General features: G+C 39.5%; 1 protein-coding gene across 3 annotated transcripts; it reads left to right on the top strand.

Annotated features, from left to right (window-relative positions):
• Positions 1–114898: 114898 nt before the first annotated feature.
• Positions 114899–283144, top strand: SLC44A1 (solute carrier family 44 member 1). 3 transcript variants are annotated; one of them, XM_054584588.1, is made up of 16 exons: positions 114899–115168; positions 159778–159867; positions 170250–170392; positions 194613–194749; positions 207538–207628; positions 214857–215026; positions 216885–216974; positions 219296–219435; positions 220612–220798; positions 221734–221899; positions 222693–222849; positions 223545–223628; positions 229989–230126; positions 238863–239099; positions 240855–240935; positions 281775–283144. In XM_054584588.1, the coding sequence occupies exons 1-16, from the start codon at positions 115133–115135 to the stop codon at positions 281787–281789; spliced, it is 1962 nt and encodes a 653-aa protein (XP_054440563.1). In that variant the 5' UTR covers positions 114899–115132; the 3' UTR covers positions 281790–283144. The 3 variants fall into 3 exon arrangements, with proteins under 3 accessions (XP_054440563.1, XP_054440562.1, XP_054440561.1); XM_054584587.1 differs by lacking the exon at positions 281775–283144 and adding an exon at positions 243931–246263; XM_054584586.1 differs by lacking the exon at positions 281775–283144 and having other exon boundaries at positions 240855–241146.
• The last annotated feature ends 5214 nt before the right edge of the window (positions 283145–288358 follow it).

The following is a 288358-nucleotide window of genomic DNA, read 5'->3' as shown; positions in this document are numbered from 1 at the left end:
AATAGAAGTGCTATTCACAACGTGAATCCAGGTCTTCTGGGAACTAGATTTGCATAACCCTACAATCCTCTCCTATTCCTGCCAGGTCCTCGACATTTGCTCTGTAGCTAAAACTGGCTTCCCTTTAAAAAAGCTGCCAAAGAACACATCTGCTCTTCAGTCAGAAGGGACTGGGCATCTCTGCACACAGCAGCCATCAGCACCTGCTCTGGGAAGGGCAGAGCTTGCTTTCTGGTGGCCTTTTCCTTTCAGGAGCCCAGAGCCAGGGTTCAGCAAGCAGAGACATGTGCAAGGGAATGAGGTGAAGTCGTGGACATTCCCAGGAAGCAGACCTGACCCCAACTCCTGCTCTGCCCTTTTACCCAAATGTCCCTCTGTTGAGATTCTGTGGCAGAGCCACCAGAAAAGAGCCCTGAGTCCTCCCTAAATTGAGCAAAATCAGTCCACAACCCACAGGCCCCTGCTGAGTGGTAACAGGTGTTTTCCTCCATGTTACATCTGAAAGGGAACATTTCACTGCAGACAGGACTTCCCATCTGTAAGCCACCGTTTCCTCATCTGTAATATTGAAAGACCAAGACCCAACAGAGTACTGGGTTGCTCTAAGGACCCAATGAGAGAATGGGCGTCAGAGCCCAGGGCCTAGCACAAGCAGGAGGAGAGTTAACACACAGTGTGTACTCGACGAATGCTCCCTGAACAACTGCAGTCTGACAGCCAGCACACTGAGGTTGCGCACAGTGAAGGGAGCATGAACACCACAGGTTGGGGAATAAGGGGATGTGAGACTTCGACCTCCACTGGAGAATAAAAACATGCGCCTGATGCAGGTGGCACTTTCCTAAGACTTTACAAAACCCCCTTTACTACAAAAGGTAGAGAAACTGTGGCAGAAGGCACAAAATGGCAGCCATGAGGAGATACGAACAGTGAGGCGAGAAGGAAGCAATGAAGCTGTCTTTACCTTTGCTACCCAGGTATTCGTGGCATGTGCTGGTTCTTGTCAAGAAACAGGCCTGTGTTTGGAAGGACCCGGGAGCAGTGGTATGCTGCGGCCACCACGTACCTGTTCGCAAGAGCCCGATGTTAGGTTTTCAGAGCTTTGGCGAACTGTTGTTAAACCCAGCTGTTTAACATTGTTAAAAATTATATAAATTTACACTTAAGTAAAATATATTAAAAGCAATGATAATAACTACTCAAAAATCATCACTTCCTAATTATATTTTACAACCACCTATGCTCTGGAGCTTATTTACATCAATGGTGTCTGTATAAAGGCAATACTATATTAGAGTGTGCTGCTTACTGCACATCTCTCTCCCGAAATCCATGTTCAGCAATATTACATTTTAACTTGAAATCAGCCATAGAGTATTTATACCGCAGAAATGGGCAAACCTACAAATTGTGATCCCTTCCCTACCTGGAGAGCTGGTTGTTGGACATTTACCAGCATATCACTGACAAAGAGCCTCCTCACTGCTTCCAAGAGAATGGGATTTTACGAGCTTTTGAGTCATGCTGTGTGTACATAGGTTGTGCTCTCTCTTTTAATTAAATCTGTTTCCACAGCCTTGTGTGAAGAGTGCTTACAAGGCATTTCATGAGGCTAGTAGTCCTAAGAGTACTGAGAGGGCACATTTCTTCAGTGAAGGTGAGGGGCTTCAGTGAGTGCGCTGCTAGAATGAGTATGCAGGCAGACATCAAAAAACCAAAAAGATAAGAGCCTTCTCTTGCCCTCCTTAACCTTCAGAATATTCCTACAGGTGTTCAGTTCAATAAACAGTTATTCCATGCTCACCCCTGTCAAGGCATTAGGCCTGGGGAGAAGGAGGAGTATGCACAGTCCTTCCCTATTCTCAGGAAACTCACAGCATGGTGAGGTGAGCCCTCTCCCACTATCACAAAGGCCTACACTGACCTTTACACTTCATTTTATTTTATTTTTCGTTAAATTTGTTTATTTATTTTTATTGTATTTTTTTACCAATACCATTTTGTTCCCCTTATACCCTTTTTCTGCCAAAATCACCACACTGTTGTTCATGTGCATGAGTCCTTTTTCCTTTTTGCTCCCTCTCTCCACCCCCCAATCCTCCCCACACCTGAGCTGTCATCCTGCTCTCTATCTATAGCTCCCCCTCAACACTCCTAATCTCCCTTAATCTTTTCCCCCTAATACTTGTCACCTTCTAACATGCTACTATATAATTTACTTATTTTTTCATGATTGGATATATTGTCTCTCTTCCCCTTCTCGAGAGTATGCCCACAAAGGCAAGGATTTCAGTTTGGTTTGTTCTAGAGCCTCACACATAGGAGGCTAACAAGAAATATAATTTTTAAAATATTTATGCCTAACATACAAAGTCTATCCAGAAAAAGTCCCGCCATTGTTAATATAATGAGAACGGTTTGTATGACATTGATGGAACCTGGCAGCCAAGGAGAGTGGACTGGAATGCACATGCGTGAACAATGATGACTTCACTGTACTAGTCAATGGTAGTACAATGGTAGATGCCATTGAATGAGCATGTATACTGTGTGGCTATCACATTCAAAATGAGCAAGTAGAGCAACAAATCTGCATCAAATTTTGCATTAAGCTTGAACATTCCTCCATGGAAACTATTCCAATGATTCAGAAGGCTGCAGCTACGGGCAACTGGTAATTGGCAGCTTCATCACAACAACACGTCTGCTCATATATCACATCTCATGCAGAGTTGTTTGGCAAAACATCAAATCACCCAGGTGACTCAGCCCCCTTACAGCCCAGCTTTGGCGCCCTGCAGCTTCTGGCTTTTCCCAAAACTAAAGTCACCTTTGAAGGGGAAGAGATTTCAGACTGTCAGTGAGATTCAGAAAAATATGATGGGGCAGCTGATGGTGACTGGGAGGACTGTATGAGGCCCCTACTTTGAAGGGGACAGAGACATCATTGTCCTATGTACAATGCTTCTTGTATCTTCTTCAATAAATGTTTCTATTTTTTTAGTATTTCATGGCTGGATACCTTCTGAACAGACCTCATACTAAAAAATACACTGAGACAAATTCTAATTTTTACCCCACCACTTCCTTTGTGACTCTGAGTAAGTTACTGTACCTCTCTGTGTTTCCTCATAGGTAGACTACAGGATATATACAAGGCTACCTCTAAACTGGACTATGAAAAACTCAAAATTCATTAAGTCTCTGCCAGTTAAGACATGTTCTGCCACATCCTTAGCCACTTCTACAAGACACTTTTTCTTTGGACCCTACCTCCAGGCAGCATGCTCTAAATTCCACCATGCAAATCTAAAGCTTCCTTCAAACCCTCAACTTCTTCCTCCTGCCAGAACAACCTTAGTTCCTGACCCCAGGGCAGACAGAGGCTTATTATGTGACCCAGAAGAGGGATCTTCCCAGATAGGGAAAATCAAATTCCATTCTTAAAAATTTTAATTGGGAAATGTTGATAGAATCAGGCAGTATACTCAAAGAAGCTTAACAGTCACAAGTCTGAGGGAAGCTGGAGAGACCACAATTCGCCGTAAATAAGCCAAGCTAGAAATCAGCAAAAACCATGAGGTAGAGAAAAGATAGAGTATACAAAGTGCAAGTCAGTTGTTAGCAAGAAGAAAAGTAGACAGACACAGAGAAGGAAGCCAAAAGGACAGTATGTCTGGCATTTCCTAGAAAGCAGTTTAGAATAAAGATCCTGAAAGTCTGCTGCTGAGATCCTTAAAGGTGCCGGTCCACCGTCACCTCCGTTGCCATGCTGTTTGACCCAATTTAGCCTGCTCTTCTTGGATTTCCATTACTTTGTCTCCTCATCCTGCAGATCTCTCTTGGACAAACCTGACTGAGCCTATGTGTTACAACCAAAAGAACCCAATTCAGAGATTGAGAGCAAACCCCACAGGTAGACTCTGCCTGATTGAGTTGTATGTCCTAGGAACTTGTGTCAATGGCTTGTGTGATTCTGTTCTTGTTCACCTCTCAATGGGGTGTTGCTCATAAACGAGGTGGCCAAATGTAATACAATTTCCTTACAAGATCTGAACAAAAAATAAGATAGTTTGGGAATGGACTAGGAGGAAAGAGAACGAATGTTTATTTAAACTCCCACTTCATGCCAGGTACTATACTAAGTGTATGTCACTTAATCTTTGTTGCAACCCTGTAAGTTAGGTACCATGCCCATTTTAAAATGATTAAATGTAGCTCTCAAGAGAGTGATTTTTTTGTGTGTTTCTTCTTTCTCTTTGGGGAAACCTTAAAATTCCACTGTGATTCTCTTTGAGTTCCAGTGTTGATCCCAAGGTCCAAAATGGAAAAAAAAAAAAATATGGAGAACTCCTCCACAATATTCTTCCCTCCTCTAGTCTCTAGGAGTCCAGGGGAAACTAAAAGCTGAATGAATTTGGCCTGATGAACCTGGGCAGAGCTGAGAAGTCACCCAGAGACTCTGGAAAGTACAGGGACCTGTCACCTATGGCCCACCTAAAGCCTGGGCCTGGGAGAGGTAATTAGATGCTGAGACTGTAAGACATACAGACAACACAACTCAATCCAACAGAATGCTAATTCTCAGTGAGTTGTCACTCTATTCTGCATCAGGTAAATGAACTCTTTGACGCTAAGATGCCTGTGACTTCCTGATGCCTTGCCTGTCCACATACCACCAATATAATCCAGATGGAAGTTTGAGGAAAAAAATTAAGTGAATGTTCATTGTTATTCTGGAGATGAAATGACTTGATTTTCAGTGGTAATATCACCAACTTTCACCTTTCAACTTTATTTTTCTTCTCCTTGCCTAACTCAGCAACATAACACTGAATCTACTGATGTCTCTGCCTGTGGGGTCAGCCTCCCAAATCAATTCCCACATCTGACAGGAGCAGGAGAGATTACCAGCATGTGCTCCCTTCCCCAATCCTATGACTTTAGAAATTAGTCATACTCAAAACTACTAGGCTCTCAAGACCCCACCAACTAAAGCTGCTAGATTTAGGAACAACAATGCAGGCTTTGAAGCTAGAGGGACTTAGAGTTAAATTCCAACTCTGCCACCTTACCTCATTCAGGGACAGTGTATTTATCAGGATAGAATAGGCAACAGTGCTAAGAATCAGCAACTTAAAACTTAAAATTTTATTTCTCATCACAATGCATGTCCAATATGGGTTAGTGGAAAGCAGCCTGCCACATAGGCATTAAGGGTCCCAGGCTGAAGGAGGTTCTTGTAAGGTCATCATTGCGACACACGGTCTTCAAGGACATTTAGATGGTGGAAGAAAAGCTAGAGTCCAATTTTTCACCATCTCCTGCTCATCCTGGAAATGACACCAGGCACTTCTGTTTATGGTCCATTGGCTAGAACTAGTCACATAGCTCTGAATACCAGAAGGGGTGAGAAAGCATGCACATCCATATATGCCCAGGTAGTGGAGAGTAGTGGATATGGCTGAATAATTCTACAACAGCCAGTGTCACAATGTGCAGTGTTACTGTGAAATTACTTTCTTCCTTCAAGCTTCTTGCAGGTCCAACAGACCAAGGGCCCATCAAGCTTAGGGAAGACCCTATAGCTTGTATAACCACTCATCAGAAGACTTCTTGCTTCTCCCTCACCCTCAGTGCCATCCACAATGAACTGGTCCAGTTCACCAGCCTGCACTTATGTTGAGGACATTTCTTCCTGATCAGTCTCGCACTACTGTCCTGCCTGATTCTGGGGCCTCTGCCTTCAAACTCGAGGCTCTGCCCTCAATAGAAACCTGTAGGACTGGAGGCTTCATGTCTTATCAAGTCTTGCCAGGTCTCCTTAAGACCAGTTGTTATTGTTAGCAGTACAGTCACCTTGGATCTTTAAGCTTCTTGGGAAACAAGGGGTCAAACAGTCCAGTCACAATAAATTTACTGCTGAAAATACAGTAATTCAGCTGCCCTAAGGCACTGATAAGATACACAGAAAAAGTTTATATACAAAGATGCTTACTAATGCATTGTTTTATAATAGCAAAACATTGGGAATAACCTAAATGTCCAGTAAAGAGGAATGTTTGTAAATATGAATCATCCACTGATGGATATACTGGTTCTGCATGCTGAGTTCATCAGGGTAAAAAGGAAAGACAAACATTGTGATGGATTTAACTGGAAGCTTCTCTGTCACTGTGGATCATAGTGTGGTCTTCTCTCATTTTGTTTGCCCTGCAATTATACTTTTCCAAGTGAATTTTATTGGCTAATTTTGGGTCCATTCTACAAGGAGCATGTTTACTGGGAAGCCTATACATGGTTGACTAGCCTTTGCCAGTACATGGTCTCTGACCCAATGAACTGTGTTAAGGGGAACAGCCAGCTGTCCTTCCAAGTAAACAAGGGTGTTCTGGTCTCTGATTATCCCTTTCCAGTCTGTCTAACTCAATGGAATATTATGTGGTCTTTTTTAAAAATTGTTTTATTGATTTTGCTGTTACAGTTGTCCCAGTTTTTCTATCTTTGCCCTCCTCTGCTCGGTACTTACCTTCCCTCCAGCAATTTCCCTCCTTAGTTCATGTCCATGGGTCATGCATGTAAGTTCTTTGACTTCTCCATTTCTTATACTACTCTTGACATCCCCCTGCCTATTTTGTACCTACCAATTATGCTTCTTATTTCCTGCACCATTTCCCCCATTCTCCCTCTTACCCCTCCCAGCTGATAACCCTCCAGGTGATCTTCATATCTATGATTCTCTTCCTGTTCTGGTTGTTAGCTTAGTTTGTTTTTTGAGATTTAGTTTTTGATAGTTGTGAATTTGTTGCCTTTCTAACTTTCATTGTTTTGATCATCTTCTTTTTATTAAATAAGTCCCTTTAACATTTCCTGTACTAATGGCTTGGTGGTGATGAACTCCTTTAGCTTTACCTTGTCTGGGAAACACTTTATCTGCCCTTTGATTCTAAATGATAGTTTTTCTGGATAGAGTAATCTAGGTTGTAGGTCCTTGTTTTTCATCACTTTGAATACTTCTTGCCAGTCCCTTCTTGTCTGCAAAGTTTCTTTTGAAATCAGCTGATAGTCTTATGGGAACTCCTTTGTAGGTAACTTCCTGCTTTTCTGTTGCTACTTGTAAGATTCTCTCTTTGTCTTTAACCTTTGGCATTTTTAATTATGATGTACCTTGCTGTGGTCCTCTTTGGGTCCAACTTGTTTAGGACTCTCTGTGCTTCCTGGACTTGTATGTCTATTTTCTTCCCCAAATTAGGGAGGTTTTCTTTCATTATTTTTTTCAAATAAATTTTCAATTTCTTGCTTTTCCTCTTCTCCTTATGGCACCCCTATGATTGTTGGTACATTTAAAGTTGTCCCAGAAGTTCCTAAGCTTATCCACACTTTTTTTTAAAAATTCTATTTTCTTTCTGCTGTTCAGCTTGAATGGTTTTTCCTTCCTTGTGCTCCAAATCATTGATTTTATTCTTGGCTTCATCTTCTCCTCTGTTGGTTCCCTGTAGATTTTTCTTTATTTCACTTAGTATAACCTTCATTTCTTCCCTTATGTTTTTGCCATACTCAATTAGTTCTTTGAGCATCCTAATCACCAGTGTTTTGAACTCTGAATCTGATAGGTTGGTTATCTCCACTTCATTTAGTTCTTTTTCTGGAGTTTTGTCCTGGTCTTTCATTTGGGCCACATTTCTTTGTCTCCTCAATTTGACAGTCTCCCTGTGTTTGTTTCTGTGTATTAGGCAGAGCTGCTTTGACTTCCTGTCTTAGAAAAAGCACCTGTAAATTGTATGGGGCAGAGCATTAGGTATCTGCCAGGGCGGAGCATCCTGCTTCCCTACTTTATGGCTACGTATTGGGGGAGGTCTTGGAGAGGGGACAATGCTTCTACCTGGCTTCTGGAGGTTTGCCCAGCACTCTCCTTGTTCCCAGTCACTTCACCCAATTCCTGTATTTGACTGGTGCCCTTCCAGCTCTTGCCCTGATTATCCCTGATGTTGAACCTTTGAGTGGGCGGGTTTGTGTAAGTTCTAAGTCCAGGTGGGCCCTTTAAACAGATTCTCTTGAAAATCCAGCAGTTTATTCTGCCACCCCAAACTCCACTGATTTTTACAGCCAGAAGTTATGGAGCTTTACCTTCCCGGTGTTGGAACCCTGGACTGTGTGGTCTGGCCTGGGGCTGAGATCGCTCACTCCCAAGGTATCCTTCCTGATTTTTATCCACCACATGTGAATGTGGGACCACGTGTTCCACTGCCACTGCTGCCCCCACAGCCTCTCCAGGCCACACCGTGTCTCTGCCCTTCCTACCTGTCTGTATGGATGTGGCTTCTTTAAATCCTTGGTTGTTGGATTTCCACACAACTTGATTATCTGGTTGTTCTACTTGTTATTTGTTTTGAGATATAGTTGTAATTTTCTCTGTGGTTGTGCGAGGAGGCGAAGCATGTCTCCCTATGCCTCCATCTTGACCAGAACCCTGCGGTCTTTAAAAATGGCATTTATCAAAGGTTTTTAAAGATATAGGGGAAATATGCAGAAAACATTATTAAGTTTTAACATATTATGAAGTTGAATCTATAGTCTAGCACATACTACAACATGGATGAATCTTAAAGACATGCTAAGTGAAATGAACCAGTCACAAAAGGACAAGTAATGTAAGATTCTACTCATATGAGATACCTAGACTAGTTAAAATCACAGACAACAAGTAGAAAGGTATTTGCTAGGGGTTAAAGGAGTGGGTAATGAGGAGTTATTGTTAGTGGGCCCTAGGTTTCAATTTTCCAAGGTGATAAAAGCTCTGGAGATGGATGGCGGGGGTGGTTGAACAACAGCGTGAATGTATTTAATGCCGCAGAGCTATACACTTAAAAATGGTTAAAGTTACAGATTTTATTACATATGTTTTACCACAACTTTAAAAATTGAACATATAGTATCATCTCAAATGTGTGAATATATGTGTGTGGGGGTCAGGGTGTAGGTCTAGTGTTTTGCCTTTGGTGATGGAGAAAGATATTGCAGTTTCTTCCCAAGTGTTCTTCTTTTAACTATGGACTTCCAGCCAAATCCAGCCTCCCATATATTTTTATCAACAAAGTTTTATCAGAACACAGCCTTGACCATCATTTACATATTATCTATGGCTGAGTTTGTACTACCATAGAAGAGCTGAATAGTTGCAACAAAGACAATATTGCCTAGAAAGCCAAAAATATTTACTATTGGGCTCTTTACAGAAAAAGCCTTCTGACTCCTACTTTAGTGCATCGAGAGTACACATGGAGGCCAGAAGAATGATCAAAACTTTAGTGCGGGTTCCAAGTTCTATATTTCAAACCAAACAGAGTCCACAGGCCGGCAGATCCCAGAATTGGCAACTTTCCTCTATTTAATTGTTTTTCTCACTTTTCAACAGGCTCAAAGCTTTCATTCTAGACTCTCAGGTTGCCTCGTGAGACTATCCCAGACTCTACAAGGGAAGGGCAGGAAAGGAAAAGAGGCTTTCATGGTGGATCTGATTCATTCTGTTCCTGGAGTTGTACAGCCTAAGACTGCCCTGAGACCCGAAATTTGGAATACGCTCAGAAGCCACGGGGGGAAAGACATCACATCACATTAGCAAACACAAATACAACTTAAAAATTTGGACCTGACTGATGTGGCATGGTTGGGCGTTGTTCTGCAAAGCAAAAGGTTGCCAGTTCAATTCCCAGTGAGGGCACATGCCTGGGTTGTGGGTTTGGGTCCAGTCAGGGTTTATATGAAAAGCAACCATCAATGTTTCTCTCCCTCTCTCTTTCCCTTCCACTTTATCTAAAAAAAAAGAAGAAAGTAAAATGTGGAAGGATGTGTACCAATAAATTCACTGTAATATGTCTGAGTTGTGACATTATGGATAATCTTTAAATTTTTTGCTATAAATTTTGATATTTTATGATTGTTATAATGAGAAGGCACCACCTTAAAAATCTTAAAAATGATTTATTTTCATAAATTTTAAAAATTATTAAAAGAAATAATCAGGAGCATGGCAAGTTAGAACCCAGGGAGAGTCACATGGGAGATATTTCAGCAGGGTAGGAAATCTGCGTAACAATTAGCCAATCTCAGTTTGTTTTCTTGACCTAAGCTCTTCTGACAAAGAGCTGAAATCTGGAAAGCCAAATATTTTCAGGGCATGTTCAGCCACATGACCCATAAGTTTCATTTGTCTTGGCACTCTCTGGTCCTCTGAGAATGCCTGTGCCTTCCAGGCCTTTAAAACCAGCCTCTAAGCTGCCACATGGTTTTTTTCTCCATTTGGCCATAGGTTCTGTTTTCTAAGGCCACAGACATTGGTTCTGCAGAGCTGAAAAAGTCAGACAGAGCTGGGTTGGATATGGGCTTTGCTACTCAGCTAAGTTTTGCACCTGTTACTAAACCTCTCATGTATAAAAGGGAGGTAATCCTACCTTTGGGGAAAGAAGGGATTACCCACACTTCTGCCCACTTATCTCTCTCCATCCTCTCTGAAGAGGATCAAGCACTCATCTGACTTGTAGACAGTGACTGGGTGGGTTCACAGCTTCAGTAGGCTGGTGGGTCTACTTCTCCTGCTCCTCCATCGCTGGGGTAAGAGTGGACAGAGAAGCAGTGCCTTCCCCTACGTGGAAGGACAATGACTTGCACGCATTGCTCTGATTTCCTCTGAAGTAGCTGGTCAGAGTGGTGACATCCTAGATGCGGGTGTAAATTTCGGGAGAGGAAAAAAGACTTCAAAGACCTTGCCTTACCTGTATCACAGGAATTTACACTAGGTTTTCGACACAAGCCTAGATATTTTCTTCTTATTAAAGAATCAAGACATGCTTTTTACAAAATTTGAGACAATGTCACCTTGATCCATTAAAGCCCTGCTCCACTTCTTCTTTCAATATCTACCGCACAGAGGTACAAAGAAGACTAGATAAAACTAAATGGGATAAAGCAGTCCTACAAAGCTAAGTGTATAATAGATGCTTAATATCATGGAACATTTTCTTTTTCCTCTTCCTTCGTTCTGATTTTGGGGCCCTTCCTCTAATCACCATAGCATTTATTGCACTGAATTATAAGCACCAAGTTTACTAGACTGTCAGGAAGACCGAGCTATATTTTTCTTATTCACCATTTAATTCCCAGAGCCAAGCCCAATGCCTGGTATAGAGTAGTAACTCATTTAATATTTGACAAACTGAAGGAATTAATAAATAAACAAATAATAATGACTTGTCACACTGGTTCTCTAAACCTGTTCCTCCATAGTATTTCCTTTCCCAATTATATAGCAGCTCAATCTTTTCTTTTTTTTAAAGTATATGTTATTGATTATATTACTACAGTTGTCCCAATTTTTCACCCTTTGCCCTCCTCCTTCCAGTACCCTCCTTCCTTCTAGCAATCCCCCTCCTTAGTTCATGTCCATGGGTTGTACATGTAAGTTCTTTGGCTTCTCCATTTCCTATGCTATTCTTAACTTCCCCCTGTCAATTTTTCTCCTCCCAATTATGTTTCTTAATCCCTGTACCATTTCCCCTGTTCTCTCCCTTCTGTCTCCCAGCTGATAACCCTCTAAATGATCTCCATATCTATGATTCTCTTCCTGTTCTGGTTGTTTGCTTAGGGGTTTTTTTTTGTTGGTTTGTTTTATTTTTTAGATTTAGATAGTTGTGAATTTATTGCCTTTTTAATGTTTATGGTTTTGCTATTCTTTTTCTTAAATAAATTCCTTTAACATTTCCTGTAATAATGGCTTGGTGGCGATGAACTCCTTTAGCTTTACCTTGTCTGGGAAGCACTTTATCTGCCCTTTGAATCTAAATGATAGCTTTGCTGGATAGGGTGACCTAGGTTGTAGGCCCTTGTTTTTCATCACTTTGAATGCTTCTTGCCAGTCCCTTCTTGCCTACAATGTATCTTTTGAGAGAGTCAGCTGATAGTCTTAAGGGAAGTCCTTTGTAGGTACAAAGTGTGCCTACCTATGCCTCCATCTTGACCAGAACTCTCGCAGCTCAATCTTTTCTGTTGCTCAGGCCACATGCATAGTTTATTCTGATACTTCTCTCTAATAATTCATATCCAATCCCTCAGCAGCTCCAGATGACTCGAGTTATATCCAGTATACAATCGTTCCTCCACACCGTCACTGCCACCGTCACTGCTGGGCCCACGTCTTCCCTAGCAGCCATTTCAATATAATAGCTAGAGGATCCTTTAAAAGGATTGGTCCGGTCAGGTTGCTCCCCTGCTCCAAATGTTTCGGTGGTTCCTCACTTCGCACAGAAGATAAACTGAAGTCCAATTCTAGAGTTCCAGCCTGAGAGCTAGTTTCCTTGGGCCACTATTGGCATCGTCCGTCTCAGTCTGGGTTCCCCCCTCAAAAACAGAGCCTGAGAGAAGAGCTGTCAGGGAGCAAGAGTGAGTAACTGGAGGGAAACAGACAGAGAAATGAAAAGCCAAAGTGTTATTAAGTTGATCACCGCTTTGACCAATCAGAGCTTAGTGAGACAGGATAAAGTCAGGAAGGAGGAAACTCCTGAGCTGCCCCAGGGCTAAGATAAAGAACATCGCTAAAGGACAGAGATTTTGTTCTAAGACTGGTAGTTCCTGCTTTCTGGGAAAGCACTGAATCCTAATGAATCAGGAATGCACCTGCATAGAAGATGCTACCTGACCCCTGCTTTATTATCATAGCATTATAGCATTATGGGACCCCTTCCTGGTGCCCAATCAAGGAAATCATGGGACACCACATGCGCAGTAACTTTAAAGTAATATAACTATTTGTACATGCACAATAATAAGCCCACCAAAACTAGCCAGGAGAGACCCACCCTATAAGAATAAAAAAGCCGTCTAGCTCTGGAGGTCAGGCCTGTTAGAGACCCTGCTCAGCTCTGCTCTGCTCGGAGTTGGCCTGCTCCCATGTTCTGTGTGGCTTAATAAATCTGCTTTCTCTTGCTTTCGCTATAAACTCAGTGTGTTTGGTTCAGTTTTTTGTCGCAGCCACCAAGAACCTGGTTACCTGTGCCCACCTGTGACACTACCAGATCCTTCTGAGGAAGTATATAGAATGTAACGCTGAAGAGAAAATTTTCCCAAGACAGGAATGGGAGACAGTGGAGTATTTATCCATCAGCTCCCGTTATCAAAAGCGTTAAGGGTTTCATACCTCCAGGCTGCATGTGCGTGGAGGCCAGGCAGATTTGCCCAGGGACTGGGGAAGGGGAAAGCAAGGGATACTCAGTGCAGCTGAGGCCAGTGAGGTTATACCTGTGCAAAGCTGGCTGCCACAGCAATAGGATAAAAAGTGGGCTGATTCTGCCAATTTTTTTTCTGTACAAGGCCAAATGGTAAATATTTTAAGCTTTTCAGGCTTCATACGGTCTCTGTCACATATTCTTCTTTGTTATTTTTACAATCCTTTAAAAAAATGTAAAAAAAAAAAAATCCTACTCTCTACCCAGCCATATGCTGACTTAACCAATAGGCTGCATTTTGCTGCTCTTGGCCAAGAGGATGTGAGGATTCTCCTGGATTTTATGGGCGGTCATAAAAATATAGGTTATAGTCCTTATGCTTCTTAATCTCCCTTCTTGCTTGATTTGTCTCTTCAGTATTTATCACTTTCTAAAATGTTATATAATTTACATATTTATTTAGTTTATTGTCCAGATGCTTCAATAGAATTTAACCTCCACGCATGCCAGGTGTTTGATCTCGTTTGCTCACTGCAGTATTCCAGCCGGAGTGCCTGACTCATAGTAAATTCTCAACACATCTCTGTTACACAAATTAAAATAATACAATAGTTTGCTTGTGTTTAGCAATTTACAAATGTTGAGAGTCTTTGACACATATTTTAATATTTATTTTTGTTTCATTTTCACAATCACCCTTTCAGGTAGGCAAAGCAGGTACTATTATCTTTATTTTGCAAATAAAGAAGAGGGGTTAAGCAATGAAAACAGCATTGGAAGAGAAAACAATCAGGGACTTTGGGTCATATTGAATTGGCTTTGAATTCTGGCTCTAACACTGTGTAACCTCGTGTAAGTTGTATAACCTCGCTGGAATCAGTTCCTTATGAGTAAAATGAAGCTAATAATACTCGCCTCACAAAGCTGGGTGAAGATTAAATTAAATAACATATTTGGAGAAACAGCAGTAGAATTTAGTACAGAAGTCGTAAATTGACCACACTTGGGCAGGATTGTCGGCGAGGGCTTTGAGTGGAGTGCTTACATCTTTATGTGCCATTCCACAGAAAGGTGATGAAAAACCAATCTGCAAATTCTAGCTCCATCCATAGAAAAGGCACAAAGCACTTAACAGTACACAGGTATCATTTATACCACCTACACTACTGCCCTTGGGCTGAGATGACTGGTTAGTTTGGTTTTTGTCTAGTATGCTAAAAGGCAGTTTGTTTAGGCAGATGTTCAGCTTGGTTACAATATAAGCTCCTTCCTGCCAGTCGTCCTACTTTAGCTTGATGCATTTATTGAACCTTCCTGGCCTCACAGACATTTTGAGTTCTATACCCCCCAGCTTTTCAGCAGCAGTCAGACCAAGATTTGAATCTTTACATCACCACTTATTTAATCTCTTTGAGCTTCAATTCCTTCATTTATATGAAACGGGCAATTTTTTTTGCCTCCCTGATGCCATGTGCCCTAAAATGGAACACTTAAGCCCCCAGTGTGCAACACTCCCAGCCTCGTCCTTTTCCTCACTTTCCAAAAGGCCCCCAACCTGCAGATGTATGAAAGGGATGAAGAGCCAGTTCTGTTTGTTCTCAAGACTGTGGTCTTATCTACAACAGAAACCTCAGAATCCCCAAAATTTGCCCCCAATCCTTGCTGCTGCCACCACTGTTGTGGAAATAACCACGCCTGCAGCTTCTGGCAGTTAGCCTCCAAAGATGGCCATATCCAGGTCCCCAGCTGGGGGCATGAGAGAGGCACCTGATCACTGTTTCTCTTGCACATCATGATTCTCTCCCTCTTTTTCTCCCTCCTTTCCTCGCTCTCTAAAAATAAATAAATTAAATCTTTAATAACTAAAAAACGTTGAAAAAGAATGGCCACACAAATGCTCCATCACTCTGAATATTTACTCTCTTTCCTTAAATCTGAGCAGGCCTGGGACTAACTTTTGACCAATAGATGTGGCCAAGGTGATGCTGCATGTCTTCCAAGGCTAAGTTATTAAAAAAAAAAAAAAATGACGTAGTTTCCATCTGGATCTTTTAGAAAACACATTCTGGGAGAAGCAAACCTTCATATTAAAATTCTAGTTACTCTGAGATAATCATAGTGTGAGGAAGTCCAATCCACCCATGTGAATATGCCCTAGGGAAGAAAGTCAAGCTCCTGGTAGACAGCTCCAGATTTGCTCCTGTTCAATAGTCACCATTAATTTGTCAGACAGAGAATGAGAATCCATTTGGATGTGCAACTCCTTCAAGCTTTCAGAATACTTAGATCCAACCACAAACTGTTACTATAGGCCCATTAATGGTAACAAATGTACCACACTGGTGAGGAAGGTTGATAATGGGGGAGTCTGTGAATGTGCAGAGTCAAGTAGTATATGAGAAGTCTCTGTTCCTTCCCTCCTTTTTAGTGTGAACCTACAACTGCTCTAAAAATGTAAATACCAAATATAAATAAACAAACAAACAAAGTTGTTCCATAGCTCTCTGACATTTGGTTGATTTGTTTTTTTTGAAGCCTTCTTTTCCATGAATATATCATTTTGGATATTTTCTTTTGCTATGTCTTCAAGTTCACTAGTCAATTCTTAGGTAGTGCCTAATCTGTTGTTAATTCCATATAGTGTATTTTTTTTCATCTCAGCTAGTATAGTTTTCATCTCTAGAAGTTCCATTTAGATATATTTTTATATGTTCAATATCTCTACTTAATAGCATGAACTTTTAGTCTAGCTTTTTTAACATATGGATATGGTTATAATTAACTTTCTGTTTTCTTGTCTACTAATTCTATTATCTATGTCATTTCTTGGTCACTTTTTATTGGTTGGTTTTTCTTTTCATTATGGGTAATATTTTCCTGTTTCTTTATTTTGATTAGATGCCAGATGTTGTGAATTTTACTTTGTTGAACAATGGATATTTTTGCAGTTCTATAAATATCCTTGATCTTTGTTATGGTGTGTCATGGAATTACTTGAAAGCAGTTTGATCCTTTTGGGTTTTGCTTCCAATATTTGTTGAGAAAGATCAATGTGATGTTTTTCATAGTGCTAATTATTCTCCATTACCAAGGCAAAATCATTCTCAGTACTCTATTTGAAGTCCATAAATTATGATGTTTCCTACTCTGGCTGATGGGAATAAAAACTAGTAGAATCAATCATTCAAAATCTCGGCCCTACCACTGGCTAACTATACAATCTTAAACAAATCACTTAATATATTTAGGTCTCAGTTTCATAGTCTATAATGTCAGGGACCGAAATAAATAACAGATAAAAACTCTTATCAAGGATTATTATAAAGTCCATTTATTTTTCTTCTTTATTAGTTTTCTTCCTTCCCAATAGTGAAATAATCTTAGTCATGATGAAGGCCTCTGCTTTTTGAGGGCATATCTAAAATATTTTTTCTTTAGTCTTACCTCTTCTTCTAGCATTATGTCCTACTACTCATTCCATTTATTCATGCACAATGAGTATTCATATTCCTCACATTGGGTTGATAGCTTAGGTGACTCAGAGCATTAAGACATAGTTCTACTTCCAGAAAGCTTACAGTTCAGAAAGTGTGTCTAGTACTCTGTCCATTCTGAAGTTCCTTCTCTCTGTCAAGCTCTCAGGCAAATGATATCAGGTGCTTAAAACATTTGTAGAAGAGGAAAGGCTGGAAGGTAGGCTAAAGCTCAGAGCTGCCTGAGTAAATAACTTCATAGGTTCAGCTGAGTGAACAATAAGTGGTGTCTAAAGGTGTGGGCAGGAAACATCATCCATGTGTGTGTTCACGGAACAGCAAGGCCACAGGCATTATACTTGGGAGCAGGCAGTCTAATGGAAGTGGTCAAATAACCAGGACAGAAGAAATCAAAGCTACAGGGCCATGGCTTTAGTATTGTGGGAGCCCAGGGAACATTATAGAAGCTTTCAGATCTGAAAGAGGTGAAACCAAGCTACTTGCCTCTTGTTCAGACTGGCCTGGGCAGTCTGAGACATTAAATACAGTGATGAATGAGCCAACTGTCTGATGCTGAGAGTAAAACTTTGAGAACTTTTGAATATAGAAACTCACATATGAGCTCTATTGATACTTCCCCTGGAAGCCTATCCATATTGGTCCCATATTTATAACCTAACTTACATCACTCCCTAATAGAAATCCAACAGAACATGATTGACATCTCCTCTGAACCTTTAATCATCCTGCCCTGTAACTCTTAGAGAACAAATCACAATTGGCTTTTCATTTGTAAACATAATTTTGCCTTAGTCTATAAGATAAGCATCTTAGGAACAGTGATTACTTTTTCATGGGTTCTAATCCCATCTTTGCCTGGAGCTTCACAAAGCTGAACAATTCCTTTAGCCCCTCTGGGCCTCCTTCCTCATCAGTAAAATAAGCATAACAAAACCTGCCCTGTCTGGGCCTCCTGGGCTTGTAAAATACCATCAAAGCCAAACTTATTAATGTACTTTATAAATGGTGATGTGTTAGGCAAATGTGACTACAGATGGCTACATTAAGGTACTAAATATTTAAGAAACTTCTTTAGTAAGTCTATGAGCAAATAAATGGAAGAATTAAAATGAGGCTGCTCCTCCCATTCCCATCTCCACTCCCAACAGCAAAGTTGAAAAAATGAACTCTAGAAACAGACTGCGTGAGTTTTATGCTGACCCTATTCCTACTGAGTTTTAGGCAAGTTACTGAACCTTTCTGCAAGCACTGTTTCTCATTCACTTTTATATTTCTCAGGTACACAATTCACATCTACTGTTAAAGACCAGAGCAGTGTCTAAGGAAATGCAATATCTAACTGGCCATGTCATGGACATGTCACATAATCTCTCTGGATAACTAGTTCTTTTTTTTTTTTCCCCTTACCCAAGGATATGTTTTTATTGACTTTAGAGAAAGAAGAAAATAGAGAGGGAGGAAGGGAGAAACACTGATGTGAGAGAGAAACATTAATCGGTTGTTTTCCATACACGCTGGACCTGGGATTGACCCACAACCTAGGTATGTGCCCTGACCAGGGATTGAACCTGCAACATTTTGATGCTTGGATTTATGCTCCAACCAGCTGAGCCACCCAGCCAGGGATCTAGATGACTAGTTCTTGATCTATATCTTAAAGCCTAGGATTAGATGAGCTCTTTTTAAAAATATTTATCATTTTATTTATTTATTTATTTATTTTTAGAGAGGGGATGGTGAGGGGATGTAGAAAGAGAGGGAGAAAAACATCAATGTGCAAGAGATACATCAATCAGTTGCCTCTCACACGCCCCCAGCTGGGAACCTGGCCTGCAACCCAGTCATATGCTCTGACTGGGACTCTAACAGGTGACCTTTGTGTTCGCAGGCCAGCACTCAACCCACTGAGCCACACCAGCTCGAGCTAAATGAGCTCTTTATAAATTCTCTCATATAATAATACTTTAAAGTTCACCTAATAAATCATTCTTAAAGGTAATAGAGACGATTATTTCAGTTAAAAATAAAAACTTTAGTGAGTGCAAGTATATTTGAAGAGTAAAAATCTTGCTAGGCCTCTTACTAGCTTAGTGACCTTGGCAAAGCATTTAAGCTCCCTGAGGCTCCATTTTCTCCTCAGTAGCTACATCATAGAATTGCTGTGAGGATTAAAATTTAAAGCCCCTAACACAGTGAAGCACAATGGTATCCAGAAATGCCAAACAATAATTACATCTTGGCTTTAAAAAATTAATTTTTTTAATGGATTTAAAAAGCTTACAACCAGTCTTCAGAGATCAATATGTCGAAATACCAGTCATTCACATTTACATTATGAGCCACCAAGGTTTTAGCACCCAGTAAGAATCCATTCCTCTCTGTCTTTGTTTGTGTCACTCTTTCTTATGGAATACCTGCCCTTCTTCACCACCTAATAAATTCACCATTTTTTAATGCTCATATCAAATGTCAGTCACTTCTTCCAGTGTCTTCTCCACCTTCTCCCAGCCAATAGAAGTTTCCCAGTGCCATGCACCTTGGTGACAATAGTCACCATGTTTCATTTCAAATACCCCATATCTTTATGAGTATGTTTCCTTTACCAGATCATGAATACCTTTTCAAAGACAGAATGAGCCGAGGTCCTGGCAAGTGGCAGGTGTTCAATATATTTTTTACTGTTTGAATAAATAAATGAAAACAAAAATAATTCTTCTGATTTTAGCTGCTATTTAGTAAATTCACTTATTATTTAGAGTAAGAAGAAAGGGCAAGTTAGAGGTCTTGTGTAATTCTAAAAGTTCAGGTGCAAGCTAAAACAAAACACTAATCACAGTTTTTTAGAAATTCAATCTCAGAGAGAAATAGGAAACAGTTTATAGTGATGGTTACTCATTGTCTTGTGACCAGAAAAAGAAAAAATCCTATTCAATAAATTAGAAGGGTTCCAGATCGACATGTTGTTTTATTGAAAACATAAGAAAAGATTCCAAACTCTGGGGAATCAGATGACTCATCTTTTTAAGTCAAGGCAAACAAGAATAAGAACAAAGCCAGGGTTACTAGACTATCAGTGCCACCCCAAACAGGCTTAAAATTTCAATCATGCTTAATAGCAAACCATGTCGGGCCTGTTTTTTTGGAGAAAATTATAACTTTGTTGTTCAACTGTGGATATTTGAAATCATAAGTTAAATCATACACATTTATATTCTGGGATCCATTTTCCCAAAATGTGAAGAGTTCAGAAGTTTAAACAGAGCAGGTTTATAGCCATCACTAATTACCACGGGGACTTTGGGTAAGTTATTTTATCTTTCTGGGTATTAATTTTGTTCATTGCAAAATGAGAGCATTGGAATGGATGACTTTCAAAGTCCCTTATGACTCTCAGCAAAGTCACAGAAAAGGAGAAGCACAGGGTATCATTTGGAATAAGCAGAATTGACATCTGTCAACATGATATGCTTTCAGAGTCAAGAAAGAAAAGCCTCCATCCAAAAATATCTCTGTTCTAGTAGGACCCAAACCCACAAATTAAGTGGTAGGAAAGCAGTAGAAGACACAAGGGCTTTGGAAACAACCAGACCTGGGCCCCAGGCCCAACTCTGACACCAGCTTTCTGTCAGTGAGCACGTTACTCTGAGCCTCTGTGTTCTTATCTGTGGAATGGTGAAGCCTATACTCTGTTTTCCAGGGTGGGTTAATGGTGGTCAAAGTGCTTTGAGAGTGGCTGGTGCCCCACTCCCAACACATGTGCATGGATTTATTTATAGAATATACACGTGCTACTTTACATGTTAAACCTTATACAAGAGAAACATTGCTAGCCTACAGGGTTAGTAATAAGGAAGCAAATAATGAGTTCAGGTAGTCAGCCTCTCCGCCAACAAGAAGTAGGATAAGAAGGGACCAGCAGCAGTTCCAAGCTTCCCTTGAAGAATAAACTGACTCTGGCAAACCCAGCCCCAGTGGAAAAATGAACCCCTCCCAGATCCAGCCAGCAATATAATTACAGTTAATCATGTCCAAATAATGGAGAGCTGACTATAATTTTGTTTTTCTGAACCTGCCAATACCCACACTGAATTGAGAGTTGACTCTAATAATGTGTTAAAAGGTGGGTTGTTTTTTTTTAATTTTTAAAGATTTTATGTATTTAGTTATAGAGAGAGGGTAACGGAGGGAGAGAAGAAGAGAAACATCGATGTGAGAGAGAAACACCAGTCAGCTACTTCTCACAAACCTGCAGCCAGGGACTGAACCACAACCCATCCATGTACCCTGACGGGGAATCGAATCGGTGACTTTTCAGTTTGCGGATGATGCCCAACCCGCTGAGCAACACCAGTCAGGGCAAAAGGTGATTTTTATGGGTTATTTTCCTTTTGGTCAAAGAATGCCACAGAAATCCCTTTTAATAATTTTTAGAGCCTGAGAAACTAGGGCTCAACCAGCACTTCTAGAGTTGAAAAGAATCTGAGCGCCAAGACACTCATATTAGCAGAACACTCACTTTAGACATGATGCCTACTCCTGTGGTGACTTACTATATGGTAGTGACTATTATTAATCACAGCTGATCCGTGGGGTGCCAAAGTCTACAAGCGTTTTGCTATGCCACACTGCCTCCCTACCAATACAATGGTATCTGGATGTTTTAGATATGAATTTTGTTTAATAGTTTAACATACAAACTCCAACACATGTGTATTTATATATACAGTATACATGTACTAGTTTACATGTCAAAACATACAAGATAAACATTAAAAATCCAGGCAAGTATTTAAACCTTTAAGTCATCTTCATTTCATTAATTTCTAGAATAAAAAAAGAAACTGTAAGCAATGTCTTTGATCATGCTTTGTTAGTTTTAGAATCTTGATTAAAGTTTTGTATAATATCAGTTTGAAGATCTGCCTCAAAGTGAAGTTTATAGCAACACTCATTGTAACAGTTGTCATGGATGGAAAAGAACTTCACATGGAAGTTCCAAATAGAACCAACTAGAAGTCTCTCACTGACTGCACTAAGTCATAATGCTCATTTTTCAATCCTAGCCACCGTTTATGCCGAGGTTTTTGCTTACGTTTGGCTAACAAATTTCTATCATTCATCATGCCAAAAAATTATTTCTGCAAACAAATTATTTATATTTTTAACAAATAAATTCAAAACCCACTAAAACTCTTTGGAAAATAATTAAACATATTAAAAAATTATTTTTCCAAGTTTATTAAGTATGCAGGTGGCCAACCTATAAAAGTTCTACAACTAATCATTATAACGACAGAAACATTCTCCAAGAGCCACTTTCAAAAATGCCCTCTGGGTTTCTTTTAAATAGCAGTTTGTTTCTCATTATTAAATGCCATTTTAACCTTGAAGAGACAAGGTATTTATTTATCTGTGTTTGTTTTTCTTTTAATTTATCTGCTAGGTTGTACCTTGACCACAACCATTTGTCATCACATAAAATGTCAAGAGACTAGAGATTTGTCTTTAACCTCAACATTTTTAAGTGCTTTGGCACAAAATCAACAATGAATTCTATGTTCATGGCCATTTCTCACTCTTTATAAAGCAGAGGTCAGAAAACTACAGCCCTGGGATCAGGTCCAGCTCACCCCCAAACAGTAGAATTGAATAGTTGTGAGAGAGACCATAGCCTGCAAAGCCTATAACATTATCCTCTTTACAGAAACAACCTGCCAAGCCCTGCTGTTGGTCATTACACAATTTTTACTATTAAAAGTTTTGTTTCACCAGATTCACCACATATACATGTGTGGAAGTTTAAACACTATCACTTTGAATTTCTTCCCCCAATAGCTGCCTATGAACAATGCAGTGATTAAACTCTGTGGTTCTTTCCCTCTGCCTGAATTCTTCTTTTATTAAAGAAGTCATTAATACATTTATGATTAACTTATTTCTTCCAGAATATCTTTTCCTTCATGAAGAGAAAGAATAGGTTTTCATCTGTTTCATTATTGAAATGGAATCTAGCAAATATCATAAACTGAGACACATTAGAAACATCTGTACTGTCATCCAACCATGTCAGGAACTTCCCACACTGTCATATCTGTCCTCACGCTGTGGTTCCTGACCTGCAGTGCTCCTTTTTGTGCCTCTTCCAATGATATTTGCTGACAAAGGAACACATTTTTTGCTTATTATTTGAGGCACTTTTTACCATAGCAGAAGAAAAAGTGTTTCCTTAATAGTATGTAGCTTTTTAGCTTCTGTTCTTAAGCAAAAACCATAGTTGTTGAAATTACGTAAAGTGAATTTGGGCATTGCCTGACTAAAACATCACTGTACAAAAGCTGACCTGCATGCTCTGGATACTTCATTTCTAAATGTCACAATAATCATGACAATTTCATGGATAAAACAAGAACAATGTACATTTTGGGTCAATGTCTATTGTTAACAATATTAGATTTAAATCCATAGTTCAAAGATACTTCATTATAATTTCTAATTTTTTGGACTATTTTTTGTCTGATTTGACTAGATCATCATTTTGTCTCTTAACATAACTGACAAACTCGTAACAGGAGAAGCCCTCACTTGGTCATTTTTTCATTGCTTTTTTGTGTGTCCATTATAGACATTATCTTCAATTCACAATTTCTCTACCAATATTTTTAAGCCTTTTATTCATTTTCTGAAGGTTACTTTAACTAAAAGTACATAATATACTATTCTTGGAATCTATATAGGCTCATGCGAACTATAATATATCACAGTATGCTCAAAGCCAAAATCCACAAGAAAACAACTTGATCAAGCCTCTTCCCGTGTTGTGGAGGCCTCACTGTTCCCTCACAGTACTTTGTGAACTATACTTGACATTTGTCAACCTATACATTCTACATTAGCAACATTTAATTTTTCTTATTTTTTTTAGATAAATACATATAAAAGTCATATATTTTTTCATACCCAAGTGGATTGTCTTGCGCACTTTAGTTTGGAGACCACTGTACTATACAATGATTTTGCCATTTTAAAAAGAGCAATTCTCAGATCAAGGTAAATGAGAGTTATTCTGTTAATACTCACTGAGCATTTACCACATACAAAAAAATATACACATCAGGTGCTATACAGGTGTTACAAAGATGAATCAAAATGAATCAGACATGGGTTGTGCCTTCAAATCCAGTCATTCATCCATTTATTCATCCACTCAGCCAACATTTCTAACGTCTTCCAGTTCCAGGGATGATAATAGGCACTAAGGTTTGGTGGCATGGTGACTTCCACTTCAGATATGGTAGGTTGTTCAGACAGCTTGAATTAGCTTGAATAGATTGGTCATTATTGTGGAAATTTTTCATGTTTTGGCTGCCCAGAACTCATTATTCCTTCCTTGCTAATAGTGCTCTAATTTCCTTTCGGGTAACTATCTCACCCCCATTGTGAGACGCTGAACCAAGCTGAAACTGTTGGATCCAAGACACCATGAATCAGAAGTATGAGCTCTGCAGAGAGAAGACCAGAGTGAACAGAAACAGAAAAGAAGGACCAAATGACCTTAGAAAAAGAAAAGTTTTATTTCATTACTCTCTATTTCCCTTTTCCAGACTCCCTACGGCCCAGATATACTTCATTTTTTCTCCATAAACACCTGTAACATTGCCTCACTGTCCAAGACGTGGTGTGTTATAACCATATAATAAACATACCATTTTACATGAGTTAATTTGACTGTTTTTCTTCCTTGCAACTAAACAGTCCCTAACTGAGAACAATTTGATTCCAAGAAAGGAGTGCAAACAACATACACTAAGAGGAAATTAAGAATAATTATTGTGGAAAAACAGTAACATTCTTCTCCCATCCCATCCTCATGCTCTACCATAGATGAGAAGCTAAAGGTCTGGGATATACAGTGGAGAATCAGTTAAACTTTTACCTTGAGTCTCTTAAGCAAAGTATCATTAGAAAAAGAAAGAGAAAAAGAGGAAAGGAAAAATTCAGTTCCTAGTTGCCTGACTTGAAACAGACCAGGGAAAAATCCATTTATTTGTATCCCAGCTTGGGGGCTCATGTATAGAAACTCTTCCCCATCATTTCTCAGAGGGTCTAATGGTCCCCTTTAGTCTGATAATTTTAGTAGGAACACTATAAGCGGTAGTTAGCGTGTGGTAGAAATAGACTTACAGTATTAGCTCAGATACTAGGCATTGCTTCTGCTGAAAGGAAACCTTTTGTGGATGTCTGATGTAAAATGATCAAGATTTTATGAAGAATGAGCACTTGACCTTCAGAAGTCCTGGGGAATAGGTAATGTAAGGTTTTCAGTCCTATGAAAACAGCACAGTCAGTTGGCAAGTTCTCTGATCCAATATGAATCCGAGGGCAGAAAGAAAAGATCCAACACAGAAGTTCTCTCAACTCACTCACCCTAGTTTTTCAGGTGGTGACCCCGCTCTTGAAACACATTTCTTACTCCGGGTCAATGGCCCTTCTTACTTGCTTACCACACTCCTTTCATCCTTTTACACCTAAAGACTATTCCCTCCCCCTCCAACCCCACCTCATGCAAGTCCTTAATGACTAGCTTCAGGATCATCAGAAAGAACTTTAATGGCCAATGAAAAATCAAAGCAGGATAAGAAAGGTAAGAAACCAATAACAAATGGCACCTTCTCTTCCTCAAAAACATGAAAGCACTTTTGAAACAATAGTATTCAAAATACTATTGCCTAAACCTCTATTTCCTGTAGAGGAAATACATATATGGAGAGAGAGAGAGAGAGAGAGAGAGATCTCTATATATCTCCATAATTTTTTTCCTATTTTGAGGAAGGTGTCCAATACTGAAATATAATGAAATGATTTCTTCTAATTTAAAATAGAAAGGCAAGAAAGTCTGAGTTTTTATTTTAATACAAATTAAACGTTAAACAAATAAGTATATGTAATCTAAGCCCTTTCTGCCTGTAGACAGTGCTTTAAGTTCCATAGCAGAAGTTAACATAAATTCTTTATTAAAAAAGACTAGAGTTCTAGGTATTGGAATGGGGGTATCTGAGAGGAACCAGAGAGACTGAAAAAGCTTGACCTTTGGGACTTGTATAAGTACTTTACTTGGGTAAGATTTCTTCTAGTAGGGAGAACCGAAAGCTGCCATACTGTGTGTCTAAGAAACTCATTCCTTCACCACAGGTGAATCTTCACTACCCCTGTGCAGTAGGAGGTAGTATTTATCATACAAAAATTACCACTGCATATCATTTCTCTCTCTTTTTAAATTCTAAATTGGCATTGTTCCTTGTGGGTAATGTATTCCTCAATTAGACATGGGCTGCTGAACCAAGAAAAGCTGCGTTCAAAAGTTTCTGAGAAGGAGGAGGACCCCCCAGAGATTCGGACTTGGAGCTAAATCGGCTGATAAGGATTACAAATTGTTTTGTTTTCAGGAGGGGGTAGGTATATTTTAAGGATCTGTATGATGGCTATGTTATTTTGGCCTAGAATGTCCTTGGAATACTATTGATGGGAGGAGTGTTCTTTTTAGACTGGGCAATCAGGAGTAGGTGGTGGTAAACTATGGTGCTTATTTTTCCTCCCAGGAAACTTTCACATGTTCCTTCCACTAAGAGATTCCACTACCCTGGCCACGCGCTGGGCAAATGATCCAGATCTGGCCAATTCCCTGGCAGTAGCAATGGTCCAAAGTGCAACGTGTGACACAAGCAAAACCACTTAGAAAACTTCATCAAGATTGAAACAGAGACTCTGGGAAAAACTTTTTTTCTCTTTTTTCTGGGGTTCCTAAGCCAAGACTGTCAGCAGTCATGTCCATAGGGAAAAGTAGGAAAGAATGATGCCAACAAAAAAGGGGGATCAAATGCAAGCAGAGGCGATAATGAGAGCAGGAGAGAGAAGTCCTGATTGTATGGAGGCCTTAGTTCTGGTCTCTGAAGTCCTGATTCCTGCAGTTCTTCCTTCAGTTCTGTGAACTGCTTCATCCTGGTCTGTGACCCAGCTTATATTTGGTTCCATCACTTTAAAGGGCCTTAACTAGTAACTGTCCAAACCATTGGTACTCAGAAAAATAATTAAACACAAGTTGAGTTTTGTTGTTGCTGTTATTGTTCACTAAAACTGTAATACATGCCTAGGGTAACAATTCCAACAGTACACAAAGGTATATTACGTGATTATGGAGCAAGTCTTCCTCTGTTAATGATTTCTTGTGTATACTTCTAAGAATTTTCTAGAATTAACTTTATAGCACTCTAAACGGACAAGAAGAGAATGAAGGGAGTGAGATATATGGTTCCCAGACCTAGCTCAACAAAGCAGAAACATATCAATGTTATGTCTGTTTTTTCCCTTTTCTGGTTAAAATGGATTTAAATTTGCAGTTGTAAGATTGTCCTACCAAGAATTTTACATTTTATATTTTTAAATAAAATCCCACCAGGGAAATACTAGCCAATGAGTTTTGTTTTGTCATCATGTAGGGTTTTTACAACATACTTTAAAACACCCAACATCTTGAAACAATTAACAAAACCACTGAACTTCATAGAAAGTTGGTTTGTTTTTTTAAGGCCTATAAACATAGAGGATTTATTTTTAGCTCTGCATCTATGCTGCCTGGTTTGAGATTTCCCCCTGTAAAATAGTCAAAAGGTCAATCTATGCTGACATTGCGGTTTCACTTTTTGTCTTTAAATTTGCAAGGGTGAAAGAAATCACTAGAAGACCATATTTAAACAGCAGTGCTAATTCAGATATATTTTGGAAGTAGCTACACAATACATAAATGGATGACCAAAAACAACATTGCGAATGTACTAAATGACATTGACCTGTTCTCTTTAAAAGGGTTCATTTTCTATTATGTGAATCTCACCTAAATAACTTTTAAGATGGTGTTTAAGAAAGCTCTACATTTTGCAAAGCAAACCAAAATTAAAAGATTGATTTAAATCACCTTCTCTGACAAAAATAAGAATTAACCTTTGTTCAAAACCTATTCTCAGTAGCCCCCTGTGGTAAAAGCTTTCCAGTAAACAGTAGACAACATAAAAAGTAAATTATTATAGCATGGTAGGCGACAGGTATTATGAAGAAAGAAACAGGATAGGGTAAGAAGGATTAAAATAAACAAAAGGGCAGGGGACAGTATTAAAAAGGGTGGTCCTGGTAGGCCTCTTTGAGAAGGTGACAGTTAAGAAAAGATTCAAAGAATGAAAGAGAGTTGATCAAGCTGATATCAAATTTCTGGGGGAAGAACATTTCAGGAAGAGGTAACAAACAGCCAGTGCAAAGATCCTGAGGCAGAGACATGACTGACATGTTCCAAAAACAGCAAGGGCAGCATAACTAGAATGGAGTAAACAAAGGGGAAAGTCGTAGGAGACAAGCTTAGGGAGATAACTGAGGGCCTGCAGCCCATGGAGCCCATGATGAGGACTTTGACTTTCACTCTGTTAGCTGGGGAGCCACAGCAGATTTTAGGAGCCGTGGCCGAAGCAAAGACTATGTTGAGAATAAACTGGAGGCAGGGAGGAGGAGGGGGCATTGGTAGAATCAGAGAGATCTAGTGGAGTGAAAGGCAATGATAGTTATGCCCAGGGAAGTAACGATGAATATGGTGGGAAACAATCAGATTCTCAGTTTATTTTGAAAATGGCACCCATAGAATTTCTGACAGATTGCATATGAGGTGTGAAAAAGAGGAGTTAAGGATAATTCATGGTTTAGGTCTTGAATAGCCGAAAGGAGAGAGCTGCTGTGCACTAAAATGAAGCTGACTCTAAGTGAAGCAGGTTTGAAAGAGGGATGGGAAGTAGGTGTGGAGGGGGCAGGGGTGACAACCAACGTTCAGTTTTGGATAAGTGGGTTGGAAATTTCTATTAGAAAACCAAGTGGAGATACCTCATAGAGTCAGGACGGTTTGTACAAATCTTGAGCTATCCAGTTCGTCAGACTTCTTATGAAGCAATAATATTTAATTATAATGATATTGGTAAAACCCAAATGCTTTCTTGTTCCCTAAAGAATGACATCCTAACCTTGATCTACTGTTAAATTGTAACACGGTTCTTCCATACTTCCCTTTACTTTGCATCTCCTTGCCTGTATCTCTAGATGGGAACATTAATTTATTTGAGCCAGTCTATATCACTATTTATAAAAGATGCTACTACAATTTTACTACTATTTTAAGGAAGCTGTAACTAAACCTTTTACAACAATTATGTTAAAAGAGTCCATGGTGATTGTCAAGGTGCATTTTCCCTGTGTAGGAGGCTGCAGGAGATCTAGCCCAATGAAGTGTGATACCTCCCAAGAGGAACCTGGACCCTAAGTTCCCTAAAGTCCAAAAGGAACTTAGGACTGGGATATGTCTGACATGAGTAAGAACAACTTCATTAGCCTTTTAGGAGGCAATATTTGCAATCAGAATAAATGTGGGCAAGAACATTAGTAATAATAGGCAGGATAAATCAACAAAAATCACCCCAATCATTAATCCTTAGTTTATCCAATTAGTGTCAAATTCCCTTCCCCACTAAACCTCTTCAAGAGCACAGTAAGGTAAAACCGAATGGATTTTTAGTTTGGGTATACACAAGGCACTATGGGCATCGCACAGCCATGCAGAGCACGCAGAGAGAACAAAGCAAAATCCCGATCCTGGATGTCCACAAGCAGAACTATAGTGGGAAGAATGAGTCCATCTGCAAAGGCAAACACCAGACTAGCAGCCAGATGGGTGAGGCACAATGGCAAAGGAAATAGCAAGCCCAAGCACGACTAAAGCAATAAGTCCAATCAAATGTGTGGAGCACAATAGAGAAGAACCCAAACAGCCTGTCTGCCCTCCCTACTTAGGCAGACAGACAGGTGAGAGGTTATTTGTAGACAAATTGTCCATGGGCAGCAAGAGTCCAATATGCAAATCCAGGTTCCTGTTCCAGGGAGAAGGGTTAACAAGTGCCACAGAGAGTATTAGGGCCAAGTCCCAGGTTGAGTTCAGGGCCAATGTCCAATCCTAAAAGGGAACAGACCTTTGGACTGGAGGACTAAAGATGAGGAATAAGCCAGATCTGTAGCTTGGACCAACAATGGTCAGAGAAGAAGGCAGATGTCACTTGGGAAAATATGTCCCTAGCGCATCAAACCCCAAGTGCAGGGGGATGACTAGCCACCAAGTCCTACTGACAACACTGACATGGTTGATTTACTCTTTATCTGAATTGGTTTGGACTCAGATATGGGACAGGGGGCAACTGGAAGTGAAATTCATGAATGTACCAAAAATGGAGCAGCTGGGAAACATCAAGACATGGAACTTAAGGCAGGAGATCAATAGGTTTAAATTACTCTGCTGGATCATGTGCGATGCCCACCCTCTGATAGAGGTGCTAATGGGAAAGAAATGACTACAGTTGAATTACCCACTTGGAGGTGAATTACTCACTAAAGGAGTGACATTAAGAAATGGTCATTCATTCCACCAACATTTATTGAGCACCTACTACATTCATAGTTTTTGCTTTGGAACAGCAAAGATGCTATCTGCCCTCAAGTACCCAACAGCAGAACAAGCATGATGGGAGACCCACAAAAATAGCAATAACTATTGTATGAGGAGTCCTAGCCAGGTGCTGTGGAGCACAGATGAAAAATGAGAACCAGCCAAAAAGCCAGAGAAGTCTCATACGCTTCTCGAGAGGAGACGATGGCCATTTTGCCTGGACAGCACAGTTCTAGCCATTGTGCTATCAGAGATTTCAGTAGCCTCTGGGAGGTGCCAGCTGCGTCTAATGCCATGTCTGAACACACAGCCATTTTGACTTCCCCCTCAACTACCTAAGTCCTGCACATTGTCTAACAGAGGGAGCCTAGGATTCTGTAATAGGACTGAATTCCTGACTGTCACTTTACTAAATAAGTTGCCATATCCACCCTTCCTAACCTGCCTGAACTTCAGTTTTACTCCCCGTAAAGTATAAGTAAAGACAACACAACTTCAAAGGGCTATTTCAAGGATTAAGGAGAATAATGTATGTGAAGGAGTTTTGTAAACTGAAAAGAACTGGCAAAACATTTATCATTTTAATGGGGTCCCAACTTGAGCCGAAGCTGGGTTTCAGCCCTTCCGGAGTGTGTTTGATGAACTGGTATGTGGAGCATCTGGGAGTGACTCCAAGTGAGGATGAGGAAGTGGTTTTGCTCACATGCCAGGAAAAGAGACAAAGATGGGTGGGTAGCATGTGGGAGGTTTCAGACATCTAGGCCTGGCCCAGCCCCACAGCTGGACTCAGAACTCAGCAGAGAGAGGGGCCCCATGCAGAAGCTGAGGAAGCTGTTTTCGGAATGGGACACTATTCCTGCCTCTTTAGGATGCCAAACTAAGAGGCAAAATGGGGTAGGAATAAAGAGGGAGGGGTGGGAGGGCAAGTAGGGAGGCATGGGGGGCATGCTCTTCCCAGTACAGAGAGGACTCCAGAGCATTCAATGCTGTTTAGTCACCTGAAGTGTTTCCACACGAGAGGAGAGTGCTCTTGGTGTAGACACAACACTGCACTCACCCCCAAGCTGCCAGATGATCAAACGTATTGCCCACATGGCATGAGAGGAAGAGTGAGAAGTGTACTTGTGAGTAGCCATGAAATGCTCCTGGGGGATGAAGTCAGGGGCAAAAGTCAGCAAAATATATAGGTCATTGCCACTAATATGACTCTAACAGTATACTCACAGGTTGGAGAGGCCTGGAGAAACTCAAGTCACATTATCATTAAGTCAGGCTGAGTGTTTGATGCCATGGGAGTTCAGGTACCATTAGCTGCTGTTTCCAGTTGCTTCAATGACCACATTTTTTCAGGGAGCCTGAGAGTAGAGCCAGGTTAAAAACTCCTTCTCTTGAGGAAGACCACCCAGAACTAAACCAGGCCACTGGAAAGCACCAGACTCACGCTTTCAACTCCAATCAGCTGCAGCATCCAGTAACCCAATTCTCCTGGCTCTCAGTCTTCCCAAGTCTGGAAGAGGAGGGAAGGGCTGGTGGAAGGATGTGTAAGATTATGACATGGAAGCTGCATGGGGCTGGCAAAGGAGAGGAGACAAACAACAACTGTATACAAGCAAGAAAACATAAAGTTTCCTTCTTAAATGAAGATGAGCTGAGAGGTTATTGAAGGGAGCTTGGGGCAAAAGTGAGCCAAAGAGAAGAAAATGCATCCCCTCTAAAGATATGGCAAGAGGTCTGGCCAAGGATGGGTATGCTGGGCTTTTCTTCTGTCCCTGAGGTCCACCGCCGTTAAATCTAGAATTCTGGCCCAAGCATCTTGAGAGGTACAGCAGACGTGCCCAGCATTGGACATACCACACAGACACCTGCATTCACTCGGCAAGGAGAGAGTAAATAATTCATCCAAGGTCTACCAACACAGCCCTCAGCATTATAATGCTCTCTGAGGTTGAAGGTTGGCTCTTTCCAGACAGAGAGGAGCCCAGCAAACAACAGAGGTCTGCCTCTCTGGCAATCTGGGATCTCTGACCAATCTGGCCATGCCTGGGCCCCCACAGTACATGCTGGATCAGCTTCATCCAGCAAACTGCTGCCTCTGACAGAGCTGATGCCCATTTCCCAACCCATCCTGGATGCCAGTCATGGTTCTGAGTGAAAGCGATGTGGCCCCTGACTGCCTTGGAAGAGCTCAGCCTTAGGACATGTTGGGGTGGGAGGCAGCAAGCCCACGGGTCCCAAAACAGGTAGTGAGTGGCTAATTGGTAAGTGGACAAGTATAGCTTTGGGGAGGGAATGGTGTTTCAGCAGAGTTTTAAATAGTAAGTAGGAGCTGACCAGGCAAGAAAAGCTTAGGAAGTAAAGAGGAAATAACTAACTTCTTAAACCTTACTATGTGCCAGCCAATGTGGAGAGGGTATTTGGGGAAGAGAGAGCAAGAGGTACAGTCTTACAAATGCGGAAGTGCACCATACATTAACAGCAGGTAAACTCTGTATAGATACCATATAGTACATTGTAGGCATTGTCAAAAGATAAGCCTAGGAAGGCAAATGGGAACTGAAAAAGCCTCTCTATTTACATATAGACCTGAAAAGATATATGCCAATATATTAACATTAGTTCTGGTGGTGAAGATTCTGGTGAGTTTCATTTTTACCTTTTAAGGTATCAGTGTTTTCTTTTCTTTTCCCTTCTTGTCTTTTTCACCAACAACAAAAGAAAGAGGCTGAGGAAATGGGTGTGTCTGAATACCATCTTAGAAAGTATGCACTTGATTCTGCGTGCACTGAGGGGCCATTGAAAATTTTGAAGGAAAGGACTAAATTGGCCAAGCATGAGCCATCAAGAGCTGCTTGGGTGGTCATCCCTCAGTTACTCACTGTGTTCCTCGTTCCCTGGGACCTTCTTCCGTGTGCCACCTGCAGACCCTGAAGTCAAGCCTGTAGGATTAAACCTCTCAGCCCATGAGATGGGAGGCAGCTAGCGATGAACAGAGGCACAATCAATGCGAGTACATTTTTCTGTCCATACAGAGCTTCCCCAAACTTGTCAGCGGGCACAAAACAACCTGGCTCTACCCCAAGCACAAACACAAAGGGGGGAAAAACGGACAGGTGGCAAAGCATTCACAAAAGCTAGACGAAAAGGCAGATTTTTTTTCCCCCTACAGTGTAGGAGCTTTTATTACTAGAAAATAAAATCCTGTCTGAGCAAATGCCAGGAAAACGATTAAGGGCTCAATTTAGACTGGAAGGCTTGGCTGGGCACTGCTGAGCAGGGAGCTAAACAATGTCAGCCCCACTCTCTGTGCACATCACGTTTGGGGTGAGCGGCCCAAGCCCCAACCAGGCCTTTCACTGCGTTTTGCAGAATTACAGTTAAGCTTTGGCCACTCGGTTTCAGTTAAAAGGATTGTGTGGAAGGAAGGATAAAAGGCTCTTGCATGCAGACCAGATATTACATCTGAGGACTGAGAAGAAATGCAGCCACAGCGGTGCCAGACCCAGCAGAAACACGTCTTCCCCGTGGTTCTCAGGCTCCCAGCCTGACCCAGACAGGGCATGAGACAGTGGAGGAGTGTGGGCTGGTTTGGGAGTCAGACAGGCCTGGGTAGGAGCCCCATTCTACTTCCAGTGGGGCTTAGGCAAGATTTTCATTTCTCCAAGCCCCAGTGTCTTCATCTGTGAAGTAGAGATAATAATTCATAGGTTTACTAGGGGGATAAAATGACATGATATATATAAAAGCACCATACAGTAGGCGCTTAGTTGTTGGTAGTTTCTTCCCTTCCCCCACTGTTTTTTTTGTTTTTTGTTTCTTTCCCCTCTCCAGGGCCTTCTAAACTACAGAACTGTGATACTGTTGGACAGGCATGAGATTAGAGGTTGGAAAACTAGTTTCCTAGTTTTGATTCCACTACTAGTGAGTTGCGATGACTTGGGCAAGTCAGTTGAACTCTCTGGGCCTCACTTTCTCCTGCTGAAAAATGTGGGTCTTTAAGCAACCTCTAAGGGCCATCTCTATCTCTGACTTTATTTTTTTGAGCAACATGTTTTAATTAATTAATTAATTAATTTTAATTTTTAAAAATCCCTTTCAATTACAGTTTACATTCAATAGTATTTTGTATTAGTTTTAGGTGTACAACATACTGGTTAGACAGTCCTCTACTTTACAAAGCATTCTGCCTGATATTTCCCGTACCCAGCTAGTGCCACACATAGTTATTGTAATATTATTGACTCTAATTCCTGTGTTGTACTTTACATACCTATGACTATATCTCTGACTTTAATATTAATTATAATCACTACTACTATTAAGCAGTTGCTAAAGTGACAGGCATGTTGCTGAGCAATGTATATCCATTTTCTTATCAAGTATTATTATTCCAATTTTACAAATAAAGAAAGTGTGGTTTACCGGACATTTGTGCATAAGAACTTGTCCCAGATTGCACAGTTAGTAAGAACAGACCAGGAAGTGCTTATCCTGACTTACTTTTCTTAAAACTAATGAACAATATCTCCAGGGTCCCCAGTCCTGTTACTGAACAGGTATAAGATTCAACCACTCTGTAGGTTCTAGTTCAGGTTTAAACAGCTGCCAGTTCTTGGAACTATAGCTGGGGTTTCAGGCCTGAGAAATACGGATCCACTTGCAGCAGCGTGAAACACGCCACACGGAAAGAGAATCTCACATCAGGAGGTGGGAAGGAGGCCATTCCTAGGGGCTCTCAATCAGGCCAGTGAGAAGGCACTGTGGTGGAGACCCAGGGAGCCAGGCAGGTACCGGTCACGTGAGCAAGCAGCGGCAGAGGCCTTTCAGCCACCAAAGGCAAGTTTAAGCAAAGATGCAGGCCATATGGACTACACCACTGTTAAGTGTGCAGGAGGGGACACTGTGACTTGACGGCCAGCTGCTATCCCTGGGGATACAAGACCTGCGTCTGACACTGACAACAAGGAAACTAAGGAAGAAATATGAAAGCCCAGAACTCATGGCCAGGCTATGGGGCCCAGGGCTAAGTAAGTGAATGATTGTTCTATGTCTGTTATCTATTGCTTTATGACCAACGTCCTCAAAACTTGGTGATTTAAAATGGCAAAGATATAGCTGTCGCTCTTGTGGCTCAGTCGATTGAGTGCTGGCCTGCGAATGAATAAAATAACAAAGATATATTATTTCTCACAATTTCGTGGGTTGGCTGGGCTCAGATGGGCAGTTCTTCAGCTCCCTGCAGTGTCAGCTGGGTTTATTCATGTGGTTACATTCAGCTAAGAACTCAGCTGGGGCTAGAACATCAAAGATGGCTTCACTCACATGCGTGACAGTGGGTACTAGCTTTCTGCTGGGATACCTTGGTTCTTTGTTTAAAATTTGGAACTGAAGTTAAAAAATAGTACCATTGACAATTTCAAAACATAAAATACTTACGTATAAGTTAAAAAGTAGAAAACACTGATGAAAGAAACTTTAAAAGTGTTAAATACACCAAAAGCTATACCATGTTGATAGATTGGAAAAATTACTATTGTTAATGTCAATTGTCCCTAAATTGATCTCTACATTAATAGAAATCCCAACATTATCTCAATCAGGGGAGCAATAGTGTTACAAGCTGATACTTGTAAGCAAGGTATTTATAAACTGATTCTAAAAAAAAAAAAAAGAAAGAAAGAAAAAAAAAGACAAAGGAACTAGAATAGCCAAACCAACTTTGAAAAAGAATAGCAAGTGAGTAGTTGAACAACCTCTAGTATATCCATATAATGAAATACTATTTCAATAAAAATGTATGGAAGGCTGAAGTAAAAACAACTTGGTTGAATTTCAAAGCCATTCAGTTTTCAAGTGGAACTGGATAGATCAAATTTTATATATTGTATGATTCCAGTTTTATGTTGTTCTAGAAAAGGTAAAGATATAGAAACTTAATATAATCAAGACCACATGGTACTAGGGATAAGAAAGGGGGATAGATCAATGGAACAAAATAGAAAGCCCAGGAAAAAACACATATGATCAACTGATTTTTGACAGAGGTACAAAGGCAATTAAATAGAAAAAAGTGTAGACTTTTTAACAAATAGTGCCAGAACAATTGAACATCAATATACAAAAACATGAAGGTTTTTCTTTTTTTTCCTGTTTATTCTATTACAGTTGTCCCAGTTTCTTTTTTCCCCACTCTACCCAGCCCACCCCTCTCATCCACCGTCAATCCCCTCTCCATTGTCTATGTCTATGTCTTCATTGTTTATATGTGTCATTCATACATGTTGCTTGACTAGTCCCTTCCCCTTCCTTCCACTACTCCCCCTTCTGCCTCCCCTCCTACAGTTAGCTATCAGTCTGTTCCATGTTTCCATATCTCTGGTTCTATTTTTCTTGTTAGTTTATTTTATTCATTAGATTCTAGTTGTAAGTGAGGTCGTATGATACTTGGCTTTCTCTGACTGGCTTATTTCACTTAGTATAATAGTCTCCAATTCCATCCATGCTGTCGCAGAAGGTACAACTTTCTTCTTTATTCTGCATAGTGTGCCATTGTGTAAATATACCATGGTTTTTTAATCCACTCATATACTGATGGGCACTTGTGCTGCTTCCAACACTTAGCTATTGTAAATAGCACTGTTAAGAACATAGGGGTGCATAAATTCTTTTGAATTAATGTTTCAGAATTCTTAGGGTATACTCCCAGAAGTGGAATTGCTGGATTATAAGGCAGTTCCATTTTTAATTTTTTGAGGAAATTCCATACTGTTTTCCACAGTGGCCACTTTCCCACCAATAGTGCACAAGGTTCCCTTTGATCTACATCCTTGCCAGCACTTGTTGTTTGTTGATTTATTAATGATAGCCATTCTGACAGGTATGAAGTGATATCTCATTATGGTTTTAATTTGCATCTCTCTGATGGTTAGTGATGTTGAGCATTTTTTTATGTCTATGGCCATCTGTATGTCCTCCTTGGAAAAGCATCTATTTAGATCCTTTACCCATTTTTCAGTTGGGTTGTTTATCTTCCTGGTGTTGAGTTGTATGAGTTCTTTATATGTTTTAGAAACTAAAACCATGCCCAATGTATCATCGGCAAATATGTTGTCCCATACAATTGGTTCCCTTTTCATTTTGATGATGGTTTCCTTAGCCATGCAGGAACTTTTTAATTTGATGTAGTCCCATTTGTTTATTTTTTCCTTTATTTCCCTTGTCTTAGGAGATATAGCAGCAAACATATTGCCACGTGGGATGTTTGAAATTTTACTGCCTATGTTTTCTGCTAGGACTTTTATGGTATCGTGACTTATATAAGTCCTTTATCCATTTTGAGTTTATTCTAGTGTATGGTATAAGTTGGTGGTCTAGTTTTTTTGTTTTGTTTTGTTTAAAGACATTGTTATATCATTCTGGAAAAGGCTCAGGGAAATTGGGGGGAAACTTTATATTCTGATTATCTTAGTAGTTACATGACTCTGTATATTGGTCAAACTCAGAAAAACATACAGCAACAAAAAGTAAATTTTATGGTATAGGCATTTAAATAACAAATAAAATTTGGCCAAAAAAAATCAAATCAATATTCCTCCAAACCCACCCTAGAGAGAATACCAAGTATTATGCCCATAGCCAACATTTTTTTATATATGTATTGATTTTTTAAAGAGAGAGGAAGTGAAAAAGAGAGAGAGAGAGAGACCTATATGAGAGAGAAAATCAATCTTTGCCTCCCACATGTGCCCCAACTGTGGATCGAACCAGTAACCTATGTATGTTCCCTGACCAGTGATCAAGCCCGCAAACTTTTTTTGGTATACAGACACTCTAACCAGCCACCTGGTCCACCTGGCCAGAGCACAAACATTTTTAAATGTTTAACCTCCCTGTCAATTAAAAAAAAAAAAAAAAGGAAATTTAATCAAAGAAATGCCATTTTACCTCTCCATTATATACATTTAAAACTTCTAATAATACCCACTACTGGCAAAGGTATGATAAAATGGGCGTAACCAAGTGCAGTAATGAACATATGAATCAGTCCATCCTTTTTTTAAATATAACAGGTATAGTTGACATATAACATTATATAATGTTAAATATAAGGTATAGTTGACATATAACATTATATTAATTTGAAGTGTACAACATAATGATTTATTTTTGTATATTGCAAAGCGATCACCATAATAAGCTTAGTTAATATCTGTCACTACACCATCACATAAATTTTTTTTGTGTGGGATGAAACTACTTCTAGGAATCAGCCCTCAGGAACTAATCAGAGATTCTGATGAGGATCATTATCTTTGCTGCATTGAAGTGCTCTCTCCCTCATCACAGGAACGGACGTGCAGCTTGTCCTAAACAAATGTTGCCTTACTATCTGATGACAAATGACTCCCTTAAGCATCTGCTTTCGGTCAGGAGCCGAGGAGGTAGGGAAGCCTCTCCTGCCCAGGCCGGTTTGGTCAGGATGCTGCCTTCTGCGTGACAGCACTCAGCAACCCTCTGCGTTCACTGTGAGGGACTACAGTGGTGGCCACATTCCTAACGAGTTAGCAAGTGACGCCCCTGGCCGTGCCCACAAGTCAGCCCAGGCGGACTGCTTCAGGAAGCAAACATAGGAGGTCAGATTGGAGACCATCAGAGAGGCTAGAGAGTCGGCCTGACTAGGAACTGTTGGGAAAGCCAGGGACTTGGGGCTGAGAAAATACTTGAAGATGGACAAGGACCCTGGCACAGGTCACAGGGTCTAGGCCTTGTCTCCAGGCCCCACCAGTGATGCCCATGCCCTACCACAGCTCTTGTCCTTAATCTCAGCTAGTGTTGCACTGAGCCCCTTGCTCTGTGTTATCTGGACAGCACAGCTCCACTTCCCTGCTTCAGATCAGGGCCTGCAGGTTCATACAACAGCCTCTGCCCTGGCCCCAGGGCTCCAGGGACCCTTTGGTCCTGCTCCCAGGCTCTTTCCTCGGCCCCAGGCTCTCCAGCCCCCACCCTACCCTCCATTGACCCCATTCACACAGCTTACACTTCCTCAAAGGTTTTAACAGGCACTGTGCAGGTTTGTCTGATAGGACCAAGTTATTAAGGAAGCAAGGAATCTTTCCATAATAGCATCTCTTAGTTGGAGGACATTAACTTTTCTGACTCTAACAGCAACAGTGACCATTTTTAACATTTATTGAGTAAGCACCTGCTGTGTGCTAGGTGCTGTGCCAAGTGTTCTACATGCATTATAAATTATTACAATTTAATTCACACAGCAGCACTATAAGGTGAATGTTAGTATTATCATTATTAACATCCCCATTTTACACATGAGGAATTGAGAGCTCAGAAAGGAATTTTCCCTGGACAATAGGGCTAATAAGCAAACCAAAGACTTAACTTCAAATTAATTAATTCATTTAACAAGTATTAATCGAGTATCTACCATGTGCAGATACTACTATGCTAGACATGGGGCTATGGGGTGAACAAGAAAGACCCAGTCCCTGACCTCAAGGAATCCCCTGTGTAGCTGGGTTAGGTAAACCCCTATTGCCGCCCTCGTTGGCCACAGAAGAAGGACTCAAAGCCATGTTTTCTTCACCAAAGCCCAACCATATAACCACAACACTTACTGTCTCTCTCTTACTGGAAATAGTCCCCCTGTTAGAAACACGGAATCCTGGAAGTTCTCAAGATGAAGCCAGCTACACACCTGTATGATCAGGTATTATGTTGAGTACAGGGAACCTTTTTAAAGGCTTTGCTCGAATGTCACTTTCTCAGAGAGGCCACTCTAACCATCTGCCTCCCATTAGCACTGTCAACCCATCTTTCCCTACTCTCTTTCCCCCATCATACTCGTCACCTTCTATTATAATACATTACTCATTTATTATGCCTATTGTTTGAAATATGTCTCCTCACACTTTAATATAAGCTCCCCAAGAGCAGAGTATCCTTACTTATTTTGTTTGCTGAGGTAGCCCCAGTGCCTCCACAGCCTGGCACACAGAAATTACCCAGTAAGAATTTTTGTGTGAATCAATAAGAGTAAACACTCTGTACAGGTTTAGCAGATAATGCTAATTAGACAGAAACTGGGACAGGAAAAGAAGAATTGAGCTGGGAACTAAGTTCCCAGTCAGTAGGAAGAGAGTTAACCTCCTGGCAATCAAGAAAGGTGTGTTGCAAGAACTGGAAGGAAGTAGTCAAAGCGGATCACAGCCTGAGAACCAGAAGACCCTGCAGGAGTCAGGGTTGCTATGCTTCTCTGTGGTCAGAAGCACGTCAAATATGTAACAGCCAGGAAGCCAGGGTGGATCAGGAAGTGTACAGCTATTGCTATTCTACGAGAACCCAGGGAGTCACGGGGTCAGATGATCAGTCAGGGGTTGGGAATCAAAGCAGACAAAGGTTGAAATCCAGGAAGTCTGGGAGAGCAAGATACCTATCCAGAAAAACACAGAGAAGATCCTACTCCTGAGGCAAAGATTGTGGGACCTAAGTTTTCTTTCAAGTTTTCCCCTACGAGCTCTGTGGCCTTTAGGGCGGCTCCTGCAGAGATGAGGGTGTGGTTTAATGGTATGCTATGGCTAGGAAGAGCTGATCGTATATCTCTCTTCCCAACTTCAAGTCTAGTGGCTTATAGCCCAAAACTGGCCATGGTTGAAGTATTAACACTGTAGAAATTGACAAATGCTGTAAATTAGGGATTATTTGCTTGTTTGTTGGGTAGCTGATTGTTGAACATTTACCAGCACCCCCTGGTATAGTTTATTATGGAACTAAAGCTGCAAGGAGACTCCATTCTTGGCTGGAAGAAGGGGGTAGAATTGTATGTAGGCACCTAGGTTAAGGCATACTCCTTGTGCCCTTAGGTAACTACAGATAGAGCAAGAAGTCAACTTAATAGAATCCTCCCCTGGGGTTTTCCTAGTCACTATGCAATTCACACAGGGATTCTTTCTCTCAAATCTTAAAGCCAGAGACTCATTTGGACCCATTTATTCATTTATTTGTTCATTCAACAAGTGCTAATAGAGGACCATGTGCCAGGTTAGCACTAGACCACAGAGGTGACAAGATATATTTGTTCCTGCCCTCATGGAACTTATTACCTAGGGCTTGTGACTTGTTTTTTTCCTTACCCAAAGACATTTTTTTTTCATTGCTTCTTTTAGAGAGAGGAAGGGAGAGAGAGAAACATTGATGCAAGAGAGAAGCATCGCTTGGTGGCCTCCAGTACACTCCTGTGACCTAGCTATGTGCCCTGACCAGGAATTGAAACTGCTACTTTTTTGGTTGCAAGATGACACACCAGCCAATGGAGCAATGCTGACTGGAGCATGACCTCTTTTAAAACAACTATCCTTAATTCAAGGTAAGCTTGGTTTTCAGATTTTTAAAGAGTTGGGAAGAAGGAGGAGGAGAAAGAAGAGGAGGATGAATGGACAGAGGCCATGTGTGGCCTACAGAGCCTAAAATATTTACTATCCTGCCCTTTACAACAAAAAAATTTGCCAACCCTTGGTCTAGCAGCTGAAATAAACCTTATTCCTCTACAGCTCCCCTAATCAACTATTAAAAGGGCAAGGTTTGAGCCAGGACTTGGCCTGAAGAAAGAACCAGGAGGAGAGAAGGTGATATTGACAGTTATAAGGACTGAGGCTGAATATCTCCTGGGCTAATCATGACTATATGAGTAATAAGAACTTATGACTAAGTTCTCAGTGTTAGCCAATTAGAAATGTGTATTTGCAAATATTTGGCTGGTTGAGCCAGCAGCTGAGAGTGAAGCATAAAAGCTAAATGCAAGGAGAGGGTAGGTTAAGGATTAGCCCAAGAACAAGAGAAGGAACAAAGTCAGAGACCCTCATGGAGTAAATAATGAAAGTAGAGAACAATAACAACAGCAAATCCTTCTAGAATGCCTGCTACCTACCACATGCTGTTCCAAGCACATTACTCATATTAACACATTTAATCCTCCCAACAGTCCTACGAAGTTGGTCCTCTTATTATTCCCATTTGACAGATGAAGAAACTGAAGCTCAGAGAGGTGAAGTAACTTGCCAACAGTCACACAGCTAATAAGTAACAAAGCCAGAATTTAAAAGCAGATAATCTTATGTTAGGATCCACATTCTTAACCACTGTACTATGCTGTCTCCCAGTCAGACAGGTGGGGGAAGGAAGGAAAGCAGGTGGAAAAGAAGAATGGGAAATAGTGGTGATAAACTGCGCCTTTGAACCCAAAGGAGGAGCAAGGAGAAGGAGGTCCAGGCCAAAGTCAGAGGCAAGAGTGAGCATTTCCCCAATCCCTTAATATTCATGGCTAAGCAGTCTCTGGGCCACAGGCAGAGGGAACAGAGACAAACACAACTCAGTCTAGAGAGGAAGCACTCATCACAAAACAGGCTGGATCAAGTCCTACCTAGCACTGTTCGGACTCATAAAAGAAAGCAGCTCCACCCCAGAGGGAGCTGCACCAACGAGCATGGAGCCAGGTGCCAGAGAGGGATGCGGGAGCTTGGGATGCGGAGCTTGAGCTGCCCAGCGTCTCCTGGCTGAACCACCTCCAGAACACATCATTTAAAAAGGCCGCAAAGGACAGGTCAAGGGACCATTGAAGAGCCCAACAAAGATGGATGTGCCAGAAGAGAGAAGTAAAGGCATAAATCCTGAAGAAAATGGTGGGTGGAAAGCCCAGTGGCTGTTAGAAATGGAAGAGGACGGGGGGCCCCTGGGGAGCTCAGATCAACCAGAAGCCAGAGTAGGGACAGCAGAGAACAATAACAATAGCAAATGCTTCTAGAAAGCAGAGCTGGAACAAGGATACTTAGGCATGCCTGGGTCTTTTTTTTTTTTTTCAATTGAATTTATTGGGGTAACATTTGTTAATAAAATTACGTAGGTTTCAGGTGTACGATTCTATAATACATCATCTGTATATTGTACTGTGTGTCCGAGTCTTCATATCATGCTGCCTTCCCTACCACACAGCTTTATCCCTAAATTCATTTCCTAACAGCTGACTCTCTACCAGCCTTCTGGACCGGAGTTCACTGACTTCAGTGCCCCCAGTGCCGGGGATGACCAGTCTAGAATCAGGCATTTTACACTAATGCTCCTCCTACTCCCTTTTTGCCATCCAGCTGACCTTCCCAGGATGAGCTAATGGCTTTCCTCTAAAAGGAACAGTGTCAGGCTCCTTTTCTCACATGCTTGCTCCCCAGAAACATTCCATCCAGAGCTTAAGGCTGCTGGTGACCCGCAGTGTTGCTGACCTCACCGTCCTCCCTCTGGGAAATGAAGTGGCTCAGCAGTCATTAAGACCAAGATGACCGTACAAACTGTCAACATTTCTCTGCAAGGCAGAAGGCAGAGAAATGTCAGGATTGTCGGGTGTCCAAATGGAGCCAGAGGTCCTGAGGTTAATGTAGCAGGGGAAAAAATGACAGTGTAAACAGTCTCAGGCAAGTTCAACAATTATCAAGTCACCAGGGAGTGACTCTCAATAAAGACTTGTTGACTTTGCTCTAACAATAGAAAAGGTGGTATGCTAAACCATAGTTCTTCCTTCCTGGTTTCCAGCATACTGATCAACATGCCTGTGCTCAGCATTACGGTGCATGCAATTGCGGCTATGCTATTGTATTGGGTATGCGTGGGACTGTTTGCTCAGAATCCCTCCTTCTGGGAACAACTCACCTGCCCCCTATCCACATGGCATCTTCTTATGTGGCCTTGTCTTCCCCCACAAGTGTGATAAGTAAGTCAGGGGTGGGCATTTAACCCAAGGGGGACCTGTCAGCATCCTTCCTTGGGATTCTCCCAACTGGCATAAGAAAATTGGTCTCTCTTTGATGGTAGAAGCTGAAAAATGTAAACTTTAGGAGATTTTAGTAATTACATGTATAACCATGTGAAAGAAGCCTGTCTGCAGAAGAGATGATTAAAATGCGGAGAGAAGCAGAGGTTAGGGATATTTAAAAAAAAAAAAAAAAAAAAAAAACAGAAGAAGAAGAATCTTGGCAGCATCCAAGTGTAGGTACTCCATTGTTCCTGAGGCCAAGTTGCAGCCATGCCCCCTGTAGTTCAGTTATTAAAACGATTATTGGATCCCATGAGCAAGTAAATTTGCAATTTTTACCCACGCTACTTCCAGCCTGAGTTTCTTCCACTTGGTTGTAAACAGTGTCTGAATCGTCTGGACTTCTGGTGGCACCAACTACATGGTGGCAGGGAAAAAGCAGAGTTCTCCAAAAAGCCCCCAGAGAATTCCTTGCTTTGCTCTCTTAAAGCGAGCACAAGTGTGCAGGGGCACTCAGTTCCCAGCCCGGGCAGGCCACACCACGTCCAGCATGAGAGGACCAAGGCAGCCACCGCCTTCTCTATGTCTATCCACCCCTCACTGCCCCTCCTCTTATTCTAACAGCTCTCTAGCTCATTTGCTCAGGCAGTCCAACCAATGTCTACCTGATCTGCTTCTCTGGATTCCAACTCACTGCTTCACTCCTGGCTATTTCTTCCCTTTTAGCATGTCGTCCCAGTGTTCAAACCCTCCAGCTAGCAACCTAAATTTGCCTCTGCCACTCAGCATCAAGGGCCAAGCGTAGGTAAGCACAGTCAGTCGGTAAATCTTAAATGGCACATTCTAGGCTAGAAGTGCCATGGGAGGTCAGGAAAAAAAAAATTTTTTTTTTTTTTAAAAACAGTGTGGGGTCTTGCAGAACAAATGGCCTTGAATTTGGAGAGCTGGAAAGAGTATTGCTATCTAGAAAAAAAATAAACAAAGACACCTGAAGCAAAAAAAAAAGAGATTGTGGAAGAGAGAACTGGAGACAAGAAATGAGCCTGACTAATATGAGCATTAACAGAAAGGGACCAGCATTTGTTAATTAATCTGAGAGATAAAATGGAGTCAGATTACACCAGGTCTTTAACAATAAGGAAGAGGAGTATAGCCTTGATATATAGGCAGGTGTTATGGTGTTATGGTAGATTTTTGATTAAGGAAAGGAGAAAAATTATATTTCTCACAGAGGATGACAGTCTCCCTGGTTTACAAAGAAAATGAAATAGGGGATAATGCTTATGCTTCCCTACCAGAAGCATTCTTCATTTTCCTAAAGGATTCATCATTGGTCATTTTGAGACTTTTTGTTGTTGGGATAACTGTTCAATATACGAATTTAGAAAATACAGACAAGCAAAATAAAATAATGAGAGTTCTCCCAAAACTTCATAGACAAAATAAGTAGTGTTAGGTATTTATATATATCTTCCCAAAGTAATTTATAATATATATACCAATACATAATTGATTTGTGTTATATAAATATGGATCTTTTCACTTAGCAATATATTTTCCATTGGTTGCTTTGAGTGATAAATTCCTCTATTTTAAATATTTAATTTATAAAAATATAAATTTACACATACCTTTTTAAGAATTTTATTCCATAGGTCATATCATCATTTTTCTAAATTTGTTCTACAAAACAGAGATATGAGATATTCTGCCCCAAATAAGGGGGTTACGTTTAGGAGGGGCCGCATCCCTTGTAAAAATTAGAGGCCCTTAGATATCCCATAAATGATCAAAGTAAAATGAAGTTTGTTCCAGGAAATACCTTCTCAATGTAAATTCATCAACATTGAGGTAATTCTCATTTAAATTAATAGATTCAGAAAGAGAGAGGTCAAAACACAATCCTCATGAAAATAATCATGCACCCAAGGCAATCATAGACTAAGCCCCACTTTCTGGGGCTTAGCGCCCCATCACCAAGTGAAGCCAGCAGAGGACAATGGTAGCCAGGGGGCCACTTACAAAAACATAGAGGCCAGAATTCAAGCATCTGCTTGAATACATATGGATATGGAATTAAGACTCCATGACGTTTAATTGAGAGCATTAAAAGAAACCTTCTTTCAAATCTAATCATTCATTTACTGGCCTCAAGCAAGCCATTTCTCCTCTCCAAGTTTCAGTTTCTTCATCCATGAAATGAAGGGTCTTTAGACTCTGGGCCAGAATCTCTGAATATCCTTGGGCTCCCTTCCAAAAGAGACGTACGCACACCCTCCCGGTCTCTTGGTCTCTTAACTCCCACAGCATCACTGAGGACTTCTTTCTCTTTGTTGAGGAAGAATGGTATAAATAAACAAAATTATCAAGAGCTGCTCATGTGTGCACACAAAGCACGAACCAAACAGCAGGAAAACACAGAAAGTAGGTGAAAGGTGAAGTTGTTTTGCTGAATTGGTGTCAGAGGTCAGAGTACAGATCCACAAGGAGGATGAGAGCTGCACTAATGCTAACACTTACTCTGAAAAACCTGCGCGCAGAACCTCCATCCCATCCCTGAGCTGGATTCTTCTGAAAGGCCTACAAGCAAGAAAATTCTTGCTTTGTTTGCCTTTCTTCCAGGAAAACAAATAAAAGTTTAAAAAAAAATTGTTTTAACTGAGGCTCATCAGAAAGAGGTCTTCCTCTCTCCCTAGGAAAAAACCTTCGGCTGTTCCAGTGCAGTCCCAGAGCCTCACACAATTTGGCTTCTCTGAAGCCCAGGAGGAGCCTTATTGTTTTATGTGCTCCTTCGACCACAAGGAAATTAATACCAGGCCACCTTCTTCCTGGTGCTGAACAGAACAAGGGGAAGCTATAGGGGATTTTATCTGGGATAGTTTGCAATGTGGAGTGAGATATCTTTGAGTGGCGGTCACTTCTTGAGGTGACCTCGCACCCACCCTCATATCACAAAGACCAATACAATCTAAATTTAATTAAGTCTGAGGCAGGCTGATTTCCTGGCTGAACCTGAGGCCAGGTCCTCTGCTCGAAACCCTTCTCACCAGCTCCACAACTTAACCACGCTAGTGCTTGAACGAAACAGAAAAATTCAACAGCCCTCTAATACTTTTGGTGCAGTGCCTTAGGTCTAGTGTTTCCTTAGTCCTGTGTCTCTCTCCACAGAGGCCATCACTTGAACCTACTGCAAGGTTATCTGGTTTGTCTTCTTAATATCCTTAAGTCTATTTGAGAAAGAACCTATCATGCTAATGCTACCTGCAGTGCATAAGGCAGTGAGTGGGTCTTCCCAAAAGCCTGAAGAGCCAGTTGAAGGACTGTTCTTGTATCTATCAGCTAGTAAACATTTATAACTTAAACAAAATATTGTCTATGATCTCATCTCACCTAGTGTGGAGGTGGTAAGGAAGGGGATACATAGCCACCACCCAGCTGTAACCACCAGCAGTAAGGAGACCAAATCGGAACTTTCCCGGTTTTAGCACTAAAAGTATGGTTCATAGATCAAAAGCATCTATATCCCCTAGGAACTTGTTATACCATAAATGCAGAGTCTCAGGCCCTATTCAGACATACTGAATTAAAATCTGCAATTTAGCAAGGTCTCCCAGTGAGAACTTGCACAGGGCTCCACACGCTTTAAAGTCTGAGGTGCACTAGCCTAGAGGAATGTATCTCAGAGGGTGACCTTTAGCTGGGTCTTGAGTCGGCAGAGCGAGGGAGCAGAGGGCACCAAGGCACGTGCTCCTTCCCAGGAGCCATTTGTTGTTTCTGGGTATGGAGGTAGGGGAAGGAAACCAGGGAAAACGGGCTGGGGAAAGACTGTGGAAGCCCTTGAACATCTCAGGTGGCAACACTAGCCCGTTATCTTCCCTGCTCTCTCTCTTCTCAAGGCTCAGTCAGCTACTAAACTCTGTTTTAGTTTCTGAAAGCTAGAGCCCCACCTCCCCCATGGCCTAGTCTGGCAAGAAATGGACTCCTGTGCTAGCAGAGAGGAGAGCAGCAGGCCCAGGAAAAGCCTCTCGCAGGGCTGCATTCAGGTTCAAGGACCTTTTCTCCTCAAGGACCTTTGAAGGGTCAGAGCCCTGTGTTTGTGGCTTAGGGAACTCAGTCTCTGATGGGAAAGACACATGAGACAGCCAGCAGCTAAACGGACACATATCAAACATCTCTATTTCAAAATGAAAAGTTGGCAAAATGAGAAGTCTGGAGAAATAATCTCTTTCATTCTGAGACGTGACATTGTTACTTTACTGTTTTTGTGCCTTGGTTTCCTAAAACACACAACAGAGAAAACCCTTGGGCCAACCTCATAGGTTGTAAGGATTCAGTGAGTTGAGGCATGCAAAGCTCTTAGAACAGTGCCTAGATCCTACCAGGAGCTGCTAGAAGGTACTGCCTTTAATTAAACAATTGCCTTTGTCATAACATGGGAGTTGGAGGCAGGACTTGCTGAATGGGGAGCTGGAGTGTGGCAGCCGGTCTCCAAGTCAAACCAAAAGACGTCTTCCTAGATGGTGGCATTTGTAAATACGTTATTCTTTGCTACTTAACATCATCATCACAGGCTAAACTGAGACTTAATATGTGCATTGGTCAGGGGATGATCAAAGAAGCAGAATCAAGGTAACTCATAGAAAAACAAAGGATTTATTATAGCAGTTAGACCTTAAGCTAAATTGGCATAGTACAAAGCCACCAGCACACTGTGTATCTCTAGAATGGCCGATCAATTTGGAGAACTTCACCAAAAAGTCTCTTAATCTATATACTGGAGCCCGGGAGTCCTCTCAAGGGAGCCTTTCCTTTAGTCCCTCCCTCTCTCAGGTGTACCACATGCCACCCTTTCTACACGTCTGTAATAGAACCCATATAACTTGGGTTCCAACTATTTGTGTCCACCTTGCATCTCCTGCTCCTGGCATGGCTCCCATCAGAGGTCAGATCAGATCATGTAAAATCACTGCTATTTTAACACCTTGATCCACAAAAAAATTGTCATTTCATAAGTTTCAGAGTATTAGGAGGCACTGGTCAAATGTTTGCCAAATAAATGAAAGTAGGACAACCAACTACCCACACATTCTGGTTAAGTATCAAAGAAAGACAGTACTTTGGGTTTTTGGAAGGCCTCACACACCTCAATTGTCTTTGCACTCTTGATTGTGGGGGTGCCAATGAGTGATCTTCAACAGGTCACACACAGAGATTTTGTACCATTTTCATGTTTCTGGAGGCTGGCCGTTGTCACCACACAGAAGAGGAGTGATTCTCCAAGGGGTCAACTACACAGTTTTCAGCTTTCTGCACTGTTTTAGTGCTTTCAGGGGTTGGCAGTATCTCCAATTAGCTGATAAGTGGCTGATTTTGAGAGGGATGAGATGAACTTCTTAGATGGCAAGTGTCCAAAGGGACTCAGAAAGCAGCTGCCAAACTCCACTTGACTTTCAGTCCCAGCATCGTGGGATGGCAAGGAGCCTGAGCAGTCACCGGTCTCAACCATTTATCACTTGGACTGAAAATTAGAAGATGCAAAATAACTCTTTTTAAAAGTCAAGACATGGGCTGGCAAAAGGGAATTTAAACAAATAAAAGTAAGAAAGGAAGCCTCTTTAGCATTAGGCAGGTACATCTGCCAAAAATAACCTTTGGCTTCGCTTCATCTAGCTGTAAAAGGTCTGAAATTGTGAGGCTTGTCAGGCTCCACCATCCAAATGAACCCCAGTGGCCACTGTTTGAAGCTGGAGAGAGGCCTGAGTTAGTGGGTCAGAGAGAGGTTGTTCTGAGCCTTCAAACAGTACAAAAGTCCAGAGAAATGTTATCCAGGCAGATGTGTTTCTGCCTGGGCTCAGCCCAGTGATTCCATGGGTCTGGCCCTTCTTTCCTTCCCACTTCCTGCTCCTTGGTCCCCAGCTCCTCCTGACCATCCCTGCCCTCAGACCTTATTATGTGATGACCCAACTCTAGACCTCCATCCTGGGTCGTGCCTCTCAGGCCTTCCCTGGTTACAGGAAGAGGGGAAGTGAGCTACAAGGAGCTGGTCACCTTATATAGGCTATGTCACTTCAGTCAGAACACAATGCTGAGTGGTAAGGATTACTAACCTCTTTTAAAGATGAAGGGAAGCTAGGTAATCTGCCTAAAGTCAAGAAGCTGCTAAAGGATGAAAGAGGAATCAGAACCCAGGTATATCACATTCTGAGGCCATATTCTTTCCAGTAAACCACATTGCCTTTCTTTCCATGCTTCCTTTCCACCTTTCCTAGAGTCTCATTTACATGTTCCCCACGGCTGATTTCATTCTAACTCCTTCTTCAACCTACAAGTTAGCTCTTCATCTCTAACATCTTCCCCTATTCAAACTCCAGCCAACTCACAATATTTTCTGATAGAGGAGTTGCCCACCATTTGGAATCCACAATTGAAGTGAGAGCACAACTATTCGTGCCCCACCTGCCTTCCATGAGTGTCCACCTCCCGAAAGAAAGGGTCCAAATATCTCATTATGGCATAGATACCATTCACCATGTGACCCCTACTGGTCTTTCTTGCCTTACCTCTCACCTGAGCCTTTTGTCTTCGGTTTTAATCAGATTCAACTAAATCCCTTCCCCCAACAAGTCTGCTCTAAGACCAAGCAGCCAATAGGTTGGCCTAGAGTACTTACTATAAGAAGATGGAGAGCTTTTCATTATCTTGGCTTCTGGTACTAGAATTTCTCTTTGGGTAGAACCACCTTTACTGAAAGAATTTCTTGATAGCCCTCACTGGTACAGAAGGTGACATCCTGGGGTTCTAAGTGTGGGTAGTTTTCAGGCTGGGCTCTCAAGAAACAGATGCTGAGATGGAGTTTCAGGTGCAAGATGTTTATTAGGACAACCCAAATATACATCAATTAATGAGTGGATAAGCAAAATATTATATTTTTATACACACACACACTACATTCTAGAATATTATTCGTCCATGAAAAGAAATAAAGTACTGATGCATGCTACAACATGGATAAACCTTGCAACCATTATGTTATGTAAAAGAAGCCAGCCACAATAGGCCACATATTGTATGATCCATTTATATGAAACTTCCAGAACAGTCAAATCTATAGAGACAGAAACTACATTAATGGTTGCCAGAGGTTGGGGGAGGGGTTAATGGGGAGCTACTGCCAACAGGTATGGAGTTTCTTCTGTAGGTCATGAAAATGTTCTGGAATAAGATAGTGGTGATGGTTGCACAACTGTGTAAATATACTAAAAACCACTGAGTTGTCCATTTTGAAAGGGATGAATGTTATGGTATATAAATAATACTCAGTAAAGTTTTTTTAAAAATATTTTTTAAAGGGTATACATAAGAGATCAAGACCGGTGAAAGAAAGGAGGAGATAACAGAATGGGTCAGAAGAACGTCACCTGTGACACAAGCCCAACAAAGCCTCGGCTAGTTGGGCTGGGAGCTCCAGGGTGAGCAGTGCCCTCCATGTCTCACAGGGGGCTGAAATGCTCGTTTTCTGCCTCCTCCTCACTCAGTCACTGGATGTGGGTCACTCTGGGAAGGGTATGACCTTGGGCGGGGAAGGTAGCAGCCTGGGGCTGACAACACTATGAAAGGAGCTGACAAGTGGGGCTCTGTCTGCTGACCCACTCCCTGGAGCTAGGCAACAAGTTCTTAGAAGGGGATCTGGGTGTAAACGCCCTGCAGGCCCGTAGGGAAGGAATGTGGCAGTTGTTCCAGGAAGGAAAGAGAAACTGAGAGAAGACAAAGAGCAAGTGAAACAGACAGAGCCAGTGAGATGGCAGAAAGCTGTGCTGTGTGCAAGGGGATCCAACTTGATAACTGCTCACATCTTGATTAGGTTAAGGCACAAAGTATAGACCCTCAGCATTTTGTCAAATAAGAAATTCTACTCTAACACTCTACCACTTCTGCCCTTAGGCTCTCATTTCTCCCCAAGCCTCAGCTCGCTGAAGCATTTATCCAACTAAATTTCTTCAAAGATTTTGTAGTAGAGAAAAGTAACTTTTTTTCCTTCTCTTCACAGACTTGTTAAAAGATATTACCACTGAGGTATAATTTATGAGTTAGGGTCCATACTAAGCTTAAAATCTATAAACAATGGTGACAAAAGTGTGAAAGAAAAAATGAGAGGAAGTCTACCACCAAACCAAGTTGGACTTAGCATCAGGTGTTTGGTCTACTAGCTTTTCACTAAAAGCACATATGGAAAAGCTGCAAGAAAGACTGCATTTCACATTCTGTTTCTGGTTAAGACAAGAACAATGGAAAAACAAGCAGCAGCAAATGTAAACCCAGACATGTAATGATAAAAACACTCTTTCACAAAGGTGCTTTCTATATATCATCTCATTTGCCCTCTCAAAAACTCCCTAAAGTGGAGAGATCAGAATTTTTGTTATAATCATCATTTTATAGTTTAGTCAATTACTGTTCACAGTCTAAGCGATTGGCTCAAGTGCACATAGCAACCAAGCAACTGTGCTAAGACTTGCACCCAGAGCTCGTGACTTCAAATGCAATACTCTTTCTGTGACTACACCATGTGTTGCACAACTGCCACCACCTCACTACCCTCTGTGGCTGGAGAGGTAACCACCAGTGATCAAAGGGAAACCTGCTCAGCAATTCAAATGCATTTCTCATGTGGCAACAGCCATTTGAGAATTAACTTCTTAGAGGAAGTTTTTCATTCATTAGCATGGCTTTCAGCCAACAAACAGAATGAACAGAACCACCTTCTAATATACCCCAGAGATACAAGAACTCATTTGTGCACGGTTTTGAAAAAGTTCATTGCTAAAACTCCAGACGGGCAACCAGTGGACGTTTTTAACTCCAGCTGTGGTAGCAAGAGGACTTTTAGATAGCAAGATAGAGAAAGAAATTAATGAATAAAAGGCTTCCGTAGAACAGAGCAGCATTCAGCCCAGGAGTTTTCCTTCCCAACAAAAGTCACTATTACAACACTGGGAAATCAAAGGCACTCATGGCGGTCACGGTGAATATATTTACAGAACTGGGGCAAAGTGATACGCCCAGCATTAATATGGATTGTGCAATTAACAATAAAAAAAGAGACAAGATTCCTTGGACAAAATATATGTTTGAGGAACTGACTTTCAACTAAATTAAATGGATTTCTTTACTCCAGGACTTCCCAAGAGGTGAATAGCTTATCCGCAATTTAAGAAACGGTGAGTTCAAGTCATAAAGCACAGTTGGTATAATATATAACAACTGCGGAGAGAAACGGATCATTCTGGACAACTAGCTCAGGTATGACAAGTACATGGCTTGTTTGCCTTCATTTCTCACACCTGCCCCCACGGCAGGCATGACTAGTCATTGCACTCTTTGCCACTGATTCCAGATATAGCGTCATAATCTTTAAAACAACACTCCAGGAAGCTGCTCTGAGTTAATAATAAATGCATTATCAGCTTTGAAATGAAAAAAAACAGCACAGGATGAAGAAATAGACTAGATATTCCTCAGGGTGCAACAGATGAAAAGGGTCCAGACCAGGAAGACCTGCTAGCAAATTCTCACAGGAGGAGTTAGTGGCTGGGGACTAGATCCCATTTGTAATTGCATCCTCAGCACCTAGCACAGTGCCTGACATAGTAGACTCTGGATATGTATCATGAATTAATGAGTTAACGCCAAAATCACATGGTAGTAATGATTGTTGTGTATATATAACAACCATCATATATAGGCCATTAGGAAAAATATACAAAATTGCTTGCTATTATGAGTTCAGTTTCTTTCTGAGTTATTCTTTCTGCTATGTTTATAAGTACCCTAATAAGAACCTCATCCAGTATGGTTTAAAGAAGCACCAAGAATCAACAAGGGACCTCAGTTCGTATTCCAAATCTACACTTATTTATTTATAACTTTGAGAAAATCACTTGACCTCTCTAACTGTCAGTGTCTTTCATAAAAAGAGAACAATAATATGTACCTTGTAGGGTTGTTATGAGGACTAGGGATTTTTTTTAAATTATATTTTATTGATTATGCTATTACAGTTGTCCTGATTTTTTCCACTTTGCCCCCCTCCACCCAGCACCTCCTAATCCCTCAGGCAATCCCCATACCTTTGTTCATATTCATGGGTCATGTGTACAAGTTCTTTGGCTACTCTGTCCCTATACTATACTCTACATCCCCATGGCTATTGTGTGACTACCAATTTATACTTCTCAAAACTCTCATCTCTTCACACATTCCCCCACACCCCCTCCCATCTGGCAACTATCAAAATGCTCTTTATGTCCATGATTCCGTCTCTGTTCTTCCTGTTTGCTTAGTTTGTTTTTTTTTAGATTCAATTGTTGATAGATTTGTATTTATTGCCATTTTATTGTTCATAGTTTTGGTCTTCTTTTTTTTTAGATAAGTCCCTTTAACATTTTATATAATAATGGTTTGGTGATGATGAATTCCTTTAGTTTTTTCTTATCTGGGAAGCTCTTTATCTTCCCTTTGATTCTAAGTGGTTGTTTTTCTGGGCCGTGCAATCTTGGCTGTAGGTCCCTGCTATTCATGACTTTGAGTATTTCTTGCCAATCCCTTCTAGCCTGCCAAGTTTCTTTTGCAAAAATCAGCTGACAGTCTTATGGGAACTCCCCTATAGGTAACTTCTTTTGGCTTGCTACTTTAAGAGTCCCTCTTTATCTTTGAACTTTGGCATTTTAATTATGATGTATTTTGGAGTGGGCCTCTTTGCATCTATCTTGTTCAGACTCTCTGTGCTTCCTGGACTTACATGTCCATGTCCTTCACCAAATTAGGGAAGTTTTCTTTCACTATTTTTTTAAATAGATTTCCAATTTCTTGTTCTTTTTCTTCTCCTTCTGACTCCCCTATGATACAAATGTTGGACCTCTTGAAGTTGTCCCAGAGGTCGCTTATGCTATCCTCATTTTTTGTATTATTTTTTTCTCCTTGTTCTGATTGGTTGTTTTTCTTCTGTATGTTCCAAGTCATTGATTCCATTCTCAGCTTCATCCACCCTACTGTTGATTCTCTGTAAATTGTTTTTTCTTTCAATTAGTGTACCCTCCGTTTCTGACTGGGTCTTTTTTATGCTACTGAGGTCCTCACTAAGTTCCTTGAGCATCATTATAAACAGTGTGTTGAACTCTGCATCTAATAGATTGCTCATCTCCACTTTGTTTAGTTCTTTTTCTGGAGTTTTGATCTGTTCTTTCATTTGGGCCATGTTTGTCTCCTCATTTGGCAGCCTCCTTGTGTTTGTTTCTATGTAATAAGTAGAGCTGTTTTGACTCTGTGTTTTGGTAGTGTGGCCTAATGCATTTGGTGTCCTGCAGGGTCCCATGGCACAACCTCCCTTATTACCCAAGCTGGCTACTCAAGGCATGCCGGCTACTCAAGGCATGCCCTTCATGTGGTCTGAGTACACCCTCCTCTTGTAGTTGAGCCTTGGTGCTGTTGGCAGGTTAATGGGAGGGATTTATCTAGGCCAGTCAGCTGCAAGAATTGGCTGTGACCACTTACCAGCAACCTCCTCCCTCTGTGGTTGATCAGCTGCACAGGGACAAGGTGGTGGTACTCTGACATGGTCTGTAGCTGTCCACTGGGTGCACTGGCCCTGACACTTCCTGGGTGATGCAGGTCAAGGTCAGCCCCCACCTATGTTTTGCCCAGGCCACCCTTCCTGCACTATAAAGCAATCTGAGATGGCTGCTACTTGTGCTGGGCTTGGAGATTCCCTGGTGAAGCCAAGCTATGAAACTAGGCTAGGTGCTGCTAGAGCTGGGTCTGGGAGTCACTGAGGTCAGATGCTGCTTATTTGAGAGGATTTAGGAAGTTGCGATGCCTGAGCCAAGAACAATCATTCATGTGGAAAACAGCTTGGGTGGGCCTGTAAATTGGGTGGGGTGGAGTCTCTGGGGATCTCCAAAGAGGGTCAGACAGGATTAACCAGGTTGATGGAGTCTCAAATATGGCACCAGCTTGCTGGCTCAGTCTGGATGGGTGTGGTTTCTTTAATTCCATAGTTGTCAGACTTCTATTCAACTCAATTCCTGATGGTTCTGCATGATGGTTGTTCCATATTTCAGTTGTAATTTTGATGTGGTTGTGCAAAGAGGTGAGCCATGTCTGCCTATGCCATCTTGACCAGAAGAGGGAATTAGGGATTGGTTGTGCAACATCTAACATAGTTCCTGGTTCTTTTTCAATTTATGCTTCTCCATGTTTCCAAAAGGATTTAAAGTGGCTTACAAGTTATGTACAATGAATAAATAAATCTAAAATAAAGAGGTAATGATTTCAGAACAAAGTGAAAACAAGCACCGTAAAAAAAAAAAAGACTAAACAAGGAGTTAGTTACAGCATCCTGCACATACAAGGCATAAAATAAAATGGTGATGCTGCCGTATGATGATAATAGTTTATACTAATAACATTCATTGTCATTGCTGTTGTCACCATCTCTGCCTGGGGAAGTCCATTCATCCTTCAAATCCCCATGTGGGGACTAGCCCCTACCAGACAGTAAACATAATGTAAAAGCTCAAAATTTAAAACAGTGTGGTAATGGTACATGAATAAACAAACCAATGGAACAGAATAAGAATATCCATAAGAGATTTTAGTGTATGATAAAGTTGCAAGATTTGGAAAACCTCAGATACAGACGTAGAAACTAAAGCCATGAGAAATTAAATAAATGTCCAGGCTCACATATCTAGTAAATTCTACAACTGGGATTTGAATGCAGGCATTCTGATTTCAGAGTTCATTTTATTAACAATTAAATGATAATACTGAGTTAAAAAAACAAAGTTCACACCAGTAAGTATAATACACTACCTTTGGGGAAAAAAAGACAGGTGAAAGAAAAACATGTTTATGTTTACTCATGTATGCACACAGAAATTCTGGAAGAAAACAAAAGAAACTCATAGCAGTAATTACCTTTGGAGAACATGGGGCGGGGGGGGGGTATATAGTATATTTATAAAATTACTTTTAAATATATGCATATGTATTTGGACTGTATGAACATATACCCTGATCCAAAATTAAAATAAATACAATAGCAGAAAGAAAATTCTCTCCTTGAGCAAGCCTCTTCTGTCACCCCTCCCAAGCACCACCCCTCGTCTGTCTTCCTTTATCACCTGTGCATACATTTTTTTCTGGTACATATCATGCAGCACTGCTCTCGCGTATGTTCCACTCCCCTGCTCCCTTTGCCCCACAAGCTGTGAGCTCTTTGAAGGCAGGGTTCTGTTTCTTTCATTCTGTTTCCCCAGCACGTAGTGCAGGCCTCAGTGTGTGGTGCAGCCAGTACATGGGGAAGTGAAAGTGGGAAAAGAGAAGAAGTGGAGCAGCTCCGCCAAGTTTGTGATACCAGCCAGCCCTGTGGAAAGGGGAATCAACCAGGGCCTTCATGTAACAATGGGAATTTGAAGAGGAAGTGAGAAGAGAGGAAAATACAGCAATCCTTGCAGAAAAGGTATACCCAACGCAGCTGAGGCAAAGGGGTAAAAAGGGTACTGTGGGCCCGTGCTAACCGAGGGAAATGAGCAAGGGGAACCTCTACATGGAGAACAGGTGAGAGCTGAGACTGACCCTGGAAGATCAGGAAATGAACGCAAGGCTGAAACCACAGAAGCAAAACTGAGACTCTCGAAATGAGGATTCCCAGCCACCAGAGAGTCAGCTGTAAACTGGCCGCCCCTCTGATGCCTGAAAATGGGGCAGAGGGCATGTGAAAAATTAACAGCAGAGGAGACTCAACTTGTATATGTCAACCTTAGGTCTATTGTTTTCTGTTCATTTAAACTCTGCAAACACTCATCCACATTATCTAAGGATCTCCCTCACCCAATGTGGATCTCAGATTTCACAGGCAGGAAACTGGCCTGCTCCAGTGAGACCACACACACCACCACCTCCCACACGCTGCAAAACTGGCCTTCTGTGGCTAACTGTGCACATCCTTATACTACTATGATCCACAGGAATATATTTCATTATTTTGACTGTGTTCATCATCAGAAATGCACGAATTCAATAGTCCTTATTTTAGAGATATATGAAAACACCGGAATAGGTGTAAGTGAAGTGAAACAATATTTAGAATTTGCTGCAAAAGAATAACAAAATAATATGTAAAAATAGGAAGCTTGGGTTGTCCAAATAGTAGCCCTTTGGAAGAGAATGTGCTTTATGTTGAGGGTACTTCCCCTAAAGAGGCAAGCCAGTTAAGTAAGTAAAATCCTAGCTAAGTATAACAAATATTTGCAGAAGCAAATTTTATTTCATTGTCTCACCCCTAAGTGACATTCGCAAATATTGCGAAGTAATGAAAGAGGTCATGAGGAAAGAACTAGAAGCACCTTCCAATGTTACGGAAGAATTTCTGACATCTTAATTATATTCTGCCACCTAGTGTCTAAGGAAATTTAACAGGCTTGCTCAGCCAGGCTCCAAGAGCAGAGAGGGCTGCCCTCCACCACCTGGACACCAGGGCGTGGCCTGACCACTTAGGGACCACCTGACCCCACAGCACGTGGTTCACAGCTCTAGGAGACACTGCAAAGGTGGTCCACAGCCAAAGTCTCTGTGCAGTCCGCGACTAACAGACTTCACCTGGAGTCAGAAGGTCCACCCTCTGCCACTCAACACAGTCCCCTGGCCCCGTTGCTATCTCTTGCCCGTTGCTAAAAGTTTCAAGGGGAAACAAACAGCAAGACTGAAATGACATCTGAACCTGGGCGTTTTAATCCTGAAGTTCCACAGGAGAAAGAAGAGTAACAACTGTTACGTCCTTCAGTGAAGCAAGATAACTTTAACTCGCAAATCTTTAAGAATCACACAAGGTGAGGGACATAAAAATTCCTATTGATTCCCAAAAACGAATCGAAGGACTGGCTGCTTTAAAAGTGCTTTCAGGTCGAATTGCACACGGCCCCTGCGGCATTTCTTGCCCAGGGAGCTTGGTGGTCCGAGTGAAGGGGCGCCCCATAATGCATTGCGAGGCGGGGAGGCGGCTCAGGGCCGGAAGCAGAACCGGGGCGGCTCTGGCACTCAGGACCGGAGGGTTTCTCTGCAAGTAACGGGACCGCAGTGATTCTTCAGAGGTCTTCAGGTTCTCCTCTGTCGTTCTATCAGCTATCTCGCTTCCTTAGGGAAGACCATTGGTGGTGTAACAGCAGCACCTAAGAAGAGACTTGATCCTGTGCACAACTCTTCGTGGACGGGATTAGAAAATATAAATTTAAGCAACTGACGTCTTGCGGAGCCTTACGTAATGGCCCATTGGATCAGCGAGAGCTGGAGAAGGACGTGTCCAAGCTTGAATAGGTAGATGTATGTTAAGCCCGATGTAAATACATTCCCTAACTTCAAATTTGAGGATCCCAAATTTGAAAGCATTGAAAAACCCCAGTCTTAAAGAAATACCATAAAATCGATCTATTTGTTATGTCTGGAGTATTTGTACAACTAGATAGTATCAGATTAAACTCATATTTCACAATTGTAAAAAAAAAAAGTGCATTTAAAGTTATTTCTTTTAGATTTATTTCTATCTCCCCTCTTATCCCCTCCAAAGGATTTAAGGGACTTCAAGTAAGAATATTCATAATGAAATTTCAAATTATAATTTAAAGCAGAAACCAAGACCATGAAAAAGCAGAGCACAAACATAATAGCTATAAGGAAAAACAGCTGAGCTACAGTGATAAGAATCATCTTGAGAGAATTTGCTACCAAAATATTGATATTCTATAATGTTTCTACTCAAATTATGGTTCCAAGACAAACAACATCAACATCACCTGGGAGCTTTTCAAAAATGCAGAATTTCAGGCCCTAACCCAGACCTACTGGATCAGAATGTGCATTTTCACAGATTCCCAAGTGACCTAAATGTACGTAAAGTTTGAGAGGCACTCACCTGGCTCCCGCAACCCCAGCCCAGTGAAGATAAGATTCAGGAACTCTGGGGTGGAGCTCAGGAGCCTGTAGGTTTTAAGCACCTGCAGCTGATTCTTATTAGGCATGTTAGGAAATAACAATAGGTGAATATCAATTACAGTTCTGTGTCTCCTAGTATACAGAGTGAAATCAGAAAAAAGTAAGCATAATTACTTCCTAAGTGGGAAGCCAAGCATTTTAAGAAATTTTTCCTGTGGGGCCTTACAAATGAAGCACATAATGACCCAGTGGAAAATGTTCTTACTTTTTTTTTTTTGGTACCAAATGTTGCAGCAAACATAATTTGGTAAATTTCTTATATCTTTAATAAAATCTAAAAATTTAGCACCAGAGAAGGTTGTTATGAGATGGGGCTTAGCTACTAGTCTAAGTCAGGGGTCAGCAAATTACTGCCCTGCTTGGTAAATAAAGTTTTATTGGAGCAAAGCCATGTTCGTTCATTTCTGTATTGTCCATGGATGCTTTCACACTATAATTGCAGACATAAGTAGTTGCAACAGTACCATATGGTCTTCAAAACCTAAAATATTTAGATCAGCCCTTCACAGAAGACGTTTGCCACCCCATGCTCCATATGCATTACCCAGGGGACAGCATCTCCTAGTGGCCTTCTGATAGGAGTTAGAGATTGTACAGAGATGCTGGTGTAAGAATTCATTTTTTGGGTTAGTGGTTGGTAAACTGGCAATGAAAGAAAAGTCCTGATTTGCTATGTTTGTCAAATTATGTGGTATAAATCAGGATTTCTCATCCTTAGCCTGTTTGGGCTTGGTAATTCTTTGTTATCAGGGGCGGTCCCTTGCACTGCAGGATATTGAGCAGTATCTCTGGCTTCTACCCACTAGATGTCAGTAGCAAACCCCCAGTTGTGACAAAGTATGTCTAGAGATTGCCAAATGTCTCCTAGGGGGCAGAATCACCCTCACGGAGAACTGCGGGGGGCGAGGGGGCGGGGTAAATACTCCTGCTATGACCAATTTCAAGCTATAGACTTGATATCACTAACCATGGATGTAGGAAGTGATGTACACAGTCTCACAAGCCAGAGGAAACCACCCCCACATACCACTGCGTTAGAACATACTTGCACAGGTATTAATGTTGTTGTCCTATTTTATTTTTACTTTTTATCTTTCTTCTGTTACAGTTGTCCCAATTATCCTTGTTGCCCTATTTTAAAAACTGAGATACCAAGCCAGGATCTCCACTTGAATCAAAAGTTACCACTTCTCCAGAGATGAACCTACTGGCAAAATTTATGTTTTGTTTTGTTTTGTCTTGTTTTGTTTTGTTTTTCTCCAGGACACAGCTTGGATCCCTCCAAAGTTATGTTCCACAAAGCATCATTGAAATTATTCTGAACTAGAAAATATCAAAAGCAGATGTTACCAGTCAACCCAATGGTTATTAAAAACTCTCATTAATATATCGATCCCATTTGTTTATTTTTTTTCTTTTGTTTCTCTTGCCTGCAGAGATATATCAGAAAAAATATTGCTATGAGAAATGTCTGAGATTTTACTGCCTATGTTTTCTTCTAGGAATTTTATGGTTTGGGTCTAACATTTAAGAATACAGTTGGAAGAATCTGTATTTAATCCACTTTGAATTTATTCTTATGTGTGGCATAAGAAGGTGGTCTAGTTTCATTTTTCTGCACGTATTGGTCCAATTTCCCAACACCATTTCTTGAATAAATTATCTTTAGCCCATTGTATGTGCTTCATTCCTCTGTCAAATATTAATTGATTATAAATGCGCGGGTTATTTCTGGGCTCTTTATTCTGTTCCATTGATCAATGTGTCTGTTTTTATGGACAACGGTTCCATGCTGTTTTGATTACTATGGCCTTATAGTATAGTTTGATATTAGGAAACATGATTCTTCCAACTGTATTCTTTTTTCTCAAGGTTACTGTAACTATTAGGGACCATTTGTGGTTCCATATACATTTTTGAAATATTTGGTCTAGTTCTGTTAAATACATCATTGGTATATTGATAGGAATTGTGTTGAATATATAAATTGCTTTGGATAATATGGACATTTTAATGATATTAATTCTTCCTTTCCATGAATACAGTATGTGCTTCCACTTATCTGGATCTTCTTCAATTTCTTCCCTCACTGTCAAAATTTTCTGAATACAGGTCTTTTACATCCTTGGTTAGATTTATTTCTGGGTATTTTATTCTTTTTGAAGCAATTGTGAATGGAATTGTTTTCCTAACTTCCCTTTCTGATAGTTCATTATTGGCATATAAAAATGCAACTGACTTCTGGATATTAATTTTGTATCCTGTACTTTACTGAAGATTTAGTAGTTTCTTGGTAGAAACTTTGGGGTCTGTATGTACAGTATCATGTCACCTGTGAATAAGTACAGTTTTACTTCTTTCCAATTTGGATGCCTTCTATACATTTCTTCTCTTGTCTAATTGCTGTGGCTAGGACTTCCAGTACTATGTGAATAAGAGAAATTAAAGTGGACACCCCTGTCTTGTTCCCTACCTTAAGGGGAATGCTTGTAGTTTTTGCCCATTGAATATGATGCTGGCAGTGGGGTTGTTATATATGGTCTTTATCATGTTTAGGTATGTTCCCTCTATTCCCACTTTGCTGAGAGTTTTGATCATAAATTGGTGCTGGATTTTATTAAATACTTTTTCTGCATCTATTGATACAATCATATGGTTTTAATACTTCATTTTGTTTATGTGGTGTATCACATTTATTGATTTGTGAATGTTGTACCATTCTTGCATTCCTGGAATAAATACCACTTGATCATGGTGTATGATCTTTTTGATGTATTGCTGTATTCAGTTCACTCTGGATTTCCTTTTCCCTTCATAGCTGTAGCCTCCCTGGCTTCTCTAGATGATTAAAGAGACCAGAGGCAGTTTGGCTCACAGAATCATAAGAATTTTATCAGCTTTGTGAGAGACCCTGGTATCATGTGATTGGCAATGTAACGGAACAACCTCTTGAAGATTCTGTCCAGAAGTCTCCTCTGTCACTGCCATTTGCATTTGATTTGTCAAAGCAAATCACATGGATATATTTTGTTGAGGATTTTAGCATCTATATTCATCAGGAATATTGGCCTATAATTTTCTTTCTTTCTTTTTTTTTTGATAATATCTTTATCTGGTTTTGGGATTAGGATAAGGCCGTCCTCATAAACAATGAGCTTGGAAGTCTTTCCTCCTCTTGAATTTGGACAACAGTGTAGTGACTGTGTGGGTGGGGGGGAGGGACCTGAGGGGGTAAATAAATGGTAGTGGAAAAATACAGTAAAAAAAAAGAAAACAGAATATATCAGTAAATCACATGGCTTCCCAGTGGATTTGGCATGATGAATTAGCCCAAGAAAACTGAAAGACTGAACTTGTTACATGGTTTTGGGTTCTGCTCTATTGTGATTGGTGTTTTTGTTTTTTTATTTCATCAATAGACTTTAGGAAATGTCTACTAATGATAATGACATTAGCTTTGTAATTCTTTGCATCAAAGCACTGACAATGATTAATTACTCAACCAATTATTGAGGTCACTCTTAGACCGTGACATTAAAACTGTATCATCAGCACTCAGGAGGACACTAACTGTACAGTCCTGGGAGGGTAAGCATCCACTTTTATCTACAGTTACAGATTGTCAGGAATAAGACTGTTTCTATCAATCCTGAATTCTTGAGGAGTATTAAAATGCGGATTTTGTAGATTCATCAATAACATAATGTCTATATTGAGCTCTTAATACTTGGCAGACCAATGGAAGGTCAATAAAGGCTACAGTTACATTATTCTTGCCAGATTCCTGTACAAGTACCATTCTGTACATTGATTGATTGTTACCACTTCTGTGATTTCCTTTCGCCTTCCTAGCTATGGCCTCGCTGGCTTCCCTAGATGATTAAAGACACCAAAGGTGGTTTGGCTCACAGAATGGTAAGAATTTTACCAACTTTGTGAGAGATGCTGGTATCATGTGATTGCAATGTAACTGAGCAAACCCATCTCTAAATTCAAGATACATGCACACACCCACATGTTCATATACTGTACACACGTGTGCACACACACACACACACACACACACACTGAACTATCTACAAATTTGAATTTCACCTCCAAGCTGGAGCTACTACTTTGTGAGGGTCTCATATGATTATTTCATTTTTTTGTGGGATCTTGGCATCTTGTGACATATTGTTAACAACTGCTCACAAGCATTGAAAAAGAATCTAGGTGGATCTAGGGGCTCTGAACATCTTGGCATCAAGGTATTACTTAAATATACTTATCTTCTCTTATAGCAAGGAACAATAAATAAGATATATCACAAAATCTATATATCTACTTCAGGAAAACTGAAGAATTCCAACTTGAATTAGACAGTACAACTGCAAAAAAAAAGGAAAAGAGTGAGAGAGAGAAATTCTAATTGCCATAAGATGACTTATACAGTGATTTCACATATACACATAGGATATAGAGCTATAAATGTACTGTGCGTTAGGATACGATTGCAACCTCTGCTCTGAAGCTCGGTGAGTGCAACTCACCCCAAATCCATTAGAAATCACCTTTATAGCTTATCTCTGAGAAATAATGTAGAAAATATGCCTAAAGCCAATTCATTCTACATATAAAATTCTATCCTGGAAACCCAAACAAGCACTTTCTTAAGAATGAGGCTGGTACAAAGATTGAAGGAAAATACAACAAATCACCATAAATAAAAATGTAAACTGAAAGACTAGAAGGCTTCCCTTTATTAAAAAACCAAGTGGCTTTTGTTTTGAGTGAACTCAAATTGAATTGTACTTGAGAAGCTAATAATGAAAAATGTTTGATAATGACCAGAAGTCACCAACAATAACAGATATCATCTCACATCTGCCAAGTGGCTATCATTAATAAATCAACAAACAACAAATGTGGGCCAGGATGCAGAGAAAAGCGAACTCTTTTGCACTGTTCTCGGGAATGCAGGCAGGTGCAGCCACTGTGGAAAACAGTATGGAATTTCCTCACAAAGTTAGAAATGGAATTGCCTTTGACCCAGTGGTTCTACTGCTTGGAATATAACCTAAGAATCCCGAAACACCAATTCAAAAGAATATATGTACCCTTATGTTCATAGCAGTGTTATTTACAATAGCCAAGATTTGGAAACAGCCCAAGTGCCCATCAGTAGATGAGTGGATTGAAAAAAAACTGGTGAATTTACACAATGGAATACTACACAGCAAGAAGAAGAAGGAATTATCTTTTGTGACAACATGGATGGAACTGGAGACTATTATGCTAAGTGAAATAAGCCAGTCGGTGAAAGACAAATACCATGTGGTCTCACATATAAATGGAATCTAATGAACAAAATAAACTAATGAGCAAAATAGGACCAGAGGCATAGAAACATGGAACAGACTGGCAGCTGCAAGAGGGGCGGAGGAGGTGGGGACTGGTTGAAAGAAGGTGAAGGGATTAGTCAAAGAACATATATTCAGGACCCATGGACATGGGCCGAGGTGAGGGGACTAACCGTGGGAGAAAGGTGCGGGCTGAGTGCACAGGGGCAAAGGGGAAAAAAATTCTGACAACTGTAATAGCATAAACAATAAAATATTTAAATTTTTAAAAAATACAGCAAAATAAAATTTTTATCTAGGGTTTTGATATGAATTTGAGAGAAATAATTAGCAGATCGTACCAAAAAAGTAACATAAGATCTACAAAATCTGAGGGAGTTCGCAAAAATGATTCTTCTAGACATCAGTTGAAATCTTTGCTTCCATTGTTTTCATAGTTATTTTTATTAAAGATACTCATGCCCAAATTCAATGTCTTCTAGAATTTATAATACTCAAGGGTTTTTTTTTTTTAATAGTTGTGTCAATAAGGATAGGATAGGTGGTAACAAACAACCCCAAAATTTCAGTGACTTAATAAACCTTTATTTCTCAGCCACAGAACCAAAGTGGGTTGGCAGTGACGGTTCAGCCGTCACAATCACTCAGATGATGGAGGTCTCAGCCCAATATGTGTTTTCACCATCTCCAGAGAAAAAGGAAAGAAACATGCAAATTGCACACAACCTCTTGAAGATTCCATCCCGAAGTCTCCTATGTCACTTCCTCTTGCATTTCATTTGTCAAAGCAAATCACGTGGATACATTCAATGTCAAGGAGAGTAATGACAGAAAGGGGAACTGGAATAATGGCAAGCAGCTCTAATGACTACCACAGTGACAGGAGGTATCTTAAAATATAAATGTAATGTCACCTTGAGGCACCTCCCAGTACTTCCCCCTTTCAGCTGTGAAGAATTCTTTGTACGTATAAGGCAGACATAGAGACTTTAGATGCAATAAATCCTCATAAACTGCACCAAAAGAACAATTCAAATGTGCTGCCAACAGATAAAATTCAAGCCCCAGTTAAGTGATCTAAGGGGAGTTTATTACTCAGGATTCTTTGGAGTCCAAGAAATAAATCCAACTCAAAAGAGCCTAGGTAAAAACATTGTAACTAAATTCAAAAAGAGCTGTGGCACACCAGGCCTCAAAGTGAGGCTGGATTAGGGGCTTAAATATTGTTAGTCCTTCTTCCCTCTGTTTTTCATCTCCACAGCTCTCTGCTTTGTCAGCATCTCTTTCTCAATCTGGCTTTTCCAAGCAACGGAAGAGAGGAGGCCCCAGGGAGCTCCAGGCTTACTACCGGAAAAGCACTGAGAGCTCTTCCTCTCCAGCTCTACTTAGGAAGATCCTATGAAAACCACTGCAGTTGCAACACAACCAGGTTTGTGCTTTACTCAGATTGCTGTGGCTGCTGTTTGAAGAGCAAATTGGATAGAATCAAAAATGGATGCAGCACTTGACCCTGTTGGTCAGTTCCTTAATGAAATTCTCTCTTTCCTTTCTTTCTGTGACACAAAAACATTATGGGTCTCTCTGATAGTGGTTAATAAGCCCTTCAAGTTCATTTCTGCTGTTTTTACAAATCATCTCTTGGGTTCTTCATTAACTACAAACACAGGGGGCACTAATCCAGAGTCTTAGTCTTCTGATCCTGAGGCTGGAACTCAGGTGGAAAATTGTTGTGGCTGATTCTGAAATATGTTTCCCTTCCATGCTTAAACCCCAACCGCATAGTCTCAAGTTCTCCTGAGCCTGCTATTACTACTCTGCTCAAAAACATCCACAGCTCCTCAGAGTCACTGATTCAAACACAAACTTCTCAGGTCCTCCAAATACGGCCCCAATATGCTTTTCTAAGCAGTTTTTTCTATTTTTATTATCCAAATAGAGGTGAATGCCTTTTTATAAAAGACTAAAAATATTGAGAAGTGTAGAGAGAAACATGCAGTGGCTCCCCTTTATTTAGGCCCCCCACTGTCCTCACCAGAGGTGGCCACTCTCACCAGGTTGGCAGGTATCTTTCCAGTCCCCTTTCAATGTATTTGTCATATATATGTATGAAAATGTGGAAGCCCGTTGGTATAAATGTAACAGGAATCATATAATATGTATTGTTTGACCATAACATATATGGTACTATTACTTAACAATATACCTTAACTATACATTTCAACGTGTATAGCTTTGTCTCATTTATTTTTCCCAAGGACAAACTGGTACCCCCTAAGGTGAATGCATCATACTAAACACCCGTAATCCTTTATATGCAATTCCAGTTTCCAAAACATTCTGAAAACTCAAAAGTTCTTGGAAAGTTTGCAGCAAACTCATTTGGTGGTAAAACTTGACCTGAACTGACCTGCATCTTTTTAGTCTTAATTTACTGCACTCAGGGAATATTCATAATTTTCATTGCCAGAACAATAATGTATGTAATCAGGGAGTGTAGCTCCAGACCCTACTAGTGATGTTGCATAATAAACAACAAAAAATTCTGAATTATGAAACATCTCTGCCCCCAAAATTTCAAACAAATGATTGTGACCCTACAGTTTCAGTGTTTGAAGTTTCTTAAGATAAGTTTATGAAATATGTAAAAATTATCACTAATAATAATTAACATTTATTGTTTACTTATCATATACCAAACACTGTTCCAGTGTTTTCTGTAAACTACTTAATGTAATCCTCACAACAGTACTATTAAGTAAGTATTATTATGGTCAATATTTTACAGATAAGAAAAACTGAGTAACAGAGAGGCTAAATAATTTGTATAACTTCTACAGCCAGTAATTCATGTAGCCAAAATTGATTCTAAACCAGTTTGGCCCCAGAACATGTGCACTCAATCCATTGTGCTGTATTGCCTTTAAGCCTTCTGAGAATAATACAGCAAACACCTAATCAGATCTAAACATTCTGCCCCATTTGCTCTACATCATTTAAAAAATAAATAAAACCTTACAAATATAATTGAAACCACTGAGTACTCCTATCCAATCCCATTCCCTTCCTTCCCAGGGGTAACCACTGTCTTCAGTTTGGTGCTCATCATTGTTTGCATGCTTTTAATACTTTTATATAACGAAGCATTGTATTGTTTTTCAAGTTTTAAACATTACATATAACAGGAAGGGAGACACAACGGAAAAAAGACTCATAGGTATTCCAATTACTAACATTTTGTTTCTTTTCTAAAAAATATTTATTTATTTATTTATTTTTAGAGAGAGGGGAAAGGAGGGAGAAAGAAGAGAAACATCAGTGTGTGGTTGCATTTTGCATGCCCCCTACTGGCGAATTGAACCGGCAAACTTTGCTTCACAGTTTGGTACTCAATCCACTGAGCCATACTAGCCAAGGCCTAATATTCTGTTTCTTAAACTGGATAGTTAGCATTTGAGTTTGTTTCACTGTCACTCTTTAAATGCATTTACATTTTGTATTTTATACTATGACAATTTTAAAAGTTTTAAAGGTTAGCATTAATATAAATAATATTGTACTATTAAAAATTGTACCCAGTTATTCAAGCAAACACTAATTTCCTGTTGTTGTGAAGGTATTTTTTTCTATGCGATTAACATCTATAATCAGTAGACTTTATATAAAGGATATTATCCTGCATCATCTGGGCAAATCCTATCCAATCAGTTGAAAGGTCTTAAGAACAGAGCTGAGATTTCCCTGAGGAAAAAGACATTCCACAGGCTGCAACATCAGTTCCTACCCAAGAGGTTCCAGACCTGCCCTTCTTGACCGGCTGCCCTGCAGATTTCAGGCTACTCTAGCCAGCCCTCAGGATAGTATAAGCCAGTCCCTTGCAACAAATCTTTTTACACGCACATGCATCTATCCTACTTGACACATATCCTACTATATAACCTACTGGTCTCTTTCTCTGGTGGAACCGTGATTAATACAGGAAATAATGGCCAAAAACTTCCCAAATGTGGTGAAAAACATCAAGCCACAGATACAAGAATGTCAACAAACCCCAAGTAGCATAAACAACAACAGAACATACTTAACAGAGTTCAGAATCAAACACAAGGAAGCATTCTATCATCTCAGATTTGGAGTGCATTCTAAACTGACTAGAGGACTTGGAGGGGCAAGCCCAGCTGGGGAGGCTTCAGAATTCCTAAAACACTGGTCTAATTTAAATAATCTAAACTTGGAAAGGTAGTTAGATCCCAATGTAAATCGAAGCCCTGTGGGTGAGTAACAGATACTTACTTCCTCCAAAATGGGAGGAAATTTAGATGTTGAAGATTTAAAGAAAGAAACATCCCTTAGGATAGGATCAAGGGCAGGAACTGGCATTAAGTGTCAAGATACCATATACCTCCAAATATCCCCCCCCCCCTTCTAGAACTTAACCTATCCACACAGTCACTGAGAGAGCTGGCCAAACACTGTCCTCCTCCTACCCCCCAAGCCACCCAAAGGCTTATTTTGTGGCAAAGAGTAGAAAGAGCATGCATTCTCAGTGATTTACTAATTCAGAAAGAGGAAAGAAAAAAAAGGTGCTGAGCCACTACGCTCACTCCCTTTGCCCAATCTCACCAATCATAAAAATTACCCCTCCTCTCTTAAGAATGAGAAAAGAAATGGAAAGAAATATTCCACCTTGGTTTTGGAGTAGAAATTTCTCCCCCTCTATAGAAACATGGGGAGTGAGCAATAAATTGATCCTATCTCCCAACTAGATCATAAATTTCTTAGAGTCAGGAAACTGACATTATAAACTTCTACATCTATCGCAGTTGAGAGCTCAGAGCTGGACATAATAGACAATGAGTTAACATGTATGGACTTGATCATGCTACACTGAATGCATGTGTGTGTTTTGAAAACTGAACATAATTTTAATACAGTCTAACTGTATCTAATATTTGAACAGTGACCTTCAGTTTATAAAACCTTTCCATGTACATTATGTCATTCAGTGTCAGCAACCATATTTGTAACCAGTATTACAAATGAGGAAAATAAAGCTACGAGGGGTGGCATAAGCTGCTCAAAGTCACAGCTGACAAGAGTCAGAGTTGAGACTCAGATCCACGTGACCTGTCTCAGATCCAATTCGGCCTCTATCATCCCACCAGGCCTGCCTCACTGTTGCTATATACTTGTTAAGCATTCTACCTCCTTAAAGAAGGGAGGGATGTTGCACACGGAGTTGGACGCAGCAGCTGTATCTCCGGCCGTCTGAGAAGCCCCCACCAAGTTTGGCAACAGCTGTCTCAGTTTGACATCTCACTGGGTTCCTGTCAGAGCCCCACCTTGGGGAATGACAAGTTTAATGAAGAAAAATCCAACCTTCCACCCGAACTCCTAGCTTTGCAGATGCAACTGACATCTGACAGCCTCGGAGGCCCTCGCTGCAGGGAATGGGGCGACCTCAGCCTCCCAGTTCAAAGATTACATGTTTGGCAGCTTTCTCCACAATTGGCTGGCAACTATTGTGCCCTCTCCAGATCTTATTTCCTGGTCCCAGTGCTAATTTAGATGCAGTTCGAACAAACACTTTCTAAATACTTCCTATATGCTAGGCACTGGGGATATCTAAAAAGATGAGTAACACACCATTCTTGCCTGCCTTGGGGCACTCAAAGTCCTACGGAAGACACAGAAAATGACACTGCCAGTATTTCTATGGAGACAATACCCATTGCAAGAGCAAATGGGCCCCTTCAGAAAAGGAAAACTCTAATGAGACTGCTCAAAAAATTAAACGCCATGTTTATTTCCTTTGGCAGCAAAAACAAACTTAAATGCCAGCCAGAATTTCAAAAGGGCAAAGGGGATTCCAGAGCTGTGGGAAGGGCGCTTTGAAGTTAGCGTTTGCGAACCAGAGCCTCATTTTCTTTCATCTTAAAAAAATATAACAGTGACCAGCCTGAGCAAAGGCCACATGAAAGCACGTGGTATCTTATGGGGAAAGCAAGCAGAGCCATATGTTTGGAGGAGAGGGTCCAGGAAGTGAGATTAGAAGGAAAGGGGGTGAGGAGGCTTCAATTTCACGCCAATAACACTTAGGACATACAGGGTCCGACAGAAGGCCTGCTTGAGTGTGGCTGGTAGGGCAATGATATGGGTGTAATAATTTGCAGTTTTAATTTGAACATTTCACCTAAAAGGTCATACGGTGTGCTTGAGTATGATAGTGTTATGTTACAGAATTACATGCTTATAGTTTTGTAATAAAAGATTTTGTAATAAAAAGGGGCGTTATTTGTGCCAGACCCCTGTATTTTGAATGGAGCCACAGAAGATGTATAAGCTGGGCTCAGGCTAACATGATTGGGCCTGTGACTTAGACAAACGATACTAGCACTTAGAAGAGGAACAACAATGGGGGCTAGCCAGAGGGAGTATAAAACGTCCCACGTGAGAGATGATGAGGGCCTGGACCGAGGAGGTAGAAATGGAAACAGGATGAATTGGAAAGACCGTTTGGAAGTAGAATGGTCAGATCTGGGTCAGAGAGAGGTAAAAGATATCTATTTATATGACTAGACACTGGGGAAGGTCTGAACTGAGACAGGAAACCCAGAAGAAGAGGTGGGGGAAAAGGTTCAAGAAAAAGTCACTGTTTAGTTTAGGCCAGATGTGCTCAGTGTGATGTACATGAGCATCCCGGAGAAGATACTCAGTGGGCAGACAGAAAGTATGGCCCGGAAAGCGGAGCAGGCTCACAGGTTAAGCCATGGGAGTAGACGTGCCTGCCCAAGAAGAGACCATAGAGAGAAGGAAAACAGGTGAAGGACAGGGGCCTCAGGAATATTGACAGTTAAGAACTAGGCCAAGGAATCAAAAACAGGAAACAGCAAGCAGTGGATAGAAGAGTTGACCCAGGAGACAGTAAGGGCAGAGAAGAAAAGGTGAGCAATCATAGCAAATGCTGCACAGAGGTCACAGAAGATTAGACCTAGTATGGGACCTCTGGATCCCCTCCAACATTGAAAGGTCATTAAATTTAAAAGAGGAAAAAAAAAAAGAACAGGAAAGGAGTAGATAAAATAAGATTGGCAAATGTTGATCATTGTTAAAGCTGAGCCATGAGTACAATGGTGTTTATTATAAAACCTCTATTTGTGTATATGTTTGAAATTTTTTTCCAAATAAAAAGTTGAAAAATTCTAAACAAATTAGCATATAAAAAGAATAAAATCAGATGTCATTATTTGCGTTTAAGATTAAGAATTCAGTTGAATATGGAGTAGCAAATGGGAAATAGAGAAGAGGGGGCAGCTGGTATCGCATATCATATTTTGAGCTTTGCTGGCCATGTGATATAGTGTTGGGGAAGAACTGGGCCTTGCGTCTGCATCATTCGTTCAATGTCACTACAGGAAACAGATGACACTCAAATTGGGATGATCCGCCAAGGGTTTAATAAAGGGAATGTTTACGGTGTAAGAACAGAGTGTAGGGAGAGGCGGGAATGCTGCCGCAACGCTGGTGGCCCGCCCTTTGCCATGGAAGCGCGGTGGAATGCAGCAATGAGCATGTATTCCTCATGGGCATGTGGGCTGACTAGGGCCCGTCTGGCTCAGTGTGGGACTCAGCTTCAAGCTGGCGTCCAGCTGGGCTTGGCTCCTCTCTGCAGACTGAGCTCTGGCCTATTCCACATGGGTTCTTCCTGGGCCCGGACAGATGAGGCAGCGGTGCCCAAGGAAAAAGCTCTTCTCATGGAGATGGCAGATGCACAAAACAGGCGCACAGAAGTGCGATGCTTCCAAAGGCCTGAGCTTGAAACTGGCATAAACTGTTGGTGTTACCCACATTCCATTGCCCAAAGCAAGCCATAGAGTCAAGCCCCGGGGCAGGGGAAGTACACCCTTCTTTTTATGGGAACAACTGCATAGTCACATCCAGGCAAGCAGCGTGGACACCAGGAGCGGAGAGGAATGGAGGCCAATAATCCAATCCATTGCACACTCAGCGGTCAAGGGAGGGAGCTTAGCCGCACTCAGAGAAAGGCCTGAGAAAAGGGCCTCCCCTCGAAAGGAGCTCTGACCTGCCATCAGAGAGCCTGAGAAGGTCCCACAAGGAGGTGCCAGGGTCCTGACCTCCCCAGGTCTCCTGCCCAGGCATCTCACCTGCTGGACCCGGAGAGAAGTGAGGAGCAAAGGAGCTCTCTGATGGGCTCCAAACAGGTCCCCCTCCCAGGGCAGGCAGCAGTGTGGGGAAGAGTGACAGGGAAGAGTGGAGGGACAGAAAGAGGCCATGGGCACAGCACTGGCCAGCCACTAGAGGACGACAAAGTGAAGTCGGGTTAGGGCAGGCTAGGAGAGGCTCAGCATGCAGACAAACCCTCATCTTCCTCCACTACAGCCCAGGAAAAGGGGGGACCTGAGGGCTCAGGGGTTGCAGGAGATTCTCTACAGGGTCTGCTCTGTCACCTGGGGCCTCTGATGGAGGATGGGCAGGCCCCATGCCCTAGGAGAGAGGGGATTTTTCCTCCAGCAAGGAAGAGAGACACAGCTGGAGGTGGAAACAGGCAATTAAAACTGATTGTCTGACTCAGCAATAAAAATGCACTGCGACAGTTAATGATTGTCAAGGGGAGGCAAGCTGCTGGTGGGAGCCCAGAGCAGGCAGCCAGCACAGGGAATGAAGCTTGAGCAGACCAGAGAGAAGGTTCTGGGTCCAAGGGCTCAAGGAAGCCACCTCCAAAAAGGGCATTTTTACTGAAACCGATCCACCCCCACCCCCCAAGGCTAGAAAGAAAGTTTTAATGTTTGTGCTGGGTGTGTTTCTGGAAACAAATTAATGTAGAATGAAGCCTATGTAATAACAATTGAGAGCATTTTCTAAATGCAATAAATGTGTTATAAGCAAAGAATCCTTACTATTTGGAGGTGGGATAATATGAGCCCCTCAAACTAAGTTCTAGGTATTGCATGTCCAGAGCCCCAGCTCAGGGCTCGCTTACTTTATTTGGCCACAAAAAACTGAAGTAGTGCCACAAGCAGGCATTAGAAGGGCAGGTGTTAGATTACAGTCATCAAGAGCAGGGACTGTGGAGCAAACTGCCTGGATTCAAATCCCAGCTCAGCGGCTTACTCAAACCTTGCCCCCCGGCAAGTGCCCTGGTTCCTCCATGTGTAAAATGGAGGAGACAATGATACAGGCTACAGTTGTTGTGAATATAAGGGGTTAATAGATGTGAACACATCCAGGCAGCGTACCTACCTTCTGCTACTTCACCCTGTGTCACAGGTGGGCGCCTGGGGAGAGATGGTCTCAGCGTCTCTCTGGGGCCTCGCTTTCACCTTGACCTCAGCCCAGCATTGAGCACCTCTGAGCCAGGACTCTTCTCTCACCTAAGGCTGGAACCCAGGGGAAATGTATTTTCTCCTGAGTGCTCTGACCGCTCCATCCAGCACTGACCCAAGGTTGATGAGAACAATGAAAAGAGTGTGCAAGAGTGACTAGCAGCTGAAGAAGCTCAGCACTTTCATGAAAGCATAACAAACCTACTGGAATGACTTTAGTCCGAGGGAAAGGAGGGGTTTGACAGAGGCAGTTAGTGCCCTGAGGCCCAACACATCATCAGTCGCGGAGTCTCCCAGCCTCCTGGAAGCTTTCTCTGGGGCGGGGTCTCTCTTCCCTTTCTTTCTCGTTCTTCACCTTTCCCTCTTTACCCTCAGCCTCAGGGCGCTCTCACTCGAGCTTGCTCACTCTCTCTCAAACCTGCTTCCCTCATCCAATAGGACTAGGTCCTTTTAAGAAGAGTGAAAGGCACCAGAGTGTATACGCAGAGGAACAGCCTGGGAGAAAACCACTCTCTGAAAGTCAGGAAGAAAGGTCTCACCAGAAACCAATCCTGATCTTGAACTTCCAGCCTCCAGAACTGTGGGAAAGTACACATCTGTTGTTTAACCCCAAAACAAAACAAAACCTGCTTTACATTGGCTTTTACATGTGTTTTGGTCCTTCATTGTCTGTGAATCCATAGTTCTCAGTACATACAATTTTTTTTTCCTTTCAATTATAACACCTGGGATCTATTTCAGCTTTGTCACTAACACACTGTGTAATGTTCAGCAATGATATCAACAGGAAACACGTATTCTTAATGGGTGTCATTCTTCTGAGTGCATTATATATAAAATTAACTCATCTAGTTGTCAAGGCAACCAATGCAGTGGGGGCTTTTATTATCATTATCTTTGCCTGTGGTAAAAGAGATTACTATTTACCAAATATTTTGGTTTCCTTCCCTGCAGTGCTCCTGCCTGTTGCAAATTTAAACATCCCTACCCTGTTGCGGTAAGGAGTAACCATCTGATTTTTTGTTAGCCAATAAGATAAGGCCAGACGTGTCATGTGTCATTTCCAGGAAGAAGCTTTACATGCCAGTGCGTGTTCTACCCTGTTCTCTTTTCCATGGGCCCTGCTGACTGCCCGTTAGTGCTGCTCCGTCAGCCTGGGTCTGAGGGTGAAGACGGCATGGAGCAGAGAACCATAGCTGACTCATGAAGGACACACAGGGTGAACAAGAAAGAAACATGAGTCTTTGTCATTGAGATTTTTGGAGTTGTTTGTTATTGCAACATAACTTAGTCTCTCTTGACTGACAATACTCATTTTCAGGTAAGGAAAATGGGCACCTTTAGTGTGTGTCAGGGAATATATCTCAATCTGAGCTTTTAGCCACTATTGCTTATCATCTCAATAAGCCTCAATTCCTGGTTTATGAGGGAGGGTAATCTGCACTCTACCTGAGAGCAATGAATGCAATGTTTCTTTCAGTCCCATCCTCTGGTTTTCCCTCACGCCCTTGCCTGCTCTCTTTTTTAGCTTTAAACATGTTAGGCATATTTATTTTACAGCTGATGCTGGTCAAGCTCAAGAAAACTGAGTTCACAGCTGCCTATGGATGTTTCTGTCATGTTTCTAACTAAAGATCCTTATTATCCATGTTCCCAGCTCAGGACACCCTGAAGGAAAAAACTCCCAAACCTCTGCTTCTCCCCACCAAGCTCCCTACCTATGGTATTTGGGGGAAGGATGATAATAATTGCTATTCTTTATTAAGTATCTGCCAAGCTCCAGCAACCATGCAAATAGGATTTCGAATCCTTAAAGCCACACTACAAAGTAAGGATTCTTCCCATTCTTCTTGACAAGGAAATGGAGATCCAATAACACTAAATAGGGCATCTAAGGTCACACGCATAGTATGTTTTAGACTCCTGATTCTACTTCAGAGCCATCCGACACTAAGGTCTGTGTTCTTTCCACCAGCCTGATTGCTGTAGCAAGCACTGCTCTAGCTGGTCTTCTAGTGCAGCCTCTTATCGTTTGTGACCTTGGAGGTCTCTGAGTCTTTCCTTCTTTTCCAGGCTAAATAATATTTAAAGTGCTTCTGAAGAAGGAAGTAAAGAGGCAGTGAGCTGAACCTAGCCAGATTCCTAGGAAACCCTTAATGTAATAGAAAAACAGAGGCTTGAAAAGCAAGTCAAACAGCCTAAGCAGTTTGGGGTTTTGTATTTTAACAATAAAGCTGAGCACAGTGCTGAGGAGTCTTTGATTCAAACTTTCTGAGCTCTCTACTAAACCTTAATGAAGCAAACCCCCGAGGGAGGCCTCCGCATTAGCCTTATTTTCCAGATGATCTGACCAGGACCCCAAAGTCTGACTTCCTGTCCCTGAGGCTCATCTTGGAAGAAAATTATCCCTATTGAGAAGCTATGCACCAAATACCACATGTACAAATAACTGCCTAATTTTTACAACAGGCTGATGTTGAAACATTAATCATTGCCGTGTTTCAATAAATATTTTTTTCCTGATAATGAGCCAATTTATAATCTAAAGCCAGACATGGTCAGGCCTGGTCTCCTTTCTAAAAAATGTAGTATCATAATTATTATTATTTAGTATGGCCATCTGGGTCACATTAAAAAAGTAAAAGGCTTTCTTGTGCTTCTGAAAGCTGCTTCTTCTGGAATAGTATGTCCTCGAGACACCCCCCCCCCGCCCCCACCCTTCAGCGTGGCCTCACAAATATCAAACCTTACTGTGGCCTTCTCAAAACACTTTCTCCTTCCTCCCCATTTTTCAACAAAACCCCCAAATCATAATATCCCCTATTCACACAGCTGCATTTACAGGGGGCCTACAATATGCCAGGCCTAATGCCAGGTGCTGCGAAGAAGGCAAAGCTGTACACGCCACAGTCTGGCCCTCACCACTCAGTCTAAAGGGCATTCATTAAAAATCAGTCCTATTATGTGATATTAACAACTGGAAACGCTGTAGGGCATTTTGCTTTCTAGAGAGAAATCATGGTTGTCTCTGCTTTGCGAAGCCTCATTCTGTCCCCACAATTAAGGAAACGGTGCTGATAGGAATTGATCAGATTTAATATTATTTGGACCACAGTGCAAAGAAGTGGTGTTTTTAAAGTGAGAAGGAAAGAAACTAAAGGGCTAAGACCCCCTGGGACTCTCCCTGGCCTCTCTGCAATCTTCTCTCTCCCCAGACCTGAGGTGTAAGAGAGGCCTGGGGCTACCTCCCGCTAGAACGGACCTTCTGTGTCCTGGAGTGGAACCCACAGTGGAGCCCAGAGGGAGGCCACTAGCCTGGCGAAATGCTCTCTCGCACTTTCACAGGAGATGATGTTAGGGATGAGCGGTTAAGAGAAATTATCCAAAATCTGCTAGACTCCTTTCAATGCCATACTTTACCATTGTTTTACAGGCCTATCCAAGAATTGATTTCTCAAGAAAAGGTACCATTCCATGACTATGCTATTTACTATTAATTAAGGCACAGACTCAGTAACATTGCATGTTAACTCATGGACTTATGACTAGCAGAGATGCAAGTGATTTCTGACTAGTAGATTAGATAACCCAAAGGTTGTGGTTTTATTGCCCTGTAGGACATTAAACCAGTTTTGTTTCTAACCCAGAGATCTTACTCTGATGTGTTCCTACCAGAATCCTGTTCCTCAATTACTCTTTGAACCAGCTTAACCATCTATCTGGGTTCCCTCACTAATTAATGAGTTAAATAAAAATCTTTGACCCGTGTGTATTCTATATTTGTAAGAGAGTCATGTTTTCAGCTTTTGGAACTTATACTGCTCCTTGACAGAAACCAGATATCAGTCTAGTGATAGGGAGAGTTCCTTTGCCTGGCCTTGTCCTCTGGCATTTATGTCCCTTGGGAAATGTAAAGGTAAGTGGCTGTGGCAGGAAAGAATTCCAACATGTGGCATTTTAGGTTCTGGTCAAAAACCATCTCCCTGCCATGGAACCAAGACCACAAGCAAGATATTGTAGAAAGAAGAAGTTTAAAATCAAATTATGTGCACCAAAATAAAGTAGTATTGTATAATAACCCAAAATATAGAATAAATACCCATGAGTTTACACTGATATAAATAAATGATTGAATAAATAAATAAATGGGGGAAGAGAGAAAAATCTTCTGTGCAGAAAAATCCCAAAAAATGTCTGTAGGTCCTCTGCCCTTAAGGAGGAGGAAGTTATCCTCAAGCCTCTTAACTGTGACAAATGTACCAAACTAATGTGTAGTATTAATAGGAGGAAAAACTGAATGTGTGGTATATGGGAACTCTCTGTATTATTTTTACAATGTTTATGTTAATTTAAATTTGTAAATCCATGGGAGGATGCGAGTCTTTAATAAGCTGTTCCTCATAAGCTGCCCCTTTTTTAATCCTGTTATTGTTGGTGGAGTGTTACTGTGTGGGATAGGTTTCTCACTGCATGTTTTAGAAAACTTTAGACGTAGTGAAACTATTCAGCAGGATCGGCTTTACTTTAAAAAGAAGAGACTTCTGTGCAAGGTTGGCATCAATATTTCCACAGTTTTATGACTCAGGGTTCAGTATTCAGACAAGATGCTTTCTCAGAGTTTTATACTTGCACATGCCTGTTTTATCAGAGTGCTACACCAGGGGGCGGTATGGGCGCTGCGTTCTGGAGACGGCCTTTTTTTCTAGCGCGTACAGCTGAGTAATGGGTCTTCTCATGGTGTTTTCCTGAGTAATGAAAGAGGAAGGCAGGCGTATTCATTTTCTAGCGCTGAACAAATTACCACAAACTTAGTAGCTTGAAACAACACCCATTTGTTAGCTTACAGCTCTGTAGGTCAGAAGTCGATTGCTTTCACAAGCACAGATAGGAGGCAACAGTGGGTGTGGCTGGTTAGAAGTAATCCAGGAAATTAAGCTTTTTTACGTTCCAGCCATAAACTTGGCTAGTGGACTTTCTCCTGCTATAGCCACTTGAGTCAATGGAAAAGGAAGGACAGGATTCAGAGTGTTTGTAAAGAGCACCAGAGAGCAGCTGAATTGGGGTTTTGCTGGGTTTACAAACTTTTCCTAAGTGTCCCTGCAATTTGACTTCAAATCAAGTCAAATTTTTTCCTGTGGCAGAATAGTTGGGGATGCATTCAATTCATCAACATGCTGAAATTTTTCTAACTCTCTAAACAACAACGACAACAAACTCCTGACTCTGGAACTTCTGGGGTCTAGACACCCTTGAGGAAAATGAACCTTTCAGGACCTGAGAATGAAAAAGCAGCCAATCATCGGTAAATCCATGAACAACAAGGGTTGGCGAGGATGGGGAGAAAAGGGAGGCCCTGTGCGCTGTGGGTGGGAATGCAGACTGGGGCAGCTGCTGTGGGAAACAGTACGGAGTTTCTTCAAAAAAAAATAAAAGTGGAACTGCCTTATGATCCAACCATTCACTCCTGGCTATATATTTGAAGAAACCCAAGATACTAATTTGAAAGACATGAGGTTCATTGCAACATCAATAGCCAAGACATGGAAGCAATCCAAGTGCCCGACAGTAGATGAGTAGGTAAAAAGGTGGTGGGACATATATACAATGGAACAAGTAAATATACAATTACTTGGCCATAAAGCAGAATGAAATCTTACAATTTGTGACCTCACGGATGGACCTAGAGGGTCCATCTAATGCTAAATGAAATAAGTCACTCAGAGAAAGGCAAATGCCATATAATTTCACTTACAATGGTAATGTAAAGGACAAAATAAATGAACAAACAAAACAGAAACAGTCTCATAGATACAGAGAACGGACTGATGGTTGCCAGAGGAGTAGGGGGTTGGGGACTGAGTGAAAAAGGTTAAGGGATTAAAAAGTACAAATTATTATTGCAAAATAGTCATGGGACTAGAAAGTACAGCCTAAGAAATATAGTCAATAATATTATAGTAACTACATATGGTGCCAAATGGGTACTGGAAATACTGAGAACACTTTGTAAGTTATATAAGTGTTTAATCACTATGCTGTACACCTGAGACAAATATTATACTGGATATCAACTGTAATTGAAAATTTTTTAAAAGAAAAATTAAAAAATAAAGAAAGTAAGAAAGGAAAAGCAGCCAAAATTCTCCCTCCACGTTTTATTGCTTTTGCAATAGACCTATAGATTTTACTTAGGTTAAAAGGAGAACACCCAAGCAGAACCAGGTTTATTTAGTTGTACTGTCCTACCCTATAAGACTCCATTTTAAACAGTCAAAGCAGCTACAGGCAGGTCTGGGCTCTGTCTTGGCTAGTGACTTTTTTTTTTTTTTTAACAACATGTTGTTAACCAGTTCAGAAGCTTTACTTCTCTCCTGTTAAAGATTTAATGGGTTTTGCTGTTCAAATTCAGTGAAGAATTGTGTTCATTTAAGTAGCATCTTTGGTTCCAAGATGTTAGCAGAAGCTGGTAACTTCTACTGACTCCTTGGAATCCAAGTTACCAAGCAGTCACAAGAGTGTGAATGGGCTCCTCAAAGAGAAAAAGCAAATGTTCCTCTTTCTGCTTCTCTCAGTAATAGTCCCACTTATAGGATACGGTTGTTAATCTACAACAGGAAGGGAAGGCTAAATTTGGAGGCTAAATTTGGTGGAGGGTAGAGAAGATATTACAACAAGCGAAAAGAAATTAACCTATAAAAACTTTGTGGGGAAAAGGCTTATTACCTTGAGTTGACTTTGAGACTTTTCTTTGCCTACTTCAGTGCCACCAGCTGGCTTCGCATGGACCATAAAATCTATAAAAATACTTTGTGGAGGGTTGTTGTTTGTCTTCATTAATTTACCCTGGTGACTCCAGGCGGGACATCACTCCATAAGGAGAAGGAGAGTCCCAGCACAGCCATTTAGCCACTCGTTGAATTACCAACGCCCAAATTGTCACAAATATCCATTTCCCCAGTACTTCCTTTTTGGCAGCCTTCCCTATGTTTGAGGCTGCTCCCGTCTTCCCTATCAAAGCTGACTTTGTATTTCTAACTTTTATCAGGGCATTTCCATTCAGTAGCCAAGCTGTCCCTGACCAATGGTACTGTCTAGTCAATATGCCTAGCACATAGCAGGCATTTAAAATTCATTAACTGAATCCAACATTTCCCCCTTTCCTTCCAAATTAACATTTTCTCTCAGCTGGATGGGACTTATTCCTTCTTTAATCAAGAGGCAGTTCTGTCTGACTCTATACCAGGACTTGCCATACAAGGAAAGAAGACGAGCTATCCCTACTTTTGAAGACATTGCCCCGTCTGAGTGCCACATACGTGTAAAGACCCTAGGCATTCATTGTTCTAACCCCACGTTGAAAATAGCTGTACATTAAGCTGTTGCGCCTCGGTTCCAAATGGACAATGGGTTTATTTAGGACCTTTCTGACAAGTAAATTGTCAAAGCTTATGACTATTTTCCTTATTGATGCCACAGATTCTCTTCTTCAAGTTGACACCAGAGAAAACACTTTAAACCTCTGGACACATGAGGGCCCTCACAAGGAGAGGGACGGGAGCAGAAGAAAAGGCCAAAGGGAAGGTAGAGTATACTAGAAAAAAGTGGCACTATGCAGAGAAATAATCCCAAAACAGGAAAATGCCAGGTATATATATATTTAAAAAAAAGTACTTGGGATCCTTGTCTTTCAAAATTAGAATAACTTAAATGTCCAATAATACAGGAATGATTAGGTAAATTATAATCTATTCATGCAATGGTCTATTTGCAGCCATTAAATGTTTATTTTGGAGAATGTGTCACAGCAAAGAAAAAATGTTTGTGTAATGAAATTATAAGTGAAAAAAACCAGAAAGTCATACTGTGCTGAAATCTACTGACCAATTTTTATGTCTGAGGAAAGTGTGAGGGGGTCAGGGCAGAAGTCAAGTAAAAAATAGAACCCTGTGGAAAACTGACATCTATGGAATGTTCCAGAAAGGGGTGTCTTCAAAGAGAAAAGATACAGCAAAGAAACCAAGAGAAGGAGTGAACTAAGAGAGCGCAAGGTTATAGAAGTTGGAAAAAGATGGCATGTTCAAGACGTCAGGCACTTTTTATACATTACTACATTTAGCCCTCACCAAAAGTGGGAGATTTTATTTTAGCCATTTGCAATGAGCAAAGTTTGAGCAAATTTTCAAGAGGAAATTAGCAAGTTGGGCAACATTCCAGGGTACGGGAGAGATGGGATCTGAGCTGAAGTTTGCTTCTAAGCAAAGCCCACACTCTCTGCTTCACCCCAGGCTGCTTCCCTGCCAGGTTAGAAACACCTTCTAAATGTATATGAGATCTCAGGTTAAGAGGCATCAGTCAGTTGTATTTTCTATTTACTAAGCTCACTTCTGATGCAAGAACAGAGGTGGGAGTGAAGGGTAAGAGGCTGGACCCCAGGGCTATGGATTAGTGTAGAGATTGCAAACTGCATTGGTTCAAGGGTGTGTTCAGTGGAAGTGGGAGCAGCGTGGCACAGTGGAGCTCACACATAGCCTAAGGGCAGGAATGGGTGAGTCTCACCCACTGCTGTCAGATATTCTCCTTTGTTTAGAGACATCAGAAATCTAGATTTAACTTTCTCTGTCAAGTTTTCCACTTTTAAATGTTAGGAACTAGATAACAACATTTTAAACACTATGCAGGCAAATCTGTGGAGTAGATTGGGCGCCGGTTTAGATCACTTTGTGTCTCTCCGAAGATAGTTTCTCTTCAGGAACCGCACCGCCAGTTGTGCCGATTCTATTCGGGGCCAACGCTCAGGCTAAGAGGAAATTCCTGAGCAGGTCTGGGCAGGGGTGCTCCTCTTTCCGTCTTCCTTTCCCAACTTGTCTCACTGGGCCCATCACTCAGTTTTCCATGATGAATGTTTTGTTGGGTTCTGTTCCATGGAGTTAAAGGAGCATGGAGTGTCTCTCATCACGGCCCTTCTTTTCTAAGAAAATAAATGGCTAGCTCCCTGGAGTTGGGGATTTTTTTTTTATGCAATGACTTTCCTCTATGAGATTTATTGCAGCAGCTTTATGAGAGATTTGTAGTAAGTAGTGTTCCGGCTGTAGGTCTTAAATCCTCAATGCCACAGTCATAACTCTCCAGAAAGGAAATGATAGAAGATCACAGTGGCTAATATTGCATTATGATGATACTGTCTCAGCTGAAATGATTGCCATCTTGCTGCTGCTGTCTTACTTAGGAAACATGAGCTCTTCAAATGTGCTCAAGATATCTACAGGGGGAGGCAAAAGCAGGTTTACAGTTGTGAGTATGTGAAACAGAGTTTATTCTTGTATTATTATTTATTAATTATTGTATTATTTTCCATACAAACAACTGTAAACCTTCCTTTGCTCCACCCTGTATCCTGGCAGGTGCTTTGTGAGATTCTGAAGAACCTACAGGCCAGTCAAAGAGAAAAGACATTTATCGAGTGTCTTTCACTCCCCTTTCCAGTGAGGCTCAAAGAAATTAAATAATTGAAAAACAATAAAAAAAAAACTTAAAGAAATATAAATTAAATAATGTTCCCAATGTCTCCAGATATAAAACCTCTCTGATTCTAAAGCAGATCTTGTCTACTATGACAAATGGAACATATTTATATATATAAGAGGATGTCTAATCAAAGTTGATAGGAGTGAATGGTGAAATATTTTTATCATTTTAGGTTTCACCTGGCTCTATTTCACTTTTAGATTGAGCGTATAGCATATGGGAACCCCAGGAGATAAACAGTCTAAATACACCACAAGGAAACAATCAGATAAGCCCAGACTCTGGAAAAAAGACAAGCATCCTGGTCACTACAAAAAGACACTGTAGAGGTAAAAAATGTCAGGATCCTCTTCTAGATTAAAAGAGATTAAAAAGATAAATTAACTAATGTAATATATAAATCTTGTAAAAACACACTTGCAGGTAGATAAGAACTAGACATGTACTTATTAGGTTAGGGGAACTAGAGGTGATGATTTTTTCAAAATCACCCTTGCTGTATTATCTTTTCCATTAACATAATCTCAAAAAGTAAGCTCATAAACTAAGGCAGAATGAATGTTTTTCTTTCAAGAGCCATCCTGGAAGCCCATTGAAAAGAAATATTCTGTTATTTTTATACTCAGTAAATTCATTGAATTTATTGTATTACTAATAACAAGTCATCATGGGAAGGGACTTCAGCTTCATAATTTTAGGATGGTTAACATGATCTGAGGAAAATAATAAGGGAAATTAAATAATTAAAAGTTTAAAGTAGCTTCGGAAAGTTAGAAGTTTGGTTCATGAATGGCCAAATAAATACTGTCATCTGAATTATAAGAACAATTGTCCAAAACAGGGGTCAGCAAACACAGCTGACCATAGCCACGTATTTTTGTAAAAGAAGTTTTATTGGGACATGACCATGATCATTCATTTATGTATTGTTCATGGCTGAGTGGTTTCAACAAAGACTGTGTGTCATGCAAATCCTAAAATAGCAATATCTGGTCCACAACATAGTTTGCCCTGCCCTAGTCTAAAAGAATATATGTATATGAAAAAGGGTTAAATGAGAACATGGAAAAATAAAGTTGCCTCCTTATTGTGGAGGTATTGTAATTTTTAATTCATATTTAAAAAATGTATATCATTGTTACAATGTGGTTTGCTCATTAACTAAGTATTTTTAAGGACTGCATTTTTAAGGAACCATTTTATGGGAAGAGATGGGTTTTCTGCCTGCCTCTGATTGTCCCGATCTAGGCTGGGCTAGAGGGTGGGCCCAGAGGAGGAGGAGCAGAAAGCTGACTGCTCAGGGGACTTGGGCCTTTAGTATTCCAACCCGGTGCTGCCACGGACTTGACATTTTACAGATGGCTATCTTGGTTTTAAATATTCTTCCCCCTGCCCCCACCCTACAAGTCAATTAAGACTTCTTCAGAGAAGGGTGATCTGCCCTGCCCTGCTGGGCTCGAAACAAAGGCCTCAGCTCCTTGAGGGAAATGCGGTCCGTCCTCACTCTCAGCTCACTAAGCAACCTGTTGACAAGCTTATAATTACCAGAACTGTGTGCTCTACAATGAATGTTCTTGGGAATTTTAATGATCGAAGTGAATGAATATGCTTCAACATTTGGAAACGTGCTTGAGGAGAATAATTGCTTTAAAGTGTTTCATAAATTGTTGCTAGGAGACCACATCAAGATGGGTCTTTTTACTTACAACTTGAAGTTCAACTGGCAGGAAATTCTCCCATTCAAAATATAGATAAGCAAACAGAACAATTCAGAATCTACTGGCTATTAAAGAAAATCTTTCACCTGAAAGAAAATGGAGAACAAGAGGAAAGACAATGTTGATGGAAGTTACGGACTTGCATCTCAGTTCTCACTAGTTATATGATCTTGAGCAGCTTTTTAAATGTCTTTTATTCTCAGTTTTAGCATCTGAAAAATGGGGCTACCAACTCATAGGATTACAAATAATGAACATATGAATATACTCGGCACTTAATATTTAATAATTTATTTAATTTACACTCACTTGTTCCAAAAGATTTTTGAGGTAGCTTACGAAATCATTTTCTCTCTTAGTTTCTGTTCCCTTGCCTCACCCTCCCCCCACCAAAAGCAGCCCCTGACACAAGGACTTGAGTATTGGCACCTTATTTGCGGGAATACCAGGAAGTTCAAGTGAGACAGCAAAGAAAGTAAGGCTGGGAAGGGAGAAAAATCAATAAAAGGTGCATCAATGAGCAGGGAAGTCCATGTGAATCAACATGCTAAGAACTCCCTGGAGGACCACATAGAACACATCTCAGAATTCTCCTACGAAGGGTTGGGGAAGCTCAGGTATTTATCCATTGACTCTCATCTCTCAGTGGTTGATAGTTGGCCCAGGAACCTTAAATAACCAGCATCTTCACAATGCCCTAAGCAGACTGGTAATGTTTTATAGAACAGGAGGAAACCCTCAGGAAGAGAAGCAGGGAATTATGGGCTTGCCAGTGTGCCCAAAGAGTATCCTATCCAGCTGTGTGTGAACTCACGGAGGGGGAGGGAGAGGGTCAGGGGGAAGGGGGCCAAAACAATGTAACTGAAGCATCCACAGAATCTGCTACACTCAGGATCCAACAAGGTAAAATTAGTTGATGAAGAAACTGGGTGGGGTCAAATAAAGACAGGTACCCTATAAATGTTGCTGAATCTAAAAAAGAGTTATTTTGTAGGAAGGCCAATTGTGAAAACTTACTACATTTATTTCCTTTTTCTTTTTCTTTTTTTTAACTTCTAAGCAACAAAATAGCCTGGAACTTGGGCAAGGGTTCCATATTAGCGTGGGCAATAAATGGTTGAACAAATCCTTCGTATATGGCAGTCCCTTGTTGACCACGGTCTACGGGATCTAGAACATTCTTTTTTTATCCTCACCCAAGGACATTTTCATTTGCTTTTTGAGGGGATGGGACAGGAGAGAGAAAGGGAGAAAGAGAAACATGGATGTGAGAGAAGCATTAATTGGTTGCCTCCGTATGTACACAAATCCAGGCTCTGAGCTGGTACCAGGGATTGTGCACACCCAGACCTGGAATCATAGGCATCTGGACCCGAGTCACACATGCTGGCACCCCCGCCCGAACAGGGAACCTACAACCTAGGCATGTGCCCTGACTGGGAATTGAACCCCCAATCTTTCAGTTACTGGACAATGCTCCAACCACTGAACAACACTCGCCAGGGCTTGAACATTCTTACAGGATTCAACTATGACTGGACTTCAAGCTTCAAACATTAAATTTGAACCTTGGGCACCAAATTGCATTTGGAAATTACATTCCCATTCTGCATGGGTCAGGAATGAAGTTCTTCAGCTGCTTCCCTGTCTAGGAATCCCTCATCTTCCTGACAGCTGTTTGCCATCTAAATCATTAAAAAGTCATGCAGGACCCAAACTTTGCACTCCTTAATGTGGAAGAGCAAAAGCAGTTAAATGTTATCCTCCAAACTTTTCTCATCATGTCTATTCCCCACACACCCCTGAGAAGAGATTTAGCAGCATCATAATGTCCCCAAAAGAAGAGAAAGTCATGTTGACAGCATAGACAGGAAGCAAGGGGATAAGGCAGGGCAATACCCCAGGAGGAGGCAGGAAGGCTGGCAATTCCTCACTCCATACCCGCAACCTCTGGCTCTCCTGCCAGGAATCAGAAAGATGCTTTTCCCTCCTTCCTAGAGACATAAGGAAGGAGGGAAAAACAAGCAGGAAAGAGACAACCAGACAACCATTTTATACACCACCTGATGGAAGAACATAACACCACTTGTGAAGTAGCCTGACTAAAAAAATTGAACTCGAGCTTGAGCGAGACTCTAGTTCTGTCTACTAATGTGAAAGATATGCCGAGCACATGACAACGTTAAGTGTCACCACAGGGACGAATGAAAAATCCAGACTGTGGGAAACGCTGAAGAATGAACAAGCAGACTTCTTCCACAAATAAAGACAAAGCTACAGATTAGGAGTCCTATAACATACATTAACTAATTGCAATGGGTGGATCTTATTTAAATAATGAGGATAATTGCCATCTTAATTCAAACAATTTAAAAATTATGAACTTAGAAGAAAGAAAATTTGAATACTGACTGAATATTATAATAATATTAAGAATAACACGAGGTCCTGGCTGGGTATCTTACTTAGTTTCAGCATCATCCCAATGTACCAAGGTTGTGGGTTTGATCCCTGGTCAGGACACAAAGAAACAACCAATGAATGCATAAACAAGTGGAAGAACAAACTGATGTTTCTCTCTCTCCCCCCTTCCTCTCTCTCTCTAAATAATCAATCCATAAATATTTTGTAAAAAGAGCAATATGATATTGTTATTAATTATGTGGGTCATGTGATAATGGTAAAAAGAGTCTGTCACTTTTAAAGGTACATAACTAAATATTAGTGGTGAAATTATACAGTTTCTGGAATTTTTTGAAAAGAACACAGGAGATCGAGGTGGATGGACAGGCTTGGTCATGAGGTGATTGATGGATACCTAAGGCTCTTAAGCTATTTTTTCTATTTTTGTGTATGTTTGAGGTACTTTACAAGAAAAAGGTAGAACTACAAAACAAAACAACAACAAAACCACTAGGGAAGTGCACCTACCTTTAGGACTTGACCAAGAGGCACATGAAGTCTGTTTCAGCAGGAGGTATATTTTGCCTTTGAGGTTGTGTTCTGCTTGTGAGAGACCTTTGGTTTCCCAGCTCTGAAAAGGGTCCGGGTGAGGTCCAGAGTGGAGGGAGCCGGATGCCAAGACATTGACACTTGATATTAGGGATGAAGCTTCCTGCTGCGTGGTCCACTATAATCCAGCCCATGACGATCCATCCCGTAACACCTGTGTCTGATTCCAGACTCCACCCTTTTCACCAATAGGCTAAATTGCCTACCCCTGAAGGAACACTGGCCTGAGTAAAATCACAGGTACATTCGACAACTTCACAAGTTGTTGATTTGCATTATCTAACCATCCTCTGACTCATGGCTGCTCAAGCCCTGGGCACAGTGCCCATTTCTCCAAGCTCGCTGATACCCTCAGCCTGTAATGTCACTGTGTGATAGAGTAATTCTCCTTTATCCTGCCTCCACCCAGTGCTCCTTCCTATCACAATGTGTGTGTGTGGTGGAGGGATAAGGGGGTAGGGTAGGTAGGACAATGTGTGTGTGTGTGTGTGTGTGTGTGTGTGTGTGTGTGTGTGTGTGTGTGTTGTGAGAGAGAGAGAGAGAGAGAGAGAGAGAGAGATTAGATTGCCTTAAACTAAAAAAAGGAGGTAGTGTTCAGCGTCAGTCAAGATACAAACTCAACCTCTTCACCGATCTCTGTAAGATATCCTGCAAACTAAACCTCCTACCCACTTAGTATATATTTTACCAAAGATTTGTGCATCACTACAAAGGGTTACCATACAGCAGACATCAGTCTGGCGTTGCACTGTAGTGGTCCTCTCTTCCCTCCACCTCGCTGCCCTCCCCTTTCCTGCCCTCTCTTAGGAGCAGCACTATTCCTCTCTTTGTCTCATGCAAAGCAGTTTAGCAGACATTTTTTTCTTGATGCAGAGGGCCCATGGGACTTCACCTTCCACTCCAGATGTCATTTCAAAGTATTTCTTCTAATCCAATAGAGAGCTCTCCCTAAGAGTGTTCTCGTGGCCACATTTTCTCCACTTCATTTTCTCTGCTTGTCTGTCCTCACATTTGGCAGGGGATAAAACGGAGTGGGTGACTAATAGAGCACAGAACTAAAGCGCCTGTCAATTCATCCCAATGAGTCACCACACTGCCCAGAACAGTATCCAGCACACATAATGGCTATTGGATACTGTTTGTGCAGTACAGAGTATTTTGAGTGATGAACCAGAATCTGAGGCTGGAAAAAGATCACACACAACATTGGGAGAGAGGCTGAGCCTAGGAGGGCCTAGGAGATCCAGACGCCACGCCAAGAATGGGTGAAGAGTCGTTTACATGTCCTGCCTCGGTGGTAGGTGGTTTCCAGTACCTAGAAAATGTGTCCATCTCTCTGCATATTTCCTTCAGGACCTTGATTTTCATTTTCTTATTTATATTATAACTACATGTAGCTTTTTAAAAAAATTTCATTTATTTTGGAAATATAAGCCTAAGTTATTTAAATAGAAATCAAGATATTCTGAACTAACCAAAGCTAATTTGGTCACTCAGCAAATGCCAGGATCTTGGGTAGATATCAATCACCTTTGGTGCTGAAATGTGAGCAGCGGCATACATCCTCTACATTACAACCTCCATACCAAGTGAGGCTTTAGACTAAGTTCTGCCAGAGCTACAAATGTTTACCAGCCAAACAGGTACAAGAACAATCCTACGATTGGTTCTTGAAGCTTTGGGGACCCATTCTCTGCCTTAGGCACTGGAAGTAACCTAAGTATATTTGTCTTAAGGTGGACATAGGATGGTGACAAGACCAGCCAGCCTTTTATAGGGTCAAGTCACAGTCTTCGTGAAAGAGAGATACACAAGACCAAGGGAACACTAGACCCCAATCACTGTACCAAAAGTCTGACCACTGAACTTGCTGGAGCCGTGTATTCATCTATGCAAGAGCATTGAGGCTTCTATCTTTCTAACCAACCATATGTCGTAGGCCATCACTTATTTTTAACCTATGCAAAAATATTTCTAACATTCCTTATATGAATTAAAAAACTTCAGGGGAAATTTTGGATAAGAATATTTGAAGTATTATATAGCCATCTTTGGGGTGTTAATTCCTGATAAGAGAACTTTAAAACTAACCACTCTAATCTATAAGCTCACCTTATATATATTAGGGTTCACTTGTACATATATATACCATGTGTAAAAGGTATTTGTAAGGCAAATGACTACACAGACAATGTAACACTAAAAGGTAGTACTTATTCCATGGTGGGACAGAAGTTGTAAAGTGATAAGGAAAAGTAAAAGGCCCCTTTTGGTAGAGGCAGTAGCAGGAATCCAAGTGAGAGAACCTGAGGGACAAGGGGAAGGTATGCAGATGGGGCCAGACTCTGCCTGGAGGTCAGCTGACAAGCAGAACTTTCTTCTGCTTAAATATTACATGATTTGTTTTGTTTTCATGTTGGAGTCTGTTCCATCCTCTCTGGATTTGAAAGAACTAATTTCATCCCTCCTTTTATAACTCCCCTCTTCAGAAGGGACAGTTTATTCTGCTACTGTCAACACAAATGTGAAAATTAGGAACACATCTGATTGCACCTGTAGTTACCCACTTGCAGCCACAATTAGCCATAAGCACTCTCCAAAAATGGCAAAAGCAGTTAAGCATGCCTGCAATTAAGTAATTGTGGGCATCATTAGTTGCATCATTAGTCACATGAGTAACTTTCATGGTCACCATGGCTACCTTCTGGTGCCAAATTACCCATCCAACAAGGGAGCACTGGGGCTGAAAACTGACCCCTCCCTCTCCAGTGTTGTGAAAATTGTGTGCTTTTAAAAAAATTATTTCACATAAGTGAATAGGGAATGTTTGCAAATACAAACTATTTATGTCAAACCAAAAAGAAATGGTCACCCTGGGTCCTGCGTATATCCAGGCATCTTTTTTTTTTTTTCACTTGACATAGAACAAATCAAAGCTAACTTTTTTTTTTTCCCTGGGAGAATAACTCAATTGTGGTATCTTGGTGACAATATAATCTTTCATTTGTATATTCTGTCCAATAAAGGTTTATTTTATACCATAGTTATCATTTCCCAGTTTGAATATGTGCTACAAATTTTCAGCGGGAGAGCTTTACTTCCTATTTGATTTAAAATGATTATATCGTTTTTCCCAGAGAGTTTCAATCTGAAAGGGAAATGGGCCCAGACCTAGGAAGATAGTTCCTGCTTGGAGAATGATGATATGTGAACATGTCATTAAGAAACATGTTCTTTAAAAAAAAATTTAAAGATTTTATTTATTTATTTTTAGAGAGAGGGGATGGGAGAGAGAAAAAGAGGGAAAGAAACATCAATGTGAGAAACATCGACCTCTGATATGCACCCTGGCCAGGGACTCAACCCCCAAGCAGGCATCCAGGCATGAGCCCTGATTGGGAATCAAACCGGCAACATTTTGCTTTGCAGGTCAATGCCCAACCAACTGAGCCACAGCAGTCAGGGCAAGAAATGTATTTTCAATGAATCACCAGCCTGAGAATGAAATATCACATTCTTCAAAATTCTAAGAAATCTATATTCATATAGTAGTACAGAGTAGGGTATAGAGAAACATGTTTTAATTGATATTTATATATTTATAATCATTTCAAAATATTTGACGTAACAACAGATTAATCCTCCCTCACTAAGAAGCATGTTTCAGATTTACGCATCCCAGAGATAAGTATTAGAACCTATCACTCCCATTTAAGTGTTTAGAAAGTATGGAATAGATGAGTGAATGACTCAGTCAATTTGTTGGCCATCCAGCCGTTGGCCTCATTGGCCATTTGGAGAAAGGAAAGATTCTGTCAGGTTTTCTAACACTAGTGACTTTGGACAAAAGGAAATTGGTCTCTAGAGCAGTGCTATCCATCAGAACTGTCTGTGATAATGGGAATGTTCTATATCTGTGCTGTCCAGTATGGCAGTCACTACCCACATGTGGCTAGTGTATGCTTGGAATGGGGCTAGTGTGACTGAGGCCCTGATTTTAAATTTTATTTAATTTCAACTAAATTAAATTTGAGTAGCTACATGAGACTAGCAGCTACCACATTGTATAGTGCAGCTCTAGAGTGTATGGCTACAGTCAAAAAAGAGGGTCAACAATCAAAAGTGTGATAAGTGAACAGCAAAGTATTTGAATCCAGAATCCCAGGCCATGGTTTTAGCTTCATCACCTCCTAGCTATATGATCTTAGATAAAACACTTGTTTCTTAGCCCAAGTTACATTTTAAAAGTATCATGCTAATGACAATAGGGTGGAGATTGGGGAGAAATCAGGGACTATCACCTTGTCTTCCTGTTGCCTGGGTGTTTATTTTCTGCACAGTAGGACAGTCTTCAGGAGAGAACACTGAAAGGGAAGCAAAGTAGGACCCCCTTGACTACAAGTGGCAGAAAAACTCAATCTAACCTGCCTCAAGCAAAGAGGGATACTATGGGTTTAAGTCTTAACTCTTAGACCTAGTGCTGGCTCCAGGCAAGTGGGTTTGTTGGTGCTGAAATATCACCAGATGTTAGACCAGTGGAGTCAGACCAGACCTCTCAGTTCAGCGACCTCAGTACTTGAGTCTTGACTAAGAAAGAATTCAGAGGCAAAACTCCAACTATAAGAGAAAGTTTATTTAGAGAGTCACAGAGGTAGAAGAAGTGAGCTGCAGAAGGAATGGGCTCAGGAAACAAGTTATGGGGACAAAAGAAAGCGTGCTTAGAGCTTAGGAGAGAGAAATTTAAAGGTGACACAAGGTGAGGAGACAAGAACAGGAAAGGTGCAGGCATGCTCCCAAGAGGGAGAGTGAGCTGGGTCCTCTATCCTGAGAACTTTTAAGGGTGGGAATTTTAGGGGAGGTCCCAGGAAGGATCTCAATAGAATATTCATCAGCTTTCCAGGTGTGTCTTTTTAAGATTGTGGTCTCTACTGATTGGTCGGTGCTTGTATGATTTTGCTGCTTTTCTGGGTCTGGAGCTAAAACACAACTGAGGCCTAGATGTTATCCTTCAGGGTTAATGCTTAATGGAGTGGTTGTGCAAGGGGCCACAGATAAGTTACATGAGGCCACTCTTTGGCCCCTTGTTCTTCCTACAAGGGGGTCTACCACATGACTAGTGACATGTCAGGGGAGGAAAGATCGGGGTACAGTCAGAACCAGCAATATGAAAGGTCAAGGGGTATAAACCAGGTAACCAGAAATTTGCTAGGGGAAGAATGGTCACCCTGGGGGTGAGGTACTTGTTTTCCCAGTTTTGCCCATTGCGAGGCACGTAGGGCTTTCTGCCCTGGTGACTTTCTGACTTGGCCCATCGTCCTTGCCCTGCTCATGCCTGCCTAACTGCCTACCACAGATTCAGGCCTCAACTGAAGTATCTAGATCTAGTTTCCTCCAATATCTTGGCTCTTCTTTGTGCTATGCTAGTTTCAGCCATGGGTATATGGTAGCAATAAGGCAGCAATAGGCCAAGTCCCTATAAACTCTCAAGTCTGCCTTCAGAGTAAAGAGTAAGAATCTCTGTCACTTTTGTCTTATAAAAAGCCTTCATTATGGCTCACTGACTCTGGGACAACTAACTAGCCATGTGTGAAGTCCAGGTCTCGTCTGTCAGCTCATCCTTACCCACACCACAGAGGCAGAGAATGGAGGAGGGAGTTTCCCAGAGGTAGAGCAGAGTACTCCTAGGAGGAGGCTGAATTTTTGCACTGCAGCAGAAAACAACAGATGTCCTCTAGGGGAGGGGTCCCCAACCCCTGGGCTGTGGACTAGTACTGGTCCATGGCCTGATAGGAACCAGGCCACACAGCAGGAGGTGAGTGAAGGGTGATCCAGTGAAGCTTCACATTACTGCCTGAGCTCATTGTCTTCCATGAAATCTGTCCCGAGTGCCAAAAATGTTGGAGACCACTGCTCTTAGAGCCTTGCTCCCAGGACTTTGAAAGATTAAAGCTCTGACCCCTTGAGTAATCACAGTAGCAGTGAATTCAATTCAGTTATTACATTCAACAAACATACCCTAATACTACTTGGAAGCCTTCTGTTTCTAAACAGATACATGTGGTAGCCACAAAAATTATCATATTTTTTTAAAGATTTTATATATTTATTTTTAGAGAGAGAGGAAGGGAGGGAGACAGTGTGGGAGAGAAACATTGATATGTGCGAGAAATATCAATTGGTTGCCTCTTGCACACCCTCAACTGGGGACCTGGTCTGTAACCCAGGCATGTGCCCTGACCAGGAATTGGACCAATGACCTTTCTGTTTACGGGACAATGCCCAACTTTCTGAGTCACACCAGTCAAGGCAAGTTACCTTATTTTGGAGATGTATCTGACATTCCACCTTCATACGTGGTATTACTTATACAACAGGTCAGATTTAGTCTTTTCTACCAGCTGGATTCTAGGATTTCTATTCTTTAGGGACTGTGCTAAGAATGGGCAATAACTCTCCTGAGATTCAATTTCCACTTGATTGGATGACTTCAGTGGCAGAGGTCCCAATATCATTTATTCATGCTGATAATACTGTCTGAAAACTCAAAATGATAGAGAACTCAAGAGTTAAAATTTTCTAGCTTTAGTTATAGTTAATAGTTTCAGTGATTAATGCATGTAGAAAGCTGTTGTTTCAGGAACTAGAATACGTGGCTGGACCTACCCTGACTCTATGAGGCCCACAAGTAATTCAATCTTTGTGCCCCAGGAGGATCGCAAGCAATCAAGATGATATCTGAGCCCTTGTGCTCCAGGGAAAGAATGCCCACTGTCCAGAATGCAAATAAATCACTGGTCAGCAGATAAAGGGATGCTAGGAAAAGCACCAAACTGCAAGTTTTATCTGACTAACCTTTTTCTTGGCATTCCAAACCCCTTACCTACCCTTTTCTCCTCCTTATAAAAGAAGGTTGGCTTCAGATGAGATGTTAAGAAGTTTTTTAGGGTACAGAACCTCCTGTCTTCTCCGATTGCTGGCATCCAAACAAAGCACCCATAAAAGATTTAATCCTTGTCTCTGCTTCTTGGTTCTGGTAGTGACAGGCATCATGAACATCAACTTTTCCAGTTTCAAAAACACAATCTGTGTGTTTGCTTTCTTTATTCTCTTCTAGAGTGGAAAGGAAGAATTGCTCAGTAGAAGGGCTGTTATTTATCTATTCACTCAACAACAATTATGCTACTACTATGTGCCAGGAATGGTGGTTGGTGCTGAAAGAGCCACCAAGACAGCCAAGTACTATATGAGAATGTTATGGGTAAAAAAAGAACTGGGCATCAGGTCAGAAGACCTGAGCTAAGGTCTTGACTTTGCCAGTAATTATCATAGTACTTTGGAGACAAAGGCCTTATTTGGAATATTTCAGAAAAAAAAATCCCTTGAGCTAGAAACACTCTGATTCCATGAAAGGTTAGATCTCCATTAGCATGACTAAGGCTTGCTGCCTGACCTTTGAGAACTAAGAGAAAAAACATATCCTCACCCTCAGAATTCAACACACAAACCTCCTCTGGGATTCAAGCTGAGAGGATCAAATTAAAGTAGGAGACACAAAAGGAGCTTTTCATTAACTCTTAGAAATTGTTTTCTCCTTGGGACCAGCTCATTACAAAAGAATCCCTAGGAGCTGGAACACACCTCTACTGTGTGTGTGTGTGTGTGGTTGGCAAGGGTGGGGGGGGGTGGGGGGGCGGGGGGACAGGGATTGGCTCAAAAAAGAAGAGTCTTGCACAATGAGCAGGAATTCACCAGCTGGATGGCTGTGAGGAAAGACATTTCAGGCCTTTGATAAGCTGGGGCAAGGCAGAACTGGACCTGGGAGGGCTGACAGCAACAGTGAGGATCATTTGCTCCCCTGGAACCTCAGCCCTGGAAGTGAAGAAGGAATGGTCCCCCAGAAGTAAGGTAACTATACAGAAAATTATTTTCTTTAATCTGGCCTTTTATTTTGATATTTTTCCTTTGATTGAAATTTGTCTCACCAAGTGCCCTGACTCACCCACCTCCCTCACTCTTGCTTAATCATTAATCATTAAGGTCTCAGGACAATGAGGTTATGGTCAGCATCCAGTAGTCTTAAGAAAAAGCTCCTGGGTTTATTGACTACAGAGACAGAGTTTTCAATCAAACTAAAGACAATATCTTGACCTCAGTTGTGTTTTAGCTCTGGACCCATGAAAGTGAAACAACCCTGCTGAACAAATCCTTGTACAACCAGACAGGACTCCATGGCTGATATCAAGTCCAAATGCAATGATCAGTTACCCCCTTTCCTTAGCACCAACCAATCAGTAGAGACCACAGCTCTAACTCCTTTAGTCACCACGATTAATGATTTTTTTCCTCTATGTAATCTGTCCCCTGGAAACCATGGGGGAGCCAGGTCTTTGAGCATTAGCTCACCTGTGACTCTGGGCATGATGCCATCACCTTAATTAATAAATTCTTCCTTTCTTGGCTGCAAACTCCTGTTCATGTCTCACTGGGCTTTGATGCATGCAGGCAAATGAACCCCTTCATTCTGTCAACAGCAACTACACTTTCCCCCGGTTGGTTTTAGATATCTGCACCCTCAAGTTAGGAAATTTGAGTTCCAAAATCCTATATCCTATGCTTATCTAAAATCTCTATGAAACCACCCTGTAAACACGCTCGAACAAAAATTATCTGGTCCCCAGGATTCTTGGCCTACCATGCCTTGGAGAGCTTCCACCTAGACATGTGACCTGAGTGAAAGAAGGGAGCCTCTGAACTCTCAGCCACAGTTACCAGAGCTGGAGGATGAGAAATGCTAGTGTCCTGTGTGTGGGTTCAGAAAGAGCCACCCCAAGATGTGCCTCAGTGGTATGCAGATTATATTAAATTAAAGGTAAAGTTAGCTTCAGGCTTAAGAGAAACTTCTGCTCCCCAACTAATAAAGATTTCTTCATTTGCCATACGCTCTTAGGACAATTTCCAGAAACTTTGTTTGGGATTGTTGACAAAAATTCCCAAAGAGGTGTGATAAAAGGAAAAACTTTATTCAGGTGAACAGTTTGCAAAACAGGAAACTGCATAACCAAAAATGCACTTCGCTGAGACAAAAGGGAGGCTACACTTTATAGAAAAATTTCCCTCCCAAGTTCCCAATTGGTCCAATTTTATGCAAATGAAGTTTCCAAACGCATACAGTTCTAACTGGTCAGAATCATGCAGTTCTGATTAGTTTGTGTCATGTGTTCTGATTGGTCATTATAGAACAGTTCTGATTGGTTAGTATATATGTAAATGAGCATATATTGTGCAGTTGTGATTGGTTGGGGCACATCTCAGTCCATTGATTGATAGGTAAAACCAGGACTTCCCTGAAGTGGTTGATTCAGACAGCATAAATAAGCAAGGTATAGTGTAGGAAGCCAAGAGTTCAAACTGAAGTACCTCCTGGCAAACAGAGTACGTGAGGAGCCCTTGTCCACAAATGGCTGCTAGACTCATTATTTATAAAATTTGGGCCCTCAGTTGACCACGGGAAGTTCTTCTTGGCAGATAAATTCCTTCTCAAGGTTCATATCAGATAAATCTTTCTTCACAGGCTCCACTCTGAGGAGTGGGTCCATAAAGCTCCTCGTACTCTAAAAGTGGAACTCCTGACAATTTAAAAGAGAGATATTAAACATGATCCACAACTCTTCTGGCTATTGGGTAAAAAACGGATCAAAGGGAGATCAGAGGGTAAGCAGGTAATAAATGGAGTTAGAAGATAAACGGAGCTGCCCAAATGATACATAATGGTGACTGAAGTGGTGAGGTGGAGATGGTGAAGTAGATAGGGAGCGTATGTATCTTTTGTTCATTATTGCGATCTCAGCACCTAGCACATTAGAGGATATTCGATAAATATTTGCTGAATGAAGAAATGAATGACTGCCAACTTCCAGTTTTGGAATTAAATGTACACATTGTCAAGCTTTCCATCATTGACTTTTGTTTTACTCTGATTATGGAAAGACTTGTTTTGTAAAAAAAGGATGAAAGGTTATAGTAGGAATCCTGGTATATCAAGAAGCCTTTGTGTGTACTCAGGCGGGTCATCTCCTCTGAGGCAGAAGAGCTTCACAGAAGAGAATACATTTAATCAGGGTCTCAAAGGATAGTGCTGGTAATGCTATAGTGGAAAAGATGTGGGGTGGGGAGTAGGGGTTGTGGGGGCCATGTCAGACTCTAATGACTACTTTTATTTTTAAAGAGGGAAGAAATGTTTTAATTAGCAGAGAGCTTCTGGAATATTGGCTGCATTTATAATCCTAATAAATTTATCTTTGTCCTTTCCTCAGTGTCCTTAAATGTAAATTAAGGAGGTGAGTGATATGATCTGTGCAGATCCATCCGGCTCTAACATTCCAAGAGCTTGTGCATCCATAAATGGAAACCTGCAAGGAATAAATTATGAAAGAAACAAAATGCTCTTACTATCAGATGCTAAACTTGAATGAGGACAAATGCATTTATCTGGAATATCAGTTTTTTTTCTCTCATACCCTTGAATTCACACATGTGAAAGTATAGTCTACAAGAAAAGAGAAAAAAATATGATTTAATTGAGCAAATAATCATTATTTTGGTCATTGGCAGAGATTTTGGAAACTCAGCAACACCTAAGTGAACAAACACTAGCAAAACCTGCTGCCCTTTTCCTGTACTTGTTTGATTTCTAATAATAATTTCCATTTTCAATTGCATCTTTGTTCTGTTTTTTAACTATTGTTGAAATATAATGTTCAAAAAGATAAAAAAATCATGAGCCCCATACACATGTTATAGGAGCACATGTGAAGCATTGTTTATTTCATTGTGAGAAAACCTATAAACCACCAAAATGGATTGAATTGGTAATTTATCTTGCAGAGATTTATATTTGCTTTTTTATTGTTGTTTAATTACAGTTGTCCTACTTTTTCTACCATTGCTTTCCTCTGCCCTACCTACCCTCAAATGCATCTTAAACATATTTTGAAAGTCAACGGGTCCTTCAATATCATATGAAATATATGGAATACAATATAGTAAAATACACATATCCTCCAAGTAATGCATGCAACTCAAGGAGGTTCCTTAAACCTTAAAGGCCCAGAGTTTCAGAGGAAGCTTATATTGTGATTTACAACTTACAAAGGGCATTTGAAATCTTGTTTAGCGCTTATAACCCTGAGTGAAACAATATTAGCCCCATCTTACTTATGAGGAAATTGGACCTAGATTACTTACTCATACCAGGAAGGTATGAGAAAGCTTTAAGTCTGCTTACCTCACCTCCCAAAACTTCTCAGTGTTGTTGGTCTCCGAAGGCAAGGAGGAGGGAAATCAAAGCCCGATCCTTCCCAAGATTGACTCTCTAAGAAAAAACCTCTTCATCCCAAAGAAGCCTGGGCATCAAAGGATTATTATACCTCTCTCCTACTGCAGGGACTGCAAGATAATTGTCTTGTTGCTAAGCCCTAGGGCCAGGATGGAAAGACTGAAAGTTGCAACTAGTTACACTCACATTTGTGGTCTACATTCACATCATTAAGTTTGGTTGGTCCAAAAAGTTGCAATTTCTGAATTTATTTTAAAATGGTGCCAAACTGGAAATGCCTTTGAGCACCTGACAGAGGAAAACATCTTGGTCCTGGGCCACCAAGGATCCCATGTACAATTTTTCAAATATATGAACAGTGCACAGTGAAAAATAATCAAGCGCACAAGCAAGGCACCATGAACAAGAATCTTTAAAAATAATAGAACAAATAGATAACACTAACAGACTGTCAGATATTTCTGATGTCAGAATTATGAGACTATACAACAATTATGCCCACTATGTTTTCATTTTAATAGCTGGGGAAATTAATGGAGAAGGTAATTTAAAATATTTGAAAAAAAACAAACAAACAAGAATGTCTATAAATAAAAACGAATCAAAATTAAGTACCCAATAGCAAATTAAATGTAATTGTATACAGAATAAATGAACTAAAAATAGGTCAGAAGGAAATCACCAAGCATGTCACATGAACAATAACTATATGGAAAATGTGAGCATTAAGTTACCTGAAGGATAGAATGATGTGCACTGCATTGAAAATCCAGGAAAAAAGAGAAAATTGTTATTTTGTCATTTATTTGTTTGTTTGTTTGTTTGTTTGTTTATTTATTTTTAGAGAGAGGGGAAGGAAGGGAGAAAGAGAGGGAGAGAAACATCAACGTATGGTTGCCCCTCACATGCGTACTCCAGTGGGGACCCGGCCTGAAACTCAGGCATGTGCCCTGATTGGGAATTGAACCGGCAACTCTTTGGTTCTCTGACCTGCATTCAGTCCATTGAGCCACACCAGCCAGGGCATATCTTTATATTTTTTTACCATAAAATTATTTAAACAAACATGAAAGAAAAAAGTAGAGGGTATATTGCTATAAATCCCATAAACTTGTTGCCCAGATTTCATGATTATCAAGATTTTGCCACATTTTTTCATTTTTTCTCTTTCTCCTTATATCTTTGTTGTTATAGTTTAAAGTCATTCCCAGAGTTTATCATAACATTGCCAGGATATCCAGGAAGCTTATGTTTGTGATGGAAACTGCTAACCATGTCCAAAAATTTCTGGAGAGAACCAGTGACAAGAAAATTTTAAAAGATGATAAAAAATACTCCTTCTGATTGGAGAAAATTGGGCTGTGTAAATAGTTCTTTCTTTAATTTACTAATGAGAAAAAGAAATTGATGTCCTTTAAGGAAACCATTCAAAGGAGTAAATAAATGCCTTCTCCCTGAGAAGATTAGGAGCAATGAAGGACTTGGTAGAATTAAAGCCACTAACAGTTGAGGGTTAGAGACATGAGAGAAGACAATAAAGTGACATTTAATTGCAGCCTAGTCCAGACATTGTTAGAAAGTGTGAGCTGTACAGAACATTTTAATCAAAATGTGTACAAAAATCAGGATTCAATGATTGATGAGTTGACAATTCACCAAAAATTTACCAAGATTTAACAAATAATAATTTATTAAAAAGTTTTAGAAGATTTCACATACAAATTTCACATTTTTATTATAAAAATTTCAGAAAGATATTGGAAAAGATATACAATAAAATAAAAAATCATCAGTAATTCAGTAACTAAGAGTTAACTATTGGTAATGTATTATTGTTTTCTCCTCATCATTCTTCCATGTACATAAATATGTTTTTACAACTATAATGTGATAAATATCCTCATTCATAAATTTCTGAAAACAATTCTGTTTATTTCCTATGAGTATATATTTATAAGTGAGGTTATAAATGTATAAAATAATAGAGTTGTTGAGAGATTAGGTATTTGGTCGAACAGTATAATTTGAATACCAGCTTGCCGCTTATGTGCTCAGCCTTACACCTATGGGGCTACCTATATAACTTCTCTAGGTCTGTTGTCTTGTTCTGTAAAAAATATATAAAAACCACCAGTAAAAAAAAAAAATGAACCTACTTCATAGGTTCATTATAAAAATTAAAATGATGGAATAAATGTGTAGTTCCTAGAATGCTTACAGTAAGTGATTGATAAATTATTATTATTGTTATCTTTGGATAACATGACTACAGAGGCTTTTATTGCCTTTTGTAACTTTTTATAATTTTGTACATTTTTAAAATTAAAGAGCATCTATTGCTATTTTTACAGGAAAACCTTACTCTTTTTAAAAGATAATGAATGATACTTCTTTATTGGGAAATTAAGTCATATTTCCATGTCTTTGTTTCTCTCTCTCTCTGCAACACAAAACTAAGACCCTGGGAATGTCTCTGGTTCTAAAATGCTTGTAGAGGAATAATACCAGCTGATGTGTGTTGAGTGCTCCCTATATGCCAGGAACTGTGCAGTGGCATGCCAAGGGCGGGGCGGTGGGAGTGGCCGCCTCTGGTACAACAGAAGATGCATTGTCTGTGAAGGATTTTTAGAAACAATCAGGCGTAGTCTGTCTGCTTTTTATTATCACCACATGCCCACAATTTTAAATAATGTCAATGATAAAATATTCTTCCCTAAACATCTTTGGTTGGTCTACCTTCAAAATCATTGAGTTTTAATACTATGTATATATATTCTATACTATGTATATATAAACTTATAGATGTATAAGTTTATTATATAATATGTATATATAATATGTAATACCTCAAATTAACAAATATTTATTATTTATTTCTTAATAAACATTGTATTGTAAATGGAAGTTAATCCAGAGAACCCCGAGTTACAGAGTCATTCTTGACACATGTGGACACAGCTTCATGAATTTGCTTCAAAAACAAGTTCATAAGGGTTAGGAATTGTTCAAACTCACTTAAGCCATTGTTCCTGTCCCCAGCTGCTGTGGTAGGACATATCTCTACATTTAAACAGCAAATATAAATAAATCGTGATAGCACAGTGGTTCAGATAAAGAAAGAAAACTGAATTAATCTAATTCAATAATTCTACGTGACAATTTGTTTTCTTTTTAATTGAAGTTTAAAACCTAAAACAGTAAAACTACAAGAAGCAATTGTTCAGTCAGTTTGTATTTCGGTTCAAACTGTGGAGGAAGAAAAATAACTTTCCCTCTACCTTTCTTGGTTCTTAGCCGAGACACTGTATAATACAAAGACAGATTAACAGGAGAAAAACAAACGAGTTTAATAAGATGTATACCTCCTGTATATATGGGAGATACCCAGGGAAAGTGAGTAAGTAACTCTCTGAAATGGCAGCAAGCCACCACCTTAAATACCACCTGCAGCTAAAGACAAAAGAAAGATATTGGGGGTTGGGGATCCACTTTTGGGGGGTTACGAGGAAAGCACAGTAAACAAAGATACTGTTTTTATGCAGATTTGTCAGTATCTTCTTCATTGCTGAGGGTTTCTAGAAATTTGGTCGTCCTCTACTCCTGGTACAGTGAGAGAAACACCCTAACAAATGGAGATTTCCCTTAGACACGTCTCTTACACAAGGGTAACTTCTTCATTTTCAGAGCTTGGCCTGTGCCTGCCATTTCTTTAAAAATAGTTAGATTAAAACAGTTAATATGCCAGAGGCATACTCGGGGGTAACAAATTCTGCTGCCCTTCAATACAAAATGTACATTTAGTTCTGAAAAATTAAATGTATTCTTTTAAATTATTAATTATTTTTGAAAGTAAATGCTAAAGCAAGAAAATGATTATTACTGAAAACAATTTTATCATCTAGAGGAGTTTAAAAATGATCTGTTCCAGGTGTCAACCGTGACAGGTACACCATTTGTAATCTTGCAAAGTGCTGTCTTTCATTTAATAATCACGACGCAATGGCACAGATGAAGACACAGGTGCTCAGCGGTTTACGTAACTTGCACAAGGTCCCACAGCTAGCAGTGTGCTGAGCTGGTTATCAAACCCACCCTTGTCTGTTGCCAGAGTCCAAGACTGCAACCAGAGTGTCAGGATGTTGGAGATGCTAACAAGAAGGGCAAAGTTAAAAACAAAAGTTGTGGTACTTCAGGCTTCTTTTGAAAAAGGAGCCTTGCTCCAGGGAAGCTCATTACTTTTGCCATGAACCTTGACGCCTAAGATTGTAAATTATCTCTACCGATAGTCTCCCAGGGGCCTCCTGAAAGAGTTTATGCACCTTCCCGGAGGAACCCATTTATTTTCCTTTCCCAGGAGGATAAAAAGCTCATTAAACTTCTAAATAAGACTTTTTCCCTTATTACCTGGTCGTTTTAATAGATGTTTAATTTTTTTCTAAATAACATTAAAATAATATAGAGGGCCTATTTTCAGAGTTTAGAAGAGGCTGCAATGATAAACCAAATGGGCTTTCTGAATAGGTTGACACCTGAAGGCGTTGGTGTTCACTCCATGTTAATGCGCACTGACGTTTACTTCCTAAAGATTCCAACATTTACGGGGTTTTTAAATGCAAAACTGCTTTTAAGCCACAACTTTGAACTCAACTGTGACATTATGCTTTCCTTTCACCTAAAGTCATGAGTGAGTTGTGCTTAGCAACACATGAAGAAAATTGCTGATGTCAGGAAAAGGACTGGTAACGGAATCAGAAACTTAAAGCTGGAAATGTTGGGATTGTGTTACTGAAGTCTTTTCTCTGGCCAAATTTCAACAAGACCTTTGAGTGAAAGATCTCACTATAGAAGTACTTGGACATCTTAGGAAGGCACTTGTGTAAAAGGAAGAGGGGAAGTACAGGGGGTCGCTTTGAGTGGTATTGGGAACTGTAGTCCCAGGCAAGCTGGGGTCTGGGAGAGGCTCCATAAGTCTTGGCCAGAAAACTGGCAATACAGGTGATAGACAGGACCCGATAATTGCTCCAAGGGATGCAGGGGGGAAATCAGGCCTAGAAATAAATCACACTCCTTGAAGCATGCTTTGTTTCTCCCTCAAGCTCTGTTATTCTCACACCAGATAACCGGTTCACGCTGGGAAGGAAATTTACATTATTCATGGACCCTGACCCTAAACCATTTGGCGCCATTATGTTTACACTCATCTCGGAACCAAGCAGTTTGGTGTGTTCCCTGCCATTTGTCTTCTTCAAACATCACCTATTCTCTGTAAACATTAGCATACCGATATAATTAGATTACCTGTACATTCCTGCTACCTATCCCCGCTGACAACCCTCTCAATAAAAGCCACTGAGCGTGGGGGGCTCAGAGCATTCCCCACTAGAGGGACTCGCCATCCCATTTCCTTGACAGGCAACTGGTCTCTGGAACGATTCTTCCATCGGCGGTGAATCTGGGGATTTCGGGGGCCGGAGTCCCCCATAGGGAAGGAAAAAGAAACGATATAGAATTCAGACTTAAACATTTGTTAAGGGGCTATTACATATCATGAAGATTCTCACATTTTCTTTTTTTTTCTTAAGATATTATTAATTTATTTTTAGAGAGAAGGAAGGAGAGGGAGGAAGAGAGGGAAAGAAACATCGAGGTGTGAGAGCTACATTGATCCGTTGCCTCTCCCATGCCCCTGGCTGGGGACCTGGCCTATAACCCAGGAATGTGCCCTGACTAGGAATCAAACTGATTACCTTTCGGTTCGAAGGTCGGCATTCAATCCACTGAGCCACACCAGCCAGACAGTTTCTCATGTTTTCATCTTCACAATGATCTAAATGAGTTTTATTCATCCCTACTTTATAGATGATAACACTGTTACTAGCACAGAGGCTAAGGGCCTTGCCCAAGGTCACACAGCTAGTAAGTGGCAAAATGGAAATGTAAACCCATCTGTCTCAAGTCCAGGGATGTTCCTACTATGCTAAAGCTGCCTCCATGGCCACTTCTATTTCCAAAATGGCATGATGAAGTTATGAAAGGAAAATGCAATGGTCAGGAGCATGGGCTCTAGAGTCAGACAGCTTGGGTCTAGACGTCAGTCTTGTCATTTGATAGCTCTGTGATGGTGGGCAAATTATCACCTCGTAAAGTAGTGATAGTATCACTTACCGTATGTTCCATTTCTTCTGCAGTTCCTCCCCTTCCTGTTCAGTGAGAGTATATGAATAATACTAACTAATCAAATTCAACTGAAAGAATGTGTGTCATTTCTGGGCTGAAGCAGTGTAAAATTCTTGAGTAATTATCCATTTTTCTTCTCTCTGAGAAGTTGAAAGACCTCAAGTTACACAGGCTGCAGCTAAAATATCTTGAAAGATTATATGGAGCCGATACTACCATCCCACCTCTCCCCAACTGGGTCAGCTCCTATGTGATACGTACTCTGAAGGAGAAATAAACCTTTGTTCTATCAAACCATTTAGAGTTGAAGATAAATTTGTTGTAGCAGCAATTTTGTTACATCTCATTTCCCTAATCTCTAAAACAGCGATAAAAATTTTTACTTTATAGAATTACTGTGAGAATAAAGTGACACTTTTTTATAGGCTACACCTGAATATATTGTCAAACTAGCAAAAGGCAGAAGGGAAGAGTTGAACATATGGCTATCTTGGTGAATCATGGTCTGTTTTCTCCAAAAATAAAGGAAAATGGAGCACATGATCTTCAAAAGTTCCTTGCCACCAACTGCAATGTTCTGTTGCTTCTCATCTCTAGATTTCTCTTCGATCTCTAACCTTGGTTATTCAATCATTTGAACCAAACTTACTGGTGACTATTTCTGTGTCGAACTCTGTGTTAGGAGCTGACCTCAAAGGCAAGTCATAAGAAGGGGCAATATGGATTTTCTCCAAATCCAAAATGAAAATAGGGTATACATTCTCTGGGAATGGAGAAACCATGGTCTGGAGAACCTTGGCATAGCCTCTCTCCTACTTTTGGAGGAGCCATAAACGAAACTCTATAGGAGGGAATGTAGGGAGGCTGGTGACAGCTTTGGAGATGGCCCTTCGGGAGGGGAACAGCATGTCAGTTTTACTTTGGTACTCTTTTTAAATGTCTTTTTACATCCCTGCAACTAGCTGAGGGGGAGTCAGGGAGCAAAGCTGTCAGACCAGCAGCATCTTAATTATGGAGATTAGAAATATTTTATGCAATTGAAACAGCCTCTACTAAATTACATAGTATTGGGGGAAATGCCTCTGTCTAGTGCCAATGAGAAAGGAGCTCTGAGAAAAAGAGCAGGTGGATTTTGAGTTTGTCCAGTAAAATAATAATAGTTCTTTTTTGGGGGGGGGGTTACTTTAAAAACCAGGCTAATGCTACGATTTTTACAGGCTGAAACAAATCTCTTAACAGGACCTGAGGGAAGGTGGGATGACTGTAGCTAAGCTTCAAAGTGCTAGTGCAGCCAGAACTCACAGCCTCCCTACCCTTTTCCCTTCGTTTTGTTCTGCAGCACCACACCAGGAAACAGGCTATTGGAGTGCGTGGGAAGTGAGTGAGTTGATGGTCAAGTCAGGCTTGACACTCAGGTAATCTAGGTCCTTCCCTTGGTTGGAAAAAATGTCAGTTAGTAACCCTGAAGTGGTACCTTGGGATTTTCAGAAAGTTCAATGACCTCCCATGGCCTGGTAATTTCCGCCAGGCATAGGAGCATCTGGTCCTGTAAGAATTGAGGCCCACTGAGGGCATCCTGAAGACTGAATGCTTTGGGCAGCATATGGAAGACTCCCATAAATCATCCCTAGGCATCATTTTTCTGAATTGAGCAGCAGAGGTGATGAGTTGGGGCAACACGTTTAGTACCTACTCTTTTATTATTTAACCTCTCCTTCCTCTAGACCTCCCTGTAAGATATCACCATAGTGCTTTTTTAAAGCAACAAGCTCCCTTTATGACTGCTGTGCTACAAATCTTCTGCTCTTCTTGTGTGTAGAGGGTGCAAACTCCAAGGCCTAGGGATGCCGAGGGTAACACAGATGGGAGAAGATGGCTGCTATCGGGAGAGACCTCAGAGAGTGCTGGGTACTGTGGCAGACTGGAGAGCACATGGCAAGGTTTCCCATCCCACGTGTTCTTCCTACAATGTGACATTGACCTTTCTTCCATCGGGGGTGGGTGGTGGTAGCATCTAGGTTCCCTTCCCTTGAATCTGAGAGGGGCTGTGGCTATAGCAAAAGTCATGCTATCTGCTTTCTGAGGCAGGGTTATAAAAGCTAATGCAATGCCCGCCTGGGCCTTTTGGAACCCAGCCACCATGCTGCCAGGAAGCCCAGGTCACAGCGGCAACGCTCTGTGTAAGTATTCTGGCTGACTGCCAACAGCCAGCATCAATCACCAGACACGGGAGTGAGGAAACTTTGAGATGCCTCCCACTCCATCCACTGACTACAACCCCACGAGAGCCCCCAGGTGAGAAATGCCAACCTACCTGAGCCTACTCAGGCCCCAGCACTGTGAGAGACGATAATGCATAGGCGTTGTTTTAAGTTACCAAGTTTTAGTTTGATTTGTGATGCGACAATACATAACTGGCCTATCCAACAGATCTTATTCATTTCTAAGACTACTCCTTTGCTTAAGTCATTTTACGCCTGAAACTCCATCCCCCTCTACCCCGCCCCATCTTCAGTTATTAAAAACCTACCCGATGTTTAAGGACTGGCTCAATGCTGCTTCCTTCATGAAGCCTTTCCTGATCATCACATTGAATGATGATCTGTTCTTTCTCTGTACTATGGACACTTTGCATAATTTCCCTATGATTAATAAGTCATTTGGGAGGACTCCCTTCCCCCTACAATCATTTTATAAAAGTATTTTAATATGATTTAAAAAAACAGTACATGCCTTTGTCAAAACTCCAATATCGAAGTCTATTAATTCAGAAAGTGTCTACAGTCTATCTTGGTCTGCCTCATCCCAATTTACCTCCATCTCCTCTCCAAAGGTAACTGCTCTAACAGAGTGGTATGTATTCCTCACCACCTCTTCTACACACACACACAATTCACATAAATAGGATTCCATCTCAATGCTGTTTTATTAAGGGCTTTTTTTCAGACAAAGGTGTATTGCGGTTATCTTTCTATGTCACTTAACACCAGTTGACTGCATACTTTTTGATAGCTGTATAGTATTTCCTATTACTTAACCGACACTTTATTTATAGAAATTTAGGTTTTCCCTAATTTTTCCTTATGGAAAGCAAGGCTGTATTGCTGTTTGATATATATCTAAAAGAAGAACTCCAGAGGTTAATAAAATGCACCTTTTAATTCTTGTTATACAGTCTTAAATTTCTTTCCAGAAAGAGGTAATGATATCCCCACCAACAGTATGAGAGAATACTGTGACTTTGTCTGACACTGAATATTATCAAGATTTTAGATATTTGCCATCTAGTTAGATGAGGAATGAAAGCTCTTGATTTTTTAACTTACGTGTTTGTTATTAGTGAGGTTGAGCGGCATTTCACATTTTATGAGTCCTTGTGTTTCTTCCGCTGTGGATTTTGTCCGCTATGTTCTTTATCCATTTTTCTATAGGATTTTTAGTTTTAGGTTTTTTAAATAGGAGCTTTTTCAATATTATGGATAATAAATGTCTTAGTGCTCGGGTTGCTATAACAAAAGGCCCCTGACTGGGTGGCTTATAAACAACATCAACGTATTTCTCACCGTTGAGGAGGCGGCAAGTCCCAGATGGAGGCGCCAGCATGCTTGAGTTCTGGTGAAGGCCTTCTCCTCAGTTGCAGGCTACTAACTTCTCAGTGCGTCCTCACATGGTGAAAGGGGCTAGGAATCTCTCTGGAAGCGCTTGTATAGGCACTACTCCCTTTCGTGAGGTCTCTACCCTCATTACCTATGTACCTCCCAAAGAACCACCTTCTAACACCATTATCTTTAGGGGTTAGAATTTCAATATATGAAGGGGGGGGGGCACAAACACTGAGACCATAGCAGCATACCTTTTTTATATTGCTTTGCAAATATTTATCTGTTTGTTGGCTGTATTTATTTATGGTACCATTTGCATCTAGGAGTTTAAAAAGCTTTGTGTAGTTAATCCTATCTGTCTTGCTATTAGGGTGTAGTGTTTTCCAAAGAAAAGCCTTCTATATTTCAATATTATATAAATAATATAATATTTCAATAATAATAATATAATAATTATATAATATATAATATAATATATAATAATATAATATTTCAATATTATATAAATAAATATATATTATTCCAGATGTTTTACAGAAAAGCCAAACATTTAAAAAAGCAACCGTTAAATATTTTAGATAACTTTTTTTTTTGAGACATGCTTAGGTATTAACAAATCTAAATTCCTAAGAGCTTATTGATAAAATTCATATATTTCTTGAAGAAATATTTATGACACATTCCTGGATACCAAACTCTTCTAGGCTTTTGCCCACAGTGGGACTTGTCTAGTGGATGTAAGAATATAAGGGGTAACAGGCCAAAAAAACATCATGTAGCAATTTTATAAACAAAACGAATCAGTCTCTGTGGACCTCTGAGTTTACATAGTCTGTGGTCTTATTCCTCACATTACACTTAACCTTTGCTCTAATTCTTGATTTAAATGTCTTTCCACCGCAGTAAAATGTAACCCACTTGAGGGCAAGGAATGTACCTCATTCATATTTGAATCCCAGGCATCTCACTACGTATCTGGCTCATTATAATGGCTCAATAACTATATTGTTAAATAAACAGATATCCCTGCATTATAAATTGCCTCTTCCCTTCACAAATGAATGTTCATAGTCCTGCCTCCCTTTCCCTCCTTCCTTAGCCCACAACCCCAAAATAAAAACCAACAATAGTTTTATGCTGAATACAGCTCAGATCCCCAAAGACTGATGTTTGCGTATGTGATACTTGATCAAACACACTTTTTTTAAAAAAAGTATTGAATAGCGACAGATAAAAAAATGTCATTCAGAAAAGAATAGGGGAATGATATATATCTCTTTAAACACAAATTCGCAGAAAGCATTTTGAGAGAATTTACAAGTCTTCTGATCTTGTAACGAAAATCTAAGTGAAACCATAAAGGAAAGCCAGAGTTATTCATTAGCACTGGAGAAACATCAGCTTACAAGTGTGGGCAGAAACAAAGTTGCAGAGCTAAGGATTTACGATTCTCACCAGAGTCTTGCTGGGAACAATATTGTCTTGTTCTGCTACACGCCTCAGTTCAGGAAAGCTCTTTTCCAGGGTTTCTAACCGCAGGGCTTTACTGGGTGGCTGAGATACATTTCCATCTTCTGGAATAGAGACCTGCTCTTGCCTCTGTGGAAATGAATGAACAGTAACAGCCGTTGGTTACAATTAGTTTTCACTTTTGGAGCATTTCCCAGGGGTGATATGTGAATGCTTGAAGGAGGAAGTTGTGAGGCCGATCTGGAAGCTGGAGCTCTGCTGAGGTAAATGTGCTCCTGTAGGATGTGGCTGTGAGCACAGTATGTGCTAAAATGTAAATAACACAGCAAAAGCACCAAATGCCTTCCCTATCTACCCTGTCCCATTTTTTAAATTGGAGGACTATTCTGAGCAGTTAGAGACATACACATATGTAGATGCACTTATGTTTATGTTACACAAAAACCTGAAGTCATGTGAACAATGAGTCAGGCTTTATTACTATCATCAGAAAGACCATTAGGGCAATGTTTTCCCCCGGTGAGTGACCAGCACCAAGCCCTCCATCAGAAGCTGGAAACCCTGGACTCTACATGGCCAATTATGCAATACTAGACCACTGGGAAGCATTTCTGGTTGGCTCAGCTGGTGATCCGCTTTTACCCCGCAGCACCAAGATAGATAGACCTTATAAGTTTATCCTGGTTAGTGCAGATGCTGTTCTTACATAAGTTTTTATTTTTATTTATTTATTTTAAAACACTCTTTTTCCTTAAAGAAAAACAAACCTTAGCCCTTCCCAAGTGGTTTGTCTTGATGACAGAGACCTCTTGGTAGTGCGATCAGTACACTGATCACTGGTTAGGAAAAAAAAAAATTCGAGATTTCCGAATTTGCAGTAGTTTAATTTCACTGAATGCTGTGTGTGCTTGTTTACAAGGACGAATGAAAAGGAACAGTAATTTGGCCCCCTCTAAATCACTCCTTTTATGAGATTTCTTTGGATGTGAGGGGGATGGGAAAGAGACTCATTCTTAGAAGGCACAGACTATAAATTGAGGAGTGTTAGTTTCTCTCATGCTAATGATGAGGTGTAATTTTAAAACATCACATTCACATGCATATATGGTGCACACATACATAATTAGTATATTTACAAAGCACTGTTACAGAACCTTCAAACTTGGTAGTTCTATTAACCCTTAAAGGGAAAGCTGGAGTTCAGATCATTTAAGTACAATGGAATGTGCTCCTTTTCCATTACATTCACCCAGCATCCATGGTTTGGAAAGAGACCTTCAAAAAAGTTAAGTACATTTTTTTCTGAAGAACTGCTGCAGTCTGTTCCATATTTATCTACTTCTGTAGTTTTAATTACAAAATAAGCACTAGCTATTACAAGGAATAACTACACCAGCCAAAAAGATTTTTATAATCTGAGAGAAATGCTCCCATATTGACTCTGCTAAGAGAAACAACTCCCCTTTCCTTGATTATAAAGAAGGAAGACAGATGGCTTCTTGTTTAAGACTATAATTTTACTTTCAGACTCCTCCCTCAGTTAAAAACAAGATGTACTTTGAGGCTTTGAGGGAAAATTTCAAGGGAATGTTTTTTATTCCTGGCTGTATTGAATAATTCAACAAACCTTTGAGATTGCTGAGGGAGATACAAAGGAGAAAATGTTTTCCCTTGCTCTCAGGGAGTTTGCAATCTAATTGTGCAGAATTGGAACTAAAGCCATTGAGGTTTTATTTTTTTTCTCTTCTCTTTAATGACCTAATGTTACCGGTAACACACTTAGGATTCACCACCCCAGCAGCATGATGGACTTTCCGATGAAACTGAAAGAGAACTTAGGGAGAATGTAGAGGAAAAATTAATGATCTCAAGCGGGACTTCTTGAGTGCTTACTGATGTTATTTAATCTTGACAACCTTTTGAGGTCATCTGTATTATTCGTGTTTCACAAAGGAGGAGAACGAGGTTAAGTGATTCATCCAGCTACAGACCAAGGAAATGATACTGGGACGCACCAATTAGGAATTCTTCTACGGCTTTTTCTTTGGCTGTTTCCATCTTTATTTGCTTACATTTCCTTTCCAAAGCCCATTTAGGCCAGCTTACTTCTGTGCTACTTTCCCCCCTTTAGACTGTAGTTTTAATCCTTAAAACTTGCTGCCTGTTATTTGGTCATGCCTTCCAGAGTCTCATTCCTGCATTTTTGCAAATTAACTTTTTCCTCTTTTAACTGATTTTGTCTTTGAGAAGTTCTTTGACAGGATGAAACGTAAAAGGCTTATAACAGTGCTTGGTTCCGATGGTTCTCTTATTATTAACCACGATGTTTATTCCTGCCATCTAGTAACTGTTCTCATCTCACATTATTTCCCAAGGACTCCTTTGGGGCTGCAAGTCTCTTGAAGGTGGTGACCACGTCTGCTATACTTGGTGCCACCCTACAGGAACAACAGGGACTTGTAAGAGAGCAGAGACTTGTCTCTTTTGCTCGCCTCTTTATTCCCAGTGCCTACAAGTTACTGGAACATAGTATGTCCTCAGTACATTTCAAAAATATGCATGAATTAATACTCGATTGTTGTCTGCATAAGAAAACTTAGTGCAGATCCAATATGGCTCTGAGTTGAGAGACCCCGAGAACTTTCTGTCTTTACAACAATTTTGACCTTGGTCCCCTTCAAGGCTCAGTTTTCACAACAGCAAAATGGGGCCACTAGCAACAGATGCTCGTTCCCCGCGGTCTTCTATCACGTATTCCTTCTTCAGGGAAGGTTTATTGTGTACGCTTTCCTCTGGATTTAAAAAGCTGCCGTCGGAGCAGGAAGAAGCCATTGGGGAGGTCGCGCTGCGCTCCTAGCGGGGACAGCGAGCGCCGCCGCGTGCCTCGCCGGCGTCTCCCGGGTCCGGAAACGACCCGGCCCCGTTACCGCGGAGAGCCTGCCCAGCCCTCGGGCGCCTCAGCCTCGGACCCCCCGCCCCCCACTCGCCCAGAGGCAGCGCTCCGCCTCGGTGCCACCGCGAAATGGGATCGGCACCGCGCAGGCTCCGACGCGCGCCAAAGGGCCCGGCCTCGTTTTGGCCGCCGCCGCTCGGCCGCCCGCGCGGCGCTGCACTGGGGGCGGGGAGTCTGATGGGAGACGCGCGAGGCGCTGAGGAGGCGGCGGCCCGGGAGAGGGAGCGGGAGAGGGACTGGGCGCGGGAGGCGGGAGGCGGGGGACAGGGGGAGGCGCCGCCGCCGCCCGCCCCTTTCCGCCGGGGAGCAGCTGCAGCAGCAGGAGCGGAGCCGGAGCCGCGCAGCCGCCGCCGCCGCCGCCACCGCCGCCGCCGTGGGATGTGGCCGGCGTCCGCCCCGAGCCGCGCCGCCTCCTGAGTGCCCGCCGCCGTCCGAGCCGCTGCCGCCGCCGCCGAGCCGTGCGGGGCCAGGCCGCGCCCTCCCCGGGCGCCCGCCGGCTCGCATGCCGAGGGGCTCCGGGGCGTAGCTGCGCGCCCGGCGCCGCCTCCGGGCTCCCCCGGCCCCGCCATGGGCTGCTGCAGCTCCGCCTCCTCCGCCGCGCAGGTGAGGGGCTCCCGCCTCCCGGCCGCCCGCCCGGATGCCTCCCCCGCGCCGCCGCGGCGCCCGCCGCCCGCAGCCCCGCGCTGCCCGCGTCCCTCCCTCCAGCCCACCTGCACTCCGGAGCCCCTGCCTCTGCCGCGCGCCTGTCCCGCAGGTGCCCCCGCGCCGGCTCCGCGGCTGCCGGCCCCCGGGGCACCCTGAGCCCCTTTTCTCCCCATCCCCACTGGGCCTCCACCTCCCAGTCACACCTGAGCGGCCCGCCCCGCCCGCCTGCAGGTAGAGGCTACGCGGGCGCCTCCTCTCTGGCCCAGGTGGCAACCCCCGTCCCTCGCCTTCCCGGCCTCGCCCGCCTCTTCCCAGCTCGGTGGAGTCTCCTCGCTCCCCACCCGCCGAGTGTTTTCGGTGCCCCCAGGAGGAGTGCCCCCAGCAGGGGCTCTTCACCCCTCTTCCACCTTAGTCCAGTTTCTGCTCCATTAGCTGTCCCTTTTCTCTTACTCGCCGCCCCCCGAACGGGTTCAGGTGTCTCCGCGGGTCCCGCAGCCCTTCCACGGCCCGCTTCCCCGAGGCCACTCGCCTGCCTCCCACCCCATCCCCCCTTTGTGCCTTGACCCCGGGCCCCGCGGCCTCTTTGCACACCGAGGCCCCTGCGGGAGCGCCGGGACTGGGCTGGGAAGCAGATTGGGCACCTGGTGGGTGACGGGAGCGTTACGGAAACTCCCTCTTTGTTGCCAGTGTAACAGGAGGAAGAGGTGCCGAATTTAGTTTGCTGTGGGCACTGGCTGAATCTTGTCGCCGAGGGCTGAGATGCAGAGATTTCTCCTAGCTTCCACCCTGCCCCCATCCAAATTTCGCCAACCTCCCTCTCTCTTGCGGATCCGAGCCCTTAACCTGGATGGAAATGTTTAGACAACTGTATAAGGATCAAATGTAATAAGACTTGACTGCCAGCCACTAATAACTGAGAGGACCTGTTTGTAAATTACCCAATTTAGTGGATTAGTGAGTGTATTTACAAATACGATAAAAAGCAATCAGGAATACTGCATCAAACTGTCTGGTGGGGGTGCATGAAAAATAGGTTCTGACAACGCCTGGGATGTAATCTCACAGTTTCATTAGCGCAGAATTTAACTGTGGTCTTCGATTTGTTTGTTTTGGTGGTGGTGGGGAGGGGGGGGGAGACAAGGGCTCTTGTTTTTAGAAATAAAGGCTGGTGGGTTCTTAGTGAAGAGAAATTCTAGTTTGGGGGGAAAAAACTCCTCCAGAGATCTAGCATCTGTGACAATGCCAGAGTGTTTTGCTGCTGCTAAATGACTATATATAACTCAGTTTTAAATAACCTGCATACTTGTTCTGAAAATCTGAGATCTGTTAGAAAATGACTAGAATTGCAGATGAATGGAGGACATTGATGTTTTATCAAGTATCCATCCTATTTGTCCAGTTCTTCTCTTTCTCTCTTTCTTTTTCTTTTCTCTTTCTTTCTTTCTTTCTTTCTTTCTTTCTTTCTTTTTTTTTTTTTGAGTGCTTACCTGTGGGGTTTTTTTCCCTGCTAAGATCATAGGCTGATTGGTTTAGTTAAACCCTCCTATTTTGTTAAAATAGCAAAGAAAAACTATATGTAATGGGTAGACCAGGGTTTTCATACTAACAAAGGTGTAAAATTACACAATAACTTTCAACTGGTTGGGGATTTTTTGGGTGGAGGGGGGATCAAGATAGGGGTTATTCATCTAACATTTACTTAAATGTTATTGTCATCGAAAAGGTACCTGTTATGTTTCCTTTCTTTTAGGAAATGGATAAATTTATACCCTCTTTTTATGGTGAAATACCTTTAAGGCAGGAAAGTATTGATAGTTTATGGATAGCTTGTTCAGTGCCTGAACAATTAAATTTGGGAGGGATGGACGCTGCACCAAAGCTGCTCTAATAACAGGTAGTGAGTGAGTCTTGGCACTTGTCTAGCTCCCTATCATACTTTTCAGGATGCTGTCACATGCGTTCTCTTTGCTTTTTCCTTCTCTTGGAGACCTCTTTCCTTAATGCCATGTTGTACAGACAAGACGCATGTCATGCACCCCAAGGGGTGCATTTTTTTCCCTGTGAATTCCTATAACCAACCAGCCCCTGCCAAATGCCTTTAAGTTCAGCTTTAGGGACTTGTTTTGTTCAGTGGAGCATTGAGGAGCAGATTTTGTGCCAAAGATATCTTGTTTCTTTCCTCATTTGAGATTTTGGCATCATTCTTCATTTTGAAATGTTACCAGTCTACTGACATTTTAGTGCTCCTTTCAGGAGCATCACCAGCTTTAGAGTAATAATGTATCCAATCAAAATAGGGAAGCAAAGTGAAACCTTCTCAGCCTGCACCCTCCACACCACTTTGAACCTCCCTTAGAAGCCTCGATTCTACTTTCAGGCAGAATATGTTTCTTTCATCCCTTCTGCTGGATTGTAAGCTTCTTGAGTAGAGGAATTACTTTTGTTTTCTTTATCTTTGTATCCACTGCAGTGTTCTCTATACCTTGTACATAATAGTTGCTCAGCAATAGTAAATGAATAGAATTATATACACAGATTTGAACATCTGGCTGCCAAGTAATATTGCATATGAACTGAGTCCTGATCCAAGTGTTGTTTTACTTTCATGGGCTGGTTGACCAATTCCTCCAAGCATCCTTTTTTCTAAGATCACTTTTGAATTGTTTAAGTTAAAATTCACCTGCTTTTCTTAGTGGTAGTGTCAGTTCACAAAATTCAGCAGGTTTTTCCTTTTTTCCTGGGTGCTTTGCTCAATGCTTATATTTCAATGGGAACAGTGGCTATAACATCTTAAAAGAGCTTGTCTGCAAACTTTAATGATAACCTGCAAGGCGCATCAAAACACTATGCTTTGAGGTGATCTGCATTTCAGTAGTAGCTTTTCTCAGTGGTATTGTCAGCAAAGTTAAAGCCCTGGCAGGTTTTATCAATGTAAATAGAGTGTGTTTTCTTTTTCTGGTAGAGATTCACTTTTGAAATAAATTTATTTTCGCTCATCTCTTGCTTTGGTGTACACTCTCTTAAGAGAGTTTATGGTCTTTCAAACTGTTTAATCTTTTGTAGTCTGTCCTGGTATTTTCATTTTCTTGGCAGTATCTAGATAGCATAATTTGCCACCAGAATAATTATCCTATTTTAGGATTTAGATCAAAGGAAATTGTCACATTCTATACTAGTATTTCATTGCTGAAGGGACAAATTATTGGCAAAATAATTTATGCTGTATTGGGTGTGTACACCTAAGAATCATAAGCGTGTCTAATGAGTCAGGGCTCTTATAGACTCTTAATTATATTTTGTTTTCTTTTTACTGACCACTGCAAGCTGTTTGCTAATATTGCTTGCTCAAAACAAGCCAACATATGATTGTTTTGCCTAAAAATCTCTTTGAAGGGAACATAAAAGTGAGATAGTCTTCTTGAGGGTTTTTTTTCCCAGCATTAATCCTCCCTAAGACTCTTAAAATTTATTCCCAACTCTCCATAATTCGTTTGTGCTGTTATATAACCTGACATAATTTCTACTCTTATAATGTTAAACTTCAAAGTTCACTTGTAAATCTTCAGATTTATTAAATGTTCTTTCCCATTGACAAACCAGTTTGAATGAAGGAAGCTTTTGAAAGATTACTTAGCAAATTGCCTTAAGTCTTTGTCGTTAATGGCTAGATCATTATTTCTCACAGCAGTGCTTTGGAGACCAGGAGATTTTGCAAGTACTCTGAAGTTCTCTGTCCTTCAGTTCTAACCTTAGAAATTGTGAGGAAAAAAAAATGGAGGACAATTTTCTGATTGAACAAACTGCCCTACCTGTCTGAGTTTAGGAGAAATTGTACTTGTCTACTGTCTTGTCCCATGGTCCTCAAATTGAGAGCTATACTGTCTTTTTAAAGCTTTGGTATCTTTTCTTGGGAGTAATGAAAAACAATCAAGTGGTTCACAAAAACTGGTTAACTTTTTAGTATGTTAACCGGTCCTTAACAGATTCTTAACAATACTGTAGTCTCCTGTCTGCTTTGTGGAATTTGAAGTCAGATGATAAAAATGAAATTTGGAGAATGTGGTTGGAATTACCAGCAGAGACTAAGTTTTTCCATTAAAATATGGCCAGCAAAGTAGATTTGCTCTGGCTGGAACAACAAAGTCATTGCACAAAGACAGTTTTGTGGGGGTTTTTTTGCTTTTTTTTTTTTTAACTTTTTCAGAATACCATGCTGTTAGCAGAGAAGATCAACCCTCAAAGTATGTAAATGAAAGTGTTAAAATTGTCTGGAAATAATGTAAAAATGTATTGCTGTTTTTCACAGCCATTTTCATATTTTAATTTCTATAGTAACTGAAGCTGATTTTTACTTCCATTTTACAGCTAAGGAAATTGAGCCTTGGAGATTGGGAAACTTGGCTGAAGCACAGAGCTTCTAAGTGATCCAAACTTCAACTCAGGTCTTCTGAATCTGAGTACTGTGCTATTCTTTGTGTTTACATGCATGCTTCCCAAATATTAAATTGCAGCTCACTTGATCTTTAGAAAAGGTCCACTCAATAAAATTTTGAATGAAGGAATTTCCAAGTTAAATTCATGCCATTATTTTGAACTTTCAAAGTTATTATCTAGGGAGCAACATAGTATAATATAGAAAATTTAGTTTAGTTAGAATATTCCCTTCCTTAACAAATACTATCACTCTTTGATGTGTTAATTCTATCATTAAAAATGTTATCGACTGGGGAAGATGATTATTTATAAAAATATATTGTATATTCCACTATTGGTAATTGGCTAATAGGTGTTTATTTTTGCCACCCCGTCGACCCAAAGGAGGAAAATATTTAATTTTATAACTTTGGGTCAGAGTTTTGGGACTCTGGGGGATATTATAGAAGAACTTGTCCTACTACCTCACTTTTCTGTTGACCTAAACTAGAATTGAGAGAGATGAAGTAGGTGAGGCAGAGAGATCGATACCTTATGAGGTAACTAGTACTAGAAACCTGTTTGGCCTCTTACTCTTTTGGTTTTTCTGTAGCACTGTTAATTCTGAATATCGTAAGCCTTCTTATCTTTGCATTTCTGGCTGCACATCGGAAGCATTGGAGAACTCTTAAAAAAACACTGATGCTGGGATCCCACCCCCAGAGATTCCAAGTTCATCATCCCAGAGGGCTGCATGCACATCAGAATTTTTTAAAGTTCCCTTGGTGTAGAAAGTGGAAACCTGAATCATGTAGGGAGCTTGCCTTTCATTAGCTCATGTCTAGTTGTGACATCTCGCCTCTTTAACCTTCTAAACCCCACTGCCAGCTCTCTAATCCAAGCCTCTGTCATCTCTGGCCAGAACCTTGCTTACAGGTCTCCCTCTATTCATTCATACTCTCTTCTAATTTCTCTTTATACTGCTAAGTGATCTTTAAAAAATACAAAGCTGATGTGTCCTAGTTGAAATGCTTTAGTGGTTTCTGACTGCTCTTAGGACAAAGACCAGAATCCCAGACCCTAGCCAGCAAGAATAGCCCTCGTGTGGGCTATTCTCTGTCTCTCTCCAGCATCATCTCATGCCATATTTCTCAGTCTTTGTGTTTTAACCTCACAGATTCTTCCGTCAATTGTATTCCTTCTTTTAGGGCTTTTGGACATGCTGTTCATTTGTTTAGAAGGCATCTTTGCTTTTCTCCCTGCCTTTGGCCGGCTACTACTTATCCTTTAAATTTCAGCCTCAAAGTCCCTTCATTGGAAAGGCCTCCTTGATCATTCAAACCAGGCCATGTCTCTTCATGAAACTCTCACAGCCTTATGTATTTTCTATTTGAGTACATAAAGCAATAAACAAATAATTACATAGTTAATATTAATGTCTAAACCAGGAGTTGGTAAAACTATATAGCCCATTTCTCATCAGCTACCTGTTTTTTATATGGCTTGCAAGCTTAGAATGCTAAAAAATGGTGTCTGTATTTTTTTAATGGTTGAAAAAAATCAGAACACTATTGCATGAGTTTCATAAAATTTATAGTAAATTTGAATTTTATTGTCTACAAATAAAATGTTTATTGGGACATAAACACACCCACTCATGTACATATGAGGGGGGACCCCCCAAAAGTGGAATTATCTTCTGCAGGGTAGGCCCCCTGTAGTACAGGCTTTGCCCACTAGGTGAGTGTTCTAGGAACCCATCTGTACCACTGTACCGGCTGGCATTGTTGTGAGAAGCTGTGTTCGGCTTCAGTGAATTTTCCTGAGGTTTTTCAACGCACTTGCCCATTTGTTGATGGGTGATTTATGAGTGCACCTGCCCACACTGCACTGAGTGTTCAGCAGTTTTTGACCAAAAAATGGTGTGATCCCTGCACCCTGCCCTCCCTCTTCACGTAATATCGCCCCTCATGACTTTTTCTTGTTTTCCCAGATGAAGAAAGTCCTCAAAAGGGTAAGTTTTGCCAGTGTGGAAGAGGCGAAACAAAAAATGGCAGGAGCACTAAAAGGCATCAAAATCGAGTGGAAAAATGTCTCAATAGGTGTATTGCATCAAATGGAGAGTAGTTAGAAGGTGACTGGAGTTTAAACATGTAAGAAGAAAAACACAATTTTTAGTAAATATATTCCAGGGTTTTTGGGGTCCCACTTCGTATTGTCTACAGCTGCTTTTATGCTACAAAGGCAGAGTCGAGTAGTTAGTTGTGAGAGACACCTTATGACCTACAAGCATAACTGTTTACAGATAAAGTTTGCTGACCCCTGGTCTAGAGTCAGCTGGTAATGACAGACCACATCTGCTTTGTTCATTGCTGTTATTCTCTGTGCTTAGCTGTATCTGTTATATGATGAGTGCTCATGCAGTATTTGAACAAATTCACATCTGTGGATGGATGTGGGTGAGCTTTTTTACCTTAGCAGTTCTGCTGTTTTAAAATTCAATACAGATTTTTTTTAAAGGACAAATACTTTAGAAGATTCCGAACAGAATTTTCACCAGCAATCTTAAGCAGCTTATATGTTGCAGGTATATACCTCATGTATGAAGCAAGTATACTTACTGAGGTATTAGTTACTGGGTCTAGGTGGATGGGAAAAAACCAGGTGGATGGGTCCAATAATGGGCCATTTGGATTTATAGTGCTTGTGTTTTTATAGCAGGTGCAAATGGATGGGACCTTATGTGTACAGTTATAAAGAAAAAGTGTTTCAGCCCCGGAAAAGCTTCAGTCATTGAAGAGGCATTTTTACCTGTACTGTAGGAACTCACTCAGTGAAAATGGTTAGAGTTTCTGGCACAGTGATAATTCTTCCCTTTTAGTACTGTTTGTTTTCTCATTTATTTGGAATATAGCATAGCATAATGTTCCAATGCGTTGTATCAAACTTAGTACTTTTTTAAGAGATGATTTTTGAAAGAGATTTGCATTTTTTTAATGTCTTAATATACTCAATGGGGTTGTGTGTGTTAGTTTTTTCCCCCCCTTGGTGGACTTCTACGTGATTTCTTATCAGTCATATCATGGATTCATTTAACAAATATTTAATTGTTAAACCACTATAATTTATTTTTTTGGTGAAAGTAATATTCTTTTAGCTGCTCTCTGCAACATCCCATAACCAAATGTTTAGACATTAATTTAGTAAGGAAACTCTTGAAAGTTATTTTCATTCTAATTTTTAAGGTTGCCAGACAGTTATCCGGAAATTGTTAAACAAAAGTATTTGATTTCTGGATACATGTTTATTATGTAAAATAAGGAAAATAGCAAAAAGATGGAAAAATTCAAAATAGTGGTTACTTAAGATGTTCCAATAGCAATGAAGGTATTAAAGCTTGCTTTTCTTTTCTTTTTTATTTTTTTTTTTGTAGAATTGTAATCTTGTAAGATTTTTTTCATTATGAAGCACTTAGGATGAATTCAATTGTAAGAAAGAAAGAAAAAAACCCTTAAGTCTAAATAGCTAAAACCTTAGGGAAAATTTATTACCTCATGTACGTTGAGAGGTAGGGTGGCTTCCAGGTTGGTTAGTGACTTAGTGATGTCAACAAGGACCTGAGTTCTCTTTTTGTCACTTTCAAGAAGGTAGCTTTTTCTCCTTTAGCTCTCCCTTTATGATCACAAGATGGATATGGTTCTTCTAACCCGTCTTCTGCTGAGCTGACAAACTCCCGTGGTTTCCCTTTAATGGAGTTAGGGAGGGCTGCATACTCATCCCTAAACAGTTTCTAGGAGGGGGAGGCAAAGGGCCTCTGAATTGCCTTAGAATAACCAGGATTTTCCTTTGATTCCTGTGGAGGGCAGAGCAACACAGGAACAAAAATAGGATCCGGTGACTGGGTAGTCAGCCAATAGTATCTGCTACATAGTTTTGCCATTTTCTTCTGCTTTTAAATCACACTTCTATAGTGTTTCCTAACATTTTGCTGATAGCTCCATTATAAAACTTGTCACAGTTCATAGTTGAAAGTCACACAATTATCTTCCTGTTCCCCCAGTGATACTGCTCAGCCGCTGCTGAGCCCTTTCTCTTTTCCCCACCCCCACTGCCTCTTCCATTCTGAGGCAAGGGTAGCTTCAGGATAAAGAGGAGCATTTATGGTTGGAATAATGGTTACGTAGTTAATTAGTATTCCCACACACAATGGGCCCCAAGAGAACCTTGAAGGGGTCAGTATAACCTTTTCCCTCTGGTTCCCTCAATTTACCTTTTTGGTTTTTTGTTTTTTTTTTTACCTCTTCTGACTTTTCACTTCTGTGTGTATTTATCTTTGTTTGATTCTCATTTTCTCCTCCTTTCCCCTAAAATACTCTTTTTCCTTCCTTTCCTTCCCACCCTGATACACTTAAAGAGCCATAAATTACTGAGTGGAATGTACTATAATAGAGAAAGAAAAAGTGCATTTTCCCCTCATATTTATTTATTCTTTTACGTAAGCAATAATAAAACTGAAAATTCACATTACTATTTAGAATATTTATGATGTAAAGAGCTCTCAGTATAAAAATTGCATCTCTGCAACAAATAGCTAATTTACAGAAGGGGAAATAGTAAGCTAACATTCAAATATGTTCAGTCTTGCTGATAATCAGATTAACTCAATTTAAAGCCCAATCAGATTAACTCAATTTAAAGCCCAGAGACACCCTTTACATCTGTAACTTTGGTAAGAGTTAACAGAATGATCATTCATTGCTCATGTGGTTTCGACTCGAGCGCACTTTATCGACTTGCTGAATGAGCTGGAATGACCCTGCCGGGACACTGAGGGCAGGCTCTGCAAGCCATGTAAAGTTAGCGCCCTTCAGGAGGCCAGCAGGGTAGCTGCTCTCTGTGCAAGAATCTTTCCATGTGGCATTACTTGTAAAAGCGAAAGAGTTTAATTTTAAACATAATGGTTTCTGGTGTGAAATTTCTTAAAATAAAATTTAATTGAATTTAGTCTATTATATGTGTCTCATTTCGCCATCATCCCCAACTAAATGATCCTCCCTTAATGGACCCGCTCTCCTTACAGGAAATCCTTTCCCCACTGTTGTGCTGAAGGGCTCCTAGAATTCCGAGAACTGAACACCATCTCGTGCCGGCAGGAGTATGTGCTGTATAGCCAGACTCTTGAGATTTTGAATCTCAGCTCTGTCACCAGCTGGGTTATTTGGGCCAAATCCTTTAACCTTTGCTGCCTCAGTTTCCCCAGCTCTAAAATGGGAACAGTGACATAACCTACCCCATAGGCTTGTAGCAAACTGTACAACCCATGAAGACATCTCAGACATTACCATACTAATATAAACTAAATTTCTTGGATGTCTTCATAGTCATTCATCCTTCCCTAAAAACAAACAAACAAACAAACAAAAAACATAATTGGGATTTGGAAAAGGGGCCCTGACATGTTGTGTGAGGACGATGAGTGCTATGGGTGAAATAAATAGCAATAATAAGGACAGGCTCAATTGGGCGGTTAGGAGTTCAGGGAACAGGGAAACCAAGAAGGAGGGACTGGCTGGAGAGTAAGCTTCATGGAAACGACTCTTGATCTGGCCTTGAAGCAGGGGGTTAGAAAGAATGGGATATAGGGGGGTTTTAGCAGAAAGCAGGGAGAAGAGCACATACCACCAAAAGGAGCAGTTAGAGCAAAGGCAAGGAAGGCTTTAACTTAATGTCAGTGTCAAAAGTAGTTCTAGGCAGAACAGAGATGTTCCGCGTAGGGAAGGCATTGATATTTGAAGGGGAGGGAAACAGGCTGATGAGAATGATTTAAGGGAGGTTCATCTGACGGCGTTGTCTGTGCGGGAAGTGGTAACAGAAGCGACCTGGGCAGTTCACTGACTGGAACCGAAGAGTGTAAATGAGAAACAGAAGAGACATTATAGAGTTGAAGTAGGACAGACTTTTCTGACTTAATCTGGATGTGTGGGATGAAGGAGAGGGATAAAAGCAGTTTAGGATGTCCTACAATTGGAGAAAGTTATAATAATTGAGACATGGAAGTTGAAATGGAGACTGGTATCTGGGAAGGAGAAGATGAATTCAGGTTTATAGAGACTGAGTTTGAGGTGATCTTGACATTAATGCCTCCATGCAGCAATTTCCCATAGGCACCTGAAGGCCCAGTACAAGATTTCAGAAAATGCTTTAGGTTCTGTGCGTAGGGGACCTGGTTTTAAGGATGGGTAGTCCCGGAGGGGAAGGAAAGGACATGAAATAGAGCAAACAACTAGGGAGTAGTGGTGACCAATCGGGGTTCCCTGCGCCCATTTCCCTACTTGTTTGCTCTCATATAATTTTATTCTTGCAACTCAGGTGGGTACCAGTGTCATTTCCATTTTACAGATTAGGAAACAGCCTCTGAAAGTTTTGCTAACTTGACCAAGGTTCCCCGTTTAGTGTAAAGCCAAAACCGTTGAAAGCCTGTCATTTCCTGCTGCACTGCAATGCCCTTCTCTCTGCTGTACTGAGAACTACTATATTCAAGTAGGATATTAAATGTACCTAGATATCGCTTCTCTGTCACATGCATTCAGAGGTTGTGGGTATACCATCTACTCTCACTTTAAAGAGTATATGTATGTGTGCATATGTATATATGTGTAGGGGGGCGTTGGTTTTAAATCAGTGCACCTCAAACTAGAGGTCCAAGTGTGGAAATTCGGAGCAGAGTCTGTGTAAGCAGTGGTTATATGCTTCAGACGCAGGACCCTCAACCACTGTGCATTTCCTCTTGAGCCTTTCTGCATTTTCTCTAAGAACTGAAGTCTGAAGAAATTTATTATGGCAATAAGTTTACTCAATGTGACTACTGTCGTGTCCTTTCCCCTTAGCTCAGATTCTTGAGACTACAGTTTTAAATAAAGAATGTATGTATATATTTAGTCAGTCTTTGGAGATCCATGGTCTCTGAAAGCGTTAATATAATTGATATTAACGTCATTTAATAATGAATACCAATGAGGCCCTGGAGAGCTGTTAGGAGAGGAAAGGGTGAAGAAAATGGCCATAGCGATGTTGACTAGCACAGATGATTAGCATGCACATTAGGATTAAATATGAAGGCAGCGATTTTTCACCACCAGGGCAAAAACGGGATTTTTTTTTTTAAACTGCACTTTAAAAATTCAGCATATTTATAAGCATTTTATTCCTTGCTTGTTAGGCCCTGAAGCTTTTCACATCTTTTTTGCATGTGATTTTTGTATTTTCATGACAGTTCTAAAAACATCAAGTGTTGTAAAAACAATTCTAAAGACATCAAGTTTTAAGTCTAGCATATTAAATATGTTTTGAAGCTAGCCGTACATTTACATCAAGAAAAACATTTTGGATTTCAGTTAGAAAGGATTGGAAATCATACTTTTAATAAGACATCTCCTTTTAAAATTGAATGCAATTCTAGTATTGATGATAGTTTTTAAAAGTTTATAGTTTAATCTGAGAAAGTAAGCCAAGATCAAGTGGAGACCCATGTTTCTGTTGTAGTGACCAGCGAACAGAAGCAGGGAGCCTCCCGGGGAAGGAACCCTTTCCCAGGACCTGCTGCTTACCGGGCTCTATACTTAGGGGTGGTGGTCCACACGCCATCCCCTGTAAGGATACAGATGTTCTTACGTAAGATACCTTAATCAGTGTTTCCTCAAGAGTAAGAGGTTTCCCCAAGGAGGTGCTCCCAAAGCACCAGGACGCCCCTCCAAGACGATCCTCCAAAAAAGGGATCCTCCAAAATTTTCTCAAAAATTTGAGAAGTTCCTGCTCATTCCATACCCCTTAACCAACACCTCCCACACACCTTCCCTTTCTCTCCCCTTAGAGTCACTGTGCCTATTAGCATATTAAAGGCTCTTTGCTCCTTATCCTTACCTCCAGGAAACCAATTTAACTTTGCTTAACTGGGCTTCATTGAACTTAATTTGTCCTTAATTTTTTTTCATTATATTTTGAACTATTCTTCTGCAGAACACATTTTGAGAAACAGTGCTTGAAATATTCCTTTTCAATTACATTCTTTTAAGTGACAACAAAAATGAGCATGGTAGCAACAAGAATGTTATCGGATCAGATAATGCATAGGTTGGAAGCACTCTATGCAGACCTGAAACAGAACTTCAACATGGTCTTTAAAATATTGACAAAATAATGTCAATAAATTTCAAGTCACTCAAATATATAATGATAATTTAAACATTTCATGTGAATTGTTTCTCGGCTTAGTAGTTTGAGATCTCCAGGAAGTCAGGGAAGAGTAAGAGGTTTACAGAAGGATCCTTCGCTTTTGAAACTTCAGAATCCGAACTGCTGAGAGGCCAGCTGGGCCAACAGCAAGAGGGAACCAGCCATCTGTGCTGAGGGGGTTTCCTCCTTCCTCTGGGTCTGTGGCAGAGACACCAGGGGGTCTTGTATTATTGTTTAGCTCTACAAGTAGCCATTCAGAGACAGGACCTGCTGATTGAATGCTGGCTTTCTTTTATTGGAGAAAGAATTGAGGACAGAGATGATGTTACATGGGCTAAGCAAATAGTAGATCCTCAATAAGTGTTGATTGAATAAATGTGGTGGGTGGATGGGGCATTCAGAGACTAAAATTTTAGTTTATGATGCTAATGATACTTGTCAAAACCACTATTTTAAAACAAAAATGTGTCAGTGGAGTGCAATAGGAGTGAACCTGAAAATTAAAATTAGCAACTATTCCAAATGTTTCAAGTTAATTCTGCTGGTTTTGATCCTGACCATGGGGCAGTAGGAAGGCACTGCTAAGAAAAAGTACAAGAATCAAGAATGTTGACAGAATAAAGAGAAAAGTATTGGCCCATTGCATGTTTTGGTTCCGTTCAACAGGCTGCTAAGTACTGGATTCCACCAAAAATGAGACTTTCCTTCTTGAAGTCTGCACTCTATTAAGGGAGACCGTGCGGAGGGGAGGAGGGGCTTCCGCAGAGTGTCAGAGCACACACCTGAATCTCTGTCTTCAAGAGCCAAAAGTTATACTGGTTTACAGTATCTAAAACACTGTTAATTCTTGGTAGATGCTTAACTAATTTTTAAAACTAAGCGCTAAAAATACAAAAGCTCTCTAAAGGAACATAGACATTATTTTTGAGGTATGAGCTGTGTCTATACTTAAGTGGCAAGGATGGAGTTCAGCAAACTTTAGGATAAATATATTGTATCTGTAGGCATGACAGTATTTTATAACACCAAGTGAAAGAAAAAAAATCCTGTCCTTGAGTAGAAAATAATAAAGTTTCAGGAGACTATAGACAAGTCATATTGATTATTGAGGCAATCCCTTAGAAAAGATGGTACCTATACTATATGTAATTTTTTTTCATGTTGAAATGACCACCATTTAAGCGAAGGTGAGATTTTTGTTCTTTAATAATGCAGAATTCTAGATACTTTAAAGTGGAGCAAATCAAATGTATTATTTTGTTGTTCATGAATCTCTGGTGGCTCTCTTGCTGGTTATCTGCATCTGTGAACTGAGTCACAGATCTTTGCCCTTTCACCCTGCCTGGAAGCCCAGGTGCTCTTGTCATGGTCCCACAGTCTTACCTGACTGGATACTGTGACCTGTGTAATGTCCTATGGCCACTGAACCACAGGGTCCTGAGTGATTATTTACCTCATCTCTTACAACTACATCAGACCACCTTCTTGTTTCTCTTCCAGCTTTCTCTCACACATGCATTTTCTCCTCCACTCTTTAAGTATGTATACCTCATTTGCTTTCAAAAATATTTTAGATGATTTATAATCAAATGTAAATATACTTGAGACTTAAAATGAAAAATCAGAAGCTAAAAGGAGATGGAGGTGGGGTAGAAGGAAGAAGCACATGTGTCCTAAAGTGCCTGAGCTTCCTTACCTGCAAGCGTTTCTAGTCCTGCTATACTTTATACTGGTACTATTTCAACGAGATTATTACGGGGAATCCTTTCACAGAATCCCAGTCTGGCAAGGATTTAAGAAGCCTGCCATTCGACCCACCACTAAGGTATCACGACTACTAGGTAGATTTTATCTAGGCCCTGCTTAAATACCTCTGTCAGCAGAGAACTAACTGCTTGCTGAGACAGTTAAGTCTGTTTTCAGGTGGTTATTAGAATTTTTCTTTCTTTTTTTTTTTTTTTGCATAACTGAGCTCTGTGTTTAGGTAACTTTATTGTTGGTTCTTATTCTCCACCCATTAGCCAGATAAAATAGCTGAACAACTGAAGATAGAACAACTAAAATCAACCTTTAGTGCATGCCAAGTTTTGTGGGTGTGTGTATTTTAAACTTAAAACTCTGAGTTTATACAGCCATTTCTAAATGTCATGATTCCAGATCCTGTACTATTCTTATGCTTTGACTTAACTTTTATTTTTATCAAGGCTATACCTACATATATTTTAAAGACTCAAACATTTCTATTAGGAATGTTATTATTTTTTAAAAAAATTCCTCTCCCCCATTTATCCGAAGGAATCTAAAACACTAATTCAAAGGAATTTATGCACCTCTCCTGTTCATTGCAGTGTTATTTACAATGACCAAGATATGGAAACAGCCCAAGTGTCTATCGGTAGAATAGTGGATAAAAAAAAGCAGTGGGACTGTAAAAAAAGGAAATCTTACCCTTTGCAACCACATGGATGGACCTGGAGAATATTGTGCTAAGTGAAATAAGCCAGTCAGAGAAAGACAAGCATCATACGATTTTACTCATATGTGGAATCTTATGAACAAAATGAATAAGCGAAACAGAGATAGACTTGGAGATCAGGCTGACAGATATCAGGGAGGGGTGCCAGGTGGGGAATGTGGAGGAACTGAGCAAAAAAGGAGAAGACTCATGGACACAGACAACACTATAGTGGTTGCCAGGGGAAGCGGCAGTGGGGCGGTAGAAGAGGGTATGGGGGGATAAGAGGTGATGGGCAGAGACTTAACTTGGGGTGGTGCCCACACAATAGTGTACAAATGATGGGTTATAGAATTGTGCACCAGAAACCTGTATAATTTTGTTAACCAGTGTCACCCCAATAAATTCAATAAAAAGGAAAAAATGCCTCTCCCTCTGTTTTTTGTTTGTTTGTTTGTTTGTTTGTTTGTTTTTGGCTGCTCTGAGGCCATCACTTTTAAATCTTGAAACTGTAACTCTTTTGCTTTTTCCCTCTATGCCTAAACATGCCGCCCCCTGAGTCTTCAGTTTTTGGCATTAAGTTTGGCCTCCACTATGCAAGATGAAGATCGAGCTCTCTTTCAACACTACTATTTGTCCCTATGCCGTGTACATACTTTGTCCTATTTTTCTTCTGTGGATATATCACAATCTTGTTTGGATCAGTGTTCAGTCTTTATGACTATGTTAATGTTCTTATAGCTGAGCCATGTAATAGCTCATCATTCCTACATAATCTTATGTTGCTCTGGAGGTAACAGTTGCCTTGTTTTGCTGCTTACCTATTTTTCTGTATACTTATGATCAACTGACCTCTGAATTCTTGCCTAGTTGTGTGAATTTGCGTCAGCTCAGATACCTTAGATACTCTCAATTTCAATCTGTGAGTGAGTGCAATATCAATTTCAGTTTCTTGATGAGCTCTCTCCCACAGGTCTAATCTGGGCTGGCCCCTTTTCAGACCTGCTGCAAAGTTGTCAATTTGAGATCTCCCTTCACATCATACTGGGTATTCCCTTTGTCGTTATGTTGGCCAAGTCCTCTTGGTGCTCAGACATGTAACTTGTCTGGACCATCAGGGTGTGAACTCTTTCTTGGGAAACAGGAGAGGCAGTGTCTTACCTCTCCTGTTTCCAGATGAGATCGGGCGCATTCAGGGTGGTATGGCCATAGACTGTGTTTCCAAAACACTGCACTGGTCTACCATGTAGAAGACATCCTGTAAATGCTTGAGTAAGCTTGTTTATTTGCAACAGTGTAGGGTTCTTTCTGAATTCCATCACCTATTCCGGCTTCACTACAATTCATTCAGACCAATGTTGAGTCTCATCTGAATAAATTTTGGTGATACTTGCATGGATATGCTTTCTTACTTCTGTTTGAAGTGTCAAGATTTATTGAAAAAAAGGTTTTTAAGAGTACTTGCTAGTGTTCCAAGCATTATGCTGGGCTTTGGAAAAATCAACGTATGAGACAGAGCCTGCTCTCATGGAGCTCACAGCTGAGTCATGTAATATTTCAATATTCCTACATAATCTTTTCTTGCTCTAGAGATAACAGTTGTCTTGTTTTGCTGTTTACCTATTTTTCCATGTTCTTATGACTGACTGACCTCTAAATTCTTGCCTAGTTGTGTGCATTTCTTTGAGTCAGCTCAGATACCTTAGGTCCTCTTTTAATTTCAGTGTGTGTGTGTGTGTAGGAGAGGACTGAGAAATGCTAACAGTGAAGTTTTGTGCACGACCCATCCCAGGCACGTTACAGTGACAGTGAAGTCCATCCATGTGGTGCTTCCCTTTTTTCCAAAAATTTTCTCCTAGAACTGCCCCTAGTCTTTCTTTACATGTCATATGTGACACATGCCAATTTTACTGCCACCACCCTAGTTCAAGTCACTGTTGTCTTGTGTTGAGATGTCTGCCGTCTTTCTTCCACACAGCAGCCTGAGTGACCAAAAAACTAACTCAGATTGCATCTCCTGTGAGCTTAGAGCCCTCCAGTAACTTTCATCACACTTAAATATAATGTCCAGACTTTCTCTCCGCCTTAATCGATCTGTGTTGACCTCTTCGCCTCCCCTCCTACCATTGTTTTCATTCCTGATATTCTGGTGGAGTTCAGTGTTTCAAACGTGTCGAGATTCTTCCTTGTCAGGCCCTTCTACCCTCTGATCTGTCAGACCTGCTCCCTCGGTTCTGAACAACCTTCTGCTCTAAGCCCTGTCATTTTCTCTTTCTTTACCTGGCTGTATTTTTCGGGCTGATCATCACCTGAAGTCACTGATGTATTTTTATTGCCTCTCTCCCTTCATAGGCTCCAGGAGCACCAGGATTTGTCTCTTGTGCCAATTGCTGTATCCCCACTGTTGGACTAGGGCCTGGCACCTGGAAGATGGTCAGCCAGTGTTCGTTGAATGAATGATGCATTACAGAATCAGTTTCACATCATTTCTCCTGCCTCCCGCTTTGTAGTTCAAAGCCCTTCTGTTCAGATAGGCCAGTTTCAGGACAAAGGCATTCTTCCAGACTTAGTAAGGCGCCCTCTGGTAGAGTTAAGTGCTTCACCTTTACAGTGTCTTAAACCTATAAAAAACTAAATTCTATTCTTTGATGCTGTCTGTGTAACCTGTAGTTAATTTTCCACATGCTTCTTAGTCCTGTTTGAATAATAGATAAAAAGACCCATTGTGGCTCTTAAGTCCTATGGTTCTATAATTCCTGGGTACATTTCTCAGATTTCTGCTGTTACTGTTTTGTTTTGTTTTGTTTTGTTTTGTGTTTGTTATTTCATAATCTTGACAGGCTTTCTTTCACGTCCTGGGTTCTTCTTGTCAGACCTTGTTAGGCCTGTTAATTTTCTGTGTAGCATGGCCTGGTGGCTTTATGGAAATTCTGACAAATCCTTAGTCTCATATTTATCCTATAGCCCCTCTTGTACAGACATTTTTGTTCTTTTCTTCTCCCTCTATATTCCCTGGTATCATTTTTTTTTCAACTGGGCATGGGAAAGGCTTTGTGGAGAAAAAGGAATGGGGTTTGTTCTTGAATGATGATTAATAACTTCAGCAGCACTTAGGTAAAGGAACTCTAGCCTTCAGGAATGGCATGAGCAAAAACATAGAAGTGTCAAATGCAAATGTGTTTGGTAGAGTGGTTTGGGTTGAATGGAGTATTTTTTTTAATCTATGATCTGGCTGGAAAGGTAGATTGTAGGCTTAAATCCTAGCCTCAGGATTATGTAGATTCTGTACTGCGGTCTCATAATATTTTTTGCATTTTTAGTATAAGAATTGTTTTGTTCTTTTTTTATATTGGCTAGTTGAAGATGAGGGCCTTTTAATTTTTTTCCTATCTTTAACAGCACCAATATTGCACATAACAGGTGTTAAATGTTGCATTGAATACAAGCATTTAGTCTTCCTAAGAATCTAGAAGGCCAGACTTTTCCTATTGAATTATTCTTAGTATATATATGTTATATATATAAAATACATATTATATATATAATACATTATATATATAAATAATCGTTCCTTATATGAATTTGCACTGTGGAGATTCATTTTTTGTCTTTGTATCTCCCACATCATGTTTTCCATTTATAATATGTGATTATTGCAACAAGCAGTGCTGGCATCAAGGAAAGAGGCCTGGGAGGTAGTTATTGTCCTCAGTATCTTTATCAAGTCCTCATTCTTTGATAGAAAAGTTAATATTTACATAATCTTCACGCACACCCTTCTAGTCAGAGAACTACCTCTGTGTCCCTCAAAGAAGAAAACCTAGAGTCACCATTAAGAACAACCTTATGTGTTACATATAACTGTCCTGTTTATAGATGAGAAAACCAATTCATGCAGGTTAAGGATTTAAGATTATTTAGCTGGTAAGCAAATGAGCTAGATTTGGAACAAAGGTCTTATGTTACCTTCTACCCTGTAGTTTTTAGGTATTCCAAATTCCACTTAAGGTTAATGAATGGCCTACTGGCCAATTGGAAAAAATGCAATTTGTATAGCATTGGCTAGTGCTTATGGGTATACCTCTCCAACTGCTGAGGGATGTAGGCAAATACAAAGCCTCCCATCTTTCTTGTGACACACGCAAGAAAAAGATAATAGAAAAATAAATATTTTATGTACCATGTTAAATACTATGTTAAAATAATTTCACTCAGCATGTTTTTTAATTTTCTTGCCTATTATTTTCAAAAGCAATGTAATTCTGGAAAGTGCTTTCTCCATTTGGCATAAACTATTGCTATTGACTGATAATTTTAATTAGAATTAACCAAAATTTATTTCTGGGACATATAGAGTTGATAAATTAGAGGTAGGGATGTTATTCCTTATTGTCAGCATGGTTAACATGTTGGTATGGACTGTGGAGATGAGTGGGCTACATTTTGTTTTCATTAATACTTGTCAGCTAGGTTTTTCCTTTTTTGTTTTTCAAGTTCTGATTGAACAGGTGCTCATTGATTTGAAAAATCTATATGTAAACTCAGGATGCTGGGCTCTTACACCTTCTCATGGTGGGTGATTTGTGTAAAATTGTAATTAAATGAATTTCATTCAAGCAACAGGAATCTCGAAGATGTGAGTCCACTGCTAAAAAGTGTTGTTCTGTGCATATTGTGTCATTCTTTACCTGCAGTCACAGAACAGTGATAATTTATACTGTCGCGTATATCAGTATCATAGTTCATTAACCAGTTCAATCTTGCTCTAAAATTACTGTTTTTGTTTTTTCCTCAACAGAATGTGCCTGGTTTCCCTGTCCCCCCACCCCCTGCTTGGTAATATTAACAGTAAACTATTTTTCCTGGCTCTGATGGTTGTTAGAGCTCAAGAAGTATTTTTGAGTTGTAAGGAACCCTTAGCCCTGTTGTCTTCGGCATTTTATCCACACCCACAGTCACACGTGAATGAATATGATAGTTCTCTAAGTTATTTCTTTACACATACAAATAAGTTTCACAGTGCTAAAGGAATACTGACACAGATGTTAGCGATAAAAATAGTGAATAAAGCTAATAAAGACAAAGGATATATCAGTAGGGCTTTGCTTATGCTCATTATAGCAAACTCTTATTCATGTATTCAGTAGATAAACCAGTAATTCTCATGTAACTGGGTGTTTCCCATAAGCAGTATGAAGCTTCCCCTTCTCCACTTTTATTCTATTTAGCAGTATTTCTTTTATACCAGCATTAGATTCAAAATTCCATCTGGACTCCACCCTCAGTTTATTCACCTGGCCTTTGCCCACTGACCAAGAATTGTACTGGAGACACACTTTTTGAATAAGCATCTTTACTCCTGCCTCACTGCTTTTTCCTATGATCTTTTCTGTGTTTGGAATTTTCTCCCTTCTGTCCAAATCTTGTCCTGATGATCCAGCTCCTATCCCTTCCTTTCAAAAAGCGCCTCTCTCTAGCCCACACTGATCAGTCCTTTCTCTGAACGCTTACATTTAATTACGCATTAGCCTGGGTATTGTTATCTAAGTGCTTCATTTTATCTACCTATAGAAATACTGACTTTTTGAAAGCATAGAGATGAGTTCCTACCATTCTGGGCGTGAAACAAGTCCTCACGGCCAAAATTTAATAACAGTGACACCTATCAAGTATTCAGTTTGCTAAATATGGTACTAGATATTTTATACATATTATCATTAGTCTCACAATATTACAGATGAGGAATTAGGGACACATTGGTTAAGTGAGTTGCCCCAAGATCAGATAGCTTCTTTGTAGTAGAGCCAGGATTTGTAAACAGGTTTGTCCAGCTTCAAAACCTGTGTTCTTTGTACTATACAAAATTCTTTGTACCTCCAATTCAAACATTTGTGTATGTGCAAACAACTGAAATAAATAAGTGGAAGCCTTTGCTTCTCTGAAAATGACTTTATTCTTTGATAGACACTGAGTACTGCTGCCCACATGGCACTATCGTGGGTCCAGGTTGTGAAAGATAATAATTTAGCTGTTTTGTCCTCAGAGCTCTTGAATCTATGAGTAATATAGACATATATATGTTGTTACTTACATACAAGGCAGGATGAAATAAGATCTGTAAAAGGAAACTGAATAATTGTGTGTGGGTCCTTGGAGGAGATCATCATTTCCAACTGATGGAATTTTGGGTGGTACCAGAAGTTGGCATTTGTTCTGGGTCTTGATGGAAGGATAAACCTTGGAAAGAAGATTGTATTCAGAGTTTGGACTCTGGAACTTAGAGATTGAGGTTCCTAATCTTACCCCATCACTTACTAGCCTGGTAACCATAGATAATTAGCTGATAGCTCTGACTTTTTTTTCGTTTAGTAGTATCCCTGGGGACTGTGAGAAGACTATGAGGAAAAATTTACATGTAAATCTCTTAGCATTGTGCCTAACATATAATAAGTGCTTAGCAAATGTTAGCCAAAGTAAGGAATTTTTGTAATGAGAGGATATGAATAAGGCTTAGAGGAAGCTTGGTGGTGGATGTTCAGTGTGTAGAATGGTTTAGTCTTTTGGGGACTAAATATGATGGAATGTAGTGGGAGCCTTGAAAGGTAGATTGTAAGTTAAGGCATCGGTGAATCATTTCACCCTTAGAATATCATTTCCTCCTCATTAGACAATAGGTAGGGCCATTAGAGTTTTTTGTTTTGACAAAGAAATAGTGTTATAACATGAATTTTAGGAAAATAACTTATAAGCGTGGGAAAAATAAACTAAAGGGGAGTGGAAGGGTCCAGGGAGATTGGCTGATGATGTAGCAAACTAGAGGAGACTTGGTCAGTGCAGGTCAGTGGGGACAAGAGGAAAGCAGGAGTGTGGGAGCTTGCAGGGGCAGCAATAACTGCCTCTTATTTTAGCTCAAGATCACATGCTCCAATGCCAAAATGGATTTACATTTATTGTTCATATTATAAAGTGTTTATGTGCTCATTGTAAAGTTGAAAGAATAAAATAATCATTTATAATTCCAGCATATAGAAATAACCACTATAGGCTTTAATTTCCTTCCAAATTTAGAATGTCCTTCATACCCAGGATTAGTTGAAATAATGGTTTATTCTAATTTTCTCATCACTTCAAGTCTATGTGAATGTGATCATTGTTATTTTCTTGAAGTGGTTTTCCTTTATTTGCTTGGGTATTTATATTTTGTTGTGATAGATCAATGGAAGAGTTTGGTTTTGGTTCGGGGTATCTATTTTTTATAATTTGCATATTGAGAAGAGCGAAATTTCCAGATGTCTGTATTAATAACTAAATGAAATCAACTTTGTGGAATTGGCTTCTTTATCAATCACCCTAAAATGGCTAAAATTTTTATTGTATTTCTGGAATTAGCTCCCTCTTTTTAATTTTTATTTCAAAATAATTTTCAGAAGAGTTGCAAAGATTACAAAATGTTGCTGTATTGCCTTAATTCAGCTTTATCTAATGTTAGCATCATACATGGCCACTGTACATTTATCAAAACTAAGAAATTAACGTTGGTACAATGCCATTAACTAAACTACAGTCTTTATTCAGGTTTTCCCAGTTTTTCTACTACCATCCTTTTTCTATCTCAGGATCTGTCTAGGATCCCATATTGCATTTACCTATTGTATCTCCTTAGTTAACACTTCAAATCAAGTCTAGGATAGTTTCTCAGGCATCCTTATAGTTCATTACTTTGTCCCTTCAATAGGGACAAGGAAGCACCTGTGCTTTTAAAGTCATGAATTATATTGGGTTGTCCAGAAAGTCCATATGGGTTTTTTTCTGTAAAATAAAAGACACATTTTTCATTTTCACCAGTAACTTTATTGATTTGGATATGTTGAGTATGTCGGCTACCTCCTGCTATTGGCTTCTAGTGGGTAGAGGCCAGGGGTGCTGCCAGATGTCTTCCAGTGCATAAGACGTCCCCTCAGCAAAGAATTTCTGGGCCACAATATCAATAGTACAAAGAAACTTTGCAAGCCACTTTTGACATATTCAATCAGTCACAGCACCTTCTCCATACACTGCACAAATCTTTTTGCATTTCAGTTGTGTTTTTGCCTTTCTTGAAATACTAAAGTATAATACACCAAGAATGTTGCATATCTTCTTCCATCTTCAATATTAAAATGGCTGCACAAAAATTCACCAGTTTTAATAAGTTTTTTAAAAAATGTACACTGATATGACAACTGTCATAATGCAAACTAGTAAAATTGTTTTGAATGAAGTTAAAAACAACTAAGCGCTACTAGAACCATTATACAGAAAAAACTAAACATTTGGCCAACCCAATGTAGTTTGAAATCCATACATGTGTGGCCCAGTGTAAGGTTTCAGTTCTTTTTCTTTATTTTGTGAAGTGTAAATTCTTAATGATAATGATGTAATCAGGTCTATAATATTAAAATTTCAAAATTAACTCAAGAATCAGTAAAATAATAAACTTGTTAACTCCCAAAGTGCAAAGTAATAGGCCTGTAGCTGGTCTTAAACATCCTTGATGTAATAATAGGTAAGTGGCATTTATGAAATAACCATACTCTACAACTATGGGTTATAATCAGGATATTTTAGCTCATCATGACTCTAGGTTTTCATCATAGGCAGTAACTCCATTGTTGATTTCAGCTCTCTCGTGAAAATGAAAGTTTTTACAGCATCAAAGATAGTAAACATGTTCCAGAGTTAAGTACATGTCAGAATGTTAAGATTGCTTTACCCTTTGTAAATTCATCCTCAGAATCTCATGAAATTGACTTTCTGTTCAGATTTTGTTTTTAGCTCTTGCATTTTGTGAAAATGTGAACCATGCCAGCAGGACAAATACCTGATCATTCAGGCTTGGCCCTGAAGGATGGATATTCTTCAGAGGCAACCTCAAACACTGATAGCGTGCTTCTTTCTATCAAAAATTTGTGAATTTCTTTTGGAATTGATTTTCTCATTTTTAAATTCAGCAATTCCATTGAGTGTGGGGGCTGGTCAGCTGTGGAAAATGAGTGCAGTTTCCAATTGCTTGATTCATGTGTTCAGCTTGAGTTGGAACACTTGTATTTCTGTGGTCATACCAGCAGAGCTCCCTTCCCCCCTGCAGTTTCAGTGTAGTGTGTTCAGATGTCTTGTCACTTCATGGAAGAACAATCTCGTGAGTCGCCGGGGGGCCTGACAAGTAGAGCCACTCAAAGCTGTTTAATTCCAAGTGTCCTTGATCTGCGGAAGCTGCTCAGTAAATCTCGAATGAGTTTTCAGAACCTAGCCATACAACTGCATTAAAATGAATTTCGGTGCACTGCTTTACCTTCTTCCAAATATTCCTTGAATTTGTGACAATGAAGGCCATAACCTCAAGAGTCACAATTTGTTGCTTCCTTTATCACATCCTGCAGTGAACCTGATTCATTCATTCAGTAAGTAGTTATTGAGCATTTCTGTGTGCCAGAAACTATTGTAGGTATTTTAAGTACCAAACACCAAGCTTTTCTAGTGGACAAGACAGGTACATAAATAAGTAAAATACACAGTTTAGCAGATTTAGATATTTGCTGCAATGGAGAAAAAAGTACGTGTAGTTGCATGTGATCCAGTGTGACTTATCCCTTATACTGACATCATGCATCTATTTGCCAGTCGTGTATGAGGTAATGAATTCCAAAGGAACACACTGTAGCAGAACAGACTATACTGCTGACTTAGGACTCCTTAGTGTTGACACACACCGCAGGACCAAACTCAGATCTTCCTCCTCAGATAGCCTAGAATTTTTCTGTTTAAAATAGAGTATTCAGTAGAAAAGACCTAAAATTACCTCAATAGTATTTTCAAAAAACATTTGAAAAAAAAATCCTTTAAAAAGCTATTTAAAAAGTAGGAACTAAAAACTACATCTTTAATAAGATCCACTGTCTGGAACCAACCGCCAATATCATACTTGACAACGACATGCTAGAGAATTTTTTCTTTATTTTGGGAGGATATAAGCAAGGCTTTTATCGCCATTAACATTGTTTTAGAAGTTCTGACTAGTGCAATTAACCAAAAAACAAAAATAAGTATAATAAAAAGATAAAATACAAAGATCAAGAAAATCAACTAAAATTATTAATAAGGGCTGTATATGGTAAGTATAAAAATCAGTGGCTTTCTGAACTATCACCAGTAACTAACTAGAAACAGATAATGGGAGAAACATCCCATTCACCATAGTAACAACAAATACAAAATACTTAGAATAACCCTAACAAGAAATACGTGTGATTGATATGAAAAAACTATAAAACTTCTCTTGAGATTTATAAAATAAAACTTGAATGAACCAGTGGGACATACTTTGTTGCTAGATGTAAAAATTGGAATATTGAGATATCTTTTATTTTTTCAATTCATTTGTAAATTTAACGCAATCTGAGCAAAAATTACACATATTTTTGGAGAGGCTTTACAAAATGGTTCTAAGCAATAAACATAAAGGAGAGGTTAATATCAGATAATAAAACACTGCTACAGCAGTCAATAATGTTTTAGGCTCGCACAGCAGTTACAGCTGTAGGTGATGGAGGTAGAGTTCTTAGGTTCTGGGCTTGCCACTTCCTAGGAGTGTGACCAGGACCCAGGTCCTTAATCTCTCCAAGCCTGAGTTTACTCACCAGTAAAGCATGAGATTAAATGAAATAATGTAAAGGAAGAGCTGAGCAAATTGCTGGTACATGGGAAACATTCAAAATAATGTTAGCTGCTATTGTTTCGTTGGCACAAGAGTTAAAATAAGTCAGTTGGAGAGAGCGGTCTAAATATAGACTATAGTATAAGAAAGAATTTATGATAAATTAAAGGGGCCATTTTGAATCTACAGACACTTGATTAGGTATTTAGTTAAAATTTTTTCGATAACTTGTATTATACATCAAAATAAATTCCGTGAAACCATAAACAAGTAGAAGAAAAAAGAAGTAGTTGAACAATTTTTAAAAGCATTGAGACGTGGACATGGACAACAGTGTGGTGATCGCAGGGGGGAGGGATATAAGGGGACTAAATGGTAATGGAAAAAAAATACAGTAAAGATTAAATCCATAAAGGAGAAGAAAAGCAGTGAGAAAAGGCCTCATGTCCAATTTATTTGGCTATACAAACATTTATTTCTGTTTAACAGAAAAACTCACAATTGGATGACAAGCTGAGGCACAAATAGTGGTATATTAGTAAATGTTTAACTATCAGCTCTGCAAGGGGAGAAAGAAAATGCCCAGATTTGTCACATTGACAAAATTCCATGGTCTAACTACTTTAGGCTTCTAAGGTGAAGCCGTGAGCAGGAAGAGATGTGCATCGGCGGCTCTCATGAGCTGGTGCCAGCTGGCTGCAGCCTACCACTTACATAGACATGGCACAGCATGCTGACAAACCGCCTAGGGAGCCCAGGCCAGACCGCATTCCTGCTTGAAGCTGCCTTCCCTGGGAAGCATAAAATAGACATAATTGAGAATAAAAACCCACTGTGTTTTATCATGGAGGGTACCTTGAGCTGGGTCTGCACCAGCACAAGGATGCTGGACCTCCAAAGGGTCTCTGGAGTGGAACGTGCCCTGGAAGGTGACTGGGGCCTGCCCTGGGAGCAGCCTCCTTGGGACAAAATTATTCGGTGGCTGAGGACTAAGGGGAGGGGTGTTGCTAGGCAAAGGCTTAGCAAAAGACCAGTTAGACCAGAACAGAGGGTGTTTCTCCCTTGGTTTCTTCTGAAGCCCATGATACTCTTGGCAGTGGTGTGTGTATGTGCTGCTGTCTTCCTCTGTCTCTGCATATTTATATTCTCATCTCTATTTTTTATTTTCCTTCCAAAACTATTCAATTAGTGTCTATAATAGTTTTCATAAGTGTGGTCAACAAAAAGATCAATCATGGAAGGAGGGGTGATGTACAAAACTATGAATGTCTGTGTCTCGGCAATGGTAAAGTGACCCAAGTGATGTTTTGTAATAGACCAGGAAGCCAAAGATATGTCTTATCATAGCCAGGGATGAGATGTTTCATGGTATTGACAGGGAGGGAAGTTTCAAGGCATGGAGCCTTGGGGTCCTGTGTCGTGTTTATTGGACGCAGGGATTCCATGAGGGATGTGTAGTTTTATTCCACAATGGATTCCTTGCTGGCAATTTCATAAGCCAGGCTTACACGTACCCATTTTAGAATGAGTTGTTTTCTTGTGATCATGCCTGTAGTTCTAATAGGGGATTGGTTTGTTGTAAGGTCAACTTTGTGCAAAGAAGAGGTATTTAATTGGATTGCAGGGAAGTGGAGACTTTCTGAATATGGGAGCAATATTGATAGAAGTTGTATGGTTGTTTGAAACCTGTGATTGAGAATTGTTACTTTGGGCAGTACAGAAAGAACTAATTGCAGTGGGATGGGACATAGTTATTTTTAAGGCATTAATGGAAGTTAATATTATAATACGAGAAAAGTCACTTTGATAGATGCATAGAGGACTGCCTGGGAAAGATAGGTTGACAGAATTGGATACAGACCAGTCGAGATGTAGACAAGGTCTACATCAGCTTGAGACTTGACTTTGGAGATGGACAAAAAATGGTGTCTTAGGAGTGGGATGCCTTAATGACTCACTGGGCATGGAGATTTATAGCTGCTAATGTTTTTAGAGCACTTATTCAAAGTTGGTCGATTAACAGTCTTTTATTGATTGATTTTTAATATTTTTAAAAGATTTTATTTATTTTTAGAGAGAAAGGAGGGAGGGAGAGAGAAAGGGAGAGAAACATCAATGTGTGAGAGAAACATCGACTGGTTGCCTCTTGCATGCCCCCAGCTGGGGACTTGGCCCACAACCCAGGCATGTGCCCTGCCCAGTAATCGAACCAATGACCTTTTAGTTTGCAGGCTGATGCTTAGTCCACTGAGCCACACCAGCCAGGGCTTCGGTTGATTTTTTTAAAAAGCAAATTTAATATGTTATTTACAGGGCTATTAATTTGATTCACTGTTTCTTCACCCTTATTTGGATATTTCTTGTCTTTTTGTGTGAGTTCTCTAATCATTTTAGAACTTGAGCTGGTTTCATTAATCTAGCTTCTCCTGAAAACCTTTGATGATTGTGGAACCATTCATTGTATCTCAAGGTTGGAAGGAACTATAATAGTTTTCTAATCCAACTATCAGTTTGATGCTTGAATCCCCTGTATTCCTCTTTCTTATTTCAGACTTAAATGCTTGATGTCTTCATTTTTAGTAATTGGATTTATCAAAAAGTAGAATTTGGGGGCTTTGTGATAATATAGCAGTCTCAGACCAAGCAGTCATTAGGAGATGACCAATTGGTCATACTTTGGAGTGGCTGAGGGCAAGGTGGTTAACTGAGGCAGAAATTTTGGCATCATTCAGTGGCCCTTGCTATAGGGTACTTTGACCTCTAACTTTAAACCTCAGTCTGAGAATAAGAGTGTAATTGGACTTAGGATCCAGATTCTAGGGCCAGGCAGGCTAAACCCAGGACTTTCAAGTTCCTAGGACTTCTCCATGGTTCTGATCTACTCATGTGCAGGAAGCGATGTTGGTTGGTGGTGGTGTGAAACCAGCCTCTTTGCTTCCAGAGCTAGCTGGCTAAGGCCAGTCTGTAGGTCCAGGAGCTGCCTGCTCATAAATTATGCTGAAATGCTGGGAGAAATGCTCCAGAAAGAATCTAAAGTACAGCTCTTTAATGTTTTCTGCTTATAAGTCTGTATGCAGAATACTTGGTGTGGTTCAGGTTTTACCAAGGAAGCCCAGCTGATGGCTGCCTGGAGGCTTTACCAAGTATCATATATCTTAGAAGTCACCAAGCCCTAAGGCTTTGGAGACTCAAAAGTTAATTTTGCTAGTACATTTAGAGTGCATCTTTCTGTTCATAGTAGATTCATGTAAACCAAAGTCATAAGACATGCATCGACTCAGGAGGCTAATTTATTAAACTGACATACAGACCAGAAAATTTTTGTAAGATTAGCTAGTATTAAGTTAAAGCCAAATTATTGATTAAGATTTCTCATACTTATTTCTAATAGAGAGGTAGAATGGTTAATTTTTAAAAATCCAATCCAACTATGGAAATGTATAAGTTGAAATTCTTTTCTGATCCCGCCTCATGAGATAACAGTTGTCAATACTTCGTATATACTCATCCAGACTCTGCACATTCAAGAACCTCTTTTGCTCTTTTGCTTTATTTTTGTGTCGCTCTCAAGTCATCGACTTGCAGGAAGCCAGGGGAAGGCCAGAAGGCTGCCTGAAGCCGTGGAATCCCATAAAGGGGAGCAGGCCGTGTGACTCAGGAGAGCGGCAGCATCCAGACTTGTCTGTTCAGCAGTCTAGAGCCTGCTGCTGGCACTTCTTCCCAAGACAGTTTAGAAGGGCAGTATCAGGGTGGATCTCTCACTGTTAGTTTTTAGTGTTAACTAGCCAAGTACAGATCCTGGCACTTAATAGGTGCTAAATAAATAGTAGCTGCGCATATAGTGCCCTGTCCAGTCTACCTCCCCGCCTCCCTCTTTTTTTTTTTTTTTTAAACCAACAAGTAAGTTGTGTTTCCGCAGTTGTGTTTATACTAGAGTCTGGTTTTGCCTCAGCATGTGTGTCCCCTGGTCTCTTTAAGATGACTTTTCTATCTCTATTTTGTTCCATTTTTTATTTTAGTTCTCTGCAACCTCATTTTTCTTATCCCCTGTACCGCCTACAGAGGGATTGAACTCTTCTGTGAAAACCAGCACTTTATCTAGTAATTCTTGTAACTTCTGATTTCTCAGAAAAAATGTTTTCTTCCATCCAATTTCTTTGTTATTCAGTTCTTTACCTTAGTTAAAACTATTCTTCTTCTATTTTGTTATATACATAGTGTAGCTATATTAAAAGGGTTCATATGGAGTCTATCATAAAATCAGTGGAACTCCTCCACATGTGAAATGGACAATGTGGAGTCTTTTAAGTGTTTTGTGTGATTTCTTTTGTATATCAACTTGATTGAGATATAATTCACATACCATACTGTTCATACATCTAAAGTGTGTACTATTCAGTGGTTTTTAGTATAGTCACACAGTTGTGTAACCATCACCACATTCAATTTTAGAACATTTTCATCATCCCAAAGAGAAATCCTATACCTATCAACAGTCATCCCCATTTCTTCTCAACTCTCATCTGACCCTAGACAAGCACTGATCTACTTTCTGTATCTATAGATTTGTCTATTCTGAATATTTAATATTTTTACTGATTGATTTTATAGAGAGAGACATCAATTTTGTTGTTCTACTTACTTATGCCTTCATTGGTTGATTCTGGTATGTGTCCTGACTGGAGATCAAATCCGCAATCTTGGCGTACTGGGACAATGCAACCTAGCTAGGGCTATTCTGGACATTTTATATAAATGGAATTAAATGTGGTCTTATGTGTCTGGCATCTTTGACTCACAGTGTTTTCAAAGTTCCTCAAAATTGTAGTAGGTATCATTACTTCGTTCCTTTTTATTCCAAAATTTATATTTCATGATAGGGATATACCACATTGTATTTATACATTCATCAATTGATGGGCATTTGTGTATGATTTCTTAATAGCAAAGTAGCACTTTAAGTATTTTTACTCTTTTTGAAATCCAAACAAGTGTTATATAAAATGTAGATGGAAGTTATAGATGGCTGGGAAGAAATATCAGTTTGTTTCTACCTATTAAATATCACTGCAGGTGTTCTCTTCAAATATCAGCAATAATAGTTGGGTATTTGGAAATTATCTTTGAAATCAAAGTACAAAATATGTTAATAATATGTTATTCTTGGTTATGGCTTATAATTTCCCTATAAGAAAAAATATTAACCATGTAAATAAACAATCAAGATAAATCCACAGAGTATACTACAGTGTTTTTGTTGTACTTCTTATGCCTCATTTTCCTGTTGTTCCTCCTCTCAGCCAATATATCATCTACGGTGGCCACGCAGGATACCTGAGTCACAGTAAACACAGCAGAGCAGAGTGGTCATGGTTTCTGGCACCCAGCCACCTGCTTCATGTCTCTGTTTTACTGCTTTTTGGCTGTGTGACTTGGTCCAGTTACTAAACTCCTCTTTGTCTCAGTTTCCTCATCAGTAAAATGGGAATAGTAACAGTATCAACTGCACAAGCTTGTGTAAAAATTAAATGGGTTAGTATAGGTAAAGTGTCTAGTACTACATGGAATATGCTCAGTAATATTAGTCTTAGTCTGCATTTACTGTTATATAGTCACTAAGTTCTGTGTGACTCACTTAGAAGTCACTTAAGATTAATTTGGTAAGCTACATAATGAAGGTTGATCTATGACCTTTTTTTTACCTTAAATAAATATGCATATTTTTGTCTATCATTTCTCTAGCCTTCATGAGTGAACTCAAATAAATTGTGTTGATAAAAGGGAAGAGAAAAGTTGGAACCCAGAGATGAGGAAAGGCAAGCTTAAGAGGAGATCAGTAGAAAGGTGAAGTTAAAATAACCGAATCTCCTAAGTTCCAACATAGTTCCTTTCAGTTAGTAATAATTATTTATTGAGTGAATGGATTTTTTAATAGTTTGGTTGAGTATGGGTTTTAGAATTGAAGTTCCCTTCAACTCCCTTTAAAATTTTAAGCTTCTGTATTATCATTTGAAGATTACTATTAATTTGTTTCTTATGTTTGCTACCAATATCTATAGAACTGTGTACTAGTTAGTATACACTCCTGGTTATATTTCCTTTCAACTCACTTTTCACTTTTCAGTCTAAATTTTTTTAGAGTGTAGACAATATGGGAGCAATTTTAAAGTGTTTGAGATGAATATTTGTGAGGATTCACTTTTTAAGATGCTTCATAGGGGATACTGTCTGCAAAGCCTCTTGGGAAAGGGCACTAACAATAATAACTATGTTAACTAACAATGGTTTAGGACCTGATTCTATCTAGGAGCTTTACTTAAAATCATTTAATCCTGAAAACAACATTGCATGGTATAGGGACAGTCATCTTTACCATACAAGTGTGGAGATCAGGGCAACTGATCATACATACTCTTATTTAGAAGAGAGTTTAGGATTCAAACCCAAATTTGTGTTCCTCCCTCTCACTACACCAGGGTATTACCTCTCCTCATGCTTTTAGAGCATATTGCTCTCTCATGTTCCCAGTTTTCCTGCGTTCTTCAGGAGAAACCTTGCTCCTGCCTAGTTGATCCTCAGTATATAGCTTTCTAGTGAAGTTTGAAGTGTTCTGATCTCCTGTCAACAAATGTCAGATGGAATCACTTAAACATTTGCTGGTGGTTTTGAACCTTCATCTCTTTATAGCTGGCATTATACTGAGGAAGTAGGGAAAAAAACTGGAAAAACGGGAGCCACGATTTCTCTGTCTTTGTTATTTCTTCCATAATTAAATAGCATTGTTGGAAATCAAAATGAGGTAGATGTCTTAGAAGTCAAACTGTTTAAAAATTGTTATAGTAAAAACACGTACTATGTACTATGTTTTACATAGTTGTATAAACCAGAGCATAGATATGATAAATAGCATATCATGTTTTTAGACACAACTTTTTATCATAGCCGTTTTTATATTACTATGCAAAGTCTTTATTTATTTTGCTTCATATTTCATTTTTATATTTAACTATTTTCTGTTATTGCATAGTTAATTTCTAACTTTTTCTCCTAGTTGCACTGTATTGAACATCTCACATGCAGCTATTTAAATGTTTTAGATTATTTCCTTGGGTTTTTGAAATGTGTCACCAAATTACTTTCCAAAAAGTATCTAACCAATTTACATTGCTTTCAGTTTCAGCATAGTCTTAACAGGCATTACCAGCCTTGGCTTCCGAAGGTGGGAACATCATCCTAACCATGAACCCCCTATGCTTTGGTTTCCAGAAATGTACCATGAGAGAAGTTGGCACTGTATTCATGGCTCCCACTGGGTGTATGACCAAATGAATTTTGGAGAGTCTCACAATAGGTCTTAGAGAAGTCCTTCTCTAAAGACTAGGCTTTATTAATCCGCATTTCCAAAACTTATTTAAAGGTGGAATTTATTTTTCTTGTAGAACCTATTAACAAACAGCTGTGGGAAATGCCGTAGCATATGATATCTGTGGAGAAAGGAGCTAGCCTTTGATTCAATAGACTGCTTTTTAGGAAAATGATCTCATGCAGGAGAGGCAGTAGGATGTTTGCTCCAATGTAAGAGACCTAGCCTTGTTCATTCACTCATTAAATAAATTTACTGTGAGGATACTATGTTTCAGACACTGTTCATCTTCTGGGGACATAGCAATGAATAAAATTAACAAGGCCCTGCCTTTAAGGAAGGAGTAAGGTGGGAAACTGGACGTGATAATGTTTAACCACGTAGCGGAAGAGTCTGTATACATTCTTTTGCATGGAATAGTCTTTCACTTGAAGAATTGTAAATGCCTACTGTAAACAATGCTGATTCCTGATTTAAATGAAAAATAGACACATTATCATTACTTTCAAGAAGTTCATAATCTACTGGGAAGGCAAATAATTATAATGTGATGTGATGGTGGTATATGCCTGGTGTGCTATAGGAACTTAAAGGAAGGGCATCTAGTCCATATTTGGGGAGAGTTCCTAAATTACTTTTTTAACTGTAAGGGGGATTTGGTCACTTAAGTGTTCTTAGGCACTGCCGCAGTCTGAACACACATTTGTTTCTGTGCAAGATTCTTGTGGACTAAAACATTTTCATTGGCAAAGACAGTATCTGATTTTGATTTAAAACATAAATTTCTTGAATTTGCCACCCATTAGCTGTGTTATGATCAGTGTAACCTTCATGTTTCTTCTCCATAAATAAATCAGTCTTTACCTGTTGCCTTATGGAGAGGAAGCAAGATTGTAATAAAAATCCTATATTGAGTACCTGTGAATTTCTCCTTTAAAAAAATGGTTACAGTATAGCAAGAAAAGCCAGTAGATCCATTAGCTATCTGACAATGGCTGTAGTATAGCAGTAGGAGGTGCAGAGTAGAGCTTTGGTCCCACCAGTCTGTCCTTGGTATCATCAAGTGCTGAGCAAGTCCTGACGCTCGTAGGATGTGATGGAGAAAAATGAAGCCCAGTAAAAACTGTGTAATTAAAAAAAATAAATGGTAATTTAAAATTAAAAACATTGCTCACCACTGATTCAGAAGAAAGACAAGTTAGAAATATTGTTTGAGGGCAGCAGACAACTCTTGGCCTATATAATTTTGATCGTGTTTCATTGATGATGGAGGTAAAAGATGCTGTTAGCTCTGTTGCTCAACAGGATGAACTTGACCTCAGCCCAGTAATTGTCATGTGCTGATGTGCAAGAAAGACAGTCACTGAGAAGTCCAATGTAAAGACATCTTTCCAGTGAGCTCACAATGGTTATTTTGAGAACAGGGGAAGAATGAAGACATTGACAACAATCTCCTCATGATCTTTCTATCACTATATAAATACGTAACTCACAAAGCAGCTCTAGGTGCCATTTCCCCTTTTTCTCTAAATGGATGTTTATGATTTCGCATAAAGTTCGTGAACTAAGAAAAGCAGCTGGACACAGACGTCTGTGTATTTCCACTCAATGTATCTTATTACCTTTAACTTCTGGCTAAAACCATGCTTTTATTTTTACCTTTCAAATATGAATTGCCATCACCAGGCTTAGCAAATGAAACGGATTACTTAAAGTAGTTTTGCACTCCAAATCCTTGACAGCTTTCCCAAAGGACAGGCAATGTCTTTCAAAATCCTATTACAAGATTTTATTTGCAGGTGCTTATGAACAGACGGCTGAAAGCCTCCATGTTTTATTGCTACCCAACTTCATCAGGTCTGCTCACTCTATTGAAAATTGTGGCAAAAATGATACACATCAGCTCTTTTATTCTTTTGTTACTACTCTGCACAAATAAAAGCATATTGGGGAATTTAATGAAGCAGTATGTCCTGGGAGGAAGCTTTGAGGATTTGGAGTATATGACTATTTGTCTTTAATACTGGAGGTTTTTGTGTAGAACAGATGGGCATGAACAAAATAAAGTTCTCACAGATAGGCCACTGTTTGCCATGTATGTACTTAAATCACACAAATGCCTGTGTTAGCAGTGACTTTGCAGATGCATTCAGTGACTACTTTAGAGGATTTCTGACTGTGCCAAGTAGTAATCGGGGCAATACAAGCTGCAGCAGAGCTCCTGGATCTGTGAGGCTCTTTTGGAGGAAGTCTGTTCATCCAGGAGGTAGAGACGGTGGTGGTCAAGAAAAATATTAGGGAGGGGGATACTTGATTATTTAACAAATTAACGCACACTTTCCAAGGATACACTCTGGGGTTCTGTGCGGGGTGAGAGGCTACATCTCAGCTTGCTATGGCTTTTGCGTGCAGAGCTGGCCTTGCACTGGAACCTGGGAAAGGCAGCGTAGATCTGTATGGCAGAGTCCTAGGCACACACAGAGGATGACGTTTATATGCTGGTCATTAGATGTGGGCTTCAGGTTATTGTAATTCCTAGCCAACCAGTTTAACTCTCTTTTATTCCTGGCATGTAGGAGTATAAGCCTGTGTCAAGGGTAATCTTGAGTCTGCTTAATTTCTAGGCTTCAATATGTAATTATTAGTAATGAGTACTTGCAAACACAAAAATACAGACGTGTGAGCAGTACTATAGTTGTGAATTTCAGGCCCGAATGTTGTTGGAATCAACTCTAGTTTTTGTTGTTTTTTTTTTAAATTTCAGCACTGCTTGTATGTCAGTTCTCTTGGGCCAGCCTCCCAGGTTGCCACTTACTGCCTCGAATGTGCGAGAATGCAGGACTTTGGCTTACTCTGGGGACATGACAAGGGAGCCTGTGGTCATTTAGCCCATCAACAATTCCAAGTTGCAGCAATTCTAGATGTATGTGACCAGTTAATTACTTAGTAGGACTCACGCCAATGACATCAACATGAAAACATTGTTCTGGTAGCTTAGTAAACATAGCCCTGTGATAATTGTGTCAGAAAACAAAGGAAGCTATATTTCCTATTTTCCAAGACCAAAAGCCCCCCTCCTAACAGAAGCAGCCATAACATCTTAAGTACAAAGGAATCTTAATGTATACGATATGAGAAATGGCTGATTTTTTTTTTAACTCAACCTAATATTCTGTTTACTACTAAGCATTTCTAAGTAGGATCATTCTTGTTTGGCAGTCAGGATTCCCCCATCATAGTTAGCGAGAATTTTAGTATGTTCTGTGCACAAAAACACATTCTATTTTAGATACCAAAGGATTATTTTTTAGTGTTTGCTCCAGAAGTTTATGAGGTAATTTCAACACATCTCACAAATGTTTGCTTAATGGTTCCCCATCTCTGTCCTTGCAGCGCTTTTACACATTGCTGTTATGGCATCACTCATGATATAAAATTGAGTTTGCCTTTCTTGCTAAACTAGAGTTCAGTGAGGGCCATGGCTCACCTTACCTGGCTTTACCGGGCTCAGCATTTGTTTGAAGAATCAACAGGTCTTAAAAGAGCATTTTCTGAAAATCAAGTAACTTCTTAGTTTAATTGACTTTGACTGTATTATAGTACATTTTTCATTATTTTCAAACGGTGGCTAGCAAAATCTGGTATATCAAACAAAGGTTCAGGGCATTAGGTAATAATGTTATTAGACGACTGTAAGGATCTTTTGGGAAACTTTGTACCTCTGTTATTTTTTTTTCAAATTTCTATTTATTGATTATAGAGATGGAGAGGAGGAGAGAGTAAGAGAAACATCAATTTGTGCATTCATTGGTTGATTTCTTTAAGTGTCCTGACAGGGGATTGAACTTGCAATTTTGGCATATCAGGGCAACGCTCTAACGAACTGAGAGCTACCTGGCCAGGGCTGTTGTACTTCTGTTGTAATTAGGAGAAAGACAGACAGTAAGCTCAGAATATAAAAAAAGGGCCGGGAACATTGTCTTTGCTTTTAGATATCATCTGAGTATTCTATTTTTTTAATTTTTAGTTTTTAATAGTTTATTTTTCTTATTGTATTTTTTCCTTTACCATTTATCCCCCTTATCCCCCCTCCCATCTCTACCTACCTCCCCCCACAACAATCACTACACTGATGCCCATCTCCATGAGTTCTTTTTCTTTTGTGTTCAATCCCTCCACCCCCAACCCTCCCCACCCCAAGTTGGCACCCTGCAGAGGTCTATGACATAGACAGAGGTCTATGAGTCTGTCTCTATCTTGCTTGTTAGCTGAGTTTGTTCATTAGATTCCACACATGAAGGAAATCATATGGTATTTGTCTTTCTCTGACTGGCTTATTTTACTTAGCGTAATGTTCTCTAGGTCCATCCATGCTGTTGCAAAGGGTAAGATTTTCTTCCTTTTTATGGCCAAGTAGTATTCCGATGTATAAATGTACCATATCTGTTTTATCCACTCATCTACTAATGGACACTTAGGCTGCTTCCAAACCTTGGCTTTCGTAAGTAATGCTGCAGTGAACATAGGGGTGCATATATTCTTTTGAATTAGTGTTTCAGGTTTCTTTGGATAAAATCCCAGAAAGGGAATTGCTGAGTCGTTAGGCAGTTCCATTTTTAATTTTTTGAGTTAACCGCATACTGCTTTCCACAGTGGTGCACCAGTTTGCATTCCTACCAACAGTGCAGAAGGGTTCCCCTTTCTCCACAACCTCATCACCACTTGTTGTTTATTGATATATTGATGATAGCCATTCTGACAGGTGTGAAGCGATATCTCACTGTGGTCTTAATTAGCATTTCTCTGATGACTAGTGATGGTGAGCATCTTTTCATATGGCTGTTGGCCATCTGTATGTCCTCTTCGGAGAAGCGTCTATTCAGGCCCTTTGCCCATTTTTAATTGGATTGTTTATATTTTTGGTGTTGAGTTTTATAAGTTTTTTATAAATTTTGGATATTAACCCCTTAACAGATGTATCAGCAAATATGCTCTCCCATTGCATGGATTGTCTTTTATTTTGCTGATGTTTTCCTTTGCTGTACAAAAACTTCTAGTTTGATGTAGTTTGTTTATTTTTTTCTTTTGTTTCCCTTGCCTGAGGAGATTTATCAGAAAAAAATATTGCTACCAGCAATGTCCAAGATTTTACTACCTATGTTTTCTTACAGGATTTTTATGGTTTCAAGCCTAACATTTAAGCTTTCAACCCATTTTGAATATATTGTTGTGTGTGGTGTGGGAAGGTGATCTAGTTTCATTTTTCTGCATGTGTCTGTCCAATTTTCCCAACATCATTTATTGAGTAAACTATCTTTAGTACATTGTATGTTTTTGCCTCCTCTGTCAAATATTAATTGACTATAAAGGGATGGGTTGATTTCTGGGCTCTCTGTTTGGTTCCATTTATCTATGTGTCTGTTTTTAAGCTTTTTTTTTTTTATTTAGAGAGAAAGAGAGGAATGGGAAGAGAGAAACATTGATTTGTTGTTCCACTTACTTATACATTCACTGGTTTATTCTTACGTGTACTCTGACTGGGAATCAAACCCACAGACTTGATGTATTGGGACAACACTAACCAACTGAGCTACCTGGCCAGGGCGTATGTGTCTCTTTTTATGCCAGTACCATCATATTTGGTTACTATGCCCTTCTAGTATATGTTGATATTAGGTGGCATGATTCTTCCAACTTTGTTCTTTCTCAAGATTCCTGTTGCTATTCAGGATCTTTTGTGGTTTCATATAAATTTTCAGAATATTCTAGTTCTGTAAAATATGTCATTGGTATATTGATAGTAATTGCATTGAATTTATAGATTGCTCTGGGAAGCATGGACATTTTAATGATGTTAATTCTTCCTATCCATGAACATGGTATATGCTTCCACTTATTTGTATCTCCTTCAATTTTCTTCTAACTGGATTTTGGACCCTACTTACGTGTTTGAGACCTAGTAGGCTCTCTTTGTATTGTCTTAAGTATAGATTGTTGCTATTGCCTCTCTGATCTTTTTCTATCTTCCTAATCCTTCCTGTGCTGCCTATTTCTGTGAAGTAGAATCACATCTGTTAGACCTTTTCCTACCTGATTGGTCCAGGGCTTACCCTGTTACTTGATGCCTTCCAGTGATACCTGATCTGACCTAACTGGTTATAACCTATCACTTTCAACCTTTTGTGTGTTACTATTATTTACTAATACATCTACTCGGCAACTGTATTCCCATTAGAAATGACATGGAAATATGGGATAAAACTTTACACGTTTATTTCCTAAAAAATACCTGCCCCTAGTAAAGCATATCAAATTCACTAGAAGGCCTTGGATTTAGCTGATAGGGCTCATAGTAAACGTGGAGACCAGGACATAGTTGTCTGTACTTTGACTTCTGTGAGAGATATTATGGAAGGTTTTGTTTTGTTTTTTTTATTGAAGCTATGCAAAATGTTACATTTTTCAAAGTAGTGAAAATGTTAAACACATGAAGAAGATGTCAGCTGTGTTCTGACTTAGAATTTTTTTAATGTTTTTTATAGTCTATGAAAAATTATAATTCTGCCTTCTACATTATTACCCTGTTTAAGTGTGCAAAAAGACTACATAAAGTGAATGTCACTATAAACATATTCATACCCTTATTTTTTAAATTTAAAAAAACCTTTATTGTAGAAAATTTTAAACCTTCATTTTACATATGTTTGGAAATTTTTATTTCTTTGTGTACATCCAAATTTGTGTGGTATCCTATTATTTTTGCCTGAAGAACTTTAACAGTTTTTGTAATTTTGGTTTGCTACTAATAAACACTATTAGGTTTTGTTTGTCTGAAAAAGTCTTCATTTCTGAGACACTTTTTCTCTGGGTGTAAATAGTGATTTGAAAAATTCTTTCAGGCCCTGGCTGGTGTGGCTCAGTGGACTGAGTGCTGGACTGTAAACCAAAGGGTCGCCGGTTCCATTCTCAGTCAGGGCACAGGCCTGGGTTGCGGGCCAGGTCCCCAGTGGGGACATGAAAGAGGCAACCACACATTGATGTTTCTCTCCCTCTCTTTCTCCTTCCCTTCCTCTTTCTCTAAAACCAAATAAATAAAATCTTTTAAGAAATTCTTTCAGTAGTTTCAAGATGTCATTCCATGGTTTTTTGCTTTTGCTTTTGTTTTGTTTTGTATAGTTTCTGACAAGAAGTTTGCTTAATTTGTGCTTCTCTCTATAATGTGTCTCTTCTCCCCTTTTGCTGCCATCAAGATGATCTCTATCTTTGGTTTTCAACAGTTAAAGTATATGTAGTATGTATATGTGTGCACTCTTGCATGTATGTGTGTTAATCCTGTTTGTATTAATCCTTCTTGGGATTCTCTCTGAGCTTCTTGGGTCTGTGCTTTGATTTCTTTTGTTATTTTGGAAAATTCTCAGCCATTATTTCATCTAATATTCTGTCCGCCCCGTTCTATCTTCTCCTTCTGGGGATCCAGTTACACATATGTTAGATGATTTGGTATTGTCCTTTAATCCTTGGATGCTCTGTTCTGGGTTTCAAATTTTCACTTTTTTTTTTTTTTTTTTTGTGCTTTGTGTTTCACTTTGAATAATTCCTATTGACCTATCCTTGAGTTTATTGATTCTTTCTTTGGCTATGTTTATTCTACTGATGAGCCTGACCATGCATGCTTTATCTCTGTTACCATGTTTTTTCTTTATTTTCAGCATTTTCTTTAACTCTTTCTTACAGTTTCCAGCTCTCTGCCAGAGTGTGAAAACTCAGGTTTCAGATATAGATTTTCCACTTATTTTCCCTGAACCTCTCTTTCACGAACTAAAAAAAAAAAAAAAAAATTGGGAATATAGAATAATAACTAACAGAATTGTTTTGAGGATCAAATGAGGTTCTTTTGGCAAGTCCCTTCTTTCCCTCCCTCGAGTCTCAGTGACTCTTATTGAAAGGCTTGGACTCTGATTACTTTGGTCCTATTTAGTTCCTAACTTGTATGATTCTATAAAGTGGAAAGGACCTAACATTTATTGACATCCTATATTAATCTCATGTAGAATTTTATAAAGGGATAAAAATCACATTTAAAAATGCTTTCGCAAAACATTTTACTTTTGCCAGCTCTATGTGGATTTTATGAAGAAGAAATAGACAGCATTGAATGCAGTTGCCACTTGGTTAAATCTGTTAAAGAATCATTAAAATTTGTTAACAGTTGAGTTTCTTGACTCGCTTGAGAAATTTTATGGTTCATAAAACATCTCATTTTCTCTTCCTGTACCTATAGGATTTTAAGTTACTGGATTGGCACCCACATTTTTCAATGTGAGAAAAAAAAATCAATGGAGGTTTTTGCTCTTTACTGACTAGTGCAAATGAATGATAGTCTCACTGGATTTGACTTTGCAGTCACTGACTTGGGTTCAAATTCAGATTGCACAGCTGTGAACCTTGGGCTGATTATTTAACTATAGAGCCAGAATTTTCTCTATCTGTGAAATGGGGATGACACCTACATCAGGGAGCTGTTTGGAAGGTAGAATACATAATAGTATGTAAAGTTTTGGGTATAATTCCTAGTTAGTAGTGATCAGTAACCGATAGCATTAAAAGAGTAGCTAAAGTGAAATTTGCCACCATTATTTTTAGTTAAATTTTTAGTTAATATATGGGGAAAGGCAAGTTTTACTTTCTTTTTATTCCTTCTAGTGGAAAGGATAGTTTAACAATAGGGAGAGGATTAACTGAAAAGGGTTGCTGAATGAGAATAATTGCCAAGAATTAGTGTTTACTATGTGACAGGTGCTCACATTTAATCCTCACACCAGCCCTATGAAGTCAGCTGCCTCCCATCTAAGAAGCTTTTCTTCATCTTAGTGAGGGTGACCACCCCCAGCCTTTGTGTTCCTCCACTCTACTTTGTCTTCTGCCACTACGTTTTATATGTAACCCCTATCCCCTCTCCATTTCTCATCCCCACTGACAGGTTCTCTGTGTATTTGGCCCAGAAGTGGCCCATAGTAAGTTGAAATGAATTGCTGAGATGTTGAATCTTTGTGTTTTTTCCTGGTTGAGGCTGAAACCCTACTTTCTTTATGTTACAGGTGAAAATCAAAGCATTGAAAATTGAACGTTGGTCTGAGGCAAAAAATATTACAAAAATAGTTTGGTTAAAGAAAGTGCTCAATCTATATGAGGCCCTTCATGCCCCCCTCATATACATATGGTTTGTTAAGATAAACAAATGTAGTATTTTAAAGTAACTGTTGCTCTGAAAATTACCTTTGAGTAAATATAATGCATTTCAAAGAGGTGTCCAAATTCTGTGTTTCTAAGTAATTTTACCGTAATGGGTATTATTTGAGATCGAAATTATTTAATATAAAGAAACATTCCTTATTCATACTGTGAGCAACTGTCATCCAAAACACAGCCCATAATATAGGCGTTCTTATTTGAATAACACAAGGAATAATGTCAAATTATTTTTACAGTTCTTTTTCTTGTCATAACAAAAATTTTCACAAACCTGCATTCCTGATCATAGATTTTTAGAGTTGGAAGGAACGTACAAGATCCAATCTCATTCCTTCCTGCTACGCAGAGGTATGAAGCAACTCCTCTAAAGCCATGCAGCTAACTAATGACAGAGCCAGGGAGAGAGCAGAGTCCCTTATCCATTTGCCATAATGTTACATTCCTCTGGAAAAAACTGCCTACTCACTCTTGGTTTTTAATGCTAGAGTCTTGGGGTAAGGTTTTTTCCATGACTAACTCATGCTCTTTGGTTTTCTTGTGTGGGTGTCTGGGAGCCAGCTATCAAGGGTGGTGTGTGTTTGCTGCTGTTGTTGAGCAACTGAACCATGTAAGGCACTAAACCAGGAAGAGGCATTTGTCTAGTTAGCACCTAAGGGGTCAGGAAGAAGTAGTTGGAATTCAAACTCTCTGCCCTTAATGTTGACAGGCGGGTATTAAAGGTTGAGTTCCTTAACCTGGAGTCTAAATTGCCTAAATATTTATGAAAACTATGCAAATATATGCTTACCTCCCAAGAAATGCATCTGCAGCTTTCATCAATTTATCAAAGGGTATATAATTAAAAACCATTGTTTTTAGAGGGAGGAAAAGCTAAGCAAACCTGAGTGAGGACTGGTTCCCCATTCTTGCACTCTAAATTCAAATTATACTAGAGGACTGCCTTATCTCCAGCCTCCTTCTTCCTGTGCCCCTCCCTACTGACAAGCCTTCCCCAGATGGCTTCCTGGATCTTGTCATGGAAGCCACTAGAGGCCACAGCCTTCTTTTTGCAGGAACTTTTTCCCATAGGTTTCCCAAGGCTGCCTTCTCTCTCCTTTCTCTGCTTACTGTTTCTAGGAGAGTGTATGAGAGTCAGGGATTTTTGTTCATTAGAAACCTCGAGTGATTTGAGAATCTAAGATAGTAGCTATAAGAAAAAATGTAATCAAAATTCCAATCTAATACTGTGCAAATTAACTCTTAGAATTCCTCTAGTTCTTTAGTTTGGCAAACTCTGTGTTTGATATAGAAACTCTTGACATTTTCCAGAAAGAGAATGAAAATTTATGGGTGGTGATTTCATAGTTGCCCAGATCTGTCTGTAAAATTGTATTAAGTTAGTATTTCTCCCTGAATTTCATAGGACTTAGAAAAATCTACCTCTGAATAGAAATTATTTTAATGGGCTTCTTTCCTAGGAGAGAACATATACAAAGCACATTCTAATTTTTTTTAAAAAGATTTCATTTATTTATTTCTCATTTTAGAGAGAGGGGAAAGGATGGAGAAAGAGGAAGAGACATATCATGTGCCCTGCTCCCCCCTCCCCCCGCTCTGGGGACATAGCCCACAACCCAGGCGTGTGCTCTGACTGGGAATCAAACTCGTGACCCTTTGTTTTACAGGCTGGTACTCAGTTCTCTGAGCCACACCAGCCAAGGCACATTCTACATTTTTAAGTTTGGCATCTGGACACACTAAGAAAAAGCTACCACTAATATTGACATTGGAAGAATTTGTTCATTTGTTTTTTCATACTAAAAACCCCACAATGAGTATCTGTCATGAACCCTCAGACACCATGTTAGATGCTGAAATGAGAAGTGGTCTCTTGCGAAGGTCATGGTCTGTTGACACAGCTTAGCAGATGACCGTTCAGCATGCTACGGACTCTCCTAGAGGTGGCATTGGAATCAGTTCTCTGCCTGGCCAGGAAGAAGGGTGGGAGTGAGGGTGAACTTCACAGAAAGGTGATAGATGTGGAAGTTGCACCTTAAAGGTTCAATAGAAACTTGTCAGGCAAAGAAGGGATCTAGGTATAAATGGTAGGTTTGTTCGTGCTTTCCTAATTTTAACTGAATGTAACATTTACCACTCTCTCCTTTTGTATTTTCAATTAGAGCTCCAAACGAGAATGGAAGCCACTGGAGGATCGTAGCTGCACAGACATACCGTGGCTGCTGCTTTTTATCCTCTTCTGCATTGGGATGGTAAGGAAACTCCCAGATGATCAGAACCTGACTAAATGCACGCTCCGAGGGAATGACGGGGAGTTGGGTTAGAGAGGAAGTTTATGTATGTATGTATGTATATATGTATGTATGTATTTTTAATTTCACCTGAATTGCTTATATAACTGGAGGTCATAGAATACCACTGAAGCAAGTTATTTTTCTGCCATACAATTTACTGGTACTATCTAGTACCCCTTGATAGTCCCTCGCTCTCTCCTTTTTTTTTTTTTAATACATGAAAGATAAAAATTTAAGGAACAGGTGGAACTCTTACCTCTTTGACTAGACCATCTCAGAAAGCCAGATCATTTGACATAAATGTCTGTGAACTCTGATCGTAGAGGGGTGGTGAGCCATGCACTGGCCCTGGAGTCAAGAGTCCTGAGTATTTATCTAACCTGGTTACACAAACCTGATGGTTATTTTCCTGTCAGTCAGTTTTCCTCTCAGGGACTCCGTATCCTTTGCATAGAATTAGAGGTTTTGCCAACTGGAATCTCCAGTGCTTCCAACTCTGACATTTTTTAGTTCTTCCTCGATGGGGAAGCTGGTTGCTCGCCGCTTCTTCGTCCCCCTGCCCACACGGGGCCGCTGCCTGCTGTGTCTCCTGTAATGAGTGGCATCTCTCAGTTGAGATCAAGGAGCCTGGCGACTTGCAAATGGGTGTAGAGATTGCAGGAGCAGAGTCCCGGCTGCAAAGTGGCAGGCGTGTCCTTATCCCAGTCGCCACACCCACTCTGCCCTGCAGGGGCTTCTGATACAGGCTTCGGGGACTTCAGAGTCACTGCCTGTATGCTGGGCTGGAAAAAAGATCAAAAACAGCTAGCTAACTGGTGTTTGCAGCTAGAAAAGACTTGGAAATCCTCTTCTGCTTTGTCACCCTTGTTTTGCAGATTAGAAATATCAGCTGCAGAGATGGCTATGACCGTCCTCAGTCCACGCTGCTAGTTAATGGCAGAGCTGGGAACAGAGCCCCAGTCTCATAGCTTCCAGGCCAGTGCTCTTTCAGCTACCTTGTTTCTTCTTCCTCAAGGGAACTGGGCAGACACTATTGTTCTCTTTCATAGTCTTTACAACTCAAAACAAAATCATGCTATCTCAGGCAGCCCTCTTTCCATTATGTGTAGTATTTTTAACCCCACCCCTTTTTTCCCATGTGTTGTATAGAGGTTCTTTAGGAAAATCTTATTCTGTGTCTCTCTCTAATGGTCCACCTTGCAAATGCCATTTGAGAATCACAGAACAACCCTAAGTGTGGCCAATAGGCCTCCTTGTAGGTATGAGTTCTGCCTCTGAACCCGGGAAAAGAAAGTAAATTTTAATGAGATGTAATAAACAGTTCAGTTTCAGCAAACCTAGGATATTTCAAAAAGTCAAAACACCATTTCCTAACGTAGGACTTCTAAGATAAGTGTTCCAGAGTCTACTTAGTTTAATGGAGTGGCAACTGAAATGCAGCATGCGTGAATATGCATGGAGAGTGTGGAAAGAGTCTTTGCTAACAGAATTAGTCTGTAACCTGTCCCCACCCCTGAATTTAACTCAGGGACAAAAAGCAGCTGACCTTTCAAAATTATGTTTATAAAAACATGTAACTGCCACCCAAAGGGCTTTTGATTTTCTGTGCTAAAATAGCTCAGGAAAATGCAATTACTAATGTTAATAGATTGACTGGGAGTGACTTGGGAGTAAGGAGCTATTTGTTTATTGAAATGTTTTAATGCAGTGATAATCAATATAATGTTGATTTCAGCGCCATGATAATTAAGGCCAACTGTGCGTACTTTAAGTGCAGACATAGCGTTACTTGTTTTGGAATAATTCTTTTAATGGATCACCTTCATGGAGTTGAGCTAACATCAAATTTTGTCATGTGAAACTAGAAAAATCTCAAAGTTCTGTTGCCTATCCTACTGGCACAACAGTAGTTCAAAGTTTGTCTTCTGAGTGTATATATATATAAATATATTTAATTTTTTTCCCTTTGCATTTCATTCTGTTACTACTTTAAAGAGAAACAGTCAACAAACATGGAGCATTAACGTATGCTGGAGGTTTTCATATATGTATTTACCTCATTAAATTCTCCAATTATCCTGTGAGATAGGTTTTATCCCCAGTTTATAGACAAGGTATGGCGAAGTTAAATATTAGCTTATCTAAGAATATACTGATGGTAATAAGTGGCAAAGATAGAGTAGGGACTGGAACTTTCTGCCTATGTTCTTTTCATATTGTGGCCTAGCAGCTGCTGCTTTAGAGTCTTTCTCAGTCATCTTGCAGCCTAGTATTTAAATAATATCTTTATTCACTACATTTACTTGCAGTTCTCTGCTCACTCCTTGATAACTCTGCTCCAGCTCTGAAATATCTTAATATCTTGTCATCTTTCATTCATCTTCTCCATGAAATACATTTATTTATACATGTTTGTTCTTTCATAAATATCTATACTTCTCTTTTATTTCTCCCCTTACTTTTGAGGTTTTTCCATGCTTGACTTGTCTAGAACTTAAAGTATTGCTGTCAGCTTGCTTCAGAGCTGTCACCTTCCACATGAACTGTCATCAGTAGTTTAAAATTATTGGTCATATGTTTAACCTGCTCTAAAAAAAAATTGCCTGTAACATTGAATTTCTAAATTTTCATTAAAGATGTAAAAAAGGGTTTGCAACCCTAGTTGCACATCAGAATCAGCTGAGAGCTTTTAAAAAATACTTGTTTCTGGGCCCCATCTCAGTGATTCTGATTTAATCTCTATGATTCTAATGTTCAGCCAAGGTTGAGCCCCACTGTTAAACCACTGAGGGGTTTTTAGCGAGAAACGGTAAGATTTGGATTAGAAACAGAGCCCTGGTAGTCAGGAGCCATTGTAATGAAGGCAGAGATTTCAGGCAGATCCCTGTGGTGGCTGGTGCAATGATGCATCCTAAATCCAATTCTGATGCAGATGTGGTAGCTGGTGCAGTAGTCCAGATAAGAGGTGAAAAACCTGAGATAAGAAAAGGAGGAGAGATTCTTAAGAGTAGGATTTGGCCCTGACTGGTGTGGCTCAGTGGATTGGGCATCACTCCGTGGACCAAAAGGCTGCCAGTTCGAGTCCCGGTCAGGGCACGTGTCTGGGTTGTGGGCCGGGCCCCTGGTTGGGGGTGTGCAGGTGTTTATCTCCCACATTGACGTTTCTCTCCCTGTTTTTCTCCATCCCTTTCCCTCTCTCTAAAAACAAATAAATAAATCTTTTTTAAAAACTTTAAAACGTGGGATTTAGTGTCAGCAATGTTGAAGGCAAGTGAGAGACTGATTAAGGGTGACCAAGAGGTTCCTGCGTGAGAAGTTCAGGGCAGGGTTTTCAGTTCAAATCCTACTCTGTCTCCTCATAGGTTCTAAACTATGGCTTCTGTGCACGTGAGGGAACATGAGTGGGATGGATAAACAAAGTATCGCCGTATTTTGCCTTGTATAAGGCGCACCCATGTTTTTGGGCCAAACTTTCAGGGGGGGGGAAAAGTCTTTCACTTAATTTTTAAATTCAATTATTTATTTATTTAAATATTTATTTATTTATATTTCTATTTAGAAACTGATTATTGTATTCCAGGGTATTATTTTGCACATGGATATTATTATTGCTTTCTAGAGTTATACTTTTAACACATAAGCATATATTAAAAAATTAAAAACTTTTATATAGATACAGAATTAGTACTACCCATGTATAATGCACATCCTTATTTTTCCCTCAAAACTTTGGGCAAAAAAGTGCACATTTTACATAGCAAAATATGGTACTTTGTTAGTAGCTGAGCAGATATCTGATTATATCTAATAAATTACTCTGTTGTCAGAATTGTGGAATAAAGCTTGGGCTAGAGGTCCTTTCTCCATCTTGGATGGTCTGACTTCATTCAGTCTCAGGGAAAAGAATATATGAGAAGAGAAGAGAGAAAAGAGGCCACCTGGACCAAATCAGCCCAAATCCACTTACTATAAAAAGGCAGGAAAGTTTAGGATTGTCTACCATGCAAAATGGAAGCTACAAAAACTCTCTGCATCTTACCCCTGATATTGCAGTTTACTATGTACTGGGTACTGTTCTCTGCACTTGACAGAGAAACCTATTTAATTTTCAAAACTGCTTAATGAAGTAGACATTATCATCATTCCCATTTTACAGATAAGGGAACAGAGGCATTGAGATATGTTATAACTTGGCTATGGCCACATTGAGCACAGGAGAGAAGAGGAAGAAGGTGAGGCTTCAAGAGATAATCTTTTTTTGTTGCCTGGAATGGGGAAGAAAATAAAAAGTGGTCAGGACGTGGACCTGTAGCACACACCTCAATTACCAGTTAAATGCAGTGTAATTGATATTTTAGGCTCTGAGCAAATAGCTGAGCATTACCATTTCCTCTCATTTAGAGTTAGGAAGCTAGGGCAATGGCCAGAGCGTGGAGACAGGAGAACTGGCACATCCCCTCACTCCGTATCTTACGTGGGCAGTCTGGTCAATAATGACACTACAAAAGGAGATAGGGTACACACAAGAAAGGCAAATGATTTGGCGAAACGAGGAATTGAGAGGATGACTTTGACACATAAACAGTATGGGTAAGGATAAGCAATTGGAAATGCAGAGTTGAAATTTGGAAGAGCAATTTGGACTAGAACTGGATTTAGGAGACATCATTGCATAGTTTTTCCCTTCATGCTGCTTTCAAGGACCTCGTCTAGTTTATAGCATGAGTCAAGTTCCTAGAGCACCGTGTTTCTACCTCATTAACTGTGGTTGATAGCAGCACGAAGTGAGAGACTCAGAGACTCACTGCAGTATTTTGTCAATTGGGTGATGGCCTGTGCTTTGCCAGGATCATAGAATAGGAAGAGAACAGCATACTGCAAACTACTTTAAGGTTACCTGATCCAAATGGCTACCTACTTTCTGTTAAATCGTCTTTTAAAAAAAAAATTGCCATAAAATATACATAACATAATATTAACTGTTTTAACTGTTTTTAAGTATACAGTTTAGTTAAATCCATTTTGCTTTTAGTCTACTCTTGTTTGTTTTTTTCTTAATCACTATAGTGGACCAAATAGGTTTATACTCCTCTCCACAAGAATACCCTGAAAAAATTTAATTTGTAGCTACTTTTCCTTAGAATAATAAAATTGTGAAAGTGAGAAAGGCTTTTGAGATTAACCTAGTTCACTCCTTGTTACAGGTGAGGAAACTGAGGCACAGAATTTAAAGTGTTTTACCCAGGATCACAAGGAGTATTTGCAGCAGAGCAGGGTTCAGTTCCTAGTATTCCTTGTGTGTGGTTTTTTTAAATTGCTTAAGCTTCTCATGAAACTGAGCATCCCTGATTTTGCTCCCTCACACCCCATTATTTCCTTCTCTTCTGAGACATTTCCGTTCTTCTGGGGCACACTTTATGTGTCATAACCCTTTTGCACCTTGCCTGACATCCTGTGTTTGTATGTGCTTAACAAGTGCTTGTTGAGTGTCTGTTTCCTAGAATTCCAGTCATTGTTGTCCTCCACTCTCCTCTTCCTGAGAGTAATGCATCCTATTTAACTTTAAAGAAATCCAGAAATGTACCAGATTGACAGAAATTTTAAGTTCACTTTTTTTGTTTGCATAAATAATAGTTCTACATCAGGCATCCTGATCCTACCCTCTCTGCTGGGTCTAAAAGTCTTCCTTGTCTCAGGAGTCTCAGAAGGAACAAGCCAAATGTCGCTCTAAGGTTTGACAGACTGCTGGTTAGGGGACTGATGCTGTAATTGACTGAGATGTATAGGGCTAAAGGAGGCAGGCAGTATTTGAGAAAAAAAATAGAATCTGGATATAAGTTCATTAAATCCTGGGAAAGGGCTATAAGCATAAGTGTTTTCCCCCATCTTTTTATTTTGAAACATTTTGCCATATTCATACTCTACACTCCCTCTCGCCCTCGTGTTTTTGTTGACCTTTTTTTTTTTTTTTCCCCAAAACTAAACTAAGGCTTTTGTACAGTAAAGGCTCCCAGTGTGAAATTCAATGTGCTTGTCAAATAAAATCTCTCTTTTCTTTTTTATATTAATAATGAATGAAACAAAGCAAAAGCTCTTAAGTTAAACTAAATCTTGTGATGTGAAGGGGAAATGAGCACAAATTATTATTTGGCAAATTGTCTTTCTCCCACTTAGCAATAGGTACTTATTAGTTGCCAGATGTTGCCTGTTACGCACTGTCCCTGTACACCTTCATCTGGTTTGAGTCGCCTCCTGCTTGCAACCAGGTCTATCTGCGCCTCCTCTGTCTTAAAATAGCCGTTGTGAAAGCACTTCAGTCACTCAGTCACTTCCAGATTTTCGCCATGCTTCTCTTCCTTACTCTTAAATAGGCTTACTTTTTCTCTAGCGATTCCTCCCTGTTGTAGTATTATAAAAAGCCTCCCTCACCTCCCTCATCATTTGCTTTATTAATGTGATTGCCCTCTGTTGAATGCCTGCCCCCACCCCACCTTCTGTGGAGCCATTAAACTATTGAGTGTATTCGGTGAAGTTTCCCACCCTATTATGACTTCATGCATCACATTTTTTTTTTTTCCTCCTCTGAAACAATAGTGCTCCTCCCATTTGGATTTCAGGACTTTTTAGAAAGAGATTGTATTTTTAATTACCGTGTCTTTGACCTACTTCCCCTTTGCCAATGCTTGTTTCATGTGGGAAGTCCCTGGGTTAACAGGCAGGTTTCGTTCTAGCTTTATTATCACAATCTCGTCTTCCTTTTCTCCCGTGAAGCTTCTCACCCTCGCTGTTCTAGTGCTTTGGAAGCTGTCAAAAAGTTTACATGGCCAACGTGAAAACATGTCAATGTCCCCTGTTACTATATATCTGTGACATTTTTCGTTTATACTCTGCCTGCATCCCAGAGGGATGTGTGGTGACTTATGATTAAAAAAAAAAAGAGAAACCACATAACCCACGTGTCCAACAAGACTGTTAAAAATAGTCAGAAAAGGAAATCAGAAATCATTTAAAGGAATGAATCTGTAACACAAAGTACTTATCAAGCATAAGAAGAAAATTCCTATGAAAAGTGAAAGAAGAACATAACCTTTTTCATTATGCAAGCGCTTTGCTATTTTAGACTAGTAGTGAAAGAAGATGGCTAATTGTGGTCTGAGTATTTCTATGTGGGAACAAAAGTGACAATATTTCTCACTTGTATCCCCCCAAAAATTTTTGTTCTAAAGTCGAGAACTGAAAGGGTTTTGGTTAGTCCCGAATTACTATTGCCAGCCTCTTTAGTCTGATTTATTCACATTTACCACTGACAGCTACCATGTATTGATTACCTGCCATGTGCCAGACCGGCTAGGGGCTAGATATGCATTACCACATTTAGTTCTCATCATTAGACTGTGAAATAAATAATGCAATAGTCCCCCCCTTATTCACAGGAGATACCTTCCAGGACCCCCAGTGGATGCCTGAGACCATGGCTAGTACCAAACCCTTTGTGTACTATGTTTTTTCCTATACATACATAACTTTTCACTTAAAGGAAATACTCTACAGCTTCTCTTCGGCACATCCAAATTGCCAGCATCACTACTCTTGTGCTTTGGGGCCTTTATTAAGTAAAATAAGGGTGACTTGAGCACTAGCACTGTGATACTGTGGCAGTTGATTTGATAACCAGGAGAGCTACCAAGTGACTCACGGGCAGGTAGCTTACACCACGGATACCCGGAATGCAGGGATGATTCACGTCCCAGAGGGGTGGGGGGTGGAGCATGGGATGATATTCGTCATGCTACCCACAACGGCATGCGATTTAAAACATCCCAATTGTTTGTTTCCATTTAGTATTTTCAGCTCACGGCTGCCTACAGGTAACTGAAACCTTGGATAAGAAACCTCAGAACTCTGTGTTAGGGATGAGGAGAAAACAGTATAAATAGGTAATAGGATCGAAGTCACACAGTGGCAGAGTGGGGGTTTGAATCCAGGTCTTTCTGGATTCCCTTGCTATTACCTGTGATGCTTCTTGTTAAAGAACCATCAGGTTCTAAGGTTAGTCACCAAACTTCCCCTTAGTTACTTCCACTTAGTTTTTGCTCAGTTGTGGGGTGTCCTATTTTGAGGTTCAAAAATATGCTTAAAATGATGTGCTGATTTGCATATGCATATGTATGCAGAGGATTAAATATTTTTTTCCTCACGTCTTAATTGGCTTGAGGTTCTAAGATGGGGCTAACTGCCCTGCAATCTCCTTGGAGAAGTGGGGAGCGGGAGGGGAAATAGGGTCAGGATGACTAAGTGAAATACTGACTGTGCCTAATCTAGTGCTCACAGCTAGCTGTTGCTTTGAGGCAGAAGGATCCTGTCATTTATTGAGATGGATACTTTACATGTATTACCTTATGTAATTTTCACAGCAGCCTTTGTGGTAAATGGTTTTAGCCCCAATGTAAAGATGAGTAAACGGAGGCACAGGAAAAAAAAGCAAGTTTGTCCAAGTTCACACAAGGAGAAAGTTGAGTCATCTGTGCTCCATCGATCAATGCAGGTTTATCTGACCCCAAAGCCCGTGGTCTTTCCCTGACAGCACATTCTCATTTCTAACAACAATAATAGCTAATATATAGGGAGGTCTTACTTTGTCCCGAATAGGAATCTTACGATTTTACTGGATTATTTAATTTAACTCTTACATAAGCCTCATGAGCTGTCATCATCTCCATTTTACAGATCATTAAATTGAGGCACAGAGACTTAAAGTAACTTGGCCAGGATCAGAGGGCAAGATAGTAGCAATCAGCAGTAGTATCTACTTAGTCTACTTTCTTACAAACTGTAGTTTCAAGAAGTTGGTACTCTCTGCTCTTTCCCCCTCACTTTCCTTACCTGATTTATAAAAATAGGTTATTTTGGGGCGGGAGGAGGAGTTTGCCTTTTTTAGGAAAAAGCCTGTTTATGAGGGAAGTACTTTCTCTGCGGAGTTACGTATGAGTATAGTTCTCACCACTGTAGGCCTGAGATCTACCAGGGCTGCCTCGTGCTACTTATGGTATTTGGTTATCATGGCTAAACAGTGATCATCTCTCCCTTCATTGCCCACTTTAATAAAGATAACAGAAACTCAAGCTTGTAGGGACCAAGCAGCAAGACTATTTCTTGGCCCCAGTGTTTTCTCCCACTTGAATCAGTCTGTCCGTAGTGACTCACCTTACCTCCCATCCTCATGCCCACTAGCCTGCAGTCGAGTGTAGGCTTTTGCTGCTTTGTTTTGGTCGGCATGTGCTGTATTTTGCTGTGTATAATGTGCACTTTTTTGCCCAAATTTTTGAGGGAAAAATAAGGATGCACGTTATACATGGGTAGAATCTGAAATTATTTGTACCTGATTTTGTGTTATGTAATCATCTGTTACATAAAATTTCTTGTATCATAATATGTTCACAAATAAATGCTAAAATTTCTTTATAATATAAAAAACAAGTATCTAAATATAAATAAATTGAATTAAAACAAAAGATTTTTTTTCTGAAAGTTTGGGCCAAAAATGTGGGCACGCATTATACACGACAAAATACAGTACTTGACTAAGCAAGCATGATGTGGTTCTGAAGCATCTACCATTTGCCTTGGGCACTGTGATGAAGCATGTTCCCATGGCATGAAGTGGCCTTTGTGGCACACAGACCCAGTGTCTCACTCTCCTGGACTCTCCAGTGTTAAGAGCATGGCAGTGCTTCATGGGGTCATTCTTTGGCTTGTATACAGCTTTATTGCAGAAAGCAAAAAACAGAAGTGTTGTGTGCACTGAAGTGTTAATTCAAAATGCACATACTGATTATTTTTTGAATTTTTTTCTTTTATCCATTGTTGCTCATGTAATAGAACTCCTTCAACCACACAAAACTAAAAATAATGAAGAAAGGTGGGTGTGATTCTATGCCCTGATCTTTACTAGCATCTGTGGCCTTGTATCGTCACTGGGCCTCAGTTTCCTCATCATAAGGATTAGCTACAATGTATGGTAAGCACCCAGTACAGAGCCTGGCATAGAGCAGATGTTCCAAACAGAGAAGCTGCTGTTGTTATTATAAAATGCAAAGACGATCTTATGATGTAAAAGCTTAGAGATTTGTTTTGTTATGGTAGTAAATAGTGTTTCCCCGGGGACTTCTTTTTGCAGCTTCTGTGAAAACCAAGGAAAACAGCAGAATAGTGTTTGCAACAAGGAAAGATAGCTCTTTGTTCCCTTCAACAGACAAAGAAGCTCATTATTGTATCAAGTGGTGACTGTTGCTATTGAAATGGTTTATTTGTATGTTTTTTTTTTCTGTTTTTTTCCCTAGGGATTTATTTGTGGCTTTTCAGTAGCAACAGGTGCAGCAGCGAGACTAGTGTCAGGATACGACAGCTATGGAAATATCTGTGGGCAGAAAAATGCAAAGTTGGAATCAATACCAAACAGTGGCATGGACCACACCCATCGGAAGTGAGTAGAATGTTGCTGAATGATGAACACAATGGAAACTTTGAAGTGGGGGGAGAAAATTCTGCTTTTCTTACTGGTGTAAGGATATCTTACTGAATATTATTTTTATGTAACTCCTGTTGATTTTTTCCACACTGTCTTTTTGAATCATTCCTGACCTATAAACTTTCCAGGAAACAAAAGTAGCTGCCATGTTAAAATGGGGTACCTTGAGGTTCTAATGAGTAAAGGCTTGATTTGAGAGGGTTGCTCTCGCACTTTGTTTTCCCACTAGCTTTTAGGTTGTACACTAAGTGTTAACCAAGAAAAATAATATTTTTCTCCCTTTGATTATATTTGATGGGAGATAGAGGGATGATAATGGATTTTGAAACATTAAAGTTATAATGAAACATTTTATAATGCATAATTTATAAGTATACATCAATCCAATTTTATAAAAGATGCATTTGCTTTGTGAGACATTAAAACTTTGTTTTGGGTTTCAAGGTTCATCTTTTGGATTTCATGAAATTCCTGACTTAATTGCCTTTTTTTCTTCAACAGAGCTATTATTTCATTTTTAATGTCTCTGGGGAAAATACATTTTCTCAATCATGTTTTATGTATGATCAGTATATTTGTTTAAACTCTCTATTTATGCCCCCATCAAACTTTATTATAGAGAAGTGTAATGAAGATAGGACTTCAGAATTAACCAAACTAATTTTAAGGTAACAAATTAACCAAACAATTAATGAATTTTATAAGAAAAGCTAAGTAGATTTTTTTAAAAACAAAACATTTTTTAGGCTATATTTCTATTATGAAACATTTTTCAGGATGTAATAAGTATATTTATTATTAGATAAATTTGTTGCTTAAATCTGGGTCCCTACTGGAAAGTATAAGATTAATGTGGTAATTTCACAAATGTGAAGATATCCAAGTAGTTAATCACAGCTCAGAGAAATTCCTCCATTTAACAAAGGAATAATAAAATTCAAATAAATAAAAATTTAAGTAATAATAATGAATATGTGTGTAGCACACCATAGTCAAGAAGCACATGCTACCACCCTGTGAGGCGGGTGTAGTAGAAGCTTAGAGATACTGAAATGACTTTTCCAAAAGTTTGGTGGGCAGTGGAATATCCAACGCAGACCATGAGCCTTTCTCTTGTATGCACCTGCATTCCCTTACAGAAGTGAAAATTGGATTCTTAGAGAGTAATGTGAAGGGTTGTTTCATTTTTCCTTTTGGATTGCTCCATGAAATTAACACAAATTTTAGGTCTTATACAATATTCCTGTAGCAAGACTGCCCATATACTTTTTGCTTTTCTTTTTATTTTGAAATAATTCTAGACTCATATAGAAGTTGCAAAAAAACGTGCAGAGTTCCACATATCTTTTTTTCGTATCTAGTGTCCCTCCCGTCAAACACTGTTTAACTCTTTAATATTGTTTACACGTACCAAACATAGACAACCACTTAGATAACTGAGGAGATAGGAGGAAAAGGGCTCTCCTCTCTCAGGTCGACTGCTCATGTGAGGTTGCAGTTATTTTTATGGATCCTTTTATAACTTGCTTCAGACTCCAAGCATATTCTCACCATACGGTTTGTGTAAATGTCACCCATCACACTTAACCTAATGGAGGTTCATTTGGTTAATTTTTAATTTCAGATCCTTTGGTTATTCTACGTACATTTTGACCTCTCACAAAGAGAGTCTGCTATTATTTAAAAAAAAAAAAGTGGTTACTTTTCCCTGAATGTTGAACATAGTCAAGAGCCATTCACGGATAGCTTAGCTGTAGGGGAAATACTGTATTTTGCTGTGTATAATGCACACTCATGTGTTTGGACCAAACTTTAAGTGAAAAAAACCTTGGTTTTAATTTTTAATTCAATTGTTTATTTATTTATATTTAAAAACAAATTTGATTATCGTATTCCAGGGTATTATTTTGCATACAGATATCATTATTACTTTCTAGAGTTATACTTTTAATGCATAAGCATAAATAAAAGAATTAAAAACACTTATATAGATATGAATTAGAACTACCCATGTATAATACGCATCCTTATTTTTCCCTCAAAAATTTGGGCAGAAAAATGCACATTATACATGGCAAAATATGGTAGTTTCCAAAGTATAAAGATGCCCTAACTTATGTATACATGTTTAAAATTTATTTTTAATCTCTACTTGCCTCTTCTCTGCATATGAGCATTTTAGTGCTGACCCATCTAAGTATTTGTTTTAAATGGTTATTTTTAAAAAATGAATGGTACATTTTGAACGTATGTTTCTCAGGTAAGTCTATTTGAATTTGAAAAGAGACAGAAAATCTTTATTACTTTTACTCAGTCCTTATCTTTTTTTCTGCTAAATGCATTGGTTTCCTCCTTTTTCACTCATTTCCTCATATGTCTTCAGCGTTATTATGAATACCAGTCCCTTCCATAGCTATAGACTTTTTTTTACACCTGTTTTGTCTGTTATAACCTCAACTTGACCTTGATCACTTTCTCCTAGCCCTTATCCTCAGCCCCAGTACCTACTACTTACTATGATCTCCATGCATATTTTTTTAATAAGTTAATGAATGGGTCTTCTAAAATCTTGAATACAACTAACTCTTGCCTTTGTGAATATTGTTTTCTCTATCAGAAAAAAAAAATTCTCCCATTTTTTACATGACTAATTCTATTCATCCTTCAGTTCTCAGTATAAACGTTACTTCCCCCCCCAAAAAAGTCTTTTTTGGTCTCACAAGTTAAATCAACTATTTAAAAGTACCCTTTCAGTGGGTCCTGTAATATGTGTAATTTATTTTGTGATAATTTGTTAAATGTTTGTCTCTTCTAATTTCCACAAGAACAAAGATGAGGTCTGTTTTGTTGGCTTCTTATCCTCAGTATCTAGAACATAGACACTCAATTCAATGTTTGTCGAATGAGTAAATAAATTTATTTCATTTTTAGAATATGATCTAAGAAGTGAATTACTGAGTCTGAGGATCTGAATATTTTAAGATTATTAATGCATATTGTTAATGGCTTTCCTTAAAGGCTGTTCCATTTACATTCCCACCAACAGTGTCTGGGGTTGCTTTATTTTTGCTAGTATTACTAGTCTTTAATTTTTACTAATTGTATCAACTAAAAATGGTGTTTTATAGTTTTAATTTGTGTGTCTTTGATTATTCATGAGAGTGAACCTTTCTTCCACCATGTGTTCTTTGGCCTCTCAAGAAGACTATTATGCTAGCCTGTCTATTCTTGTCTTACCTCTAATCTTCTCTATCCTTTATACTGTGATAAGATTAAGTTCTTTAAAATACTTATCATTTCCATGCCCAGAAGCCTTTCTTTTAGTGTTGCTGCCGAATGTATCAAAAATGAGTCCACTCATTGCCCGCCATCCCAGGCTTCCCATGATTCAGACCCTTTGTATGTACTCGGCCTTCTCTCCCTGTTCCTCAGTGTATTAGTATTGATTTTCAGTTGATTTTACCTCTGTGTTGTTTCCTTACCTCTCTGCCAGTGAATTCCTGAAAGACTTTTAAGGTGGGTCTCATAACTAACTTCTTTGTGAAATATTTCAAAATTAACTTGATCCTGTAGTGATCTTTCCTTTATTATCTGAACATTCATTCCTATTTCACATTTGTTTTTCTGTTGCCTCTTAAGTTCTTCTCTAATTATAGTCTGTGTTTTTACCTGCATTAATTATCAGTAGCTAGGTAACAATATTGCCATAAACTTCGTGGCTTAAAACAAGATGCAAATACTTTACTATTCTATTGCTTGTCCTTTAACTTTTCTACATATGTATATTACTATGTAGTCTTAAATGTTTAATATAGTCATATTGTCAATATTTTACTTTATAGCTTCTGGATTTGAATATTTTACTTCAGAGTAAGGAAAATATTATTTTGTATTTTCTCCTAAAACTCCTTAAATTTTACGTATTGATTTTTAACTCACCTGAATATTTCTTGTATAATGTGTGAAATAGGGCTTTATATTTGTTTTATTTCAAGTAATAATGGTCCATGCACCTTATTTGTTGAACAAGCCTTATTTTCCCCATTGATGTGAAATATCAATTTAATCACATATTACATTATTAGACAGATATATATGTTTGTTTCTAAAATGCTCATTATATTTCATTGATCTACTTAATTATTTCTCTGCTGGTGTCATGTTGTTTTTATTGCTGAGACTTTATAATGGATTTAAATTTTTTAACATTTTATAATAGATTTTGACATTTAAAAAAAATAAATCTGCATTTTTACCAAAAAAAAGAAAGAACTCCTACCTTTTATGACAATATGGATAGAACTGGAGAATATTATGCTAAGTGAAATAAACCAGTCGGTGAAAGACAAATACCATATGATCTCACCTATAAGTGGAATCAATCCAACAAAATAAACCACAGGCATGGAAACATGGAGCAGACTGAAAGTGACCAGAGGGGATGGGGAAAGAGGACAATGGTGGATGGGGAAAGAGGACAATGGTGGAAAGAAGGGGAAGGGACTAGAAAAAGAACGTCTATGAATGACCCATGGACATGGACAGCAGAGTGGGAATTGACTACGGGAGTGGGGGTGGGGTTGGGATGGGTGGAGGGGGGTAAAGGGGGAAAATAGAGACAACTGTAATAGAATCAACATTATTTTAAAATTAAAAATAAAAAAAAACCCAAAAACCAAGATGCAGCCCTGGCTAGGTAGCTCAGTTAGTTAAAGTGCTGCCCTGATACACCACGGTTGTGGATTTGATCCCCAGTCAGGGCTTATACAGGAATCAACCAATGAATGCATGACTACATGGAACAAATTGATCTCGCTCTCTCTCAAATCAATCACTAAATTAAAAAGTAAATAAAAAACAAGGTGCAGACACATTTACTATCTCGCAGTTTCTGTGAGTCAGGAATCTGCATATGGCTTCATTGTATCTCCTGCTTCAGAGTCTCTCCCAGGCTGTAGTCAAGGTGTTAGTCAGGGCTGGACTCTACTGGGAAAGTCCCCCTTCCAAGCTCATGTATTTGTTGGCAGCACACAGTCCTTGAGGACTGTCGAAACGGAGAGCCTTAGTGCTTGACTGGCTGTCAGCTGGAGGACGCCCCCCGTGCGTGTTCCGTAGAGCTCCCCATATGGCATATGGCAGCTTGCTTCAAACGCAGCCAGGGAGAGCATCCTTAGAGAACCTGCAAGCAAGATGGAAGTTGCAGGCTTGTATAATGCTTTTATGGGCACGCCATCCCTCCACCTTGGCCATAGTCTACCAGTTAGAAGCAAGTCACCGGTCCCACCCAAGGACACGTTAGGGGAATACACAAGGGCATAAGTTCTAGGATGTAGGGGTAATTGGGGCATTTTAGAGTCCGGCTGCCACACTGCGACCCCTGTCTTCCAGGAGCACCATGTTTTATATAACTCCCAGGTTTAAGCACCCGAAAGTTACCTGATAAGGGCTTATTGAATTATAGTAACATAGGAAGGAGTAAAGTCAGGAGAGAAATGGGAAAGGGAATGCCTTTGATCTGTTCTAACCAGAAAATTTAAGAAGTCAAGATAACTGTTAGGAATCCTGTTAGTAGTAAAGAAAAGGCAGCATTTTATTTTATCATTTTAATTTTAAGGTGCTTCTTTTCTCCAAATAATATTTTTGACCTGATAATATATTTACTATAGTAATAAAGATAAGTGGGAAAATGGCAGATACTATTTTTTGAGAAACAGAAAAGCCCCATCTTAATAGGTTATGTTCCCAAAGTTGATTTTTAAGCTGGTTGCTTCAGATGTAGAAAATTTTTCTGCATAGAAACAATGCTTTAAGTGAGGTTTAAGGCTGGCTCAGCTTAGAATAGGTCACTCATCTTAGAACCATGAAGTGCCAGAGATGAAAGGGACCTTTAAGATTACCTAGCATGTCGCCTCCTTAAAACATCCCATCAAATATTTGCGAGGGCCCGCGAGGGCCCAGAGAAGAAAACGGCTTGTTTCATCCATGGCTGAGCTGTGGGGATTAGTAGTAATGGTACTGCAGGACGTGAGTATGGCTTACAGCCCCTGGTTCTGGTTCTGGCGAATGGGGTGGTAATAATACATTTTGACCTATGATTGACAATTCCAAAAACATCTCTTCTGCCACATTCTAGATCGCCTACAATTTTCCAAACCATAAAACTAGCCTTAAAGTATATGTGTCCATTTTTAGACAGATGATGATGATGATAATTATAGTAATTGTCCCCAGAGAGGAAGCCGCCCCCCCAACCCCCATCTTCCATATCAATTTGGATAAAGCAGGATTGCTTCTAGCTCTGAGACACCTGAATTAGCAGATACTGGACTCTGCTAGCGCAAAGCATCCAGCTCTGTTGGTCCCTGGGGAGATGACAATTGGAGGATACTCTAAAAAAATTTTCCCATCATATCTCACATCAATTATTGATTTTTCCATAGAGGTTTAAAAAATATCTTTGTACAAATCTAGCTTTCTTCTGTCCCTTTTTGTGTTTTTTCTAAGGAAACCAGTTAGTGTCCCAATCACAGATAAAGGCTCTGTGCTCCTGAACTGCCTCTGAGATTCCAGGTAACCGGTGTTGACAGGGTGTTCGGGCAGTACAGGTGTGCGGAGGTGGACGGCATGCAGAGCATCATCTGTAGGGGGTATTTTATTTGAGACCTTTTTCAGTTCCCTTTATAACCTTCAGCAGAGTGTCTAGTGAAAATCAAAGTGTGAGTTTTACCTCTTTTCTTTTACTGTCTCGTTCCCCAGAAACCCACAGCTTAGGATGTTTGCACTGGAAGGGTCCTTAAGATCCCTGAGCCCCTTCATTTTACAAGTGAAGAAACTGGGGTTTAGGAAACGTGGGTGACAGGACGAGGCTCATACTATCGGGACTAGCAACCCCCTCTCCAAGCTCCGTCCAGCGTCTTTACGTTACATTCTGCGCTGTCGCTGGTAAGCTGTGCAGTGACGCACCGCCCCACAGCTGCCACCTTTGGGACCTCTCCCTCTCAGCGCTTAAAGAGGAAAGAAACTTTGGTAGAACATGCAGAGAAGGAGGGGCAGGTTATATAAATTAATACAGTGATAACCAAAGAAATTATTACAATGTTATTACAATATTAATGACTGAACTCCCTGTGCTGTACTTTACATCCCCGTGACTGTTCTGTAACCACCCATTTGTATTTTTTTATCCTTTCATCTTTTTCACAGAGCCCCCCAACCTGCTTCCCCTCTGGCAACCATCACTTTGTTCTCTGTGTTTATAAGTCTGTTTCCATTTTTTTGGGGGGGGGGCTCATTTTTGTTCTTTAGATTCCACATATAAGTGAAATTATATATTTGTCTTTCTCTGACTGACTTATTTTACTTAACATAATACCCTCTAGGTCCATCCATATAATTGCAACAGGTAAGATTCTGTTCTTTTTATGGCTGAGTGATATGTCTTCCATTGTCTAAATGTACCACAGCTTTTTTATTCAGTCATCTATTGACAGGCACTTGCATTGCTTCCGTATCTTGGCTATTGTAAGTAATACTGCAATGAACATAAGGATGCACATATTCTTTCAAATTGTGTTTTTATAATCTCTACATGAATGTGGGATAGGATGTAGTAGCACTGGTTACTTTCTCTGAAGCCCAGAGCTCTGTAGGTTTAGTGCCTGGTACAGTCTATCCCACGACTGCTAATTAGTTTATTAACTTTTATAAAGGCTTATTTAGGGGGCTGGTAGTGATATTATACCAATGTGGAGAATCTGTTCGCTATTTAAACTGCTGATAAGAAGATTGCTAAGTTTTCTGGGCATCCACCATACAACATAACCATCTGTTTTAGGAAGAACATTTTTCTTTAGTTAGTGTGTAAACCATGCCTCTTTTGAAGACAATTTAAAGAATTATCAAGTCAGGGACATAACTGTCCCTGTTTGAAAAATAAAAAGAACTAGAAAAGTACAGACAAAATTTTCTAAGGTATTTGCTTTGAGAATCCTTCTACTAAGTAGTATAGTTTTTCATGTTTATGTGACTAGGACTTAATTTCTTTTCCTCCTGGTAACAAATCAAATTACTCTTTACTGAATGACTCTTTCACCATTCTTGAAAGTTCTGCTTACTTATTGTTTTAGTTCTCAGCAAACATTTATTGAAAGTCTCCTGTATGCAAGAGACCTGTATTAGACAAAATAAAACAGGAGACAACCTAAATGGCTGAGGAAAGAGGTTCAGTTAAAAGTATTCATTTATTCACTCATTCTTGAATTCTATGTCTTGGCTACCTTCTTTGGGTTAGGCACTGGAGATTATGCAGTTGAGCAAAATATACATACCCTTTTATTTTATGGAAATTACAGTCAATAGAGAAAACGGAACTTAATAAGATCATCTTGCAATCACAATGTTATTAGAGTTGTCAGAAGTGTTATGAAGGGAGGGGCGTATAGGCATGAGAGAGGCACTAATAGGAAGACCTGGCCCAGTTTAGGGTACCATGAAGCAGTAAAAATGATGGTGTAGAATTAGGTCCATTGACATGGAATATCCACATAACATCATTAATAGAAAATAGGTTAAAAAGCAGCACATATTGTGTGATTTTTATTTACATATAAAAGTATGCACAAGTATACATGTGCATAGGAAAGTATAGAATGACAAGAAAATGTTAACAGGGTGGTTAATTGTTAAATTATGGATGGTTTTAATTTTCTTTTATACTCATTTCTTTAAGTTTTCTACAATCAATATGTGTCATTTGGATAATGAAAAAATTTTAAAGAAAAAAGGGCACTGAAAATGTCCTTGAAGAGATTGCATGCTATTGAGGAAGAGGAAATACACAGATAAAACTATGGCAGTGTAAGGCAGGGCATCCTATAGAAGTGTTGCATGTGGAAAGCCAGGTGACTAGTTTTCCTGGGCTCCTAACAGCAGCCTGATGGGGAGAGGAAAATGAGGCAATTTGATGGTAGCATCAGGACCACCATAGCATTAGTTTCTACTGTGCCTGTAACAAATTGCCACAGACTAAGCAGCTTAAAACAACAAAGTTTTATAAATCAGAAATCTGTGCACAATATGGCTCAGCTGGTTCTCTTTCCAGATTTCACGGGGCTAAAACTGAGGTGTCCTTAGGGCTGCCTTCCTTACCAGAGGCTCTAGGGGGTGAATCTTCTTCCACACTTACTCAGGCTGTTGGCAGAATTTGCTTCCCATGTGGCTGTCGGACAGAGGCCGCATTTCCTTGCTGTTTATCAGTTAGGGGTTGTTCTCAGCCGCTGGAGGCAGCCTGTATATTCTGTAGCTATATTCTGTGTGTTATGGTCCTTGTCCTTCAATCAGAGTAGGTCACATCCTTCTCATGCTTCAATCTCTCTAACCTCCTCTCCTTCCCAGTAGCATCTTGGTTCTAAATAGTCCGTGTGGGTTGAAGAATCTCTCAGCCAATGACTGGGGGTTCAGGGACAGAGTCATTTTAAGTAGAGTTTGAAAGCCCCATTGAGGTGGGAGGGGGTTCAGAGCAGAGCTTGCATTCTAGCAGGGAAAAGCAAATAAAATAGGTCTCTGAAAGGAAGGCACACATAGAGATGATGGAGGGGGACCTGGTCAATGAACAGTCCTGTGGGTTCTTGGGCTGTGGCTCCAAGAGCCCATCTCTAGTGGCAATAGGATTTGTATTAGAATGCCAAGCTTGGTTCTTGTTGGCTGACGAACCGCTTGGGCTGAGACTACAGGTTGGAGTTCTGCATGCCAGGCTAAAGCCGAGTGAAAGCTGGCAAAAACAGAAGGAGCTCCCGACTCTGTCTTGTGGAGTTGTAGAGGCTTGTGAGAGGAAAGGTAGTACATTTATCCGCTGTGCTAATGCTTGAGTTTTACAGGGTGTTTGGGGTATTCTTCAGAGCTGCCCAATAGATCACTTGCTCATTCCCACACTTAGGGACAACTCTGAACAGATGGAGACACACTGAGCCTTTTGACTATTTTGGCTTTGCTTTGAGGGAAAACACTCTCCCCTCTGCTTCCTGTCAAATAATTCTCTGATTTCCATCATTAACCTACTACCTCTCCTTGTTTGGCTCCACATGAAAAAGGGCAGCCTAGATAGAAACTTCATTTGAACTTCCATTTGTGGACTCATTTCCCCACAAAGTTATAAGCATCTGGAAACAGTAGTACTTGTGATGTTCTAAATGGAAACTTTTTGTATTACTTTTACAATTTTTCTTAAGCTTTTATATTTCTCTCTGGCAAATGTTAGAATTTGTAACAATGATAGCTAAATTTTCAGAAGGTGAATTTATGGAGTCATATTTAGAAAAATTTTGATTTAATTTGGTAACCACAACACTCTTTAGCCTAAATTTTTTTAACCCCTTTACAAAGGTAACGTCTGTTTTAAAAGTGTAATTCTGCCTCTAAAATAATACTTGCTGTGGATGATACTGCTAGCAATTTGAAAGAGAAGATCACTGCATACCTTAGAAAATGCAAAAGCTAAAAGTCAAAATGTTCTGCAGATTCTAAATAGGAAAGCAAAAACTATTTAACAATTAGATGACGTGCACGTATGTACCAAAGCGAGGATAGGATGATTGATTTTTCTCTGGGTTACCCACCCAGGTGTGTATACTGGACATATCTAAGTTTAACAGCTGGTTACACATGTTCAATCCAGAGTCTCACTACTTGGTATAGTTCCCAGTTAACCAGGCTGCTGTAGAGATTCTAAAAAACTTCCGTCATTGTAAATAAGCTAATAGGTTTAAATAATAATTGTTAACTACTTCATCTATGAATTTTTTTTCAACTATGAATTTCTACAGTCACCAGTTTGCCACGTATTTATGTTTATCTGGATACAAGAGTTGAAAGCAACTGAGAAGTTAGAGTGTACACAGTCCACACATAACCACCCTCATTTCTGACACCAATTGCAAGTTCAGGGGTCCACAAGACAACCCATAGGCTTGATAATTTGCCAGAAAACCTCTCAGAACTCACGGAAAGCTATTATATTCATAGTTAATGGATTATTACTAGGAAAGGCTACAGATTAGAATCAGCCAATGAAAGTGCAAAGGACAGAGCTTCCATTGTTTCTTTTCCCAGAGTCAGGGCATGTTACCTTCCTGTCATTGATGGGTGACAATACACATGATGTACTGCCAATTGGTAGGCTTTCCCAAACTCCAGTGTTCAGAATTTTTGTTGGGGCTCCATTAGTCAGGCATGGTTCATTGCCCATTGGTTCATTCAGTCTCCAGCTCCTCTTGTCAAGCTGATATCACGTGATCCAAAACTCCCAGGCTACGTGACATTGCTGACCTAAGATTGGTCAGCCCACACCCTAAATTCTACCCAGTGTGGCCTGCCCACACCCTCAATCACCTTGTTGGTCTTTCTGCCAAGGCCCCAGGCAAATGAAGACTCCTGGAAGATTGAGAGATTAACTCTCAGAACCAGAGCAAAGCCCAGACCTCTTTCTGAGCAGGTTAAATTCTTTATGACACACTGGGACTCCTTCGATTAAGCTGGATTTTATAAAGTATATTTTTTAGATGAAACGTAAAATATTTTAATAATTTTACTTAGGTATAACTTACATATAATAATTTACCCATTTTGCCCTGGCTGGCGTGGCTCAGTGGATTGAGTGCTGTCCTACAAACCAAGGGGTCACTGGTTCGATTCCCAGTCAGGGCACATGCCTGAGTTGCAGGCCAGGTCCCCAGTAGGAGACACTGAGAAAACCACACACTGATGTTTCTCTCCTTATCTCCCTCCCTTCCCTTCTCTCCAAAAATAAATAAATAAAATCTTTAAAAAAAAAATTTACCCAGTTTCAGTGTACAGTTTAGTTTTTGGTAACTGTAGGCAGTCAGGTACCCTCCATCACAATCCACACTTCTAGTGCCCGTAGAAATTATTTCAGACCCCTTTGTAGTCCGTCCTTGCCCAGCCCTGTCCCCAGCAACCACTGATCTTCTATCCGTCAGTATAGTTTTGCCTCTTCTAGAATTTCATATGCATGAAATCATCCAGTATATAGTGGCTTTACATCCTGCATTTTAAGCATAGCTTAAAAATGTTATTAAGATTCATCCATATTGTTAAATATGTCAGTAGTTTATTCTTTTTAAATAACTGAGAAGTGTTCCGTTGTGGGCATGCCACGCTTTGTTTATCTGTTCACCATGTTTTGGATGATGGGTTATTTCCACATTTAAAATTATATTTTTCTATTGTGAAAAACACTGCTTTGAAAGTGTACATGATGTTGTATAGACATATATTTAATTATTTTTAGATGGATACTTAGGATTAGGATTGCTGAGTCATATGGTGGGGTTATATTAAACTTTATAAGAAATTGCCAAACTGTTTTCCAAAGTGGTTATACTATTTTGCTTGCCACTAAGTAGGGGGGTTATAGTTGCTCCACCTTCTCACTAACATTTTGTATTGTCAGTCTTTTTAATTTTTTAACTATTTTAGTGTCAGTATAGTGGTATTTCATTAGAGTTTTAAATCACATGTTTCTAGTGACCAATGATGTGAAACATGTTTTGTGAAGTATTTACTCAGATCTTTATTACTTTTTCAAAAACAAATTAGTATATGTTTTTAAAGATTATTGGGGTTCTTTGTAAATACTGGATACATGACCTTTGTCAGATATATGTTTTCCAAATATTTTTCAAATATTTCTCTAATCTGCTTTCCCCTTCATTTTTGTAATGGTATCTTTTGACCATTACAAAATGGGGAATTGAACTCACAACCCAGGCATGTGCCCTGACTGGGAATCAAACTGGTTACCTTTTGCTTCGCAGGACGATGCCCAACCAACTGAGCCACGTTGGGCAGGGCCCATTAGGTCCATTTAAAACCATGCACACAAAAAAAATGTGTCTTTTTAATGGTTTATGCTTTTTGTGTTTGAGCTAAGAAATTACTGATGTATCCCAAAGTCTCAAAGATTTTTTTCTGCGTTTTCTTCTAGAACTTTTTATTTAGCTCTTATGTTTATGTGTATGATCTATTTTGATTTCATGTTTGCATACACTGTGAAGAGGTCAAGGTTTATCTTTTTTTCCCATACAAAAATTCAATTTTTCATCATCTTTTATTGAAAAGATTATCTTCCCCATTGAATTACCTTGGCACCTTTGTCAAAATAGATTTTTAGTCTCAGGGCACAAAAGAAAGTTGATGGAATTTCTAGTAATGGAAAAGGAAAATAGTTTATCTACAAAATAAAGATATCACATTGTCTATAGCATTGTTTTAAATAACTAGTTGCAACAAGTCATCTAAAAGAGATAAGTGGAATGTGTATAGGTCAGTAGAGAGAAAAATAATACTATTAGCTAATTATAAGGGACTATATAACCCATGTGTTTAGGAGACTAAACAAAAACATACCTTGAAATGAGATGCTTAAATCATGGGTTATAAAATGTACACCTAAGTGAATTCAGTCATTTATTTTATCAGTAGACAAAATAGAAAAAGCTAATACTTGTTTTATTAAAAAATAAAATCTAACAAAATATGGGAGAATTACCTATAATATTTTATTAGAAAAAAAGGAAAACAAATAATAAGAGATGTATAATCTACTCCTTGCTGAGTAGTCTTAATATAATAAAGATGACAATACTAACAAAGTTAATTTATGGATTTAATACAATACCAGTTAAGATCCCAATAGGATGTTAAAATGAACTTGATTGATGGTATAAATCACAGAGTAAAGGAGCAGGCTAGAACTTCAGGAGGAAAACTTTTTTAAAAATTATCCTTGTTCACAGAATAATTTGTGAGGATCAGAATTAGGTGCATATATTGTAAAACAATGAAATGGGGGTAAAAGATCAGGAGATATGCCAAGAAATAGCAAAGAGATTGCACTAGAAATCTAGGCTAAGTTAGTTACTGAAGTTGAGCACCAAATTCACTGCAACCTTTCTGGCTTTGATAGTGGAAAGAAAAACAGAGTTTCGCTAGAGGTTGCAAATCCAAAGACCTCTAGGCAAATAGTATAAACCCCTGGCAGTAAGACAAATGTTGGGGACTTTGAGTTTTATAGTTCTAGACTACCTGATTTTTGGTGTGTGGGTTGATGGGCTCAGTGAAACTGATTTTTCAAGAGAAGCTAGAAGAAATTATTGATGAAGAGAGAGTAGAGGTACATGTGACCTAATGTCTTTGTTCGGAGCTGCTATTACAAAATATCTCTAGAATGCTTGGCTTATAAACAAAAGAAATTTATTTCTCTTAGTTCTGGAGGCTGGAAGTCCAAGACCAAGGCACCAGCATGATTACATTCTTATGAGGGCCTTCTCTCTGGTTCAAGCTGGCACCATCTCACTGTGCCCTCACATGGTGGAAGGGGACAGGGATCTCTCTGGAACCTCTCTCATAGGATACTGATCCCATTCATGAGGGCACAATCACGGCCAAATCACCTCCCCAAAATGCCCCTGATACCATCATCTTTGAAAGTTACAATTCAACATATGAGTTTAGGGTGGACACATTCAGACCACACCACCTATCGATGTTCTGGTTTTTAAATATTGGCCATCTGTGTGCTGACCAAACCAAATATGTAGGGAGGAGGGGTTACTCATTGTCTGAGTAAGGGTTATATATCTCTACTTGTCACTGTCTAAGTAATGATGATGTAGCCTAGAGGGGAACAAAAAGAATTTTGTAATTTACAACCAAAACCCTATTCCAAAGTATATTATTAACAGGACTACCTGAATGTAGATTAATTACAATGATGGAACCAAAATAGAAATAGCAGAAATAAACTGTAGTGGTTTAAAGAATGTATGAACAATAAAATAAAATAAAAACTGAAAGCATCCAGTGTTTAAATAAAAGACATCGTTGAACTATGATATGAAGACTATATTTAGGTCTATTTTAATCTCATATCATGCAAAATAAATTCCAGATGAGTTAAATATTTTATTTTTTTAAATTTATTTATTTATTTATGTATTTATTTATTTATTAGACAGAGGGGAAAGGAGGGAGAAAAAGAGGGAACCATTCATGGGTGGTTGCTTCTCGCGCACCCCGCACTGGCGACCAGGCGTGTGTCCTGACTGGGAATTGAACCGGCAACCCTCTGGTTCGCAGGCCAGCGCTCAGTCCACTGAGCCACACCACCTAGGGCATGAGTTAAATATTTTATAGCAAACATTATACAGTACTTACCTTTGTTGTGGAGAGGAGATCATTTATAGATTGTTGAAGCAATACAGAAATAAAGTAGTACAAGGTGAACATGTTTGATCAAAATGTTTGATTCTCTGATATAAACATAAAAACAATACAGTGGGAATAGTATTTGTAGCTTTTCTCTGATGGTAGGATTTGTCATGTAATTGGCAATATATCTGTAAGGGTAGATCCAGGAGACAGATAACCAATGACTGTTTACACTGGAGAAAATAACAACAGTAATATGTTTGGCCTGAAGATCTTCATTTGTAAAATGAGGATAATAGTAATACCTATTTGCTAGGATGTTTGGGGGAATAAATAAGATAAATGATGGATATTCCTTAACACGTTGCCTGGAATCATACATTTTAACTGCTATTTATTATCATCATCATCATCATCATCATCATCATCCAAAATAAATTTCAAAGTTACTTATCAAAGCTTCTTTTCTTTTTAATCCAGAGGTGGCAAACACGGCTATTTTAACCAATTTTGCATTTGCATAGTTTCCAAAGAACTTCCACATATTCTGTCCCATTGATTTTCACTATAGCCCTGGGAACTGTTGAAATTCCTTCTCAGTGGGGCCTTCCAGCCTTCACTCTTTCCTAGTCACAGCTTGGTCTTTGTCATCACCCTTAATTGCTCCACCTGTAAAATCCATTCAGACTAATTATTGAGGAATTCCTCATTCTGCCCAGAGCCTCTCTCCCATTCCGCTCTAGGCCAAGTCATTCCTTGGTAGAGATTCAGTAGCCTCCTGAGCAACCTCCTTACTTTCTTGCTTGCCTTTAATTCAGTCTCCACATTGCAGCGTGAACTCTCGGTGGCTTCCCAGTGTCTCTAGGGTGAACTTTCTGACACCTTTAGTACCATTTACAAGGCCCTATGTGGTCTGGCTCCAGCTTGCCTGTCCAGCCATCTGTGTCCTTCATCACAGTTCATCTCAATGCCATCCTGACATTTTTCATTTCCTCAGCTGCGCTGTGCTCTCTCTTTGTAAGCCATTGCATGCTTTGTTCCCTCCCTGCTTCCATCTCCATCCCTCCACACCCACTAATTCTTACTCATTCTGTAGGTCCTGGCTTTAGATTTAACTTCTCCTGGACTTCTACCCTGACTCTCCATGCCCTTTGATGCATCCTCTGCTATCCTCTTTTCTCTGCTATTTCATTTACATGCTCTTTTATAATTGCCTCACTACTTTCCAGATTGTAAATGCTGAGAAGGGAGACACTTGTTTGTGTTGGTCTTATTTATCATGGTATCGTTAGTGCTTATTTAACCCTGCACCTGGCAGCGATGTTAATAGATTTCTCTTGGATGAATGAAAGTATTTCGTTCTACCTAATATATCTTCTTCCTCACCTCCCCCTACCTCTACCTCACTTGGCAAAAATCATACACAATTACCATCCATTTATTAATTCAACAAGTAGGAAAGGACCTTCTTCCTTTTTCCAGGCGCTATTTTAGGATCTGGGGAAGGAGTGATGAATTAGATAGTCAAATATCTCTGCCTTCGGGGAGCTACTTCTACCTGTGGAAACAGATAATAAACAGATAAATTGAGTAAATTGTGCAGTGTGGTAGTAAGTGTAAGCACTGAGGAGAAACAAATAAAGCAGGAAAGATGGATAAGGCACATCAGAATAGAGAGTTGTCATTTTAGATAGGGTGGCTGTGGAAGGCTTTGTTGAAAAGATGACTTATGAGTGAAAACTTAAAGCAAGTGAGGGAGCTAACATTTGCTGTGTTGCTTATCTGAAGAAAGAACATTCCAGGCAGGTAAAAGTGCGAAGTCCGCAAGGTGAGAGTGTGTCAGAGTGTTTAAGGAACAGAAAGGAGAGACCAATGGGAGGCAAGGTCAGAGGGTAAACATTGTCCTAATCTGATCCCTGGACTTCCTCCACAGGTTTAAGTTGTTTTCAGCTCTCAGTGCTATGAACTTACTGGAAAAGGATATGAAAGTTTCTCTTCTTAGCCATTAACTGAATCAAGGACTGTACAGATGCTAAGGTAGAAGACAGCCATGATGTTTAGAGTTCAGTTGCTTCTTCGCAGGTTGGGGAGGTGCAGGCTTAGGCATTTCTTTAACAGCTCCTACCTCTTTCTCAGGATATTTCTGCATTTTCCTCATTAGGATTGGGGAGGCAGTGGGAAAGGGGGACATCACTGTCATCAGCCTCACAGGTCTGGTTTCCTGGCATTCACCTCAGTCCTTTTCTTCCGTTCTCTGGTCTGTCTGTACAGTCTCAGGGCATTATGAATATTGTAGGACTCTCCCAGCCACTATCTAGAGTTATAATTTTAAAGACAGATTATTGCTCTCAACTTGTTTCTCTCTCCCCCCTTAGCTGTGTTCCAGGAAGTTGAGGGCCAACAAAGTTTTAGATGGTTACATGTCGCATTTGGTCGGATTAGTTTGGGTTTTTCTGACGTTAGCGTGCTGGCCCCTTCGTGGGGCCATTGGGTCCACCACGGTGGATGCCTACAGAGGAAGTAAGAGGCCTTCTCTTGGCAAAATTCCACTGTGGGTGGCTGGCTGTGGTCTATATTTAGCAATAGCAGAAGCCTCTGCTAAGCTGTCACGTTTTTCCTTTTGGTATGATTAGTGAATCATACCATACTCTGTACAAAGGGGCTGTAAATTGTAAATTGATATGAGGTAATAATTGGAAAAATGACCCCCATTTTTATTCCTCTCTGGGGAAAGCACATGTCAAGAATCACTAAGGCAGAAGGTGGTGGAGGGATTTCTCAGCCAGCTTCCCCGTGTTAGTACTTCTATCCTGATTAGAGAGGAGAGAAGCCAAATTCGGCAGGAGGCGGCCAGCACACCTAGTACCTGCTCGCCACCTTTTACTCCAAAAAGCCCTGCCACAGAGAGTTGCCATGGCAGCAGGAGGCAATTTAATGGCAAAGACTTCTCTTTGGAGCAGCGCTGCCGGAGCCCCAGCCTTCCCCTCCCTGGCCCTCAGCTCTCCCAGGCCGTCTCTGCGCCACAGCCATTTGAAAGTATGTTGCCTAGTGGAACAGAGCTGTGAGGTCCTTCAGGTTCTTTCTACCCCCTGCTCCTCCTTGGTGCACAGCCTTTTGATGTCTCCTCCCAGAGTCTGCCTTATCATACTATTTGCAGCTCCTTAAATAATGCTCCTTCCTGGTTCTGTGCTTTTATATATGCAGTTTCCTCTGTCTAGAATACACCCCCCTCTGTCTAGAAAAATTCCCACTCTGCAAATGTGGCTTGGGTACTGCCTTCTGCTCTGTAATGCTTCCTCTAACTCGTTATTGTCTGCTGTCTCAACCTTGTCACAGCACAGGATTTTGAAATGACTGTTTTTGTCTTTTCATCTCTCGACTAAGTTACTTGCATTCAAGAACTTCTTCTTTTTTTTTTTTTTTTTTTAATGAATTTCACATCCTCAGGGCCTTGCCCAGAATGCGCCCCTAGTAAAAATTTTGCAATGTTTGTTAAACGGCTGATTGTCCTGTCATCCTACTTAATCCTTCTCATGGAGTGTTGCATACTACACAGAGGACAGCAGCACTGTCCTGTCCAAGGAGGGGCTTCATCTGCTCTGGAGTCCCAGAGGACTGACCCAATTTAATCGGCTGACTTGATGGCTCTGTAGCTGACTCTCCATTACACTTATTCACACTTTGCCATTTGAATTGGAATGGCCGAGGTGGAAAGAGCAACCCTTGGGAGTCAGCCTGCCCAGGGCTCAGGTCAGCTGCCCAATTTGCAAAGCTGAGTTCCCTCTTGTTGAATAAGGATGTGTGAGGGGGCAGTGCCTAAGACGCTTTGTGGCCCAGAATAAATTCTTCATAAATCTTACCTTCTTTACCTTGCTTTATATTCCATGAAGAAAGTGAACGCAAAATAGAACTTTAAAACTAGATTCTAGTTTTGAACCTTCTGTGGTATCCTTATCTGCATCAGATCATTCAGCGTTATCTTTTGTAAAGATTTTATTTATTTATTTATATTCATTCATTCACTTATTTATTTGTTTAAGAGACGGGAAGGCGAAAGAGGGAGAGAAACATCCATGTGCTGAATCAGCTGCCTCTCACAGGCCCCCAGTCGGGGACCCGGCCTGGAACCCTGGCCTGTGCCCTGACTGGGAATCAAATCCGTGACCTTTCAAATTGCGGGACTACACCCAACCCACTGAGCTACACCAGTCAGGGCCAGTGTTAGCGTTTTGCTCTGAGCACAGCGTTAAAGGTCACCCCTCTCTGTGCCTCCTGTCCCTTTTTCCTGAGCGCCTGGGCTTCAGTGCCCTTTCCTCGTCTCATGGCCCTGCTTTCATCTTTGATTACCTGTCCCCTGGAGTCCGCTGTGTAGATGGACATTGTATTTAGGTATCTCTCCTGTCCTGCCTTTTGGGTGATAACTTGTTACTGTTTTTCAAGAATTTCAGTTTGAAATGAATTTACCTTTTTCTTCCCTTCAATAATTCCCAGAATCAACCTCTACTGCCATATTTTCTTGTTTTCCCGTTTTTGTTTGTTTTATATTTTATTTTTTTGTTTTGTCTTTTTGTATTGATTTTGACTGCAATATATATTTACATGCCTTAACTGCGGTCCTCTATAGTGTTCGCTTTACAGTTTAGTGCACGCATTTTTCTTCATTACCCTAACTTTGGATATCTAAGCTCGCGTGGGCTGTTTTGCAATTCTCTGCAAATACCTTCTCACTATCATGTGATTGTGCTATGTGCGTATTGTATATTCCATGCCTGGAGGTGTCAACTTGTTTACTTTGTGGAGTATTTTTCTCTTGTTGCTTCTCTTCCTTCTTTAATTCCCACTTTTGGTATTTTATTCCTTCCAACTCCCAAAAGATGTGAAACATCAACAAAGTTGTTTTTAAGTTATTAATAGATCTAGTAAGAGATTTAGTGAGGATAGGAATGAAAATTTACTTTTAACTTCAGCTTGTGGGCCACCTATCACAGTGGGGCTGCACCGTGAAAGCGGAGGGCACAGGGGCCAGGCTGTGTGATCGGAGTTTCGCAAGGTGCTTGTTCAGGATCCGCATGTCCCGTCCCTTTCTCAGCTGTTTGCCTGGTGGCCTAGTGAAAACAGGCTGAAAGTTTTAACAAGCCTTTCCAGAATGTTTTATAGCTTCTCACCTGGTGTCTGTCAGCTCTCAGTTGAAAAACGCTCATTTGTAGATTTGTAAGGTATAATAATTTGGTCTGCCAATGCCGTGCTTATATTAGAATCGGGTACTTGTTTCATTTCAAAAAAGTAAAATTGCCACAAATAGTTCATTTTCTTTGAAGTGAAAACTGAACCTAAGGATTTATTTGCCTTGGTAAATGCATTTTCAAATCAAAATGCAAGAAAATGTGATTTTAATGAATCATAAATTTGTCTCTTTGCTGCAAACACTTTTCCTACTCTGAAATATTTAGTTAGATACTAATTAGTTAAACTATATGTACTTATAAACGTGTTGCCCTGGATTGGATAAACTTCCTAACGCTGGAAACAATATGCAAAGTTAATATAGGACAGTTAAGGTTATTGTGTTTGTAGGAAACAGAGCAGATTAGAGGCAGAATGAAACTCAGAATCCAAAAGGCTAGATTGGAATTCATGCTTTGGCACCAAAGCATGGAATTCTGCGGCTCTGCAGCGAGTCCCTGGAGGTCCCACTTCTGTATTCGGTGGAATGGCGATGGCCTCTCCCTCATAAGGCTGTGAGGATCAAATAAGCTCGTGAATGTGACAGTTCCCAGCTCCCAGACATCCAGTGTTAATAGAATCAGAATCTAACTTCTATAAATTATTTAAAACACTGATGGGTAGGTGCACACATGTATTGTATGTATGTGCCTTGGAATACATGAAATGTGTAAGGAATTGGGTGATGGATTGAGTGTAATGGTTTATGTATGTGAATGCATTTCCTGAAGATACCATTTGAAATGATTTTTTTTAGTTCTGTTGAAGGAGAGTCCTCCAAATCATAAACAGGCTAAAAACTGAGAAGTGTCAATTGTACAGTGTTACCATCATTGTAGAATTCTTCTCTCCCTCTGTATTGTTTTCCTTGTGCTAGATCAGTTCTGGGGGCATCCTTAGTCCTTATCGAGGCTAATGACCTGGCTGACAGTCATGACTACTCCTACACAGATTTTTCTTCCAAATGAAAGTTGAATATCAGTATTTAGTCCTGTTTTATGTCCATATCAGAAAGTGTTGAATTCAGTGACTTACTATCAAATGTAAAGTGTGTGAAAGTTAGTTCCCTTAAAGATATGAATCACTAAATATATAGTGAATGTTAGGCGCTCTGTGTACATTACCAATAACATTAGAACAAACTATAAAATAGGTGGTATGCAGTTTTACATATAAGGAAACTGAAGCTCAGAAGGATAAATATATTTCCCAAGCTCAGACAGCTATTAAGAAAGGGAACCAGAAAGCAGGTTCAGATTGGTCTGACCCCTGTAAGGTCTAAGGCTGCTGCTCCGTTACTATGGCAAATCAAAGAAATTGGAAATATAGTGAGGGTACTTTTGCCCTTGGTTTGGGCAGAAGCCTGCAGGACCATCAGACAAAGCATCTGTTCTCAGTAAAAGGCACTGTTATTGATCCAGTTGCAAGGTTCTGGCTGGCAGCCTCTGGCTTTCTCTTCTTTGCATCAAGCCTGCTACTCTACTGCCACGTGGGTTTTCGAGGTATTCCTCAAGGCATTGCTCATCACTTAGAACTGTGCGTTCAACTTCCTCGCCCCAGTTCCACTGCCCACCTACCTACCTTCCCCTACGGAAACATAAAACAGGGTTGTTGACAGGATAAATGAGTAAATGTGTGTACGGGGTTTCATGCATTATCTGGTACATAGTAAGTACTCCATGAATGTTGGCTACCATTATCATTTTTATTTTTCCTGTTAATAGTATTGTTATTATTAGTGGTGGTGGTAAACGATTCAAACATTTTACGATTCCTTCATCAAGGATCTGAGTGTTCCCTGGCCGGGGGCTGGGGCTGGCTTTGTGTGGTTCATTGCACAGGGCCCCAGGTGTTAGCATGCTCAATAAGATGGACAGGACAGATGGAGGGACAGTTAGTAAGCGAGTGATGGTTCCCACACAAAGGCTGACAGAAAGTTTTCTCTGTGCACTAGTTCCCTGTCATCAGCCACAAAAAGTCTGTGAATCCCACTTGCAGATCACGTCTTTCTGCCTGATTTTTTTCCTTTCCTTTTATTTATGCAGAACATTACTGCTGTTGGACTCTCTAACAGGGTTACAGAAGCTTACTTTTTTTAGCTTCATGCTTTGTAGCGTATACTTGGACTTCATCCTGAGTTCCCGGCCCCTGCATCACTGAAGTGTGCGATGTAAAATGGTATTCCACCTGCGAAGGCCCGCTAGTCTAACCACCCTCCCCCCAGCATACACACGCTATTTTTTTCTATTTAATATTTTCCCAGTATTTCTTTATATTATTTGTCCCTGTACATGTACTGACTTTATATTTTTAATTAAGTTTATTGGAGTGACATTGGTTAATAAAATTATGTAGGTTTCAATTGACTTTATATCCATGTTTTTACTCTTCAGTTATCTCACCTAATTCTTATATTTTACTGTATTTTCTCATTTGAATTATAGTTTGTATAGCAACAGAGTTTAACAGTGTGAGAAAGGCTGTTGGCAGATGCATGACTCTCTAAAACCTTCCATAGACCCAGCAGACTTGAACCCAGGCTGGGGGTTCTTCAACTGTTATCTTGCATTAGAGCATTTCTATCTGTACTCCCTCCCTTAACCCATAATATTAGACTTTGCTGATCTCAGTTAAGAATATTTGGCTCTTTCTTTCTCTTTAGGCAAATGATAGCATCTGCAATCTTTATATCTCTTCAACTTCAAAACATTTTAAAAACTTTTTTAATGTTAATTTCTAATTAATCTTCCCTTTCCTAAAATATAAATATGCAGTATACAAAAGGGATAATTTATAATTTGGGGATTATTTTGTTTATATGAAATGGACCATTTTAATAAATAGTATTTATTATAGTTATCAATTCAAAAGTAATTTTCATTCTTTCTAGATGATGAGAATTCTAAAAAGTAAAAGAAAGAAAATTAAAGTTACTTTATTCTAATACCCAGAGATGACTGTAGTTAAAATGTTGGTGTATTTCCCGCTAGTCTTCATTCAACTTTATATATTTAATTTTATAATACATTTTTATAATTATATATTCATTAGCCAAAGTTTTATATATTCATTTTTACAATTAGACATTCATTAACTAAAGTTTACATATAAACTACAATTTATGTTATAAAGCAGTATTGGGATATTCCAGTAATTTTTAGTGCAAAAAAAATAAAACTAAAATCAATTATTTAAAAACACTAAAATAGATTATTTCTAATTGCAAAATCACATGACAAAAATGTAACTATTATAAAAGTAGATCATGAAAAATATGAGTCCTACAATTTATTTATTCCTTCTTTTACCAATATATTTATAAGCAATTATTCTTTTCTTTTTTTCAATTCTTTTTATCCTTACCTGCAGACATCTTTTTTTCACTGCTTTTATAGAGAGAGGAAGAGGGGAGAGAGAGAGAGAGAGTTTCAGAGAAATATTGACGTGAAAGTCATCAATTGGTTGCTTTTCGTATGTGTCCCTACTGGGGACTCAACCTGCAACCTAGGTATGTGCCCTGATCAAGAATCAAACCTACCACCTTTTGGTTTACAGGACACTGCTCCAACTGAGCCACATAGGCCAAGGCTAAGCAACTATTCCTTTAAAAAAATTTATCTGTGATTATATTTGTGAAGGAGTATGGAATATATGTTCTTTGCCTATATGCAGCAAACCAGAATGTGTTCTGCGAAATAGTATCTCAATATTTTTCTCCATGCTTTAGGTATGTATTCTTTTTGGATCCATGCAATCTGGACTTGATAAACCGGAAGATCAAGTCTGAAGCACTGTGTGTAGCGGCATGTCCAAGACAAGAACTGAAAACCCTGAGTGATGTTCAGAAGTTTGCAGAGACCAATGGTGAGACTTTCGGCCACCTGAGTCCGTACCCCAGACACTGATTCTTACTGGCAAATTTTATGTGTTTGCATTCCAATATAAATTTGACCTGGTGTTAAAAGGAAATCATCAAAGAACATTAGAAGGAAAAAGAGACCTGAAAGTACTTTTGGACTTCCTTAATAAAAAAATGTTATAGTCACCTGGGGTGCTTGTTAATACTCCGGATTCTGGGCCCCACCCAGGGAAATTCTGACTAAGTAGGTCTTTGGACTCTCCAAATTTGTATTTTTAACAAATGTCTCAGGTGATTTTTATGTATCCTGTTTGAATAGTTGGAATTACTAGACTACTTCAGGTAAAATTTGGGGCAGAGGGAGAGCGTTTCTTAAAAGTATTTCAATGAGTATGTTTATTTTTACCCCTGGATAACAATGTAATATATGTCTATTATAGGAAATTTGAAAAATTCACACACAAAAAAAAGAAGAGTAAGAAGTACTAACCAAAGCTCCACCATTTTTCAGTGTTGGTGTATATCATTTTGTGTTTTGCCTTTTTAATTTAATATTATGTCTTAACCGTTTGTTCTAAAAAATGAAGTTTTGAGAAACTTTGAGGTTAAACATATGGGAATTAGTTGAGAAAACAAGCACAGTCAGTTTCCTGAACTGAGCTCTTGAGTTTCTAACCTGCAGGTGCTGTCCTCAGCTCCATATGACTCACCTAAGTCCTCCTCAGAGAATTTTCCAAACCTCTTTTTGCAGAGGGCCACATATTGATAGCCCCCAGAGCCTGTGTTTTTGAACTTACTTGAGGTTTCCTGTTTGTATTTTGTGTGTAGAAACCCTCAGCCCTGCCCAAATGCAGACCAGCTCTGGTTTCTCTGAACAAGGGTTGACTCAGCTATGACCTCTAGCTGTGGAGACGCAGCTTTGGGGCATAGCTGCACCCACACTAGCTTGGCTCCCAAGTCTTTTGGACGGGGTGCCAGCCTCTGAGGGCAGAAACACGACAGACGGTAGTATTCCTGTCCACTGCTAAATGCGCTCAGCATTAGATAGAAAAGCATGGGATTTTTGGGGGTCTGGAGTCTAATTCTGCTTCTTTCATTGACTAGCTCTGTAATAATGGACAGAAAGTGTAGCCTCATCTGGTAAAATGTGGATTTAAAATAATTCCCCTCTCATAGAGTGTTGTGAGGACTAAATGAGATGTTGTGTGAAAAGTACTGGATACTTGGTGGACACTGAATAAAGAGGTATCAACTACTCTTTAAGATCTCATTTTCTATTCCCACATGATATCCTCAGATGTGTTGATGTGCTGAGTCTGATACCAGAACTATCAGCCTTGTCATTATCAGGTTTCTTAGGGAGGGTTGGTTATTCTTTAAGGATTTTTCTAAGACCTTAGACAACATGAGCACAGATCGTGTGCTCTGGAGGGCAGCGTCATTCAGTGACGAGCAGTATGGGCTCTAGAGCTAGATTTTCCGGGTTCACATATTGGTCCTTCCACTTAATAGCTGTGAGACCCTGGGCAAGTTGCTTGATCTCTCCATGCCTCAGTTTCCCCATCTATGAAATAGGGATAATATATGTACCTACCTCAACTACCTCATAGCATTGTTATAGGGAGTTAATACAAGGGAAATGATTAGAACAGTGTCTGGCAAATAGTACATTGCTAAATAAAAAAAAAAAGTGTCAGCTACTGCTCTTACAGTATTTTTATCATTCCCCCAGTGGAATGTACTAGTCTTCCTGCCTCCAATCTCTCCTTACTTCTACCTCTCTTTGCATACTGTTGCCTTATTAACATTCCTAGAGCTTCAATCACGTTAATCCCTTCCTCAGAAATCAGTGGTAAAAATAATAAAATGAAAGTTTATGTGTCTTACCCTGGCATTTAAAGCTATGATTTACTGCTGAGCTATTTTCTAACACATGGGTCCCCACCCTCTCGGCCACAGCAGGAGGCGAGCGGCGGGCAAGCAAGCAAAGCTTCGTCTGGGTTTACGGCTGCTCCCCATCGCTTACATCACCACCTGAGGAGAGTCAGCAAACAGCTATACACACACTAGCATGGCTTCTCTCAGAGCAACGGCAGCATTAGATTCTCAGAGGACTGTGAACCCTACTGTCAGCTGCGCACATGAGGGATCTAGGTTGTGCTCCTTATGAGCATCTAGTGCCCAATGATCTGAAGTGAAGCCGACGGGGTGATGCTCGTGTGAGGGAGCAGCTGCAAACACAGATTATCGTTGGCAGAGAGGTTTGACTGCACACAGACCATAGTAAATGAATTGCTTGCAGATTCATGTCAAAACCCTAGCAGTGAGCGGCATGTGACAATTAAGCTGCATCTGGTGGCAGGCTCTAAGGCCATCCCCCACCACCCTATCCAGGTCTGTGGAAAAAATTGTCTTCCACGAAACCAGTTCCTGGTGCCAAAAAGGTTGGGGACCGCTGTTCTAACATGTTCTCTTGAACGTACTGGGTATGAGTCTTGGGCCCCTTAACCTGGCACGTCATCTGGAAGGCCAAAAGAGAGCTAGCTCTTGTGGGCTGCATATCCGGCTGTGTTGATCTGTAGGGAAGAAATGCCCTCTGTGGCCTGCTGGCCTGCTTTGTTTCCAGGCCAGCATCTTTCTAAGGGAGATGAGACTCTGTGTGTGGCCCGTTAAGGGCCTGTTAAGAAGACCCTTCTGGAGAGTTGTGCAGCTTTGTGTTTCCCACAGTGTTTTGCACAAAGAAGGTGTTCAAACATATTCATGAATAAACATTATTCAGAAAGCAGGCTTCTTAAATTGGTAACTAGTGACAAAGGCTCCCCAAACCTTTTGAGGCAGCTGTTTGCAAAATGAGTCAACAGATTAAAAAAGTTATAATAAAGTAATTAAAGCATTAAAAAAAGTAATAATAATGGCAACATCAGGAAGCCCAGCAATGAAAGATGAAGAAGATAATAATTTTTAAAAGCAAATAGAAAAACTATGAAATTATAATAGAGAGGAAGCCCTTGGGATCCACTGTTACAGCTATACTTCTGTTAGAAGATACATAAGCCCTTTGACCTCAAATATATAGATCTCAGTCATTAATTTCAGAGAGAAATATCTTTAAGAGATAATTTAGGTTTAAGTGGGAAATTTCCAAATCTATAAGAGAGAATTGTTCAAAGTTCACAAAAGATCCTAAAATGCACAAGCAAACTATAAAGCTCTTAAAAGAAAACATAGAAGAAAGCTCCATGACATTGGATTTGGCAATAATTTCTTCAGTATGAACCAAAAGTACAGGCAACAAAAGAAAAAATAGATTAATTGGACTACACCAAAAAAAAAAACCAAAACAAAAAACCCTGTGCATCACAGGACACAACAGAGTGAAAAGGCAACACATGAGACTGGAAAAAATATTTCCAAATCTTCTAAAAAAGTAATGTCCAGGTAAGAAGTTGATATCCAGATTATATAAAGAATCCCCAAAACTCACTACCAACATCAAAAACAGCCTAATTAAAAAAGGACAGTGACTTGAACAGATATTTCTCCAAAGAAGATATACAAGTGATTCATAATGAAGACATTAAAAGACATTGAACATCACTAATCATAAAGGAACAAAACAAAACTACTTTTTTAAAAAAACCCACAAAACAAAATAATGAATGTTGATGAGGATATAGAGAAATTGGAATACTGTTGGTAGGAATGTAAAATGATGCATCAGTATGGAAAGCAGTATGAAGTTCCTCAAAAAATTAAAAATAGAATTACCATAGAGGATTTTTAGAACAGTAAAAATACTCTAAGGATGGATACATGTAATTATACATCTGGCTGTGCCCATGAAATGTACACCACCAAGAGTGAAACCTAATGTAAACTATGAGGGGGGGCCCCCAAGAAACCCAGAATTCATTTATTAAAAAATTATATATTTATTCTTACATGTTTAAACTTCAGCCACCTTCAAAGTTCTCTCCATTTGATGCAATGCACCTATTGAGACATTTTTTCCACTGCTCAGGACAGTTTTGAACTCTTTGATTTTTATGCCTTTTCGTGCTTCTGCTGTTTTTTGTTTTACCTCTTCCACATTGCCAAAACGCTTCTCTCTGAGGACTTTTTTCATCTGGGGAAACAGAAAAAGTCACTTGGGGGGAGATTGGGTTAATAGGGAGGTTGGGGCATGAGGGTCATGCTGTTTTTGGTCAAAAACTGCCGAACACTCAGCATGGTGTGGGCAGGTGCGCTCCTAAATCACCCATCGTGAAATGGGCAGAAGCATTGACCAAAGAGTCATCCAAAAAGATTCACTGAAGCTAAACACAGCCTCTCACAACAACGCCAGCTGGTGCACTGACACAGATGGGTTCCTAGTGGGGGAAGCCTGTACTACAAGGGGGTCACCCTCCAGAAGACAATTTCGGGTATTTTTGGATCCCCCCCTTACAAAGACTTTATGATGCATCATTGTAGGTTCATCACTTGTATCAAATGCACCGTTCTGGTGGACCCATTGATAATGGGACGTTGATAATGGGTGAGGCCATACATGTGTGGGGCAGGAAGTGTATCGAAAAAATCTCTGTTTCTTCCTCTCAGTTTTTGCTGGGAACCTAAAACTGCTCTAAAAAAATAAAATTCTTTAAAAAAATTAATTACTGCATGATTCAGAAATCTCACTTTTAGGTGTATATCTGAAAGAATTAACAACAGGATTCCAAAGATATATTTGCAGACTTACATTTATTGCAACATTATTCTACCAAGAGGGAGAAGCAACCTAAATGCCCATTGATGAATGAATGAGGAAAATGTGATATATACTTACAATGGGATATTAGTCAGCCTTAAAAAGATAGGGGAATCTTGTTACATGTTACAACATGGATGAACATTAAGGACCGCGTGCTAGGTCAAATAAACCAGTCACAAAAAAAAAGACAAATATTGCATGATTCCACTTACATAGGTATCTAAAGTGGTCAAACTCTCTGAAGGTAGAATGGTGGTTCCAGGGGCTGAAGGTATGAAGAAATGGAGAGATGGTATTGAATAGATAGAGAGTTTCAGTTTTGCAAAATGCAGAAATTCTAGAGATCTGTTGCACAGCAACGTGCACATAGTTACCACTACTGTACTATATTCTTAAAAATGGTTAAGATGATACACTTTGTTGTTTTTACCACAATTTCTTGAAAAAGAAGGAAATTGTGATACATGCTACAATATAGATGAACCTTGAAGACAGGTTAAGTAAATAAGCCACTTCCAAAAGTACAAACACTGTATGAGCCCCCTTACACGAGGTACTGAGAATAATCAGAGTTACATAGGCAGAAAGTACGATGCTGTTTGCTGGGGTTGTGGGAGAAGAGAATGAGAAGTTGTGTTATTCATAACGTTTCAATTTTGCAAGAAGTGAAGAATTTTGGAGATGGGTGGTTGTGAGGGTTGCACAGCAGTGTGAATATACTTAGTGCTGCTGACCGTGCACTTAAACACGGTTAAGATGGTAAAGTTTTGTCATGTACGTTCTACCACAATTAAAGTGTTGAAGAAAGAGAAAGAATGATAGTAAATTTTTAAATGATCATGTTACAATTTATTTTAAAATGCAAGGTAAAATAACATCTTTTTTACCAAAATGAAAAGTCCTTTTCAAAGACTTTTAAGTCTCTGTGACAACATTTGAGAGTACTTTTTAGCACTCACAACAACCTCTTCAAATGAATTTCTTTACCTTTACAAATGATTTCAAATTTTTATAAGTGAAAGCTATTGGTTCCTGTAAGAAATGCATTTATTAGGCAAATAAAATATTTCTCAATTCTTTGTTTCTTTTAGACAAGAAAGAGCAGTTGGTTTCTTGGATACTTAAGCTTGTGGACCACTTTGTCAAGTATATTTGACTAGAATAGAAAGTTAGGAGAAAATAGCTGAAAATTAGATTGGTTATGTTGAGATGCTGCCATATTACAAAGAGCTTCAAAAGACAAGCAGAAGAATTTAGATGAAAATAAAAGTATAAGTTCTTATATGTGAGTTGTGTGGTAGGTGTTTGAATGCACATTTTATTATTATGGTTTATAGTTTATATATGATACGACTCTTAATATATGATGCTAGGGAATAAAACAACTTAAAAATTGCTTAAAAAATTAAAGTTGCCAATACCACAAGGACTCAGCATTAAACTTCTTGGCTTATCATTTTCCTGCAGTAATACATGAGTTTCCTGGGGGCTACATCATACTGTATTCATCTCGGAACACCCCAGCTCTAATATAGGACTTCACGTAAGAGCTACTCATAAATGCTTTTTGACTGAATGATGGACTGAATTTCCCTCTTCATCTTTATTGCCACTCAATAATTTCCCATTCTCTCAACATACTATATCCTTTGCTCAGTTCTGTATCTATGTTAGTTGTTACCAGCAGGTAAATTGTTTAGCTTCAATGTAACCAAAATTGCTGTGAAATCAGTTCTTTTTATTCATCTCTTAAATAATTCATCTTATTTATTCGTTCGTCTCTCTTACACGGACTCGCCAAGTGATTATTCATGCCACGTCTTCTAAGCCCTCCTGCTCTTCCCCTTTCCTAACCGTACATCTGCCCCACAGAGAAACTGAAATTGGCTGGTGAGAGCTCCTGTCTGAGTTCTTATTTTCAGCAGAGCATGAATTCCATCAACTTTCCTTCCCTCCACTTTCTGTTGAACTGGTTTCGGTCCTCTTTATTATCATTATTTTTGAAAACTCAAATAATGTGTACATTGTAGGAGGGAAAATTATCCTTCTCTCTCCATTGCTCACTTCAGCTTTACATGAGATTTTCTTCTCAACCCAGCCAGGCCATGAGAGGTGGTGAAAGGAGCGGAAGACGATGTAGGCTCAGGCAGTTCTTCCCTTCCTCCCTCCCTTCTCTAATTCTGGCCTGACCACCACCTCTGGCCAATAGACTGCCCTGCACTTGACCCCACTGCCCCATTGTTCAGCATGGGCGTCTAGCTCTGAGCAGAAAAATCGCACATAAGACCTGCGTTTTGTTTCAGCACATCATTTGTTGGAACCTACTTTGTGCCATGCATTGTGCTAGATGCTTTGCCTGTTAGTTTATTCTTTCCACTTGCCACCTAAATTCTAAACAGCAGCTTACAAATGAGCATAACCTGTTATTAAGTTGGGGACCGACTGCATGTTCTCAGTGGGTGCTAATGTTTTACATGGAATTCCTTATGACCTTTTGCATTATTCCTATCAAGCCATTCTATAATATATGGTTTGTTTTTGTAATATAGTGGTAAACTGGCAGAAATGTTATTTTCCTTTTGTTTTGCTCCATTTGTAGCTTGTAAAAAAGCACTCCCATTTAACAGTGCTTCTTCAATGTACTGTAGTTTGTATAAATTTTGAGAGCTTTGTGACCTGCCATTTGGGCCATGGTCAAATTTTGAACTGAGCTGTGCAGCTTGGTGCTTCCTCAGTGATCATTATTTTGCTGTTGAAAACCTTGGCAGATTATATGATTCATTTAGATAAAACTTGTGAATATTAAGAATTTTGATTATCATGATCTAGTCAGCAACAATAAACTTAAACCACAGAGTCTTTATGGATTTTTTTTTTTTTTTTGGTGCAGTGAATCAAAATAGTGATACTATTTGTGATGAATGAAATGATAAACCCTAGCAACTGATTTGATTGTCTCCAATTCAGAGATCCCCAAGGGAAGCTTGATTGTTAAAAAGTGGGGAAAATTCTTATATTTGGTAATGCAATTCAAACTAATTCCGCATTCTACAAATAATTAATTAGCACTCGTTAAGTATGTGCCAAAGAGACAAAGACAAGGTACAGTCCTCACGTTTAAGGAGCTTTCATTATAGCACACAGTCAAATTTCTCTTTGTCCTTCCACAATACCTAGTAGAAGTCTTGCACATAGACGTCCAAAATTAATTCACTCAGCAAATTGTTATTGTGTGCCCAGTATGTGCCAATAGTGGTTGACATGATGTTACACCATCAGCTGGTTAAAGGTGCTTCTTGGGAATTGCAAATATGTCCATCCTTTTCCTTAGTTACTACAAATTGAAATCAGAAGTTGCCTTGCATTTTTCCAGCATGTAAATATATAACGCTTTCTTAATTAGAGGAAGGGATTAAATTCATTGAGTGGCAGAACTCAAATGGCAATGCAATTTGTTTTTCATAAGGAAAATTGTTCTGCATTGAGGTCTTATTTTTTTTTATTAACTAAAATTTCTAAGTCATGTTTCTTAAGGAATCTTTTGATCTTAATTTTAGTGTGTCTTACAGATATTACAGTAATAGTAAATCAAATAAAATTTTAAAGCAAGGAGAATTAGCCTTTAATTGAACCAACTTTTTGTTTTATATCTTTGTTTCAAATGATTTGGTGTTTTAGACCAGTGGTCCACAAGTAAAAGTCATTTGCCATCCCCACCCCAGGACATTTGGCAATGAATGTTAGGAGACATTCTTGATTATCACAACTGACTGAGGAATTACAGGCTGGCTACTGGCATCGAGTGGATAGAGACCAAGGGTGCTGCCAACATTCCTTCAATGCACAGGACATCCCCCTATAACAAAGAATTGCCCAGATTGAGAAATCTTAGATAGTATATTTTGTAGTGAATAGTGAAAAGCATATGAACATTATACATAACATGTAATCCCAAAATATAAGAGATTAAAATAGGTATTTTTCCTTTTTTAGTTTTGTTTTTCTTTAATTTTTATTAAGTGTGTTGGGGTGTCATTGGTTAATAGGATCATATAGGTGTCAAGTGTACATTTCTGTGATACAAGGTCTGTATATATTGCACAGTCTGCCAACTACCTGCAGTCAAACCATCTCCCGTCACCATATATTGGGCTTGAATACTGTCTATGTGCCACAAGATACAGGTTCCAGATGGTCTGAAGGCATAAGGCCCCAGTTCTCAAAGAGATCACAGTCTAAAATTAAAGATAATATATACTTTGTAAATTAAAAAGTTACAAAATAATATGCTAAGTTTATTATAGAGCTAAGCAGTATATATCTTCACTCTGGCGAGTCAGAGAAGGCTTGACAGAGGAGGTGGCACTTGAGCAGTTTATAGAAGTTCTTGTCAAACTCGAACACTCACTCAGGTACTAGTTAGGAAAGGACAGCACATGCAGAGGGAACAGCATGTGAAAAAGCCTGGTAGCTGGTTAAACTGCAACCATTGTAAGTAGGGTTAAGAGGGGGCTGGAGTTTCAGGTAGAGGCCTGATTTAGGACGGCCTTGAAGCCAAGGACTTTGGAATTTATCCTGAAGACAAGGATGTAATACAGCTCATGCCCGTTTTACAAAGACAGTTCTGAATGAAGGTTGTGTGCAGGACAGAGATGAGAAACCCTTTGGGAGAGGAGTTTATCTGACTCAGTAAGAAATTGTGAAGGTCTGAGACAACATAGAAAGGTCTGATTGTCAGGACTTGGTATCATGAATATCTTGCATGGTATGGGAGGACAGTAGATAAAGAAGAGGAGAAAGGATGACTTCCACATTTCATCTCGGGGATTTCATGGATGAGGGAGCCAAAAACCAGGATTGAAACTATATGGGAGGAGACAGAGCAGATTTGGAGAATGGGTGATGGAAATGTTTTGGGTTTTTTTAAAAAACATGTTGTTTTTGAGATATCTATGGGACATACATCTTTTGCCCAGGAGCCTATTGAATACCTGTATGATTATGATTATTAGGAATGACACGGAAGCATTGTGGTCTAGGAGTAAAGAATTCTGTTTCTAAATTTGCCAGTGAATGCTCGTTTTTCATCTGTAATGTTTAGAGTGTGGTGATAGAAACATACCCCTTACGGGAGTTATAAGTAATATTGAGCTAAAGAATAAATAATTGAATATTATAAGGCATTTGAAAAATTGTAGTAGTTAAACACTCTGGGGGCTATACAACCTTTTACTGAGATAAATGTTCGTATACCAAAGTTAAGATTCCTAAGATCATTCATTTTGATGGCATTTGAATAACATCGGCTGACTTCTCTAGTATGGTTTAGATAAGCTTTTTGCTTGGTTTTGGTTTGTTTTTTTTTTTAGATTTTTCACTACTCAAGTATGTTTTTTTCCCCTGCTTTTTGCGTAACAAGAAAAACTTCATCTTACAGCTTATGACCAAACCTCTTGTGCTAATATTGTTTATACTTCCCCTATTAAAAAAAATGATACATACTACCTTTAAAATGTTCACAGAAAATGCATTAGCTAATAAACATGAAAAGCAAAACAACTGTAAAATGTTTGCTGTGACGGGGTTGTTTTCAAGTTCTTCACTGAGGCTTCTGTCCGTCAACCCTCTGAGCAGGAAACAGTATAAGGTTTCTTATTATTGTTATGACTAACACATTGTAAAGCTCTTTTTCCTTTAATCCATTTAGTACAGGATCTATTTAGTACTGGCCAGTGTCCCAGAATACCATCAGAGATAAGGCTATTATCATTTCATTGAGCATTATCCTAGGAAAGCATTTATAAAATTGAACTCTGTTGCACCTGCTGACCTCCTTTTTCAAATGAAGGAAGGGTGGGGATGGAGATTATGTTCACTGAATTCAGAGGGAGCAGAGTGTTTGACAGCCTGAAACTGTGCTTTAGTTAGCGCCTTTTATATTGTGCAAATCGATTCCATCTTGGACTCTGGAAGAAGTAAGTTGACAATTCAGATCAGGAAGTTGATGATCACATTGGGTGCTCTGCACTTATTGTCACAGTTGCTATTTTTTATCATGTGCAATTCTATAATAGGACTCCTGGCTATTTCTGGGATTAATCTGAAATGCTTGCTTGCCTTTGCTGTACATGGAATCAAGTGGCATTATCTTCACACATGAAAGACAAGTTCAGAAGAGTTAGATTTTTAATATTTTGCTAACTTAAAAAAAAAGTCATCACAATGGAAAAGAATGCTCAAAAACAATTTCAAAAACTTAATTTTCTCTTGAGTCTGTTTTAAGTTGAAAAACTTGAAGAATACTGCCATATAACTTTCAAGTATCCCTTTAAAAATATTTTACATTGTTAAGTTACTTGAATTATCTTTATATAAAATAAATGCCACATGTATTTATGTAGGTATGCTATTACAGCTACACATTTAAACCCTTGACAAGTTTGTTGCTGGTTTGGGAGCAGTTTACTGAAGTAAATGAAGGCTCTGTGGCTTTCTAAAATTTTCTTTGATTGATAGGACAAGATATAAATGAAATAAAATAATTTCTCATGGTGTTGTCCCAACAAGTCTTTTTTCTCTATTCCGTTCTAATTTCTTCTCACATCCTTACATGCCATTTCTATAATTATTTCAGTGTTAAAATCTGCCATTTTTACTTCACATTATATTTTAAATTTTTCCATGGTGGTGCATTATAAAAGCCCATTATTTATATAATACACATGGAAAGCTGTGTATTTAATAATAGAGTATTTTACCAAGTTAATAATCTGGTAGGAATGTCAATTAATAAAATATAAACAATTTACATGATATAAAGCTGTAGGTCATTGGCAAAATTAAACTATACACTAGATTGCCTCAGCAATATCTATTGTACAAAATTCACAGGTCAGTAAAATAAGGTTTATCAACAACTTGGTGGACTATATTCATCTGAGTTTTATATATTGTTTAGATATGTATTAGCTATATAGTCAGAGAACACATGGGTGCAGTCCTTCAATCAAGGACTGAATTTAAGCTGTTTTGAACTATCTGAAAACTGAGGATCCTTTTATCAATTTATAAGTTTTATCAATTTGTTCAGTTTATTTAGTTAGCATTTCCTGCCTTTTAAATAAGAAAAAAAGTAATGTATTATCTGAATGCACATGTGCTATATGCAGTAATTTTAAATATTTAGTAATAAGGAGCATAAAAAAGGGAGGTTGCGTATGTAGCTGAGTATGGGTTTTATGGTCAAAGAGATCTAGAGTTTACTCCCGCCTCTACTGCAGGGAGCTGTGTCATCTTGGGCAAGTTATTTACCTTATCTCTTAGCCTCTATTTCCTTCTCTGTAAAGTGGGTTTAATAATGCATAGCTGCATTATAGAGTTTTAGTAAATGATATAATTAATATTTATGGGATGAGAAGAGAGGCTTACCCTACCAGTAACTTCCTAAAAGTTCCCAGCATAATGGAAGGAGGGGACAGGTTCCCCTCAACCCTATCCCCAGCCCTCCTCCTGGGATGAGAAACATGGGTGGGGGACAGACCAGCCTTGGGAAGGGCTGCTCAGCCTAATTCTCAGAAGTGGTAGTGCTGGCAAAAACCCTTGTTTTTTCTTCAACAGGAGAATTTTACTGTTTTTCTTTTTCTTCAGTTTGGTTGTTTAGAGACATTCCTGGATGCAGTTTGGTCAGTTACAATTAAAGTTGATTCTTTAAACACACACACACACACACACACACACACACCCCACCCCCCCACCCCCCGCCCATATATGGCAGACAGTCTCTCAATAAAGGTAGTTCTGGTACTTATTACCCTTAATATTATTCATTAAAATTTGCACGTAAGTTACTGCAGAAGTGTTTTAAATAATAGAGGACTGATACCATGGACCGAATCAGATTCTTATTAATCCTATAATGTTCTATAATGTTTGAAAGTTGCATATGCTGAGTTAATATTCACATACAAAATAAAATTAAAGTACATAATAAGAGAACTTATTTACGCTCTGCTAGCTAACATGTAACTTTTCTTTCAACAGGCTCAGCACTATGTCGCTACAACCTAAAGATTTCTGAATATACATCTTCAAAAGCTGCTTCTCTTTGCCCCAAACTACCAGTTCCAGCGAGGTAAATTTTATTGTATATTGTTAACTTGTGACTTTTGTTTTTGTAGGTAGATTTTAAACTGTGTATGGTATTCTAAGAGTCACTTGATACCAATTGCCTAGGTCCAGTACTTTTACATCAAAATTTTTAAAGTACTAGTATAAATGATAACATGTTATTTATATCTTTTTTAAAAAAATAGGCAAACAACTTTTCTCATTATCAGTTATTTTAAATTTCTTTGGGCGGGCTCACCTTTTTTTATATGCCATTATTTTTAAGTATACGAAACTGCTGAATCATTATAAAATCTAAAATAAACTTAAAAGCCAAGTCTGACAGTCTTTAAAGATTCGTAGAAATTGATCCTATTAATACTAATGGGGATAATTTTTAAATTTAAACGGCAAATTTAAAAAATATGCCAGTGATTATTCTCCATAGTTTATTTTAGGCTATATCTTTTAGGTACATTCTCTGTAATAGGTTGTTTACATATCTTACCCAAGGTCTTATACAACAAACAAACATGTATTATTAAGTAATGAATGTTTACTTACTACTGCATGTAATTGATGCAAGAATCGGGAAAAAATCTCATGGTTGTTATAAGTAAAGCAAATTTTAAAATTATAAGTTAATTTTTAAGAAAGGAAATAAATTTTCAAGCACTGTGGAATATATTCTCAGAATTAGGTGTATAGGATTTGGAGCATGTCTGATCTTAAGAACCTTAGCATGTATCTCTAACCAGGTATGACATGAGTCAACCTTTCCAGGAATACTGACCTGAACCACTTTTATCGTATCTCGGTACACTGTAGAAAGCTGTTGGTCAAAACTTTTGAGACTCATGTCTACTTTCCCTCGGATTGCGTATGGATGTAACTTGTGCTTTATCAACTTGAATTTGAAACTTTCTGCTGAAAAGTAGATAAAGCAGATAGCAGTTCAATTGATTTCCGCTTTTAGTCTTGTCAAGTTGCTTCTGGTGTTAAAATGTAAAGCCTTTGGACATAAATATAAAGGAACTATTTTAAAAGATACTAAGTCAAAGGGATCTACACGTTATGGGCTTAGGCTAATAGATAAGGAGACGCCATCTGTGAAAACTGAGAACATTAGGGAGGCTGTGACAGTAAAGAAAAAGAGGTGGTTTGAATAGAGGCACTAGAGAAAATTCATCAATGTGAAACTAAGAAAAGCTATGTCCTACTGAATTGCTAAAGCCTTGTTTTAAATGCATATTTTGAGTACAGTCGCTATTTTAAGACATAAACATATTATAAAAGCATAACCAGAAAGCTTTGAAAATGAGGTTGCCTTGCTCCTGTACCCCCTGGTGGGGGCCCCGGCGTGTGGGGCGGCGCGTACTGCGGGCCGCCCCCCGCCTCCCATCTCTGATTTTACCTTGCTGAGAACTACCTGTTCCTGGCGATTTGGGGTGTTTTAGTGTTGGCGGCACATACATGCACGTCTCACACACAGCATCCTAAGGATATTCACCAAAAGACAAAGCGTAGTATTAGGGGCTTGGCGTATAGATATGGACAGACTTGGCTTCTAACAAGGTCATCCACTAACGTGTCGGCAATTCAAGATGCAATGACTAAATTCAATGTTTATATCTTATTTAAAGATCCTTACAATCTGTGTCTTACCACTTTTGTCTGAACTCAGCTCATTGGAAAATAAAGAAGAAATAATTGATAGGAGGAAGGCAGATTAGGACCCGGTAAATATCATTTATTATTTGGCGAACAAAATGAAAGGATCAGAAATCAGAATAAATTTGTTCTAATAAAAAACTTGGGACACTACCTTGTTCCATACTAGTATTATATACCGAATCTAAAAAGATGACTAAGCTCTAGCGTGTCCCTAAGAAACTCTGTCCTTTAAAAAACTAGGGACTGTTTTTTATATATGCCTATTTTTTTGTTAATGTGTCCAAAAGACCAGCACTAGGCAAACTTGTGATGCAGGCAAATGGCCCTCAGCATCTCTCACATCTCTCCTGCTGTCCCCCTAGGAGCAGCCTAGTGGGACAGAAAGAGGGTGAACTTTGAGCCCAGCTAGGCCTGGAAGTGATTCTCTGTCACCACTTTCTATTTGTCAGCTTAAGCAACTCTCTTAATCTCTCTGTTAACCAAGTTTCCTCACATATACAACGAGAATTTAATAGTTCTGTCATGGAATTGTAAGAATTAAATTCGATAATATGTGTTACACATCCATTATTGTGCTTGCCTTTGGCTTGAAAGTATTATTTCTCTCAGCCACAAGCCTCCCCATTACCCCCAACCTTGCTGGGCACCCAGGCCCCTTCTGCGGCTGGAGACAGTGCCTGTTTAGAGAAAAGCAGCTGTAAACTAATTTTCAGTAAAACATCATTCCCCTATAATTGCTCAATGATTACTATTTTGAAGAGCTTTTAAATTTAAAAACAAATGCCTAGAAAGAGCCCTATTTACCCAAATTCATAACTCTCTGTTGGTGACATGCAAAACATAATAGCAATGGGGAGACTAGCTAGTCTATACACTACACTGCTTAAAGGTTTAGGTATAGCTAGAGAAAATTGCAATACGAGAAGCAGATTACATAAATTCAGTTTATTCATCAAACGTTGATTTTGGTATTTTTGGATTCAGAAAGGGTGCTGGGTACTGGGAAATTAATAACATAATATAGAAATGAGAAACTAATAGCCAAGAAAAAATTGTTATCTATTTATATTTTTAAATGAAGGATTCAAGGTAAATTAACATTTATAAATCATCTACTGTATGCCAGCTACCATATTAAGCTTCTCGTATGTATTAATCTCATTTAACCCTCACAAAAGCCTATAAGAATATTGTCCCAATTTATAGATGAGGAAATAGAAGATAAGAGAGATTAAATGAATTATTCAAGAGTTCACAACTAATTGTTGGGGATCAGAATTTGAATCTAAGTTCTTGTAAAATCTATAGTACCATTAGTTTTTTTTATTTTTAAGAGAAAGAGAGTACAGGAATTAAAGGAGAGAAAAAATAAAATAAAACATGAAAACCATTGCATATTACCATTAGATTCTTGAGTTAACTTTTTTCTTGCCTTTTCTGCATTATGGAAGGAAATATTGCCAGAACCCTCTATTGTTCTTCTTTCTTAAATAAAGCTTTTAATTACAAATCATGTGTAATTGCTTATTTAGAATCTGAAGGGTTTTAAAAATTGAGTAATCATTGGTTTATAACATTACAAAGTTTCAGGTATGCAACATTATAGTTCGACATCTGTATATACTGTATCATGCTCACCACCAAAAGTCTAGTTTCCATCTGTCACTGTATAATTGACTCCCTTTACTCATTTCACCCTCCTTCCACTGGTAACCACCAATCTGTTGTCTGCTTCTATGAGTTACTGTTCTTGTTTTTTGTTTTATAATCTGAAGTTTTAAAATAATTGTGTAAGGTGCCAACGCCTGTCTTCTCTTATGAAGGTATATGGAGAAGAGACATTAGGCATTGTTTGTCACCATACTTTGAGGGAGTTCACTAATTATGATAGTCTGGATTTAAAGGCAAATGTTTTTTGCCTTTATGTTTTCCTATGAGTGGCTTTAAAAGACTCATTATAAATTTATTTTGTTCTTGTTGACTGTTTCAGTCATGTGAAACAGCATCAGTTCCTAATGGAACAACATTGACTTCTTAAAGATTCCATTTCTATGAGCTTCAAAAAGTAGTGAAACTTATATATGGAATTCTTTATGCCTGTCCACTCAATTAGGAAGCACAAACTCTGTCATGCAGGTTAGCCACTTAAATAGAAATCTCACATATTAGGCTCTCAGAATTATTATTTTCTGAGAGGCGTATGAAATCAGCTAACTCATCTTAAATTCACTAGACTGTATAGGATTTAAATGGTAAAATATAAGACAGACCATATCAATGCCATGATTACTTACATTTTTTTTAGTAAGAAAATAATTCAAGTATTAACTCATGGGTGGTTGAATAGTTTTTGTTTGGGGAAGAGTTGAGAAAAAGAATGAGATACAAAGGGAATCTAGTGCTTTTTACTTGAAAGCTAAGTATTTAATTTTATTTCTTACTACTGTGTCCAAATACTATCTTCTCTTTTGCCTTCTATTTCTGTTATTCTGTACCAGTTAGAGCAGATTTTGAGCATTTTGGCCATCAGCTAATCAGTTTGTGTTAATTTTGTAATCTTCAAATTTAGAGTTGTCAGGGTTTTTTTGCTTTGTTTTGTTTTAACAGACATAGATTGAATCATAAGGCAAGGAATTATTGTTATATTGCTTCATTTCTTTGGGGGATACATGTAAAAGTATTCTTTTCATTGGCCATATATCTATGTGCAGTATAAAAATGACTTAAAAGGTTAAGTTCAGAGCAGCTATTACTCAGTGTTTCCTCTTTGAAAACAATGAAGGATTAGAATTTTAACAGTAGAACCCTTCCCTTTTCAAATCATCTATTCTCGTTCTAAGTCTGAAAAGCAGAAGCACACTAAAGATATTGGGCTTGCTGCTCCTATTAATTCACAATCATTGATTTCTAGGTGGGCATAATATTGTTGTTATTATTATTAATATTGGAAAAGACAGAGGGCTTCCCTACCCTTTCAATTAACAGATGGAAAAACAGAGGGAGAAAGAGAGATGGAGTGATACGCAACTATGTAATGTTAGGAGAATCACCCAGGGCTTTTGAATCCAAGTCCAGGTTTCTTTCCTTTATTTCTTTTAGGAATGATGTGTATTTCTTTGAGTATAAAAATACATCAGCATCCTGTTAGGATATGAGAGCTCTAGGTGGAGTCACCTCTGTTCAGAGGATCAAGTTTACTATGGTTATCTGACAGGAAAAAGGAAATAGGAAAGCAGGCCAAGAAAATTGGTGGCTATTAAAAATAAGAAAAAGACATCAGTCTCCTTAAGATGGATATATTTTATGTTTAAAGTTGGAGGCAAGTGAGTTAAACAGAGGCTACATCAGAGATGATGGACTAATAAATAAAGCAGGTGACGATGCGTGTAATCATGGACCAGAGAGGACTTTAGTTTTGAAGGCTAGGGAACCAAGCCTTAGTTAAAAATACGGTTAGACGTCCTTAGATGGGCACATGAATCTGGTAGGCACAGTATCAAGACAGCATCAGTTTAAAGGTTTCTTTCCCAAATCAGCCTTCCTTGACCTAGGAACTTACAGTTAATCCTATTTGATTTTTTTTCTTGTAATATTTCTAACTAAATCCATTTCACTTAAAAGTATTGTGTAATTTAATATCTTTTTATATCATTAGTGAAACAAATTTTGGTGAAAAAATGATGACTTACATACCTGTAATTAAAGCATTACTCAGAATGCTTTGGCTTTCTGAAATTTCTGACAAAATATCAAATCTTTGTCATCAACTTTCACTCAGACTTTCACTATCACCATTTTAGAGGCATACACAAATACACCCACAGCTCACAAGATGCAAATTTTTAAAAATAAACACTGATGTCATATTGTCACATCATGTTGGGATGCATTTCACTGAAGCATAACTAAGGTAAGGCTAGATCTTTAAAATTATATTATTTTATTGTTTCATGAAGCCTAACAGTTTGGAAGAAATTGCTTGTTCTTACTCCCAGTCGTGCTCATTTACTAACATTTGAGGAAGGAAAATAGAATAGTATTTTGCTTGTGTTTATACAAAGTTGCTTTGCTGAGGTTAGAAACTTTGGAATTTGATGCTCAACCATGTAATCTTGACCAAAATACGGTGCCAACCAAGAATAAAAACATACTATTCCTTCCAGTCAAAATGTTGTATTAGAGCTGTGACTCACAGTGCTACAAATAATTCTGAAGATGTGGGATTTATGTTAGCAATGGCTCAATTTTAACTTAACATACACATAAATGTGTATTCTTGCATTGACACATACATGGACTCTCTCAGAATCCAAGCAAATCACAGCCGAGGGCATGTTATAGAGCTTTGTTCAAAATCTCTTCCTAATTAGATACGTACCATCCTCTCAGAAGCTAAAGTAGGACCATGTTAATAACAAACCTGATGAATGTCATGTTTCACACACAGCTGTGTTTCTTCACAAGTAAAAGCTGCAGTCTGATAAGAGATTACCTCTTTTTTAAATATTAATAATCTCATAGTAACAACATATAAAAAGAAAGCAAAAGCCTCAAATCCTATGACCCTACCAAGTGAGAGATTTTTCATTTGTTTATGTTTTTGTTCTGATCCTTATATATATATATATATATCTTTTATACAGAGATGCAATCATCACATTAGATATAAATTTTGGGGTTTTTTTTCCCCTTGTTCTCTTACATCATACATATTTCCATACATTATTATTAATGGCTATTGTTTTATTTTTTAAAGATTTTATTTATTTATTTTTAGAGAGAGGGGAAGGGAAAGAAAAAAGGAGAGAGAAACATTGATCAGTGCTTTTCACACGCCCCCAACTGGGTACCTGGCCTGCAGCCCAGGCATGTGCCCTGACTGGGAATCAAACCAGCGACCTTTTGGTTTGCAGATCAATGCCCAGTCCATTGAGCCACACCAGTCAGGGCCATGGTTATTGTTTTAAACAGCTGCATATTATGCTCTATTAAGTCATGCTGAGGCATCATGTTCTATATGAGAGTTACTAAGCTTGTGCCCAAACACCATTTTAATCTAAGGTTTTGCATGCTGTTCTGATAGAGGAAATACTCTCTTAATGGTGGCACATTTCAAGCAACAGCACATATGTGTTTTTATTTTTAAATAGCTTATGGCAAAAATTCATTTTCAGTTCAATGAAGTCCATGTTTGTAAGTTTTGTCATCTGCTCCTTGATTGATAGATGGGTAGGCTGAGGAATTTAAGTGTTTGGTTTTGCTTTTGGTAGTTTTATGTGTGTGTGTGTGTGTGTGTGTGTGTGTGTGTGCGCGCGCGCGCTTCTTTTTCGAAGGGGAGGGTAATGTCTTCTGTTGGAATATGCACTCCCCCCTCTTTGACAGGGTTCGCGGTGAGATTCGCGCCATTGCCCATGACAGTCATCTTCATAGCATCAAGCTCACAGCTCTCAGCTCCCATACGGCGTGTGGAGGGTGGAGTGTACTGCAGTCATGTTCACCCTTCATTTGTGTGTTGGATGTGGCATTTATATTAAGTAGGAGTAATTTTTTTTCTGATTTTTTTTTTCTTGTGTCACCAGTGCACCTATTCCATTCTTCCATCGCTGTGCTCCTGTGAACATTTCCTGCTATGCCAAGTTTGCAGAGGCCCTGATCACCTTTGTCAGTGACAATAGTGTCTTACACAGGCTGATTAGTGGAGTAATGACCAGCAAAGAAATTATATTGGGACTTTGCTTGTTATCACTAGGTAATTGTTTTTCTCATTATTAGCTATTGCATAGTACTACAGCAGAAGACTGTTTTGTCTTTTAACCAAAATATGAATACAACTGGGGATACTTGTAAAATGTTTCACTTCCCATAGCCAAATAATTGTTTCAGATTATATATAGTTATGAATATATATATATATCTGAAACTCATTTCTTTTCTTTTTTTCTCATTGGAGAAAACTGGTATGTTCCCAAACTTTGGTTACTAAGTCTCTAATAACCTTTAACATTATAACATGAGGATTCTTTTAACAAATCAATACCCCTTTGTTTTTAGTTATGAATCTAATCTTTGGCTTATTTGCTTATAAAAAGAGGCCACATTTTTATGTATATTTCTATCAAAGAACATAGATTTCTGATTGATTACTTCTGAAATATTTTTTCCCTTGCAGTAGTTCATAGTATCATTGTATTGCTGGAAAAATTAGGAAATCTCCACTTGTTAGCCACTGAGTTTTCTTGTCATGGAGTAGACAGTATAATCAAATAATACTGGTATTTTCAAGATATGAACTCCCTATATTATCCTAGAACTATATGTAGCCATGTCAGAATTTATAGACCTTTTTAGCTGGAAGAAGTAAACTGGTAGGAACCAAACAACCATTTCATTATCTAAGTAAAATGAGTATTTATGTCTGTTAGCAACAAGCATAGTCATTGAGAAGACCAGCTATATTTCCGTCTTGTCATTAGAGAGTATTTTCTTTTTGCTTAGGTAGTACTTGACTCAAATGAAATAATGCTGTCCATATGAAAAGCTATTTCTGTGATATTTGAACTGCTCCTATCTGGTTTTGGTTCCTGTACATTTATTGCAAAAGTGAGTACCTTAATAATGTTACCTAGCTTGACTATTAGCCTAGTTTTACATAAGAATTATTGGGTTTCTGAAGTAGTTGAATACTTTACCAAGAAAAAAAAATCTCAACCTTAAAAATGTAATAATAATGTTCTTAACCATTGGAATTCCAACTTTTTATTAAATGTTTCTCTTGAGGCTTAAGATCTTTGTCCATTAGTTTGTGAAGTGGACCTTTAGTTAACTAAAGGTGAACAAACTATATTTTAGAAACAAATTTCCCCATAAAAGAACTAAGTCCTCCCACTTTATTTTTTGAGACTTTTACTCAAGACTTTAGCATGTTGGAATTTAGTTGGGGATGGGCAGAATAGCTGGCTGAATAACTCAAACTAAGCTTTGCTCCTTTTTGAAGAGCTTCTTAAGCAGGACCCTGGCCCCAGTTGAGGACTGAGGTCAGAGGAATCTTGGCTTCACGAGGCTTCAGGATATTATTCCATAGGGTCAGACCATGTTTTGGAATTTCAGAGGAGATATAACCAGAAAAAGATAAACTACTGTCTAGTTTACTAATCAACCATCAAAGAAATTGGTCCTGAGATGCATAGATTACTTAAGGAAGTGTAGCACCTAATTTAACTGATCTCTCTCTACATGTGATAAGTTTTCTGGTCACCAACATGACATGTCATTCTCTACACTTTGTGTGTTGGCATGTGTGTCTGCATGTGAGTTCTGATGCCTTCCTGTGGTGAATCCACAACAGTTCTGTGCTGTTTTTGAGTCACCATGTACATTTGCATGTATTCTTTTCTGTGTTTATAAACCCACAGTTAGGTGCCTTTGGTTTCAAGTGGCACTAGTACCAAAGTCAAAGTACAAAAGCAACCAGTTTCCTTTTTTTACCTAAATTGGGGTCATGAATAATAGCAAATTATTTCCCTAGGAGAAAGCAATTGAAAGAGTTTTTATGTTTTCCAGAATTTTCAAATAATATTCTACATGTTCTCTATTTATCTTCCCTGCAGTTCTATCCATGATTTTGATGGTGATAATCAGGTATATATCAAGAGTACTTGTATGGATCGTAACAATTCTGGTCATACTGGGTTCACTTGGTAAGCTACTTATTTCTTTGTTTTTCAGTAATTAGAATTGAGAATTAACAATTGCTTTTGTCACTCCCTCAATTTGGAGCTACTTTGATTACTTAAAAAAAATTTCTGCTTGTGAATTAATTTTAACTGTAAAAAAACTGGTAAGTGGATTACATTGACATTAGGTTACTGTGAGATCACTAAATCAAAGAAAATGGTGAGGTCATTGGCAAATGGAGACTTTTTTAGGGGCTAACTTTTTTTCATCACTATTAATTTGGGGGGAAGAACCCAAGAGAAAATACAACAATTGAGGCTCTGTTTTGCTTCTAGCGCTTTAATTATCACTTGATTCTTCCAGTGTTCCCAGCCCTGCAAGTGAAGGAATCCTTTCCTTTTATCTGGCACGGCATATAAAGACCCGAATCAGCCATTCTAAAGTGTCGAAGTTCTTTCTAGTTGAAAAGTGTTCCTGGTGGGGGGCAGGGGGAGAGGGAGAGAGTTTAAAATTTTATTTCTCATTTTCTGTCTATTGACATTCTATTTATTTTCTCTTTTGTTTTACTGTTTGTAATGAAACTTTCTAGAATTTCTGTGTTGATTGTCTATTTAAAAAAATAATAATTTCCTCTTCCCAGTTATAAGTGTGATATCTACTCATGGTATCTAACTACCGCCATGGGAGAAAATAGAAATATAAAAAGAAAATGGAACTTTTATTTTCACATGCTACATCTTCTCTTTAAAGTAGATCATTTACTTTTGCCTTTTAAAATTTTATAATTATTTTTACCCCCTCCTCTCAGTTCACGAGTATTAATATTTGAAATCCAGACCTTTTTTCTCCTTGTGTGTGTTTGTATGTGTGTGTTATATATATTTCATTCCATTTTTGGAGGCTATTAAACAGTTTTAAAAATAGTTTTCTTGTACCTTCAAGGTTTCAAAATAGAAGTATTTCCCTTGCTCTGAAATATTTTTCATAGACTTAAAATTGTTTGAGTTTGTTTACTCATCTTCAATAGAAGAAAAATATTTATATTCAGTATCTGCCAACACATGTGGGTATAGACTTTCCCTTTGACCCCACTTACTCTTTACTTGAGTGAAGATAGAAGTCTTCACTCTATCAAATACAGGTTGGATTTGTGTATAACTAGTTCAGTTTCTTATCTTCCAGGCATTTATCTTGTCCACCTACACACACGCACGCACGCACACGCTTCTCTGAACCTTCCATTCCCTTACCATGGCCTACAAACCCTTACCGTGTAATCCGGACCCCAGCTACCTTGTTAACCACATGTCTTATCTTTGCTTATTGCATAGACATAGTGGCCTCCTCCTATCTCTTTTGCCAGGCATGGTCCTACCTCAGCATCTTAGAATTTACCTCTTGCCTGGGACACTCTTTTCTTAGTTTCATAGATTTCTCTCTCCCTGTTTTTGATTCTCTTGCTCAAATTAGTCTCACCAGTGAGGCCTTGCTTACCCATTTTATATAAAATTGCAATGCTTTCTCAATGCCAGTGCTTTCTATCCCTCTTACCAGATGACTTTTTTCTTAAACTTTCTACGCTATGTTTTTGCTTTTTTCCCCTGATTTTGCGTTTTCGCATTACTATGTAAGCTCCACGGGGGTTGAGGGTGGGGACTTGGTTTTGTTCACTCTCTATCCCCAACAGCTAGATCAGGGGATGCTGTTAGGCACTCAACATATTGGCTGAATGAGATGGATGAAGGGTTTGCCTCTGTCTTCAGTCTACTTCTCAGAATCTCTGAACCAGTAATGGAGATAGAAACCTCTGTCCCTAGTGCCCACCGCTATCAAAGATTTTCTGTCTTTGTTCTTACCTTTGGTGGGAACTACTCTTTTGACCTTCATTTATTCAGTGTACGAATACTTCATCAGGTGCATGGCTGTCAGTGCTTGGTGCTGGGTTGACTGTGATGGGGACAGCAGAGAAGATCTTTGCCTGCCTCGGCTTCGTTGCTGATTTCGGTGACACTTCCTTGCTCCCTGCAGGCCCCCCAGTTTAAGCCACTGCTGGGGCTCTTTGTGACCAGCGCCTCTTGCGGGTATCTGTCCTTGCCAGATCTCTCTCAGCTTCAAAGTAAGAACAAATACAGTTGAAGGAAGTTTATCGGATGCACTGAAAGATTTGTGAGTGCCTGATGTAGAAGGGGACAGTGGAGTGATTGGAGCTCCCTTTACGCTGACAAAAAAGTTATAGTTCCTGTATTAGTCCCATGGTGATGCACAGGAAGGGTCCAGAAAATTGAGGGTTTGTTACATACTTTTGTGCACAAATTATTGCAAAAGCAATTGTTTTTGTTTCCAGGTGGCACAGGTGTACTATGGTGGCTGTATGCAAAGCAAAGAAAGTCTCCCAAAGAAACAGTTATTCCTGAACAGCTTCAGATAGCTGAAGACAATCTTCGGGCCCTCCTCATCTATGCCATTGCAGCTACAGTGTTCACAGTGAGTATAGGTTCAGCTTTATGCTTCTATGTACAGGAGATCATTAATGGAGTAGACACTCACCTCTAGCTATTACTTGCCTAACCTTGACCTCCATTAGATAAAATCTGTCCCACAGAAGGCTTCCTTCATCGATAAGTGCTATTGATGCAGTGTTTTGTTCTGCACAGCCTGCTTTTTTGAGAGGATTTTCACCTAGAATATTTACATTCGTATTTACTAGAAGAACATTTTTCTTATTGTCACAAGATAATGTAATCACTTTTTATCAAGCAGTTTCCTTTACTATAAAAAAGTATGTTAAGAAATAAGTCACCTCATGTCTTATCATTTACTTGTTTACTAATGATTTCCCAATTTTTCTTTTAAATTTTTAACAACATTATTTCAAAAGTATAGGTGAGCTTCACTGCCTAGCCCCTATACAGCAAACTTACTAATTAACATGTGTTTAAATAATCTATACTCATAACTCGGGCCCATCTCCTCGACCTCTCTGAACAAAAGAAAAAAGACATTTCCCTCCACTTCTAGGTATAAACTCACGTTTCCTATTGAGCATTGAAACAACAATAACAACAAAATAAAGCCATCATAAAACCATTGGTGCCAAAAGATATTTGTTACAGTACAAATATATTGATACATTAATCATCTCTTAAGTGCAATTACCTATACCAGGTGCCAGGAAGGAGGGCAGGGGGCTGGTGAACAAAGGGTGAATCTGGCGTGGGCCCTGCTCTTAGGGAGCTCTTGGCTCAATCTGGGAGATGAAGTACAGATATGTCAGTGCTTTTGTGGTCATGACATGTGGTCCTCTCCCCTGTTTTTCGAAGTGACAGGCATGGAGCTATTCCAGTAAAGTGTCACATCCTGTCTGACAAACCACACGTTTTGATTCATAATGAGTGGACAAAAGAAAAGTAGAATTCTAGGATTTAATAATAAATTGAGAAATCCTTTTATTTAGCTTTAAAAGATATTTCCAATATGTAATTGAAAATGATAAGTGCTGCCAGAGAGATACAGACTGATAAAGTATTATTGGGACTCAGAATGAAACTCTCAGCTCTTTGGAGTGAAGGTGTTATGGTAAAAATTTCCATCATTGTTTAGTTTCTGCCTTCACTGCTTCAAGGAGTAACAGAAACCTTTCCCTCCACTCTCTCCACACAGGTGATCCTGTTCCTGATCATGTTGTTCATGCGCAAGCGTGTTGCTCTCACTATCGCCTTGTTCCACGTGGCTGGCAAAGTCTTCATTCACTTGCCATTGCTAGTCTTCCAACCCTTTTGGACATTCTTTGCTCTTGTCCTGTTCTGGGTGTACTGGATCATGACACTTCTTTTTCTTGGCACTGCTGGTAAGAAGACATGTTGCTTCTTTCTGTTAGGGATGAGCCTTATTCATATTAAAATATTTAAAATATCAAAGATATAATTCTTCAGACATTTGACTATGGTCTAATAGCCATCAGTACTAGCAGTGGTTATTGGTCTGCAGTAACCCATTTTCTAACTATGATTTGTAGATCATCCTAGCAAAGTGGGTGTAAACCAGGTAAGGCCTGGCATTTCATCCTGGTTTTGAGATTGTCACAGATTTGAAGTAAACTCCTGTACTCACGCAGACATTCGGATCCATTTTAAGTTGAACTAAGGAATGCAATGTCACTTCAAGTTGCCTCAAACCCCAGTTGTAGCAAAGACCAACTTGTTTCCTTGGGATTTTCTAGTTTGGAAATGACCCGAACCTAGTGATGTTTCAGTTCAAGGACTCTCGGATTTGCTTGTAGCCATACTTACTATTAAAGGTTACATCTAAATAGAATTAACTGTGAGGAGTAACATAAGGTTAGTAAACTTGTGTGTAATTTCTCTGGCCATTCAGCACACATTTGCCAATTGAATAGAATGTGAATTTCTATACTTTGTTAATAATCAGGACTGTAATTATTAGACAAGTAATAGCTCTGAAAAAAATTTAAAGTATTTGAAAATACATGCCTAAAGTAAATAACTGATAATGTGGTAAGAACTGTATTTAACAGAACAAATTTTAAAAGCTATGTATCATGGCTTTGGGGGAAAAAAATGCTGAATTATATGATATTTGGCTTCACAACTTTTGAAGGGGTACCTAATTTTCTCCTTTAATGAAATAGCACTGTGATGTGTAAGTTTGTGGTTTGGGGGTAGGGACCTATTGTTGGAAATTAAATTATTCCCTTAAATTTAACAGCCATGTTTTTGGTTTATACTTTATGTGATTCTTCTTTTCCTCCTTGATTTTTCCTAGGCAGCGCTGTTAAGAATGAGCAAGGCTTTGTGGAGTTCAAGCTCTCCGGGCCTCTGCAGTACATGTGGTGGTACCATGTGGTGGGCCTGATCTGGATTAGTGAGTTCATTCTAGCGTGTCAGCAGATGACGGTGGCAGGAGCAGTGGTGACGTACTATTTTACTAGGTGAGAATTCATACTTGTCAGAAAACTTAAGATCACCTAAGTGATTGTGCCTGAGGGAATGGGACTGAGCCTTGCGAGTGTCATTTCTTTAAAAAGTAATTGGAAGCGAATAAAAAGATGTTATAGTTGCTAATTCTGGGAGGTAGGAAAATGAGAAGTTGTTATTTTATTCTTTATGCTTTTCTAAAACTTTCTCAAAAATTCATCAGAACGGCAAGCCATCATATAACAAATTATATTTAGCAGAAGAATAAATCTTGAAGTAGTGTCTTATGTACTTTTGCTTTATATAAACGTCCATCAAAGGAAAACAAGCCATTTTAATTTGCTTGGATCAGAACATCTGTGTGCCTGCCTTTCCTAACTTCAGAGCTGAATATAAGCTGTAGGCCTTTTCATTTTTCTATTGTAATGAGGGGCCAGGTTCAGATTGAACATTTTTTTAAGTTCCATTTCCTCCTTTTTAAAAAATTTTTTATTGTATTTTTTTCCATTACCATTTATCCCCCTTAAGTATTTACTAATAAGAACTTTCAAAGCATACTTTTATTTAACTTAAAATATTAGAGTGTTAAGAACCCCATGAAACTACTGTAGAGAAATAAAACATTAATTTTTTATGGTACATCTGTAGCATTTACATTAGTTGTACTATATTGCTTTGCCATTTTGTCATAAAGCAAGAGTAAGAAAAATGAACCAGTTTTTTATCCCATGGGACTCTAAATCATTCCTGTGTTTCCATCCTGGTCTAGCCTCTGTTTTAATTGTCTTTTGGTCATCTTTAAAATAGGGATAAAAGGAATTTGCCATTTACACCTATTTTGGCATCAGTGAATCGCCTTATTCGTTATCACCTTGGTACGGTGGCCAAAGGATCTTTTATCATCACCTTAGTCAAAATTCCACGAATGATCCTTATGTATATTCACAGTCAGCTGAAAGGAAAGGTAAGGGGAAAATATTTTTCTGGACTTTCTATGGGCACATCCCACTTCTGCACACAGTAAATGATACCATGTCCGAAGCTGTGAATGTGTCTTCGAAGTCCTGGCAAAGCGGAACCCAGTCCTCCCTCCCTTCTGCCCCACTCTTGCACTACGCATGTTCCAGCAAAATCCATCTCTCCACTGGTTTCCAAAAGTGTTCTGTGCTTCTTCTGCTGTGTCCAATCACATACCTTTCTCCTTAGAACCTCATCCCTATCCTTGGCTGTGGAAATAACCTGCATCTCAACATAGCATAGCTCAGATGCCACCCCTTCCAAGAAATCTTCCCTGATTCCTTCCATCTCCCAAATGATGTCTCTCTGTTCTCCACTATCAGAGCACTAGTATCTATGTCATACTCTGATTCTAACCATTTTTTGTGGTTAGTAGCGTTTCTTTTCCTCCTCCTAGATCGTAAATTCCTTGCTGGTCTTCTATACCTCACTATATCTTACATGCAATAGGTACTAAATAAATATTAAACTAATTAGAAATAGTTCAGCCATTACATTTTAAGGGAAAAGAGATGGATGTGGAGGCTTTAAAGCATAGGTTGTGATTTTTTAATTTTTTATTTTTCTAACATTTGGAATATCCTTTATGATGCTTTAGTTCTTTGGTTTTTAAAAATTATTTCAACTGTACCTCCTTTTCAGGAAAATGCCTGTGCTCGATGTGTGCTGAAATCCTGCATTTGTTGCCTTTGGTGTCTTGAAAAGTGCCTAAATTATTTAAATCAGGTAAAATATTTTAAAAATAAACCTAATATTCATTTTCAAAGATATGTTTGTCATTTCTTCTTCCAAGATAAAATGATTGCACTTAATTGAAAGTTGTTATATTTTTCTCATGGTGTTGTATATTGTGCCTTGACCAGATATCGCTATTTCAATCATATTCTTATTTTTATTTTTTAAATTTTTTTATTTTCAATATTCTTATTTTTAAAAGTAACATACATTCTTACCAAGGCTCATTATTAATTCACTGTGATACATTAATTAATATCAGTAGGGTTCATCTCTCAGGAAAGACATTTGTCTCTTATGCCTTAATTCCCATCTTTTACTCTTTCATTTCTCCTTAAGAATTTGTTTACTCTAGCAATAGTCTTTTAATTATTTTTAAAAAATAAATTAAAGTCTTAGTGAGCCAGAACAAATAGGTCTTTAGGCCACGCAATGTCAGTTGTCCATGGGCCACTAGTTTCTTGCCTCTGCTTTAAAGAATTTAGAGGTTAATAGCAAAGAAGAGTGTTGATATGGCAGTAGAGGAAGTTAGAGTCATTTTGCAGCACAACATGAAATTCCTAATCCCAAATCACGCTCCAGTGCCACACCAGATGGGAAATACAGCTGACTTCAAGAAGGAGCTTTAGATTTTTAAAACGAGCCATTTTATTGTAGTATTTGCAGGTGTTAGAGTCTTGCAAATAAACAGAGTGAACTGTAAGCTGCTCTGTGTTTCTGTAGGAGCCTGTCTAATGTGACATGGAGGCAATTACATACATCTCATCTAACAGGTAGAACTCACTTTAGGTAGAGAGATTGTTACAACTAGAATCTGTTTCTCTTGGACATTGGATTACTTAGGCCTTGGTTTGCTTTGGCACTGTTTGAAGATAGTACATTTAACACTGGTGGGTATCTGCTCTCTGGCTGATAAGCTGTTAAGATTATAAAGCTTTTCTCTATATAGTATGAGCGGGAGTTGTAGAGAATAATTTTTGAGCACCACCAACTGATACTACACTAAACACTGATACACACACACACACACACACACACACACACACACATCTATTCAGAAGGTATCCAGCCATGTAATATGAAAAATGGAGACATTTATTGAAGAACATACAAGACACAAGAAATATTGTACATAGGACAATGACACCTCAGTCCCCTTCAAAGCAGGCACCTTGGATCCTCACACAGTTCTCCCAATTGCCATCAGCTATCCCATCATGCTTTCCTGAATCTCACCAACAGTCTGAAATCTCTTTCTTTTCAAAGGTGATTTTAGTTTTGGGAAAATCCATAAGTCACAGGTCACCAAAACTGGACTGTGCAGGGATTGAGTCACCTAGGTGATTTGATGTTTTGCCAAAACACTCTGCACGCGAGATGTAACACATGAGCGGGTGGGCACATTGTCATGATGAAGCCGCCAATCACCAGTTGCCCATAGCTGCAGCCTTCTGAATCATCCAACTGGTTTCCACAGAGGAATATTCAAGCTTAATGCAAAGTTTGATGCAGATCCAAGGCTCTACTCACACAGTCATTTTGAATGCGGTGGCCACACAGTACACATTGTCACTGAATAACATCTACGTCCCCACTGACTAGTACAGTGAAGTCATCTTGGTTCATGCATAAACATTCCAGTCCGCTCTCCTTGGCTGCCAGGTTACATCCATGCCACGCAGACTGTTCTCATTAGATTAACAATGACTGAACTTTTCCCAGACAGACTCTACACACACACACACACACACTTCATTTTCGATCCACAACTCTGTGGGGGAGGCTCATTTCCTCTGTTTCATAGATGAAAAAATCAAGACCAGCATCTCATGACAGATCACATAACCTGGAGGTGGAGGAAGTTTTAAATCTAAGTTTGCCCAGACCTTGCCCTGATACCACACTGCTTCTTGTATAAATATATACACATTTTGTGCAACATAAAGAACACTAAACTAAATTATACTTTATTATAGAGAATATGTAAACATCTCAAATTTTCATGTATTATGCTGTAAACTAAAACAAGTGATGGTTTTAAAGACAATCTATTTAAATTAAGATTTGCAACATCAGTTTAACTCTGGTGAACCCCTAAAAAGTCAAAAAATTCAACCAAACTGAATGAAATCTGTGGTATAAGTTTGACTTTGTGCTCCCTCCATCCTTCACTCAAAGTAAAAAAGGGATCATCTTAATCACCCTTTCCCTTATTTAATTTGGAATGATCCGCGCATATCCTGTATCTCTTTTCCTACCATTACTATCTAGCTTGCCCCTATTAAGTGAGTTACTATGTAAGATTTTAAACTTAAAGAAAATTTCTAGGTCCTTAAGTGAGGAAAGGAAAGAAGGTATGAAATGGGGGAAGCTGCGCCCTGGGACAGGTGGCCAAGCAGGCCTGAGCTACCAGCCGGGTGACCTCTGTCCTGACACATTTCTTCCATGTGGCCACTACTTTTTCACTATATCCTATCACACAAAAATAATACCAGAGACCCCTTGGGCTAATACGTGTCCTTTTAAAGAGATTCCTGAATGGCGTTCAACTTTTATCTTGCTCTGGGAGTTAATTAGTTTCCAGCCTATGTCCTGCCTGAGCAGATGTTGGACATGAGCAAAATGTTAATCATTGTTGCCTCTCTGTGTGTGGTTTAGCTCAAGATCAGGAAGGCTGTCTGAGAGTAAGGTGGTTGGGCTCTAAAAATCTCAGCTAAGTAGTCTGAAGAAAGCTCAGAGAGCAGTTCCTAGGGAAGGCTACAACAGACTCAGAATTTCTTGAGAATCTTAGCATAAATCCTTTTAGACTAGAAGGTGTAGAAGCAGAGAGAAATTCTATAGACTTGCTGTGATCTGTAGCACATTTTTCTTTCTGAAGAGGTCATTGTGACCTTTGTGTATCACATGCAGCTCATCTAAGTGCCTTGGGAGTGGGAGAAAACTTGTAAAATACCCACTTAGTGTTTTCAGTTAGGTTGAATACAAAGGAGCAGCACAGATCGCTAGGAATATTGCCAAGAAGGCTAAATTTCTATGAGTCTGTCCTACCTTGTAACTGAGGAATGAAGGAAAAAAAAGCCATTCCTGCCTCCTTTCATGTCTACAGGTAAATGGGCTTCTGCTCTAAAAGCCAGGGGGATGGGTGGGCAGGGTCGGGAAGGAAGAAGGCAGCAGCAGAGGAGGAATAATAATAGTTCTCAAATAAACCGATGCTTCTGAAAATTAATGCGGGCAACAAAAAAGCTTCTATAGTTTACATTGGAAGTGTTGAGCCTGCCCCTGGAGTCAGCTGGTCTAATGATAACATGAAGGATTGGAGGTATGTGGTTCCTCTCTTCTGCGTCCTCTTTCAAGGAAAGTCAAGTTCAAACTGCGAAGGGTAGAACTGCATAATTAAAAGATAGTTGTCTCCTTATCAAGGGGATGGGATTTAAGACGGTACAGAGTTAATTTAAATGGGTTGTTCATTATCCCTGATTTTAGACATCATAATGCTTTTTATACTTCAGGAAGCATCTCATTATATACACCCACACACATATATTTATATATTTGTTTATAAATATAAATATATATTTTTATATATAATGTGGTAGGGTGTTTTCCTCTGAAAACCAGTTATTAAATACAGTTGGCCATCTGTATCCATACGTTCCATATCCACAGGTTCCGCATCTGCGTATTTAACCAACTATGGATGGAAAAATAGGGGATGTTATGTTGCTGATATGTATTGTGCAGTTAGGCCTGTGATGGTTGTCTCTGTACTTAACATGTACTGACGTTCTTGTCATTATTTCCTAAATAATGCAGTAAAACAGCTATTTATATATCTGTATTAAGTATTATTATTATTAATCTAGAGGTGATTTAGGTATACAGGAGGATATGCATACGTTATATCCAAATACTATGCCATTGTATGTAAGAGACGTGTCGTCAGATTTTGGTGTCATGGGACATCAGGAATCAAACTCCTGCAGATACCAAAGGATGACTGAAACTGGTTCATTAGTCTCTTGATGATGTCTTAGAACAGGGGAAGTATTTTTGACTTTGTGGGCCATATAGCCTCTCACAGTTCTGCCACTGTGGCATGGAAACAGCCATGTACGATATGTAAACAAATGAGCATGGCTGTGTTTCAATAAAACTTTATTTGCAAAGGAGGCAACAGGCAGGGTTAGGCCCACAGACAGTAGTTAGAGGACCCCTGTTTTAGAATAAATTGCTAAGTGGGTTGGTTGGTTTGTTTTTCTAGTGAGTATATAAGGAACTGGTGAGAACTCAGAACTAGTTTTGATTTGTGAGAAGAGTTCAGACGATGTCAGTTCTCCATGGTTTTTCAGCAGAGTTACTATTACACAAGATCAAAAGTATGGTTTATTTTGATGTCATTGAGGCATTTTGCAGAACGTTTCAAAAGAAGCTTTGCGAAAATGAGGAGATGTGGGCCGCTGCAGTTAAGCAGTTAACTCTGGTGCCCGTTCTCTTTCAACTGATAAGAAACACTGAGATGACAGTAGAAGAGACCAAGCAGCAAATGAATGCTAAGAAAAACTTAACAGTATCATTTCTTTAAAATACTGTATATATTATCTTTTGAGATAAAAGACTGGCAAACCTAATATAGTAATATATTCTGATAATAAATTACCCCAACTTGTATGATGGAATTTCATATATTAAAATCATAACTATGTTTCTCAAAGAGCACCATAATTTTCTACTGCTTTATTGCTGAAAAAAAGTTTATGAACCTTAAGTAGTAATCTGCTCAGTACAGTACTCGCTCCTTGGTCCTGAAATGCTCTGCATTTTTAATCAGTGAATTTAATCATATGAGGGCAAATTAAATTTTTGATAAGTCAAACCTCATCTCCATACCAGGTTCCTAATAACTAATAAGCATTCAGTTGGAACATTTAAATTAAAGACCGTCTCTTCCTAGCTCCGTGTAAAGCTTTGTGGACAACACAGTGTAGAGTAAGCCCTTCGTGTCCCGCAGTTTTTGGCAAGTGGACATTTTGACCCACCAATAATTAAGTCAGCACTAAACCAAAAATTCCTCAGGACCAAAAGCTGTAGTCACAAAATCTATATACTTTCCTAAGACTCAGACACATTCGATTTTATAGTACTTATTCACATTTCCCAGAAAACGCTAATTCTAATCTAAAACGTAATATAAAAAAGAGGGGGAAAATCAATCTGTGATTAGTGGGTCAAAGATAACATGGGGCAGCAGAAGCAGGTGTAATTGAATAAAAGTGGGTCATCTGGGACTCAGTACTACATGGGACAGAAAGCCAGCCTCAAACTGACCTAAAAATAAAAAAAGAGAAGGGTGGGGGGGAGAAGAGGAAGGAGATTCTTAGCAATATATCAGCTTCTGTAACTGAAAAGTCCAGAACTCTGGCTAGTTCCTAATGATACAAAGTATTGTCACCAAATGCAAGTACCTGGTTTCTCTCTGGTGTTAGCCTCACCCTCGGTTTCACACTGTGACCTCCAGCCCCTCTAGGACCTTCCCATTATGTCGGCAAAACACCCGTGGCAACGCATACCCTCATAGCTTGTTATCCAGGAAAAGGAGAGAGCTGCCCTGGCAGGAGCACCTATGGATGAGAAAGAAAACTTCTTTTCCCAAAAGCGCCAGAGAATATCATTTACTCTCATAGGCTCTGATTAGCTTATATGCCATTTTCTGAACCTGTCCTTGGCCACCCCCACAGCTGAAGGTGGTATCAACTCCACCCAGACTCGTAAGAATCGGGGAGGGGCTGTTTTCTCAAATGAGAATTCAAGTCCTGCTCCCAGAATGGAGGGGTGTAAAATACTGGGCAACAAACAGCTATCTACTAGCTGTGGGAAGTGACATCATAGAAGAGAGCACCAAAGAGGAGATGGTGGGTGTTCCAGATAAAAGAGCACAGCAATCTAATGCCTTTACATATTTCCATAGCTTTTAGAGCATCGCTGAAATGGTGATAATGCATCCCTGATATTCACAGGGATGCACCTAAAACAACTAGGAAAGGTTCAATTATGTTTGATGTTCTAAGACAGGGAAGAAGTTAATGGACATTGGAAAGGTTAGTATGTATTTTAATAAATATCAGTGTTTTTAAAGGATTGAAACTAAGCCAACTGAAAAGTTTTTTTGACCACATCAGATAATTTTTTAAATAGCTCATATTTTCTTGTGCTTGATCTTAATCTGTACCTCACCAAAACCATGGGCTTAACTGTGAAATATTTTTACAGCCTATGCTTAATTATGCTTGGTTTCTAACTTAACAAAGTACGGTTGTGTTTATTGATGAAAACATCATTTTTGCTTTTGTCCAGAACGCATACACAGCCACAGCTATCAACAGCACCAACTTCTGCACCTCAGCGAAGGATGCCTTTGTCATTCTCGTGGAGAATGCTTTGCGAGTGGCTGCCATCAACACAGTGGGGGATTTCATGTTATTCCTAGGCAAGGTAAGACCAAGTATATTATCTGAGAAATACAGTAAGTGGTTGCATATATATATTTGTTATTTAATTTCAAAAACATCTAGCCCACCAGAAAACTAATAATGTAATGTAATATATAGCAAGCACTTACAAAGCTCTTAATATGTGTGAAGCACTTTTCCAAGTACTTTACAGGTATTATCCTCATTTAATCCTCACAACAAATTTGTAAAGGAAGATCTACTGTTATCTTCATTTTACAGATGGGGAAGCTGGGGCACAGGGTGGTTAAGTGTAACTTGCCTATATTTCTGCTTACATATTTTGAACTGTAAAGAATTAAGTAACAGCCTGGGTAGTGGTTAGGGGTCCTGCATCTACACATTGACTACCTGGATTTAAATCCTGCCTCTTTCACTGACTAGCTGTGTGGCCCGAGTCAGGGTACGTAACCTCTCTGTGCCTCAGTTTACTTATTTATAAATTTGGGGTAATAATAATGCCAAACCCTTAGGGTTGTGAGGATTAAACTGGTTAATACATGTAGTATACCTAAGACATTATTTATTACATTATAAGTTCTTGATGAATGTTAGCTGTCATCGCTATTGTATATAAACCATTTTAAAATAGAGCTATTGGGGAGTGAGACTTAAACGTCCTTAAAAGTGTCTGAGAAGCGGTAATTTATTCTATACTGCTATTAAAATCTGCAAAATAATAAATAACATTATAATTGGATTTTATTTTATCTGTATTTCAAAGCATAAAATACTAAAAAAATTTCAGTTAAGAAAAAGACACCACTGCTATAATCTAATAACTTATCAATGTTATATATTCCCTCCCAGTATTTTCTTGTAGGCTTATATTTCTACGGTATAACAATCATAGCATACATACCTGTTTGTTCTGCCCTTTTCCCTTCATATTATATCATACACATTTTTAATACTGCTTTGATAATCTTCATAATTACTCATTGTCGTGATCGTCAATATTTCATCAAATGCTGGGGGTTTTTAAATATATTTTATTGATTATGCTATTACAATTGTCACAATTTTTCCCCCTTTGCCCTCCTCCACCCAGTACCCCCCATTCCCTTCAGCAATCCCCCCTTTAGTTCATGTCCATGGAACGTGCATGTAAGTTCTTTGGCTTCTCTATTTCCTATACTTTTCTTAACATCCCTCTGCTCTTTTGTACCTACCAATTTGTACTTAGTATTCCCTGCACCTTTTTCCCCTGTATCCCCCTTTCCTTTCCCAACTGATACCCCTCCACATGATTTCCATTTCTGTGATTCTGTTCGTTCTGGTGGTTTACTTAGTTGGTTTTTTAGATTCAATTGTTGATAGATATGTATTTGTTGCCATTTAATTGTTCATAGCTTTGATTTCCTTCTTTTTCTTAAATAAGTCCCTTTAATATTTCATATAACAATGGCATGTGATGATGAATTCCTTTAGCTTTACCTTGTTTGGGAATCACTTTATCTGCCCTTCCATTCTAAATGATAGCTTTGCTGGATAGAGTAATCTAGGTTTTAGGTCCTCATTTTTCGTCACTTTGAATACTTCTTGCCGGTCCTTTCTAGCCTGCAAAGTTTCTTTTGAGAAATCAGCTGACGGTCTTATGGGAGCTCTTGGAGGTAACTGTGCTTTTCTCTTGCTGCTTTTAAGATTCTCTCTTTAAGAGTTCGCATTTTAATTACGATGTGCCTTGGTGTGGTCCTCTTTGGGTCCATCTTGTTTGGAACTCTCTGTGCTTCCTGGACTTGTGTGTTTATTTCCTTCACCAAACTAGTGAAGTTTTCTTTCATTATTTTTTCTAATAAGTTTTCAATTTCTTGCTCTTTCCCTTCCCCTTCTAGCACCCCTATGATTCAGATGTTGGTAATTTTGAAGATGTCCCAGATGCTCCTTAGCCTATCCTTGTTGTTTTTTTATTCTTTTTTCTTCTTGTCATCCTGATTCAATGTTTTTTCCTTCTTTATGTTCCAGATCATTGATTTGATCCTCACCTTCATCCTCTCCACTGTTGGTTCTCTGTAAATTTTTCTTTATTTCACTTACTATAACCTTCATGTCTGACTGGATCTTTTTTATGCTGTTGAGGTCCTCACTAAGTTCCTTGAGAAACCTTATAACCAGTGTTTTAAACTCTGCATCTGATAGATTGCTTACCTCCATTTTGTTTAATTCTTTTTCTGGAATTTTGTTCTGTTCTTTCAACTGGGTCATATTACTTTGTTTCCTTATTTTGGCAGCCACCCTGTGTTTGTTTCTGTGTATTAGGTAGAGCTGTTTTGACTCCGTGTCTTAGTCGCATGGTCTGTTGTAGAGAAGTGCACCTGTATGTTGGATGGAACAGAACCTTAGGTAATTGCCAGGGCAGAGCAACCCGAGTTGCTGCCGTGTGGCTCTGTGTAGGGGAGAGCTCACAGAGGGGACAATGCCACTGCCTGGCCTCTGGGGTTTTGTCCGGAAGGAAGCTGTCTCCCAGCGCTTGCCCTGATGCCAGCCACTTCAGTTTCTCACCGTATGCCACTGGTGCTCTTCCAGCTGTTGCCCTGGTGCTCGATCCCAGAGGGGGTGGGTCTGTGTAAGTCCTAAGTCCACTGTGGGCCCTTGTAGAGGAGACTCCTGAGAATCCCACAGTTTCTTCACTGCCCCAACCCCACTGCTTTTTACAGCCAGAAGTTATGGGGACTTACTTCCTGATGCTGGCACCCTGGGCTCAGTAGTCTGGTGTGGGCCTGGGGTCCCTCACTTCTGAGGTAGCCCTCTTAATTTTTATCCACTGCATGTGGGTATGAGATTGCCCGCTCTGTGTCTCTGCGTATCACCACGAATCACTGCCCATCTCCACGTCTCCTCCCCTCCTTCTATCTGGATGAATGTAGCTTCTTTAGTTCCTTGGTTGTCAGACTTCCCTACAGCTTGATTTTCTGATGATTCTGGATGATACTTATTTTGTATTCTAGTTGTAATTTTTGTTGTGGTTGTACAAGGAGGCACCTCCATCTTGACCAGAATCAAATGCTATTCTTGAATATTCTCTTACTGCCCAATACTTAGGTTACTCCAGCCATTGTGCTTTTAAAATGTTTTTGAAAGGAAAAAATATTTGGTATAAAAAGGCAATGATAGCACCGTGTGTTTTTAAGTTCTTAAGCAACTGTCTAAAAAAAATTCTGAAACTGTACAGATAGTTATTTGGAAAATTTATAATTAAACTTACATTATGACTGTTGGATTTGTTTTGTCATGTCTTTACAGTAAGAAGTATTTTTCATAGTAAGGATTGAATGAATTAATCCATGCTAAAGGCTGATGAGTACAGTGCCTGGCACTTATTAACTTAATGTTATTTATATATTCTATGCTAATTTATATGCTATATGACTAATTCTGGAAGGCTTCACATTTTTGTGTTTATTTTTTAAATATTTATAATTTATCCCTACTGCTAAGAAAGATCTGAAGCAACTTAAAAACATATATACACAGAGCAAAAAAACATAAAAGGGAAATTATAAGCCATATAGAGAAATAAATTATATGAAGGGAGAAAATTATACTAAATGGCGACATTTGATCACGATGGTGATTTTAGTAAACTCTGATTGAGACCCTTGCTGGGTGTCAGGTACTGAGGGAAGTGCTTTATGGGAAGGGTTATATTTGGCCTCCCCTGTAAGGTGATCTGTTATTATTATCTTCATTTATGCAGATGAAACCAAAGTGTAGACAGCTGAGCAGGTTGCCCAAATTTAGAGATTTAGACTATGTCAGCACTGGAGTTCAAACTCAGGTCCGTCTGCCTTGTATGTTTTTAATCACTATGTGCTATAATCACTTCAACTGACATTAACTTTATACTTAGACCTTTTTTTTTTTTAAGTCTTTTGATCCAGTAATCCTAATGATTGGTAACCACTGCTAAAAAATAATTTTAAATACAGAAAAATACAGCATCATTTATAACAGTAATCAATTGTAAACAGTCGTCTGCCTAACCATAGAGAAATGGTTGGAAATAATAGTCAACAGACTATTATTCACCTAGTAAATCATGTTTTTTATTAAGAGTTTATAATGTGATAATGCATATAATACAGTAAGTGAAAATGCTGAGTAAAACTGCTAGACTGTAACAATATTGTTTTTAAATGTGCATAAGAAAATGAAAATTAACCCCTCCCCCTATTTTATAATAATAAGATAAAGTTCTGTATATTAAGTATGTATTCATTTTATAATGGAAAATATATAGAGATGATAAAATACTATGTTTTAAAATTGGCTTTGAGTTTTTCAGCAGCCTAGTAACCTATCTGTCTAAATTTTTTCTTTAGGTTTATCATGATCTTTTTTTTTATTCATTCAACAAATATTTATAATAATGTCCTAGGGACTATTCTGGGTGTTGGTCATATACTAGTTAGTAAAGAGAATTTAAAATCCACTAGAAAAGGCAGTTTTATATTCCTCTTTTCATTTCATGGTATGAACATTTCCTGTTTTATTAAATATGTTGTAAATATGGTTATATAATTATTGTATCATTTTTTTAACCAAGCCCCTGGGGTTTCTTTCACAGTTAAATCGTTTTTCTTTTTTACTAAAATAAAGTATGCTCTAGTGAAACCTTTGTATACAAATCCTTGTCCACATCACTACTCATTTCCTGAGGCCAGAACCCTAGACGTGGAATTAATGAGTCAGAGTACATAATAAGGTTCTTGATCTGCATTCCCAAGTTGCTTTATATAAATTTGAATAATATAATTATAATATTGTAAAATAGTTACTTAAAACCATGGAAGATAAACATTTTTTAATCAAGAAATCCAAAAAAGGAGAAAAATAAGAAGAAGAATCTTCTGGGTTTCCAACATACTAAGATAAATTCTGCAGTTCTCCTTTTTTAAAAGTATAGTTCTGATCATAGAATAGAGGAAATCTTTTTGAAATGAGTTTCTTTCATTACAATTAAGTGGCTGCTAGTGTGCAGAAATAGTTACTGATCAGGTAGTTCAGCTAGGTAGATCATAATAAGAGACAGTGTCAGGAAGGAACTACTGACATGCACAATGACTTGGGTGAATCTTGAGGTTAATTTGGTGAGTGAAACATGCCAATCTCAGAAGATGAAATACTATATGATTCCATTTATATAACATTCATGAAATGACAACATTATGGACATGGAGAACAGATCTGTGGTCGCCCAATTAGAGATGGGGTTGGGAGGATGCAGAGGTAACTACGAAAGGTTAAAGGGAAGGATCCTTGTGACAATAGAAATGGTCTGTATCTTGGCTGTGTCATTGTTAATGCCCTGGCTGCGATACTGTTCTATAGTTTTACATGATGTTGTCCTTGAAGGAAACTGGGTAAAGCGTACATGGGATCATTCTTTGTTATTTCTTACAACTGCCTGCAAATTCACAGTTATTTCAAATATTATAATTTAACTTTAAAACCCTGAATTGAAAAAAAAAAATACAAAAGACAATGTCCTGGATTCCATTTCTGTGGGGCTTAATGGTTTCACAGAATGGTAAATTATATTTGGAAGGGACCTTAGCTCCTCTGGTTTAGTGGCTTGTGTGTTGTGATCACGGACTTAGAGTCCTCAAAGGTAAGACTTAAGTCTAATAGATACTGCAAATTTTCCCCAGTAAAGCTATATGAAAGAACTAAAATCTCAGGTTTCTTTACTTCTATGTGAAATTATTTTTACCTCTATTTTAAAATACTTTTTCTAATAATGATTATATACTCCAGTTGGCAGTTTACTTGGCTTTGAACTAACACAAATAAGAATATGAATTGTTACTTGTAAATGCTATTTTATTGATAAACTAAATCTTTCAAAACAGGAGTTCCACGGGGAAAGGGTCCCCTAAATGCAAGATTTATGGTGGCAAAAATAAAGGAAGATTGCCAGGCACTGTGGTAATGCTTTTAGAGCACTTACCAGTTAGGGGATGTGTTATGTCTCTTTTAAAGATGGAATAAATGGCTCAGAAGGGGTACATGAACTACTTAGAGTCACACAGCTAAGAAGTACTAACTCTGATTCAAAGCTACATCTTCCTGACATCAAAACTAGAATCTTCTCCTTCCTCCTTCTCACATCCTACCCTGTGTATGAATCTCTTCTAGTATATCACTAATAATGTATCCTATAGAACAAAAGTATCTGAACTTTAAAAATCAGGCATCTTATTACAGAAAAATTGTGCACATACTCCTAATATATTTACACTTATTTATTAATGATATATATAGCCTTTGCAAATGCATGCATTATAAAGTGTAGTATGAAAAGAAAATTTAAATACATGAGAACTGCGAGTAGCGGTCCCCGGTGATTGTCTTGAACACTACCCCAGGTAGGTGTGCTCTACGACAGAGATCACTGGTACAGACCAGTACTTCTTATAGGCTGTGGACTGTATTAGAAGCACCTGAGGCACTTTTAATGAATATTGCTGGGCTTAGATCCAACCAATCAGACTCTGTGGGGGCAGGGCCTGGGAATCTGCATTATTCACAAACCGCCCCCCCCAAGTGATTTCTAACCCTTCTAAGAGTTTCAGACTCATGTATTCTTGGCTTGAATAAATGTATGACACCCTTTCATTATATTTGGGAGTAATTATTACACTTATTTGACTTTTTTGCCTAAATATTACTAATTCTTCACGTTGTTTCCATTTATTTTTTATTTTTTTATCATTTTTTTACTGTTATTCTGTTACAGTTGTCCCAGTTTTCCCCCCCTTGCCCTCTTCTGCCCATTCCGTCTCCCACTCCCACAGTCAGTGTCCACACTGTTGTCCGTGTCCATGGGTCATTCATACATGTTCTTTGACTAGTCCCTTCCCCTTCTTTCCACCATTGTCCCCTTCCTTCCTCCTCTCTGGTCACTGTCTGCCTCTTCCAGGTTTCCATGCCGGTGGTTCTATTTTGTTCATTAGTTTATTTTGTTCATTAGATTCTACTTCTCAGTGAGACCATTTGTCTTTCACTGACTGGCTTATTTCACTTAGCATGATTTTGAAATTGTTTCTCATGTGACAATTACCTGTCTTCCACCTCAACAGCTTTTCTGTCAACATCTAGTTTTTCTCAGCTACACCTTCTACTTGTATTTAACTTTAACATTCCAAATGTGGTTCAGCTTTCAGTGGCATAGTGAAAGCATGAAGAACTCAGTCTTTCCATTGGGTGGATATTAAACATTTGAATAAGAGTATAAGAAATAACTCATTCTAAATTAGCAACCAATAGAGTAGAAAATGAATGTGGTAAGCTCTCTATGGAAATCACCTCAGAAAAGTCACTAACAGAGAAGAGTCATAAGAGTTGACCACAAAAATGGTGTGTTGAGCAGGGGGGAAATCTTCCAAATCCTGAACAGATCCAGATTTGCCCCCTAAAATCATCTGACAGAAGGATCAATTTAACCACTGCTTAACCAGTATATCATGTAATGCGTTGTAAGTCCTGGCTAAGTGAATGGTGAATGAGAGATGCTTTGGTGTTGATAAATAGTAAAGATAACAAAAGAATAATTCTCAGGCTAACCGTCCTCAGCATTGGACAAGGAAAGGCTGAAATAGTTCTAGAGGACTCTTTTCCTTTGTTATTTAGAGCTGGATGCTAGGCCAAGTAAAGGGCTGGACAGGAGTGTGCCCGGGATTCAGTATAACCTTTTGCTGCTTTGATGTCAGTATCCAAGTATTTGCTGAGTTTTTACCTGGAAAGAGCACCTAAGTTGGCATCATAAGACCATTATTTGAATGGTATCTGCTCTTCAGCATTGTGACCTTGGGCAGGTTGGCTGGCTAGCATGTTTCCCAGTCTATAAAGAGGATGATAATGTTTTCCATAAACCTATCATCGGGTTATTGAAAAGTTGAAATAAAGTGTCCCAAAAGAACCACAAAAAATGCGAAGTGCTTCCTATGAGGTGATGAAGCATCAGAGTAGGTAGTTCTTGACAATAATCAAATTGGTTATTTCTTTTATTCTTATGGAAGTTTTTGGCAATCCCTTTCCTCACAGATGGTCCAAGTCTAAACATCATGGCAAATTATATTAAATTTGCCCCATATTCTATTTGAAATAAAATATGAAATAAAGTAAAAGCCCTTAGAGATGTTTGTTGCAGCATTCTTTATATCTGAAAATAAGTCTCCCACTGAAGGAGAATGGTTAAATAAATTTTAAATCACCCGTAAAATGAAATTATGTAGGTGAATAAGTATTTATGCAGCATTTAAAATGATACTATAAATATTAATGAAGAGCTTTTAATGATTTGTTTATACAGTACTATTTCATAAATGTAAGAATGCTTTGGAAAAACTCCATAGCAATACCCTGAAATGTCAGTAATTTTCTTTTGAGGGCTAAGAATATGCATATTTTTTTAAAAAATATGTGTACACTTAAGAATTGCCACAGGTGCTAATAAGGGAAGCTTTAGGTAACAAGCATAACATTTGGAAAACTTGATTATTTTTAATGTCAACAAGGATTTTTAAAATTTCTATTATATGATTACATATGTGTGACTCTATATTATATATATGGATTATACTTAGCAGTTTGAGATGGAATACTCATATGACCATCGTATGTTAGTAGTAAAAAGAATTTTAATACGCAGAAGGCGAAGAAGCAGTGGTTTTCCATAGTAGGGTATTCAATGTGGTCTTTGTTCTCTCTGCTTCAGGTGCTGATAGTCTGCAGCACAGGCTTGGCTGGGATTATGCTGCTCAACCACCAGCAAGATTACACAGTGTGGGTGCTGCCTCTGATCATCGTCTGCCTCTTTGCTTTCCTCGTTGCTCATTGCTTCCTGTCCATTTATGAAATGGTAGTGGATGTGTTATTCTTGTGTTTTGCCATTGATACAAAATACAATGATGGGAGTCCTGGCAGAGAATTCTATATGGATAAAGTACTGATGGTAAGTATTTCAAATACTCTCTACGGCTTTCGGGATAAAAATAATAATAGAAGGAAATCTGTCACACTCATGAATGAGGTTAGTCTTGGGGAAATCAGGGGAGAAGGCCCTCTTACCATGCATGTCACCGTTTTAAACCCGCCTCCCTGGAGGAATACCTTTTAATAGACTTGAGTTCACACTATCCATACTGCTGCCCGCCTCTCTGCAGTCAGATGGATTTGAATCAACTTTTTAGACCTGGCTTTTAGTCTTTCCGTTAGACCCTGGGGCCATTGATGTTCTCAGTGCACTTTCCTTAAGTGGGGCTCAAAGACAAAAAGTCTTATTTCCCAGATTGTAGTTAGTACCTACCTGTGTTTCTTTATCTACCACCTTTCCAAGTATTATTGCTGTCAACCCCATTAAAACTCATTATCTTAAATATGGCAGGCCAAATTAAAGACATTTTGTAATGAATACAGATCAACAGACCTGTGACTGGTAGATTGTATTGTTTTACACTATTCCAGATCTGAACCTTTACATGGGTATTATGTTCAAATTCTTTACAGTTATGTGGCCTCTGCAGTTTCCCTATATTAGGACCTCAAACTTTTTAAAAATTAAAAAAACTATATTAATATGGTTTAAATACTATCATCATCAGTGTTCAATACTACAAAATTAAAGACACTTTTTAATAATAGTATGTGTCTATTAACCTGTGAAATACTCCTATCTTAAAAGTAGATAACATTGAAGACTAAATATTAGATATTGAAAAATTTTATCTTCAGGAACATGGATTTAAATTGAATTTATTTATTTAAAATAATGTGTTAATAAATAGATTAGATTCTTCTTTTTTTCAACTGCAAAAATACCAAATGAGTTAACCGACCTGTTTGGTACTAACACATCATCAACTAAATTTTGGACATTTTCAGAATGTCTAAATTATAATTCTGATTATTTTCATAATGGAATTTGGTCTATGATAATTACATCTCTTTTGTGATTAAGGCATTTAGGAGAAGAGTGTATTTTTGTTTTTAAGCCACTGATCAAAAGCAGAGTAAAAACTGTAAGACTGATGAGGACTTTCAATGAAGAAGTACTCCATGAACTTTGACAGCATAGAAACACCTCCTTAGGGGCATAATTCATCTTCAGTAGTCCTTACCTTCCTGCTTTATGAAGTAATTTCAAATCCAGATAGACTTTTTTTTTTTAGTAACTTATTTATGGTTTGGTAAAAACAGTATTCTGTGTGCAGTAGTATCAATGCTTTCTTTTACCATGTAGGATTATTTCAAAAAGGAGGCTATGGAGTAAAATGTTCTTCTTGTTCCATTTAACCATGATACAGAAAAAGTAAATCAACAAATAAAACTACATTCTAAGTGTGGGAAAGTAGTCTTTTTTTTTTTTAAGTTAGGTATTTTCTCTTTGGGCCAAAACTAGAACTGACATTATCTCTTAACATTATAAGTAAGATTGTCTCCATGAATGGATGGAGAAAAAATTTTCTGTCAACAGATTGCATTTTATTCCCACAAATTTAACACCTCTTATGTCTGATACTGAATGTGTTTATTGCTATGGTCTTAAGCCATCCATTTACCAGTATTACATTTGATCTTAGCCAAAAGGCCAAGAAGCGACTCCATTTACCAATTTTGAGCCAAATATGTGAATGTTCTTTAGAATGTCTCTACCAACCGAAATGCGAAAGGACCTAAGAATTTGTGCCATTTGGTCCCTGTTTTGCAGGAGTTTGTGGAAAACAGTAGGAAAGCAATGAAAGAAGCTGGTAAGGGAGGCGTTGCCGATGCCAGAGAGCTAAAACCGATGGTAGGTGGGGATGAGGAGGTGGCCTCCCTCCAAGAATTTCACTTTCACTTCCTCTCTCTCTCTGTCTTCACTGACTGCACTTCTTCCGGAGAAGCTTTTGTTATCTGTATTACGCAGGACATGCTGCTCTTTCTGTTTGTGTGTTTACCCATCACTTGGATGGCTGAATTTTTATCACAACTGAGACCACCTTCTGTAAAAGTAAGCTGAAAGGAACACAGCATTGTCACAATGAAGAGTGGTCACGGCAGCGTAGGGGATATTCTTGTCCCTAAGGTGAAATTGCTGTTTCTTTCTTTTTTTTTTTTTTTTCCTTTTCTTTTTAACTGTCAGTGGTTAGTTTTCATTGGGCTGAACGTTTGGTTGTGCACTTGAAGGGACAGTTTGACTTTTATCATTTGGAAGGTGATAATAGCAATTCCTTTCAACTTGCTAAAATCCATATTCCTTCATTTTTTAGTATTGGTTTGTTCATGTTGCTGTCTTTTCCCCTTTGCTGACTTTTTCTTACGTTGCCTGGATTGTACTCTTTGTTTCTTAAGCTATTTTTCAGTAACCAACAAGTCTGTTTTCATCAACACCCACATTTCCCACTAAATAAGACAACCTGGTCTTCTCCAACTTCAGCTGATTTGTGAGAAGGATAAATTACCTCTGGTCAGTGACACATATATTCTACTTTTACTTAAAAAAAAAGAACAACTTCTCAGCGTAGGTGAATCCTGAGCTGCTTTCCCATAGATGTCTCATCTCTGCCTAACAGCAGATGTCTCTAGCATATACTCATCTACTTACTACTTATTTTAAAAATGTATTGTTTTTAAATGGCATGTTTATTTAAAAATATTACATAATTGCCTATCTCCTTAAACAGTTCATTTTAAATACTGTGCCTTCCAATTGCATATAATGTCCAAAAGTGTGAGGTAAAGACTTTCTTTTCTTCTTTATACTTTCATAAATGGTTTGATTAATAGTTTTCCAACTTAAGAAATATATAGAACAAGCCCACTTAAGTATTTACGAGTAAAGGGAATGGGTTCATTTAAGGAGAGTGGGGGAGACTATATATGTATATGGAAAATAATTGCATGTTTAACCTAAATTAGAGTCTCAGCAGAATGTTTAGATATAAACTCTTTCTTCTGTAAACCCCTTCCAGTACCTATTTTGGTGATGCTCTTAATAGCTTTGATGATAATAAAGTAAAATATCAGTGTTAAGATTCCCAAGGCACAGATGACTCTAATCATAAGTAAAAAAAAAATGTAGACAATGGTTATATGACTCTTAGTTTAAATGGGCATTAGCCAGACCTGGATTGAGTGAGCAAGGGACGCCAGTGAGCAGTCCCTCCGGTCAGGTGCCTTGCCTCCTGCCCCTTCTTTCTGAACCCCTCTTACTTCATGCAGGCCAAGGGGGCAGGGTTGAAGGATCTGCCAGCTCTATGGTGGCGTCGGAAAAAGTGAAGAAGACTCCTTTCTTGCCACTGTTTCATTGTCTTAATTATTCAGGAAATAAGGTTCCAAGCCTGAGACTTAAAAAAGATAGAGAAAATCTTAAAATGTCAACCATCCTTTCCCCCTTTCTTTTCTGTCTTTCCAGTGGTTGAAACTTCCATTAAATTGCCATGCAGTAATAGGCATTTAAAGAAAGGGAGAAATATTTAGAGATTTAGGACTGACTAGTTTGACCATGAATTGGCATGTAGTTCTGTATTCTAAAGACAGAGATAGATGGATTGTGGTAAACCAGAATGGAAGTATACATTCTCTTACCTAAACCCCTAATTCATAATTAATAATACCAGGAGAATTGCCCAGGTTAGGTGGCATTCTATCAGAAGCCAAAAAATTGAGGAAGATTTTTATTGCTCTCAGTTTTAAATTAATGTCCCTTAATTCATATAATGCATTAAAATCTTCATTCAGCCTTCGCTTTTATTTTTTTGCTGTTCATCAGTTCATTGCTTGCCAATTGATGGCAGGTCCCCAAATACCTCTTCTGTGTGCATTGTTCTTCTGGTGCTTTGGACATTGTATAGAGTTTGGCCCCTAAATATGATGTTTTAAGCGGTTAAAAAACTTGTCAGGAGAGAAGGGTGAAATGTTGCTCACAAGGTAGTTAAGTTTTTTAAGCACATGGTGTCCAATTCTTACCTCTTTTCTACGGCATGCGTGGTGAGAGGTGACCCGTACTGCCGCCACCATCGTATGCGTGTCCCTAAAGAGTTATCTGAGGAACTCCCCGCTGACGTTTGGGAACTGGTAGAATTTAGTATTGCTTCTGTAGTATTTATTTGCCTGGTTTAATTCACATTATTCCTTTAGATGAAAGTTCTTTAAAGTGTGTCATACCTAGTTTGCGTATCTGTAGAAACACTGCTGTTTGAGTTCACCGTCTCTCTTCCCCCTTAATGGGATATTTTAATTTAAGGTTTATTTTTAGCCTATAAAATAATGTTCAAGAAAATGAGGTTTTAAATTTTCCTTTTGACAGGGGGATCATTGAACTGGATATAAATACTCCCAGTTCTCCTCTTGGACTTTTTCTTTTTTTTTTTTTTTTTTTTTTTTTTTGAGAGAGAGGTCGATCCTATTAGTTAAGAAAACTTTAAAGGCTTGTGAGGTTTCTCTCTAAATCTTTGGAAATGATTTAGAAAAATTTACCAAATGTGATAAAGAGGTTTAAGAAAGAGACATCTGGCCACCTACTTGTACAGGAAATAATCTACAGAGGAAAGGGAGAGAACACCTGGGCACTATAGCAACATAGACCAGAGAAGTACTCTAAGCATATCTCAAAGCTTATCCAAACTAGCCAACATCCATACAAATTTCAGCCCCTGGAATATAGTTTCCGGGGAGAAGGATTCTCAGTTCATTTCGCCTCGTTGCTGTTTGTGACAGTCCATCTATGCATTTGTAACATCGTTCATGATCTTCTTCTAATGGTAATTGTCTAAGATTGTACTCTGTATGACTTTGTTTTCTAGGCTTCGGGAGCAAGTTCTGCTTGAACCTAGCCGACCGTATGGAACCCATTGACATTCCAAAACAATATATACACATAACTATGTATTTGTGTGTGTGGGTGTGTGTATATATGTATATGTATGTGTGTATATATGTATATGTATATACACACACACACATAATCAGCCAAAATCAGAGAAAAGGAACAGGGATTTAATACCTTTTTTATGCTTATTTTTGTCAAACATGTACTCCTTTCATACGGGTGGCTTTTACAAGGCAACTGCCGTCATTTAATGTTTTCAATTGTAATTGTCTTAATGGAAATGTTAAGATTCATATCTGATTAACATTTTTAATAACTTAGAGGAGATTTTTAACTTTAGTTATTTAAATTAGGTAAAATTATTGTACCGAATTCTCTGTCTAAAGTTGATTCAGGGGTGATTTCCCTGATGTGTACATAAAATCAAGATCTTATTTCACTGATGCATAAGTACTAGTGGAATGAGACTAGGCATATGCTGTCAGAGAAATAAGGAATTACTCCAATCAGTTTTCCCCAATCAAAGAAGCCATGTCATTTTATTTTTCAAAACATACAAGTGGACCCAATATGGGAAGTTTCATAATCGCTCATGCATTTGTCAGCCAACATTAAAAAGTAACCAACTCCTCAGGTATTTGTAGTTTACCCTAATGCTTCTATAAGAGAGTAGGTGAAAAAGAAAAGGGTAGATAATCTTTCTTATGCAAACTTTTTTCTTATGGTTTGTCTTTCATTTTTGACTTTAGTCGCATCTTTCACACATGTTGTGCCTGGTTTGAAAGGAAGCTGGAGCACCCAATGAGCATAGCCTTTAAGTTCCCGTGTATTGATTTGCAGATGAAGTAATTGCTGGGCGGGATGAAGAAGGGAGAGAAACGTGGAACACAGAGCATTGAAAAGCCCAGTGATGGGCTCCTGCTCCAGAGGGACAGGTGTGACTTAGGGCTAAGGAGCCATTTTATTCAAACGCTTGCTGTAAAACCTGAAAACACCCTGGCAGGTGCTCCTCTCCTTGGCAGTTCATCAAGTATCCAGAATTCTACAATGTTTAACTGAAGAATTGGTTAATGTTCTAATCCTCAAGTGTTGAACTTTTTTGTTTGTTTGTTTGTTTGGGGCTGGGTTACGGGTGTTTGTTTTTTTTTTAATGATTATTCCTAAAGCTTACCAGATATGAATGGCTAATATTCCATTGTTCTGCTTATTGTAATGGTGAATGCTTTAAGAAAAAAAAGTGTAATTTGCTAAGAATAATTCATGATCTGTTTATGCGATAACTCCTTTTTGTTACAATTTTTTTAAAAAAGGCTATTTTTGTTAATGTAAAGTAAATATTTCAGAGCAAATTTTTTAAACTTATTGCACTAAATACAGGCTCTGTACAAAAAAAAAAAAGTCTCAGCATTTTATCATTCCATGGAAGGAGAATCTTTTGAAAGAAAGCATTGCTTCCTACCAGAATTAGCGAATTAGACCGGTGTTATGGAAATGCACACAATTAATGTCAGTAGGGCTTACTAAGCAGCTGTTTGCTAATGTGCTTCCTTTCAAAGGGTTGGACCTTTAAATTGCTGCAAAAGGTAAATTGTATTTTTTTTAAGTATCCGTGTTCTTTAGCTAGGCTAAAATATGCTAAATACTTTGGTTTCTTTTCAGAGCTCATGTAATATTTCTGACTTTTCAGAATATTTGCAATAAGAGTCTGAATTTTTTTTTGTTTTGTTTTTTAAAGAAAACACCTAGTTAAGAGCTCATGTCTTGGCAAAACCTGGGAAACCAACATTGTGAGAGTAGCTATTTTGAAACAATAATTCTCCAGAAGTTAACATCTAACACTGACAGACTGTATCATTGTACTCTTTTATATCAGTTGAAAAGAATAAATATAATTATGTAACTAACAATTATCCAAATAGGTGAGAGAGCAAATCATCTGAGAAAATTCAGAATACCTTCTGTTTCCTAGCCACACAGATTTTGGACATTAAGAAACATTGAGAACTAAATTTAGGATTGACAAAAATCTGGAAGATGGGTATCAAAACAGAAGACATTTCCAGGAGCTAGCTATTTTAGGAGGTGTCCCTCCAAAGTGACCTGATGGAAGTCTTGAATTTGGAAATTAGGTTCTCCTCACTTGGACAACCCAACATCATGGACTCTTGCTGCTTCCTGTTCCATATGCTCGCAATCTCAACTATTTGGAAGCCACCAGGAATGCTTTCTAATTATCATTTGCAACTAGAACTGTAATCAGAAAGAAATTTTGTATTTTTGTATAACTTGACTGTGTGCCATTTTATATAACAGGTCCTGTTTTACAAATAAATTTTGTTTTACTAACATTGTGTTTAGAAACTATGATCTATGTGTAACCATGTCATTTGAGTTCCAAATTAATTGCCAGGCTGTTTCCCCTAAGTAAACGTGTGTGCCATATAGGTGGATATGCACAAATATGCCTGTGTTACCCAGGCGCACACAGAGAGATATTTGATATATATAATATCACTCTCATATGAGCTTCATTCTTTGATTCATTTTTTAAAGCCTCACACAGGCTTTTCCTTCTTAGCAGTATTTAAATGTTTGGAGGTTATGTTTGGATATTCCTGCTGCCTCTTTCATCCATGGTACGTCGTTCCTCAGCTAGCTGTGGGCTGGCTGCCTCACTGCTGTTCGCTCATGGCCTCCGTCTTCTGCCCGAGTGAGAAGAATAGATGAAATACAAAAATTGTCTGTGAAATAGGGCTGCCTGGCTAATTTTATAAACCGTTGACTCTGTGTTGTAGTTCTTTGTCATTTTCTGTGATGCATCTTCCAAACTGCATTCGGGGCTCTGAGCTTGATGTCCTCTCCTGCAAGTCATGATCATGGCGGCCACAGTAGTGTTAGGGTTTCTGCCGCCAGATAATTACAGCTCTGCTGCGTGATTTGGAGTTTCTAGGCTCCTGCCTCAAGAGTCAGCTCTGCTGCAAATTAATATGGAAGGGAAAAGGTTACTTTTCTGTGTAAATTTAAGAGATCCATCTTTTTTTTATGAGAAGCTTGCTACTGGTAAACATTAGGAATTTAGGGCATTGAAATTGTATAGTCCTTGCATGGATGAGCAGAGCTCAGAGCAGCTTGTTGCTTTAAACCATTTAATGCAATGCTTAATATTTAGGATGAAAGCTTGTATCCTATCCTATAGCATAATTAAGTCCTAAGTTACTGCAGTTTAAGTGGCTTACCTGTGTGTTGGTCCCAAACTTTCTCCGTAACAATTAAGGAAGAGGCGGTCACTGAGTGTATTAAAAAATTATGCTGGAAGTAAGTTTTTGCTTTGTACAGATGCTTTTGTACTCTTACTTTTTTCTTTCTTTTTCAGCGAAGGGCCTTAGCTGCCAATTCCCAGTACCACTGGCCTTGATATCTGCCAAGGGCTTCCTTGTCTTCCTAGGGCAGTTACAGGACTAGTGAGCAGGTAGCCCCTTCCTTTATCCTCATCTTGAGCTGCTTTAACCCAGAGTAATACTTCTCCCACCCCCTTCCTCAAAACAGCTAAGGGAACTGCAGGTGCCAAATACTTGTCAGGCCATCCCATTGCCCCTGAGGCTTCAACCATTTCCAAGATGCACCACTCATAGCTAATAAAGGCCATTTCAGAAGGTACCCCTCCCCCATCTGCAGAGTAGAATTCTGGGATCAGTTCCCAAACCAGAGCTGCCAATTACAATGACCTGAACATTATTTTATTTTTGGCCAATAACCTTCTCATTTGAATTTTGGGAATTTCCAGTAGCCTTAACATAGCCTCTGAGAAGTTATCTTTGGAAAGGTCTTTAAGCTTTCACCTTTCAGTAAGAAAGTTCTCTACTGCTCTTTTACTGCAACTTGAAAAACACTCCAAGCCTGGAGGCTTATCAGTGTATCTGCCACAGCTAATTTCTGTACTGTTTTCATATATTCCATCTGACAGACAGGAGTGCACTGTAATGGCTTGCCTAAAGTTATGATGTGGTCGTTGAATACATATTGGAGAACTGTGAGTTCAGAAGTAAATGCATAAAGCAGAGATTTGTGTATTATATATTCACAGCATAGAATGCCTTTTGCTTTAAATGCATATTCATGCACCTTGTGCACTAAGGATGGGTGGTAGCCCTTTTGAAAAGTAGGTACTATTCAGATACAGTGGTTGCTTTCGGAATTAGCTCATCTTTGTTCAGTGGCATAGAGCCCAAATTTTGCAAAAGCGGTCTTGACTGTGCCAAGAGAAAATCTAAGGCTAACAAACTTAAAACAAAAAGCTAAACATGTTGTATACACATATAAATTTAAAACAGCGTACTTTTTCCCATTCAGATTTCATCAATTTGAGCCAAAGTTTATTCTCCAAGAGGGAAATTTTAATCCAAGATTTAAATCTTTGAAAGTACCTTTCTTATAAAAAAAGTAATGCGAAGTTTATAAACTTGAGCATTTCTGTGGAAAACCTTTCTTTGCTACAGAAATACCACTCTTCCTCCTCACCTTGATTCCTTTGTGTGTGAAAACAGACAAATGATGCTCCTGTTTCAATGGTGCAGGGCAATTAGCACTTTTGTAAGTTACATGGACAGGATTTAAGTTCGATATTTTACAAAGGAATTCATTAGTAAAATCGTGGAAAATATAAGAAATTGTTAGGGGTCCAAATATTAGGTTATTTTACTCATTTTTGATACTCAGTTTTACAACATAAATGAGTTCCTGAGGACTAAACACTCCAGACTCAAGAGTTCAGAACAGTAAAGTGTTCAGGTTACTCATAGTCTAGTCAAGATCTGGCTGAATATGAAAACCTTGTAGTTCACAAATGTTTCAGAAACTTTTCACTTGTATTTGCTAAAATCTGAATTTAATATTTGATATTCAAAAGCAGGTTCTTAATCTTTTAAGGGGACATGGGTCCCTTTGAGAAGCTTGTGAAGGCAATAGACCACCTGTCCAATGCACATAGCCCATCTATGAACATTTAAAATGCTAATAAGAATTTCACAGCCCTCAGGCTGCCAGCTCTCACCTCCCCTCCTCTCAGGGCCTAATGAGCATAAGTCAAAGGTGTTTCTAAAGTTGGTTTGACAATGTGTTTTGAAATAAGGTAGTGATTAAGCCTCCACCGAAGATATTTTTTAAGATGGTAGCTACCAGCGTCTGACCTGGAGTCATTTTTATAACTAGAAGGCTTTGACTTAGTACTAGCTTTGGAAATAGAAACCACACTAATACGAATGAATAACAAGATTATGAACACTGAATCTTCAAAACAGCATGATTTCTTTCCTTGGAGATGTGAGGGTATAGTTGAAGATGATGATAAATTAGCAAACTCAATGTAGTCTAGCAGTTGATAAAAAAAGTTTTAGTGGAAAATTGGAAGAGCAGATGCTGGGAGTAGGAATTCAAAAGACGTTGTTTTTCTCTCCCGTAAGTCAAGGAGGTGTTCCTGTCTCGACTGTTTTTCAGTCACCACTAGAGCAGACTTGGACTACTGCGAACAGAACTGCGCCTCCACTCCCCACACCCACCCCCCTTCTTTTTGTGGGGAGCACGCAGATTTCTTCCTGTCTGTACCTTATACTAGGAAAGGGTGCCGCATCAACAGGGAGAAGTCTTCGGGGTGAAAGAGCTGGCAGAAATCCTTAAAGGAGTTGGACCTTCTTTTAAGATTTGGGTCATTACTTATGGTCAGACATCAAGCCATTACCTACATTTTCAAGCTTAAGAAAGCAGAGAGAATCCCATCACTGGCTGGTGAAGAAAGGAGAAAAATCAGCTCCCTACCCTCTCGCCCACCCCCAAAAGAGCTTTAATAAACCACCTACCGTAGCGAGTGGAGAGACCACGGGTGGAAATTCCCATATCAGGTGGGGAGGGGCCTAAGTCCAGTGTAAGTATCTACATTTGATGTGTCCTTTTGTGGTAGAAGGGTATGATTTAAAGCAGAACGTCCTGACCTTCACACATGAATCTGATCCACCCATCCCGTCAGTTAGAGAATTCATTTGAGACAGTTATTTTTTGAGGGATATGCATTAAGCCATTCCACGTAAGGAAAGGGAAGCCTTGAAAAGAAGAGGAATACATGGACACAGGTCTGGGGTGACAGTTGCTGCCAGCATCCTGCAGACCATGCCACCTGCCACAGGAATGAGACAAAAGTAAGGCAGCCCTGGGGGCCGATGATGTGAGACAGAGATGGGGTTCCAGTGATCTGTGCTCAGAGCTTCTTTTGGGCCCCACTTGTTTTTGCTAGTTTGATTTCCAGAGAGAGGCATCACGTGGGAAAAGTTGCCTTCTACTACTACGTTGCCTTAGTTGAGGTTTTCTGATTTCTTCCCTCCTATAAATGGGTACCGGGGGCTCCGTAATGAAAAGATGTCTCATTAATGCTATCTCAAAATATTCTTGACTGCTGACTGCCCTTCGAGTTGGTCCTGTAGCCAAGGAAGTCAGTTCAGTGGGTGGTTAGCTGATTTGATTACAGGAGTAAAAAACTGCAACTAACAAACAAAAAGTTGGGATGAAAAGTGTGGAAGGCACCTAACGAAATGTTGGAAGCTCTGGAAAAACAACCAAAGACAAAAGTATATCTTTTGAAGACCAAAGGTCCAACTTTAAATGTTTGCTGGCACAGCCTCTCTGAGCTCCTGGAATTTAGGATCAAGCTCCTAAAATAAGGCAGCCAAGCTTTAATGATCAGTCAGTGCAATAGGGACCTCTCAGGCCTTCATATTCAGTGTCAGGCCCAGCCCAATATACGGGTGATGTGAACAGAAGACACACATCAGTGTCTCTCGATTTCTCACTGCTCTGCAATCTGGCATGAGAAGTGTGTTGTGGTGCCGCGTATTTCTCAGTCTGATGCATTTTTGGTCTTTTTATTTCCCCATGTGCATTCTATTTCATAGTGTCAAAATGAATTTCGTATCATGTCCTGTCTGTCCATTACGAACTGTGGGATCACCATTAAGCTTTCCATGAATTCTATAGTTCGAGACCTTTTATCTTGGCATTATTTTGGGTTTTTCCTGATTGCAGTGTCACTGCACTGTATTCAGATGGGGAAACAAACATGTAGGTGCTTGAACATGCCCCCGGACACGGTCGTAGCTCTAGTATTTGTGATTTGTCATTACTGACGCAGTGCACACTTTACAGACAGAGCAATATGCTCTCAGAGGACTTCAAAAATATGTACATTGAACAATTAGCTTTCTGGAGTTATTGATTCTTGCTGGGAAATTCACTTCCAAGAGCTCTGAATTGGATGGAATTCCATCTGGTTTCAGGGTGCAATGAGCCTATAGGAAATGGAGATTTGAAATGTTTTTCTTGTGCAGAAATATGAACTAGGAAAAAAAAGTGCTGGTCTAATGCTAAGTTTTCTTTGTGTACTGACTCAGTTGCCAGAATGATAATGAAAACTGTATTTTAGTCTAACAAATGTATAGAATTTTTTATGTAATAAATAAAATTTTATAGGAAAGAATGTCATTGCCTACTGTGTTGTAAAACTTTCCCATGCCCGGGGTGGTGATTAATAGTGTAGGGGAGGAAAATAATTTCCCACCTACCCTTGTGAGCTCTTAGCTGAGACCTCTGTAATCAAAGACAGGTTAATGAGAGAAAAACACACAAATTTATTAACATATATGCATGGGAGATACCCAGGGAGAAATGTGTAGCTCCTGGAGGTGGCTTAGAATTCAAGTTTAAATGCCATCTTAATAGGGAACGGGGAGAGTAAATGATTTTCAGGAAAGATGAATCGGTCTTTAGAAGAACAGGTGAAAGCTTTTGAGAAAGTTTGTCCCTGTGTGGTGTCAACATCTAGTCTCCTCTCTTTTGATAAGAGTCAATCGCCTGGTGGATGAAACTCCCAAAAAGGATATTGATGGCAATTTAATTCCTTTTGGAGAATCTGTCTTTAGGCAAATAAGGAGCGTTGAGAGAAAGCCCCTCCCTGCATTTGTTGTTTTTCCAGTGCCTATAAGCTCAAAATAATCAATATACCAAAGCAGCATTTTTTTGAGGTGGCATGGCCCAAACTCCTGCAGTCCTGTGTTGGGGGTGGCATATTCTGCTACTCTTTCATTAAAATGTAATCGTGAATAGCATCTTGGTTTCAAATTTGGTTAGTATGCTACAAGGGTACCCTGGAATTTCCCAGTCATTCCCTCCTACCACGGTCTAAGGGACTTGAAGTATGAAATATAAATGTACTAAAAATTAATTTCTTTTTTTAAAGATTTTATTTATTTATTTTCAGAGAGAGGGGAAGAGAGAGAGGAAGAGAGGGAGAGAAACATCAGGGACCCCCATCCAGAGACCTGGCCCACAACCCAGGCATGTGCCCTGACCAGGAATGAAACCACCGACCTTTTGATTCATAGGCCGGCACTTAATCCACTGAGCCACACCAGCCAGGGCTGAAAACTAATTTCTGAAGTACAAAGTTTATCCACTGTCCAGCCAGGCTTCCGAGCTGGAGTCAGTCATCCTGCATATACTAAGGTTACAACGGAATTCAATCACCAGGCAGAGTAGAAAAGCCTGTTAGATACGGTTTACCACGGAAGACACTTGTGCCTGGTGACGGCACATAAATCAAAGTTTACGTCTGTGCGGAATTAGTGGGTTTGTGAGACGTTGGCCATAATTGAGGCAGTAGCTGTGTTTCATTAAAGTGTGGAAAAATCTATTTTCAATGATATTGGGGGCTAAGGAAGGGGCTGTATGAAGTGGAAGATCTTTTGGCGATACCAATAGGCCTCTCCTGAGCTGCTTTGTAATATTGATTTTTTTTCTCGAGAGGTTGCTGTACAGAGTGCTTTTTTATTACCAAATGTGCGCCATGCCCAGACCATAGGCCTGGATGTTTATCTACACCATCTTGCCAAAAGAACTTATAGAACATTTGTGGGGTGTCCTCACACACTTGAGGTGTTTGAGATACTGAAGAACCTTAACTAGTCTGGACTGTTCATTCTTTTTCAGAGTGGGGGAGGGGTGATTCTGAGGCTGATGTACACGATTTCTAGTTAGCTAGACTATCTAGTGATAAAAGTGCTTGTGGAAAAGCCTCACATCTCCTGAAGTTACCCAGAGTTTTTCTGTCTTTTGTTTTAGAAAATAAAGAAAAAGCTAGAGGATTTCTTTAACGAAGCATACTATCTGTGCCCTCTAGGTTTATATGCAGTTATGGTTGAAATTTGAGCTTCTTCAAATTACTCTACAGCTCCAACCTCTTAAAGGTGTTGAAAGGTAGAGGAAGAACCCAGTATCTTATGAGATTGTTTGGCCTTATAGCCTTGAACAAGTTTGCTGTGGGACTAACCTATAAGACCATGTCTCTTCACATTATTACATATTTTGGTTGGGGCAGGCAGCAGTGGAAGTAAGAACTGCTTTGTGCCTTTAATTTAACACTGTGCATTTACTGTCCAAATCCTAAGAAAAATAACTTACAAGGTGCACCTAGCTTAAACTTGGGATTCCAGAAGATGCAGAGCTTGGCTATTAGACCATGTCCTGGGCTTATCAGCAATTTCAATAGAAGCCTTAAAGCTCTCCAGGTAGTTATAAGCTCCCCAGCTAGGTACTGTCAACTAAAGAGGCGACAGTAAGGTATTGCCTTCCAGACAAAACAGAAGGGCTTCCAGCCATCCAAACTCATCCTACAACCTCACACCTGGACACAGGATATTAGAGGTTTGTGTTTGGTCTGCTCTCTCCATCTGCTGCAAAGGATTCTCACAGCTTATCCCCAAATAAAGCAATTTTAACACAAAAATAGAAATTGAATTTAAAAAAAAAAGAGGCAAGTGAAAATGGAGAAAAAGAAGTTAGCTGCATAAGAAACCCTAGGCTGAGCATAAGACTGAACTCAACTTTTCTGTTAGTCCTGAAAGGTATATAGTTTTACATCTAATAAAAGGAAGCATTGTCTAGAATTTCAACAGGAAGGACTGGGGAGGCATTAAAAACTGTGTAAGTAATATTTAATGACTTGGAATAATGTTTACCATACAATCAGTGAAGAAGGGAATAAAGTAGTTGCAATAGAATGATCTCATTTTATGTAAAATCAGTATTTCTATACATTTTTAAACAGCGAAAGGTGTAACAGATGCTCTCTTAACCAATTCTGTAGGCACCAGTAGTTGATGGGTTAATTGAAAATTATGGTTAAGGAAGAAAATCATTATAAAGGAAACATTTAAAAAAAACCTACAAGTAAGTATTCATTGGACAACCCTTGACATAGGTGTAACTCTTTTTATGACTCTGACTCCTCTGAAGTTGTCTATTGTCTTTTTTGCATTAATAACATCAATAATGCAGCCACCCAAAAATGTAAAAATGTGAAATATTGATTTCTTTAGAATAGGTCAAGAATTTAGAAATGCTTATGAAGCCAGCTGAGCATAGACATCCAGAGTTCTAGCATTTCTTTCCAATGTGTATAAGTCTCACGCATTCATAATTCAAGAGTAATGTATTGTCTAGAGTCTTTCCAAAGCATTCAACTTAGTTTTCATAGAAATTCCTCCCTTCATACTCATTTTTATCAATATAATTAATATTTATATGATTATACCATTGGAATATAACAACTTCGCCTGGCATTATGGTATATGTTGGAATAAACACACCTGATCCCTGCTAAGCACAGTCCACGAATGCCCAGAACAGGGCACGGGTCCCTGTGTGTAGGGCCCACTTCGGGGACATTCAGCCTGCTGTGCACATCAGCCAATACATTCTACAGAGGACTGGAGAAGGTCCGTTAATCTGATGGTTAAGTGCAAGTCAGCTAAGAGAGGTTCCCTTTTTACATCAAAATAAGAATTATGGTTATCTCTGTATTACCAGATTATGGGTAGTTTAATTATTTATTTATTTTTTGCTTATCTGTATGTTTAAAATATTTCCGTATAGTTTTTTAATATGAAAAAAATATAGTTACATTAAGGAAAAAATAGCCAGGTAAGTACAATGAAGCAACAGCAACTAAACCCATGAGCTAATACGACAATGGAGTAGAAGAGAGTATTCCCAAAACAAATTCTATTATTTCTAAAGATGTAATAAAAGCTAAGGCTACACCTCAAATAAATAAGAAAGAATCCATTTAATAAATGGTGTTTAGGACAATTAGCTTTCAGTTTGAAAACAAATCTAAGTCAAATCCAAATGGATTAAGGAATTTTTATTTTTTTATTTGTTTTTAGACAGGGAAAGGGCAGTGGAAGGAGTGAGGAGGACTTAATAAATTTAGAAGGGTTAGAAGAACATGATAGAAACAATAGACTGGTAGGAGTTGGTGAGACCCACGTCTCACATTTTGCGGAACAGCTGATGAGTGAGGCCCAGTCAGATGCATTTACTTTGTCTCCTAGAGCAGTGTGCTAATCATACCCACTTTCATTCAACAAGCATTTCCTGGGACCTCCTCTGGTCAGCCAGATTCATATTCTGGGAACTCGGGTAAATACTCATTCCCTGATCTTAAGTAGCTCACAGCCTAACGAGGAGAGAGACAGCAGAAAGGGTTGTAACTAGAGTGCTTCGGGAGCACGTAGGGATGTGTTGGGGTCATGAGGAGAAGCTCTCTGAGCTAAGTCTTGAAGGATGAGCAGGAATTAGCCAGATGATGAAAGGGGATGTGGGGGGAGGAGAGATTTTACCCAGAGGAATGGCACGGGAACCGTATAGCAACTTGAGGAAGCACCAGTGGTTTAGGGTGTCCAGAGCCGAGAATATGTGGGTGCGCAGCAAGAGGTGACCCTGCAGAGGATACAGAAGTTTGGTGTGTCTGTGCATTCAGACCTACTGAGGTGCTGGGAGCCTGCGATGGGATTGGAGGCGAAGCCCCCAAGAGGGAGACTTGGGAGAGAGGAGGACAGGGGAAGAGGAAGATTCCAGTGGCCAATCGAACAGTCCTGATGACTAATTAGGTCTGAGGAGAGGAAGAAAGAAATTATGGAGGCCTCCGCTCGGCATTGTATGTGCCACTTCTCCATTAAAAGATGGGGCTCATGCCAGGTGTTCAGATTCCTCCAGCCTCTGATTCTCTAATTCTCTGAATATTGGAAATGTTGACCTTTCTTCTCAATGTTGTCTAATGCAGTCTCTGTGATAAGAAGCCACTTGGAGAAGAGTTTGGATGTCTGAAAATATTCCTCTGTGCCAACAGATTTTTTTTCCACTCCCCGATGACTCAGATCTATCTAATTTTTCAAAAAAGAGATCCCATTCTAACAATGGCTTGGGCAGCCTAGGTAACTGCAAACTTTTCCTTAATGGCTCTAACCTGGCTTTTCCTACGTAGTCACCTTAACATATGTGTGCTTTTATGCTAACAAGAAACATGAAATGTGTCTTAAGTGTGTGTACTTTTATAAATTTGTGTTCCATTTTTTCCAAACAGGCATATATACAATAAGATTATTAAAATAAAAATAGAAAAACAGGAAGAAACAAATATCCCAGACTCTGAGACTACTGTGGTCGCTATACAGTGAGACATTAAATATTTTAAGCTTCCTAAGCAACCTGAAAAGAAAGGAAAAAACCAAGGTTTATAAAATTGTATTATTGATGGAAGAAGGTACATGCATTCTTTAAGTTACTGTGAAAGCAAAAATAACCCACATATGGCTCTTGAACTGGGGTTTGGTGGTGCTGAGCTGGTGGAGTCCAAACAAGTAATTTCCTGATTCTTTTTCCTTCCTTCCTTCCTTCCTTTCTTCCTTCCTTCCTTCCTTCCTTCCTTCCTTCCTTCCTTCCTTTCTTTCGAATTCTTTATTTGATTCTTGAACTTAATTTGTTTCTTCATCCTTAGTCAAATCTGCCTCTATTAAGGCTTATAGGTCACATCCTTAAGTATTGGGTTGGCCAAAAATTTCATTTGATTTTTTCTGTATGATGGCTCTAGAAGCACTTAGTTATCTTTAACTTCATTGGAAACAATTTTGAGAGATTGTATTGTGACAGCTGTCATATCAGCATGCATTTTATAAAAAACCCCTCAAAATTGGTGAATTTTTGTGTAGCTATTTTAATATTGAAGATGGAAGAAAATATGCAATATTTTCAGCATATTATGCTTTATTATGTCAAGAAAAGTAAAGATGCAAGTGAAATGCAAAAAAAAAAAAAAAAGGATTTGTGCAGTGTATGGAGAAGGTGCTGTGACTGATTGAATGTGTCAGAAGTGCTTTGCGAAGTTTCATCCTGGAGATTTCTCCCTGGATGATGCTCTATGGTCCAGTAGACCAATTGAAGTTGATAACAATCAAATTGAGACATTGATTGGAACAATCAACATTATACCATATGGAAGATAACTGACATACTCAAAATATCCAAATCAATAAAGTTGATGAAAATGAAAAATGTGTCTTTTATTTTACAGAAAAAAACCAAACGGACTTTTTGGCCAACCCAATATAAATAGAAAGGCCATCTTCATTTGTTCTAAAGATATTTTACCAAGTCCTATATTGACTAAGGGTACAGAAATGAGAGACCCAGTCTTTGCCTTCCAAAACCTGTTTGTTGAGGAGGCAAAGGGGTAAGCCAACGATTGTAATATAATGCATCAGCTGCTCTACCAGAGATAACTCAGGAGCAGCATGGAGACTTCCTGAAGCGGGAGGGGCAGCAAAGCAGGGAAGTGGTTGAAAAAAAAGAAGAAGAACAAGAACAAGGCTTTTGGGAACAACATGTGTGGAGATATGTGTCTGAGTTGGTACTGAAGGAGACATGAAATTGGAAAAGTCAACAGGGATCAGATCTTGAGGGTCATGTGGGCCCAACTAAGGGACTTGATTTTATGCTGAAGAAAATGGGGACTCACTGCAGAATTTTAAACAAAGGAGTGCTTGATGATATTTGCATTTTAGGGGGAAAATTACTGACAAGAGTGGAGGGAACTTACTCAACCTGATAGAGGATGCTTGTGAAAAACCCACAGCTGACATCATACTCCATGGAAAGGTTTTCCCCCACAAGCAAAACAAGACAAGCATGCCCACTCTTGTCATTCCCCTTCGACGTTCTGCCAAAGGTTCTAGCCAGGGCAATTAGTAGGAAAAACTGAACAAAAGTCACCCCAATTAGAAAGGAAGAGGTAAAATTCTCTCTCTTCTCAGATGACATTATCTTATATGTTAAAAATCATAAAGAATTCACACACAATTAAAGGAATTAAGCATTGTTGTGGGATACAAGATCAACACAAAAAATCAGCTTTATTTCTGTGCACTAGCATCTTTTCACGATTCTTTTCTGAAACAACTAGTACCGCGGGTGGTTTTCTAATACCGTCATTGCTTCTACATTTAGTAAGTGGGGTTCTTCTGTAAGGAAGCGTTTTCCCTTCTCTCACACTTATTGATTTATTCAGTGAATTCATTTATTTAATTATGGACTGTTGTTTCTGACATCATTATGCTTATGCCCAGGTTGCCTCAGATTTGGCCAATCGGAGCCCATTTGCGCTGGCTCCGGTGTACTTTTGACCTGTCTCCATCATTCTTTGAATACCTTCTTGTTTACTAACACGACCCAGGTTTACCAGGCTCATTTTGGGCTTCTCTGTCTCAGCTCTGTGACCAGCCGTGTATTCAAGGAACCCTGGTTTCTTTTAATGGAAACTGGTATTTAAAAACCAAGATCTCGGCACTAGGTGTACTCATTGTGATAGCTATTACTGAAAATATAGAAAACGGGCTTTCAACCCACTGCCGCTTTGGAATGCTATTTTTATTGTTTTATTGAAAAGACAGTATGAAAATATTGAAAAAATCACACACGTTGCCCACATCTCTGTGCCAAATCTGTTTTTATTTGAACATTCCTTCAGTTCCGCATATATATATGCAGCCATATGTGAGTTACTTATGTCCTTCTTTTTTTACTTCTGTTAAATCCTAAATGTTTCTTTGTGCTGCTAAAAAGGCTCAATCCCTCTCCTCTTAAATGGCCCCCGTAGTTCCCCTGAGCAGCTGTGCCCAGCACACTAAGTCTTCTTCCTCCCCCAATGTGGGCACATGGTGCTTTTTAGGTTTTAGCTGTTAAGAGATAGACCTGAAAAGCTAGCATCTATGTTTTTGCATCAGTTGATTTGTTCCTTTGGATAAGTTCCCAGAAATCAGAAGAGAGTTTTTGTTCTTTTTTAAATAACAGTTTATTTTCCTCCCTTTTTTACCTTTAATCTTTCACTGTCCCTCCTTCACGGATGCCTGAAGCTCCTCCAGTGGGTTGGGGTTTCACTGGTCATCATCAGAGAAATGATGCCAGGTGCCAGGTTCCATGCTGCATGGTGTACAAGTGTGCTATATGGTTTATAGACGTGGGCTTGTATATGCACATGCGTGTGTATTTTACTCCTCACAACAAATGTACAAAGTAGGTCTTATCTGAGGAAATTGAGAGACGAAGAGGTTAAGGAGTGTGTCCAGTGGCAAATGGCAGACCCAGAATTCGACCTGAATTCTTTCTTGCTCCAGAGCCCTCGGACGTTCCCGTACTACAGCACTCTGCACCGCCGTGCTGGTGGTGGCTGGGCTGCCTCCCTCGCGCCGCCCCTCCCCCCCATTTAGGTTGTGCCTTCCATTTTTCTTCAGCGTAGCCTGGCCCTGAGATCTGATCTTGTTTATCCAAATTACGAAGAACAAGGCTCTTAGGGAGCTAAGCAGACTGAGAGGGAATATGAGTGGAATAGTCATTAATTGAAGGACTAAGCCTAAGGCTTGCTAATTAATTTCAACCCAAGGGAGGACCCCCATAGAAAAGGCAGACTCCAGATGTGAGTAACAAAATAAATCCCAAAATAACAGCTGCTGAAATAAGACAGAAGTTTCTGTCTCTCACCCATTGCCCCAAGGCAATGCATTGTAGTGATTCATTAGGTGCCTGAGCCCCAGCTCCAGCACACCTGTGTCCCAGGTGAACCATGTGACTTGGACTTCAGCCTCTCTAGGCCTCTGTCTTCTCACACGTATTAGAATAATAGTGTCCAACTTAAGATAAGTTTTTGTGATGGTTAATTCCAGCATTATAGGTAAAGTGCATAGGGCAGTGCGTGCTCATAGTAAGTGTTCAGTAAACATTAACTCTTGTTATTGTTGGTTTTTTGCCTTGGTCTTTGACAGATTAATATTTTTATGACTGATAAGGATTAAAAAATGAAATTTGTGGCCAAGACTACAGTTTCTCTTAATACTCTTTGTTTCGGTCTTTGATACTCGGTCACCTGATTTTTAAACGGATATCTAGCCCTACTGAACAAAGGCTACATTTGTCAGCTCCCTGGCAGCTGAGTTGGAACCAGGTGACTCAGGTGTGGGATGTAGGTGGAAATGGCATGTAACTACCAGAATATGTTTTTAAAGGGAAGGGCCATTGCCCCTTTCTTGATTTCTTCTTCCCTGCCAGCTGGAATGCAGACATGATGGATAGAGGTCCAGTATCCAGCCTGGACACCAAGGACCCTGAGACTTGAAGGCATGCATTCGGGAGCAAGAAGATGGAAGGTGCCTGTATTCAGTGCATCCTGTCAACTCTGGGCTGAGACCCTTCAGACGTTTTAGTTATGTTAGCAATTATGTTAGCTGTCTTATGGTAGCAACTGTTACTTGGTATTTTATTACAGCTGAACACAATCCTAACTGCTACCAAAGATATATTTTAAAGTGACTTAGAACTAAAAATGCTAGCTGTATAGCTCATTGGGTAACAAGGAAAGCTTGGGAGCAATGGACTAAGTCTGACAGCATGGAGTTTAGTAATGATAAGGTAAAGTGCTTCCCTGGGTCTATCAAACCAGCCTTCGTGGCCAAATGAGCTTCATATGCTGTGGCAGGGGGAGGGGGCTTCTGAGTGGGTGTCTTGCAAAAGAGATGGCAGAATGGTGCCTGTCACAGGGTAGGCATTCAGTGATGTGTGTCCCCTCTTCTCCACCCCTTCCCCACAAGCATCTGAGATCAAAGTGTGCTCTGTATGAAAGGAGAGTGGGATGTTTTGGTTCGGGGATTTCAGGCTCTGTTAATAACACTGTGTACCACAGAGGAAGGAGGTGACTCTGCATTATTTTTATAGGTCAGTCGGATCCAGAATATAAACAAATGGGAGTGTTTTCCCTCACACACGTGGAAAAGACATCTACTTTGTGGGGTAGGGGAAAGGAAAAGAAATGATAGCTATATTCAAATGTCTGAAGGGATGCTACAGAAGGAAAAAAAAAGTTTCTACAGTCTTGTCCCAAGCCCCTAAAGAGTTCTAGTGATTAATTGGAAAGGCAGATTTCATCAATCAACTCACATATTAATCACCTATTGCTATCAGGCTGAGGTGGTGAAGGATAATTGCCTTCCCCGACAACACCTGTTCTGCCCTTGTTCCTCAAGAGTGTAGCCCAGATGTTGTTCTGGTCAGCCAAGGGCCCAGCTAAAATTCCCACCTTCCCAGACTTCCTTGAAGGTTGAGGTGGCCATTTGGCATAGTTCTGACCAACAAGATGGAAGCTGACATCTAAGGGGGAGTTCCAAAAAGGCTTTGCCTTCTAGCCAGAGGTGCCGCCCATCCTCCTGGTTTTCCCCTTCTGTGGCCTATCTGGATTACAGATGTGATGCCCAGAGCGGCAGCAGTCATCTTATAAGCAGGCACAAAAGCCACACGCACACCATAGCAGAACAGAAAGGCAGAAGAACCTGGTTCCTGGAAGACATCCTCGCACAGCTTCTCTCACTCGAGCTTGCTGTCTTCTGGATTTCCTTTTACATAAGAAGAATCAGTCCCTTTCTTGTGCGGCACTGTGGCAGGTTTCTTGTCAATGCAGCTGAGATGCGGTCCTAACCCAGGCACTAAGCTAAGTTCTACAGGGGGGGAAAGGCTTTCTTGCAGAGCCACTGTCTTTTCCTGCTGAGCAGACAGGAGGTGAGGGAGGACGTCCTAAAAACTGGACAGGTCCCAGGATGGACTGAGCTCTGGGGGAAGAAGGGCTCCCCTGACGCCAGAGGAACGCGCACAGAGGCGATGGGCTCGGCACAGCTGGGATGTCGCGAAGCAGTATTGAGTGAGGAGTGAAAAGCTGGAGGCCAGGACCTTTACATGCCATTCCAGAACAAAAACTTTCCTAATGGTCCATTAAAATATATATATATAGAGAGAGAGAGGGGGACTACTTTTTGGTGGCTGAATGGATAGTGATTTTCAGCCGAAATCTGCAAGGGGATACAGCACCTTCATTGCCGTTTCTAAGAAAGCCTCTCCATCAACCCCTCAACCGTATCACGGCGATTTTGAGTTTCTAAAGGAGTTTTGGTTTATGTTTTATGTGTAGTAATGTAATTTATCCCACTTCTTTTTACTACTAGGATTTTTATTTATCTTGAATTTATAAAGTTAATGTGGCAGGGAAACAGTACTCAAATACTAATGGGTTTGTTTTGTCTGTGTTTTAAAGCCATGGATTTATTTTTTTTTTTTTGTCTGTGTTTTAAAAATGAATGTTAGTAACACATTCTAACTATATAAGTGGAACGTTGACATCCTTTAAGTTACATGTCTATAAACTAACCATTAAGGATCAGTTTATTGGCAGAATTTCTGTAAACATGTAATTTTTATAGGGAAGGGGGCTCTCTTCCTCTCGGGGTGGAAGCCAGGTTCTTAGATGGGGTGAATGCAAGAAAGGAAAGGTTGAGTGTTTACTTCTATGTTGACCCATTGGTGGTGATCTCACGCCTGAAACAGGAGGAGGAGCTGCTCCAGTTTGCAAAGGAAGGTACCCTATGGGCTGGCACGTTGTAAGGGCTCCATAGATGCGCAGCGAATGAATGAATAAATGAGCCCTTTTCCAGCCTGACTGTCCTCTGAGATGATATTGCACAGTCTGCCTGGGTGCCAGTCAGTGTTTCTGCAAGTGCATCACAGTGGGAGAACAAGGAAGGAGAGCTCAAAAGGGAACTCACTCAGGGCCCCATCCAGGTCTACCGAGTCACAGTTGTCTCCCGAGCCTGCATTGTAACACACGCCCCACCCCACCCTCAAAAAAGGTGATTCTCCTGCATCATAAATTTCGAGAACTACTGAGTGTATACTGGCTGTTCCAGCGGGACCTTCCACAGAGGGACGGGGACTTTCGGGGGCAGCCCGGTTCCAGCTGGAGCAGGATTTTTGCGACCGTCGTTGAAAGGGCAGCCATAGCAAATTTGCTTATCTCTGACGACACCTACTGGTGGAGAAGAACAATTAACAAATGCTCAACCTCTCCGACTAGCAAGGTGTTTTTTTCTTATGGAGCCTATCATATTGAGGGTGTTGCACTTCAGTGTGTGAATTCTAACAGCGATGATTACGATACCCAAAGCCGCAGGGATCTGGGGGGCACCTGCTTTTATATCTGTATTCTCTTCTCACTTGCTGCCGGGAGAATTCATACACACTTGAGGAGTATTGTTCTTCAATTATATGTTTCTTAGAACACGTGTTCCTATTTTATGCTCATTTTGCAACACTACCAACTTTTAGATTTCCTCTCAAAGGGTTTCCTGAACCCTTCAACGGGAATGTATTTTTTGTGCTTATTTTAGGGAAATAATGAGAAGCTAACTTCTGTCTGTCACTGGGGACTCCAGGCAAGATAAAGAAAAAAATTTCATACCTTAGAGCAACCCGTTCCTTTCCTGGAGTCAGCACCTAACATAGGCCGGCCCTCCTCTCGGGCAGCTCACCATTCGGGGAGGGAGGGGGCAGGCATGTGTAATGTGCAGGAGCAGTCGGGGAGAAGGGGTGGGCTTCGGGTCTTCCAAGTCCTACCCAGACACCCCTAGGTCAGAAGTTCCCAGAAGAGAGACCCATATGTGCTAAGATACACAGGTGCAAAATGGCTTATGGGGTGTTCATGCTTAGAAGGTAGTCACATCCAAATAATTTGCTCTTTTCAAGTGAGAGCCTGGAAGTGACAAGAGATGGAGCCACGCCGTCAGGCCGGGTCTCACCTACCGGCCAAGGTTAGATTTCACCCCCGAGGTGGTGACTAACACCTAAAGAGTGTGTGTAAACTTAAAACTTGCTTTTTATCAGATGGTTTATTTCCACTGGAATATCAATGTGCAAAGTATAGCACCTCCTTTTTAATCTGTTGGTGGTCAAACCTGAGTCCAAATTCCTGATTAAGATGATATCTAGTAATGGAAAATTTTATGCAGATTCAACACAAAAAGTCCCAGTTGATTTGGAAAGTCTCTTAACATTCTGGTAATTGGATCTGGCCTGTGCGCTGTGATAGGAGGTTCTTTATATGCAGATGTTTGGCAGAGCTATATCTTCCTGGCTTTTATTTCTGAGATTTTTTTTGAAATAAAAAATGAGGTGGGGATATTAATATTGGCCAGTCACTGACACCTTTCATTTGAAAGCCTGAATTGTTAAACATGTCTAAAGTGCACTGTGGTAGCTAACCAATACAGCATGTGTTTTGTTCATAAAATCTTAAAAAATATTCAGGCAAGAGCTGGAAGAGTCACAATAAAAAATAAAGCATGATCTAGATATATTCTTTCTTAACCACCCAAGGTGCACACTTGCATGAATTAGTTTATATAAACCCTTGCAAGTATTAGATTCTGTACTGCCTCCATTTCTGTTCTAACAGACCCTCTGCACAACATCGCTCATCACACAGATCCCAGGAAAATCCCACAGTTGTCCTTATTAGGGCCAAAAGCTGAGCACTGTTCATATCCAGTGTCTGAAGCATGAAATAGATCAATTTTTTTTTGCATAATTTTTCACCCGTTAAAACTAATACGTGATCATGGATTTATTTCCATCTTGGTTTTCACAATGGGGAGAAATGCGGTAATGCTACACAATCAAAACCTTCCCTCATGAAAGATGGATAAGCAGAATCTCTCTGTCTCTCCCCACCCCCTTCTGCTTGGTCTTCAGCCACACTGTGCATATCCTTACACGCTTGGCATGGTCCACCCTCCCCCATTGTGTTAGAAGTCACTTAACTTTTCCTCCTTCTTTACCTGCCAGAAGGAGCTAATAATATCTCTTGAGGATTAGGTGAGAAAAATATGTTTAAAATGCCTGAGACCAGAACCCAGTCAAGACCAGGTCCTTTATAAATGTTAGCTCCTTTCCCTTCTGTTTCTATCCTTCTCTTGATTTGAGAGTAAGTCATCAAAACTCCAGAAAGGCCCTGGCTGGTGTGGCTCAGTGGATTGAGAGCCAGCCTGTGAACCAAAAGGTCACCAGTTCCATTCCCAGTCAGGGCACAGGCCTGGGTTGTGGGTCCCCAGTCGGGGGCACGTGGGAGGCAGCCAACTGATGTTTCTCTCCCTCTCTTTCTCCCACCCTTCCCCCTCTCTAAAAAATAAATAAAGTCTTTTGAAAAATCCTCCAGGAAGCACATAACCTTTAGTCTGCTGCAGTGATAAGTGGCCATTAGTTCATACTGTTCTGTGCTGTTCTATGGGGTTTACCTCTTAAACAGGTTAATTCAATAAGAGATGTTTTCTTAGCTTACAGTTTTTCTGCCCCAGTCGCCCTGTACAAATTTTGAGTTTTTTCAAGTATAGAGTCCGACAGTCATTAACCAGCCACTCACCCTCCCTTCCCCAGTTGCTGTTCTGAGAGGAATCCAGTTCTATCAATATTTGCTCATCCCTGGATGTGGCCCACAATCCTGATGTGATCCCCAAAGCCAGGTGCCCCTGAGCTATGAGTGGGGCTGCCTCATTTGCATAAACAGCTTGTACCCCACCAGCCTGGCCTCAAATCGCGAGTCTCCTAGCCCCTGGTAGTGAGTGTCGAGTGTTCTTACTGGCAGATGTTGCCTAACAGACCCGCTGTCTTACCCATCAGTCAAGTCAACAGCCTAAAGGGCATTACTCTCAAAAACTTGGTTCAAAGTTAATCTTTGACTTAAAGGGACAACAGAATGTGTGTAATGGCACAGTCTCCGCGGCCCATATCCTGTAATGTTGTACTCACCTACTCTTAATATCCTGGAAATGCCAGGATGTTGGCAAATTGTGACAGCGTAAAGTTGGGCAGTGAACATGACCATCAAAATAGAGCCAAGTGACTGACCTAAGACTGAGAAGCCGCAGAAGAAACAGCTGAAGAACCCTAGTGGTAGCACGGAGACCTGGGATAGGGAGCAGGCTAGTCTGCAGAGCTTCGGTACTTCCGAATAGCGCTGATATAAATGGCTGCCTCAGAGCGGCTGCAGGCCCAAGCCGGTGGCTGACACGGGGAGATAATAATGATGCTGAAACATCACCCTGCTTTATTTGTACTTTTAATGTTAAAGGATGTTCAAAATAATGTTTATTTTACTGTTTCATAGGCTCAAAGGGTAGGAAAGAAATTGTACCTTCATTGTAATTTTACAAAGGGAGTGTTTTTCAGGAAAAAAACAAATTGGGAGAAAAAAAGCCATTGGAAAAACTATATTCCAATCTGGGATTTAGACGGTTTGAACATCCTAGACTGCAGGAAGCTTCTTGTTTGCTCTGGATCTCCTAAGCTGCAGATACAGCTAACTGCTAATAACAAGTAGAAATTAATTTGTAATTCCTACCTTCAGGCCAGTTCGGAAGTCCTCTTAGAGACTGTGTTTCAGTGCTGTCTGCTCTGAGGGTCAGGGAGCAGAGCACCTTCCACAGGGTTCTCTGCTCTGTCTCCCGGAACAGCTGGTGCCTGTGCTGTCTGACCACCCTCAGTCCTTCGATCAGAGGTCTCCTTTGTCTGCCATTATTCAGGACAGGTGCCACCATCTTCGAAGTCCTTCCCATCCAGGATCCCCTGACCTGGATGGAACGCACCCCGCTGCCTGCAGCACCCCAATGTTCTGGCAAGAAGACAGTGGAGAGACTAAATGCCCTATTTGACTTTTTGTTAGTTTCCAAGGAAGAGGGAGGAAGTTAAAGCACTTGATTAAATAAAAATCATGGTCATCTGCAACATTTATTATTTAGGAACTGCTGGCCTCCTACTGAGAATCAAACAGAGTTATTACAACATAATTTTTGCTGGAGACATGCAGGGGAGTTAGAAAGTCTCTTTCACTGGGAAAAACATCCCTTTTTTCACATCTCTGTCTTTTCTTCCAAAGTCAGTCAGTCAGCAAAGTGCCGGAAGGTTGAGCTGATTATAGTCAGTGCATGCTTACTTGACTAGGATGGCCTAGATTGATCAGCTGTTGTGTTGCTTGAATATCCTACTGAGCAAAGAACTGCAAGAGTCCATTCAGAAAGACACAGATACATAGCATAATTTTGGTAAATAAAAAGTGTTCAGCAAATGTTGAATAAACTGACAGATATATAAAGTCAATATTCCAAAGGTTTAACCACATTACATATTTTCAAAAGGCAGATGTTAAGCCTTTTAGAAATCATTTTACTTTAACCTATTTTTTTATTCCAAAACAAAATAATACTCTGGTTATAAAATAGGTGGTCTGATCAATAAAATGCATTAATATTTTATTAATCAGATGTGTGAGAATGGTATACATTGCTCTATTAATAATAAGTTAATAAGTGAAAGCTACTGAACTATGGGCTTTAGCTAATTCATCTCTTTAAATCCTTTTAACAGCCATGAGATGTAGAATTGTTGTTCCCATTTTGAAGATGAGAACACAATGACTCAGAGACTTAAAGGGCTTATTAGAGGGCAGAGGGCCTCTGGCAAGTTGCTTAAGTAAGTGCTAGAACCACAGTTATTAACAGAGCTCTGGATTCCAGTGGCTTATGTAACAGCCAATGTTCAGAGACTAGAGCAACACTGTTCATAAGCAAATCTTGCATTAGGTTCATAATACTCCAGAAATCTCCTTTTATTTCCATTAAAATGCCAAAGGAAATAAAGGCATTTTCACTATTTTCAGCCTTGTGTAGGGCCTAGGTCTTTCAATAATTAGCAGTAAACGGTGCTGTGAATGCTGAAGTCTTTCACTAAGTGCCAATTGAGAGGGGGAAAAAAAGATGTTGGGTTGGACTCATTATCCGAGTTGCAGCAATAAGGAAGCCCACCCGTGCCTGGTCTACCTCCAGGTCAGAGAGAAATCTATCAACCTAGGTTGCTAGAGGCCAAGTAGTATGACATCTACCTTCAAATCAAGAGGGTGGGGGCTGGCCCTAGTGTGCAGAAAGGGGCTCGCGCTGGGGAACGCCTGCCCTGCCCTGCAGTCTCCTGCTCCGTCTTCCCCTCTCAGCTGCCACGAGACCGGCAGACCCCTGGCCAGGGCAGTCCTGCCTTGTGACCTGGAGGGGAAACGCGACCATCATGTAATAAGAGGGTAAAATTGGCATCATATTTTAAAAACTCATTGTAAAATCAGACCCTCAAAATTGTAGTTCCTTAGGGCAAAGCCTAGTCTCAGTGCTCTGTTTGGGGTCTGCATAAAGGTGATGTTTTTTCTTCCAAATTCTCAGAGGGGCATTACCAACCTAAATGAAGAAGGAATGTAATGTATTTGGCCTCATGTAAAGAAAAGGTGTGTGGGTAGGATATCCAAGTCATCCACTTCAAGCCTTTGGAGTCTTCCACAGCGCTGCCTCCTCCCCGGTCATCTCCCAGCCCCCAGCAAGGAACAGAGCTAGATTTTTCTCAGGCCCTGTGTAGGACACAGTAGGTACTGGACGAAAGTTTAGTTACTGGATGAACAAAGGAAAAGTGAGAGGGAGGGAAGAAAAGAAAAAGAGGGAGGAAGACTTAGAAAGTCAGTATTCAGAATTTGCCCTAATGTTGTCAGGAAACAGTTAGCTCTTTTAAAATTTATTTGGCAATGCATATTAAAAATCTAAAGAATGTGCACATCTGTTAAACCAGCAACTCTGTACTTAGAAAGGATGTATGAAAAGATTTTGCTGTAACTCAGTGTACTGTTCTAATTATAAAATATTGCAATCAATGTAAATCTCCCACAATAGGGAATAAGGTCAATGAATTACAGTACATCAATACCCATTCTTCCCTTGGTCTTTCCCATTTCATAAACTGTACCCCCGTTAAACCAGTTGCTCAAGCTGGAAACATAGAATCCTTTAAAAATGTCCCTCCCTCTCTTTCAACCTGTCATTTCAAGTCCTATCATTTTCCAAAATATACAGGGAGTCATCCTATAGATGTATTTACTCAAACAAGCAATAGGAGGCATCAAGCTAAAAAGCTGATGCATACAGAAGAAATGAATATTTTCAAGGGTTTACTCACCGGGTATACAGGGGAAATACATTGTTTAAATAGCCAGGGAAGTGGGTGTTGATGACACCACTGATGTCATCGAGGTGAAATTAATGTAACTGAAAGCTATAGAGAAATATGGACAGGGAAGAATTAGAAAACAATGACAGAGGTTGTACACATAAAACATACATGCAGTACTACACTTTATGGATGATTTAAGAGATTTTTCAAAGTTAATTTTGACTAGCTGTAGTCAGTAACACCTTAATAACCTGAGCATCAGGACCCTCACTCTCGCCCTCCTCCCTCCGGACCCTTCCCAAGAGGCGAAGAGTCTATGGGCCTAAGAAACTGTGGTCACACAAAGTCCACCTCCTCCTCCCTCCAAGGCTACCCTGGAGAAACCCAGGACCCTAGCACTCCCCTCTCAAACCAGGCTGGCACGAGTCTCTTCTCCAAGCTCTTCCTCCTGAGGGCAGATCCTGGCCATGGCAGGTGGTGTGGATGGGGCTTGGGCTAGTGGGCTCAGGTGTCCACAGGTGGGCATGAGAGAGAACTCACCATGTGGGCTGGAGCAAAAGATGGGAAGAGGGTGGAAGCCGGGTTTTCTTCCACTTGTCCCCTTGCTTCAGAACCACAAATGTTAGCAGCCATCCCAGACGCACTGATTACTGCCGACTACCTGAACTAACCAACTCCCCTACCTAACCATATCTCATATCCAACTCTTATTACCTCTACGTTACTCCAAACCGCCATCATCTCTCGTCTGGGTTATTGCTATACTCCCCTAACTGGTCTCCAGTGTCACACCCTAGCCTCCCAATCTGTTCTCTTCCACAAAGCAGGCAGAGTGACCTTCCTAAAATATAAACCAGGTCATGTTCCTGCCACAGACTGAAAATACCGCAATACCGCTTGCCGTGGCATAGAAGCCTTCCAGCTTCATCTGTCTCAGCCTCACTATGTGTGAGCTCGCTGACCATCTTTCCATGTCTACTGCTTGCTAAGAATTTTCCTGCCTCAGCGCCTCACAGATCCTGCTCCTTCCTAGAACGTTCTTCAGTGTCCACACACCGATTCTTCATCCTTCAAGTCCAGACTTTCTTTGTTCAGTCAGATGGACCTTCTACAACTGAATTGTCCCAATATCCTGTTGTTTTTCTCTATGGCATTTCTTTCAAATCTGTGTTTGGTATGTGTTTTTCTGTTTGTTTAATGCCCCAGCAAATTGTAAGCACTATGTTTAATAATGTATATATTAGAACTTAGTATTCCATTGTATGTGTGTGCAATTAATATATCTGTATAATGGAACACCACTTAGTCAATGAAAATATTTTTTCTATGGATATCACTGACATAGAAAAATTGCACATGATATACTTTTAAATTAAAAAACGGTTATATAGTAATATAATCCCATTTTGTTTTTAAAAATATGAATACATACTACATGTATGTTTACATATACATTACCCATATATGTGTGTGTTTTAAAAATCTGCAAAGTCTTGTAGTGGTTATCTGGGCTGGGAAATTGTGAGCATAGTTTTTCTCAACTTTTCTTTTAAAATGATAATCTTGTATTATCTTTTAATAAGAACATATTTTAATTTTTATAACTAAATAAATGCACTCATACCTACCTGTACAAAAACTGTCCCAGTGAACTGATGCTATACAGGGCAGAAGTCTAGACGCCCTGCATTATGGGAATGAGGAGCCAAGGTATGGCACAACCCCTCAATAATATGTTTGGCGCCCGTTAAAAATCGCTGTGAAGAACTCCGCTGCATGGACATTGCTAATTATATACTATTAACTTAGAAATTAAAAGGAAATGAGATAAAATAATAAAAATAATTTTAGAGTGATGATATTGCTTTGCAGTGATAGAATTATGGTAACTTTTTGTTTGCCAAACTTTCTATCATATTACTATCTACATTAAAACTTTTTATCTTAAATTTAAATATGTCCTTGAGCAATTTATGTATGGTCTCATCTTGTTAAATGTTAGGGGTTTTTTGTAAGAATATTTGTGTAATTTAATCTGTCTATATAAATTCCTTCAAAATAAAATCTCAAATTCCCTGGGATAAGTAATTCATCACTAATTCCACAAGGTGGCAGTATCATAGGTATTAAGAAGCATTGGAAAATTTGCAGGGGTGATTGCATTATTCCTAACGTTATTTTTGCTTAATTATATTTCAATCTTAGTTATATTTTGATCTTTGATTTACATTGACATTTGCATTCCTTTTAAGTCCCAGGAATGTAAAATATTTTGTGTTTTTTTAAGTATAAGTTAAATAGTTCCACACATGTTTAGTTCCCCACTACTGTTATACTTCCTAAATCTTTTCCATTTAAAAAAATAATAGTCAAATAATATTAATTGTTATTTCTTGAAAACACTTTATGAGTAGGTCATTGTTCTTGGTCTCTATATATGTTAGCTCATATACTCTTGCAGAATAGACGTTGTTCTTCCCATTTTACAGATGAGAAAACAGAGGCTAAGGGAAGATGGTTAATTTGCCCAAACTGACAGCTATTTTTGCCAGTCTGAATTCAAGCCCAGTCTCTGTAAAGAAATTGTTAAGTGCGTAAATAAAAAAAGCATATAAAAATATCTATACAAAAATAAAAGAGTGACTGTATGTCTGTATTCATCTATCTATCTACTATCGACCTAATTTAGGTCATATTAAAAAGTTTTTAGTAAATAAGATACATGTTAAATAACTTTTATCTTCTTTTTTCTCCTAACATAATATGTGAGAATTTTCCTCCATGTTATTAAAAATTCCTGGGAAATAGAACTAATAGATTTTATAACAGTCTTTCATGCGAATGTACTTTATTTTATTCAGCCTTTCTCCCATTTTTGAACATAGCAATTTCCTTTCAAAATAAGGGGATTATTAATAATGCTGAAGTGACCATCTTTGTATAGAACTCTTTGTCTATACCTCTATCCATTACTGAGGATACATTCCTAGAACTTAAATGACTTATGAGACAAAAAGAAAATAAACTTCTAAAAGGCTCTTTTTTAAGGAAAAAATAGAGAAAGAACTCACGCACAGGACAAGAGTGTGGTGATTGCAGGGGGAAGAGGTTGAGCTAGAAGAGGGTCTGTGGGATAAATGATGATGGAAAAAATTCAGTTAACTTCTTAAAAAGGTTTAAATAAAAAAGGCCTTTTTTTAATGATAATTTTTAACCTGATTACTAAAGTAACAAATTTTCATTTTAAAATATGTAGAAAATTTTCCAGAAAAGAGAGGAAAAACTATGCTGTATCTCTCTAACTAGAATAACTAATTTATGATTTTTGTGTATTTCCTGCTAGATTATATATTTATATATCTATATTTATTATATGTATCCGCATACATACCCATTTTCAGAGTTGATAATAAAATATATACACACAGAAACTTTCATATCCTGTCCTTGTCAATTAACATTATATAGCATTATATATTGCATATATATAGTTGACATATTTCATGTCATTGAACATTCTTCAAAAACTTGATTTTTTAAATAGTGGATTCATATTCCCTTTTATTAATTAAGTTTTTAGATTATTTATAATCCTTTTATCACTATAGAGAGATGTTTGCCGCACTGCTGATTATTTCCTTAAGGCAGACTTCTGGAAACGGTATTGCTAGAGCAAAAGGTAAAGATATGAAGGTTGATACATATTGCCAAATTGATCTCTAGAAGCATTCTACCAATTTACATTTATACTAAAGCCTATGAATATCTCCATTTTCCAACACCTGGCAGATATTCATGACATCATTCTCATTCACCTTTGATAGCCCTAAAGGCAAAAGATGACAGTCCCTTGTTTTCATTTGCATTTTTTTATTAGTATGTTAAATATTTTGTCTTAATTATATCAGCACTTTATATTTCCTCTTCTCTAAATCCTCTATTCATGTTCTTTTTCAATTTCGCTATTGGAAGAGCACTGCTTTTCTTACTGTTGGGTAAAAGGTTTTTATATATTAGGGATATTAAAACTTTTTCAACCACACTATGTCACATACTTCTGAATAATTTCTTTGAATTGCGTTAGTGATATTTTATCTATAAATGAGTTAAACTTTTATGGTAGACAAATTGATCATTTATTTTGTTATTTTTCCCTTTTTTGTTCAAAAGTCTTCCCTTAACGACCTAAATCAATACCACCTAAAAATACCTATATTTTCTTCTTTTTTTTCTTTTTAAAATTAAGGTATAATTTATGTTCTATTTTAATGGTTTTATCTCTTTCATTTTTCATATTTATTAATAACTGAAAATCATTTTGTTATACAACACATGATTTTACTTGATGTCTCTTAGTGTATGTGCCTTAATTACATTTCAACACATAGTGAGGACCATATTGAATATTGAACAAATGTCTACCAATTTATTAAGTAATTCATTTGTTCCCTCATTGATTTGTGAAGATGTTTTACTATATGCAGTAGACCCTTATTACAAGTATTTCAAGAGGTATAGTAGCTAAGAATTTGGATTTTGGGATCGGCTACATGTGAGTACAGATCCTGGCTTTGCTAATTTTTTGGCCTTGGGGAAGTTCCTTAGCTCACAGAAGCCCAGTTTCCCCATCTGTAAAAGAGGGATGGTATACGGAGCATGGAGAGGGTTTATAGATCACTGGGGAAACATTCAGTACTGTATGCATTAGCTCCTATGATTGTGATTATAATATTGAAAAAGTTATTTCATACTTTAATAAACCCTGATATTCTTGAACGGTGTAGAAAGCTGTAATGAGTTACTGGGAATCTGGAAAATAAAACAAAACTGCCTTCCCATTTCCACAACGGACATCAGCTTGGCTCACTCGCAGCTAAAAGAAACGCTTCCACGGCCACAGGGCCCACAATTTGTATTGTGCTGTAGAAGGGATGTCTGGGAGGATAGAAAACCAGATTATCTCAAAGGTTAGAGGGATATGAGGGCAGGGTTTTTCTTCATTGCTTTAATTTTTTGACAATAATTATGTACATTGAAGGAAAAACAATAAAGATGTCTGCTAAAAAAGTGCATACCTCCACAAAGTTAGAGATTAAGCATCTTCCAAGATTTCATTGCAAACAATAAAAACATTCACACTTAAATCTGCAAATGCATAGGCCTTTTAGGAACCATTTCAAGATACATCTCTTGTTTCATCGCTCTATGTTTTCTTGTGCCAGTTTTATTTATTGTAGTTTTAGATTGCATTTTCCTATCTGTGAGGGCAAATTCCCTATGTTAATTTTCATTTTGAAATTGTACTTAATAACGCTTGCCCATTATTTCTTTCACATAAAAACTGATTCACTTTAGTCCTTTCCAGTTGCCTACAAGTCATCTGAGAAGCATGCCAAAACACTGACCTTCTATTTGCTGAGAAGGAAAACCATGGAATGATCCTTGACCCTTTTTCTCTCACACCCACATCCATTCATTCCATCAACACTTTGGACTCTTTTTCCAGAGATTTCTGTTCCAACTACTTCTCACCCTTTATTTCTTGCTTGAAAAATAGGCACCGGTCCCTGACTTGTCTTCCTGCTCCCAGCTGTCCTCCTCCCACCCCAACACATTATTCTCAACACAAGGGTCAGAGTGAGCCTCGAAAAATCTAAATCGGATCTCATTACTCCTCTGTTCCAAACTCTCCAATGGCTTTGCCCTCTTACTCAGAAGAGAATTCAATTCCTTGCATGATCCCCCCCCCCATCCATCCACCTAATAAGGCTCTCAGATCATTTCCTCCCACTCTCCTTTCATTCACTCTGCTCCAGCCACAGACCTACTGGCTGTAGCCACTCTTTGTATAACCAGGCATGTCTCAGGGCCTTTGTACTTGCTTCTTACATGTCACATGTCCTCACCTGCTTCAGGCTTCAGTTCCTTTACCATGAGGCCTTCCTTGAACTACTCATGTAAAATGGTAACTCCACCACCAGATCCCCTGTCTCAATTAATATCCTTTATTTTCCTATGTAGCACTTACTATCCTTTGAGGTATAAAAATCACTTATTAACTGTTTACTATTTGTCCAAGAGGTCTCTTCAATTTTAATGAGTAGACTATTAGATACATAAATTAATTTGGAAAAATAATTTTAAAAAGCATTCTTCCCATGCAGAACTTTAGTATTATCTCAATTTTATTTAAATTTTATTTCTTGCCCCTTAGTGTGTGTGCCTTAATTATAGTTCTTATTATGTGAGGCTAAATAATTTCTTACTAATGTTTTTCACAGTTATTTTCTTTCCCTTTTTAAATTGAGATATACATCACATATCCTAAAATTTACCCTTTTATAAAAAATGTACAATTCATGGTTTTTAGCGTATTCACAAACTGTGTAATCATGACTACTATCTAAGGCCAAACATTTCATCATCCCCTAAAAGAATACCATGCATTTCAGTAGCCAATGCCTAATTCCCTCATTTAGCGCCTGACAGCCACTAATCTTTATTTCTCTATGGATTTGCCTATATTGTATATTTCATGTAAATAGAATCATATAATAGGTAGAATTTTTTGTCTGGCTTCTTTCACTGAGCATAAAATGTTTTCAAGTTTCAACTAAGTTGTAGCCTATGGCAGACTTCACTCCTTTTTGTGGCCCAATAATATTCTATTGTTTAATACACCGTATGCTATTTATCCATTCATCAGTTAATGGATAATTGAGTTGTTTTCACCTTTTAGCTCTTATGAATAATGCTGCTATGAACATTAGTGTATGAATTTTTGTGTGGACCTATGTCTTCAATTGCCTTGGATATACACCGAGGAGTGGAATTGCTAGGTCATATGGTTGATAACTGCATTTAGCCTTTTGAAGAACTGCCACGCTGTTTTACACATGCACCATTGTACATTCCCAACAGCTGTGTAAGAGACTTCCAGTAGCTCAGCATCCTCATCAGCATGTGTTATTTTCCATCATTTTGATGATTCTAGTGTGTTTGAAATAGTCTCTTTTTGGTTTGGTTTTGCATTTTCCTAATGACTAATGATTTTAAGCACCATTCTATTCTTTATTGGCCATTTGCATATCTTCTTAAGGGAAATGTGCAGGTCCTTTGCCCGTTTTTAAACTGGGTTGTTTGGCTTTGTGGTTGAGTGTAATAGTTCATATATTCTGGATACTAGACTTCATTAGACACATGATTCGCAAATATTTTCTACCACTCTGTGGGCTGTCTTTTCACTTTCCTATAGTGTCCTTTGAAGCATTAAAGTTTTCAAATTTTATGAGGTTCAATTATCTATCTTATGGGAGAGTAGCTTGTTCTTTTGTTGTCATATCTAAGAAACCATTGCCTAATCCAAATTCATAAAGATTTGGCCCTATATTTTCTTCTGAGGGAAGTTTTATCTCATAAAGTTAGGTGTTTGCTCCATTTTTAATTACTTTTGTACATGGTATGAGGTACGTGTTCAACTTTCTTCTTTTGCATATGCATATCCGGTTGTACCTTCATCCTTTGCTGAAAGACTTCTTTCCCCATTAAACCTCTTAGCACTCTTGTTAAGGTCAAAATCAATTGACTATGGATGTACGGGTTTATTTCTGAACTTGTAAGTCTATTCTGTTAGGCTGTATGTCTTAGCTGAGCTTTTGATAGATACAGGAATGAAATGAGTACATTTTGCTCTCTGACAAGTACCTGGGGTATAATTGAACCTTGACCCATACTTCTTACCCACTACCTGGCATGGGCAGGAGACTGACTTCCTCCGCTGACACGTGAGTATCTTAAGAAGGAAATGCATCCAGAAAGAGGGTGGAGATCTGATCAGTTCCAAGAGTCTCCTTAGAGACAAATTGACAAATAAGGCCCAAATTCCAATCCACAGAGTGTGCCTTAAAGAATTTGGAGCCTAGTAAATTTTAGGTAGCTACAACCCTGTACACCCATCCTTAGCACCCTTAAGTTAATCTAATAAATATTGATTGAGCTCCTACTCTATACTGTGCACAATAAAGCAGCTTTGATTTGAGGACTTTTATTTCTGGCATACCTCTGACATAAACTATTTGCAAAGTTACCAAAAACATTAAGTTGATTACATAAAAATTATTTTTATAAGCCAAAAACAGTTGAATGGTGGCTCTAGTTTGTGAACAGTGGATCTGTAACCCTTTTTTTGGTCAATAATTCAATAATTAGCTAGTAGGCCAACTATCTCTCTTCAGACCTCTCCCTGTTAAAGGTAATGGAACTTTATCATTCTTGCACAACAGAATGCTTGCGTTTCTGATTCACTTGGTTGGGTGGAGGTGGGAGGGTCTACAGGATGGCATAAAACTTATCCAAAATGATTTCAGATTATTTTAAGGGTTTTTTAAAGTATATTTTATTGATTATGCTATTACAGTTGTCCCATTTTTTTTCTCCCCTTTATTCCCCTCTGCCCTGCACCCCCCTCCCACCAACATTCTCCCCGACCTTAGTTCAAGACCATGAGTCATACATATAAGTCCTCTGGCTTCTCCATTTCCTATACTATTATTAACCTCCCCCTAGGTAGAGACCATGATTTTCTGGGCCTGGAAGCTTTAGGGACCAAAGCTCTGTTGCATTGTACCAGAACAACCAAAGAAGAGTCCCTCTTTTCCTCTTAACTGGTCCTAGAGAGGCTACAGTGGCATGGTGTATACAGTTTGTGCCTAGTAATATTTAGTCTTGATGACAGTGGAACGATAATCATAACCCTGAACCTGGGACAACATTTTCTGCTTAGCACAAGTTCTATCATGGGGCATCAGAGCAAACTGAGAAAAACGGTCCAGATTTTTAAATGGAATTCTTCCTTTTCAAGTGGCTTAAAGTTGAGCTTTACATTCGACATAATAAAAATCAAGAACTTCTACCCATCAAAAGATACCATTAAAAGAGAGAAAAGACAAGCCATAGACTAGAAAAAATAGTATTTGCAGAACACGTTTGATAAAGGACTCATCCCACACTTATAAAGAATTTCTGCCACTGGTAAGACTGACAACCCAAATGGGTAAAATATTTGAGTAAGCATTTCACAAAAGAGGCTGCTCAAATGCCCAATGAGCAAATAAAATGATGTTTAACATCTTCAGTTATCAGGGACATGCAAATTAAAACCATAATAAGACGCTACTCCCCACTCACCTGATTGGCTAAAATCCAAGATGGTGTCCAGGCTGTGGAGCAACTGAAACTCACACACTGCTCAGGGGAAAATAAGTCAGTGCCAGCACACTGGAAACTTGTCCGACTGTATTGTGAAAGCCAAAAATAAATATATGCCCTAAGCTCCAGCAAGTCCACTCCTGGGTATATACCCAAAAGAAATAGATGCATATGTGCAGCAAAAGACAGGTTCAGTAATGTTCATGGAAGGATTGTTTGTAAGAGCCCAAAACTGGAAGCTGCTCAAATGTCCACAACAGTTGAATGAATTAATAAATTGCAGTATAATCATAGGATGGCATACTACACAGAACCAAAAAAGAATGAACTTACAGCTAACTTGAAGTGACATGAGTAAATCTCACTTATGTAATGCTGAGCAAAACCTGTGATTACACATAAATCAAGCTTAAGAATAGGCAAAACTAATCTATGGTAAAAGATCAGAATAGTGGTTACTTTAGGAAGTGCTTTGTCTGGGAAGGGGGCGTGAGAGAGACTTGGGTGCTGGAAATATTCTGTATGTCAGTCTGGATGGTGTTATGTGGATAAATACACGTGTAAAAATTCATTAGCCATTCTTTAGCTAATGAAAATTCATTCATTGGTCATATATTCATTAGCTTAAGATTTGTGCACTTTATTGTACTTACGGCATAAGTGAAGTTTTTAAAGGTATAGTAAAAAATAAAGTTCTTCAGACACCTCCATTTATTCTGAGAAGTCAGGGAATAGCCCCTCCTCATTCCCAGCAGACAAGTAAAGGGGTGTTCTCTGAACACTGTGTTGAAAGAACAAAATTCAAATGAGTACATTGGATATCTGACTGGCCAGGAATCGGGTAGCATTCCATCGAGCAACTAGAAACATTCTCCAAGGAGTTGTATAAAATGGAAGGTCTTTATAGGAAGAAGGGTGAGGAAGGGAGCTAGTAACAAAAGAAAGGATTGTTTTGGGCCTGGACATCTTATTTTGGGGGAGTGGGGGTTGGTAAGAGAACAGGAAGGGTTTTTGTTATACAGATTGCTTCTTCTTTCTATCTAGGGGACAGAATGGAGACTATACACTTTACTTATGTTTGGCTTTTTAAAAACACATATTTTAAAATTTTAAAAAAGGAGGAAAACTATATGTACTCTGGTCTCCTGGATAGAAGCCTGAACAGAAGAGGACATTAGGGAAAAATTCATGAAATCCGAAACAAGTATGGAGTTTAGTGAACAACTGTGTAACAGTGTGTGCTCATTAGTTGTGACAATGTGCCGTTGTGATGAAAGAGGTTAGCAGTAGGGGGAGCGAGGTGTGGGGTGTATGAGACCTCTCTGTACTACTTTTGCAACTTGTCTGTAAACGAGAAACTATTCTAAAATTTAAAAGTTTAGTTAGATTTTAAAAAGTGGAGGAAGTAACTTTTATCTCAATCCCAGATAAGTCACAACTTGGCATGAGCCTAGTGTCCAGGCTACATGACCATAACTAAGAATCAACCTCTATCAGTCTAATCATAGGTTCTGCTATTTTCAGTGACAGGAAAAAAATCATGAAAGTTGAAACTGCACGTCAAAATATGTAAAATCACAGCACATGAAATAGACTAGACAGGAACATTTAGATAAGCTGTTGTGGAAAATAGCAAGCCTTCATATAATTTCTTGAGAAATTGATGTAGTGAGAGCAACAATTTAGGGATTTATTCTCTAAGCAGTTTGCAAAATGGATTGAAGTTGGGGAGAAGTTGAGGCAGGGGGACCAGCAAAGAAGCAATAATGGACATCTGAAACAAAAGTCTCAATTCTAGAACCCTAAAATGACACTTACAACAAAGGTTTCGAGCAATGTTATTCTTAGCATCACTTACAACATGTTTTAGGTCCTCGAGGACAAGCAAAGCCTGTTGCGGAGATGGGTGCGTCAGGCGATCGTAGCCTGACCCCATTAGGTACTTGAATCATAAAACTACTGTAGGGCCCCTCACTCCAAGTCCAGGCTATCCTGGTATCTTGTCAGGATTGTGTCTTGTCACTCTGCTTGTCCTCAGTGGCCCGGTGCTTGTTTGATAGTCAAACTTGAAACAAAAAATGCTTCTTTTTTATTTTTAACTCATCCTAATGAGTTTTTACAAACTTATTTGTAAAAGATTTCAAACTTATTGACCAACCAAACTTACCTTACCTTAACTTGCAACTAACCAAAAAGTTGCAAGAAGAAGAATGCTACACAGAACACCATAGACCCTTGTTAACCTATCGTTAAACATTTCTTTTTCTCTTTCTGTGTGTGTATATATACATAACTGTATGTGTATAAATGACACAAATATGACTATATATGAATATATGTACCATATTTGGCCATGTATAATGCGCACCCACATTTTAGTGCAAATTCCCGTGTATAATGTGAATTATAGGTATCTATACAGGTACCTATACCTATCTGATTCATGAATTAGATAGGTGTAATGTGAATTGTAATTAGTACTAAATAGTACTACCCCTGTATCATGCACATCCTTATTTTCCCCTCAAAAATGTGGGCAAAAAAGTGCACATTATACACAGCAAAATACGGTACATGTAATATTTTTGAACTATTTGAGAATACTTTGCATACAGCGCAGTTCTTTAATACTAACAACTTCATTGTGCATGTCCTAAGAATTAGGATAACCCTTTATAAACTTCAGTACACTGGCTCTTTCCCTTGATATGAACTGACATAGGGGAGTACTCAGTACTGTGGTCTGACCTGTCCCACGGCTCACTGACTTACAGGGTTGAAGAATCCAAAGTTTTATTTGAATTGCAGGTTTGGGTCTTTGAGATGTACCATAGAATCGGATATTTCAGATTAGTTTTGAATTTCATTCATGTGTGTGTTTGATTCAGTTGCTCAGGTATTCTAAATAAAACATCTCTGTCCAGGAATAATACTAATACCGATAAGGATAAACACTAACCTAGCATTCATAACTATGTGTCAGGTACTGTTCTAAGCACTTTATATGTACTAATGCATTTAATCCTCACAACAACCTGTAAGGAACATACCATGGTTAGCTTGATTTTATACATGGGGAAATGTAGGCACAGAAGTTAAATAACTTACCCACAAATAAACAGCTGATAAGAGGGTAAATTCAGGATTTAAACCTAGGCTCTCAGATATCTTTTTTTCTCTGTTAATGTGTGTGTGTCTGTGTATTTAGCCTTCTCTCATTTCACAGTGTCTTCTCTAAAGATGATCCCATGGTATTTTTTGTTATCGATTGTGTCTCATTGTGTCATGTTCCCGTAGGAGACAAGCATTCATTTTCTTGATGTGTTTATTTTTCAGATGAAGAAAAGGTGACTGGTCCCATGAGCCTGGAAGAATGAACTCCGAGGAGGCTGTTTATATTGTACAAGGTTCTCCCACTCACCAGCTGTTGAGAGTCTGTGGATGAAGAGCAGGATCCTATTACTGCAGTGGAAGCAATGGAAGCCTGCGACCGTGTTTCCAAACCACAAACAGCCAAGTGGATTTGGTACAGTGGGGCTGCCTAATGAATAATTAACCAGAAGCATTTGATACAAATCTGTCTGGCAGCAGCGTCTTCAAATTTAGTGTTGTCTTCTCTTCTAGCCTTGGGTATATTAAAGTGATCCCGCTGGCCTGAAGGCTGGACGGCTGGAGTTGTCTTCGTTCAGTCTGCGTCTGTCCTATTTGAGTGCTATTTATAGAGCCAATGTGGGCTAATGACTATTTATTGAGTGCCTGTTCCATGCCAGTTATTAGGCTGAATGCTTTACAAACATCTAATCCTTACAAAAATCCTGTTAAGTTGCACCTCTTATCGCCATTTTGCCCCCGAGCCAACAGAGGCTCAGAGAGGTTGTGTGCTCTAAGAGCACACAGTTTGGCAGAGTGAGGGCTCAAATCTAGGTCTAAATGCAAAGCCTCTTCACTTTAGCACACTGCTTTGCCCATCACTATTCCAGAGATAATTAACCCACAATATTATTGCTGGTCTTCCTCTCATAAATGGAGGTGGGGAGTGTCTGAGAAGGAGGATCGAGGTGGCTTTAAAGGCAATGAAGTATTGCAGAATTATTTTCTAAAAAAATCTAACACGATGTTCTTTTAGATCCAGGTTGATTAACTATAACCTGGGAGTCAAATACAGCCCCAAACCGGTTTCTGTAAATAAAGTGTTATGGGAACACAGCCAGACCCAATCCTTTATGTGTTGTCTATGGCTGCTTTTTCTCTATGATGGCAGAGTTGCGGAATTGTGACAGAAACCACACAGCCTGCAAAGTCTAAAACATTGAATATATGGGCCTTTCTGGGAAACGTTTGCTGACCCTTGTTTTAGATGGCTTAGAAAGGAAGCCAACAGTTTTTATTAAGGCCAATTCATTATTTTTGCCATTTGACTGAAGAACTACTTAAAGGTGCTCTGACTGGTGTGGCTCAGTTGGCTGGGCGTCATTCTGCAAAGCAAAGTGTCACCAGTTGGGTTCCTGATCAGGGCACGTGCCTGGGTTGCAGGTTCAGTCCCCAGCTGGGGCATGTGCACAAGGCAACCGATCAATGTTTCTCTCCCACAGTGACGTTCCTCTCCCTCTCTTCCTCCCTCCCTTCCTCTCTCTCTAAAAATAAATAAAATCTTTTTCAGAAAAGATAAACTACTTAAAGGTTTATCATGCTAATATAATCACTAATTGTGGCAGTGGTGGCGGTGGTGGAGTGGGGGGTGGGGTAGGGGGTTGCAGGGAATCTAACCAGGGAAGGTTAAGGGACAGGGCGTAGAAGGGACACGTCTGGGCCTCTGGGTCGCCAGCCAACTCCTCGCCCCAGGCTCATCCCACTCATTCTTCCTTTTCCTCCTGCCAAATCAACTTTCCTAAAATAACTCTTTGCTCATAAACTTGTAAGTGGCTTCCCACTTACCACATGCTCAAATCCCAAACCCGGTCTGGAATTTAGAGACCGTAACAATCTGACCCTTACCGCTCTCTCTCTCTCTGCTCCCACTTTCCCCTCTTCTCTTTTTCAATCATAAGGAAGTCATGCCAACTTTGAGTTTATATTTCAGAGCCAATGTACTTGACTTTGACTCATTTTTGTGTAAGCAGAAAAGCAAACATGTAGTATTTGTAGGTGGTGTATTTGACAGCAGGAAACCAGGCCGAGCTTCCATTGGCGATGCCACTTGACCTAAGGTAAAAGTTATAAACAAAAGAAAAATTTATAAATGTATTACTTACTTTTCTACTGTAGACATTATCCAATTGCATTTAGAAAACAAAATTATAAGGCTTTATTTTAAAATTGTAACATCATCAGCTTTCCCCCACATTGCTATGTATTTTTCATAAAGATAATTTCTCATGGCTGCCGAGTATTGCATCTGTCATGTTTCGAAGTTTTCCTACTACCTCCCTGGTGTTTGGGCATGAAAGGTTGCTCCTTCCGTTCGTTTCTTCTCCATTCCCTGGAGTTCTCATCATTTCCCACCTTTGCTCAGGGTCGAATCTTCCCTTCTTGTCCGCTTGTCTTAAGTCTCACCCTTTCCGCATAAGCCCTGTCCCCGCCTTCCCTCTAGAGAAAAGCTCAGGTTGGCCATCGGAGCGATGGATGGCTCTCAAGAGTCTCCCCTAGGAAGTGCGGACATGGCACCATCTGACCCTGACAGCAATCGTTGCAGTGCCAAGGGGCTCACAGGCGGCACTGCTTCCGGCTGCTGCACTCAGGAGAATGGTTTCCTTTAGAAAAGAATAATAGATAACTGACACATATTCTGTCCTTTCTATATGTCAGGCATTAGTCTAAGCACTTTACATGTCATTTATCTTCATGACAACGCTTACAACTGGGGACTGTTAAGACTTTGACTTTACAACTAAGAAAACTGAGGTTCAGAGAGGTTAAAGTGACACAACCGGTAAGTGGCAGACTTAGTATTTGAATTCAGACAGTCTGGGATCCGAGTCTGGGTGCCAAGCCAATGAAACAGAAGTGCAGTCAATTCACTAAGGCCCTGCGCCTCCCCAGCATCAATCACCCAGTCTCAGTCTGGCGGAGTCATACCCTTTTCAGGCAGAGGGAGAGCGGCTGCCGAGTAGTGTTCTCACGAGGAACACCGAGCCTTTCCTCTTTGTTGAAGAGGGGCTGGAGGCCAGCATCCTTTCACAATGAGGAGATCAACAGGCAGATAAATTTGTGCTTTGGCCTTGGTCATTCTCTGACCAAGGGGCATTTCCAGAGCCAAGGCAGGATGTGATAGAAAAACCAGACCTCACTCATCTCAGCCTGGGGGGCCTGGCATAAAACAGGCCCTCATACATGGAAGAAAGTATCATGACATAGTAACATCACACCAGCTACAGTATGTAGTGAACTGCCCTTCTCCTGACCTTTCCCAGGAAGGAACAGGGCCTCCTGCAATAAGTCATATGCCAATGGCATTGGGGAGCAGAGATTCAGAGGCGAGTGCAACCGCAAAGCTAAGTCAGACAGGGAATGAATAGTTATTGGCCTCTAGTTTGCAGAATGATAGAAGCTCAGGGCTCAGAAAGATGTTAAAGGTTATCATTTACCTTTAACATTTACCAGCTACCTTCCACAGCCTGATTCCCCTAATACAGCTCTGCCAAGCACATGCCCAGCCTCTGCTTGAATATGTCCACTGACAGGGACCTCACTACCAAACGAAGTTCAGTTCTGTATGGCTCTGTTATAAATTTGGACTTTTGCTGAGGGAAAATCTATGTTCCTGCAGCTTCCAATAATTGGGTCTAATTCGACCTGTAGGATGCTAGAGAAAAAGTCAGCTCTCTCTTCCACACAACGGCCCTGGAACAATTTGAAGTAAATGATCCCGCCCCCCTGAGTTATCCCTCTTGAGGCTATATACTTACAGGTGCTTGAATTGTGCCTCTTTTCACATGGTTTCCAGACCCGTTGTCAGGTTTGTGTGCACTTAGAGCTCTCCAGTCACGGAGCTAGGCCACCGCACAGAGCGCCAGCTCATGTCAGAGCAGAGCCATCCTTTCCCTAATATGAGAATTTAAATGTCTCTAATGAATTCCTAGGATCAGAAAGTAGTACTCTGAGTCCCAAGGGGTTTCAGGGCTTTTCAGTGAGTTTGTTTTTAGTCAGATGGGGGCCGGGGTGGGGAGAATTAGGTTTCTGTGGTTGGGAGAGAAAGTAGCTGTATATTTTTGAATGCTTATTACATCCCGCATACTGTGCTAAACACGTAACATGGATTGTCTCATTTAATCTACTCAATACATCTTGTAGAGGGTACTATCATGATGCCTATTTCACAGCTGAAAAAACTGAGGCTTAGAGTAGCTCAGAGTTTTCCCAGGCTAGGGAGTGTGTGCTGACTCAGGCCAGTTATTAACAGGGTGCAGCAGGTGAAGATTTTGGGCTTCAACAAAAAGCGGCATCCGGGCTGTGATTGTGTTTCAATAAAGACAAGTACAACAGTGCAGAGTGGGCGTTACAGGTGACAACAGGACTTCTAAGACCCTGAAGACGAGAGGGAGAAAGCCATGCATGCGCGGCACAGAAGGGTATGTTGTGCAGGGGAGTCATAACAGTAACAATTACCATTTGTTAAATGAGTACTCAACCAGGCGTTTTGCATACACGATCTCCTTTAATCCTCACAACAACCGTACGGGGGAATTACTATTATGATCACTATGTTGTCACAGAAGGGAAATTGAGGCCTGTCGAGGTTAAATGAACCACTGAAGTCTACACAGCTGGTAAGCAGCAGTGTCAAGATGGAGATTCAGACCGCTGATTCCAGAAGGGAAGGAACTTTCTCTCCCAAGAAATGGAGGAGTCAGAACTCGGGGATGCGGGCCATGGTTGGCAAGAGAGGCCAGGGAACCTGGTTCTGGATGCGACGGTTTTGCCAGACTCTTTTTACATCTGCAGTGCCAACCTACAGCTATCCTAATTTATCTCAGGATCAGAAACATAAGAGGCGAAATGTCACCTGTTTTTATGCCACGTAGTTCCTTTTTAAAAAATTTAAACAATGTGCTCTAAGTTCAATTGTTCTTAAACCGGAGGACTTGTTTAGACAGATTACAGGACCCCACGCCCCTTTTCTGGTTTAGTCGGCCTGGGGATGAAGCCTGAGAATTTGCACTTGTAACAAGTTACCAACTGGCGCTGATGCAGCTGGTTCTAGGGTTACATTTGAGAATGGCTTTGGTGTATCAGTAAAGCTACATGTGAGCTTTTCTAAAATGACTTGGCTGTGAGAAGGTGAGTATGGAAAAGGCAAAGGACTTGCCCATAAACCAGAGGTAGCAAGAGCGGGTTGGGGGTGGAGGCTACATGAGTGAGGGTCTATATGAGCTGGGAAAGAGAAGCCAGGGCCCGCAGAGACTAGCTATTCCTGGATGGAAATGAGGGGAAGCAGCAAGCCAGGGTGAGCTGGGCAGGGGAGCCAGACTGGCCACAGAGACAGAGATCGGGCAAGGGCAGAAGTCAAATAGGGTAGAGCTCCTGCTAAAAGCTGCAGGCTCCTGGTTGGACAGCAGGAAAAGAACAGGGGAGGGAGGACAGCAGCAGCCAGGAGTGAGCTCCTGGGATTGAGCCTGTGACAGAATCTGGTGATCACATTTCAGCTGAGACTCACTGTCTCCAAAGCCTCCTTCTGCCTCTTTATGCCCATCAGTCATAAAGTGCGCAGGAGTTGCCCTCTGACAGAAGTGAGGTGAAGTTCTTGCAGCAAGGGAGCCAAAGACAGCATTAAATGCGGCTTCTCCCCCTTCGTGGTAGTCAGATAGTGACAGGCAGGGCCAAAGCTGGGGAGCTCACAGTCAGGTTTTTTGACCTCTGACTTTCTCCAGTCCCCGCGCTGCATTTATCCTTCATGGGAAACTGACTCAGCTGCAGAATTTGCACAGTGCAGAGAGTGGCCTTTTGGCTGCAGCAGTGGGTGCGTGGCTGGGTGCCTGGCTGCTCTCATTACTCCTGGAACTGGGACGGCTTGGATAGGAGCTGCCTTCCCCTTGGTACCAAGAGAGGGAGCATCTCTGCAATCCTGCGTGCCACTCTTCCTTTCAGCTGCAGGAACAGAACTGTGTTCAGAGGCCCTTCCTGACCCCGGCCTTCAAGCGCTACCCACCTAGCCTGAGTGAAGTTCCTACTTTCCGTTTTGTTCCTTCTATCCCATTTCCTGCACAGGTCTGTTCAGTTCAAACTGAGCGCATACTAGATGTCAGGCCCTGTGCTGGGGAGACAGATATAAGTAAAAGAAACCTCCACCGTCAAGGAAATCATGGTATAGTCAGGGAGACCTTGTATAGAGATAATCACAGCCTTGTAGGATAAATGCCGTTTCTTAAACATAAAGCTCATGCCCTCGTAGGGCCTTTGAATGTGCTGTTTCTTCTGTCTAGAATGCTCTTCTCCAGATTTTTGTATGGTTCATTTTCTCACTTCACTTAGAATGCTCCTCAGAGGTCTTCCCGGACTTTCCCATGGAAAATGAAGCCCTCACAATTCTCTGAGCCCATTTTACCCCATGTGATTTTTTTTCTATAGCACCTCAAACTACCCGACATTATCTATTTAAATGGGGGCGGGGAATGGCAGTCAAACTCCCATAGCGGATTGTATGCTCTACAAGAGAGAGCTGGGCCTCCTCAATGCTGAATTCTCAGTTCACAGAACTGGTACCTCATAGGTATTCAGTATGTATTTCCCTTTTGTTCATTCGTCTTAACTGATTGCCCAGTTGAACTTCTCCGAGTCACCAAATGCAGGATGGGGCCTTGGGGAAGAACATTTGCAAGCCAACCGTCCCAAGCTTCCTACAGTCTGCACTGTGCCCTCGGTCCAGGCTGAGAAGGTGATAGCTCCCCACCAATACCTGTTAAGTTACTGAGCGTTACCTGGGT

The sequence above is a fragment of the Pteronotus mesoamericanus genome, unplaced genomic scaffold (genome assembly GCF_021234165.1).
Source record: "Pteronotus mesoamericanus isolate MK-2021 breed Mesoamerican mustached bat unplaced genomic scaffold, CSHL_Meso_final contig_78, whole genome shotgun sequence".
NCBI classification, from domain to species: Eukaryota; Metazoa; Chordata; class Mammalia; order Chiroptera; family Mormoopidae; genus Pteronotus; species Pteronotus mesoamericanus.
Note: the sequence above shows the minus strand (reverse complement) of the source record. Positions and strands in the feature narration are given on the sequence as shown.

Coding starts and splice junctions, on each gene's coding strand:
- SLC44A1 (XM_054584586.1), top strand. CDS start 115,133: ATGGGCTGCTGCAGCTCCGCCTCCTCCGCCGCGCAG. Junction 115,169..159,777: donor CCGCCTCCTCCGCCGCGCAG/GTGAGGGGCTCC, acceptor ATTTTCAATTAG/AGCTCCAAACGAGAATGGAA. Junction 221,900..222,692: donor GTGACGTACTATTTTACTAG/GTGAGAATTCAT, acceptor TCTTTAAAATAG/GGATAAAAGGAATTTGCCAT.